The 288,358-nt window shown below is 31.6% G+C and overlaps 26 protein-coding genes, 2 long non-coding RNA genes and 2 pseudogenes across 34 annotated transcripts; 14 read left to right on the forward strand and 16 right to left on the reverse strand.

Annotated features, from left to right (window-relative positions):
• The first annotated feature begins 13,494 nt into the window (after window positions 1–13,494).
• Window positions 13,495–14,004, forward strand: LOC114392995. Its single transcript, XR_003662450.1, has 3 exons — window positions 13,495–13,541; window positions 13,735–13,804; window positions 13,993–14,004. It is a non-coding gene; the product is annotated as an uncharacterized LOC114392995 (long non-coding RNA).
• Window positions 14,005–17,653: 3,649 nt separating this feature from the next.
• LOC114392210 (transcription factor BEE 1-like) lies at window positions 17,654–19,899 on the forward strand. Its single transcript, XM_028353264.1, has 6 exons — window positions 17,654–18,068; window positions 18,410–18,532; window positions 18,703–18,768; window positions 18,865–18,933; window positions 19,106–19,183; window positions 19,428–19,899. Exons 1-6 carry the CDS (start codon window positions 17,691–17,693, stop codon window positions 19,518–19,520), a joined length of 807 nt encoding a protein of 268 aa, XP_028209065.1. The 5' UTR covers window positions 17,654–17,690; the 3' UTR covers window positions 19,521–19,899.
• Window positions 19,900–25,740: 5,841 nt separating this feature from the next.
• LOC114393368 (transmembrane 9 superfamily member 8-like) lies at window positions 25,741–29,987 on the forward strand. Its single transcript, XM_028354676.1, has 7 exons — window positions 25,741–25,943; window positions 27,146–27,310; window positions 27,392–27,501; window positions 27,591–27,696; window positions 27,779–27,891; window positions 27,993–28,146; window positions 28,462–29,987. Exons 1-7 carry the CDS (start codon window positions 25,836–25,838, stop codon window positions 29,617–29,619), a joined length of 1,914 nt encoding a protein of 637 aa, XP_028210477.1. The 5' UTR covers window positions 25,741–25,835; the 3' UTR covers window positions 29,620–29,987.
• Window positions 29,988–31,627: 1,640 nt separating this feature from the next.
• LOC114391419 lies at window positions 31,628–32,203 on the reverse strand. The gene has a single exon (XR_003662162.1). It is a non-coding gene; the product is annotated as an uncharacterized LOC114391419 (long non-coding RNA).
• Window positions 32,204–34,647: 2,444 nt separating this feature from the next.
• On the forward strand, window positions 34,648–35,831 carry LOC114392568 (early nodulin-like protein 1). Its single transcript, XM_028353752.1, has 2 exons — window positions 34,648–34,917; window positions 35,312–35,831. The coding sequence occupies exons 1-2, from the start codon at window positions 34,740–34,742 to the stop codon at window positions 35,683–35,685; spliced, it is 552 nt and encodes a 183-aa protein (XP_028209553.1). The 5' UTR covers window positions 34,648–34,739; the 3' UTR covers window positions 35,686–35,831.
• A 4,610-nt stretch (window positions 35,832–40,441) lies between these two features.
• LOC114391732 lies at window positions 40,442–43,463 on the reverse strand (annotated as a pseudogene).
• Window positions 43,464–45,152: 1,689 nt separating this feature from the next.
• On the reverse strand, window positions 45,153–49,173 carry LOC114393720 (aspartate--tRNA ligase 2, cytoplasmic-like). Its single transcript, XM_028355136.1, has 10 exons — window positions 48,461–49,173; window positions 48,016–48,126; window positions 47,791–47,904; window positions 47,289–47,579; window positions 47,080–47,190; window positions 46,848–46,901; window positions 46,166–46,245; window positions 45,967–46,082; window positions 45,692–45,806; window positions 45,153–45,560 (listed from the first exon to the last, which is right to left on the reverse strand). Exons 1-10 carry the CDS (start codon window positions 48,974–48,976, stop codon window positions 45,434–45,436), a joined length of 1,635 nt encoding a protein of 544 aa, XP_028210937.1. The 5' UTR covers window positions 48,977–49,173; the 3' UTR covers window positions 45,153–45,433.
• Window positions 49,174–51,168: 1,995 nt separating this feature from the next.
• LOC114394034 lies at window positions 51,169–55,125 on the reverse strand. The gene is made up of 4 exons (XM_028355582.1): window positions 54,955–55,125; window positions 52,167–52,237; window positions 51,949–52,081; window positions 51,169–51,649 (listed from the first exon to the last, which is right to left on the reverse strand). The coding sequence occupies exons 1-4, from the start codon at window positions 55,057–55,059 to the stop codon at window positions 51,497–51,499; spliced, it is 462 nt and encodes a 153-aa protein (XP_028211383.1). The 5' UTR covers window positions 55,060–55,125; the 3' UTR covers window positions 51,169–51,496.
• A 1,839-nt stretch (window positions 55,126–56,964) lies between these two features.
• Window positions 56,965–62,983, reverse strand: LOC114394033 (probable protein phosphatase 2C 60). Of its 3 annotated transcripts, none has more exons than XM_028355579.1 (11): window positions 62,569–62,741; window positions 61,731–61,850; window positions 61,462–61,525; window positions 60,890–60,998; window positions 60,412–60,569; window positions 59,826–59,917; window positions 59,603–59,726; window positions 59,118–59,194; window positions 58,871–58,923; window positions 58,629–58,683; window positions 56,965–57,519 (listed from the first exon to the last, which is right to left on the reverse strand). In XM_028355579.1, the coding sequence occupies exons 1-11, from the start codon at window positions 62,614–62,616 to the stop codon at window positions 57,379–57,381; spliced, it is 1,041 nt and encodes a 346-aa protein (XP_028211380.1). In that variant the 5' UTR covers window positions 62,617–62,741; the 3' UTR covers window positions 56,965–57,378. The 3 variants fall into 3 exon arrangements, with proteins under 3 accessions (XP_028211380.1, XP_028211379.1, XP_028211381.1); XM_028355578.1 differs by having other exon boundaries at window positions 59,826–59,951; window positions 60,416–60,569; window positions 62,569–62,734; XM_028355580.1 differs by lacking the exon at window positions 62,569–62,741 and adding an exon at window positions 62,813–62,983 and having other exon boundaries at window positions 57,379–57,519; window positions 59,826–59,951; window positions 60,416–60,569.
• A 4,496-nt stretch (window positions 62,984–67,479) lies between these two features.
• LOC114393328 (phospholipid hydroperoxide glutathione peroxidase, chloroplastic-like) lies at window positions 67,480–71,624 on the forward strand. 2 transcript variants are annotated; one of them, XM_028354624.1, is made up of 7 exons: window positions 67,480–67,854; window positions 68,092–68,168; window positions 68,362–68,423; window positions 69,713–69,831; window positions 69,906–70,073; window positions 70,173–70,186; window positions 71,316–71,624. In XM_028354624.1, the coding sequence occupies exons 1-6, from the start codon at window positions 67,606–67,608 to the stop codon at window positions 70,182–70,184; spliced, it is 687 nt and encodes a 228-aa protein (XP_028210425.1). In that variant the 5' UTR covers window positions 67,480–67,605; the 3' UTR covers window positions 70,185–70,186; window positions 71,316–71,624. The 2 variants fall into 2 exon arrangements, with proteins under 2 accessions (XP_028210425.1, XP_028210424.1); XM_028354623.1 differs by lacking the exon at window positions 70,173–70,186 and having other exon boundaries at window positions 67,484–67,854.
• A 1,392-nt stretch (window positions 71,625–73,016) lies between these two features.
• Window positions 73,017–79,836, forward strand: LOC114393327 (probable folate-biopterin transporter 6). Of its 2 annotated transcripts, none has more exons than XM_028354620.1 (5): window positions 73,017–73,342; window positions 73,503–73,931; window positions 74,976–75,074; window positions 78,680–78,859; window positions 79,089–79,836. In XM_028354620.1, the coding sequence occupies exons 1-5, from the start codon at window positions 73,109–73,111 to the stop codon at window positions 79,683–79,685; spliced, it is 1,539 nt and encodes a 512-aa protein (XP_028210421.1). In that variant the 5' UTR covers window positions 73,017–73,108; the 3' UTR covers window positions 79,686–79,836. The 2 variants fall into 2 exon arrangements, with proteins under 2 accessions (XP_028210421.1, XP_028210423.1); XM_028354622.1 differs by having other exon boundaries at window positions 73,018–73,342; window positions 78,689–78,859.
• Window positions 79,837–87,281: 7,445 nt separating this feature from the next.
• LOC114391998 (enhancer of rudimentary homolog) lies at window positions 87,282–90,348 on the forward strand. Its single transcript, XM_028353034.1, has 4 exons — window positions 87,282–87,439; window positions 87,611–87,704; window positions 89,173–89,293; window positions 89,924–90,348. The coding sequence occupies exons 1-4, from the start codon at window positions 87,437–87,439 to the stop codon at window positions 90,012–90,014; spliced, it is 309 nt and encodes a 102-aa protein (XP_028208835.1). The 5' UTR covers window positions 87,282–87,436; the 3' UTR covers window positions 90,015–90,348.
• Window positions 90,349–93,465: 3,117 nt separating this feature from the next.
• LOC114392723 (L-type lectin-domain containing receptor kinase IX.1-like) lies at window positions 93,466–95,598 on the forward strand. The gene has a single exon (XM_028353950.1). It carries the CDS (start codon window positions 93,522–93,524, stop codon window positions 95,373–95,375), a length of 1,854 nt encoding a protein of 617 aa, XP_028209751.1. The 5' UTR covers window positions 93,466–93,521; the 3' UTR covers window positions 95,376–95,598.
• Window positions 95,599–108,273: 12,675 nt separating this feature from the next.
• On the reverse strand, window positions 108,274–111,674 carry LOC114391974 (L-type lectin-domain containing receptor kinase IX.1-like). Its single transcript, XM_028352996.1, has 2 exons — window positions 110,113–111,674; window positions 108,274–109,122 (listed from the first exon to the last, which is right to left on the reverse strand). The coding sequence occupies exons 1-2, from the start codon at window positions 111,534–111,536 to the stop codon at window positions 108,468–108,470; spliced, it is 2,079 nt and encodes a 692-aa protein (XP_028208797.1). The 5' UTR covers window positions 111,537–111,674; the 3' UTR covers window positions 108,274–108,467.
• Window positions 111,675–114,360: 2,686 nt separating this feature from the next.
• On the forward strand, window positions 114,361–116,574 carry LOC114391975 (L-type lectin-domain containing receptor kinase IX.1-like). Its single transcript, XM_028352998.1, has 2 exons — window positions 114,361–115,280; window positions 115,413–116,574. The coding sequence occupies exons 1-2, from the start codon at window positions 114,480–114,482 to the stop codon at window positions 116,340–116,342; spliced, it is 1,731 nt and encodes a 576-aa protein (XP_028208799.1). The 5' UTR covers window positions 114,361–114,479; the 3' UTR covers window positions 116,343–116,574.
• Window positions 116,575–119,799: 3,225 nt separating this feature from the next.
• LOC114391733 lies at window positions 119,800–125,324 on the reverse strand. Its single transcript, XM_028352693.1, has 4 exons — window positions 125,153–125,324; window positions 124,087–124,151; window positions 120,914–121,102; window positions 119,800–120,105 (listed from the first exon to the last, which is right to left on the reverse strand). Exons 1-4 carry the CDS (start codon window positions 125,322–125,324, stop codon window positions 119,800–119,802), a joined length of 732 nt encoding a protein of 243 aa, XP_028208494.1.
• Window positions 125,325–143,947: 18,623 nt separating this feature from the next.
• LOC114391734 (protein MAIN-LIKE 1-like) lies at window positions 143,948–145,100 on the reverse strand. The gene is made up of 3 exons (XM_028352694.1): window positions 144,831–145,100; window positions 144,069–144,728; window positions 143,948–143,986 (listed from the first exon to the last, which is right to left on the reverse strand). The coding sequence occupies exons 1-3, from the start codon at window positions 145,098–145,100 to the stop codon at window positions 143,948–143,950; spliced, it is 969 nt and encodes a 322-aa protein (XP_028208495.1).
• Window positions 145,101–148,209: 3,109 nt separating this feature from the next.
• LOC114392891 lies at window positions 148,210–150,778 on the forward strand (annotated as a pseudogene).
• A 2,888-nt stretch (window positions 150,779–153,666) lies between these two features.
• On the forward strand, window positions 153,667–156,004 carry LOC114393089 (L-type lectin-domain containing receptor kinase IX.1-like). The gene is made up of 2 exons (XM_028354349.1): window positions 153,667–154,297; window positions 154,437–156,004. The coding sequence occupies exons 1-2, from the start codon at window positions 153,714–153,716 to the stop codon at window positions 155,779–155,781; spliced, it is 1,929 nt and encodes a 642-aa protein (XP_028210150.1). The 5' UTR covers window positions 153,667–153,713; the 3' UTR covers window positions 155,782–156,004.
• Window positions 156,005–160,631: 4,627 nt separating this feature from the next.
• LOC114393756 (protein PLASTID MOVEMENT IMPAIRED 1-RELATED 2-like) lies at window positions 160,632–164,773 on the forward strand. Of its 2 annotated transcripts, none has more exons than XM_028355184.1 (3): window positions 160,632–160,760; window positions 161,038–163,307; window positions 163,405–164,773. In XM_028355184.1, the coding sequence occupies exons 2-3, from the start codon at window positions 161,104–161,106 to the stop codon at window positions 164,474–164,476; spliced, it is 3,276 nt and encodes a 1,091-aa protein (XP_028210985.1). In that variant the 5' UTR covers window positions 160,632–160,760; window positions 161,038–161,103; the 3' UTR covers window positions 164,477–164,773. The 2 variants fall into 2 exon arrangements, with proteins under 2 accessions (XP_028210985.1, XP_028210986.1); XM_028355185.1 differs by having other exon boundaries at window positions 160,639–160,760; window positions 161,045–163,307.
• A 2,298-nt stretch (window positions 164,774–167,071) lies between these two features.
• LOC114392975 (probable WRKY transcription factor 50) lies at window positions 167,072–168,702 on the reverse strand. Of its 2 annotated transcripts, none has more exons than XM_028354237.1 (3): window positions 168,433–168,702; window positions 167,681–167,819; window positions 167,072–167,414 (listed from the first exon to the last, which is right to left on the reverse strand). In XM_028354237.1, exons 1-3 carry the CDS (start codon window positions 168,659–168,661, stop codon window positions 167,291–167,293), a joined length of 492 nt encoding a protein of 163 aa, XP_028210038.1. In that variant the 5' UTR covers window positions 168,662–168,702; the 3' UTR covers window positions 167,072–167,290. The 2 variants fall into 2 exon arrangements, with proteins under 2 accessions (XP_028210038.1, XP_028210037.1); XM_028354236.1 differs by having other exon boundaries at window positions 167,681–167,822; window positions 168,433–168,699.
• Window positions 168,703–173,585: 4,883 nt separating this feature from the next.
• On the reverse strand, window positions 173,586–174,372 carry LOC114393175 (17.9 kDa class II heat shock protein). The gene has a single exon (XM_028354441.1). The coding sequence runs from the start codon at window positions 174,286–174,288 to the stop codon at window positions 173,809–173,811; it is 480 nt and encodes a 159-aa protein (XP_028210242.1). The 5' UTR covers window positions 174,289–174,372; the 3' UTR covers window positions 173,586–173,808.
• A 3,247-nt stretch (window positions 174,373–177,619) lies between these two features.
• LOC114391917 (17.9 kDa class II heat shock protein-like) lies at window positions 177,620–178,388 on the reverse strand. The gene has a single exon (XM_028352931.1). The coding sequence runs from the start codon at window positions 178,304–178,306 to the stop codon at window positions 177,896–177,898; it is 411 nt and encodes a 136-aa protein (XP_028208732.1). The 5' UTR covers window positions 178,307–178,388; the 3' UTR covers window positions 177,620–177,895.
• Window positions 178,389–180,637: 2,249 nt separating this feature from the next.
• Window positions 180,638–182,622, reverse strand: LOC114392854 (solute carrier family 25 member 44-like). Its single transcript, XM_028354089.1, has 2 exons — window positions 181,911–182,622; window positions 180,638–181,180 (listed from the first exon to the last, which is right to left on the reverse strand). The coding sequence occupies exons 1-2, from the start codon at window positions 182,419–182,421 to the stop codon at window positions 180,669–180,671; spliced, it is 1,023 nt and encodes a 340-aa protein (XP_028209890.1). The 5' UTR covers window positions 182,422–182,622; the 3' UTR covers window positions 180,638–180,668.
• Window positions 182,623–186,787: 4,165 nt separating this feature from the next.
• Window positions 186,788–191,828, reverse strand: LOC114393971 (PHD finger protein ALFIN-LIKE 4-like). Its single transcript, XM_028355500.1, has 5 exons — window positions 191,514–191,828; window positions 191,314–191,346; window positions 189,152–189,380; window positions 187,841–187,973; window positions 186,788–187,344 (listed from the first exon to the last, which is right to left on the reverse strand). Exons 1-5 carry the CDS (start codon window positions 191,602–191,604, stop codon window positions 187,075–187,077), a joined length of 756 nt encoding a protein of 251 aa, XP_028211301.1. The 5' UTR covers window positions 191,605–191,828; the 3' UTR covers window positions 186,788–187,074.
• A 23,290-nt stretch (window positions 191,829–215,118) lies between these two features.
• On the forward strand, window positions 215,119–216,604 carry LOC114392663 (protein BIG GRAIN 1-like B). The gene has a single exon (XM_028353872.1). The coding sequence runs from the start codon at window positions 215,220–215,222 to the stop codon at window positions 216,477–216,479; it is 1,260 nt and encodes a 419-aa protein (XP_028209673.1). The 5' UTR covers window positions 215,119–215,219; the 3' UTR covers window positions 216,480–216,604.
• An 8,499-nt stretch (window positions 216,605–225,103) lies between these two features.
• Window positions 225,104–231,146, forward strand: LOC114391736 (serine/threonine-protein kinase STY17-like). The gene is made up of 5 exons (XM_028352695.1): window positions 225,104–225,352; window positions 227,730–228,035; window positions 229,093–229,603; window positions 230,661–230,803; window positions 230,967–231,146. Exons 1-5 carry the CDS (start codon window positions 225,122–225,124, stop codon window positions 231,144–231,146), a joined length of 1,371 nt encoding a protein of 456 aa, XP_028208496.1. The 5' UTR covers window positions 225,104–225,121.
• A 2,109-nt stretch (window positions 231,147–233,255) lies between these two features.
• On the reverse strand, window positions 233,256–236,631 carry LOC114392989 (3-ketoacyl-CoA synthase 1-like). Its single transcript, XM_028354246.1, has 3 exons — window positions 235,940–236,631; window positions 234,896–234,970; window positions 233,256–233,675 (listed from the first exon to the last, which is right to left on the reverse strand). Exons 1-2 carry the CDS (start codon window positions 236,487–236,489, stop codon window positions 234,918–234,920), a joined length of 603 nt encoding a protein of 200 aa, XP_028210047.1. The 5' UTR covers window positions 236,490–236,631; the 3' UTR covers window positions 233,256–233,675; window positions 234,896–234,917.
• A 1,110-nt stretch (window positions 236,632–237,741) lies between these two features.
• On the reverse strand, window positions 237,742–243,359 carry LOC114392509 (thermospermine synthase ACAULIS5-like). The gene is made up of 10 exons (XM_028353675.1): window positions 243,127–243,359; window positions 242,883–242,949; window positions 242,458–242,552; window positions 241,215–241,317; window positions 240,276–240,364; window positions 239,865–240,021; window positions 239,490–239,565; window positions 239,306–239,364; window positions 238,671–238,807; window positions 237,742–238,492 (listed from the first exon to the last, which is right to left on the reverse strand). The coding sequence occupies exons 1-10, from the start codon at window positions 243,285–243,287 to the stop codon at window positions 238,414–238,416; spliced, it is 1,023 nt and encodes a 340-aa protein (XP_028209476.1). The 5' UTR covers window positions 243,288–243,359; the 3' UTR covers window positions 237,742–238,413.
• A 33,224-nt stretch (window positions 243,360–276,583) lies between these two features.
• On the reverse strand, window positions 276,584–286,513 carry LOC114391737 (peroxisome biogenesis factor 10-like). The gene is made up of 12 exons (XM_028352696.1): window positions 286,424–286,513; window positions 285,560–285,908; window positions 285,409–285,440; window positions 285,218–285,307; window positions 284,550–284,644; window positions 284,225–284,426; window positions 278,699–278,768; window positions 278,535–278,613; window positions 278,114–278,247; window positions 277,955–278,046; window positions 276,956–277,047; window positions 276,584–276,872 (listed from the first exon to the last, which is right to left on the reverse strand). Exons 1-12 carry the CDS (start codon window positions 286,511–286,513, stop codon window positions 276,770–276,772), a joined length of 1,428 nt encoding a protein of 475 aa, XP_028208497.1. The 3' UTR covers window positions 276,584–276,769.
• Window positions 286,514–288,358: the final 1,845 nt, after the last annotated feature.

Below are 288,358 nucleotides of genomic sequence, written 5' to 3' on the forward strand. Positions count from 1 at the left end.
TCAAAATTTGATAAAAAATTAAGTAAAGTTTAATCAATAATTATTTTTATTAAAAATTAAATTCAAATAATATCGAAACAATTTAACTTTAACTTCAACATATTAATAACTTATACACAATCACTTAATTATTATTTTGTATAAATACTCCTTACAACCAACTTTTCTCTGACTTGTTTATTTCTCTTTATTCGAATAAATTATACTAACATCTTCTAAAATATTTTTAGATTGCACTTGATACTCCTTCATTTTCTATATATAATCTCTTAATTATTTTAAAATATTACAATAATACTCCTTATGTGTTATATTAGCTATCTTAATGTTTGTAAATATTATATGGTGTTCTCCTATAAAGAAGATGATTATAAACGTTAAAAAAATATATAATTATGTGTGTAATATCAAGAAATGATAGAAAATATCAATCTAATTTATTCTTATTTTTATTTTCATTTCTCTACCATAATCATTATTTAATTTTTTATCCTCATCTTTTTTCTTGTTTTTTTATTATTTCGCAGCAGAGATAACACCACACAAACTAGGATTCTTTTGAATTTTGGTCATAATAGTTATTCTATTTTTTTTATAAGTTTCAAATTGAATTTTGTTCAATAAAATACAAAATAACAAAAATTTATCTCTTATCATTTTATATATATGTACATTGAAATTCATGTTTAGGGTGTGGTTGCTATATTGACCGATCACATTCTCTTAATATGACTTGTTTACTAACAAAGCTATATTTTTGTCCTTTTCTCGCACACTCATGTTCAGGACCAGTTCAATGATCAGCAAAGTTTAAAATAAATTTTAAAAGAATTTTTTCACTTTAAATGTTTTGGATTTTTTTACTAACATATTTGACCTTTTTATCAACATATGAGATTATTATTACTTTGTAAATACCAATAGCAAATATCTTTTTATTGATGTATCTAAATCGTAAGCTTTAGATATTTTATCATTGTTCCCACCTTGTTTCTGTTTACTTAATGGCTCTATGTATTCTCAACTACATAACACTTTAATAGGTGGAGAAATAAGATTTCATGGTACAGCTTATGTGGCCTCAAGTATTGACAAGCCAGAAGAACAAACTAGAAGAAAGGATCGCCCTCTAAAATGACAGTTTGTGTGCACAATATAAATCACATGATCATGACACTATTTGGAAAATTCGAATTTGAATCTTCTCATGTAATATTTTTTATCATGTGAAATCTTAGAATTAATTAAAAGTAAAAAAAATAATAGTAAAAGAAGAAAGACACCAGATTTCAATGGTGAAGAATTTTACATGAGAGAAGTCAAGTAAAAATCTCACATAAGAAGATCTATATATTCCTCAAAAATTCTAGTTGACCAAGGATATTAATTAATGCTTGTAATGGGGCGCAAAACAAAGTGGCAACCTTTCCAATTAATGCTTTTTTTCTATTTTTCATTATTATTTACTTATAATGGATAGTTTTTTTTTTCTTTTTAAATAATTATAAAAATATCTTTTATTTTACATTTATTTAATTTTTGTGAAGAAAATAATAAAAACCAAAATGTAATCTAGCGTTTTTTAAGGAAAGTAATTTAGCGTTATGATTTATTAAATTCAATAAAATATTAATCAACAAAATTATAACAACACACTTCTATTTTCATACACTTATATATATAAATCAATAAAAAAAATGTAATTCTTGAAAATAGAGTGTTAAAAATGCGTTAATATTGTTACCGACAGTACACTAATTAAGAACAATAACCGACCATAGCACGACAACTTATCAATGTAACCTACGACAAAGTCGAATACGACATTCCTCAAGCCACATATACTGTCTAATTTGGAATCATGAGCTAGAATTTGTAAAGTAAGATAACTAGATAAGAATATTGTAGCACAAACAAAACAAATAAAAATTTTTAAAAAATTGTAAGAAAGGAAGACGTAAAAATTAAAATAACGCATGCGAATGGCACAGACGGAAAATCATAGGATGTTATGTTATAGTACAGTAGTTTTTATTGCTGCAATTCTCGTACGCTTACAAATACCGCGGTAGTGACCAGTGTGTAGTGACGTAGGTAACAATCAATTTCATATTTACTTAATTTCTGTCTAATATTTGATTCTGTATCTTAAACTTTTTTTTTATGATCACTATTAGTTATTAATTTATTAATTTTTAATAATAAGAAAGGTTGGAGTCCATCACTTTTGTATCTTAAACTTAAAAACACTACTACAAAAGTAACTTTTTAAGACGCGAGATTTACATCGGTTCTTAAAGAACCGCTTTAATATAGGACGCGGTGGCATTTTTGTAATTAGGGGGATAATTTTTGTTTTTAAGGTCACGCATTCTAAGGCGGTTACAAATAACCGCCTTAGAATGTTATCTTAATGCAAGACAACGATGGTCCTTTGAAGTAACCCGTCTTTGTTCCTGCGTGACCCATACACTAACCCCTCTCTCTGCTGAACTTCACTCTCTCTTTCCACAACATTGTGCCCTTCGTTCTCTCCCTTCTCTCTGCTGAACCTTGCTCTCTCCCCTCTCTCTGCTGTGCCCTAACTCTAACCACTCTCTCTGTTGTGCCCTTCGCTCTCTCTTTCCACAACATAGCTGAACCTCAGCTCTCTCCCTTCAAACCTCGCTCTCCCTCAAACCCATCTCTCCCTATCTTAAACCCCTGAAAGTTCCTCGAAACCTCGCTCTCTCGAAACCCACCTCAAACCCCTGAAAGTTCGTCGAAACCTCGCTCTCTCGGCAACGCCCATTGTGTGCAGTGGAGCTCATGCTGTGAGTACGTGAGAGAGCCCGTGCCTGTGACCTGTGTGGCATCTCCCAGAAGTGTAGCTGCTGTGACCCGCCATGGTCTTCGCAGCTTAGGTCATCGTACCGGTAAGTTTACGAATCTCCTTAGGGTCTTTAATTTCTGCTACATATTTCCCCCATTTCCTGCGTTTATATCCAATCTATACATGCTTGATGGTTTCCTGTTCTAGACCTAGAGAGCTGACACACGAAAATAGCCTAAATACTTCGAGGCCTTGGCCAAATTTTCAAACCAAATAAATGAGAATCTGTTCTAGAATGTTAAGTGAAATATTGAAAAGAATTTTTACTTTCATTGAACCTTAAAAATAAAAATGATGAGTAATGTGGACATGTGATATCCAAGCTTGTGTATTCAAAACACATGTGTGTGTGAGTGTGTGATTTGGATTCATTCTGGCAAAATCTTAAAATTTTAAAATACAACACAAACATATCAAATGTTTTATTGCATTTGGCATCTCACTTGTACAACCCATCGTTCTGTTTGATGCTTCAAGCATTTTAAACAGTCCTGTACTATAGATCGAGATGGTTTAAATTCATTATCAATCATTATATGCCTAATTTGCTGCTGTTAGATTAGAAACCACCAATATATATACAATTGGTATCAAGAGCAAAAGAGAAGTGCAGGTGTGTACAGCTTTGTGTTGTGCCCCTAACTGATAAAATTCCACAAAATTGTAGCCTGTAGGTTCAATTTTCAGCATAAAGTTGTTTGTCATGTAATTGGTTACTCCTTTGTTTGGAATTTTATAATTAAACTAGGTAACTGTTCATAAGATAATGGCATGTCTGGGAGGACATCATATACAAAACTCAAATATGAAAAATCAAATAGTAGGATTATTTTAAGATGCTGCAACCACTTAAACTTGGTGGTTCTGAGTGCATTGCATCGAATTAGTGAAAAACAAGCATAAAAGGAAATTATATATGTAGAGTACTTGCAGTTGCAGTTGACTTCAGTTATGGGTGTTCTGCTTGATTTTTCATTCCACTTCTTTTACATATTTATACTACTATAGCTAACAGAAATTCAAATTGTTGTATAGTTAATTATCACTACCAACAAACTAGTGGAATGCTATAACAAACTCTGGAAGATTCTACAAGCACTTGGAGCCTTCGCGCAAAGCAAGTAAGTGGGCTTCTTACTCTTCTTGGCCTGTTAGTAGCTTCTGCAATGTGGCCTATGTGGTGTTCTGTTGCTGAATTGCTATCACTATCCCACTTATATAGTAAAATATACATAAACAAATACCAAAAATGCGAGACTCACTAGTGCTTGAATATAAATAGCAATATAATAATCCATCCAATCATTGGTCCAGTGTCAATGAGTCAATTTAATATAAAAGCTATACACATACACACACATATTATGTTTGCAGCAAAAATTAAACCTACCCTTTTCATTTCCTTAAATGTGTTAATGACTTGGCCATCACCACCCCAAGAGTTCATGGCAGATAAGGCTAAGGCTTCAATATGAGGCACCAAGTTGCGAAGTGCTTCTAAAGACAGTGACCTCTGAACAAGCTTCCTCAAATTAATCATTCTGTTAGTCTATCCTGTCTGGACGCACGCTGGTTAGGCACACAAATATAGAGTAGCAAATTTGGACTTGGTTGATGTAAGTGAATGAAACAATTAATTTGTTTCCTCTGTCATTCATTTGATAGGAACTGATGTCTAGAGACTAGAATACCCTGCCTATGTGACTTATGCATTGTTGGGAAATACCCAAGTCCCACATCAGATGAAATCTAACATGCATGTCCCAGTAGTTTTTGCTTTTGTATAAAATGTTAAGTGAAATATTGAAAAGAATTTTTACTTTCATTGAACCTTAAAAATAAAAATTATGAGTAATGTGGACATGTGGTATCCAAGCTTTTGTATTCAAAAGACATGTGTGTGTGAGTGTGTGATTTGGATTTAATGTCTATCATAGTTTTCACCACATTTTAGAAGTTATCAATCAATATCAGATAGAACCAAAGCATTTAAAAACCCAAAGACAATACCAGACATAGAAATATGTTGATGGTTGTGCGAAAATACAAGGTTAAATTGTAGAAAATTCCACCTTATTCTGATGGCTAAGATTGTGGATTGTTAAAAAATATAATTCTGAGTAATTACTGTACTCTTGAAATATTAAGTCATACCAAAACTATAAAAATGAAAGAATAAAGCATATCTGCCAAAAGAAAATACAGATTTTGCATGGGCCACACAATTTTATTATGTGATTTTTTACAAGAATTACATATGGAACTGCTGTTTGAGCATACAACCTATTCTATCTATGTTTATGGTTTTGCACTTCATTCAATACAATAATGAACCAAAATACACAGAATGCCAAATGGATTTTTCTTCATAACTAGCAGAAATCTTAAAATTGTTACACACAGCATGGCCACTTGCTGCATGGTTTACACTAATGCTCCCTTTGCTTCCTTATATAGTTGATCAATATGATCCTGCAAAATAATGTTGGCAAAGAGTAATGTTTATTTAAGTCATGCACACTCAAACATCTGATTGGAATTTATAGATCAGCATTTGGTGCTAAACATGGAAGCCAAAAATGATGCACATTTGGTACAAATTGTGAATCAAACTAGTAATTCAAAAGGTCAATAGTTATGAAATTTTGATCAAACCACAAGAAGCAAACCTTGTAGTACTTGAGAAATTGTGGTCTCTTCAATTTGAATGTTGGAGTTATTAAATCTCTTTCTATGTCGAAGGGATTTGGTTCTAGATGAATGGCTTTTAGCAGCTCAAATCCTCTAAGCTGAATATTTCTTTCATGTCAAATGTTTGGTAATACAGGCAAAATATATCATAAAACTAGAAACTGGAAGCATATGATAATGAATTATATATACATACTTGGTGTTTCTGACCAGTGCTATTGAGCTCATCCAAAATGTGTTTTTTTATTATTTTAATATTGAATTATGAGAGTTTAAAATATCTGTGAAGTGTAATTTGAGGCTAAATTTTATGAGAAAAGGTTATTGACTAGTCAATGATGGTCAGCCATCTGGTTTTTCTTTTTAAAGCAATGATACATCCTGTTGCATGTGATTTTTAAATTATGTCAGAAAGAAATAGAATGCATCACCAGCTGAGGCCTGTGGTATATATCGAGCACTCACTATTATTTTGCCAACAATGTTTTCATACTCTTCTGCTTGCAATATTAAGCAATATTGACATTGCTTTTACATAAATAGCTTAATCATGAACTTCAGTACTTATTCAATAAATGTATTACAGGGAATTTTGGTTTGCAACAAACTTTTAATCTCTTCTCTAGTTAAGATGAAAATGAATAGGCTATAGAGAGAGAAAAAAAACATTTGAATTATAATAATAAGTAACAATAGCCATTACAACAATAATAATACACAATAACTTATCTTCATGATGATCATAAAATAACAATATTTAATCAAGAATCAATGTCCTTACACTACACCATCAACAGTCAAGGAAGTTTCAGCAATATTTGTTGCAACAATGATTCGTCTACAATTTGGAGGTGGAGGACTAAATACGCGCACCAGAAAGATTATATAATAAATGCATGAGTTTCAATGACAACAATAATAACAATAGCCTTACCCCACTAGGTGAACTCGGTTACACGCATAAGTATCAAATGCATCAAAAAAATTATAATGCCTCAAACTTTATTTTCTGGGATAAAATATCTTAAACACCAACCATTGTATATTTAAGGTTTTCCCCCATATGGAAAGGAACAATTATGAGTGTTAATTGCAAGCTAAGGAATATGATTTGACATGTAATATGAAACAAACAAGGTAAGCAACAAGTTAAAAGAGGAATGAACTAAGATAAATACACTCAAGGAAGTTTCACAATTCACACCTAAGCCAGCAACAATCTTCAAATGCAAATTAGTCAAGTTTGCTATACACAGAACTAAAAAGAAAACTAAGAATTAGGTATAAGAATGAAATTAAAATGCCCTTCCAAATATTCTCACAATTGCTGTTTCTTTTATCTGAAGTATCAGCATGCATCATCACATCAGTTTATAGAATTTTGATTGTATTTGGAACCTAGAGTGAGTAACTACTTGCCTGCAATTCAGGGGCAAAGAACCATGTAGGGGGAGGATTATAGCATCCATGCAGGAACCTTCCTCGAGAGCACGAACCTTATCTTCTAACTTAGATACCAACTTCTCTATGTCATCCTACATGAAGATCATTGAAAGATGTTCAATCATTGCATTGCATCATATCAGAAACCGAGGGATTTAGGATACAGGTTAGTTCTGGAAAACAAATACTTATACGCACAGAAACAGGAAATCTCTCTCGGGAAACTTCAAAACAAAAAAGGGGCTATTTCCCCTAAATAAGTTATAATCAAAACACATACTAAGATTTACATAGTGGAGTAGAAAAGTATACAGTAAATAGCACATAACAAAAATGTTCACCTGTCTAGTCATGAATATTAAAATATCCCCTTCCGGTTCACGAATATGTATATCTGCAAAACCAATACCTAGTCAATCACTAGAAATAAAAAAAAATACAGCTAAAGGAAATAATACATCTGAAACGGTGTTAATGACTTGGCCATCACCACCCCTGAATGGCTTTTAGCAGCTCAAATCCTCTAAGCTGAATATTTCTTTCATGTCAAATGTTTGGTAATACAGGCAAAATATATCATAAAATTAGAAACTGGAAGCATATGATAATGAATTATATATACATACTTGGTGTTTCTGAATAGTGTTGTTGAGCTCATCCAAAATGTGTTTTCTTGCTTTAAGATTATCACATAAAGATTTAAAATCATGAGTCAAATTGTGCTCTTTTGCCCAATAATTTTAGTACCATAAAATATCCAATTGATCGATCCGTAATGCAGACTATTGAGATCATCAGTCAATTTTATATTTTGTGTGTTTAGCGAAATTTTAGTACCATAAAGTATTTTAGTACAATAATTTTTCAACTAAGGTAATGTAGAGTATCCAATTGATCGATCCGTAAAATGTTGCAATCTGAAAGTTAGCTTAGTACCAAAAATATGTCATGGTACATGTAATTTGACTTTTTCAGACTGTCACAAACAAGTATATCCAATCCAACCCATCTTGAAAGCATGATATCACATGCAAAATCATAGTATAGTTTCTGTTGCATATATTTTTAATTCTCCTTGCTTAATTACGTAAGTTAGGGTGGCGCCTAATACAAAACAGGTGAGATTCTGATTCTGATTCTGCAAATCAATATGACTCACCCAAAACATCTCTATTTAAATCGTACTTATGTAGTAATAACAAAGTGAAATATTATTATTCATTATAAAGAGAATAATACTATGATTTATCAGCAAAGGAATCCTCTGAAAACATCATAATGGCTGACACAACTAAACACCGACTGTAGTAGTTCCTTGGCTGTTTTTGTTTATAAAGATTACATAATTGTGGGTCAAGTCTTTGGGACCGTTCTACCTTGTTTGTGTCATTACTCCACTTGCAATTTTTTTTTGTCATTTTGCTAAGAAACAAGTGAGGTTTCCTAAGATATGGGATTATTTTTATAATAAGCTGGTGGTCCATTCCATTATGAGCCGCCAAAGCCCCAAAGACTCATAATGGAATTGTCTCAGTCACCCATGTTAGCACTACAACTGCCAAATGCTTGTGTAATGTAATCAAGTACAATAATTTCTTGCTTTAAGATTATCACATGAAGAACCAGACCTATAAGTAATCAACATAAAAATAAATACTGTACATGCTTGTATAGTGGGTCCTGGGGACTTTTATTTTTATTTTTTTTCTAATCTGTGGGGGACTTATATATATACTTGATGGGGTACAGCTCATCATGTTGATAAAATTAAAAATATCATGATTTTTTCTGTTTTGCCTCCCTTATTTTTATAAGAAAAAATATATTCTAGGTTCCTATGATTTTACGTTGATAAAAATATATTCTAGGTTCTTATTAATGAAAAACTATGATCAAGTGTTGAAAATGTGACAAATTGAATGTGATTTGTATGGAGTAAACTCTAATTTTTTTCGTTAAAATTGTAAGCGTTTTTTAACTTAAAAAAATAGTATTTTATTCCCTACTTTGCAAAATATGATTTAGTTTAGTCTATTTTAGTGTAAAATGACCATAAAAATATACTTTAGTCCTTACCATCTTTGACACTGCAGGCCTAGCTAGCCTCTTCTCTTTCCAATCAACCCCACGACGTGGAACAACTTCCCGCCTCGAACTTCCAAGTTGGTGAACAAATTAGTTTGCATCAAGGAGTGGCCGTTTGTCAACAAGGACATTGGAGTCAAGAAACCAGGTTACTTAAAAAATTACTTTCTTTTACTCAAATTAAGGTTGCCTTAGTGTTCAACAGGCGTTGTGCGTTCGAAATAACTTAATCTTGTTTTGTTGTTGTTGTTTGGTAATGGTGGTTGCAGGGAACATATTCGAACAACAGCTAATACATACTTCACTGGGCTTCAAACGGGTCAGTGTGTATTTGTTGATTTTATCTGCTTGATGAATGCTCATATATAGTTGTTACTTAGGGTGATGTTGTTTAAGTAAATTCAGTTGAATGGATTGAAGATTATTTATGTTCATGTTAAAAATTTTATATTTTGTGTGTTTAGGGAAATTTTTGTTTGCCTGCATTTATGTGTTTACAATGTATATGTAATTTTATTTTTAGGTGTAGTAGATATAATACTGTAGGTTTTGGGAACAACAAAGAATCCAAGTAAAAGACTTAAGTTAGGGATTATTAGACAAACATAGGTAGTATAAATACAAGCATTGTACAAAAATCCACAAACCTGATCCCACAAATTTGTAATTACTAGAATGATGAGTTCCCCAATTAAATAACAACAACAAAACCAAAAATATAAATTAAAAAACTACGGAAGAAAATTTGGACCAAATATTGAGAGTTCTAACTTCCAAATCTCCAATCGGACACCAAATACGTAACTTATCTCGCATTATTATATGAGTTTAATGTTTATCTATTAATTTTATATTATCATTCTAATTATATATTATTATTTAAAACATTTTTAAATATTTATTTTAAAAATTAAAAAGTTATTATATATAATAAATCGCTACCAACGTATCATTCATTATATATGGGGACGTGGCACTTTCATATATTCAATTTTTACAAACAAAAATAAACATATAATTAAAATTGTTACAAAATTTAATAGTCAAGATCTCCCATTGAAGACCTTGAGCTTAAACACTCTCTCTAATAGTAGTATTTTACATAAAAATAATAATAAATAATGATATTCATACTACAATTCTTACCACACTTACCGACCAATCATTTTGGAGGTAGAAAAGCTTGAGAGATTATGGGATTTGAATAAAGGAAGCACGAATCAAAGAATAAGAACTTACCTTAAACTTGATTACCAATAGTTGCCACGAGGAAGTTGAAGAAAAATAAGGAACAAGAAGAAAGTACAAAAAACAAGGAATGGGGAATTTGCAACAGAGGGAGGAGAGGATGAGAGGGGGTGGCTGGGTTTCCTTAAAAAAAAAAACTTAGTATTTTTTCTCTCTAATTTTTTAACATTTTGTTTTAATATAATTACAAAACCATGCCACTCTTTCTCTCTTTCTGTACAGTCAGAGAGAGAAAGTAAAAAAATCTCTAACCTTAATTTTTTTGTACATTAAAAATTTAATAATAAAATATAAGCTCAAAAATATCAGAACCATTAGATGTTGAATGCAGGACCCTACACAGTCATATAGCCACTGGTAAAATAAAAAAAACCAGTCATATAGCCACCTGCAGGGAATCCTGTTTTGGTTAGATACAGAATAATGTTTTTTTTTTACATAAATATAATTTCTAGTTACAAATGTCAAATGTTTTAGCAAGTATAAAAATGCAAAATAATAGTGTCAGTTGAAGCCGAGTAACCTCATTTTCAAGGGTGTTTCTTACTTTCTTTGCCCTTACAAATGATACAGAAGTCTGTGTTGTGTTTATTGTTTGTATTTGATGGATTCTTTTGCCAGATGCACAGGTAGGTGAGTCACTATGAAGCACATATCATGATAACCATTAGTAGATTAATTAGCTAGTTAATAAAAAGGTTTTTGCCAACATATATTTGAATCAAGGAGTCATAATACTGATAGTATAATACCTGAAATCCCCTTTCTCTCACACACATGAAACATCACCATTGCTTCTTTGTTAGAAAACGGTAAACTTTGGGAAAACTTTTTGACCTATGTTGTAAATTACATAAATTCTAGCCCTTCATGCCTGCATTTCTAAATTAATTTTGCATAGATTCATGATGCAAGTAGTAACAGACTTTAAGCTGATCTTTAAATGTCATATTGTGGCCACGCAATTTTCATCTTTATCAATCCCTGTAAATATGCACATTTTAAAAGTTAATGTTAGGGGAATTGGCTAATTGGAGTTTGTTAATTTCTACTTTTGCTTACTGTATTTGTATATCATAGACACTTGAGTCCTGAAGTTTGAATAAATTGTTTATTATGTTACAGCATTTGAAGCAAGAGGCAGCAAACATGATGAAGAAGATTGGCCTTCTTGAAGCTGCAAAACGGTTAAATTTTTTTAATTTCTATTCATGTTGACTAATTAATTTTGTGCATTCAATGTTTAATTCTACTCACTCACAATGGAAGAACATGGTTGCATTTGTAATTTCAGTCCCTCAGGAAGTTCTTGGGGGAAGGGTTGGGGGCTTGCTCCATTGAGGAACTGCAATGGATACAACAACAGTTGGAGAGGAGTTTAAGTAATGTTAGAGCCAGAAAGGTTAGAATGACTAATTAACATGCATGTATCATTTTAGGATTTGACTCTTCAAAGTGAAGGGAGTGTACTTCAGAGGATAAAATACAATAATAATGTTAATTCGAAGTTCAAAATATTATAATTAATTTTAGATTTTATTACATGTATATTTTATTGTATCACAAATCTCACATTTTTTAATTAATGGTTATTATTGTATTTTTTTTCTTCTGAAGTGTACCTTCTCTTTAGAGGAGCCAAATCCATCATTTTATTATTAAAATTTTGAAGTTAATATATATTTGTATCTCAACTTTCATTTCTTCAGATCCAGGTTTTCAAAGAACAAATCGAGCAACTAAAAGAAAAGGTAAGCTGTTTATATTTCATCAAAATGGTTATAACATAATTGTGAGTCAGTGAGGAGGGTAGAGATCACTATATTTGTCATTGCAGACTCTGGGATTTCTTTTCTCAATGATTGAAAGCAACAAGCCAACAATACTAATATTACGGGGTTTGAGTAAAACTGAGTTTTGTATCTCTTAAGAGATCTCAATTTTGAATTATGTATAAATAAAAAAACGTAACTGGACAAACACATCCTAGTAAAAGTGATTAATTAAGTTTTTTTTTTTACAAAAATTAATCTTCAACAAACTTAATAAATATTTCGCATCTATACGACTATATAATAACATAAGTAAATAATAAAAAAAGATTGAAAGCAACTATACAGTTAACATGTCCATGTGATAAAATATCCTGCAGACACATACTCTGTGGGTACTAGCAAAATGATAAAAAAGCAGTCCCCAGCAATAGTGCATTCCATTTTATCTGTTTCATTAACTTAGACACTTCACGAATCTCCCTACATGAAAATGCAATGCTTTTTAGTTACTGGAAATGAGTGGAGTCATATTCAAGTTGGAGAAGTTTGATGTGCTTAGAATGTTAAACATGATTCAAATTTGACATTGGTCTTAGGTTTCTTCAAAAACAACTTTTTCCAAGTGCTTAAGGCACTAACAGATTTAAGACCTTTAGTCTCTATATATAGTTACATCTGAAAAAAAGTTTCTTTAGTTACAAAACCTTTTACTTAAAGACATTTCCTTTTACTTCTTAAACCTGATTAAAATTTGACTCTTGACAACGGAATGAGAAATTATGGACAGTAAAGTTCAAATATCTAAAAATAAGAGGGACAAAATATAAAAATTCTAAATATATACTTCTGTATAATTCTGAGTTTATGATGCCATGAAAAAAATGCTTCAAGGTTCAATTCCTTTTCTATCAGTTCTGAAAGTTGAAAAGTTCCCTATAAGGATTACATATAAAAGATTCTGACTATTGTGTTTGTAATTTAATTCAGGAAAAAGTCCTACTTGATGAAAATGCCAAGCTCACTGAAAATGGCAGGCTCTCTGAGAAGGTGAAGTTACTGCTATTTGGAATTAATTCTGTGTGGCCTATAGTTCATTTGGATAATATTTTAAAGCAGATAGAAGCAGTGGCAAATTATGAAGGGGACAGTTACATGGGCAAACCAGTGAGGATAAATTGTCAAAAGGCGATTCTGATGATGAAATGCTCAGCTCTGTTCTCAAGTAATGTTCCTTTACCTTCCCGTTTATAGGATCACCACTTTACTGATCAACGATAGGATCAATAATTATGTTCACAAATTTACTTTGATGTTGATGCTGAAGGACCTTTGTCTACTAGCCCTAATCAGTTAGACGGTGACAAAATAACAGTAGCTACGAATCATAAATCTGTGAATTTGGAGGGAAGCCTGTTGGTTCAGCACCTGTAAGTTTATACTGAACTTTTATGCTTATTAATTATTACTGGTATTTTTTCTTCTATTAAATTTATGTTTCCTCTAGGAAATGAAATGTTGTCATTATTGTTCATCTTAATTTGACAATTTTTTTATATACATTTTGATGCATCGAATGTGTTTAAGTCTTCTCTAAGTTTGTGTTCAATTTCATATTTATAGGCAAAAAAAAAAAAAGAGTCCAGGCTTTCAATAAAGATCAGGAAGCTCTAACCAAAGTTCTATATGAGCAGTGAGTACCACTTGGTTGCCTTGCATTTGATCTCTTTCTGCTCTTTGCTTCATGACTGCTGAATGGATAGTTAAATAAGAAAATTCAATGTTTTCTGAATTTTCTATATTATTTTGCTTAGGATGACAAATAGCATTTCAATTTAGATTTTGATTTTGCTGTTAATAGCTGGGTTGTTATTTCTGCAGATTCAAGGACCACAGAAGATGTAGTTACATGATAGCCAATGCACTGGATAAGGATGGTAAATTCACTACTGCCCAAGTCTCTCGAAAACTTAAGCAGCTTGATTTGTATCTTCCTCTGCCCAAGGATGGTAAATTCACTACTGCCCAAGGGGTGCTTCTCCTTAACTAACACAGCAATCGGCATTGATGTCCCTGCAAGGACTATGCAGGTATAGTTATTCAGATGTAAATATGAGCATACCAACTAAGATTTTACTACATTTTGATCCTTTTCTCTACTTTATATCTTATAAATTCAAGGTGTCTATAAATTCAACATTGGTGTCCCTACATTTTGATCCTTTTCTCTACTTGTTTGGTCAGAAAGATGCTAAAGAAAATGAAAAAGCAACCACTATTGTTTGTGGAACTCCTTTTCTGGAAGACTCGGAGGGAATGCCATTACATCAATGCTGAATATTTGTTGAGCGAGCTTGGTCATTTGAAGAAAGAAAGTGCCAATTGGAATAACACTCAGGGAGATGAAGAAATTGGTTCATCCCCAACAAAGGTGTGGACACAGGATATCAAAAGTAAGATAAAACCCTCAAACTTTGCTTCTAAGCTTTTATGTATGATTTTGTACTTTCTATTTCTTTTGGGAAATTTTTTTGAAGCACTGAGATGACCATTTTTAGATTGTGGGACCAATTTTCAATTTATGCTTCTTGATTGATTGGTTCGTAATTATTCTTGATCATTGCAAAGAATTATCTGCAATGAATCTACTCTTATTTTTGTTTCTTTCTTCTGCAATGAATCCATGCGCCCCTATAGACTACTTGTGGGATGGTCTGAATTGTACTTATCCCGGAAATGACTCCCCAAGAATCACAACTTTGTAAGTCGTGTTTAACAATTTAATATCATAACTTTATAAAATTGAAATGATAACATATATAAAAAGCTTAAATATATTTTTGTCCTTCATAAATATTTATTGTAATGAATTTTTGTTTTACACTAAATTTTTAATAAAACAATACTTTTGTTTATTTATTCTTAATATTTTGTTTTAATTTTTGATAAATTAACACATTATTTGTTCTCTAATAAATTAGTAAATTTTATTTTAGCTCAAACTAATAATAAATGAAAAAAATTATCAAGAATTAAATACAAAATTATATAATTTATTAAGGATTAAAAATAAGTGTTAAAGATCAAAAATAAAAATTATTATTTTACTAAAAATTTAATGTAAAACATAAATTTATTAAAAAATATATATAAAAATCAAATATTTATTAAAAATAAAAACATATTTAACCTATAATAATGACTAGGCGTGTAAAACAGGAATTTATCTTCAAGTGGATGTGTGTAAAACATGCAGGAATTTATCTTCGAGTGGATTGTCAAGAAAGATAGACCCTTCAATTTAAAATCTCACCATGCTGGAGAATTTGTGAGTTTATTTTATTTTATTTTTCCTGATTCAATAATGATGAGACCTGCAGAAAAAACCTCTTATTTTAATTAATTTATTTTTTTGCTTTGTATTATGTGTCAACAATCAATATGTCATTTGGTACATGTGTCAAGATTTAAATATATCTAAAGGGGCAACTTAATTATTTGCTTTCCAGGGATTTTATCAAATAATAGCTGAAAGGATGAAGTTCCCGATTTTCTGTCTCAATTACAACACTTGAAGATCCTGTAAGTTACTTGGACTGTTACTTGATGTGGGACCAATTTTCAATTTATGTTTCTTGATTGATTGGTTCATAATTATTCTTGATCATTGCAAAGAATTATCTGCAATGAATCTACTCTTATTTTTGTTTTTTTCTTCTGTACAGACAAGCTTTATGTTATTAAAGGCTTTGCACCTACCTCTGGCACTAACAGTGACAAAGATGATCATAAGTACGTATACAACTTGACATCAAATTTTACTTGAGATTTTATAGTTTCTGATACTTGGTTTACTTGGACATAACAATGGGGAGCAATTGATGGAATATGAATCTCAAATTGCTCTAAGGAGAAGGAAGAAACTTGTTCTTGATGGTGATTTGGAAAGACAAATCAAAGATCTCCATGAGAAGTAGGTTTGAGCAGATCAAACTTTTGTCTGAACTTTGGAGCATGATTTAAATTAGAGCCTTGTCAAAAAGAAATTCAGTCTTTTTTATTTTATTTTTTTTACATCATTGGTACAAACATTCTTAAAAGGAGTGAGCAAGATAGATCAATTCATAGCTTTTCAATATTTTGTTGAATTTCATTATTTGTACTGTATTTCAATTCATAGCTTTTCTTGTACTAATTTAACCTGAGTTTATAAATTTCCAAAAATTAAAAAAAAAAATCAGCATATTCTACATTAGTTCAATTATAAACGATGTAGAAAATATCCTCATTCTACATCGGTTATGCGATAAACGATGTAAAAACTCTTCAAATTCTACATCGGTTGACTGTAGACCGATGTAGAAACATCCTCATACTACATCGGTTTTGGTGATAAACGATGTAGAAAATCTCCTCATACTACATCGGTTTTACGATAAGCAATGTAAAAAGCTTTCATTTTCTACATCGGTTGATTGATAACCGATGTAGCCATGTACCATATCTAGATTCTACATCGGTTGAACTATAACCGATGTAGAAATCTTTCACTTTCTACATCGGTTGACTGATAACCGATGTAGATATCTACCCATTCGACATCAGTTTTAGCCTTAGAATCGCTGTAGAAAGCTACCCATTCTACATCGGTTGTCTAAACCGATGTTGAAAAGCCGGCCTTCAAAGACGGTTATAAAACCGATGTTGTGATAACGACCCCGGATTACCACCACGCGTCATAATCAATGTAGAAAGGCCGTTAGAATCGATGTAGAAAACCTATTTTTTAGTAGTGAAACATTAATGATCAAATGAGTCTTCACTGACCCAATGTTGGAGAAACTATTGCATGTCTCTGAATTAATGTATCTATGATTTGATGTAACATTATTTTAATTTAATTAATGATATTTATGTTAAATATTAACAAAATTGTTTTTTTTTATAATAATCTTACTTCTATTTAACTCGAGAAAGATTACATATATGTCTTTGTATATCTGTGTTGCCAAATTGAGAAACTTGGGAATCAATATTCAGCCACGTAGGTGAGTTAGGGGGTTCGAAGAAATGGTTAAAATTACTTTCCATTATTTATAAAGTCTGAACATAAAAGATAAACAAGAAAAAAAAAGAATGCAAGTTATGGTGCTCAATCACATACAATAAGGAAGGAGAAAGGCCATATATTTTGGAAGATTCTGCACCATGGCCATGTTTCAGCACTAAACAAGTGCACTTTTTTCAATTCCCACTACAGCCAAAAATTGAATGATACCACAACACAAATTAAAAAGTCTATAAGCTCCAAAACTAGGTGTGCTTTTCTCACAAAAGTTGGTCCCTTATTCATATTGGACATTTTTCCCTGTGCAAGGGGCCAACTATCAGGGGAACAAAAAAACTACACAAGCATTGAGGTGCCACGTGGACACTTCAGAATGGCCCCTATCACCAATGTAGCAACAATTTCACATTATAAATAAATAATAGAACAAGTGTAAACCTCAATATCCAAATTCCAGTTAAAATACCTCATAAACCCTATACTCGTGATCAATCTGTCATTTTAAAAACAAATGGCTGAATTCACAGAAAATTTGCAAAACATTTCCTCATCATCTCCATTCTTAGACATTGATCCAAGCATGGAACTCCTAAACCAATTCATAGGGATGAACCAATTATATGTGCTAGACAACTCAAACTTGATGCCTTATTTCTCCTGTGATACCTTCTTGGGCCCCCAAGAACCTGAGTTTCCAGGAAACTTGGAAGAAGATTTTCCTTTTCTCTTCCATCATGTCAACCACAATGCACCTCCTGTTTCCCTCCCCATTTTCCAAGCAGAAAATGAGATCCATGAAGGTAATAAGAGGAAATCAATGGATCTTCTTGAGACCAGTTTTGCTAATTCAACTTCTGCAGTTTCTGAGACTGGAAGCAAGATCAAACATGTAAATTTCTTCTGCTATTGTTCACTTTTCTTCACCATGCAGCATGCTTTGTGTTGGATATTTATGTTTAAAATTGTATGCAAGAGACCACGGAGCATGTAGATCAATAGGGTGTGAGATTATTTTAACTTAACCAGAAATCTTGAATTTGAATCTTTAGTATGCAATTACGTTAAATAGTGGATTAAAAACTCGAATGGAGAGTTTTAATGCTTATAATGATCCTATCTTATTCGAATAGGATTGTCTCTGGTAGAGAATACCTATATAGTCAATACAAAAAAAATTGTATGCAAGACCAAGACTGAATTTAGTATGTTATTTTATGTGAATAATTTCAGAGTTCTGGAAGAGGAAAGAGACTGAAAAACAATGTTACAGAAGAAGAGGAGAAAGCAAAGGAAGTGGTTAATGCCAGGGCTAGAAGAGGTCAAGCTACTGATAGTCACAATTTAGCAGAAAGGGTGTGTATTTAACTATATATAATTCTTAACTCCACTTTCTTCAAGCCAAGGCAAAAATAATAAAACAATCAAATATATAAATATACTCAATCACTTTAGCTATTGTCTATCTCTTTGATTATGATGAACGTGGACTAACACATATTTATGTATCGTTTATTGTTGTTCAGGTTAGAAGAGGGAAAATCAATGAGAAATTAAGGTACTTACAAAATATTGTTCCAGGATGTTACAAGGTAAAGACATTAATTTTCATTTAAAAAGCTTCAGTTTGTGTCTAATTCTAACTTCATGAACCAAACTCTTGTTTTAATTTTCACTAATGGGTGCAGACAATGAGTATGGCAGTAATGTTAGATGAAATCATAAACTATGTGCAATCCTTGCAGCATCAAGTAGAGGTAAGAGAGTAAAAGTCAAAAAGAAGAGAAGATGATGACCGATTTCTAATATATGTATCCAAACAAAACTCGTGTTACTTAAAATCAATTCTATAAATTCACTTGATCTTAAATCAATTATACAAACACACATCATACTAATACGAATTCACGTTTGACTTTTCTTGCCCAGTTCCTTTCTTTGGAGCTTACAGCAGCAAGTACCTTTTATGACTTCAATTCCGAGATAGATGCTTTTGAAACAATGCAGGTACCTACTTTAAAAAAAATTTCATGGTCTCATTTAAAGGGAAAAAAAGTTATATGTAGGTTTTAAATTTTAATGGTTGCTCATTTTGTGTGGAAATTAATTGATGAGCATGGAAACCTCCCAATTATGTAAAGTTTTAAACTATTGTGAGAAGTGGTGAATATATGAAATATTGTAGTTAGTTGCCATTTGATGATCAAATTCAAGGTAGCTTATATTTATTTATTTGATTTGTGCATGGCAGAGATCAAGGGCATACGAGGCAAAAGAGTTAGGCAAGTATAAAAGAGAAGGACATGGAGGAGTTTCTCTCCTTCAACCAACATGGCACCTTTGACTTCAGTTTTGGATATGTTTTAACTCAGCAGCCATATTACAAGACATGAGATCACATTTCATCTTCTCTTTTACTTTCTACAAAGATCAATTTGAAAATGAAAGTTAATAAATAAATAGAAAAAACCTACATTTCATTTTTTTTTTTGTGGAATAGTGGTTGGTTGCAGTACTTGCAGATTTGACAATATATTGCCAAACACATACACCAATAATCATAGCACAAAATAACAACAATCATACGGGAAAAATAAATAACAAGAAAAAATTTATGTCATGTATTTCTGTCTACGACTGAAGCATATATGTGCAGTAGTACTCTAGGCTAGTTATTAATTAATCAAACAATAATTGGAATTAATTGCCACTTTACATGTAAAATCTTGAACCTAATTTTTTTTGTTTGATATGTTTTGCCATAGCCAATAAGTGTTGTACCTTATTATTCAGCAGAAATTATATAATATATACTATGACTATTCATTCATGATGAACCTTGCTGGATATATTTACGTACGTACACTTCAATGGATTCTTTCCTTTTCCGCAATGAAAAGGCGCATATCCTTTTATGATTTTGGGATATATTTTTAACACATTTATATATACGGGTAGAAAGACTTTTTGTCGTGTCTCTTCTTTATTTTATTTTTCCTGGTAATATTGTCGTGTTTGTTTGTTTTTATTTTTTTTGGGTTGAAATGTTAAATTTGATACATTATAATTTGTAATATTTAGTATAGATCATATATCCTTTATCAAAGACATTCTTCAGTAGGATTCACTGCCATGAGTAAATTTTTTTCTTCAAATATTTAATATAACTATATATCAGAATTTGAATGAGATTATTGATTAAGTTAAAATAATTTTACACCAATTAATTCACATCTTCAATATTGATACATTGATGTGTATATATTTTTTTTAATTTACTAATTTATCTTTTTGCTTAATTATTGTCTATGTCCTCATTTTTTTTTGTAAGACATTAAATATGATATATTGTAACAATGTTTGTTTTATTAGACATTGACATGTATGCTATTTTTAGGTTTTTTTTCTCCATACGTGTCTATTTGTCCATACTTTTTGGTGCCTATACTATTTATGGTAACATATATATATATATAATAATAATAATAATAATAATAATTTTTAAAAATATTTATGCTTTCACTTTGGATTTTCTAATTGTTTAATTACTTTTGTGATTGTATTTTGATTACTATACATGCGATCTCATATCGTAATTATAGCTTTTGTTGTTTTGTAATGATTTCCATTATCTACTCTCCATCTTACCAAGAATGAATTTTGTATCATTTCATCATATGACTAAAGACAGTTTTTTTTTAATGTTTTGTTATGACTATGCACAAAAGTTAAAAGGACAAATTTTATTTCATTTTGGTTTTCTAAATGTTGCTTAATTACTTTTGTGGTTGTATTTTCACTATTATGATTACATGTGATCTCTTATCTTAATTATAGCTTTTGTTGTTTTGTAATGATTTCCGTTGTACCTCTACTCTCCATCTTACCAAGAATGAATTTTGTATCATTTCATCATATGACCCTATTAAAATTCTACACACATTTTTTTTTTTTATGTTTTGTTATGACTATAAGCAAAAGTTGAAAGGAAATTTTTTATTCCATATTGAAGTTGCTCTTTCCGAATTAATATTTTTATTGTCAATTATATGTTGCATTTTCACAATTGAAGAGTAAGTCAACATATTTTGATTTGTGGTGAAGAAAATTAGAAGAACACAAGTTATTAAATATTATGTACAAATGGGTATTTAAAAAATATATAAAATATACCAACGCTTTGAAATTTAATTTAATTTTCTATAATGCTCATTAATCATTACTGGTTTTTAATTTTATTTTCAAATATGTGATAAAGTTCAAGGTATATAGATGAAAATGAGAGAAAAGAAAAATTTGAATATTATTTTGGATAATACTCAAATGAGTAAATAAAATTTTTATATGAGTATATTGAGTCTTATATAACTAATGCTAGTGAATTGTTATATAGTTGGTTATAAGAGTAACTAATTTGTAATTAATTAAACTAATTAATGTTAGTAACAATAATAATTTTTACCTCTAATAGTCCCTCATAAGCGGGAAGGTGTTTATAACACTTCTAGCTTGGAGTGAACAATACAAAAGCATATCAAAATACAATGAAACTAAGTAAAACTACAAGGCCCTTACAACTTCTTCCAGCTCCAATAGAGCCAACAGTCCAAATCAATCATAAAAAACTTGACCATCAAGTAGAAGCCACAACACAAGGCCACTTGGAAGAAGCTACAACCATCAATCCATGAAGCTATCAAAGCTTAACCACCAAGCAGAAACTATACCTCAAAGTTTAACCACTTAACAAAAGCAATATGATTTAACTGTCAAGAAAAAAAGCCAAAAACAATGCTTAACCACTCAAGACAGAAGCAAAACAACAATTCAATGTTTAATCATCCATGAAAAAAGCTCAAACAATGCTTAATCACCATGGACAAAAGCTTACATCAACAAAAAGCATCAACAAATAGAAGAATACAAAATTTGTTTTCAATGAGAACTTTTCACAAACACTTTGTGAACCAATAGCAACCACAACTCTAATCTGTTATCAAACAAGAATACTCACAAACAACTTGAAATTTTAAGATTTTGTGTTTTGAAGAAATTTTAGGAAAGTGACATCAAAAAATGAAAAGAGAAATATGAGGAAACGATAAATAAGGATTGAACAAAGTAGGTGTTGGCCGGAATCGGTGACTCGTGATAGAGGACGATGGCGATGGTGAACAAAAAGGTTGATCAATAGTGGCAACAGAGAGAAAAAGACGAACAGAAACATAAAAGGTGAAAGATCAGCGAAAAATTTCTATGATGGGTGATAAGACTCTAATACCATGATAAAGTTCAAGGTATAGACATAGAAAAGAGAAGAAAAAATTAAATATTATTTTAGATAATGTTCAAATAAAAAAATCAAATCTCTACATGAATACATTGAGTCTTACATAAATAATACTAGTAGATTATTATATAGTTACTTATAAATGTTTTGTAACCCACTAAACTAATTTATGCTAATAACAATAATAATTTTTATCTCTAATATTATGAACATACAATTAATATTTTTATATAATAAATTTATCTTAAGTTTATTATTATAAATTTATATGCATAATCTTGATATATTTTCATGCATTACACAAGTTATTATACTAGTTTTATATAATTTAAAAATAAAGAAAAACAAATAAACCATGCATCATGGCCCGTGTATGATGATATTCCCTATACTTTAAAATTTTAAAGGCAAGGGTTGATTTGATGTGTACAAAAGCAATTGAACTATATTTACCGATACATGAAAATCATTTTAGCTTCATTTAACTTTTAAGCCAAACTCTAAATGTATCTAAACTAAATACTTCTATAAAAAATATATATATTCTTATAATCTTACTGATGTTATGTTAGTTTATTGTGAATGAAATTATTAAAAAAATATAATCTACTTTAAATCCATATTTATATTTTAGCTCAATAAAAAATTATTGTTCCATAAAAATAAAATAAAAAATTTGAAAGATGTAAAAAATCCCGTGCAACCCAACTACCAGCTACAGACAAACCGTAGCCAGTACGTAGTTAGCAAAGCAAGTTGCAACTCACTATGTGAGCTGGAAACTTTGTCGGTGGCAAGATAAATGCTTTATTCTTTTTGCGGTGACAAGTTTCCCCAATTTTGAGCTGGACAACAATTTCGGCACATGGGAAAAACCAATTTTTTTTTCAAGATTAACAAATATTTTTGTAAAAACGAAAATTAAGGTCAAGAAAAATATTATGACACTCTCTACCCGACATACATATAAATAAATAAAATATAAAAATATTGATAAATCAATTTATATGTAAAAATGTACCTTCCACTTTACCGTCAAAGTGAAAGATTAATTTTTCTCTGCAAAAATATTATTTTACAAATTTTAACAATGAGAATGTATAAAAATGGATTCTGAAGGTGGTGTCCAAATTTCACGATGATCCAACGATTGTAAAGTTTAGAATTGTAGTTTTATTGGAACATGATTGGGGTATCTGCGACAAAAAAAAATTAAGTGTGAGGGATATTTCTTTCACCATAGACATTATCTAAAAAATTCCAATAACAAGTGTGTGCGAAAATAAGTTCTAAACCATATGTGCAAAAAGAGAAAGTTTTGAGAAAGGAAGAATAAATACGAAGTTGAGAGAAAAACAACACAAATGTAAAGAGTTACATATTACGTCTCTCTAATCATTCATGTGGTACTCTGAGCTTTTTTTTTTTTTTTTATAAAAAAAAATTCTATTTTATTTCTTATCAAATAAATAAATAAAATATTATTTTTATTTTTCTTCAAATCATTATTTTAATAGAATTATTTCTTCTTAATTATTTAATTATATTTTTTTTATCATTTTTCTAAAACTTTATTTATTTTTAAATAAAAATTCTTTTTAATTTAATTTATGAAAAATAGGATGTTACAAATGTGATTTTCTTTAACTACATGAATCTGTATTTTGGGAATAATTTGGTTGTTTCTTTCCGTATTATGCATTAATCTTTAAATTTAAATGTTTATGATTTGTTTTAACAGGAATAGGTAACTTAAAAAATGTTTATGCTTCTTTTGCATACGAAACTTTGTTTTCATAAGACGTGACATTCTGACCTAACATCCTGATAGATTTCAAAATCTCACCATAAGTAAGTATAATGTTATATATTATATTAATTATAATTATTAATTATATGACGTTTTATTTTTGTTTAGGGAGTGAATAAACACATCCCCTATTTTTCCCTTTTGAGGAAGAGAGCCGACAATATTGTTTTAACTTAAGATTTTAATAATCTAATCGTTTTAATAAAACTACAAATATTAAAATCGTTATCAAACTTGCTTGGTCATCATGGTGTATTTTAATAAAATTACCATCTTCAGCATTTGTTTTATCTGAAAAGAGACTTCCAGATCTGACGCATAAAGTATTCTATTCCTATGCATTTTTAGAAGCATTTTTTTTCTTTTCTAAAATGGTAATTTTTTTTTACCATATTATTGAAATAAAATATTCAATTTCCACATTTCATTAAAGAATTGGTTGACCAACTTTTAATGGGTCAACCCTTTCAATTTATATTTTTCATCCACACTCAAATCTCGTAGCTTTCTTAAAAGATTCAAATTCAGCATCAAATAATTTATTAGTAATGTAATCTTTAGTTGGATGAAAAGAAAATAAAAAAGAAAAAATAGATAACTATTTCCTTTATTTTTTTTTATTTAATAATAGAAATTTTGAGTTGTAGAAAGAAAAATCAAAATATTCCATCTTTCCATTTTTTCTTCAATTCAAAATTTAAAACTTTTTCTCTTTGTATTATTTTTTATTTAAAATTATTCAACTAGATTCTTTTAAAAAATAATATTACGTCCTTAGTTGGAATGAAATGAATTTAGACTTAAATCCTTTAAATAAAATCTCATATGGAATCTTAGTCTTGTAGAGAGAAAAAAAAAATAATTAAAAAAGAAATACTCCACCCTTATGTGATAGTGACAAAAATCAAATCATATTTAAAAGATTAATAAATACTTCATATTTGTAATAGAAAAAATGGGATCCAAACATAAAGAAAGAAGAATGATAGATAGATACTTCACTCTCAATATGATGACCACAAAAAAATCAAATAATAATAAAAAGAGTTTAATGTATATATATTTATTTAATTATAAATTATCATTTGAATTATTTTAAAATTTAATAAACTTATTATATATAATATATTATGATTGAATGATTATATAAATTTTTTTAATCATCGGTACATATCCTTTATTCTCTAGTAAAAATACATTATTATTTATATCTTTTCTTCTATGATTTTTTTCCTATGAAGGAAACATAAATTTAGTAGTGTTTACCATTGCTGCAGATCTGAGTTGAAGAGGCATTGACAAGTTATTTCCAAATTGTCCCTCCAATCACCAATCTCACAAAACAACAAAATCCCGATCCTGCCCTCGCTTCAAGCGGAAGCAGTGACGTGGCAAAATCACTAAGGAGAATTTAGTAATAACCGTACCCATAGGTAATCGGAGTCGTTCTTCATTATATTATATCACTCTCTGGTCTCAACGAACATAATTCGAAAGACATCACACTCACACACAGATCTCTCTATCTATCGTTCATTGTCGTTTCAATCTCAAACGCCATGGCGTTTTGGAGATCCCTCGCGTTCTCTGCGATCCTTCTCTCGCTCTTCATCCATGGCGCTCTCTGCTTCTACCTCCCCGGCGTCGCTCCACAGGACTTCCAGAAGGTTCGCTCCATTTCCATTTCCATTTCCATTTCACGCGAATGTGTTTTCTTAGATTTTCCGTTCTTTAAATTTTCTCGTTTATTTTCTCCTTAATCGCTCGATCTGTGTGTTCGAATCTGAGATCTGAGATGAATATGACTGATTCTATATTTGTTTTGCATTGTTACGTTATGGAAGTTGTGATTTGCGGTTATTTTTTGCATTTTTTTAAGTGATAATGTAGCAAGAGTTACGGTATTGGTATCTGGAGATTATTGTTGCAGTGCATTTAATACGTAGAAGTGTTGTTGTCGTTGCTATTTGTGTTAATTTCACTTTGATTTGGTGTCGGTGGAGAGATTTAGATACTTCGGTGATGTGATTTGTGACGCATTTCGATGATTTGATCCGCTTTAGTTACTGTGATAATGTTAAACTTTCTTGTTCGAATAGTTTAACGTTGGCGGTTGGTTGAATTTAAGCTCAACTGTGATAATGTCAATTTGACCTGGATGTTTATACATAACATGTTAGACACTTAGACACTCAATGTACACTTCAAATGCTGTTATCAGCTGCGCTGACAAAAAAAATATGCTCTTAGTTGCAATGCTATACTTTTTTCTTTTATACTTTTGTTTATTAAAGTTTTACACTGATACTAATTGGAATTCCACAATAATTAGTAAAGTTTTTGCAATTTGTTATGGCTACGATGACTTTTACTCATTTTTTATTTTAAAACATGACTCTTTCTTCTGATTTAAAATTTTTGTTTTATGTTAATTTTAGATTAAATTTACACAATGTATTATAACCGTGTCATGTCTAATGATTTTTAGAATTTGTCTTATCTCCATGTTGTGGCAAATTTGTTTGTGTCCCATGTTGTATCCATGCTTCCTAGCTTGTAATTAGATTTTCTAACGTGACCTCTTTGTTTCTTAGCAGATGGATATTTAGATTTTCTTATGCCTAAACTCTACCACCTTTTGTTGCCTACTGTTGTACTTGTGCATGTGCTAAGAATATACTTTTTTCTTTCATTTTGTTGTTTCTTGTTATATTTCTTTTCTATTTGTTTCTTTACGAACAATTGGACATCCACATTTGATAATAATGCTACTTTGCATGTCTTTTGATGCCCCATTTAATAATAATGAATATCCAGAATACTTGCATAGATCTATTTCTTTACTGACTATTCTATTTATATGGTGTAGGGAGATCCACTGCAAGTAAAAGTAAACAAATTGACTTCAACGAAGACCCAGCTTCCTTATACATATTATTCTCTTCCTTATTGTCCACCAAATAAAATAGTGGATAGTGCTGAAAATCTTGGAGAAGTGCTTCGTGGTGATCGCATTGAAAATTCTCGTTATGTGGTATGTTTTATATGAAATTTTAATTCTTGTGTTGTTAATTATGTTATGCTAATCAACTTATTTGCTCTGACATATATGCAGTTTAAAATGCGTGAACCACAAATGTGCAATATTGTGTGTAAGCTTAAACTTGATGCCAAAACTGCAAAAGAGTTCAAGGAGAAGATTGATGATGAATATCGAGTGAACATGTATGGCATTCAGTCATTGCCATATATTTTCATGCCACTTTTCTGCTGCAATCTTGATATCTTATAGTGGACCTACCTTTTACTTGCAGGATCCTTGATAACCTTCCTCTGGTTGTTCCCATAAAACGGATGGATGCAGACTCTACTGTTTATCAACTCGGTTTCCATGTTGGACTCAAAGGGCTGTATAGTGGGGTATGCTCTTTATTTTATTGGACAATGTTTATTGTTGTGAATGCCACATGTTTTCTTGTGCTTACTTTGTTGAAATACACAGAGCAAGGAGGAGAAGTATTTTATTCACAACCATTTGGCTTTTACTGTCAAGTATCATAGAGATACACTTACTGAATCTGCTAGAATTGTGGGCTTTGAAGTTAAGGCATTCAGGTCAGTATTTTTGTGCTTGCTTTGTTCTGTTAAGTTGTTCCATTTAACAGATGTGGTTTGTATGCAATAGTGATTTTCCAAATACGAATGTTGCTGTGCAGTGTTAAACATGAATTTGAAGGGAAGTGGGATGAAAAGACCACCCGTTTGACAACCTGTGACCCTCATGCTAAACACACAGTTGTCAATTCCAACAGTCCTCAAGAGGTTGAAGAGAACCAGGAAATTATCTTCACATATGATGTTGATTTCCAGGTGAGGTTATCTTGATTAAATATTACATTTATACTTTCTTTCGTACTCATGGATGGCTATTGGTGGACATAAAAGCCAATTAGTTAAAAATATGGTCTGAGTATAGAGTATTTATGAATTATGACCAAGTAGAAAAAATTCCTCGAGTTAATTGGCAGTTTGTCTAGTTTAATATATTTTTATTTTTTTTGTGCCTTCTCATAACTTAATTTCTTTATTGTTTCTTCCATCCAAGTGGAGTCATCTTCCTCTTCCTCCTCTTATTCTCATCTTTGTCATCTTCTTTGACCTGCTTTTACCTTTGCCTACATTCAGGAGAGTGATGTGAAGTGGGCTTCAAGATGGGATGCCTATTTGCTGATGAGTGATGACCAAATTCACTGGTTCTCAATTGTGAACTCATTGATGATTGTTCTCTTCCTCTCAGGAATGGTAGCAATGATAATGCTGCGTACACTTTACCGTGATATTTCAAAGTACAATGAGTTAGAGACCCAAGAAGAAGCCCAAGAAGAGACTGGTTGGAAGCTTGTCCATGGTGATGTTTTTAGGCCACCAAATAACTCAGATTTGCTGTGTGTTTATGTTGGAACTGGTGTTCAGTTTTTTGGGATGATTCTAGTAACAATGCTGTTTGCTGTCCTGGGGTTCCTTTCTCCTTCAAACCGAGGCGGGCTAATGACAGCCATGCTCTTGCTTTTTGTTTTCATGGGGATTTTTGCTGGTTATGCCTCTGCCCGCATATATAAAATGTTCAAAGGAACAGAGTGGAAGAGTATTGCCCTCAGAACTGCAATCATGTTCCCCGCAATCGTTTCTGCCATTTTCTTTGTATTAAATGCTCTCATATGGGGACAAAAATCATCTGGAGCTGTGCCATTTGGAACAATGTTTGCCCTGATCTTTTTATGGTTTGGGATCTCGGTTCCACTTGTTTTCGTTGGTGCCTATGTTGGTTTTAAGAAGCCTGCAATTGAGAATCCTGTGAAGACAAACAAAATTCCAAGGCAGATCCCTGAGCAGGCATGGTACATGAATCCAGTCTTTTCAGTTCTGATAGGAGGAATCCTTCCATTTGGAGCTGTTTTCATCGAGCTTTTCTTTATCCTTACTTCAATCTGGTTGAATCAGTTTTACTACATCTTCGGTTTCCTCTTCTTGGTCTTCGTCATCCTCATCGTCACTTGTGCTGAAATCACCATTGTGCTTTGCTACTTCCAGTTGTGCAGTGAGGATTACTTGTGGTGGTGGCGATCATACCTCACATCTGGCTCTTCTGCCCTATACCTTTTTCTTTACGCAACATTCTACTTCTTCACCAAGCTTGAAATCACAAAGTTGGTATCTGGGTTACTATACTTTGGTTACATGCTCATAGCATCCTACGCCTTCTTTGTCGTAACCGGAACCATTGGATTTTATGCGTGCTTTTGGTTCACAAGGCTCATCTACTCTTCAGTCAAGATTGATTAGTTATAGCAACCACTGGTTTGGATTAATCTACTACACTTCTGAAAGGATGAAGACCGGTTTGTGTAAGGATTTTGAAATTCAGGTACTGTCATGTTCGGAATCAGATGTAACCTTATTCTATACAATTTTGAATTGTGACGACACTGTTATTCTTTTGTTTCAATATCTTTTACTTGCCTGAGTTATCGAAGTATAGGTTTTTAAGGTGTACCCTGCAGTCTAACTTGGCTGTTGTTTCCTGTGTTACTGTCGGAGAATTACAAGTTGGCTCCTTCTCAAATGATTTTTTATTATTAGCGGTGTAATAAATATGATATTTCAACAACGTAGTTCGCACTCATGACCATCTGTTGTACCTCTTTCTTTAATCTTGTTATTATTCGGACCCGTATGTTTTTCTGTCTTTTCTTTGGTTACTCTTTATGCCGATAATGAACCGAATGAATTTCAACATAGTTTGAGACTCAGTTTCCCAATTGATTTGTTGAAGTTGAATTTGATTCATGAATTGAACTTGAGTTTAAAGTTAAATAAACTATATATAACTTGACTCATTTGATTTATGAACAAATTTAATATATAATTTTATCTATTTATATCTAGATGTATCTATAGATTGATTTGTTGAATTTGATTCATGAATGGAATGAATTAAATTTGAGTTTAAAGTTGAACAAGTTTAATATATAATTTTATTTATTTATATCTAGACGTATCTATAGATTTAATTGATTAATTAAACTTGATTTATCCACTAATTTATTTATTTATATTTAGTTCTATTTATAGAAATAAATATTAAATATTTTATATTATTAAATTTCAATAATTATTTTTAGTTAATTTAATTTTTTTTGTGTGAAAAGAATAAATAAAAACATGTACAATATTTATAAATTTAACATATACATATATTTTGATATCGTTAATTTTTTATTAATTTTATATTGATTTATTTTAGCATAAAATAAATAAATAAAAATTGTAAAATAATTATAATTTTAAATTAAGGCGAGCTAAAAATAAAGATTTATTTTGAGCCTAATTACGAGCTGAACTGATATTTTTTCACATTAAATAAATAATTCAAGGTGTTAAGCAAAATTCTTTATCAGAATGGAATTGTGAGAACGGCGACATTTTATCAGGGCCCCTTATTGTGTTCCCTGTTTTAGATTGTTTGTTCTAATCGAAAATTTCCAAAGCAACTCAGGCAGTAAATGTATTGGTCAGTTGTCAATGCTTTCATCCTATTATTTTTATCAATAATTATTAATTATTAATTTGTTTTTTTTCGTAGGAATGATCAAAACTGTAAACTTTCTCTCATTTTCCTCTTCCTTAATAATTCAACCAACCTTATATCTATGTATTTGTGTTAGTTTTTAGCAGGCAAGAAGAGATGTACAATGTTTGTGCTGAAAAGAACAAAATATTAAAGAAATGTATGAGGAAAGTGAAAGAATGTGAATTTCTAACAAACTCTCTCGAGTGTCACAGAAGTTGCTTAGGTTGCGAACTAAGTATCAAATGAAGATATAATAAAAGAAAAGTAAAGGAATTTTAATTTCTAAGCAACTCTTTTGAGTATCAAAAAGTTGCTTAATGTAGCAAAAGAAGCGTTTAGGCAGCGAATAAAGTACAATGCAAGGTAATGGATTAAGCGCGTTATCTTGAATTTACATATTACTGATCAACTCTCGAAAAAAAAAAACAAGGAACAAAATTGAAATTTCCCTTACGATTTATCCATAATAAATTATTAAAAATTGTATATTATTTTATTATTTTATAACGAGATAAATTTTGGAACTTGTTTATCGAATTTGATAGGTATGGAAATGGCAGGACTGAAATGAAACTTCGTAAAGTTAATCCCGATCAAGAATTCTTTAAAGATTATCAATAACCGTGTTAGGACAAAATGAAACACTAATTCGATCTATCTTATAGTATTTGATAATTTTAAAAATAAAATAGAAAAAATTGTGCAAATTAAGATGGAAACAAAACCAAAAAATCTTCTCTTCCATGGCGAGAAATTAATAACATCGATCTTACTAACATATGTATGTAGTAGAACAAGGCATTATGGTTTCATTTAGCATCGTGAAATTGTATGACTGTCACAAACCTGCTATGAATAAAATTTAAAACCCACACAAAGAAAAAAACTATATAAAATGAAATTAAAAAAAAAGAACAAAGAGTAGTCATTGACCCTGCCCTTGAACTCAAAAGTTGTATACTACTATATGATAAAGCTAATAATATATTATCTATCTCTTAGGGTGAGTCTCTTCAGGATTCGCAACTCCAAGAGTAACCTTTGCTACATCCTTAGCACTAGCTTCAGGCTTCTTCTTCACATATAAGACAGTGTATCCCACAGCAGCTGTAATAACCAAACCAGCTATAGTCATTGTTGTGAAGTTGAAAGGAAGTGATTTTCTCTGATGAAGCACTTCAGTGGCACCATGACCTGGTGGTCTCTTTGAGGCTTCTGCTTGTGCTTTTTGTGGATCCATTTTCTGAAACTCTTCTTTTCCTTCAGAACCCTTTCCCTCTTCTTCTCTATATATGTGAAAATATCATTATTATTGTGTTTTTGAGGTATATTTTTATCAATTATTATTGTTGTTATTATTATTATGATAGAGTTTTGTTGTTACTACTTAATTACCACTGTGACTCATATGAACCATGAAATGTTGTTGAGCCACGTAACAACCCAACTTTGATGTCTTTAGGACACGTGGTGGCTACGTGTCTTTGAAGTGAACAGGTGTAGTTCAGCAAATTGAAAAATTCAAGCTGGTTGTCGCACACATCATGCTACTGCTACCATTTTTTCAATTGGGAAATTATTTATACACATCATATGCTAATAATATTTGAAATGAATTTTAAATCAGATATGTGTGATTTTTGTTGGGAAGTGATCTTTTGGCTGACATGCACCAGAGGGAGATTGTTATATTATTTGTTTTTACATCATTTTTATTTTTATACTTCTTTAAAGCATTTGAGAAGAAGTATTAAATTATTTGGAAAGCAAAGATGTTCTGTATAAGTAGAAGAAATGTATAGACATGACTACGGGGGAGCTAAAGCCAAATCCAAGTTTGAGGTGTAAAAATGACCTAACCTATAATGTGTTTGAACTTTGTATAACGTTAAGAATTAATTTTATTTTTTAAGTTTATGGCGATATCATAAAAAGTAGGACTAATTTATTATTTTGCATTCACCATAAAAAAATTTAATTATTTTTCACCATAAATCTAACCTAAACCTAGTGTGTTTGGATCCTCTTACGGTCAATTTTAATCCCTAAAAACTCATGTTGAAATTTTCTTTAAAAAATTTGAACCAATTACATAACTAGCTTACTTGATGGTGAGTTGGTGAATTAAGTGGGTTCATCCACTAAATTTAAAAATTAAAATATATTAAAAAATAAGCAAAAATAATATATATATATATATATATATATATATATATATATATATATATATATATATATATATATATATATAAAGTGTTTTGTCTCTTATTTTATCATCATATCATGTTTATTTGTGATGGGTTTAAGTAGGGGACGAAAACCATTTTTATAATAATAAAAAACGTATAAACAAATAATATTTCATTGATTTAAATGTATCTTTTAGTCTTAATAATTTTTTAATTTTAAATAACTTTTAAAACTTTTTGGTCCTTTATTAATTTTTATTTTGCTTTTTTTCCTAAAATATTATTTAAATCATTTTATTTAACTTTTTAAACCATTATCTAAACAAATTCAAGGACACAAACTATAGAAAAAATTATTAGAAATCAAATTTTCTTAAAAAAATATTAAAGATAAAAAACAAAATTAGAAAATTATTTAACTCTATTTTATTTGTGCACTGAACATATATTAAAGTTATATTTCTTGCAAGTCTCTCTCATGATCATCGGATACACATACAAACATAGTTTAAATAGGAAAAAAATCTAGAACTAATAGTTATCAATAAAAAAGCTAGGATTCGCACGGCCAAATTCAAAAATTAAAACGTTTCGAGAAACACTGAAAACAGAAACAGAATGCAACGTTTAAATCCTCCATTTTCTGATTTGTCTCTGTTCAATTTCACAAAGATGTGACAGCATATTCGTACAAAACCAATTCGTATGCCACGGAGGGCATCCGTTTCTAACATTTTCGAAGAATAAATAATATCTTTGTTTCTCAATGTATAAAATACAATAAATTCATTTCTAAAATATAAAAATTAAAATTTTAGTTCTCTGAAAGTAAAAAAAAAAACGATAAATTTATTCATCCATTAATTTTTATCCATAAATATGATGATGAAAAAAAAAAACTTACATGACAAATTCAGAAACAATTTATCAATATAATGCACATTCACAAAAATGATTATTTATTTAAATATAATTTAATATTTATTTTTTCTCTTTTATTTAATTGTTGTAAACATAATATTATAATAAATATTTAAAAAATAAGAAAATAAATATAAATTAAAACAAACATAGTAAAACGTACAATATTGATTAATACATAAGTTAAAATAAACAATAATAAGTTATTAATCAATATTATACTTTTTACTATTTTTGTTTTAGCTTATGCTTGATATTTTTTTTAAGTGTATATATTTGTAATACATTTCGTCCTTTATATAAACTCTTTCAAACATACAAAATTTAAGATATGGATGAAAGATATTTATGGCACTTTACCTCTCAAAACATAACGTATACTACATAATGCACAGATAACAAAACAAAACTTGCAATTAATTTTCAAATTTTGCAAATTAATATTTCCATTTATCACCGTACTCACGTTTAATTTTTTGACCGTTACTATTCCAACAAGGCCAAATACGCAACAACAAAAGAAAACAAAACTTAGTGGCCGCCACATCATGTTCCATACACCCCTATTCCCAATGTCACTAAACGGCTAGTTTCTCTTCTCACTACCATAAATACAACACACAAACACCACACCAGTATTCACTCACTCACTTCAGTGTCATTTTTTCTTATTCTCTTCCTCTCTCTCTACTCTGAGACACAAAGGAAAATTATAAGAAATTATGGCTGGTTATTCAAAAGCTTCAGCTCTTTGGATCCTTTTTCTTCTCTTTGGCTTCTCTGTAGCTAAGGAAATTTTGGTTGGAGGTAAGACTGATGCATGGAAGGTTTCAGCCTCTGAATCAGATTCACTCAACCAATGGGCAGAAAAGTCTCGTTTCCAAGTTGGAGACTATCTTGGTATGGTAACTTTATTTCCCAATCTTTAATTATTTTTTAAATCTAGATGAAAATTTTATTTTGATATGTTTTAAGCACAAAATTCTCAATTAAAATTTAAATGTGTATATAAGAGCCTGTTTGTTGCGGATTTTTTTTTAAAATTTGATCTTTACAGATTTTAAAAAAATGATTTTTGATGTTGAATGATTCAGTAATTATTTTTAAAAGATTTTTTTTAAAAAAAGTAATTATTTTTAAAAGATCTTTATATATATATATATATATATATATATATATATATATATATATATATCACTTTTTTAAGAAAAGGAACTGATAATATTGTGTCTAAGTTTTGTAATATGAATAATTCCTAATAAAACGACACATTCCTCAATTTTTTTGGCCCCAGTTTGGAAATATGATGGTGGAAAAGACTCAGTGTTGCAAGTGAGCAAAGAGAACTATGTGAATTGCAGCATCTCAAACCCCATAAAGGAGTACAATGATGATACCACAAAGGTTCAGCTTGAGCATCCAGGGCCATTCTACTTCATCAGTGGTGCAAAGGGTCACTGTGAGAAGGGTCAGAAGCTTGTTGTGGTGGTTTTGACTCCAAGGAGAGGAACAAGGTTCACTGGTTTTGCTGCACCTTCACCAGCTCCTTCTGCTTCTGCTGAGTTTGAAGGTCCTGCTGTTGCTCCCACTAGCACTGCCAATGCTTTGAATGGGGGAATTTTGATGGTGGCTATGGGAATGATTGCTATGTGGGTTTTTTTTATGTGAATTGGTGTTAGTGTTGTTTAACTTGGTGTATGAGACTGTCACAGTGAGGTGATTGTCTGTGGTGTTATTTTTTGTAGGAAAAAATATGATTTGATTCATTTTTATAATATATATTATCTATGTTCTGGCCTTTGCCCCGTTTACAAGTTCTTGTTGTGTCTTCTAAAATTATATGGATGGAATATTGCACAAAGCTAACACAGATTATGGATTTTTCCTGCTCAGAGATAAAAGAGCATCATTTTTTGACAAAATTATTGATTGTTTCACGATATTTTGCAATTTCTCCTTTACTGACTGGATTTTTTTTAGGTACTTCCTCCGTTTCTTGCATTAATTATCATTTTGGAAAAAAGTTGTGAATTTTAAAAACAGAAATAAAAAAAAAGAACTTGGATGGAGTCTCATTTTCATTGTCTGGCAAATACGCTGACATTTTGAAATTTTGGAAACTTAGTTAAAACTCCAGTCTCTCTTTTTATTGTGACATTTTGAAAAAAAGCTTTACCAAAAAAATGTTAAAAAACATCATATTTAAATATGCAAACTTAAGTGGACTCAAACAACATCCAAAATTTTAAGCCCCAAAATAATAAATACATATTTGAAAGCGCGTAGTTTCCCCACAAATGTCTGTTACAAAAGATAGAAGGACAAAAGATAACTGGTTAAAACACAAATGTCAAGAAGGCCTAGTTTCCCCACCACTTGCCATTGAAATAGAAGGACAGTAATGGATGGGAGTAAGTGTCGCCAAGAATTGATAAGAAAGTTATTCAGATGCATGGAGAAGCAGCAATAGAACCTCTCCAATGAACACAGTTCCATGTAACTTACATATACTGCAAAAATAAAATTCCAAAGCATATCACAGGCAGAATAAAAAGATAAACATTTATACAAGGTATTAAATAGGTAATGGCTAGACTAAGTAAGGGTTTATGTGTTGGTTGGTTGTTCTCTTCGTTACAAATTGACAATTTTCCTTGCTTAAAACTGAAAGAACCTTAAACTTTGGAGTAGGCTTCATGCCAGATCAAAGATTCAGGATTCTATTAGGAGCAGACACAGACTTTAACATTCAATCACATATCAAATTTTCAATGCAGAGCTTTTCAGCCTTTCTTTCTATTTCAAGTTCAATATCTAGCCTGACCCTATGTCCATCCAATGAACAAATATGCTTGTCTACAGGACAGTTGATCAAAGTATCAACACAATCACGAGTTCAATCATAAGCAGCCAGGTTCCTACCTATAAAGACTTCAATCTTGAGGATGCATCGTGAAAATATAACTGAGTTCATTAGTATCATGCTTATAGTGCCGGACTGATTTTTAATTTTTCCTAAAACCACAAACATCAACATTTCACATCCCAGAATCATACACTTTTTGAGTTTTGACTCAGATTCTTCAAATTGAACAGGATTAAGCACACAAGCGAAACATATTAGTATCAAATAAAATAAGAAAACACATGGAGCATCACTTAAACCAATAAGCTGCTTGTTCCGTGCATTTACTATTTTGCTGTCATATTACATCAGGAGAGCACATCCACTTATTCAGGAGTGCATCCCTAATTACAATGATTTATTGATATTCTCACACAACTAAAGACATAAAAGATTCATAGTAAGGATATATGAGAATGTAGAGTGTGAATTACTCAAATTTCACCTGGCTTATCATCAAAGAAAGAGGCTTGGATGAATTCTTAAAATTGTATTTTTTTTTCTGTAATAAATTCACATATTTTGTTTATTGTGGTTTAATGGTGTATCAATACAAGATCAAATGAAGGCTGGGATAACTCATGAATAAAAAATAAAAATAGACAAATAAATTAATTCTGTTACATTTTGCTTTTCTTCAGAAGCATAGACAAACTAACTACACTTAAAAGTGACAAACATACCCAATTTGCTTCAAGACCAGGTAGGGAATAGGGGCTCTTCATATACAAATAGGTTAAATTAGTTTTTTAGTCTTCTAATTTATTATTTAGGTTCAATTTGGTCTTCTAATTTATTTTGAATTCAATTTGATCCTTTAATATTTAAAATCGATTCAATTTGGTTCCCTAATTTTTTTGATTCAATTTGGTCCCCTAATTTTTGAAAATTAATTAATTTTATTTTTGGAAAATATGTATTTTGTAGTAGTTTAAAATCACTTAATGACGGTTTTTAACCGCCACAAAATGTGATTTCTTACAATTTAGACAGAAGGACCAAATTGAACCCGAAAAAAACTAGAGGACCAAAAAATTAATTTAACCTATACAAATACCAGGAACCATCTTCTCTTCAGTCACATTATTGATGCTAAGTTGTGAATTATAGAAGAATCTCCAAATATACAGGGAAAGAAACTCTAGTTGCAATCACTGAGGAAACTATTTTACCAATTTTTGTTAGAACTTAATGACTGGTTGCAAATGCATATCAAATATTGAACTTTTTCTACTTCCACATTCAAATCTCACACAATCTATATTTTGACTCCATAGTGCTACTTTAAAGTATAGGATTATGAAAATGATGCAATTAAACTCTCACAAACTCCTATATAAGCCATGGAATAATACCTTGGTCACAGTATAACATTTTTAATTGTCCAAATGAATCCACCATGGGGATTGTTAACAGTTTGAGAGGATAGAGGTTGTTTATATATAATTAGTAATTACTCATAAGATTATATTTGGTTACAACTCACTCTCTAATTTGGGACTTATGTGTGCTTGAGGCAGGATCACTTAATATGTAATCCATTATGTACCATGATTTTTAACCATTAGAGGAATCTTGTTAGTATAGGTCTTTCTACACTGAATCATCAATCCTTCATATTTTGACCATTGTTCTCTGTTGTCGGAGGCAATTTCTGGTGGCAACATTTTATTTTTAATTTTCTTTCTTACTCTCAACTGCATCCGATTCGATGACGACTAGACCTTTCGTCAATAGCCTTAATCTGAAAAGCGTGTGAAGAGTCATCACCATGAAGCAAAACGATGCAAAAGGTTTTCATTGGCAACACCACGCATATCACTTACATAGAGGAATTGTTCCAGGATCTTGCTCGTGACCACACTGAAGATAGAATTTGATCCTCATGTCTTGGACTGAACCATAAATTATTCAACAATAGAATTAAAAGCCAAAATAATATTTGTGCCAAATTATGCATATTAAATTACTGACCCATTTGCAACCAAAGCTAAAGTTAAACAACACCTTTAGGAGTAACAACCTAAAGCAATTTGAAACATCTTCTTCTCTAAAAATGTTATTTGCTAAAAAAGTAGATCTGCGTGGAAGTTGGATTTACCATTCCAAAACTATTCGAAGAAATATCATTTCTTTCAAGCTTGGATTGTCCAAACCTACCAAGGCGGCAAAAACGATGAAAATGCCGATGAGGTTCTAATGAAAACAAGATCGCATATCCAACCTACCTCAACGACAACACCTACGAGAAACTTGTCACTAACACACTCCACACCCTTAGTTTAGATTTGAAAATGAAATCACCGAGATCCGAGGATCAGGTTCTATTGTCAGTGTGGTCACGAGCGAGATCCTGGAACACTTCCTTTATGTAGGTGATATGTGGGGTGCTGCTAGTGAGAGCCTTTCACATTGTGTTGCTTCAGGGTGATGACTTTTCACATGCTTTTCAGATTGAGGCCACTGACGAAAGGTTTGGTTATCTTCAAATCGAAGGCAATGGAGAGTGTGAGAAAGAAAATTCAAAATGAAAGGAAAACCTATAATAATAAGATTCATCCAATGGTTAAAAATTATGGTACATAATAGACCAAATATTAGTCTTTACCTCAATTTGAGTCTTTAAGTTATAGACCATTTCTTTTGACATTTTAAAAATATCATCAATCACCTTTCATTTTATGAAAGGATAATTTGGGATTGATTATCCTTTCCTAAATGAAAAAAAAAAGAATCTTATAACAATTTTATGTTTAGACAAAAAAATATTATAAATTAAAATACTAGTCCAAATTTCTTTTTAATCAAGTTTTTATTTTTTATTTTATTTTTTTGACTAACTCTGAATCAAGTCATAATTTAATCAAAATTCAACTTTAGATTTCATAAAAATCAAAATCAAAATCAAACTAAAAAATAGTTTATATTCAATTAAAATTCAAAATTTATATTTTACTGAACAGATTCAGATCGATAGAATAGATTTTACCACCTCTGGTCACACAACACTAGAAGAGTTGGGGTAACAGTTATATAAATTGTGAGAACACAGTTACCTCTCACTTTTAAAAGTTTCATGAATTTTTCCTTATGTCATATGTTAAATTGCAAACGACTAAAAATCATCAATATTCAACAAAATTGGGGTAACACGTTTTCACCACTCACTGCACGTTTTAACACGATTATTACAAGTCTATGATTGCAGCATTTTAACGAACAAATTACGGGAAAAAAGATGAACGAGTATGGTAGACACACAAACATCAAACATATTTTCACTCAACCAAATATATTATTATTGTTATTGTAGGTTGTTTCTAATTGTAATATCATTTTTAACTATTTAATAAAATGTAAAATATAAAGATTCCCCTTCAAACAGTACATATTTTATGGACTTAAAACTATTACAAATTTCATAACTTCACAACTTTTTATGCATTGAAGTTGTACCACAATTCCACATATATACATATTATAAAAAGCAAAGAGCATTATTCATTTGTATTTTGAGTCTTATTCCACTGGCGATACATTTGAGAAGGCTTTAAACATGCAGCATGAGTTTCCAGTCTCATTCATAAATCTAAATGCATGCTTTTTCCTTGTCCATTTCTTTGAGAAATTTAACAAGTGCTTCCAAAGCAACATCAGGATCTTCATTTCTCATTAGTTGTTCTGCCACTACTGCAGGTGTGACTTCTATTTTCTCCAATAGCTCTTTGATTTGTTCAAAGAGTGGATGATATCCTTCAATGCCTAAATAATTGGAAGCAAGGGCTTGAAATGCCATGCCTTTGAGGAAGGACAAGTGGATGTGCATGTCCATACGTCCAGGGCGTAGCAATGCAGGGTCAATTCTTTCTCTGTGGTTAGTAGTGAAGATTATAATTCGCTCCTCTCCACCACTAAACCATAAACCATCCATGTAGTTAAGAAGACCCGATAAAGTAAACTTCTTTGTGTTAACCTATGCAATGATTTTGAGGAAGCATTGTAATTACTTGAATGTTTATGAAGATCAATTACAAAGTAACACATATTTTACCTCTATTATATTTTATCTGTATAATTAAGCAAAAAAAAAATGTTAGCAACATATTTTGTTACATATTTTTTATTATTGATTAAAATTTATTTAAATTCACGTTAGATTTAATTGTATATAATTTTATAATTAAAATTTAATTTTAATCCCTATTTTTTTTTACATATTTACTCCTTTATTATTTTAATTGTCCAATTTTTATTTATATGTTAATTTGACATTTAATATTTAACATTTATGCCGACAACATTATAGAAAAGTATCACATTAAGATAGAGGATGTGATTATATGACAATACAAAAGAATGACATGTTAGCAATTACCTTAAATATGAGAATGTCAAATTAATATGAACAAGAATTATACAAATAAAATAATAGGAAGATTAAATTTGTAAAAAGTAAAAACTAAAACTGTTTTATTTACTAGCATTTAAACTGTGTCTTAATAATAATAAGGAGATATAAGATTCACTTGACGGAAAAAAATAAAAAGATAGAAAGATAAATTGTGGGTTCAAATTTTTCTATCAATATAAATTAATAAATTAACAACTAATATTTATCGATAAAAAAATAATAATAAGATAACCAAAAGTACTATTAAGTGTTTATGTTAGTATTAGACTAAGTGGATAAGCAAGAAGTAAAGGAGATGAAAGTTTTACTATAGAAAACAAACCTTGACAGGCTTGTGTTCATAGTCTGACTCTTCATCTGATTCCTTTGTTGTTGATCGATCTAACACCTCTCCTGTTGCAATCTATGTCTTCAATCACAGCAATGGAACGGTTAGACGTGTCCCTCAAGGCACGCATGATGCCCGAGCTAGAACACAAAGAACTTAGCTCCAAATCATACACATCAAACTTCAAATAGTTAGCCATAGCTGCAACAAGGCTAGATTTTCCTGTCCCAGGAGGCCCATACAAGAGGTAGCCACGTTTCCAAGGCTTACCAACTTTCTTATACAACTCTTTTCTTCTCAAAAACCTATCCAAATCATCAATTATGGCATGCTTTTGCTGAAAATCCAATGCAAGTGTGTTGAATGAGGCTGGATGTGTTAACTCACTCTTCTGCCAGCAGTGCCTACTACCACCCCCCATGGAATGGATCTTGATGGTCCTTTTTGCTACCTGCATGGCTTGGTAAGTGCTTAGAACATGTGGAATGTACTTGTTCATTATTTTTTCTCTGTGCTTCTCATCAAAGGTTAGTGTAAGTGAATGCTTCTCGTTTGACTTTGGATGATGATCAGAATCCTCCTTGGAACTTTCAACCAACTTCCACCTAAGAATTAAAAATTAAAATTAGTTATAGAAGTAGAATAATCTTATCTTTTTTTTTAATATATATATATATATATATTGATTCTGGTTCTAGGGCTGGGAAGTAAAATTTAGTCTAAAAAATATTAAATAATGATTGTGTTGACTTTCCTACTTGTGGAAAAGATGGGGACATGTGAGAAAATGAAATAAGTAAAGAGGAAGTTTCAGCGAACCAAACTCAGATCTTCTATTCATCAATAATAAAAATAATCTACATCTATATTATAAATTATATAGTAATATATAATTTGAAGAGTTTAAGTTTTTCATTTAGAAATTTTTAATAGAATCAATTATACTTACACTTCTTTTAAGTTTTGTAAGATTACACAATTTTCTTATTTCTTTTATTTGTTACTTCTAACTTCTTAAATATTTTAAAAATACTACGCTAACACCTCTCTTATACGTTATAGTTACTACTCCCATAACCCTGAAAATGTGTAATGTTCTCATATTAGTCCTTGCAACAACGGAAATCCAAGTCTCTAAAAGTATAATTTATCAATTACATTAGTTTAAAATTATAAAAAAAAAGACTTAATCAAGTTATTAACATGTTTAGAAATTAAAATCAGAATTCAAAAACTTAATTAAACATCAGAAATATCATAAACTTATTTACAAATTCCTAAATTTCAAGGACTAAAGTGACATCGTTGTAACAATTCCAGGCACCAAAAGGGTGGTTTATTCATAATTTTTGGTCACTGAATTTGGTTACTATAATTTATTGATTTGGTTACTCTAAAAGTTTGATGTCTTCAAATTGATCCACCACCTCTTGCTTTCCATCCAAGGCCACTACAATGTTCTTATGCTGCATTAGTTTGCCAACTTTGAGGGATCTGTAAGAGTGTGTTATCCTATCAGGGAGATACTCTTGGGCAGCTTGGAAGAGTTGGTTCGTTTGGCGATCCCAAAACTGGTTGATATGAAGTGAGACCTCATGGTTGTGTTGCAATTGTCTCTCTGAGAAGAAACTCTTTAGCTTTGAGATAACGAAGGATCGAATTTGGCGCGGTATGAGATCATTGAGTGATGTTCTTAGGAGCATCATGAATGTGGAGATGGCAGCATACACCTCAAACCATGATGATGATGATGCTGAGGGAAAAGAGGAAGAAAGGTTTTTCTGCATGTATGATGATCTCATGGACTCAAATGCAAAATAGTTAGGAGTCAAGGATGGATGATGACATTATCTCAAACCCAATAATGTTCATTTATATTGATTTCAATCCTTCCACCTCAAGCTATTGATCTAGCTTCGCATTTTAGTGAGCAATTATAATGGTGCACTCTATTTTTGGTGGTAGGAAAGAAAAGAGATAAAAAGAAAAAATTAAATAAAAGAGAATAAATGATAAATATAATAACTAATGTAACAAAGGATGAAAGGAGAAATTGAAAAAAGAAAAAAAAGTAGAAATAAAATGAAAGAAAAAGTGGATATATCTTAAATATTTTTATATAGTTAAATTTCATAACAAAATAAATATTTTTATTGATACAGATATTTTTTAGTTGTGAAAACTAATGTGTAAAATGCTACTTTTATAAATGATAAAAAATATTTAAAATGTCTAAATAAAAAACTTCAACTATTCAAATTATAATTTATAAAATTAAAGGAGATTATTTTTATTGATTAATAGATGTGAGCTGAAACTTCCTCTGCACTTAATTCATTTTCTCACCACATGTCCCCATCTGTCACAAGTAGGAAAGTCAAAGTAATTATTATTTAGTATTTTTTAGACTAAATTTAATTTCCCAACCCTAGAACCAAAAATCAATGGAAATCGCCTGCATCCATTTTCCAAATTTCACAAAACTTCACGAATAAAAAACTTACACTAAAACATCATCATCACATTCAATAAAGTTAAGTAGTTAATCATATAAAAAAGGAAGAAAGAAATTAGTCTGAACTTACGACAATGTTGGTTAGCAATAAGGGAAACTCAAAATGGACCAAAAGCATGTCAATTCATCTATGATTAGTAGGAAAAAAGGAAACAGAGAGAAATATAGGTAGAAAAGAAGTACATAAGAAATAGACATAATTTGATTGGAGATAAATAAAATAAAAATAAAATAAATAATATTAAATTAAATTATTATAATTTAATTGATTAAAATATAATTTTCATTTTAATATATTTTTAAATATGTACTTTAGTTCTCTTATTTTTTTAATTAAGATATTTTATTTTTCACTTTAAAAAAGTTTTTAATTTTTTAATTGAAATATTTTGTCTTCATTTTTAAAAAATTAACAATTTTTATTATTGTGATCAATTTCAAACGTCATATTTTAAATATTGATTGTCCTATTATCTGCATGAATATTTTTTTTAAAAATCATTTAATTGCTAAAAATTAAATTTATTTTAGAAAAAGAATTAAAAAAATACACAATCAACAAGTCTTAAATTGATCAAGAAACTAAAATTACACATTTTTAAAAAATAAGAAACAAAATATCTTCATTGAAAAATTTGACGACCAAAATCATAAATTTTTTACAAAATAAAAGATAAAATATCTCAATTAAAAAATAAAAAAACTAAAATCACATTTAAAAAAAATAAAAATTACATTTTTAGCCTAATTTAATTATATTTTACTTGATAAACTCTGCCTATATCTTTTCATAGCTGGTCTCAAGCTCGGGTTAAGAGGAATGTTAAACCCTCCAGAGTCAACGTAAAACTCAATGTTATACTTAACATGAAATTATTTTTTACTTAATATATAGTAATTAATAATACTTAACATACATTGTTTAACAAAATGCTACTTGATTTGAATGCATACAAGTCATTCCCAGTTCCAAATGTCCAGCTGAAATATGTTCATGGGATCAAATTTATCATTGATTCACCTGGTTTCTGATTAGAGGAGAAAGATGGACTTTCTAAAGTGGGTCAATTCAATACACAGTGGCAATACAGCCAGTCAAAACATTTGTTTTTATCACGGTGGATTTAAGTATCAGCTCCAAGACTGAGAATTTAAATAATGTTTTCGGGATTCAACATAAAAAAATAAAATCTTGTCATATAATGAAAATTGAAAAGACTCAATATTTGAGCAATTAACTGTTGGGATATGATTTTCTCATGGCGCAATCCTAAGTGGGTCACGAGGAAAGAGTGATGTTTTGCGAATGTTATTCAGGCCACAGAAGAGCATCACTACACGCTCCAACCCTACTCCAAAGCCACCATGTGGTGGTGCACCATATCTGGAAATGGTCAAAATCAAGCAATTAGTTTTTATACACAATTTTAAAAAAATTAATTACCAGAGCTAAGTAGGAGGAAGAGGCACAAACACATAATATAAGCAAAGAGAGAAAGAAGAGAAAAACAATACCTGAAAGAATCAATGTACGAAGATATTGTTTTGACATCAATGCCGCAAGCTGCTGCACGTTGTTCCAAAAATTCTGGCACATGAACACGCTGAGCTCCTGAAATGATCTCCTCACCTAAGGGACAAGGAATCCACAGAAGTTCAAATCAGAACCGGAACACAACCGGAAATACATATATATTCAAAGAAACATGGCAGTTAAACCAAAAATTCCGAGCCAATCGGACCAGATTGTCATAACAAAGTATTGCTAGAGAAAATAACTTAATGCCTACCTCGAATAAAGACATCAAACGAGTTGCTGTATGCTGGATTGTCATAGCAAGGCATTGTATAAAATGGCCTTATAGCCAAAGGGTACCGATGAAGGATATAGAACTCCGTGCCATATCTAAATACAATAACAGCAAACTTAGCTTAGGTAACAGCTCACAACAAAAGACAATATTTAGTAGTAAAAAGACAAGGAATTACTTCTCCAAGACTAGCTGACCCAATTTCCTTTCCGCTTCAGTATTCAAGTCACCATAAGGTTCAATTTCTACTCCAACATCCTGCAAAACCAAAAAATCGTTACTAGTTGCAAAACATGCATACTATTACTGTTAATTCCTACCATCCTATAGTTTTAGTGGTTGGTAGGTAGGTCATATCCTTTTCAGATTCTGTAGGTCAATACGATTCAACAGGGCAATGAACATTCACATGGTATTCAATTAGACTAAATAAAACTTCAACATGTAATGAGAAAGTTAAACTTAAAGATGAGTTAGAACACAAAAATATCTTAACTATTTCACTAATATGTAAAACTTCCTTCCCCTCTTAGTTTTATTATTCTATCTATCCCATTTTGTTTTCGTAATGTCTATCATTTTACCTTTTTCTTTGGCATTTATAATATAATTCAGAATTTATGACATACATTATTTTTAATTTTCATATATTGACATGCATGATTGTTGAGAATTGTTTGTATGCTAATCTATAGATTAAAATGTTCAAGGGATACTCCCATTAGCGCTTTAAACACACATTCCCTTCTCTCAGTGTTATGAAATAGGCAACAGAATAAAGATGCAAGATTCACACATCATCATCATCCTATCTCTTTTTTTTTATCCACCACTTGCTAGTTCAGAAATTTTATCCATACCTTGAGCATCTGAATCCCTTCTTCATATGTAAGCCGTAGTGTCTTCCGCAGATACTGCACATTAACATGGTTATTGTCAGATCAGAAACAAGCGCAACATGTAACTCAAGTATTCATTTGCATCTCATATTAGTGATATTACACACTACATAACAAATCAAGTAAACAATATACACCTGATACCATAACAAATCCACTACATAAGATAATTAAGATGATACAAAATAACCACCTTTAAAGGTTCAAATGGGTACTGAGACCCCACAGCTTCCAGATCCTTCTTACAATTCTGGTTCAAACTGTCAAACATTGCAACAAACAATCTATCGACTAAATCCATAACCTGCCCAAAAACTCAAATCATCAGTAAATCATTCTTGTCTCTCAATAGTTTCAAATGCAATCACATAATATTTTCCTACAACTACAAGCTAAATATACCTCAAAGTAATGCTTCTTGATCTCCATTTCAACGTCAAGGCCCGTAAACTCACACAGATGCCTGTGAGTGTAGGAGTCTTCTGCTCTAAACACAGGACCAATCTCAAAAACACGGCCAAAATCTCCACAGATAGACATTTGCTTGTGAAGCTGAGGTGACTGGGCCAGGCATGCAGGTTGACCTTTGTAGTCCAGTCTAAAAACAGCAGCTCCACCCTCACTAGATCCGGCAATCAACTTTGGAGTGTGGATTTCACAAAAGCCTTGAGATACTAAGAATTGTCTAAATGCCTGCCCAACAAAGCAATGAAAAGTTAAACAAAGCATTTGACTCAGAATCCAACTGCAAATGCATTTCTTATGGGAGTGTCTCAGTAGTCAGTAATCAGCATGCACTTATTTCAATAAACTTAAATTTGAAGCAACCCCAACTGGTGCCAACAGTGATTCAAAAATAAATAATTAAGCTCTTCCAAATAGCATCAGAGATGATATGCTTTACATTTCCAACTTGAGACTGAATGCGGAAAATCCCTTGATTAGCCGGCGTTCGCACATCAAGCACCCTAAAGTTCAAACGTGTATCCTGATTAACGCGAACAAGTTGCTCACCAGCCTGCACCCATTAAAACTCCCATTAACAAGCACATAAAGCAAGATCAAAATAATAACAGCAAATTCCTCAAACAAATGGGATACATCAAACAGACATCTTTACTTAAAGTACCTGAAGAGCCTTCTCAATTTCAACTTCACTTCGAGCAGCATCCTCAAGATTAATTGGCAGAGTAGGTACAGCCCTACTGACACAATACAACTTCCTCACTTGGATTTCAACCTACAAGAACAAACCAAACCCACTCAACAAACAATCACAACCTCCAAATTCAACCACTAATTTTCAACCTACCAAAATAAATAAACAAACATACAAATAAATATCTTCAAGTAAATCATATAATATTATTCACACAAAACACTATTCAGTATTTTTAGTTTTTACAGCATTTCTAATTGGGAATGCATTTTTTCATAGAATTTCCAACTGGCAATATATATATATATTAGAAAGAGTCTCATCAAAATATGTCTGACTGCTACTACGTTGAGCATTGCATCGAATAGTAACCATAACCTAATCACAATTCACAAACCCTAAAAATATTACAAACCTGCTGCGTGGCGCCTTTGATGGGAGCGGTGGGGACCGAAACAACGCCTTCGACATCGACGATGGACTCGCGGCTGAGTGCAGCGGCAAACTTCACCATCTGCGCACTCACCGTATCAGGCTGCGCTTGCACCAAGCATTGAACGGTGAAACCGTTCTCTCTGATGACCAGAAACGCCATCTTCTTCCCGACGGGGCGAATCGCCTGCGCCCTCCCTCGGATCAACACCGAATTGTTCTCCAGCGCGCCGCCGAGCGCCTCCACGCGCGTCCACTCGCCAACGTCCGACGGCGTCTTGGACTGCAGCTCCACCAGCGGCACGTCGCCGTAGTTCCCGCCGAGGGGGTCCTCCTCGTCGACGGAGAGGTTGGCCGTGGCGGCGGACGCGGCGGCGATTTCCTGGCGTCGGCGGAGCTTCTCCAGCTTGGCGGCCTCCTTCTTGGCGGCCTTTTTGCTGACTTGGGCCTCCGACGATGCTGCGGCGGCGGCGGGGTCTTGGGACTCCGAAGACGACATCGATTTGGCTTGGGAGTGTGGGTTTTGCGAGAGGTTTTTTTTAGCGGATCGTTTAAAGTAGAGTGATTGAAATGTTTTTAGGCAATAAGAGAAAATTGCTAGGGTTAAATTTTTTTTTTATTTTTTAGAAAGGGATTAAGAAATGAGTATAATTTATATTACGAAATGGAAGCAGCGTTACTTATCCAATTTGAATGCTCAGACAGGGCACACGGCAATGGGTTGACAATAGAAAAACGGTAATGCACATGAGCACATCCCATGGTATTGGCCCCTAGGGTTACTTTTTAATTTTATTTTTAATTACCTTAACTTGGGTGTTTAATTAACTATAAAACTAATAATCAGTTTAAAACTTAATCATATTTAAAGTTTTTCACCCCTTTTCAAAAATGTATGAATTAAATTCTAAATTTTTTTCCCACAAATAAACTTAGCTACACTCTTTGGATTAGGATTACTTACTCTTAAAACTAATAATAAAAGTATTGTATCAAAGTTTGACGGGCTGTCAAGCTGGGCTGAGTTGAGCCAAAGAAAATGCATGCTATAAAGAAAAGAGTTAATTTGATAGGCACAAATTTAATCAAACCTATTTTGGTCTAATATTATTTGAATTTTTCTTAAAATATATAATAATTTAGAAGAAAAAAAAGAAGAAAAAGAAAAATGAGCAAATTTGGGTCAAGCCAAGGAGCCAAATCTGGCCACAAAAAGTGCAACCTATACAAAATATGGAACTTGTCGGGTCACTTTTCACGTTTGGCCAATAGTCGAGTAATACTAGTTATTGTAAATTCTTTGATATATTAGTTTGATACTTACAAACCAAAAAAAGTAATACTAATTTTGTATTACATTTACTTTACTTAATTCTTTTAACAATTATTATAATTAATATTTTTGCTCGCATATCGTAGGGGTCATTTTTAATATTTAAATTTATGAGAAAAATATAATTTTTTTAAAAAACGACTATATAATTAATTATCACATAAAATGACTTAATTACTATTTTTAGTGCAAATTATGAGCTTTGTTGCGGTTCAGATTTTTTTTATCTTAATTCATGTGTAATCATCTGTTGCTCACTCCTAATTCGAACTATTGGGTCACATGCTTAAGAGAGTCAAGTTTAATGTCAATTATTAATTTTTAATTAGTCTTTGTATTATCTTTCTTAATGTAAAATGGTCTTTGTCATTAAATTATTCTTTAATTTCTTTAAAGCATCATCATCAAAATTAGAGTCATGTAGTGATCACAACAATAATTAGAAATAATTACTTATGTACATAAAAAAGTAGTGATAAAAGTCGATCCTAACCTTTTATGAATCATTACATAAAATAAGAAATAAGATCTCCTTATATATAAATATTTAAAAGTGTAAGTATATATATTGTATAAATAATAAGCATGTATCTTCATAAAAAAAAAATATTTTACTGGAATAACATATCATGTCTAAAAATATGTGTCATGCTTTTCATTTATTTAATCTTATCTTATCATATATCATTGAATTTATATATAAAAAAAAGGTTGACTCTTTAAGATGGGCTTTATCATATATAAATATGCCATTCAGTTATATAAACACATTATTTGTTTTTTTTAAGAGTAAAAGTCCAAGAGAGGAACCAGATGCACATTTTATGCTGAAAAGCTTTACAACCCTTTGGCTTGCAGGTGCAGGTGTTACTTGGTGCTAGGGGAAAGAGGCAAGATTCTCCAAGGTTGCATTCCCACGACAACCAAATTGTGTTTTAAAGTTGTAAGGGAAAGGAGATATACAGAGAATAAGATTACATCAAAACTTTTCTGCATAAAATTCAGCAAAACTGCACATGAATTATCTTGTTTTTTTAGCCATTTCATAAACAAAATAAGTTAGCAAATGTCATCTATCAAGCAGTGGCATACCTACATTGGTACGAGGGTGTGCACTTGCACCTCCTCATTTTTTAAAATTCATTAAATTTGTAAATAAAATTTTATATTTTTATATTTTATTTTATTTATATTTATATAATTTGTACCCACTGATTTTATTTTTTATAATTTATACCCACCGACTTAAGGTCCGCCGCTACTACCAAGCATTGAGTGTCTAAAGACTAAATAAAAACTAGAAAATAGATCTATTTCAATACTTAATTGAGTTCCCAAACAATTTCAAGCCTCAGCAATAATCAAGTAATCAACTATAACTAGTATACATAATTTGAAAATATGTTAGTACCAGTCCAAAACTATGCAATTTAATCCTATAGCCTAAGAAGCACGGACATTTCTAAATAGTGGCCATGTGATATCATAATTGTGTCACATACTTATCCACTTTGGATACTTAGTATCTAATATGTACGTACTCTGTAAATACTTTTAATTGCTTCTGTGTTTCCTATTTCCTAATTAAGTGTGGAAGGTTTTCCTAGTATTAGAATCAGCTTCTACAACTTCATCCAACAGTGCACAGGATGATGTAGCAAATAACAAAATTTTCCTTAGCAACATTTATAGTACAATCACAACTACATCATCATTCCATGACACTTTCTTCTTTCCACTTTTTTTTTCCTTGTTTGACAAGTTCAGGGGCTTATCAGTAATAGGCAGTGTATTTCCCACTAGCTCCTCCCTCCCATTGCTTTCTTGATGCATGCTAATCTGCAATAAAGAATTTCACTCCAATTTTAATTTTTCTTTTAAAGCAACTGAACGTAGTCGTATTCTTGGATCTAGATCAAAATTAGTTTGGTTGCTATAGAAAAATATTAGCAATACACTCTCTAATACAATATTAACTAAAGTTATTAGAAAACACAAAATTTGGATAGTCTCACTTCTTATTTAACAAATTTTACTCATAATTTTATAGTTCCTGATAAATTTTTAACCAATATTAAAAAATGTTATTTTTCTTCATATGGAAAACAATAAGTTGGAGTTTTAAGCAAAGTCAATACCTCGCTGGAAAAGAAATTCCTCTCCTTTTCAATAGGCCCATTATGAATATCTGCATTTTGGCTAGGACCAAGTTCTGGTTCAACCTTAGCAGCCTGTATTTTTGTTAAATATTTATGTTGTTGTCTCAAAAATCTGCAATCAGAAAGCATTGGTCATAGAATTATTCAAATGAAGAGAACATAACAACATGAAAATGAGAGCTTAGAATGTTTCATACCGAACTTCATCTAGAAGTATCTCTCGCTTCTGTTTTTCTTCTTGTAATTTCCTCTTCTTAGAAACACACTCCTGTAACATTGTTATAATTTTCAGTGAACATTTAGCTATCAACCTTATAAAAAAACATCAAATTCAAAGGAGACAAACCTTTATTGTTTCTCAGCCATTTTAAAAGCAATAATTAAGTTTTTAGATTAAATGGCTCGGACAATTACCGCGAATATTTTCACATGTCTTAGTGGCTCATGAGTACACCCACACAATACTTTGATGTTCAATTCTCCTAATCAAGGCAATTTTCTAACAGTCTTTGGTATTAAAAGCAAACATGGCAAGTACCAAACCAATATACCATATTCTATCCTTTTTCTCTCATTGTGTTAAAAAATCTATGGTAAACAATAAGAGTTTGATGGTCTCACAGATTAAAATAAAAAACAATTAGGAGTGTCAACTGTTATCGCCTCTGTCAACTGTTTTCGCCTCTCGCTTGTTACTCCCCCAACACCATTCTTCTCATCGTTTCCAACCCCGTCGACATTCTCACCTACGTGCATGCAAGAAATGAAGGAAAAAGAACTCAAGTATGCGAATTTGGAGAAGAGGTCGGCGAAGGAAAGGGCTTGGGAGGAGTGGTCGTGGGAGGCAAGGCGGCACTTGATGGAGTTGGCGATGGCAACAGCGTCGGGTGCAACAGAGGGGGTGAGGCAACTGGAGAGGATACAAAGGGCGTAGCTGAGGGAGTTGTGGAATTAAGGAGAGTTAGGGTTTAGGGGAGGGGAATTTGGGGAGAGTAGGTGGTGGATGAGTGCCTTCACCAGATCTAGAAGCTTCTGCTGGTCTTCTTCTTCTTCCATCGTCTGCTACCAACTACTGTAGGAGAAATCTTTTTTTTATTTTCTGTTAATTTTCAAATCTCAATGGAGTAGAGTGAGAGAGAATGGGAAAAGGGAATGCTTTTTTGATTTGTTGTGGGTGGAGAAATGAAATGAGCCCCTTTATTTTTTTGAAAAGGCTTATTCTCAAATTTCTCTCACTCGCCACTCTCTAAGCAATAGTAGTCAGTAGCAACTATGGAATTGCATATGTCAAATTCAATGCCTCAATGCCTCAATGCCTCAATGCCATCTTCACTTGATATTTTTTTCTTTCATGTGTCTTGATTTTACTTTTGGTAGGTAGATTTTGTGCTTTCATTAATATTTTCCTATGCGCATGCATGGGAATGGCCATGCAAATTCCCATGTTTGTAAAGTATGTTTCGAATCTCCAACTGCAGCAATTCTACTTCCATGCCGGCATTTTTGTTGTAAGTCTCTTCCTAGCTTTGTCAGAATCTGTTACCCTAAAAATTTATTCAGAATCTTTATTTTTTTTTTAAATTTATTTTCTAAGACGATTTTTCATTAAAAATCTTTATTTTTTTTAAAAGACATTTTAAGAAACCCAATTTTTACAAAATCTGTCTTAGATGATTTTTACAAAAACTATCTTAAAATCTTTAATTTTTATTTTTTGAAATAAAATATTCTAAGATGATTTTTATGTGAAAATCATTTTAGAAAGTTATGCTTCAAAACGGTTAAGAAATGGTGGTCGAAAACGCTTTTTCTAGTATGTTTTTTTTTCTCAAACAATAATAAAATAATGGAATATATGATAAAAAAAAACATATTTGGTACGTAAAATTAGTTTCACTCATCAAATTAATTCTTGACGAAATAATTGAGCTTGCTTTGGGTATCAATTAATAGAGTATTTTTTTAAAAAAAAAATTAAGACCAATGAATAGTTATAAAAATCAGGAAATAAAATTAATTGTTAATATCAATTTTATAGATAATTTACCATAATTTTAGTCCCCTGCAGTTTGTGAAACGCTATCCAGTTAGTTTCTAGAATTAGAGAAATTAAGCAAAAGTCTCTCCCAAACTGGTTTTCGTTAATCATGATATTCCAAATGTCATGTAACGTTTATAAGCTAACATGGTTGATAGTATTGATTTGATATGTTACGCGTCACACAAGTGTTTACATAACTCTCTCCGTGTTATTCCAGTTAGTAGGGACTCACTGTCTGTATATGACTTTTGGGATTATTTTTTAAAAAATTATTTTAGTTTTAGAAACTAACAAAATAATAATATTTCAATATATGTAGTTTAGTTGACAACACATGATTGGTTAAAGAGGATTTGTATTTGCTTGTTATTTAATATATTTTTAGAGGATTTGTATTTGCTTGTTATTTACTATATTTTTAGAGGATTTATTTTTAGAAAGGAACGATAAACTTTAAATATGACTAAATTACGGATAGTCCAATGAAAGATTAATCTCATAATTCTGTGATCAGTCTAAACAACGAAATTTGTAAAAATATATCCGATCTTATCAAGGAGAAATTTTTTTTAACTATGATTATGAAATGTCAAAGAGATCTAATTCAAACAAGATTTTTAATATCAGGTGCAATCCAACTATAAACAATATACAAAATAAATTTTAGAAGAATTTTTTTACTTTAAACACGTTTTTAAACATGTTGTATCTTTTTACTAAATTATGTAGCTTTTTTTTTTCATCAATGTATGAGACCTAAAAGGTAAATTATTTAATCCTGGGATCCATCCTGGGTCAGTATTCGATTCTCACTCAAAAAATGGTGGTTACCAAATAAATAAACCTAAAAGACCTAGTGAATTAATTTTAAATTGATGTTTTTATTTAATCATAGAATTCCAGATATAACAAAATATTAATAAGAATAAGAAAATCATACCAACCTTTTGTAGCTTTGAACAATCTTCCAATAGCGAATAGTATTTAATACTAAGCCTCGCTTCTTCCAGGGAGCCATAAGATTGACGAGTAGGAAAACCCCTTTTCATGTTTACACCTCGATTCTTAATTTTCAATGGAATGAGCTTTCACTGAAGAAAAAAATTCAGACCCTTCTTCACCTATTTTAGATTAAAAAAAAATAGTTTTCGTTGGTAAAATGAAGATTTCAATTTTCAATTAAAAAAGTCAACTAATTGAGAAAAACAAAGGGATAAGAAAAGAAAAAAAAAATACAAGAACTGTAGAATAATCATCAACCTTGCGGAAGAAAGCCAATCCTCTTGTGTACCCCAATTTTCTAATTCTACGTGAAAATAGAGGAGTTTAAAACTTAATTTTCAGGAAAGTGAAAAACCTAAATAGACCCTTGAAATCATAAGAGATAAAAAAGAAAGCAGAGAAGAGTAATTAAGGGGAGGGAAGTAAAAAAGAGAAATTATCTTTTTGAAGAAGAAATAGGTGTGATTTGAATAGAATACAAAATATATTGCCTCTCCCTTCATCTTATCTTTTATCTTCTACCATTTTTTTCCCGTATAATTGTTGTTCTGATTTTTGTATTTCTTTCAATAAAAAATATCATAGTTTTAGTGAAGCTTGGAAAGTTTACAATTTTAGAGTGTAAAGGGAAGGCAGAGGGAGGTTATTATATATTTTATATATCTTCTAATAAATTTTACTATTTGAAGATGATTCGGTGGAAAATAAAGGCCATAAACGGTTGTGCATATTGTTGTTGTTGAAGTGAACTCCATGGTAAAAATAGGAAACCTCTTAAATTACATTGAGTTTGTTGGGCACATTCAAATCTGAACTTTGTTTTAGATGAAGTGACGACTTTGGAATAATTACTAAAGGAGAATTTTTTAATATGTATTGAATAAAAAAAGTTGCAGTAAAAAACAGAGACAATTTTGTATTCCAATATCTCCATCAATAAATAGAATATCCAATAATATATTTTTTGGGTGCTAATCTAAATCTAAATGAATATAAATCATCACTAATTTCTCCTTAATATAATTACTCTATAAACGATAAGATATAGAATCATCGTAAAAAAAGGTAATCATTTTTTTTAGGATAAAGGTAACCAAGATTTTTTGTTACAACCACCTTAATAAGATTGTATATATGATAGAATTATTCATGATAGATTCTAAATATTTTTAGATATTATTTCAAATAAAATACATGCTTAAATAATTGTCTGCATATTTAATTTAGTTTAATCTTAGAAAAATAATTAATTTTTTAATATCTTTTTAAAATGATTTCTTATTAAAAAAATATTTTTCAAAATTGAAGTTGAAAGTTTTTTTTTTTTTTTTTTGACGTTAAGTTGAAAGTTGAAACATATACACATGCACCAAACTTAATTAATTAATAAACAGATTACATCGGAAGTCCCTTTGTAGGCGATTCAAAAATATTGTTAGTCATAGGTGTTTAGAGGAAACGATTACTAATAACGAGAATTATCAACACAAAATGGTAAGTAAAGTAAATTATTTGGTGCGTAGGTTTAACAAATGATTTATATAAGTTGGTGATAGAAAAATACTAATATTATAAGAAAGAGAAAATATTTTAACATGTAGAAAAATATCAAATATTTTTTTATTTATTAAATTAGAATATACAAGTTGGAAAATGAGATTATAAATTATAATTTACATATTAAAAAATATTTATTTATTTTAAATTATAATTACAGTATAATGTATTTATTAAAAAATAATTTACATGTTAAGAAAAGTTTTTATCAATTGTATTTTATAATAAACTAGTATTTATTGTATTTTTTTATTAAAATTTAAATTTGAGCTTTTTAAGAACTGGACTTGTCTATATTTATTTATATTTGTAAGTACAATAATAAATACCAAATGCATTTTTAATATTATTGTTAAAAAAAGATTTTAAAAAAGGACTCATGCAACCCCTTCTCATGATGGTAAAACAAATCCATGAAAAATCAGTTTCAGCCTCACCTGTGAGACCAACATCACATAACAAGGTTATTTGATGAGATATACTATATATATACACAATGTTCTAATAAGTTGGGGCCAATATCCTTGCAGTTGATAGCAAGTAGCTAAACATCACAAAATGCCTGCAGATTGTTGCTAATAGCTATAAAAACTAACATTTGGAGCCTCTTATTGAACAAGCAAAACAGATTCTAGGTGTGAAAATAAACACAGAAATTTGGAAACAAATGCTAGTTGAAGTGAAAATGATCATCTAGACTCATGTGTCTACATGTGTGTAGTGTTGCTGCTCAAAATTTACTAACTTTCACTGCTCTCTAGTCTTAGTTCAGATGTAGCTTATTTCATTTGAAGATGATAGCTCTTATGTTATGCCGGTGCACTTGATTGGGCCAGTTTTTTGAACTGCACCAAAATCATGGTCATGTTATCACATCCATCACCAACAGTAATTGTTGGTGCCAAACATTGATCTAGTACTCTTTCGCAAACGGCAGAAAGTTTAGTTTCCTGTGATGAGATAAAATGGTATCATATTCAAAACATCTGCTTTATGGATCAGCTAAAACCACATTGAAATAATAACTTGGATCATTAACCTACAGAGTGTGTATTCCACTGTTTGGCATTGGCATAGGTAGCTAAAAAACTAGTTGATAGCTTAAAAGCTAGCTGAAAACTAAAACACTACTGAGAGTTGAAAAGATACCCCAGCACATACACTCAGCCTATGTCCCTGTATGATAACTGCGGATTTGACTAACTCACTTCAGAGAGTAAAGTAAATAATTTAAGTTATTGATGAAAATATCTAACAGTTCATTTTTCAACACATTATGATTTGTTATGCATGTGTTCATGATATTTTTTCATCGATGACTAAGATTACTTTTTTTGGTTTTCTACCGGTATTCTCCTTTGGAAGCAATTCCATTCAAAACATGGTCAGATATTAAATGTAGACACTTCTAACAAACATTTGAAAATCGATTCATTATGTTGTGGGAGATTAGTCCCTTCCACTAGACTCAACCTATGTCTGTTGACTAAGATTAGTATTTTATACCCCCCCTAATGTGAGTTATTCACTTTTAAAGGAATCGGATCTGACAACAGCAACTCACAAAATCAGTAACCACCCCAATTTTTTTCCTTCTCTCAGTGCTAGCTCATTATTCTTCCCTGTTCTCCCTCTATTTTACCTTGTGTAGACTTTCTAAACCTTAGGCCCATGTGACAAATGATGCATCAGCTTCCCATTAGGCCATAACACAGACTATATACAAAAAAGGTAACAGCCTATTACTGATTTTACTTATACTAGAAAAAATTCCTAAAAGCATCGAGTAAAAACTAAAAAGGTAATGACTAATGGCAAGTAGAAAATTGCATTATGTCACAGAACATAACTCTATCCCCAGTTTGAAAAAAAAAAAAAAAGAAACTAATTCTCTCCAACTAATTATAATTACAAACAACAATTATTATTCGTGACAGTACTAAGTCCTGTATTAAATATCACCTAAAAGCATAATCTATGGGCAGCAAGCAATAACAGCAAATTATTAATTTAATACTTCACCATCTTATTAGGAAGATTTTATAACTTAAAAACTCACCAAGAGCAGTTGTTGACGTACAAAATCTACCAATTGTTGGCTTGACAAGCAATCCCTGAACCAAGAACCAATAAGAAGGAAAAAAATCAACCACTCAAGAATTTTCTAGGCATGACATCCCCCCAAAATAAATAAATAAATAATAGAGAAAGTGCAAGGACCAATAGACCAATGTGTTAACAACATTTCAGTAAATTAATGAAAAGGACTGAAATGGGGTTATAAAAGCATAAGAAGCATACCATATGCCATCACAAGCCAGCACTATAAATTCATCTTCATCACAAAGTTCAACCTGTCATAAAATGTAAAAACCAAAACTATCAGTTTAAAGGTGAAAACTTACAATAGTATTAAATACCAAGACTCTTAAGCAAGCATTTCACTATTGGTTCTTCCATATTGCAACTGGGAAACTGCGGTAGATCTATTAAATTCTATTTTATGTATCACATGTCAAGTAAGCTGATTTGTAAGGAACAAACTTACAGTATTTATGTCTGGATTGGCTGTCACCATTTGCTTTTCAGCAGAAAGGAATCTATTCTGCTTAAATTCCATGTCACCTGCAGAACATTGAAACATATTGAATGGGGACCATTCAAACCATGTCCATTGTACACCATTCCCAAAAATCCAAAATAAACATATATGAAAGCTTCACAAAGAAATTAGCATCCAGAAGAAACAAATACCCATATATGGAATGCTCAATTTGCCAATCTGAAACAAATTCACATGCATAGCAACCTCAACTTGCTTTGTAAAGAAACAAAATAAAGCATACAAACTAAAATCATAGAAAGTTGGCTACTTGACTTTATTTTTGGTGCACTTAATTATCAATTTATCATGTTCACAATATGCTTGACTGATTGTGCAGAGGTCCATGCCACTCATTCAGGTTAAAATTGGAAGAAAGCCTAAATTAACATTTATAATTTATTAAAGCTCACTTGCCACTAGATAAGTACCTATAGCTCTTGCAAGGCTTAAACTCCCATTAACTCGTCCCGCATGAATAAAACCACCAGCTTTTACGATTCTTTCCTTCTCAATCTCAAGATCAGGTTTATGATCTATCGACAAATCATACGCCTGTAGATATAAGCCATAGTCAGAAAACTATGGTAATAATTATACACAAGATCTGTTACTTTGAAGATGAAAATCCAAGAATTTTCATCGTGAAGTTACCTGACCCTTCCTACATACTACACAACGTGAATCACCGGCATTTGCTACAAAAAGTTTGTTGTTTCTAATAATTGCAACACATGCAGTGCTTCCTGAAGTTGGTCCAGCAAAATTAGAATGAGGGCCCTGCTTATAATACGTAGACGTATTACAGAACGGCAACAAAAAGAAACCAAAAATGAAAAATGGAGGTGTAAAGAAAATTATAGTTTCACACACACAAAACTAACACATTTGGAGAAACACAACTCTAAATCCATGGGCACAATACTTTACAAGGTTTTACAAAATCGTCAGGATCCACAATTTTAGCCACAACATCAAGGTTTTACAAAATCGTCAGTATCCACAATTTTAGCCACAACATCAAGGTTTTTGGGCTCCCAATGACATTGTGACCGTAATTGTGGCCACATTTGTCCGTAACATCTCACAACATTAAGGATTTTGACGAAACCATAACTACAATCACAATTTTAAACCTTGTTTCTTTACTTAAAAAGCCATATGCCAGGTATCAACAAATCAAGTATTAGCCCATAAAGCTATGATGTTGAAAAGTTAAAGGATCCTTCAAATGTCATACCTACCTCCTCAAAGGCCCAAGTATCATCTTGCTCCTTACTATGTCTGCTTCGTGGAGACCAAATCAACCCTTCTATCTTACCATTAAACTTGTCTATCTTATCACCCAAAACTGCTAATTCCCTCCATCCCCTTTGACCACGCATCATGTCGTCCATTCTGCAATAATCACCAAAATGCTAGTGCATTACTCATTCTTTATTCCTTTTTCTTCTGGTGTTTTGGATGAGAAGTGACAGAAAACAATGAATGGATAAGGAACTAGTGAACACTTTTTTGTCTATAATATCAATTTTAATGCCATACTTCATTTGTGTGATTTTTAATTCTGTAATTTTAATGAAATGCAATAAATTAATCATATGTTTAAAATTTAGATAGTGCAAACAAATAAACAGCTTCGGTCACTATATTCTGAAGACATGACAGAGGAACCACTTTTAGTAACAAACATGAGGGCCCCCTCATTTTCCTCTAACCTGAAAAATGATTCCTTAAGAGAGGTTCCTATATCTCCAGCTATGTATGCTTCATTCTTGAGCACCTGCTGGTGAAGATACTTGGCACAAAACTTTGCAACCACTTTACCTGAAAATTTTAGGGTTAATTAAGCATCCATAACATATTGTTGATTACAAAATAACACATAATTTCTCTTGTAGTTAGTCTCCTCTTTCCCTGGCTGGGATCACTAAAGTCTTGAGGCAACAAGTAGAGGAGCATTGAGGTACATGAGTTGCACAATTTCTGCCAGATATGGTCTAGCAGGTAAACCAGCAACTATTTGTTTGAAAAGATAAGTGCAAAAGATAAAAGATAAAAGTGGAGCATGATATGTTATATAGAACTTCAACAAACACAATTTAGAGGCATAGAAGAAAAACCAATTATATTTTTCTTAATTTAGAGGCAAAAGTAACAAAGTTGTAAAACTGGGGAAAAAATAATGAAACAGCTAATCATTTTAACATGTATGGACGACAACTGTAAGAAAACTATAAACCTGGCATTCGGTCATTCTTCCAAACAGTCACAATTATTCAAATCTTACCTCCATGACCATCATAAACACCAAAAAAGGAAGTGGATGCATCCAGATCAAGATGTGCAGCATGCTAGCAAAATAAAAGAGAATGAAGAAACTTAGCAGCATATTAATGGTTTAACTAAGACAAATCCTGGTGTGAAAATTTCTATCCTTCCAATGAAACTGGAAAAAAAATCTAAATAAATTATTTTTCTATGCAGACAGAATTGAGTATTTATTACACACAAAATTATCAATTTAATAAACTAGCAACTTTAATAGTGATTACTCACTGCATCTTCCATTGTTGCACGCCAGCCTTGCATAGATGATAAACCATATCTAAGATGCTCATTTTCACCATCATCAGAAGACTTCTCAGTTTTGGGAGTGCTGAGATTCGTTCCCATTATCTGAATAAAACAAATAAGCATTAATTTTATTTCTTCAAGCATGAAAAAATTAAAGAAAGCTAAACAAAAATAAATAATTGAAAAGAAAATCTGGATATCATTTTGTAACAACTCTTACAAATATGACATGCAACTTTTAATGCTGCATAAACAAAGAAAAGTAATACCATGACGCTCAAACACAAATCTAATGTGTACATTAAAATTAAGAATATGTTGTTTTCAAAAGGAAAGTAGAAAGAGTAAAAAAAAATGTAAACTGCTAGACACTTCAATGGGGAAAAGGGTGAAGCATAAGTAGCATTTGCAATTCTAGTACATGTCAATAGTACTTCAGAAGAAAGATGCTAAAAAAAAGAAGAAAGATAATGATGAGGGAATATTTTCACGCATGGAACTATGAAGAAGACTCCAATCATAGAAAAGGTCATATAAACTCTTACTTTTTCTTTCCCTTTTCTCGGTGACAGGTTTAAAAAAAACTGACAATAAATACAGAATCATCTAAAACCATGCAAATACAAGGAAGAACAAAGAATTTCAACACAAAATAAAATATGAAGAGGCAGAGCAAACAGAATTCAAGTTATAGGTAATAAAGATGATGCGTAATATAAACCAAAAGAAGAATTTTGTTTTTTGGAAATTCGTTATGTCTTGAATTGTGCTAAGAATTGTATAGAAAATAAATAATAAACATCAAGATTAATCAACAGACCGACAGAAGGTAGTAGACTCCATAATCAAGAAAGACCCAGATGATCATATGAACATTAAATGAATAATAAGAGTTCACAGCTCATAATTCTGTGTATTCTAACTTGAAAGTGGGAAAAGAAAAAACTATATGAGAAGCAACAATTCATGAGGAAAACTTTTTTAACTTTTTCTTCTTCTTTTTTTTTAAACTATTGATAACTGAGAAGTATGAACAAACGAATAGTGAGAAAGATGAAGAGTACCACTAGAAGGTAAGAAGTATGAAGAAAGCGACGAGTTAAGTTTGGAGTTTGGACAGAAGAAGAGAGCACAAAAGCAGGTACAATTACTACAGCCACTATTATAAAGAAAGAAAAGACCAAGACTTTGTGGCACAGAATGAAATTTCTAATTCTGGTTTGGAGATTTGTCTGACACTGTTCATCCACCAAACGTTTCTCATCTCATAAACGCATTCAGTATGTGTTACGAGATATAAAGTTATGTTAGTGGTGAATGAAAAATAGAGGAGAAATAAGTGAATTTAAAACTTAGTTAATAAATATTAACAACTAACATTCGGATAACTGTTCAAAATGTATTTTTATATGCTAAATATATTTTTATTCTAAACACACTTTTAAAAGGAAAACTAACAAGTTGTAGGTGAAAATGAGTTTAAATTTCTTAAATAAGGTTATGAAAATATTAAGATAATCTAACCCAAAATAATTAAATAGATTGTGTGAATTATTATAAATTTAATATCATTCTCATAGATTCTTATGAATAAAAAAAGTTTCAAAATAAAAAAACGAGTAAAAAGAGAAATTTTACTGAAGGTAGTTGGTCAACCAAGTTTTTGACCAAGAGATCAACATAGTCAATGATATTTTACACTTATAATATAATAAAAAAAAATACTTTAATGGTGCAATCATAAGACAATTTTTAAGGACATTGGAACCGATTACCATGTCTGTTATGACTACACAATTTTTTTTTTGTTTAATATTACTATCACTTTTTTTTAGGTGAGTTTGACGAGTGAAAATGCAGGAATTTGATATAATATAACTATGCTGTCTCTGTTGTTTCGCTCTCATTTTCTCGTTTTTTTTTCTTAATTTTTCTGCTTAAAAGAATACATTGTCAGCTATTTACATACTTCGAGTGATCTTAAAACTAGACCCAGACGGTCAAAAGCAAGCAAACAACCATCCATTCAATCAATTTTATAATATGTGCAGAATTAACTAACAAGTCATTGGCGAGGAAAAAAAACTGCACCCCAAATTAACTAAGAAGTCAAATCATAGCTTCTCACACCCTATGAACTGACCCAAAACCTTGAAAAAGAAGCTATGAAGGAGACTTGCTGATCCAAGAATGACTTTTACTCTACATTTCCTATGAAATCAACTAATTGGAACCAACTAGAGTTTAGTCAAGGAAACTCTAGGAAATTAGAAAACAAGGCTTATGTTGGAGTGAACTCCCACAAAATTCATGCTCATGAGAGAAGAAGAAGGAGGAGCTTTGGAAGGAAGGAAGTAATGACGGATCCAAGACCCTAAGTTAGTGGTTGTAAATTATAAAAAATAAAATTAGTGGGTTTAATTATATAAATATAGATAAAATAAAATATAAAAATATAAAATTTTATTTATAAATTTAATGAATTTTAAAAAATGAGGAAGTGCAAGTGCACACCTTACCTGAGTGTATGTCTTCCACCCGAAGGAAGAAATGAGAATGAATGAAACTATGGGAAACTCAGATAATGAAATAAGTCTTACACAATTAAAGCTTTGGGAGTATTTTGTGTTTTTACTCTTTGTACCCATGTTTCTCCTAACCTCACACATCCTCCCCTTCTACCACAAAACCTCACTTACAAGATCGAAAAGACATGAGACCCACAATCTAAGCCCAACACTCATAATAATTTGTCAATCATGTTATGACACATAAAAAAAAATCTGTTTATTAATTCGTTTTATAATTATCATGAATTTAAATTTAATTTTCTCTTGTGTTATATATCAAACACATAATAGGAATTACGAAAATTATAGTGTTACATGTTTAAACAAAAACATTGTATTAAACTAATTTAATGTGTTTAATGGCATTTTATAGGGACAAGCCTATTATAATTTGGGGTATATCGTTTAGTAAATGATATTTACTTATAATGGATTACATTTGTCAAGAGCATCCCAATGTAATGAAGAGGTAAAAGATGATTGTTTATCAGACATTAAGAAACAATAAAAAAAAACATGTGGAATAAACATTTGAAATGTTCCAATCTTAATTTGCGATTAAATATGGCCTTATACATAAATCGAGTCAAACACACACAATATATATTAATTATATGCATGCATCATGGAGTACTATATAACATAATTGTGAATCACATACATGCATGATGGTTATTTTGACTATTCTTATGGTCATCGTGACACCAACTAGTATACATAATAACGTTCATGTGAATTTTGCAAAATTTATTATCAACTGTGGAATATATTTGGGAGCATTTTGAGTGCAAGAATAACCAAAAATTGAATGTTGTTTTAATTATGTAATTATCATTATTTTTTTAACATTTAATTTTAATTTGGGGAAATTTGCTATTTTTTATAATTTATTATTTCATAGTTAAGATAATTATAATGTAATAAAAAATAATGTTGATAAAATATAAGAATGTGAGGTCTTTTGTGAAAATTATTTATCAAAGTTTTTAAAGCTACAAAGAGTTAAAGAGAAGAGAGTAGCTTAAATTATAAGATGATAAGAAAAAATAATTTATAATAATGAAATCCATTTAAGATGTGTAAAAAAAAAAAAGAGAAATAGTAATTTAGCCTAACAAATAATTTTTTTATAATAGTGAAGATAAGTACATGAGAGAATAGCTGATCAATGACACAAGACAAATAAGAGAAGGGATAAAAAAATCACGACAAATAAGAGTGCTATGGTGAGTTATGAACCGCATAAAAAGTCGTCCAAATCTATACTTGAGGTTTCAAACCGTCGTTCACGCCCCCACACATAAAAACAATCTGATTTATCCTAATGTTTTCACATTTTAAATTAATCATAAGAAATGTTTCGTTTAGATTAAGAGGGAAAAAGGGTACCAAAAAAAAAATTACACGAGTAAAGAGTATCTAGAAGCCATAAAAATTTAAAATTTGAATTATTTTTTTTTCTGTACCGAAAAAAGAAGCCATAAAAATTTGAATTGTTTTAAACTTATTTTGATATTTGATTAATTCAAAATTATTATTCAATTGACTGTTTCGTAATCTAAATATTTTCAGTTGATTTCGAAAAGTATGATTGAAATAGATAGGTCTGGATTAAATAATTAGATTTGCCAATGAGTTAGTGTTCGATTTTGTTTGTGTGTTTTTTTTTATAAAATAAATTTTTAAAATTGTTTTTTGGAGAGAAAAAGTAAGGAAGAAGATGATGAATAAAATAAAATTGAAAGTAGGAAACCAGAAAAAAGATAGAACTATTCTGGTTTTTTATTTTAATTTTTTTTATATAATGTAAACTACTCAAATTGAATCTAAAACTTCATGCAAACTACTCAAATCCTTAATTTATCACTAAATTGACCTCAATGATTGCACCGATTTTTTTTTTTTTTACCTCAATAATTTTAAAACTAAAAAGTTACTATTTTTTGAAAACATTTTCTATAAATTACTCTTATCAGACATTTTTTGTTCTTCTTTTAAAAGCAGAAAACATTTTTTTATGCTGAAGAAGCAGAAAACAATTTCTAAACACCGGAACTAGCATGATCTAACTTCTAAGTATTGGTCGTTATTCTTATTTAATTTTTCCTTAAATATAATACCTATCAAACATATGTTATTTTCCTTAAAAAAAAAATCAAACATATGATATTTTATAGGTCATTGATTGTTTTCAATATAATTTAAATATTTAAATTAAATTAACATTCAACAAAAACATAACTACTTATTTTAAAGTCATATTTATTAAGGTGTCAAAACAGTTTTTTTTTCTTTTAAAAGGCAAAACACATATTATTAATTGCTGATTAAACACAAGGAGTAAAATCAAGCCAAAAGAAACAAAATACAGAGATAAGGCCTACATATAGCTGGGCATGAGCCTTACACCGATAAAAACATACAAAAGATAATAAAATTCCAAGCTGAAAAAAGCAACTTATTTGCAATGAGAAGTTTGGTGTCATAACAGTTAAAAAAATATTTTTTTCTTAATTTCTTCAATTAACATTAATTTTTAATTAAAACCATTAATAGAAAGATGTCTTCAATCTTTTCCACCAGTGAATGCTATTTTAGGTCTGCAAATGAGATGCTGAGATTTGAATATAGAAGTTTGCACAAAATTTACAAATCCTAAACCAATTATTATTGAGTTTGTATGAATGATTCTTAATTCGTATTATTATGTCATAAAAGCATACTTATAAAAATTAAATCTAAATTAGGAAATTCAACTAATTTTGTCATGTGTAAATTTTCCAGCAAAAATAACGCTTATTAATTTGTTCATCGAATTATTTTAAATGATTTAATTTAATTCTCAAATTTTTAAATTTTAATCCTCAAGTCCTAAAAAATAAATTAATTTTGTTTCCAAACTTTTAGCAACTTAATAACCAAATTCTGTTTAAAATCATATTAGGCTAAATTGATTCATTTTTATAAAAATTGAAAATTAAATTAATTTTTTTAAAAATTTAGAAACAAACTATTTATTTTTAAGAATTTAAAAATCAAATTATACTTTTTAAAATTTAAAAAACAAATTAAATCATTTAAATTAATTTAAGAATAGTTAATCCTAACAAATATTATACACACCCACTATTTTTCTTCTTCTTTTCTTTGAGAATGTTAACGTGTATCCTCCAGTTCTACACACATCTCGATTCTCCCAGACACAAATTCACTTTCAACAATTTTATTTTTTCCATATAAAAAAAGGATCAAACTTGAGAAGTCTCTTCTGTTCCCAACCACTCAAAATGTCCTCCATGGCTTCCTCCACCGCTTTCTTCACACCCCTCCATGATTTCACTCAAGCCAGAACAACCCCATCACCCCCTTTGCCTTTCATCAAATCCTCCTTTGCTTCCTCCAAGTCAACCTTTTTTCACCCTGCCCTTTCCCTACAAACCTCTTCCAACTTTCCCAGGCTTTTTGGAAAGCCTAAGTTTTTCTCTGTTCATGCAAGGGCTGCCACAGAAAAAACCATTTATGATTTTACTGTCAAGGTACCATGCCCCAATTTCAGTTTCCATTACCCTTTTGCTTGAAAACAAATGGGTCAGCCTTGAAATTCGAATTGGAGGAGTGGGGTGTCTAAATTTTTTTTTTTTTCATGACAATTTGTTCTATGGATAGTTTTTACCGAAAGGGGAGCCTTTTTAAATTTTAGATAAGAAAAGTTTATTATTTTATTATTTTTATTTGTTATGTGCTCAGGGTGTTTATTATATTATATGGTGCAGGATATTGACAGAAAGGATGTTTCTCTTAGCAAGTTTAAGGGGAAGGTTCTATTGATTGTCAATGTTGCTTCACGATGGTATGAATTATGCACTTTTCAAGGGAGATATGTAGCTCAATATGTGTCATGGAGCCCTATTTTCTTCTTTGAATTTCCCAATTTTTAATGTAAAAAATGAAAATCAAATAAGTTGTAGCTTAACATTTGAGTCAAACTTTCTCAGTTTCTTGTCAGTTATGATACCATTGAACTAATTTCCTTCCTATGACAGTGGTTTGACATCATCAAATTACTCGGAGCTGTCACGCTTGTATGAAAAATATAAGAATCAAGGTATGCTATGCATAAAGAATGGTTATTTGTGTATCTTCTTAATATTTCTAAGTATGAATTGGTCATGTTTTACTTGGTGTTTGCACATGTATCTTCTTGGTTCTGAATCTGTCTACTTGTGCAAATCATTCTGTACTTGTTGGATACTGTATAATAAATAAGAGAGAAGTGTGTCCCTCCTATTTGAATTCAGGCACAATTTATTGACAACTTTAGATTGGATACCTGTGTCAGTTGTTTAAATGAAGTTTACTAACTGGGGTCTGTTTCTCAAATGTTCCCCTATTCTCCTCAAAGACACCATTCTATTGATACGGTCACTTCAAATATCACATCTTTGTATGGGCAACTATTGATTATGATTTTACAATGTATATCGATTTCCCTGTGTGATGCACTGATGCATTATACAAAGTCTGCTGACAAACTATCTTGCTGTTTTTCCATGTTTATCGAAATGTTTATGATGTGAAATGTTTCAGAAGCTGCTAACTCATGTGTTGCAGTTTATTCCTCATTTGTTGTTATTTTGGATTTAATTATTAGGTATAAGAACCATCTAAGGCTGAAGAAGAAAGCGAACATGTTTTTATGAATTATTTATTTGACAACATGTTTATGTAGAATTTTGAGTATATTTTTTCTCCTTATTCATATGAAGATCAAAGTGAACTTCTTGCAGTTGAAGGTTAGAACCCAGAAATAAAGACATTTAAGGATTCCATCCTTTGGAATTTAAGATATTAGCTTGTATGACATTATTGTATTGATTCCCCCTCTCCATTTTCCCAAGGGCTTGTTTGTGTCATGCTACCTCTACATGTAGCTAAATTAAGGGTGTTCTGTGTGCATGTTAGGGAAGGTGGAAATTTGAAGAGTTATGTAGGGGAGTGAAATATATTGCATTTCATTCCAAGTTGGGGTGGAAGAATTTACAAAACGATAGAATGCCTATTGTGGCTGCTCCATTTTCGTTTTGATCTGTCATTCTTTTATCTCTACCAAGCACACCTTTAGTTTCTTATTAAAATGGGTACAAGACAAGGTTACATTATGGTGGAACATGGGTGAAGCTTTGGCCTTATAATTTCTGGTCTCTTTATACTTGAAGAACCTTGGCGGTTTCGTTATTGGAAAATTCAAATACTTCCAACGGACAGATTCAAAAGTGACTTAAATTCAATTCTATATTTTGTTACTTTTATAAATATGGTTCTAAGGTTTTTAGTTTTACATTAATATGTTTTCTCAGCACACACTTCTAGTGCCCTTATTCTGCTTCATTCCAGGTTTGGAGATTTTAGCTTTCCCCTGCAATCAATTTGGTATGCAGGAACCTGGATCAAATGAAGATATTAAGCAATTTGCTTGCACTCGATATAAAGCAGAATTTCCAATTTTTGATAAGGTTTGATAATTTTAGTTATTAGTTCAAAACAGTTTTAATCTGAGTAAACAAAGTATTGAAGTTCTATAAAACAGGTTGATGTCAATGGACCATTTACAACTCCAGTGTACCAGTTTCTGAAATCGAGTGCTGGAGGCTTTTTGGGTGATCTTATAAAGTGGAATTTTGAGAAATTCTTGGTTGACAAAAATGGTAAAGTTATTGAAAGATACCCACCAACAACGTCTCCTTTTCAAATTGAGGTATGTTAAGCTTCCCCCAATAGTAAATCCAGTTTTTAATTGTTACCATGACAGTGAAATATTAACTAATGAAGTATGTCAATGTCTTTCCTACTCAAGATTGAAGCCTGAAGGTGAGTATAATAGAGTATCTGTTAATATTGAGAAATTTAGCATTGAAAATTCAGTTTGAAACTTTTAATGCTGACAACTTAGCACTAGAATTTAGTGTTTGAAAACTTGATATTTTAAGTGCCTGATGAAATTAGTTTATGCTTAATGTAGTCAGTAACCTCTTGCATGCTGAGCGGTTTAAGCAGTTTTCACTTATATTTATTGTAAGTAGGTATTGAACAAAAACAGTAAATTATTTTCAGCATAGTTGAGTTTGGAAATATGCCCTACATCTGAGATAGTGTTAAGGCAACAATTTTCAGTGGGTCAGTTCTAAATTAAGTTACACTCTTCCATTAAATTGTAGCACAAAAGAATCTTATATACATTGTTGTTAGAATTGCACTATTTGATATTATATGGTAAGCCATTGATCTGTTTCATATCATGTGATGAATTTGATTAGAACTTTAGGAGAACCACACTACAATCATTGTAAATCCCACACTAGAATTTGATATGTCCAATATGGGACTCAAATTCCATAGCTTGCCATTGGATCCTAAGAGATTCACATTTGGGTTTGAATCATGTGATACATATTACATACTTGGATTGGCATAATTCTGTATCACTGAAAATGCTCGAAGACTTTATTTTCTTAAAGCATTGAGGTGTGCATCCATTGAAGGCGTTAGGAGAGGGATGTTAAGCCCAAAAATTCTAGAAGGGTGACATTGACCAAATAAAGCCAACATGAATTATTACCTTGAGTCTTAAAGCATTCATAATTTAGAATCATATGGTTTTTTCCTATTACCTCTACCTTATTATGAAAAAGAAAAATAAAAAATAAAAATCCATTTTCTACCACATTCATATACATTGGATTAGTCATGACTTTTTCAGTTTTCACAAATAATTTTAGATGTCTGTCTGTCTGTCTGTCAGCTAGCTGTCTTTGTTTAGTAATCCATAATTATAGGAAAGTTTTGAGAGTGATTAACAGTTAAAAGAAACCATCTGTTACATGTATATACAAGACAAGTTATATACTTTTATCTGTATGTTTGATAATTGATACTATAGCTAGCTATCAATTTTGTTTTTTATTATTAACTTGTTCTTGCCTGATTTATATTTTGTCAGAAGGATATCCAGAAGTTACTTGCTGCCTGAGTGTAATTCAGAACACAAACGAGAGCTGTATGTAAGAGCACGAACCGAGTGATGTGTGCACAATAAGTTAAAACTGAAGATGAGCAATAAGTATAGCTATGCAATTTACTTTGGTGTCTTTACTAAAGAAATTATCAGTTTAGGGAAGAAAATTATACTGTATTACCCCAAAATGATTGAATATAGTATATGTTTCTCTCTTTCTTTTTTTCTTTTTGTGGAAGAATTCTCTGGCCATTTATATTATTATTCTCTAAGTAATATGCTTTCATTGAGAAAGTTCTTAACTTATGTAGTTAAATAGATATATATGTCACATGTTGGAGTTGCACTTTAATGTATGCCTCACCTATCCATTGCTTGGTGATTGCTTGGTGATTGCTTACTGCACCTCCCATATTGCTTCCGGAATAGCAATTCCGGAAATAATATGACAAGTGTAGGAAAAAAACACCCTCATTGCTTTAATACGATGGCTACTTCAAAATCCAACAAGAAAATTTTAGCTATAAAAACTGCTACTAACTTGTCATAGTAAACCCTACATGGCTTAGAAATTCTAAGCCCGTAGATGAATCTCTTCATCTATACACCTCAAAACAAGATACTAACTTAGCTTCTACCATGGAAGTAGCTGTCCAAGTTTGCCTGGCACTTTTGCAATGAATAGCCCTACCCACTAAAATGAAAATATATATTCTGATGACAATAAGTATAAGTAGACTATCTGATAGTATAACCAATAGCTTCAAAAAATTTCAATTCACCTATGTTAATAAAAGTATAAGTAGACTATCTAATCTTGTTAAATGAAAGAAATAAGGCATACGCTTGAAAGGAAATATACCATGTAAAAGAAATTTACACTTAAAAAGGAAAATATTGTTAAAGTAACAAGTGTGAGTGAAGAAAGTTAAACAGTAGCAAGTGTGAGTGAAGAAATTATATACAAATGGACAAGTTGATCAGTAACAACTCAGAGTGACGAAGTTATATAAAAACAAGTTAAACACATAAAATAAGAATAATCTGTATACCAATGTAATGTGAATTTATTATAAACTAAAATAAGAACAATCTGTACACCAATGTAATGTGAATTTATTACTTTTATAATTCACAACGAGTTCTTTCCAATATTCTGGCACTAGTAGTAAGAGAATGGATAACATTTTTTTTTTCTTCCGAGACTCAACTTGTACTCTTTTTTAATGTAGTAGAGACTCGACTCAATCTTCCTCGGTCAATGGTCAATTAATTTCCGAATCATACCAATTAGTATTTTACAAGTATGAAAGCATCGCAGCCAGGGAAGGGAGGAACATGAAAGTTGAAACTATCCACACACACACGGCAAGGTGATCTTCTCTGTCTGATAAGCCAACAAGTGATGTGAGAATTTTATGGGTGAAGTATTTTATAAGTACTACATCTACATCTATAGTGAATTCATGAAATCCAACTCACTAACATAAAAATAATAAAGAATAATATTAACAATCACAATAAATTAAATACGAGGTTATTTCAACTTAACATTAGATTTTGAGTTTGAGTCCAAAATATATAATTGTGTGATAAATACTTAGAGAAATTTTTTTATGATATCTTTCCTGACTTAAACAAACATGATTGTTTTAATAAAAAAAAAAAATGTTTTAGATAAAATAATAAATCAATGATAAAAATAAAATAAAAGTAAAAGAAGATGTTGAATAAGTTTGACTTCAACCCATGGCCACATTATATCTTCTTCTTACACAATGTTGGAAGTCAAATCAAATCTCCCATCTCATCAAAACCCAGTTCCCTCCCTTCCCCATGAAACAGAGCCAATGGGTGAGAACGATAACAAAACCAAAAAAAACCTCCTCTCCCTCCTAACAGAGCCAATCCAATGGATCCAAAGTCTCTCCTCACAGCTCAACCCAACCTTCGTAATCGGCGTATTCATAATCTACGGCATAGGCCAAGGCTTCTCCGGCTCGCTCTTCAAGGTAGTAGTCACACACTTTTTCTTATATCCAAAAATGTTAGTTTTGTTATCTTGAATCCAAGATTTTTTCTTTCTTTTTTTCTCTTCACAATTAAGTTAACTTTTTTCTTTCGATAAACGTTAATTATTAGGGAATATTTGAATCATGATCTTGGTTACAGGTAGTCTCAGACTACTACTGGAAAGACGTGCAGAAAATTCAACCCTCCACCGTTCAACTCTACGTCGGCTTTTACTTCATCCCGTGGGTTCTCAAACCTCTCTGGGGAATCCTCACCGACGCCTTCCCCGTCCGCGGCTACCGCCGCCGACCGTATTTTATTATCTCCGGCGTGATTGGCGCCATCTCCGCCGCGGTTGTCGCATTCGCCGGGAACCTCGCCGCCGTTGCCGCGCTGATGTGCTTCCTAGGCGTGTCGGCGTCGCTTGCCATCGCTGATGTTACGATTGACGCGTGCATTGCGAGGAACAGCATCGAGATGAGGAAGCTCGCGCCGGACCTGCAGAGCCTCTGTGGGTTCTGCTCCGGCGCCGGCGCGCTCGTCGGATACCTCGCCAGCGGGTTCTTCGTGCACCGTCTTGGAACTCAGGTACAAGAGTAGATTTCAAGAATTTTTCAGTGATTTAGTGCTCAATTGTCAAGAATTCTACGGTTCTATGGTTTCTAAATTGAATCTAGTTATGTTGGAATAGGCTTGATCCAATTGTCACGTGTTATTATAATTATTAATTACTAAATGTTGTTGATTGTTTTAATTGTTCTAAGAAATCTAATTAAAATTCACTCACTAGTTGCTTAACTCTTGGCATAATTCTCTCAAACATAATTATTTTAAAAATCATATTTAAAATGATTTTTTTATTAATTAATTTACTAAAGTAAAAAAATTTAACTTTACAATACATGATAAATAAATTTTTACTTCAGAAGGAATATTTGAAGTATTTTTAATCGGTTCATGGTATAAAAATCTTTAATTTACTTTGTATTAAAATTATTTTTTATGATTTTTTTTTTAAATTTAGTTCTTATGTATTATAAATATTTTTACTATTAAATAATTAAAAATCATCATTTATATAATATTTAGATAAAAAATATTTATTATATATGATGACTGATAATCCAATGCCAATATATATATATATATATATATATATATATATTACTGGTTGTTGATAGATTATTTATTCATTTTCAATATGTTGTAGTTGTAGAGACAAAAATGATAATTATATTTTTTTAAACACTTCTTTTATTATTTAAAATTTATTTTGTAAAATTTATTTGCAGTTTACTGTAGGGGATAATTTCAGTGAATTTCAAGTTGAAAAGAGAGTATTATTAAAGTGCAAAACTATGATCAATAAATTTAAGGGTGTTGTTAACTAGAATGTTAAGGGTATTAGTTGGATAAAATATTTATTGTAAAAATGAAAATGTAAAATAACTTATAAATAACATAATTTTATATATCTTAATAATTATTTGTTTCTTTTAGTTTTTTGAAGTTTTAAAAATATTATTGAATCTAAGATCTTCTTTGATGATTTCCTCTAAATTCGTTTTGAGTCTTGCCTGACTTTAAATGAATTTGGATCATTGATATGTTTATTATTTGTGTATTTTGTAGGAGTCGTTGGGTCTTATGGCGCTTTCTCCGGCTTTGACAATTGTGCTGGGTTTTGTGATTTATGAGAACAGAACAAGTGCGTCGCATATTGAAAAGCAGGTTAGAAAACTGTTTGTCCCTTTTTTTCCCCTTTTCTTGACTTTATGCTAAATAGGAGTATAATTTTTCTTACGAAATTGTTATAGTTAATACATGTTTTGAGCTAAAAATATTTCAATCTCATCATTAAAAAAATAAAATTCAATCTACAATTATCGGTGTTAGTTAACTAGTGTCCATACCCGACATTGTCTGGTAATTTTTACATTTAAAAGTTTATTCATATTTTGGTTGTATATGTATACGTGTATTAGTATGAGCACCTAACCGGGTATGAACAAAAAATACGCTGTATTATTTATTTATCATATGACAATTTTTTTTTTTTATATAAACGCATCAAACAACTTCAACATGTTGAAAATATATTACAATTATATTTTGTTAAATATTTCATTGTGCATAATATTTTTGGCAGTGAATAATCTTTTTTGTCTTTATCATATATTAACACTTTCAAGTCAATCATACTTTTGACTCTTGATATATAGCAACATATAATTATTTATGGGAAAAAATAGGTCACACCAACTTGAGATAAACTCTGTCCTGCCCTTGACTCTTGTTTATTGTCATAACAAAACAAACCATCAATGGAAATTGTTTTCATTGATATTTGAATGGAGTCATATGATATGAAGAAATTAAATTCAATTGAGGAATATAAACCTTATTGTCAATGTTGTTTCTAGTTATAATAACAACTTTAATTATGTTTACGCCTAATTCTTCTACAACCAATCCTGTTCCATTACACAATCCTATAGATATATCTGCGTATTAATATTATTGTATTTCACTTTAAAATATGTATTATCTTTTAATCAGAAAATTCAGTAAGAATAGGAGTAAAAAATTACTAAGCGATGTAGATATTATAAAATCTTACTTCTGAGTCAATCAAAACCATCTCAGTTGGAAATGATTTCTTGGGCTCTCCAACAAGATACATGCTACACATTGGAATAACTCATGAATTTCCAAGCTTGTTTACCCGAGCAAACATCACTTAGGCGTTTAAACATAACACACATCTTCTAATACTTTCAAATTGATTGAGAGTATTTGGAAACTTTCATTTTTGCTTAGAATGAGAATGCTATTTATAGTAGTTTCATTGAGTTTCTCAACCATTCAGCCATATTTTACCACCACCGGAAGTAGCGAAAATTCAAAACTTCTACCAAACTCTATCTAATAGTGAAGGTTGGAATATTTGAAAATGTTTCCAAATCATCCCACATCAGTTTTTCTACTAATCTCCAGAAATCACGCACAAGAAGATTCTGATATGACAAGCTTTACATATAAGAATAAAAAGAATGAACATATGCACTGCTCACAAAGAAGACTCTAATGTGAAAGTTAGACATTGGTTTGACAATTTAGAACTCCTATTTTGTCGATGTACTAAGAGTATAATAAATTTAGTTTTATTTAATACAGATAAGTTGAACTGCTTTGCTTCGGAAGACAAGACTGTGCACATCTCCTTTAACTTTTGCAGCATATTGAAAATGTTCATATAAGGAAAATAATAAAGAACAAAAACAATAGAAGATTCTGATATGAAATTACCATTTGCGATTTTCTGTTTCTTAATTGGAAATATAAGATGACACAAGAAGGTGACTAAAGGAAATATGTCTACAACACAACCTTGAGTAGTTCTCATGCACTGGTTCCAATTTTCTACATTCCAATTATAAATAAAAGTGAATAATTAGAATTTTTATAACTCTACGTTTAGTTCCAAAATTATCAATCACAAATTAGATTTTTTTTTACATAAAAGTTTTAATGTTACAAAATAAAATAAATTCATATAGGATATAATCACTATACAATATGTATGTATTATTTAAATTCTTTTAAAACTATCTTGCAAAAGATATAATAGAACTTATATAAATTAAATGGGTTTTTTTTTCTAGCTTGGAAGTGACTACCACTAACAAGAGGATACCACCAAAGAAAAATGTCACAATCCAACTAATTTTCCGTTTTTCCAAAATTTAATGATTGGAAAAAATTGCATATTATCGAAAAAAAGCTATATATACTACATAAATGAACCACATTACATTAAATGAAACACAACTTTTCCACCACCCTAAGTTATAAGCCTAAAATTATTAACCTACTTTCCACTATAGAAGAATTCTAAATGGAATAACTTTTATCTAGTTAGTTTGTATTCATAGTCACTATTTATTCATTAGAAAACTCAAACATCATGATCTCTGCTTTGTTAATATTGATTTTGTAATTTTGAAATATTATGATGAAATAACACCACAAAGTCATAAATAAAAAGTATATATTATATAATTAGTTGTATCCGTAGGATGTTCTAATTTCAAAAGTAATCTAAATATAAAAAAGAAACAATAATAAATAAAAATAGTTAAAAGGATTAATATACAACACCAAAAATTATGAAAGATCTAATTCTACAATAAATTTGTTATTTAGTACAGGAGAACCATTAACCGAGGAAAAGTGGAAAAATCTCTGTTAATTGAATAGTGAAATATCCCATTCAATCTTTTTTCCAATAACATTGTTGTGTTATAAATTAGTCTTAATTAGTTCGTTGTTAATTGTTAGAATTGTTTGGTTGTTAGAATTCTTATAACTTCGAGATGTATAAAGGAGACTGATCGAAGGAAGAAAATTCATTAGTTCATCGTTCAGAAAAGAAAATCAAGGATCTTCAAAGGCAGAGATCTACCTTTGATTATGATAAAGACCATTTTATCATCTTAGTCGTGCGCTCTTTTCTCATTAATCAACTTCTATTTTTAGAACTACACGGTTTAGTGTTCTTTTTCTTTACTAGTTAAACTGTGATATAAGATACGTACTCCATTTCTTTAAAGTATATTTTAAAACATGCACATTACTCACGAGTCAGACGTCAATGTTCTCAACACATAGAAAAAATAAAGGTCTTGTCATTGGCGGGTGTGTTTTGCTGTCATGTTCCTTTTGTATCCTTCCAAAACATTTTATAATTAACAGTGTTAGTATTCTTTTCTAGAGTTGATGACTACGAAACTAATTTTTAATTTTCTGGATTTGAACTTATTTGTTGTTTAAAGTTGGGCACTTTCGTTGAACAATCTAATTATACTACTTTATTTGATTTTTTTAAAAAAATGTATATTATCATCTTTAGGTTAAAAAATATCTCGTATTCATTTGTATAAATTCATCAAATCAAAGACTGATTCTTAACCCGTATACTAGTGGATCCAGGTGGGCCCCTAGGTTCCTGCCCCCCTTAGATTATAGTATTATACTCTTCAAATTTAACCATTCTATGTATCCATTTCTTCATCTGTATTTTCCTTGCAACTTGTGTGTACTTTTTCTTACTTTGATCTATTATTTTTATCGCTTTATCTACTCTTTTGCATGTCCATTTTTTTTTTGAGTTTGCCAATCAATTAGCAAAAAGCATTAAGATCGTAATACTAATAAGAAATAACTAATGGCTAATTTTATATCAAAGAAATTTTAGAAATGATTGACACATACTACTGATTTTCCTATCTTGAAAGATTTCTATGTTAGCTAGATGATCTAACTAAACACCCAAGATATCGCAGGCTGTGGAGAGTGTAGGAATGAAGATTAGAAGCATGTACCAAACAATGTTGTATCCTCATGTGTGGAAGCCTTCTCTTTACATGTTCCTTGCCCTGACTCTGAATGTAACCACTCACGAAGGACATTTTTACTGGTATACAGATCCAAAAGCCGGCCCTGCATTCTCTCAGGTACCCCTCATATTTTGTTTGCAAGTAACTAAGAGTAGATAGTCCATCCACTAAAAATGTAAGAGACTTTTATGCCACCATTTTCCAATCACAAACTTTTATATAGATTAAGTTTGTTGACTTTCACATGACCATCTTACGAGTCATGCTTACTGTGAAAATAAAACAGACCGTGTATAAAAATTAAACCAATTTTCTTTGCAAATCATAACTTGGTTTCCATATGCAGGAGTTTGTAGGGGTGATCTATGCAATTGGTGCAGTGGCTTCATTAATAGGGGTTCTAATCTACCACAAGGCTCTAAAAGACTACCAATTTAGAGACCTAGTATTCTATGCACAACTCCTATATGGCATATCTGGTGTGTTGGACCTGATCTTCATCCTCCGTTGGAATTTGGTCATTGGAATCCCTGACTATTTCTTTGTTGTCCTTGAAGAAAGTGCTACAAGAATCACAAGCAAAATCAGGTGGATGCCCATGATGGTACTCAGCACCCAGTTGTGCCCTTTAGGCATTGAGGGAACCTTTTTTGCTCTGTTAATGTGCATTGATAGCATTGGTGCCCTTTTCTCCAAATGGGGTGGAGGGATGCTTCTTCGTGTCCTCCACATCACTAGAACTGACTTTACAAACCTTTGGCTGGCTGTTCTTATAAGGGACATGCTTAGGTTTGCTACACTTGCTTTGGTTTTTCTTGTCCCTAAGACAGATCAATATGAGGAACTGCTTCCTTCTGAGGTTTCAGGAAAGAACACGAGTGAAAAGGTACATGAAGAAGAGACTTTGGAGCTTGTCCCCATCCATGGCAAGACTGAAGTTTAGATAAAATTTGTCGCAATTATACACACGTCAACTTCACTATGCAATTACCTATATGCGAAATTGTTAGATGCATATTCTTAGGTAATAACGCCGTGATAAGCACTAACAGATTTACACGTTTTTTTTTTTTAAAAAAAAAAATCTAATGATATACTACAAAGTATTCTTTTTTTTTTTTTACATACAAAGTATTTCTTTTGTCATTATTATTTCAAATTGATTAAGAACTGTCCTTAATGTATATTTCTTTTTCAAATAGTATTGGTATATTACACGTATTTCTAATTGAAGTTGTTTTCTTTCTTTTTTTTTCCCCTATAAGTGTTTCTTAAAAAATTTATCCTAACAAGTTTTATTGTTGTTCTATTTCTAATTTGACCAAATGACATATTTGATTTCTTATTTTTTTTTGTTTATTTTGATCATTTATCTTTTTTAAATTTCATTTTGATAATTTATCTTTTTAAATTAGTTCAACATGATCCTTTTGTGCATTTGAAGTTAACAATATTCAAATACCAGCAAAAAGCTGCCACAAAACAAAATATAAAAAATGCTATGAATCCCAAAATTGCTCTAACTTTTTCTCTCTCTTTAGAACCATTAATATTCCCTTAAGGACCAAAACTTTCAACATTATCCCCCTCATCAACTTCCTCTCCTTCCAACATCAAATTCGTCCTCATCATTTCGCTCTCCAACCTTTGCCAATTGAAACTTTTTTGTACTGTAAACCCCAAAAAAAAATGAGAAAATAACAAATTTAGTTCATTTCAGACTTGAACAAACGTGATTTCTCTTTCATCCTTGTCGTCACCATATATAGTGTCATCCACGTCATGCACGGAAACAAGATTCCCTCCTTTGATGGGATTCCCGCCACACTCGCCTGCACACGTGGTCACCGTTGCCAACAAATTCTCCGGCCTCCAAATCCTCAACCTTGAAAAGGGAAACATATACAAGGGAAACCCTAAATTGCGAAAACATCACCAAATTCATTGATCCACAATGTTGTTCACTCGAATTTCATTATGATTTATGATTTGCATGTGCAGTTGTGAAATTTTCGATCCAAAAGAAGATTAGGATTGTAAATGATGAAACTAATTTATCAGGAGCATATTTTGAGTGGGTTTTTTTTTCTCATTTTTTGTTTGGAAACAATTTTTAGCCGCCAATGTTTGAATATCATTAATAACGTTAATTACAAAATGACAAAATGATCATTTTTTAATCTTTTTAAAAAGATAAAAAATCAAAATAAATTTTTTAAAAAAATTAAGGATCAAAATAAATAAAAAAATAAGATAAAAAAATTAAATAATTCATTTCGCCTTCTACTATTTCCTATCAAATTTTATACTGCATTTATTTGGCTAATTTCTTTTGCATTGAACGCACAAAATCTATTTCCTATCTAACTATTTTATTGGCTAATTTCGTTTTTTAATAACACTGTCAAATACAAAAAATAAAATAAAATAATTTTTTATTGTTTAAAGTAAAATAAATAAATATTGTAGCAAAACTGCCCATGGGAGTCATCAAGTTAGCCATTGGTCTTTAAGAAGGCATATTCTCAATATACCTGTATCTACATCCGTGACAATAGGTATATGATTTATTAATACTCTAATTTGTCCGCTATTAATAGATAAAATAAATTTCTTTAATTTTGAATCCCAAACAATTTGATTGGGTCGGTACACAAAGATTTTAAATCTTTTTTTTTTCTTTCAAACTCCTCTCCATTTCTAAGTATATAGCCTTCAGTAGCTTCGCGAAGAGACCATCTAATTCTCTATAAAGAAGATTTTTTCCAATCTAATTTTTATTGTTTATTGAATCATTAAAAATATCTTCATTATTATAAATAATATATTTTATTTTAACTTTAAATAGTTTAATGCAAATTGATTTCAACCATTGAAAAGTCTTCAAAAAAATATTTGTATTTAATCATTTATAGAAAAAGTTTGACCTTGACGGTTTATTTTATATTCCAATACTATTAAAAATATTAAAACTTATATTTGAAATATGTTACTGTAATGTATTATTTTAAATGTGTAACATTTTAATTATTATAACATTAATAAAAACAATTACCCATTTATTTTAAGTATATTATTGAAATATAATATTTTAAAACTTTTTATGGGTCAATTTTTGTTTTGTAAAGTGTTTAATCTATTTTGTTTTTTGGTTTTTAAGTTTTATGTCCATTAAATATTAACAATTTTTACATATTATACATGTTATCTTTGTTTTTTAAGTAATATATATTTTTTAAAATTTTATTATTGTTGATGTGATTTATTATTATTATTTTGTTTATTACATTAAAACTGCAAATCAGACTACATTATGGGTCATGATTAATGTGAATAAAATGACAAAATTTCAATGTTTGAGATACAAATATAGAACTTTTTTAGGTGATTGTTTAGTTGGCACACTTCAATTTACTTAAGATCACCAAAACTAAGGCCAACACAAGAAGAAGAATCATTATTGCAACTTTTAGATTCACTCTCAAGTATGTGAAGGAACAATTTTAGGATTCAAAAGTTTTGTTGTGTGCAATGCCATAGTCAGGTGGTTCCATAGGGTGCATGTGTGCACCATTACAAAGGGTGTGATAGCTTGTAAGGGAAGGTTTAACATTATGAATGTGAATAAGGATAAAAGGGCACCCTAATTAGTAGGGGAACATTTGTGGTTCTAAATCCAAAAGCTTCCATCTCTCTATCTTTAATTTGTTCATCTTTAGGAGGATTCACTCAATCTTGTGAGCATTTTGGTGCCCTCGTAATAAATATCAATATCCTTCTTTCACAAAAGCATAATACAAATATGTCTCTTTGCAAACATTTTTCATTTTTTCATCTTAGGTTCTCAAATATATTAGTAAGAATCTGTGTAGCTTAAGATTGAGGAAGTGGAAGGAAAAAATTAGCTAATCCCATGCGTGTTCTATAACAAAAAGTTCCATAATTATCAAACTCTTGGGGACATCAAAATGCTCAAAAGAAAGAACAAATCATCTCCAGTATAAAAAAAAGAGGTGAATGCTTTTGGGTTTAGCACCACAAATGCTCCCTTGCAAGCTAGGGCACCCTTTTATCCATATTCACATTCATACATGTCAAACCTTCCTTTCCAAGCTAGAACACCCTTTTATAATGGTGCACATGACATGCACCCCTTGGCCCCACCTTGCTATGGCATTAACCAAGGGCTTTTCTTCCCAACATCTCCATCGATTGCTCAGAGTGAATCTAAAAGAGTCGTGGTTGGTTCTTCTTCTAGTGTTGGTGTTGGTTTTGGTGATCTTCAGGGAAGTCCAAGTGATTCAAATAAATATTTACATTCAAAAGTTCTAGATTTGTCTCTAAAACTTTAAAGTTTTGTCATCTTGGACACTTTTTGATCACATAATATAGTTTGATTTGTAGTTTCATTTTATTTTGCTATTGCATCTTTTTGTTATTATTTTCTAGAAGGAATCAAATATTTTTCCCTTTGTACACTCTAGCCCTTGTGATTACTCCATTGTTATCACAATAGAGATCAATCGAGCCTGCGATGCTAAGAATAACATCAAGTTCAATAATAAACTTCTTCATCCAAACATCCTTCTTAGTTGCACCCAGGGCAACTATATATACTCAACCTTTGTAGTAGAGTTGGCAAGAAGATTGTGTACAAAGGGAACAAATATTTGATTTTTTCTTCAATATATTTATTCATCCTTGAAAATAAGAACACAGACACAACTGAAAAATAAAAATGAACCTACAAATCAAAATACATCATGTGATCAAATGTGTCTAAAATGACAAAAATTCAAAATTTCAAAGACAAATCCAAAACTTTTGGACATGAATCTTTATTTGACTCACTTAGACTTCCTTAAAGATCACCAAAACTAGTATCACCACCAATGACTCTGTTTAGATTCTAAGCAATAAATGGAGATGTTGTGAAGGAAAAGCCTTTGTTAATGTCATAACAAAGTGGTGCCATGGGGTGCATGTCATGTGCACCATTATAAAAGGGTATCCTAGCTTGGAAGGGAAGGTTTGACATGTATGAATGTGAATACAAATAAAAGGGTGTCATAGCTTGCAAGGGAATATTTGTGGGTCTAAATCCAAAAGCATTTATCTCCTACTCTTTTTTATCCTTGAGAGGATCTCCTCTTTCTTGTGAGTATTTTGATGCCTCGAAAGAGCTTGATAATTATGGAACTTTTTGTTGCAAAACACACATGTAATAAACTAATTCTCTTCTTTCACTTTTTTGATTCTGAGCTACACAAATTCTCTTACTAACATATTTGAGAACCTAGGATAAAAAGAAGATGAAAATGTTTGCAAAGAGAAATGTTTGTGTTATGTTTTTGTGAAAGGAGAAAGGGGTATTTATTAAGAGACAAGTGAACATTATGGCTACATTAGAAGGAAAATATATGTGGACAAATCGCCTCATGTTTGACATGGTAATGAAATTAAAGAATGCAACAAAAAAAAATGAAAATAAAAGAAAATTATGGATTTGATGAGCGAGGTCATTGACTATGTGCAAAAGTATTGGAAGATGATGCCTATTACTATAATATATCTAGTGTACATTGTCTAATAGGTTTGTATCATAACGATATTTGTAAAATTTATGTTGATTAAAGTATTTTTGTTTGTAAAAAAAATAAGAATTTGATACTGGATACTTTAATGTATAAAATAATATTTAATCAAATTAATATTTTTAAAGAAGTTAACTTTTGAAGTTCGTATTATTTTTTCAATTCAAACATGTATAATGATTGATTAAGAAACAAAATCATGCTAATATATATAAAAGAAACTTACTCATTTTACATTAGCTGATATTGATAACAAGAATTTGAAATAGACCCTTCAAACTAAATTAATAATAATTTTTTTAAAGGACTCAAAACTTTACATAAACTTTTTCATTGATTTGTCCCAATTTCAAAATATTCAACTTTTAAAAGAATTCATGTGTGGAACGATCACCTTCTCCTAAATTTTACCTATAAAAAAGTTAAAGGACTCACACTCTATAAAGTTTATCTTATGATTACACATTATGTGATATATTTTTTACAATATCATCTAGTCATACGTATCATATAATTGAAACACACAGACATACATTTTATGTATGCCATCAAAATAAATTGATTTATTTATTCATTTTAGAATTAGTATCTTATAATTATATTCTCATTTAGTCACATATTTGAATTACTTTAAATTTAAAAGTTGAGAATTAATATATTATTATTATTATTATTATTATTCAACATTCTCTTAATAGTTTTCTAAAATTGTTGCATTTATGACTTTGTTAACACTAGGAAAATAATGGTAAATTTTTTTTACCGATTTAATGGTAAAAATTAGTAATTTATTTAATATTTATACAATTTAGTCTCAAAAGCTTAAAGTTACTATTTTTTAGTTCCTCCGTTAAGAGAAGGATTTAAAAACAAGTAATTTAAAACTAATTTTTTTCTTTCTAAAAATACATTCAAAGACTAACATGAGGAATTTTAGAATTTTAAGAACTAAATTTTATAAAGATGCATATTTAAAGACTGAACTAAATAGCTTACTACTTTCAGTAACATTTAACTCTTACTTTTATTTTTCTTTAGATTTTAGACCACAGGTATATTTTGAGGCTTGAATATATACTTGAAATTACTAGTTAAACTATAATAATCTCATATAAGTTACTTGAATATATACTTGAAATTACTAGTTAAACTATAATAATCTCATATAAGTTAATTCATGTGATTTCTGATAATAGGATTATTCTCAGTCAAAACAATTTTACTTGAAGTTTAAACTTAAAATTCTAACAATCCTATGCTAATTAATTCACATGCTTAGTGGTAGGATGATTATCTTTGTTTATCATTAGATAAAATTTCATTAAATTCACAAATTCATACATAAGAATCGTAAAATAAAAAAAATAATAAAAAAGGATAAGTAGTTACTTTGATCCTTGTACTTTGCATTTGGTGGCAATTTGATCCCTATACTTTGGAAATGATCAATTTAGTTCACAAAAGTACAAATGTTGTGACAAATTAGTCCAAGCATCAAGTGTCCTTCGTTTCCTTTAACATTAAGTACATATGTGACATGCTGTTACTGACAAGGCAAACATTCCACGTTAGCGCATAGTGTTTTGGACTAAAATGTTGGTGAATTTTTTTACCATTGATTTTAAAATTTACTTAGTTAACACCTATTTTAAGAAGAAATTTATTCTTCTTGATTTCGTTCTAATAGGCCCTTATGAAACAACAAAATGGTCCCAACAAATATAACTAAATGGAAAAATGGTCCACGGAAGATCATGTTGCTGCAAAAGCATCACTGCCGACATCATTATCGACATAGCGACAATAAATGCCACATGGAGAACCAAACGATGTATTTCCTATTTTACCCTTCCCTCTCTTTCTCCTCCCATTGCAAACCATCACCTTGTGGCTCCCAAATTGCAGTCATTGCCAATGCCAATATCTTTGTGCCTCCCCCGTTGAAACCACCACGATAAGTGGTTGTTTGGTTAGTTCAAAACCTTTGTTGTATATGATGTTAAAGATTAAACAATTTGTAATACAAATACATTATAGATTGGTCGATTCGTAATGCACTTTTTTGCATTACAAATTGACCAATCCGTAACTATATCACGGAGGTGACATGGTGAAGTCACACATGAATTTGGTGTGGAGGGGGCTTGTGCAAGGTGGAGGGAGGTATTAACGGTTTGTTTGTGTAGATCAAGGTGATGTGACACACAATTGATGATGTCGTGGTTGGGTGGAAAGAGTGGATCTGGTGGAAGGAGGTGACAACATGACAAGGAGGGAAGAAAAAGTGAGTGGTGATGGTTGCACGTGGTGAAGGATCAAGGAGGAGGTGACTTTTGTTCTGGAAGAAGATGGATGAAAAACATATTTTTTAAAATAGAATTGGAGTGTCCAGTTCAACCAAAAACAGTTCAGGTGATCGATTCGAAGACTCTAAAAAATTTAAGTATTTCAAAATTGGTGACAATCAATCAAGAACTGATATAGAGAATCAAGGTTCAATCAATTTTTTTAAATTATTTTTTAGTTTTATTTTTTTATTTAACCTAAGATATATTTGAGATAAATAAAAATACATTCTTAAATATTTTACATAAATATTAACTATTTTCTCAACTATTATTAATTATATCTTATGAAACATATAATTTAGTCATTTATATTAATTTATAATTATTTAGATCCTAATTTTTATTAATTATCAATTACTTTATTACTTAAAATATTATATAATATTAAAAAAATATAAAATCAGTTGAACCACGTCTTAATTACCTAAAAAAGAGATATTAGAAAATTTGGGATGAACCAAATAAAAAGTAAAATGCGGTAAATAATTGACTGAAAAAGTGCGGTAAAAAGAAAAAAGTAGTACTATTATGATCCACGGTTCTGACGCGGAAAGGAAAAGAGGCCAACATGGTCATTTGGTGAAATGTCGAAATTAGCAGGAGCAAGCGAGGTTGACTGACTTGGCATATTCATATAATCATATTCTGAACTGTTTTTTCAGTTTCGCTATTCCACTCTGCTGTGTGCGTGTGGTCGGTCACTGCAAACGCAAAAACCAGAACATTCTCTTCAGCTTAACCCTTCTTTTTCGATGGTAAGGTTTCCCTTCGATTCTCGCTAACCTCCTTTTCACCGATCCCAATTCCATTTCCCCTTTGCAACCAATTAGGGCTATTCCTCTTTTTCCGCGTTCCCAATTCGTTGCTTACGTGTCTTCCTCGCGCGATTCACTAACCCTTGCTTTTGTTTTCGCAATTTTTTGCAGGCTAATCGGCACACGATTATTCTTATGCAGACCTCGCAGAACAGAGCAACTAGGACGTTCATGGATTATGAATCCATAACTCAGGCCATGGATGGTATTAACTATAGTTAATACTTGTACTATAGTCGTAGTTCTATTTTTTCATTTTTTTTTTTAATTTTGGCTCGTGCTATTGTTTTTTCTTGATTCACTGTAGATAGATAAATAGATGCTTGTGTTCTTGCTTTTCTTTTTTCTGAATTTGCATGCAAATTTGATTTCATAAATTGAAAAGGACAGAGTGTAATTTGGCACTGGTATTTTGTTTTTGAGTTGTGCTGTTAAATTAAAATTCTGTTTTTGTGGTTGGAAGTTGTATTTTTTTTTTTTTTTGTGGTTTAAATCGGCTAGGATTCTTACCAGTCACTACTACTAAGCATGTGAATCTGTTGGTGTTCACTGTCTCCTTGAGCAGGAATATGGCACTAATCTAAGTTTGATGACTTAATGTGCATGTGCTGCTTGAATAGATTGAACAACGACCAAATTCTTTTGAGGATAATTCCAGATGACTTGTTGCTAACCTTCTTAGGGGTCTATAAAGTATTATGCTTTTCCCATAAGATTGGCTTTATCTGCTTACCTTAAAGCTTTGCCTATGTAACATTTTTTTTTGTTTTATTTGTGACTTTTCTCTAATGCACCTATGTGAATCTCACCTTAGCTACTTTGGTTTGGGCGTGTTTGACAAGACCAGTCGAAACCCTGTTGTAATGCTGATGATCATAGACCAAGAACCCAAGGCAACAGATTGCTGTTCCCTGTCTTCTTAATTTTGTACTCTTACCAAACCTTTTTACCTTTGTGACAGTAATTTGAATTCATCCCATTAAAACTCTTGCTTGAATTTGCTCTAGAGCCCATCGTATGCAGGTTTTGTTCATGGCACCTGGACAGGCACCAAATTCTAACCCCTTAGCCCCCTCCTATTTCTTGAAAATCCTCATTGCAAGCTAGAAATCGAATGCTGTTTAGCAATCTATCCCAATCTGTTGAAAGCTAGAAACTCTATTCAGCATACTGAACCATATCTGGGTAGCCTTGATGATTCATTGCAGCTTACTGAACCAGCATTTGGGCAATGCAATCAGCTGAAGAGAGCAATGGATCATGTTTTCTTGCTATTTTGTTGGTTCAAGAATCAAATAAAGCCATGAACACCATTTATTTTTACTTTTCATTTAATGTGAATTTCATTTTCATAGAAAAGGTGTCACATTGTTTTTGCTTTTAAAGGAGTGTCCAGAAGTTATCAAATGTAGATAGACACACAAAAAACAGTGGTATGCATCTACGGCAAACTTAGAAATATAGCATGTTAGAAAGGTTACAAATAGATAACTGATACTTGCTGTTGATATAATTTCTTTTTCTTTTTGTGGTACAACTACAAGCTAGTATGATTTTGTTTTTTAGTTTTTTTTTTTATAGATATTTCATAGGGACTCATTCTATTTTTATTGATTCTTTTTATGGATCAATTTTTAGCATTAAATATATGTTTTAATCTTGTGCTTGTACAGGCATATGTGCACTGTATGAAAGGAAACTGAAGGAGTTGAACCCGACCATAAGAAATCTCTCGTATGACATTACTGATCTCTACAACTTCATAGATGGTCTTGCAGACATGAGTGCCCTAGTGTATGTCCCTCTTTCTCACTCTCAAAAATCATGTGCATGCATAGTTCATTAATTCAGTCAGTTTTCTTTAAATCTAATTTTCATTTGAAAGGCACTCTCACTCTTGCAGTGCCCTAGTGTCAGCTTTGTTGATATTTCTGTTAATGGTTTAACTGATGTAGAGTGTTGACATCATTTTCCTCCATGAGTCGAGAAAATTAAGATTATGGGTGGAAAATTGGTAGCAATAACGAGTCTTAACAGAGTATCTTGTTTATTGCTGCTGTTCTCTTATTGATGAAAAAAACGGCCATAAAATACATTTTGAATATTTTGTTTATAGGTCTGTATCATATGTAAGTGTTGGAGAAAATATGATTTCTAAACCTTCTCCTTCTGTTCCTCTTCCTTCCCGTCTGCCCTAGTTTTGTGCCTAGAGGGTTTATAAGAACTTAATGAATCACGGTAATTGCTGTATCGTATGTTTGCTCTACCAGTTCTGACTCTCGGGAAAAAATATATGTAAAGTTGTGTAACAGCTTATGTCAAATGTCTATGCATATAGTGGTTTTTATATATACTCGGCTTGCTCTGCATGTGGCTTGCTTTGGCATCGATTAATATGACTGTTTGTTTGGTTTCTACCTGCAGGTATGATAGTTCAATTCACGCTTACATGCCGCACGATCGACAGTGGATTAAGCAACGAACTTTCCAACATCTGAAGAAATTAGCACACTGATTAATCCCTTAACTTTTGGCAATTTAATGTAAAGAAAATCGAGAATGGCCGAGAGCCTGTCTGTTATGTGGGCTATATACTCCGTTGGCTATGTAATACGAATATTGCAAATGCTGGCAGGTAATTATAATATCAACAGCTGGTACTGCTTTAGTTTCATAAACAAATGATTGTCGTTGGCATGGTTGTGTATCTTCTATGTCTGCAAGACTTGTCTTTTTTAAAAATCTTAATCTTGTAGTTGTAATATTAAATAGTGAGTTGTACTGTTGAATTAGTTATCCACACATTATGATTCACAATGTCGTATGAATGCTAGTTTTGAGAGTTCTTATTCCGCGAGTAATTTTTCTTGTAGTGGCAATGGAAAAATATAGTTCAGTTTTAGGTTGTGAGGTGTGGCAGTAATATTATTTGAAATATCTAAATTTTGGTTCTTGCACAAGGGAAGAAAGCTTTAGATTTAGGCAACAAAGTTTGGATATTTTTTAAAATATAATGACAAAAATGATTAGTTTTAAAAGTTGGGAATACAAATTAAAATTTAGAAATTTGTAGGGACTAATGATAGTGTTAACCCTATTGATAACTGATCCGCTTACTATGGTCAATCGTGACGTGTTGATGCTACAATTGCCATATATTCCAAATTTTACACCCTTATCAAAGGGTGGGGGGGTATGCTATAATTTCCTACCATTGAGGCATACTTCTCGCAAAAAACGAGTTTTCCCGGTTCACTATACCTCAATTTGGAACTTTAAAATTGAAATGACAAGTTTATGTAACCACGTCGGCGTAAAACTTGAAAGCTCCAATCCAATTTAAGTGGCTTTTCTCCTATATATAGTTTCTTATCAGTGAGAGCAACTTGCTCCCAAAAGACGGGCTCCATAGGATAACTGTACCTCAATCTGGATCCTTAGAAGTTAAGGGTGTGTTTGCATTTTTATTTTCAAAAGATTAGAATTCTGAAAATAGGTTTGGTTTGACTTTTTGTTTTTTTTTTTTGTATTTTTAGATTTGTTTGAAATTACATTCTTTGTTATCGTATTTTTATTTTACCCAAAATGAGGTTCCTGTCTTCAACTGAAAATATTGAAAATGAAATTTTATAATTTTCATTTTCACCGAAAATATTTTTAAAAATCTAATCAAACAAATTTTTATCATCATTTTTTGTTTTCAGTGAAAATAAAAACAGAAAACAATTAAACTAAACATCCCCTCGTAAACCAGCTCATCAATCATCACACATGCAAACTTGGTATCCCATCAAGCGCACCGAATGAGCCTTTGTTGAGGTTCCTTTTTTTGTTTGGAGAAGATCTTGGAGGTGATTTTGTATAAGCTGTAAGTCTGGTTGATCAAAGTAAGATCAAGGATGACTTTGTCCGCAAAAACTTCATTGTTTTGAGCTTTCCAAATGAACCAACAGGAAATAGCAAAAAGAACTCCGTAGTCTGACATGGCATGTTGCTTAAGCTAGGTAGAGCTGTCTTCATTAGGATCATTACGCTGAAGATCCAGATTGGGAAGATTCCATATTCTAGTTGCTTTCGGGCAATTAATCTACCAGAAGGTGAAAGATAGATTCTTCAATATCACCACAACTGCAACAAGAAAAGTCACTAGCAATATGTTTGTCAGTACGAAATAAATTTGTTGGAAGACTTTGATGATCAGTCAACTAAAGGAAGTGGTTTGATGTTTTCTGGTAATTAAACTAAGAGCCCACACCCAAGATCCTTTCCCCCTTATACTAACAGTAAATCAGCAGCTTTAGATATGGATGACCAAGTGCATGAAGATCCTGGAAATTCTCTTTTACTCAGATTGAGTTATTGTGCAAATATTTTGCATTAATAAATTGAGCCCAATGTTTCATAGGGTCTTTGATAACTGTCCAAACATGCTTCCCTAACATAGCAATGTCGGCCTCCCTTGTTGGTCTCACGCCAAGACCACCATTTTTCCTTAGCTGAAGTGAAAGCTTTAATGCTTGATATTTTTCTTTTTAAATTTTTAATTGGTCTTATTAGTGTATACATATACTACTTGTGTCCCAAATACTTAGAGAAATTATTAGATAAGTCAGGAGCACGTTATTCATGTTTTCAAATACTGAGAATGAGGTGCAAGGCGTTAATTACGTTAATTAAATGATATATGTTAGTCCAGCGTACGTAATAAAGTAGAAGCTTCACAATGAGATAAGTCAGTTAATTTGATTTTGATGGTATATATGGTCATTCACATTATTATAATTGAGCCAAGTCTTCACAGCATAGACCAGTAGAATTAGAACAAAGAATCGTTGTAGACTAGCTTGCAGTTTCCACTACAATGCAGGCGTATAAAACAAGCTCCCTTGACAAAATTAAACTTGTAACTGGGCCCCAGAAAGGCTTGTTTGATAAGTTATTTTAAAGTTTACGAACCATTCAACATTGAGGGATTAATGTAAGCAATATACTTTCCATGATCTAGAACATATATATTTTTTAGTACAGATAAATTACATGTGGACTTCTTTCAGTTATTGTCAGGCCATCTTTAGGTATCACAGCTGATAAATTAATTAAAGTTGAAAAAATTAACCTGAAATACACAATATAGAACAAAATAACAAAATAATGTGAAAATGTAGAGCAAACCATTTAACCATTATAGAGCTAAACAACACAATTAATATTATTTTGTTACCTTGCTCCACAAAAGTTTGTCAGATAATATTTAACCAAACTTTTCCTAAAAGAAACATTTTGAATAAGCTAAAGGAATATATATATATATATATATATATATATATATATATATATATATATATATATATATATATATATATATATATATATAACTTTTTGATTTGTTGAATTTGCTTTTGATATATATGTTCTTGGTTGTTTAATATGCTTTTCGCGAATATTATCATTTTATTAATACGTTCTTGGTTTTATAATATGCTTTTCAGAAATCAATTACATTGCAATAACCAATGGGAATTGATCCTAGCATAAGAGATTAGTGAACCAAGGTCCAAATTCTCAAGAGAAGAAGTGTCCATCCGTGCTTGATCAAACAAAATTGCCTATAAAAAACCCTTAAGCAAAAAAAGCAAATCACATTATTATACACGATAAATTTTTAACTTTTATAGTAATTATACCATGAAAATTATACCTCTGTAAATTTTAATTTGAAGGAAGGTCTCAGTTTTTTCTTTTTGACAGGCGAAGGTATCAGTTTTAAAATTAAGAAAATCTTATGTCGACCCATTACAAGTCATGATGACCATTTTAAAACGTTTGGTTAGGGGTCTAAATCATCTTATTATGTAATTCACGCTTGCTTGTGTTATATATATATATATATATATATATATATATATATATATATATATATATATATATATATATATATAACACATGTAACATGATACAACCTTGTTATGAACAACTCCGAATTAATAGGGTTTCTCATGCCTAGACTCTGTCATAAAAAACCATGTTGCCCTTGAAAACTTGTCTTCTTCTTTTGCCCATCTTTATGATCCTTCTTCCAATAGTTCAACCACTCTCCTTCAACATAACTAACTTTAGCAACACCGAAAGCGCAAGCCCCATTGAATACGCCGGCGTAGCCAAGACTGAGAACGGAACCGTTGTGCTGAACCCACTCATCAATGGCGGAGTTGGACGAGCCATCTGTGTCCAACCACTACGCCTGAAAAAATCTTCTAACGAAGATGTCACAGACTTTTCAACTCGTTTTTCATTCTCTATCAACGCGCCTAATAAAACAAACTACGCTGATGGCTTTGCCTTCTATGTGGCACCACTTGCCTTGGCGTACCAAATTCCACCCAGTTCAGGTGGTTTACGTCTCGGGTTATACGATGACAGCAAACCCCAAAATAGCTTCGTTGCTGTTGAATTTGACCCTTATGTAAACGAGTTCGACCCACCAGTGCAGCATGTAGGGATCAACAATAACTCTATTGCATCCCTTGATTATAAGAAGTTTGATATTGAGAGAAACATAGGGAAGATGGGGCATGCGTTGATAACCTACAATGCTTCTGCCAAACTCCTTTCTGTCTCGTGGTTCTTTGATGGAACTAGTTCTGACGCTAATTCTCTTTCGCACCAGATTGACCTAGGGGAAATTATTATGTCAGACTGGGTCGCTGTAGGGTTTTCGGGATCAACCGGCACGACCAAAGAGGAAAATGTTATCCATTCATGGGAATTCAGTTCCAGTCTTGATTTAAGTTCCACCGATCCAGAGGTAAACAACGAAAATGATGATGACAACAAGATTACCAAATACAAGGTTCAGGTCAAAGTAGTAGTTGTTGTTGCAGTGGTTTGTTCTATTATTGTTGTTATCGTGGTTATTAGTGTTACTTGGTTGATCATCAAGAAGAGAAGAAGCGGTGATGGTTTTGGTTTGGATAGAGCAGCTATTCCAAGAAGGTTTGGTTATAAGGAATTAGTTGCAGCTACCAACGGGTTTGCAGATGATAGAAGGCTCGGAGAAGGAGGCTATGGACAAGTCTACAAAGGGTTTCTGAGTGATTTAGGGCGCGTGGTTGCGGTGAAAAGGATCTTTTCTGATGTTGAAGATTATGAGGAAATATTCACAAACGAGGTGAAGATTATAAGTCGTCTTATGCATAGAAACCTTGTGCAGTTCATGGGGTGGTGCCACGAGCAAGGGGAGGTATTACTGGTTTTTGAATACATGGTTAATGGAAGCCTTGACACTCATTTATTTGGTAGCAGAAGAACTTTGGCATGGGGTGTGAGATACAAGGTGGTGTTAGGTGTGGCGAGAGCACTTCGATATCTTCATGAAGACGCGGTGCAGTGTGTTCTTCATAGAGATATTAAGTCAGGTAATGTTTTGTTGGACACAGATTTCAATGCTAAGGTTAGTGACTTTGGGATGGCGAAATTGGTGGATCCAAGATTGAGGACTCAGAAGACAAAGGTGGTGGGGACATATGGGTACCTGGCTCCTGAATATGTAAAGGAAGGGAGGGCTAGCAAGGAATCTGACATGTACGGTTTTGGAGTTTTGGCTTTGGAAATAGCATCTGGAATAAGGACTTACCGGGATGGGGAGAATAATCATGTGCCTTTGACGATTTGGGTGTGGAAACATTACGAGGATGGAAATGTTTTGAATGTTGCCGATAAGGGATTGAACGGTGATTATGATGTGAATGAAATGACTTGCTTGCTCACTGTGGGATTATGGTGTACCCTACAAGAACACAAGAAAAGGCCAAATGCTGAACAGGTTATTAGTGTTCTTAAGCAAGAAAAACCATTGCCAGTGCTTTCAGCAATATGACTTGACTTGCCTCATTGTCCTTTTCAGGTTTCCAATGGGCAATCTTTTTTCTTTTGTATCATATAACAGGAATCAGATTGCCCATATCATATGTAGCATGCTTTGGATGAGTTCTAAGCATGTGTGTTTTGTATCATATGTATGTTTTCATGTAAATAGTCTATTATAATGTAACTTTTGATTCTAATGTGATATGAAGAGTGACTACAATATCAAAATAAAATTATTGTGTATTAATTAATATATATATATATATATATATATATATATATATATATATATATATATATATATATATATATATATATAATACGAAACATGAACGGATATAATATCAATCCAAAAGTAAAGTTGTTCAATAACTTGAGTAATAACATTAAATTTAATATTAATAAATATATATTAATAAATATATATTAATAATATATATTAAGAAACAAAATTAGTGGCACTTTGTTAATTTCTTCTTTTTGCATGCCACCTCAACCCGCCACGGGGAGCCCAAACCAGTTTATGATCAAGAGAGTTTGTTTTATACACCTGAATGTAGTGGAATAATATGCCATTCTTGGCTTATTCCATTGGCTCTTTGTTGTGAAGACTTGGTTCAATTATAGTACATGAATAAGGTATGGTTTTTTTTATAAGCAATAAATACATAACGTGTAAATGGTCGTATATTCTTACCATATTCGAAACTAATTAACTAATTGACTTGTCTTACTGTGAAGCTTCTTCTTATCATTGGTTGAATCTTTTTTGAGTTTTTAGTAACCGTCCATTGACAAGTGTCCAAGACTGTTTCATATTCTTTTGTTGTTTTAAATTTTATTTAACTGACAAATGTTGTTCAATAGTTTGCGGACATACATAGGATAATTATCAATTTGCATATAAACTGATCAATGTTGCTCACATCTTATATAGGTTCCTATATAACTGATGGTAACAACTTGCATATTAATTGTAAAAATGTCCCACGTCACTTTTTATATCCGTTTTTTAATAACCTATGTAAAAGCGACGAGATTAAATGTATTTCATACCATATTGGATGATGCTAGAGAGGAGGCAAATGTCTTCTTTCCATTCATGTCTTTTGTTTCAAATTTTGTTATGGGTAGTAAAACTCTTATAGCTTGTGACATCAGCACTTGATAATTACTGTTTTATGTCTTTGATCTTCGAACATTAATCTAGTAGGTTTATTTATTAAGTTTGGATTTATATTGTTAAAAACCTTATACATGGTCTTTTGGAGAGTCAAGTTTTAATTATCAGTTTTTTATGTGATGATAGTTGAATGTGATGTTCTTTATCATGTGAGAAAATTTTTTAAATTAACTATAGGAGATTCCACGAACAAAATTTATATTTTATTTTCTGATATTTATTTAATAATGTAGTTGGGATAATGGGTGTCACAACATTGGCAAAGGAATATTGGCATCAAAGGTATCGCAAGGAGCACATCAAAGTTTGTGGAGTAAAATCATGATGCTAAAAAAAACGTGAAGATGAGTGTAATGGACATTCATGACAGTAGGAATTCATGAGGCCATCTAAAGATAGATATTGGAAATTTCAATTGATGGAAGAATTGTTGGTAAAACAATTTCAAATTTCCAACTTCAAATCTTTAATATTTTGTTTAGGTAAATTTAAGAATATTATTCTTATCACTTAAATATAGGATGTTATTAGTTTGATTTTAAGATTAATTAGGATGCAAAGTCTATGAATATATGTTGTTGTATTAGAAAAGCATCTGCTCAAAGAGGAAGTTATAACCCTAAATGAGATAGGGTCATGCGTAGAGATGATTTTTTCTCAAATTTATTCCAAAAATTTGTAGTTTTATTTGAGATAATAAATATTTATTAAAATATTCTCATAAATATAAACAAGAGTTCTAGAATCACGTTAAATTTGTGTTCTTCTGTTATTTATATTTATTAAGTGTTGTTTGTGTATTCTATTCTTTGTTCCTAGCTCATTGTTGTGAGAAAAAGTTTCACCATATCCAACAAGAGTTTGATACATAATCCCGGTACATGAACATATTGAAAATCAAAACAATCATTCTCAATTATGCAAACAAATTACTCTTGATCTAAATTAAACTCTAAAAGTACTTTAGCTTCTGTGGTATGAAAATTAAAAGAAGAAACTGATTTTAATTGAGTTTATCGAGGTGAAATGTAAGATTAGTGTAAAAAGTTAATAATATGTAACAAAAATTATGCCAAACACATATTTTATATGAATGTAGAACACCAATTAAATTACTTGTTGAAGCATGAATTGATGTGCTGGAATTGTCTGCATTGCATAAGTCCTTAAAACCAAGAATCAAGTCTTCCTTTGTCTGATCACACGTTCTAAATACTAGGTTTTCAATGGGAAAAAATCTAGTGAGCAATGAATAACGTGACAACAAATGAGACTTAACCTTGTTATTTATTAACCTTAGACACCTCGCATTATGAGTCCAGTGGTTAAGCCGACACTGTTTTTTCACACTAATCAGAATTCAGTGTCCAAAGCCTATAAATATTAATCACATTATTAGTCGACCTAAGCATCATCAAATGGATCATAATATTAGTTTATTTTTGGCAAAACAAAATATTACAATTAATTGTAACCCGCAAGAATATATGAGAAAATTCTAACATTCTTTCACTTGGGCAAAATTAATTGTGTATCTTTAATTTTAAAAAGCATTTTTGAAAACGACTCTTGGACTAATAACATATTGTGGCCACAAAACAAATGATCCCAAGATACAACACTTAATTAAGACTCTATCCAACAAAATCCATGTAACACTGAATCATGGTGGTAATTACATCTCTCATTGATACAACACCTTCCATGGTTACAAATATTATTGACTTTGTCAACTAGTTATCAATGTGGAGTGTAACAAAAAATGACGTGCCAATGTGATTAAAAAGTCATACTGCCATTTTCTTTGTCAGTCCTCAATTTCTCTCAAGTGTTAGAAAGCTAGAGAAATTACATGGTTTATCAAGAAACCATCATGCCTCAGCTCCAATCTTGGTGTCGATCACTGACATAGTGATCCTAACTACACTAGGCTTTTAATATCATTATGCCTCAGCTCCAATTGTACTGTTGACCTCCGACACAATGGTCTAGATGACACCGAGCTTTAATATTATTATGCATCAACTCCAATCCTAGTGTTGACTACCGACATAGTGGTCCTAAAGACACCGAACTTTAATATTATTACATCGATGCACATAACAATAAATAAAATACTTCAATTGAAAATATCACCATAAAGGGCCCAAAGTCAAAAGATTAGTCAACATACGAGAAAACAACATATAACTCATACTCCCACTAATCAAGTATATTAAATATAGAAAAAACTCACGGTCAAGCATTTCAATTCCATGAATTTAGAATCACTAGATGTCTTATTGTTCTTTGTATATGACACTACAACACCATTATCATATAAAATCCTCAATAACTTGGAATAAGGTCCATAATGTGAGGTCCAATCACAAGACTCCTCAACTAAACAATGTGAGTAGTAGAAACTATGTTTGTATAGTAGAAGACACAACACAAGTTTGTTTCTTACTTTTGCAAGATATCATACTTCCGACCATCATAAGGAAATATCCAGAAATCGATTTCCTCTCTCTAAAAATCCATCAATGTAAGCCTTACCAGGCAACCCTAGTGTACGACATAACCTATTCTTAGGAATCTAAATCCCTAATACAAAATAATTATTACTAAGAGGTATTTCACATCAAGGATCTAGTCAACGTCTATTTCGTCTTGTGCAACATTCTAAGATCATTAAAAGTCAACAATATCATATATCACATATAACATGAAGATAAACTTGCTCCCATTGACCTTAAGGTATATACACTAATAAACTTTATTCTCTCTAAACCCTATGGGAGTTACTTGATCATTTTTTTAGTTACCACTATCTAGAACCTTATTCAAACCATAAATTGACTTCTTTAGTTCACAACCGAACTCCTAATTATCATCAATATATAAACCCTTATGTTGTTGCACGTATATATACATGAGACCTTTTGTAACTCGTTTAGCCTTAAATCTCTCAATGTTACTTATTAAGACAACTCTTTCTCAATCAAGTTTCATATCATATATAATAACTAACACATACTACACCTTTTGATTCATTCTACATTTTCACATCTCAGATCGAGGGAAAGAAAATACTTCTTAATAAATCTTTGTATCAAATTTATCTTTAATTAATCTCATATGCATCCTCACTAAGATAGACCATAAGGTCATCAACCATAACAAATTGTCTATGTCAAATAAAACTTCTTGCAAGAATATACTTAACTAAATATGTTGTGAAACCTTAACCATAACAAGAGTTACCCACATCATCAACTCAAGGATTACCCACATCCATACTAGGAAATATGAACTTAATCAGGGATAGTAGATGCAACATTACTATTAGGGCTATGTAGCAACATAGAAATACTATTGGTTAAAGCAATATTAACTTATTTGATGGGATGACAAGGCTACTACATCGAGCTTCATGATATATTCTAGTCTTAGTGCTCCTCGTCATATCCTTGAGTGTGCAATCATGTCTTTCAACATCACAATGTCGTTCAGGACTCCTAAGCATGACGTATAAAGGAACTATTCTACTATCCTAAGTGTATGTTATAAACAACCTCATATGTTGCCTTGTGATAACATATTTACCATAATACTCCTTTAAAGGAAGGTACATAAAATATATCTTTCAAAGCAAGATAAGATCAAAATTCTAAGACCAAACTAACATCTCTGACTATTTTCACAACTATGAGTTAATGGTTTCAAAGCCTCTCTCACCCCACCAAGACTTAACAGGGACATATATATTATGGCAAGATATATTGTAAGACATAAGAAATTATCAATAATGAGACCAATATAATAACACATTTACCTTTGGGCTAAATACACTAACCAAGGATATAGCCCTAGCCAAAACCTTAGATGGATTAATCCATAAGTACACATTGAGTTCAGAAAATTATCCCCTTTGGGCAGACAAATTCCGTCGTCCAATGTGTTCTCCAATAACTTCATCCTCCCAATAAAAAATAAATGTTAAGACAAAACAAGAATGCACCAAACATATAAATGACAAGATGTAGCTTAGGATACAATAAGCTATCAAAACAAGACTAATATAATAGCACATTCCTCTTTGGGAAGAATGCACACACCAAGATTACAACCTAGGTCAATATTGTAGATGGGTTAATCCATAAGCACATACTGAGTTTAGAAAATTGTTCCCTTTGGACAGACAAATCCCTTAATTGAGTACGTTATCCAATAACTCCATCTATTATTAACTTTTAATCCAAGCATATGAGAACCACCTTTGGGTAGGCAACCACATGCAAAGATCACAAGCATTCCTCAAACTAATTTTTTTTTCCATGAATCAATACAAGTGGTCCAACTTTGGCGGTAACAACTAATAACAAGCCATGAAAAATCTTACATAGGAATCAATTTTCTCTTGTCCAAAACCATGATTCAATCAACAAGTAAATGCATCATTAAAGAACTCGTTGCTGGTCATACATTAATTAATTGCATTCTCAACATGTTTTGTATCCAAATAAACTCAAATGGTTATTATAGCATTTTAATTTTAAAACTCAACTAAATAAAGATCAATAATAAATTATCAGTTGTGGAAAAATGAATTAAAACACAATATAGAAGACCTATTCTAAACATTAACACATATTTTAGAATTTCAACACAACATTGTTAGCAACATAATTTATTGAGTGGTGAAACTTTTCTATTTCACCTTATGCACTTAGTTCAAATCCCACCAATGAAAAATTTATCTTTCCTTTTCGTTGATTTGAATCCCAACAATGAAAATTTTGAAATCACAATAACAATTAAATCTATTCAATGTAATAACAATTAAGAATTAAGGTAACAATTCAATCCTTCAAAATTAATAGCACCGAGGTAATAAATTCAACTTGCAAAATTGTAATTAACAACAAGCCAATCATGTCATATAATAATTGTGTTTAACAAGTCATTATGACACAATAACAACTTAAATTGCAGCTTACACCATTCAGTGTGAGCCTATCAACTTATTTTAGTCAATATAACAATTGAAATTTAAATTAAAATAACAATAAAGATTAAAAATTCTCATACCAAACTACTAACAATTCACACAAAAGTAGCGTGTAACTTTGTATACACAATGTTAGCATATAACAACTGAATTTTAGTGTCCCAATAACAATTAACATACCTATGACACAATAGCAATCAAATGGGTACAAACATCAATAACTTGAAATGCACAACAACATCAATATGAATATATATAATATTTAAGAAAATTCTGTTATCATAAACCAAATTGATTAAGTAATTAGGCTATCTTCTATTATCGCGCACATAAATTGGAACCCCAATTTCTGACCGCAATTCAACAATTGAAATTCTCAATTTCCTAGGAGAATTTAAAAGTAGCAATTGGATTTCAATCGATTAGAAATATATTAAACATGTTCAATTAATATAACAATTAATTAAAATTGCAATTGAAATCACAACACCAATTAAACCTAAGTAGAGAAACCCATTTAATACAATATTCAGAATAGTAATCGTGACAATCGACATATAATAAGTTAGTGCAAGTGTGAGACTTTTTTTCGTATGGTATGCTTCCCTCAAGTAGAAGCCTTATCATTCATGAGTATCCAATGATAACTTTAGCGCTTAGCTATTGCCTTCTATACTTGCATCATCATTAACTCACATCAACTATATACACACCACTTGACCTACCTCCACAAGTGTCAGAAAGATTTTCATCTTCACAAGGAGTCCCTATACATGGATCCACCACCAATTATGCCATGACTTAATACTCGCTTGAGCCAGTCATCGAGTTGCATTATGACTTCCACTTTGTTAACAATTGGGCATAAAAACTAAGGACATCTTTATCAATGGGACACGAGTCAAACATACAAGTGAGCTTGGTTTCACATTCAACCCAAAACCTCTACATACTAATTTGTTGGGAATTAGGGGGTAAAAAACTAAGGACATGCATCTTCATCTAACCCAAAATCTTACAGGATTAGGTTTACGGGTCCTTGCCACTTATATGTATTAACATCCATCTCTAGTAATCTCAGTTGTGCCTGTATTTTGTGAATGTATATTATGCAGATTTTGATGATGCCAAAGTATTACCTAAAGATGGTTGTCATTATAAAAAATGGGGAGAATGTGAATGAATATCATGCAGGTTTTGATGATGCCAAAAATGTTACTTGATGAGCATGGATTGAATCAAGTCAAAAGAACAAGATCAAGTAAATCTAAGATAAGAACTTAGTTAGTTTGTTTAAAGAATCTCAATTTTATTGCTTTAGTTTGAACTCAACATCTTTAGTATCAAACACTCTTTTATCAAAGGTTAAATCAGTTCAAAAAGATATTTTTGAACTGGTAATCGATTACAAGATTACCAGAGAGTTTGTGAAGATATTTTTGACTAACGATACAAAACTATTTGAATTTTGATTTGTGTAATCGATTATCAAAATCCTGTAATTGATTACCAATGAAGAGATTTCAAAAAAACCTTTGAAAAGTGATGACTCTTCAGAAATATAACTGTGTAATCGATTAACATAATCCTATAATCGATTACCAGTGAGAAAACTTCAGAAATTTTTTTTGAAAAGACACATCTCTTCAAACCATTTTGAAAAGGTACAATGAGCCTATATATATGTGTGTATGACTTTGAAAAGTAAGTGAGAGAGATTTTCTAAGAGAACTTAATTGTCAAATGCTCTCTAAATAACTATTGACCAAACACTTGCAAATTTATTGAGAATTCTTCTAGGATCTTCAATTTGTATCATCTACTCTAAAAGGAGAGAAATCAATCCATTCATCTCTTTTAAGACTCAGTTGTAATCAAGAGACTATTTGTCTCTTGACTTGTGAGAATCTTGAACACAAGAATTTATAGAGATAATGAAAAATTTCAAATGGGTTGAAATTTATAGAGATAATGAAAAATTTCAAATGGACGTAGGCACGAGAAGTGACCGAACCAATATAAATTGAGTTTGTAATTCTCTCTTTCTTTATCTCATTTATTTTATTACAACTAATTTTATTTTACACATTTAAAGAACATTGGTTAATTTTATTGCTGCTTTTTTTGCATTTTGAGTCTATCATATGTCATTTAAAAGGGAGATTAAAATTTATTAGTGGAAAAATTTTGAAACTTAATTTACACCCCTCTTAAGTTATTGAGACCACTTGTCCAACACATTTGATTCGAGGAGTGATTAATTAAGGTTAACTATTCTGAATTGCTCGATGGAGCTTGTTGTTTAAATAGAAAAACTAAGGGAAGTTTTACTAGCTGTACTGAGTACATGACACTATTTTATTTTGAATTGGTCTCGCTGGTGTGTATTTTTTTTTCAGATATAAGAAAAAATATTTTTATTTTAAATATAAGAAAATTTTAATTAATTTTATCTTATTTAATTAATGTTATTATTTCTAAAATATTTTTTATTTAATTGATCAATGACAGTAACGTGAATATGTCGTGTGTGCAGGACATTTTTTATTTCTCCTTTTTCAACTTTTATTGGCTTCAAACGTTATTAAATCATTACATGACGTTAATTAAATGATGTCTGGCCAACGTAATTAAGAAGAAGCTTCACAATGAGATAAGTCAACTAATTGAGCCAAGTCTTCTCTGCATTGAGTCACTAGAAAAAGCCAAGAAGGGGTGCAATTATTCCACTACAATTGAAGCGAATAAAACAAGCTCTCTTGACAAAAACTGGTAAATAATTGGACCACCACTCCACCACGGCAAGGTTTGTTTGATAAGTCATTTGTATTTTAATCTTTACGAAGCATTCAACATAGAAATTATTTGTAAGCAAGATTTTTTTCCATCTAGAACATAGATATTTTTAGTACAGCTAGCTAATTACATTGACTTCTTTTAGTTTTTTTAGTGTATATTTAGTAAACACAACTGATAAATATTACCTAAAAGTTTAAAAATTTGATTTTAGTTGAATTTTTTTTTATGTTATAAATTATTAATTTTAATGGGTCCTACAAATGCATTAAGAGAGAGAATCATTAAATGATATGTGAAAACCACCAAAATTAATTTTTTTTAATAATTTTCAACCATTCACAAAAGAAGTACGTATAAAAAAATTGTTAGTCTAATGGTTAAATATTGTTGTTAGAGTTTAAGGTTTGTTGTTCTAATCCTATCTTTGACATTTTGACCATTTACATTCTTATTTTCATATTCCCCCATCTTCACATGCCCATCACTGTCATGTTAGTGATACATTGAGATCTGCCACAGTAGCCTATGTCTTCCAACTTCATTTATTAATGCCACATCTTCTACTATGTCATTCCTCAATGTTGTCAACAAAAATCATTAAATTCTTAAAGGAAGATTGAAGACGGAACTAAAATTACACAATTCTAATGCTTTAGAATACAAAAATCACTTAATTAAAACTTTGGAGACCAAAATTTCACAAATGTAATAATTGGAGGTCGAAAAATTCATTTAAGCGGGTAATACTTAGCTAAACTGTAGGTCAAAGGGTTTTTTGATAATAAGCCAAAGGAATAAATTAATAACTTGTGCTTGTCTTAATTAGCTTTTGATGTGTTATTCACGATATTATATATTTTTATGTTCTTAGGTTAAAATGTCTTTTTTTTTTGTGTGTTTGGTTTAAAAAGCTTTTGGATATCATCATTTTATTGATGTGTTATTGGTTTTATAACATGCTTTTGAGAAATTAGATTCTTTGTTTTGTATTAGTGGAGAAATATATTAATAACCTGTAATCAAGCTTAGCACAAGGTATGTCAAGATTAAAAAGAAGAGACAAGAATAGGAAAATCATGAGTTTGTGCACACCCTCTAATAATAAAACCAAACATATTACAAAGTAAATGAAAAACTAGTTGCTTATGATTTGATTTGGTTCATAAACTAATTTAATAAATTTGTGATACAAAGGAATAAAATATCGAGAAAACCTTCATTAATGGGTCATAAGTCAATTACATAGGATCAATATGTCTATCTTTATATCCAATACATGAGATTTCTTACTCATACTTGCACTTTAATTAACAAGCTACCCTTTAAGTGTGAGACTTTTTTTTCGTATGATATGCTTCCCTCGAGGGGAAGCCTTATCATTCATGAGTATTCAATGATGAATTTAGTGATTAGCTATTGTCTTTTACACTTGCATCATCATTAACTCACATCAACTATATACACACCACTTGACCTACCTCCACAAGTGTTAGAAAGATTTTCATCATCACAAGGAATTCCTATACATGCATGCACCACCGATTATGCCATGACTTAATACTCGCCTAAGCCAGTCATCAAGTTACATTATAACTTTCACTTTATTAGAAATTGTGCATAAAAACTAAGGACATCTTTATTAATGAACCACAAGTCAAACATACAAATGAACTTAACATCACATTCAACCCAAAACTTCTACATACTAATTTGTTAGGAATTCGAGAGTAAAATACGAAGGACATGCATCTTCATTATTGATGGACCACTGATTAATAATCATACAAGTAAACCTAATTAACAATATCTAACCCAAAATCTTAAGAGATTAAGTTTACGGATTCTTGTCACTTATATATTAACATTTATTTCTATCCAACGTAAGATTTTTTATACACATTTATACTATATTATTAAATTAAAATAACAATAGAGATTAAAAATTCTCATACCAAACAACTAACAATTCACGCAAAAGTGTGTAATTTTGTATATACAATGTTAGCATATAACAACTGAATTTTAGTGTCTCACAATAACAATTTACATACCGACACCACAATAGCAATCAAATGGATATGCACATCAATAACTTGAAATGCACAACAACATTAATATATATATATATATATATATATATATATATATATATATATATATATATATATATAAACCATATTGATTCAGTAGTTAGGCTATCTTCTATTATGGTGCACATAAATAAAAAACCCCAATCTCTTACCACAATTAAAAATTAAAATTTTCAATTTCCTAGGACAATTTAAAAGTAGCAGTTGGATTTCAATCGATTAGAAATATATTAAACATGTTAAATTAATATAACAATTTATTAAAAATTACAATTGAAATCACAACACCAATTAAACCTAAGTAGAGAAACCCATTTAATATAATATTCAGCATAGTAATCGTGACAATCCACATGTAATAAGTTAACAATACCCTTACCAAATATTTTTTTAAAAATTATCCACCACGCATTACTTGTTTTATACAACTTTTAGCATTTTTTTAATGTAACAATTGAATATGAATAAAACAATTGCATAAAAAATTAGCAATTACAACAAGCAATTGAAACTAATATAATAGAGATTGAGTGTGACAATCATTCAATTATATATAATCGTAGTAACAATATATCGACATATTTCTATGCAAAATATATATTTAACACAACAAGATTGTAATAATATAAATTGGATTAGTGTTTAAACTTTCCTTCTTTTTATCAATTCGAGCAATACAAGCAATCAATAGCAATTGAAATCACCACCGGAATTAAAATTTCAGTTAACAACAACTATAGTAACAAGCTAATATCAGCAGGTTGACCATTCAATATAAGCATTGAAATTGGTTGCCAATGAAAACATATTATACTGAAATCAAAATCTATTATTAAATTGAATGAGACATCAAATAGTAGCTTAAGAGTTATGCACCGTAATTCAGCCATAACAATTGAAATTAAAAAGATAACTTTCGTACACACATTGAAATTGTAACAGTGGCACATTGAAATCAATTGATTTGATTTTTCTTAATAAACTCATTGATTGTAATTAAAAAGAAAAAACAAATTGGATAGGAACACAAGGTGTGCCTGTCACCAAGTCAATAAGTCAAATACAAATGGAAAATACTGCCAGAACACCAATTCGGCAAATGACACAAAAAAAGGAGTCGTGTAATGTCAATAAAAAAAAGCACTTTTAAATTAAACTATATGAAACACCGTAACAACACTAACGATTGTAGAAACCAGGCAGCGCTAACGAAACAGGTTTAAATATATTGAACCCAAGTAACATAAATTCAACTCATCCATTGCTAAAATAATTATTCAAAATATTTCGTATAAAATAAAAAACGAAAATTATCCAAAACATAGACTTGAAAAATTATTAAATAACAAGACATAACATTATCTAACCATCATGTCCTAAATTATATAAAGTTAGTTCTGATATATACCAAATGTAAAAAAAAAAAATGCCAAACACATATTTTATATGAATTTAGAATACCAATTAAATTACTTACTTATTAAAGGCATGATCTTGTATTACACAAGTCCTTAAAACCAAGAATCAAGTATTTCTTTATCTGATCATGTAATTTAAATATCAAGTTTTTAATGAGGCAAACTCTAATGAGCAATGAATAATATGACGACAAATAAGACTTAGTCTTACTATTTATTAACCTTAGACACCTCTTGTTATGGGTTTAATCAATACTATTTTTCCACACTTATTAGAATTAGGTGTCCAAAGTTTATAAACAATCAATCACATTATTAATCGGTTTAAGCATCATCAAATGCATCATAATATTAGTCTGTTTTTTTTTTTTGACAAAACAAAAATTATGATTAATCGTAACTTATAACAATATATGTGAAAATTGTAAGATGTGAAATAAGCATTATTATTTATTCAAAAGGAAACTCTCTTCCAACCATTTTACATATCTGTTAAGTCACCAAACATTTTGTCACAAAGGTCATCAAATTAAAATCATAAAAAAAAAATGAAATTCTACATAGATTGCACAACTTCATAGTGCCCGAAATAGATAAATTTGAAGCTTGACTTAGCAACTTAGCGTCCAACACTTTGAAGGCTGTTAGTGAAGGGTACTGATTGCAAGGAATCATAAGGGGGTTGTGCATGCGTATACGTGTTTAAAGAAAGAGGAGGACCATCATGCATATCAAGTGGAAGCGTGGGCAATGGCGCTTCAAGCTGAAGAACTTTTATTACTTGTGTAGCGGTGGGCCTTTCCTTGTTGTTAGGGTTAGTACACCACAACCCTACAACAATCAAGCTTGTCATTTCATCAACATCAAACTCCTTGTTTAATCTCTCATCAACAGCATCCAGAACTTTCCCTTCCACGTACAATTTCCACATCCAGTTCACGAGAGGCACAAGAAACTCCCCGTCTTTGTAAGTCCTCCTTCCACATGCAATTTCAAGAGCCACAACCCCGAAACTATAAATGTCTGATTCCTTGCTAGCCCTACCTCCGTTGATATATTCTGGGGCAAGGTACCCATAAGTCCCCACTACCCCTGTCCTCTGAGTCCTCAACCTTGGATCCAACAACTTTGCCATCCCAAAATCACCAAGCTTTGTGCTAAAATCTGTGTCCAATAACACATTAGCCGACTTAATATCCCTATGTAGAACACTTTGCTCTGCATCCTCATGAAGATAACGAATTGCCAAAGCCACACCTAATGCTACCTTGTACCTGTGTGAAAAATTGAGAACAATAGTGGAAAAGGTTTTAATTGCATAACACACACAGGGTACTGATTGCAAGGTTATATATATTATAATGCAAGATTATACTTCCTTTAAACAAGAATAAAAAATAAAAACACAAAATATAGATGCATATATTCATAGGTATTTATTAGTGTTGTTCTCTCTTCATAATTGAAGTACCATAAGTGATATAACCAACGCAATACAAGTTTTTATTCAGATTCAGTGATGGAATCATACCCCACTATAGGACGGGTCAATTTTAATATAAATGTTAACTAATAATGTGTGCGCGCGCGTATTTTGTTTTGTGTCCATGGAATAAATTGTATTCAATATTTAGTTTCTCTTTATAGTATTTTTCAAGGTTACATACAAACTTTGAAATAACAATAGGTGATTATAAATTGAAAATATTATTAAAAAGAGAAATAAATAATTCTTGAATATATTTGTTTAAAAAGTGAAAAAATAACATAATTAATTATCTCCACAATAAAGACTATAAAAATGAAATAGTATATTTATTTAACAAAAGAAATAAATGTTGTTATTATTTTTACAATAAATACTAAAAATAGAAATTAAATATGTTCTTAAAAAGTAAAAAAGAAATAAACACACTTAATTACTATTACTTCTACAACTAAATTGTGTATATAGGAATAATTACTCTCTATCTACACTCTTCATTGTCATTTAATCAAATTGTTAAAAGTGGGAGTTACTCATTTTGACCAATTAGATTAGAAAATAAAGGATAAAGATTAAAAATAACTCCTTTAAAATTATTTTTCAACTTTTAAAAAGACCCCTCCCCCAATTCCCTAACTATATCGGTCCTTGTCTGTATTATTAAAGATTAATTAACATAGACTACTAAGACAAGTATGAAACAACTAAGTTTTGTTCATTATAAAAATACATAAAACAACATATAATTGAATTGATTATATATATTATGTAACCATACCTGACATCCCAGGGCAAAGTTTTTTTGTCCCCAAAGAGATGACTGTCGAGGCTTCCATTAGGCATGAACTCAAAAACCAACAGAAACTCTCCTTGCTCGTGGCACCACCCTACGAACTGCACAAGGTTTCTGTGTATAAGACGGCTTATGATCCTAACCTCATTGATGAAAACTCTTTCTGAATTTTCAGAGTTAGTGAAAATCCTTTTCACTGCAACCACCCTTCCTAAATGACTCAGAACCCCTTTGTAAACTTGTCCCGAACCTCCTCGTCCAAGCCTTGTATCATCGGCGAACCCATTGGTAGCTACAACTAGTTCTTTGTAATCAAATCTCCTAGGTATAGTTTCCCTATCCAAATCAAACTTAGCCGATGTGTGTCCACTTTCATCATTATCATAATAATCACCCTTACCCCTTCTCTTCTTCATGATTATCACCCAAGCTGCAAAGTTCGCGGCTGCTGCCACCAAAACAATCGCACACGCCGCCACAGCAACCACCGCAACCGAGCTCAACCCGTTCCGGTCCTTCGCTCCATTATTGTCCGAGGAATTGTTATTCGAAACAGTGGAAGAATTCAACGTTGAACTGAACTCCCACGAATGAATAATGTTTCGTTCAGTGAGATCGCCAGTTGAAGCGGAGAACCCAACATCCACCCACTCGGGTAGAATGTCCATGAGGTCATCAATCTGGTAAGAAACTGATGAATTCTTCGAATTGGGTGTTGCGGCTCCGTTAAAAGACCAAGACACAAAGAGGGTCCTGTTGGAAGCATTATAGTTTACCAAAGCGTTACATTTCTTTCCGAGGTTTTTGTCGATGTCAAACTTGGCGGTAGCGACGGATTTGAGAGAGTTATCGTCTATGCCAACGTGCTGAAAGGGAGGGTCAATTGTGCCATTAAATGTGTCAAACTCAACCGCGAGCACATGGTTACGGGGAATGAAGGGATTGGAGGTGACGTTGAAGAGTGCAAAAGTGCCACCAGCTGCGTTTGGGGGAATCTGGTAGCCATGAGGGGCTATGTAGAACGCGAAACCGTCAGCATAAGAAGCACTTTTGTTGTTTCCTCTGTCAATAGTGAAAGTGAAGCGCGTGGAGAAGTCGGTTACAACACCAGAAGATGAGTCCCAAAGGCGCAGAGGTTGTCCGTACAAGGCTCTCCCAACGCGGAAATCATAGTCCACTATGTTGAGCTCTATGGACCCGTTCTTGTTCACAGCGCCGTCACCCACGTATAACATGTTTTTTGCACTCTCGGAGTTTGCGAAGTTTGTTATGTTGAAATTTAGTGATTCTGCTGTTTTAAGAGGTGAAGGAATGGCTAACACGAGGAGAAAAACTGTGATCACCATCTCCAGTAATCTCAGTTGTGGCTGTTTTTTTCTTCCTTTGTTTGATAGAGCTAAGAAATTCATATCAAAGATGAAAGGGGTGATGAGAGAAGTGGAATAGCAAAAGTAGATTTGTTTCGAGGAGTGATTAATTAAGTTTAGTTGTTCTGAGTTATTGCTCGATGGAACTTGCTGTTTAAATAAAAAAAACTAAGTGAAGTTTTACTAACTGTACTGAGTCAATGGCACTATTTTATTTTGAATTGGTCTTGGTAGTCAATGGCACTATTTTATTTTGAATTGGTCTTGGTGGTGTGTATTTTTGTTTTCAAATATAAAAGAATATTTTATTTTAAATATAAGAAATTTTTTATTAATTTTATCTTATTTAATGTTATTATTTCTAAAATATTTTTTTATTTAATTAATCTTCTATATTCAATAATTCTTTTTTATTTTTTATATCAAATTCTAATAAAAAAATAAATTAAAAAATATTTTTCAATTCAAATTGTAATTAATTAATTTTCTTAATTAATATAATATATTTTTTCTTCTTCTTGTATTTGATATCTTTGAGATCAGAAGAAATACTATGTTACATTGTGGACTCACTTTCACTAACTGACATCTGTAATTATTTTGAATTGGTCTTGTGGTAGTGCTAAATGCAGGGCCACCATTACTAATTGACGTAATAACAGTGGCAGATACCTAAATTTCATGACAGTAACGTGAATATGTCGTGTGTGCAGGACATTTTTTCTTTCTCTTTTTTCAACTTTTATTAGCTTCAAACGTTATTAAATCATTAAATGATGTCTGGCCAACGTAATTAAGAAGAAGCTTCACAATGGGATAAGTCAACTAATTGAGCCAAGTATTCTATGCATAGGGTCAGTAGAAAAAGCCAAGAAGGGGTGCAATTATTCCACTACAATTCAAGCGAGTAAAACAAACTCCTTTGACAAAAATTGGTAATTAATTGGACCACCACTCCACCACGGCAAGGTTTATTTGATAAATCATTTGTATTTTAATGTTTGCTAAGCATTCAACATAGAAATTATTTGTAAGAAGATTTTTTTCCATCTAGAACATAGATATTTTAGTACAGCTAGCTAATTACATTGACTATCTTTTAGTCTTTGTTAGTGTATACTTAGTAAACACAACTGATAAATATTAACTAAAAGTTTAAAAATTTGATTTTAGTTGAAAGTTTTTATTATGTTATAAATTTTAAATTTTAATGAGTCCTACAAATCATTAAAAGAGAATCATTAAATGACATGTATTAATAATTTTCAATAAATTTCAATCAATAAAAAAAAAAGAAGTATATAAAAAAATTGTTAGTCTAATGGTTAATTATTGTTCTTAGAGTTTAATGTTTGGAGTTCTAATCATATCTTTAACATTTTGATGATTTACATTCTTATTTTCACACGCCCCCAATCTTTACATGTCCCCCATAACTCTGCCGTGTTAGTGATACATTGAGATCTGTCACATTAGCTCATGTCCTCACGCCAATTTCATTTATCAATACCACATCCTCTTCTATATCATTCGTCAATGTCATCTTAACAAAAATCATTAAATTTTTAAAAGAAGATTGAAGAAGAGCTAAAATTGCACAATTCTAATACTTTAGAATACAAAAGTCACATAATTAAAATTTAGAGACCAAAATTTCACAAATGTGATAATTGGAGGTCGAAAAATTCATTTAAGCTGATAATACTTAACTAAACTATAGGTCAAAGGATTTTTTGATGATTACCCAAGGAATAAATTAATAACTTGTGCTTGTTTTAATTAGCTTTTGATGTGTTATTCGTGTGATATTATATATTTTTATGTTCTTAGGTTAAAATGACTTTTTTATGTGTTTGATCTATCCTTTAAGTGTGAGACTTTTTTTGGTATGGTATGCTTCCCTCATCAAGCGGAAGTCTTATCATTCAAGAATATTCAACGATAACTTTAGTGCTTAACTATTGTCATCTATACTTCCATCATTATTAACTCACATCAATTATATACACACTATTTGGCCTATCTACACAAGTGTCATAAAGATTTTCATCATCACAAGGAATTCCTATACATGGATCCTCCATCGATTATGCCATGACTTAATACTCGCTTGAGCCCATCATCAAGTTGCATTATGACTTCCACTTTATTAGGAATTAGGTGTAAAAACTAAAGATATCTTTATTAATGGGTCACGAGTCAAATATACAAGTAAATTTGACATCACATTCAACATGAAACCTCTACATACTATTTGTTAAGAGTTGGGGGATAAAACATTAAGGACATGCATCTTCATTATTGATGGGCCACTTGTTAATAAGCACACAAGTGAACCTAGTTAACAACATCTAACCCAAAATATTAAGAAATTAGATTTACGGATTATTATCACTCATGTTTATCAACATTCATTTATATCTGGTGTGAGACCTTTTATACACACTTACACTATAATAATCTATCCCTAGTGTGAGTTTTTAATATCTAAATGATATCATTATCTCCTTAAGCGCAAGTCCATGCATCTACAACTATATACAATGATGATCCTAAAGCTTAGCAATTACCACTGATATGCTTTAATTACACTTGCATCGTCGTTAACTCCTATCAAGAGTTCATGTCCAATTCGCACTTAATTAAATGGGCTTGTATGTATGTATGTTAATCATGATAAAAAAAATTTTAACATCCTAGGCCGACTAGCATTTTATAAAAGTCATTGCCTAACTAATTAGCTTTAAATTTATATCTCTGTAAACTTTTTCGTGGAAGGTCTCAGTTTTAAAATTAAAAAAATTCTTATGACTCATGAACTCTCATTTGGTTAGGGGTCTATAAATCATCTTTTTTTTATATAATCTACCCTGTAGTGTGATATAAATTGCCGTGTTCCATATGTCTTCCCTACAAATATACTATAAGACAATTCCAAATTAACATCCTCAGGCTCAGGCCTAGCAGACTCAGCCGTAACGAACCATGTTGGCTACCTCGGAACATTTCCAGTACTACTTCAAAACTTCTCTTCTTTTCTGCTTCCTTTTTATTATCCTTCCAATTGTTCAACCACTCTCCTTTAACATACCTAACTTCAATGACACTGAAAGCGCAAACCTCATTGGAACGGCAGGCGTAGCCAAGATTGAGAACGGAACCATAGTGCTCAATCCACTCATCGAAAATGGAGTTGGACGAGCCATCTATGGCCAACCTTTGCACCTTAAAAACTCTTCTAATGGAAATGTCACAGACTTTTCTACTCGCTTTTCGTTCACTATTGGCGTGCCCACTCAAACCAACTATGGTGACGGCTTTGCCTTCTATGTGGCACCCCTTCTCTTCCAGATTCCGCAAAAATCAGAATCAGATGGTAGCACTCTCGGCCTATACGGTGACACCCAAAACAACATCGTTGCTGTCGAATTCGACACTTATGTAAACGATGATGATCCACCAGTGCAGCACGTAGGGATCAACAATAACTCTGTGGCATCCCTCAATTATAGCAGGTTTGATATTGAGAGCAACATAGGGAAAATGGGGCATGCGTTGATAACTCACAATGCTTCTGCCAAACTCCTTTCTGTCTCGTGGTTCTTTGAGGGAACTAGCTCTGGTTTTACACCTAATGCTAATTCTCTTTCGTACCATATTGACCTAGGGGAAACTTTACCAGAATGGGTCAATGTTGGGTTTTCAGGTGCAACCGGGTCGTCTAGTGAGCAAAATGTTATTCATTCCTGGGAATTTGCGTCAACTCTGAACTCCACCAGTTTAGAGGTAAACAAAGAAAACACTGACATGATAGTTAAATACAAGTTCCATGTCAAACTAGTAGTTGTTGCAGTGACTTGTTCTATATTTTTGGTGCTTTTGATCATTGGTGTTTCTTTGTTGATCTTCATCAAGAAGACAAGAAGAGAAGATAGTTCTGATTTGGATAAAGCATCTATGCCAAGAAGGTTTGGTTACAACGAATTAGTTGCAGCCACCAACGGGTTCGCAGATGATAGAAGGCTCGGAGAAGGAGGTTATGGAGAAGTTTACAAAGGGTTTCTGAGTGATTTAGGGCGCGTGGTTGCGGTGAAAAGGATTTTTTCTGATGTTGAAAATTCTGAAGAAATATTTACGAACGAGGTGAAGATTATAAGTCGTCTCATACATAAAAATCTTGTTCAATTCATGGGGTGGTGCCACGAGGAAGGGAAGTTATTAATGGTTTTTGAGTACATGACTAATGGAAGCCTTGACAATCATCTCTTTGGCAACAGAAGAACTTTGACATGGGGTGTGAGATACAAGATAGCATTAGGCGTGGTGAGAGCACTTCGTTATCTTCATGAAGACGCGGAACAATGTGTTCTTCATAGGGATATTAAGTCGGCTAATGTTTTGTTGGACACTGATTTCAATACCAAGGTTAGTGACTTTGGGATGGCGAAATTGGTGGATCCAAGATTGAGGACTCAGAAGACAAAGGTGGTGGGGACATATGGGTACCTGGCTCCTGAATATGTAAAGGAAGGAAGGGCTAGCAAGGAATCTGACATGTACGGTTTTGGGGTTTTGGCTTTGGAAATAGCATGTGGAAAGAGGACTTATGAGGATAGGGAGCATAATCATGTGCCTTTAACAAATTGGGTATGGAAACATTATGTGGAAGGGAATATTTTGAATGCTGCCGATAAGGGATTGAAAGGGGATTACGATGTGAACGAAATGACATGTTTGCTCACGGTAGGAATATGGTGTAGCCACCCAGATCACAAGAAAAGGCCAAAGGCAGAACAGGTTATTAATGCCCTGAAGCAAGAAACGCCATTGCCATTGCTTTCTATGTGACATGCCCTCGTTGTCCTCCTCAGCCTACCAATGGCCAATCTGATTCCTTTGAATCACCATCCATCACCAACAGCATGCCTATTTCAAGGCCTTGCAATATATCAGAACATATATTTAGCCAATTTTGGACGAGTTCTGTATGTGATTTATGTATCATATATGTTTTCATGTAAATAGTCTAATATTATAGTGTGGTATTAATATATTTTTAGTGTAAGTTTTGATTCCTATATGATATAAAGAGTGACTGCGTCAATATAAAATAATAAAATTATTGTGCATTAGTAAATAAAAAAATGAAATAATATACTATGAATCCAAAAGTAAATATACATGTTCAGTAATCTGAATATTTGTTTGATGTCACATATTGAGAAGACTAGAAAACTTCTCTGCGGTGCTTGTTTTATCACATAAGTACTTGGTTTCGATGGTATGATATAGGATTATTCACACATTTATAATTGAAACTAAATCTTCACAACAAGAACTCAATATACGTGGTGCTGGAGGGGGGGATTCTTGTCAGTATACAGAGAGATTTGCTAGTACTGCAAGCATTAGTAGAGCATGAGTCTTGTGACTTTTCCTTGGGTTTTGGAAGGTTTCTCAAGCGTAGAAAGTGACTCGAATAGCAATTTTGCGGTGCTTGTGGAGACACCGCCATGATGTAGTAGTCTTCAGGAATGTGAATTTGGACAGAGAAGCACTATTGGACAGCATTAGACTCAGAACATGGTCTTGGTTACAAGTAAAAATCAAAGGATTCACCTTCTTATTTTAGGAATGGACCAATAGTACTCCTCTGCTTTGCCTGAACAACATTGGTGGATGGGAGGAGTACGAGCATATCAGTTTTGGCACATGGTTAAAGGTCTATCAATAACAAGGTGCGTCGTACTGATAGCATAACAAATGATGTGGCTGCAGGGTTAATTAAGTTGCTATCTTATGCTCGGGTGAATAATGTAAATGGCAAATAATAAGTGCTTAAGATAGGAATTATGTGGAGATATAAGGTTGGTTTAGTAGTTAGGATTGGAGATACTTAAGGGTGAAGGGAGAAGTTGAGGTGGAAGAGGTTGCGGGATCGAATCCCCCACTGACGCTTCTAACAAACTAGTATTTACTGATAAAACGAAGAAGATAGGGATTATGTTAGTATCCATAGAATATGGTTCCTTTATGTTAGATACGAATATGTATTGTATCTTCTTAGCTGATGTATCATCTGTATGCAAGCCTGTTTGGAGCATTTCTTATGCTCCATCAACATTGTTTTGAATTAATAAATTTATTTGCCTACAAAAAATAGTCTATTATTAAGAATGACAAGTGATTCCACTATGTAATGTACTATTCAGATATAAATAAATAAGCTCCCTTGGACTTATATATCATCCCACTTAGTTAATTAGCTTTCTGAAATTTGGTACCTTTTTCCACTGCATATTATTCTAATGTGGAAAAATAAGCTCCCTTGATCAAAAGTGAATGAGCCAAGAATGACAATTGATCGACAAGTTATTCCCACTACGTACATACATACATTCGTTCAGATGTAGAAAATAAGCTTCCTTGACTAAAGATGATTGGCAAAATGGAACCTTAAGATAAGGAACATCATGACATGGATTATGGATCAACTGCACGCTGCTATATATACTCCATTGGACGTATCATCCTACTTAGCTAGCTTTTGGAAATTTGATACCTTTTTCCACTACGTACTATCCATTTAGAAAAATAAGCTCCCTTGATTAAAGATGAACGAGCCAAGAATGACAATTGACAAGTTATTCCACTAAGTATATACTAGTCCGATGTAGAAAATAATTCACCAAAGGTGATTGGCCAAATGGAGCCATAACAATTAACACAAAGAACATCTTGAAAAGGATTCTGGATCAACTACACACTGCTATTCCAAATAGACTTATCATCCCACTTAGTTAGCTTTCTGAAATTTGGTACCTTTTTTTAAGATTTGTGGGATATGTTATGATTGCTTAGGCTGCTGTATGATCTTTTGTCATTATGGCCTTTATATTTTCGATCCTTTTCTGGTATTACTCGGGTATGCAAATTCTAGAGAAGGAAAAGAAAGTCCTAGATTAATCTAGATGTAAATGTACTATAGAGAAGTATAGCCATATTCTTATGAAAAAACTAGAAACCGTGACATGTACTGATATTTTGTAATTGTCAATCACGGTGGATCAAGCCGATAAAGTATAAATAGTCTTACAGCAGCAGCTTAATGTAATGAGATTGATGTAAAATAAATAAATTTATCAAGAACGAATTCATGAGTTTAAAATATGGACATAACACTTGTTTGTTGAAAACATGATCAAGAAGATGAGAATTGTCTATGTATAGTGTGACCTGTAGAAATCCAAAAGTCAAGTCTTCCTTTGCCCGATCAGACTCTTCTTATTGTAGAGTTTTCAATGGAACAAATCCTATAGAGCAATTCATAATGTGACAGCAAAAGGGACCTAGCTTTGCTATTTATTAACCCTAAGCACCTCCCATTATGGGTCCGGTGGTTAGGCTCACACTGTTTTCCCATACTAATTAGAATTAGGTGGACAAAACTCGTAAACAATTAATCACATTATTAGTGGATTTAAGTATCATCAAATGGATCATAATAGTAGCCTGCTTTTGGCAAAACAAAATATTACTATTAATTGTAGCCCACAAGAATATATGGAAAAATTTTAAGATTCTTCCACTTGGGCAAAATTAATTGTGCATTTTTAATTTTAAAAATTATTTCGAAAATGACTCTCAAACTAATGACATATCGTAACCACAAAACAAATGATCTCAAGATACAACACTTAATTAAGACTTCATGCTACAAAAGCCAGTAACACTGAATTATGGCGATAATGACATCTCTCATTGATGCAACACTTTCCATGGTTACAAATATTACCGACTTCGTCGACTAGTCATCAATGTAGAGTGTAATAAAAAATGATGTGCCAATGTGATTAAGAAAGCCATACTGTCATTTTCTTCGTTAGTCCTTAATTTCTCTCAAGTGCTTGAAAGCCAGAGAAATTACATGTTCTATCAAGAAATCATCAGACCTCAGCTTCAATCCTGGTGTCGATCACTGACATAGTGATCCTAACTACGTCGAGCTTTAATATCATTATGCCTCAGCTTCAGTTCTGGTGTCGATGACCACCAGCATAATGGTCCTAACGACACTGAGCTTTAATAATCTTACATTTGATATACACATACAAAAGTTATCATAATGAAATTCATATAATCATTTATTCATCAAATCAAATGTAAAATGTCATCAATACATCATTTTTCAAAATTCAAAATAAGGATCCAACAAGATGAAAAAAAGGAAATAACATAAATCTAAAGCCCCCACCCACTAACCAAAAATATCAAAAACATTCACAATGCCCTTGTTTTCAACATGTCATTTGAAAACAACAAGCCTTAATCCCTTGGTCAAGGGATCAACCAACATTGAATTTGTGTCCACATGATCTACCACTATCGAACCATCTTTCACAAGATCTCTAACAGTCAGATACTTCAACTCCAAGTGCTTAGATCCTCTAGAAGTCTTATTACACTTTGTATAAAATGGAGCAACATAGTTATCACAAAAAATTTTCAGTGGGCTAGCAATAAAGTCCACAATGCGAAGTCCTGTCATAAGATTCCTCACAACCTCCAAGTTGTCAACTCTCCTATACACAAGCATATACTCCTTAGTCTTCTACAAGTACCTCATCACCTTCTTAGCAACTATCCAGTGATCATTCATAGGTTCGATTGGTATGTACCAAGAACGCCAACTATGAAAGCATTATTCAGTCTAGTGCATACCTGATCATGAGCATACATGAGGCAGCCCAGAGCACTATAACACCTTAAATTATTTTTTTGAAATATTACTTTGAAACATTTAAATAATATATTTTGCGAAATACGCATCATTAAATTAGATTTTCTTTCTAAGTTGATAAAATATCTCAATACATTTTCTTTTCTTTTGAGAAAAGAAGGAACACATATAATTAAATATATTGCGCTTGATTAAAACGTGTACGTATAATTAAAATGATCATGAATAAAATGTATTGTCAAAATGCATTCTTTATTAAAAAAACATTTTGAAAGTTGTTGTCATTTTTCTTTTGTCCTTACACAATGTTATAATAAAGTACATATTATAAAGAAATAAATTGCACAAAATTAAATGATGATAAATTGGAAGAAATACGTAAACATACTTATTGAGCCTCAGTGACCCTTAAGATTTAAACATAAGTGTACTAAAATCATTACAATTGTTTAATACAATAAAATATCCATTGCCCCTCCAAATATCACAAAGAATCACCAAAATGTTTAATACAATAAAATATCATGACACTGATTATAGAAATCTTTCCACTCTAAAGATACATCAAAAAGGGAAAAAATCCTATACTCAGAGCAGTCGATATCCAAGACCCACAAGCTACCTAGGGTGAAGTCATATCCTCATAAAGGTCACTCTTGTCTCTCGAGAAGTCCCGTACCTCGTCAGACGAAACCATTTTTCCCTCAAATATCTCTTCACCGCAGACATCTCGGTAGAAAGTGATCTCAGATGGCATGAGATCCTCATTGTCGCTGAAATCTCCCACATCCTCGTAGACCACGATGGTCGTAACCTGAGAGAAGTTAGATCTAGTTGGCCTCTCATTGGTGTTATGCCCGAAGAATTGCTGCAAGACTCATAGAAGGTATCTGGGGTACGCTAAAAAGGAAAGTGATACATCGCATGTGCCTCTACAATGATCAGTGGTATCTGGGGCTCATCTAACAGCAAAAAGTGGTGCTGGATGTAACCAAAGTGTGTGTGGAGGTGCACTTCTTCCTCCATCGTTTAGCTATAGCGGTAGCTATTGATCCAAGTGAACATCCTCCATGGATGCTCAATGACCTCCGCTCCTAAAACATCACAAACAACAGGCAATAGCAAAACAAAACTAAAGCATACAATCTACGTAACTACCATGTGTGGTTATCTAAACAAACAACACTGTCGCATCCTTAGCGCGTAACTATCACACTTATTTCACAATAGGGCCTAATCACTGCCACCAATCCTCCCAGTGTATCTCTATCCATCATCCACGTCCTTAATGTTGGATCAAGTGGTCTCGGAATAATTAAGAAAGGGGGGTTGAATTAATTATTACTGAACCTTTACTAATTAAAAATCTACCCTTCTTAGGCTTTTACTATGTTGTTAAGAAAATAAAGAATAGAAATAAAAACTTAACCAAAAGTAAAAGCGATAATTAAAATGCACAACGGAAATTAAAGAGTGTAGGGAAGAAGAAGACAAACACAAGAGTTTTATATTGGTTCGGCAACAACCCTGCCTACATCCAGTCCCCAAGCGACCTGCGGTCCTTCAGATTTCTTTTCAACCTTGTAAAATCCTTTACAAGCAAAGATCCACAAGGGATGTACCCTCCCTTGTTCTCTTTGAACAACCAAGTGGATGCACCCTCCACTTGAACTGATCCACAAGAGATGTACCCTTTCTTGTTCTTAGTTACAACAACCCAAGTAGATGTACCCTCTACTTGTACCACAAAGGATGTACCATCCAATGTGTTAAGACAAAGTTCTCAGGCGGTTAGTCCTTCAAAACTTTGTGAAGGGGATCAAAAGATATCTCAGGCGGTTAGTCCTTTGAAATCTTTTGTATAAGGGAAAGAGAAGAATCAAAAGAATTCTCAGACTGTGTCATTTTGAATTCTTTGACAAGGGAGAAGGGAGACACAAAAGAATTCAAGCGGTTAGTCCTCCGTTCTTTTGGAAAAGGGAGAAGAGAGACACATAAAGAATTCAGACGGTTAGTCCTTGGCGAATTCTTTTTGGCAAAGAGAGAAGAGAATGAAAAAGATGAATAACACACTCTTGTTTTCAAAGTTTGGAAAACCAGAAAACTTTTGAAAGCTTTTTTCAAAGGAAGAAGAAGAAGAAGAAGATATTCAAAAGTCAATTCGAAAAAGTTATTGAAATGAAAGTCAAAGTCTTGCTTTTATAGACTCTTCAAGTCTGGTCAAGAAAACCATTAGAAGAGTTATAACCTTTAGAAAAAAACTGAAAACCATTTGAAGAGTTACATCTTTTGATTTTTGTTCAAAACTTGTCACTGGTAATCAATTACCAAATCCTTGTAATCGATTACACAAAGCATTTTATGAAAGGATGTGACTCTTCACAATTGAATTTGAATTTCAATGTTCAAACACACTGGTAATCGATTACCAATATCTTGTAATCGATTACACTATTTTGAAATTAATTGGAACGTTGTAAATTCAGTTGAAAGCTTTTGAAAACAAACTTTGCCACTGGTAATCGATTACAGGAAACTGGTAATCGATTACCAGAGAGTAAAAACTCTGGTAACTTAGAAAATTTTGTGAAAACTTCTTTTGAAAAGCAAAATTGTGCTATGTTTGTTTTTTGAAAAAACTTTTCAATACTTCCCTTGTGAAGTCTTCTTGATTTCTTCTCTTGAAACTTGAATTTATCTTTTCTTGAATCTTGAAATCAAACTTCTCTTGATTCTTGAATTGTTGACTCAATCTTGAAATCATTCTATTGGGCTTTTTGTCATCATCTCTTGTTATCATCAAAACATCTTGAGTCAACTTGATTCATCATCATGAAGCTTTCTTCTACACTTAACGTAACCTCACCTTCTCATAGAAGAAAATAGAACCACTAGTTCCTTAATCTATATCCAACGAACGAATACAAACAAACAAGAAAAAGAGACAAGGCTCAAGCCTACGTACTACTCTTAGGGAATCAATCGTGACCCCTTATACGGTTGAACCACTTGTCACAGAATAATTAGACAACACAACATCTGTAATTATAGCTATCTAACCATACATAACAAATAATTTTATTGAGGGTCGAACACCTTTGAACCCAAACCACAATGTGTGCAGATAAAATGACAATATGCATATATATATAATAGAAAATAATTTTTCATGCCACAAATATAATTTTCAGAGTTCACACTCTGTCGGTCTTATCATTCAATATTAATAATAAACTATAGGCACAAATTTCAGTAATTTTATCAGCAAAGAATCATCATAATTTTAGAACATGCATCAGATATAAGATCTTGTAGTTATCTCAGCAATATAATAGCAAATAAATTTCTAGTTCCAAAAAAAATAATAATTCTAAGGTAATTTATATGGAGGCATAGATTCCAAAGTTAAGCTATCTACCGTCTAAAATCATCTTGTCGCTTGGTTTTACAAAGTTCCATTCCTAGCTTATTTTTGGTGCTCTCGGTGCTCTGAGAATTGGATTTTCGCAAATCTTATATGCTACCCTACATTTTCAAACCTAAAAAAACTCATTTTTGAGGTCAAAACTTTAATAAAAACAGTCCGTACTACTGTGACAAAGTTTCATTTTACAAAAGGTCCATAAACTTATTTTATTTATAACTTTTGCGAGGAAACTCCAATTTAAATGAAATTTAAGGATAACCGTATGTTTTAACACCCAAAGAACTCATTTTTGGCATAAAAAACTCAAGGAAAACATCTCAGCACACAAATCCAGAACATGGCAGCAAGCTCAAAAATTTCAAAACAAGTTCAAGGAAGTTTGTCAACAAGCATAGGGTTCAAGAGTTCAAGAGACCCCCCCTTACCTCTTGATGAAACTCACGAAATTTTGAAGGGAGAATGAAGAATGTTAAGCTTTCCAAAGGTTTCCCTGCATAAGTAAAACAAAATGACAATTTTAAGTCATTAGAGAAGCTAGAACAAGAGAACGAAGAGAAAAGTCTAGGATGAAGAATGAAACTTATTTACCTAGGCTTGATGGACCAATGGCTCAAGAACACTAGGAACGAGCTAGGAAGAAGAAGAAAAAGAAAAGTTGGACCTCCTTCCCTCAATGTTGAACTCATGAAGATGAAGGAATGAAGGGTTCAATTTTTTTTCCACAATGGACAAGGAGATAAGGCATGTGCTTCAAGGTGACAAGGCTTATTGACACTTGAATGACCCCTTGGCTGACCTTTTTGAACGTGCCACTTCATGCCACAAATGGGGAGTTTTGCTTTTTGCAAAACAACCAAAAATGGAAGGGATAGGATTTGCCAAAAATGGGTATTTTTGTTTTTTATACCAAAATTAGTAAATCTTATCTTAATCGCCTATGTTGTTGTGCTAATCTCCCTAGGAATACAAGTACCCAGGGTGAACCTCACACAAAGATAAATTGGACTACCACTTAATACATGGTGCAATTTTGCTATAGATGGAATTTTTGTTCAGTCAATTTCCAAATTTCTACCAACTAACTAAATAATTATTTACACAAAAAAATCAATATAACTAACACTAAACTTATACAAAGAATAAATTAAATCACACAGGCATATAATAAAATTACACAGTGCAAAATTTTCATTGTCTAGTCCTTAACAGTGCAATTTTATGCGTGTAGAAAAATAAATTGGAAGAAAATTTTAAGGTGTTACAAGCACTCCCAAAAGGGTATGTCGTTCATCTCTACTTGCTCAATCTCATTCTTAAGACATTGGTCCTTGTTGAATTTTTCACCTTTGACAATTGGAACATCTCCAGGTATACAATTCTACATATTGAATCCCTCTAAGGCTCTATCAATGTAAGCCTTTTAAGATAACTTGAGTGTATGGCATGATCTATCTTTGTGAATCTCAATCCTCAACACAAAAGAGTCCTTACCAAGATCCTTCATGTCAAAAGATCTTGTTGCCATATCCTTTGTCTCATGCAACATGCCAAGGTTATTAAAAGCCAATAATATATCATCCACATATAGCAGAAGGAAGATAAATTTGCTCCCACTGACCTTGAGGTATATGCATTGATCAACCTTATTCTCCTCAAGTCTCATGGAGGTCACCACTTCATCAAATTTCAGGTACCACTATCTAAAAGCTTGTTTCAAGCCCTAAATCAACCTCTTTAGTTTACATACCAATTCCTCATTAACACTAATACAAAAACCTTAAGGTTGTAGCATGTATACCATCTCACTCAAATCACCATTCAGAAAAATTTGTCTTCACATCCATTTGGTGCAACTCCAAATCGAAGTGAGCTACAAGGGCCATAATAATTCTAAAGGAATCCTTTGTTGATACAGGAGAAAAAGTCTATTTAAAGTCAACACCCTCATTTTGCATAAAATCCTTTGCCATCAGTATAGCCTTAAATCTTTCAATGTTACCATTTGAGTCCTTCTTGAAGACCCATTTACAACTGATTGCCTTACAATTCTCAAGCAACTCAACTAGCTGCCACACGCCATTAATGGACATAGATTGCATCTCTTCATTAATTGCATGCTTTCACATTTCTAATTGAGGGCAAGAAACAACTTCATGATAGCTCTTTGGATCAACAATGTCTCCAATACCATATGCATCATGTCGCAACGTGGGCCACGATGGGACAACGACATAAAATTTTTAGATAAATAAATAAATAAATGATTTTCCAAAAAAAATGGAAAACTTACTTGGGGATTCGCCACCAACGTTTATTTAAGGAAAACATCGGAAAAACAAAAAAGGATAAGGAATGGTCTACGGTTTAAGAAAAAGGATTCGAGAGTCATTTACGCGCGGGGAAGGTGTTAGCACCCCGCGTGTCTGTCATGAAAATGATAACCTTTAATCGAGTGCAGTAAAAATAAAGTGAATTTTAATTACTTATCTTCCCTTGAAAACATGCATTATATTTTGTTATATTATTATTTTTTTTATATAGAAAACAAAATCAGTTTTTTTTTTTTTAAAAAGGATTTTATTTTTGTTTTTTTTTGGGTTGACAAGGGATTTGCCGTTGCTCCTACGTATCCCTAGGTGCAATGAGAAAATCAAACTTACCTAGTTCTTTGTAGAAAAAAATTTGTATGTTGGGTTGATTTTATTTTATTATTTTTATTTTTTGAAAGATTTTGGGTTTTGTGGTAAGCTTTGTGAATTCAAGCAAGTCAGAGACCCAGCATGACATTCACAAAATTTACTCACATTCTGTTGAAACACTACCAAGCAAGTCAGAGACCCGACATGGAGTGCGTGTAACGTTGGGGGATTATTTATTTGAGAATGTTACCATTTTTAGAAAAGATTTTAGTTTTATAGTAAACTTTGTGAATTCAAGCAAGTCGGAGACCCATCATGTCATTCACAAAATTTGCTCACATGTTACTGAAACACCACCTAGCAAGTCGGAGACTTAGCATGGAGTGCACATAGTGTAAAGCATGTACTAAAGAATGTTGATGCAGATTTATAAAAATAAATAAATAATTGACATAGTGCTACAAAATTAGATAAATAGAATGAGAATAGAAAGGGATAGAATAGAAGTGAGGAGTACACTTAGTAATAAGAGGAATAACAAGATATTTATAGTATATTAATTAAACTAACTAACAAGACAAAAATAAAATCACATTAAAAAATAAACGATAGAGACAATAAAGAAATACAATAAAATAAAGAGCTATTTACTAATATGCATAATTTTTTTGTCTTTTTTTGTCAAAGTCAAAGGGTTGACTTGAACTTAGTCAACACTGACAGAGTGCTGACATGATAAGCCTAGTCACCATCCTAAGTGGCATGGGTGCACATATAAAGAAGGAGGTGTAACCATCAGTTTTATTTTGCTTTTGACTTCATAAAAAAAAGTTGGACCCAAAATGAATAAGGTGCATGTGTTAAAGAAAAGAGTGCAAATAGCGTTTCTATTTTATTTCAGATTTTGCAAAAACGGGCTAGGCCCAAAACGAAAAAAAAAATGTATGAAAATACATAGTGTGAGTAGCATTTCCATCTTATTATAGACTTTGCAAAAATGGGCTAAGCCCAAAACGAAAAAAAATGGTGCATATATTAAAAAGAAGGTGTAAACAAAATTCTTGTAGATTTTTTTTTAAATAAGAAAAGGAAAAAAAAAAGAAGCAAGAATGGCATAGCATATACTGCAGTCACGTTTTCATGACAGAAAGAGGTGAGGAATACCTAACAATGTTCAAGCCTACTCCTATAACACCAACAACACCATTACAACTCTCTCTTTGCAATGCTAATTGAGTAGTAACTAGTTGCTGCCAAGATTACAACATCCAAAATGAAAGCGAAAATGACAGTCCTACCTCTTATCCCTTTTGTTGCCTATATGAGAAATAGAATAATGTAGATTGTCTTCACCACAAGCCAAAGCCATTAACAGTGATCACGAGGTACTCTCCGTCCTTTATGATTCCATAGTAAGTCCAGAGTGCAATTAAGCAATGTGCTAATGTAAAGAAGGCTTCCGAAATCTTCCCCATCTGTGCCTCATGCTGCTCCTTTTCTAGGCTTTTATGATGTATTCTTTCTTAACCTAATAGGCTCTCTTTAAAAGCCCAATAAGTCACAATGTGTATTTTTTCTTTTTTATTATTTTTTTTCTTCTTTCTTTTTCTTTTTTTTTCTTCTTTTTTATTATTTTTTTTCTTCTTTCTTTTTCTTTTTTTTTTCTTCTTTTTTTATTTTTGGACCCGGACAGAATTAGGGTTTGACTGCTCCTCACTAAGGTAGACTTGAAAGTCATCACCGATAACAAGTCTCTTCTCTCTAATTGACCCCCTTAAAGGAACCCGTGGAATCTACTCAACTGGTTGTGCACTCTCATTCGCAGTAGGAAGATCAAGCATATCATTGGCTTGGGAGTCAACTATATCTCCAATTGCAATTATGGTCTCAACTGGAAAAATCGGGACCCCAGTCTCAATCGAAACAACAATCGAAACACTAAAAATTGGAATAGGTAATGGCAAAGAAATAGTCTCAAGCGAATTGACATCAATATCATCAGATGGAACAATAGGGTCTACCACATCAAGCTCCAAAAACTTAGCATTCATGGACTCTACAAGTTTTTTTCTCTTTACTTGGATAAAAGAACCTGTATCATTTAGCGCAATTTGGATATCCAATGAAAAAGGAATGACTTATCTTGGGGTCTATCTTTTTCTACAAGGCATTATAAATTTTTACCTCAGTTGGGTAACCCTAGACTTGAGGATGGTCCAAGCTAGGTTTTCTTCCTGTCCAAAGTTCAAAAGGAGTTTTGGGAACAAATTTACTAGGAACTCTATTCAAGATGTAAATGGTTGTTTTCAAGGCTTCTCCCCAAAGTAATTTTGGAAAGTTACATCTACTCATGATGCTTCTCATCATATCTTTAAGTGTTCTATTACATCTTTCGGCTGCACCATTTTGTTCAAGAGTCCCAGGCATGGTGTATTGTGGAACTATTCCAAAATCCTACAAGTATAAGGCGAATGGTCCCATATGTTGCCTTCTGACACCATGTCTACCATAAAGGTTTTTCTTCAACTTATATGGTCAGAATCTGAAGACAATTTATATAAACCATCCACTAGAGGTCCATAACCAATAACTTGGGAGTTTAACATCATATTTATTTTCCTATCACCAAAAGTAAAACTAAAATGAAGTTTGTTCAAACAAGAAACATAAATCATATTTCTCTTAAAAGAAGGTACATAAAAGGTATCTTTCAAAACCAATTCAAATTCAGAAGCTAAAACTAGAATGACGTCTCCCACTTTCTCTATGCAAAATTCAAGATCATTTCCTACCCTTAACTTGTTTTCCCTCAGACTTGGCTCCCTCAAATTTTTGAACCCCTGAAAAGACACAACAATATGGGTTATGGAACCACTATCAAGCCACCAAGAATCTATAGGAACATCAACTAGATTAGACTCAAGATAGACAAAAGCTAAGTTATTACCTCTTGATTTCTGCTTGTTCTCTAGCCAAGCCTTGAACTTTCCACAATCAAATTTCTTATGCCCCTTCTCCTTACACCAAATACCTTTCTTAAAGATAGCTAGCCTAGAACGTCTTACGTCCTAGTGTTGAACCTTTCCTGGTTTCCCCGAATCTTGATATCTATAAGAAGCATTAGATGCACTCTTTGTGTTTTTCTAGTGTCCCTTGCCAAAAATGGGTTTGTTATGGGTTGATATTAGGGCCATGTCACTCTTTTCTTCTTGAGTTTCTCTTCTTCAGCAACACACTTGGTAATAAGGTCATTCATAGTCCATTTCTCACCAATGTTATTGTGGCCAATTTTAATATGTGTGAAATCAGCGGGTAGGCTATTTAAGGCATGTTTAACTATGAATTTTTCATTAAGGTCAATTTGGTGACATTTAAGCTTGGTTTGGATGTGAACCATCTTCATAATGAATTCCTTTACACCCCCTACATTATCATATCTCATGTTCAATAACCGCTCCATTAGATATCCAAACTCAGCGTTATCTGACACTTGGTACCTCTTTCCTAGAGCATCAAAGAATTCCTTAATTATCGCTTTCTCTGATAGACCACTTAGAAGATGTTCAAAGATAGTGATAGCAATCAAACTCAACCTATTGCACCTCTCTCACTTAACCAAAAGTTCCTTATGTTCAAGCGTGCTCTCTGAATTGATCACAGGCTTACCTTCACTAAACCTAAATCAAGATAAAAAAATTCCCATAGACAATTTCATATCTTGCTTCCAATTGCGGTAATTTGATCCATTCAGGTCTCATTGGAAGTAGAACAGTTGTTCATAGAAAAGTTCACTGTTAAGTCAAAACAAGAATGCATTAAGGCATATTACAGGACACGATATAGCCAAAAAAAAGAAACAAGCTATCAATGTGAGGCCAATATAATAGCACATTCCCCTTTGGACAGAATACATAAACCAAGGTTACAACCCAAGTCAATACCTCAAATAGGTTAATCCATAAGCATACACAAAGTTAAAAAATGTTCCTCTTTGGGCAGAGAAATCCCTCAACTTGACACATTCCCCAATAACTCCATCCATTCTTAACTCTCAGTCCAAACACACAACAACCCCTTTTGGACAGGCAATCGCATGCAAAGACTGAAAGCATTCCTCAAAATACAAAAAAATTAAAAATCCATGAATCAATATAAGTTGTCCCACTTTCGTAGTAACGACTTATAGTAACTCATGTAAATTCTCATATAGGAATCAATTTTCTCTTGTCCAAAACCATGATCTAGTCAACAAGAAAATGCATCAAAAGAGCATCCTTATTGATCATAAAACAATTAAAGAGCATTCCCCATATGTTTTGACCTTAAACAATAATAATTATAAATTGAAGCATTCTAATATTAAATAAATATCAACTATAGAAAGCAGAAAAAATTAAATACGAAGAAATAAATTTTCAACAAAAATTGCTTCAACATGTTAACCATAATATGTTATTAGTAATATCCAAATAAGCCATAACATAATCACATCGTGAAACAAATTGTGCATAATGTTACACACTGGACGACCCATCACTAAATGACCCAGACATCTCTTAAGGTTTTGATGAAAACAAACATATAAACTTGTGTTAACCATTCTATTTCATGTAAGTCAACAAGTTTAATGACTAGAAGCAACAACAGGAGAAACTTATCCATTAGTGGATACCTAGTCTACTGGAAGAAGGAAGTACTCATTCAGTCCATCTAAACATTGATTGAAATATGCATTTTATTTGAATTATCCATTTATGTCAATTTATATGATTCTGTTCAATAGGAATAAATTTGCGAATCAATCTTAAATTTGTGGAAGAAGGATACTCCACAAACAAGTCACCACTATTCAAAGGCGTCAAATACAACTATTGGAAGGAACACATGATAGCTCATTTCGACTCCATTCATATAGACCTCTAGGACATCGTAGAACATGGAAACTACATACCATTGGAAGATCAGCTAAATGAAGTCCCCAGAACCTCTTGGACAGATGCTCAAAGACAAAGATCTTTGTTGAACCATAAAGCTCAAAACGCTCTGTTGTGTGCCTTCTATAAGGAAGAATATGCAAAGGTCCATAGCTATAGAAGTGCAAAAAAATGTGGGACCCATTAGCTTTGATGTATGAAGTATCGTCACAATTAAAATGCAACAAGCTCAGCTTGTTGACACGTTAGTATGAACTCTTCACTATGGAAGATGATGAAGATATACAAGCCATGTTTGGACGCTTCCAAACTATTTTAAATGAATTACATTGTCTTAAAAAAACTTTTGATAACTATTATAACATTGACAACATTCTAAGCAGTTTATCCAAAAAGTAGAGTCCATAGGTGACAACCTTGAGAAATGTGAAAAACCTGGAATCCATGTCCATTGAAGAGTTGATTCGAACCTTAAAGGTTCATGAGCAGGAACTTCAACAAGATGAAGGATTCAAAAAGGGAAAATCCTTGGCTCTAACATCATAGAAAGCTAAAGCATCTTCAACATCAAATGAATATTCATCTAGACCTGCATCCAGAAGCTCATCCAAAGTTGTGAACATTGATTTATCTTCTGATGGTGAATCCAATGATGATCAATTAGCTTTCAACTCAAGGAACATAAGGAACATGTGGAAGAAAAGGAATGGAACAATCTGGAAAGGATCCAAGAAACCACATAGAGAAAGAAAGGATAAGGAGAAAAGTTCCATCATATGCTTTGAGTGCAAGAAACCAGGGCATTTCAAGTTAGAATGTCTAGATCTTGATAAATCAGCTTACAAGAAAAAGTACTTCAAATCAAAGGACAAGAAAGTGTTAATGAAAACATGGGAAGAACTGGACGACACATTGTTCGATGTAGAAATAGAAGAGGAAGAAGAAACCAACCTTTGTTTGACAACAAACACTGCATCAAAAGGATCAGATTCAAAATCAGATGAAGAGGTAAATATAAACAACCTTTAAACTCTTTAATTATCATATCATGAACTTCTCCCCAACTCATCCATTTTATCCAAAGCTTATCAAAATTTGAGAAAGGAATTCAAAAATCTTTCAAAAGATTAGAAACAACTTCAAGGGAAACCTAAAGAAAACATAGATAATTCTTCAGAAATTTCCACTCAATTATCTGATGACTTTGAAAGCCTAGTTAGAGACAAAAAATCTTCACCTTGAGAATAAGAAAATTTGTAAAGAAAGATCTAGTCTATAGCAAGACCTTTAGAAGTTGACAAATAAACTAAAAGGCTTACAAAATGAGTATATCACACTCAACAAACTTCATGATTACCTAAATGAAGAAAGGTGTAATCCATTGAAAGAATGTTCACAAGTCCATAAGAATTATGAAAACTTGGACGCAAGTAAACATGGGTTGAATGTGAAGGATATAAGAAAAGCTTGAAATTCTCAAATGATAAACTTGAACAATATGATAAGGCTCTCCAAAAGCAACCTCAAGATGTAGTTATGCTTCATCAAGAGACTGAAATTCTAAAAGAGACTTTATCCAAATTTGTTGGACGCATTGAGAAACTTAACAAAATGTTAAGATACAACAAATTCCCAATTGATGAATTTGGAAATGGATATAAAGGAAAGAAATATGTTCATGATGAAGAAAACATAGTATGTTATTTTTGTGGAAAGGTTGGACACATGACATCCAAGTGTAGACATCTACCAAAGATTAGATCGTCCAATGCTTTTGAGAACTAACAAGAAAGGACCTGAGAAAATTTGGGTACCTAAAGAAAAAATAATTCATGTTGTAGATTTTTACAACCATGGACACACCAATCATGGTACCTGAACAATGGTTGCTCACGTCACATAATAGGAGAAAAATGTATGTTCCAATGTCTGAATGTTCCAATGTCTGACTCCCATGCATGGTGGAACAGTCACTTTCGGAGGAAACCATAAGGGGAAGATAGCATGAGTAGGAAAGAAAAGTATTGACCCCTATCCTCCCATTGATAATGTACTTTTTGTTAAAGGGCTTAAACATAATTTGCTTAGCATAAGTCAATTATGTGATAATGGACTTGATGTTTTCTTTAGCAAAGAAGGGTGTGTCGTCCAACACAAAAATGGGACCCAACTCTTCATTGCTAAGAAGAATGGTAACATGTCTATTATCCATCAAAGAAAATTACTAGGTATGGCACAAGAAACTTGAACATGCAAGCTTGAGGTTAATATCGAAAAACCAAAGCAAGAAAGTGTTCGGGTTTTAAATCATATAAAATAGGCACTGATACCAAATTTGAGATAAATAAATTTATATGAGTTTAAAACACCGACACAACACTTACTTGTTGAAGACATGATCTAGAAGATGAGAATTGTCTATGCGTAGTGCGACCTGCAGAAACCCAAAAGTCAAGTCTTCCTTTACCTGATCACACTCTTCTTATTCTAGAGTTTTAAATGGGGAAAACCCTATAGAGCAATTGATAACCTAACGACAAAGGGGGCCTAGCCTTGCTATTTATTTACTCTAGGAACCTCTCATTATGGGCCCAGTGGTTAGGCACACATTGTTTTCTCACACTAATTGGAATTAGATGTCCAAAGCCCATAAATAATTAATTACATTATTAGTGGACTTATGTATCATCAAATGGATCATAATATTAGTCATTTTTAGCCAAAAAATATTATAATTAGTTGTAGCTCACAAGAATATATATAAAAAATTCTAATAGTTGAGAGATTGATCAACACAAGCTCCTCCACTAGAACATCATTGTTGTCGAATTTGACACTTTTGTGAATGATTTTGATCCACCAATTTAGCACTTGGGGATCAACAACAACTTACTTGGTGGTATCCCAATTTATAGAAGGTTTGATATTTATAGCAAAATATAGGGAAGATGGGGCATGCCTTGATAACTTATTAGTTATTACAAGGCTTTTGCCAAACTCCTCACTGGTCAAATGCTCATGAAGTTAATGTGGGGTGCTAGAATGATAGGTCATGGCTTTTTGATTGGTTCATCACCTTCAAAGGTGCTATTTTATGATGGTAGTTTACCAATGATATCTTCGGGTTGGGTGGGAGTTTATAATGGTTACTTAATATTTGCATATAGATTGTTAAATATGGTGTAACTAGTTGTTACCTTCCTTGGACTCTTTGTTGTATTTGTTTACTGGGGTATCAATTATACCCGTTCAGCACACCAAAAGTAGTTTTTAGTGGCAATGATTTTACGCTTTAGCGACAATCTATTTGCCACTAAAACATTTACCAGCAATTATTGTTTGGCCGTTGTATCTGGGGTCCCTATAAGGTAAAAGGCTGCGGTTATTGTCAGAAAAAATGTGTAAAATTAACAGCAATACTAGCGGCAATTGAAATGGCCAGTAGAGGTAGCTTTCCAATTCTTAGGTCATCCCCTCCACTGAATTTTATCATTGCGTTAAAAGCTATAATTATCCACATCCAGACAATACTAAAAACTAGCAATATATAAGATCAAATACATAATGTAAACTAGTGTCATGATCTCAAACAGACAATGAAACAAGCCAAACAAGTAAATAGTAAATTACAAAAAGACTTGTGTTAGGGATCGATTTTCCAAATGGCCAAGTAAAAACACAAACTTCAAAATAGTATTAGGACTGGCGTCCAAGAAGTCTCCCAAAGGACTAGTGTTTATCCAACCTATTCTAATTAAACAACTATGGTTTTATGAAAAGTATTTTCTCAAAGGTTTGTTGAGATCAATTTAGATAACAATGAATAGTAAAATAATTAAATAAAGAATAATTGTAAAAATAAGAGTAATGTGAAATGAAGTAACATAATTGATCATAGTGTTGATGTGAGAATGAAAGGTTCAAACAGTCAGGGTTGGACTTGGTTTCCCCTTATTTCAATGTAATAAACACAATTAATCTAATTATGCATGTAGTTTATCCTCAATTCACAAATATATTCTAATCCTAATGTCTTAAGTGAAAGAGCCTAAATTATTTAAATTAATCCCCAATGTCTTGCCAAATTATTCTAAATAATCAATAATGTTGAGTAAGAATTAATAGAGTCTAATAGGTATTGACCTATGTCTCGCGAGCCAAATTAGGTATTCATTTTAGTTTCAAGAATCAAAAGAGTATTTGTCATCTAAACTAACAGTTCATATGCTCAAGCATTAACAATAGAAGAAGAGGAATAAATGCATAAACAATTGTATTAAAAGGGAGAATTACATGAAATTAGATCATTCGTTCCAACCCCGACAAATGAGGAGATTAGATGCTCATAACTTGATTAAAATCCTCCCAAGAATTCATACAATGTGTAATGAATATCAAACTAAAAGCCTAGAAATGATATACTCTCTCACAGAACAACTGCTTCAATTCGTCCACTGATGACTCTTCATTTGCACTCTAGGTTTTTATAAATTGCTATGGGCTTGGGCTTAACGTGACATCCTCTCTTAAGCATAAGTAATGTCTTGCTTAAGCAAGACCCTCTAATTTCTTTCAAGGCATATTCTAACTCTTCTTGCTTGAGCGTGAATAGTGTCTCGCTTAAGCGAGCAGATCTCCACTTATAATTTTTTACTTAATTTCTTGCAAAATCTCCACAAAAACATCAAGAAATTCTAAAAAGTAACAAAACAATGATCATAAATGATAATTCCTAATCTATCCTGTTAAAACAAGACTTAATATATAAAAAAAATGTGAGATAATCGCCTCAAATCATGTGGGAAATTAAAGCATATTTGGTGGTTATCAACTTGTAATTCCAAGACCTTTGTATTATAGTCAATGGCACTAGCTCAGATTCACCACCAAACCTTACCATCAAAATCAAAAACAACAAAACAACATTGATTCGACTAAAGAAATAATTTACAATTGCTTTAGTATCTTCTGTTTGTTTGGGTTGAAAAATTAAATGTCCAAACACAGGTGGTTCTCTGTGAGGGTTGAAGGATTTTATTCCAACTCCTTGGGTTCAAAAGGCATGGCCTTTTCTGCACCAAAATTGAACAAAAACCATCATGTTTGTTAGGCATGGATGTGGAAGGATAATAATATACTTTTATTATAATTTTTTTTCTTTTTACATATCAAACCCTTTTAATTTCAATATTTTTTTCTCTATTATCACTTTATTTCTCTTATGCCAAAAAACCTTTTTTTGTCTCTATTTCTCATATTTTTCTTCTTTTCTTTTTGTCAGCTACCTTTTTTATAACAATGTCGAATTACCATCAAAAGCTTTTGGGATCTCCAAAAACTTTCACAACATAGGGCACGACTCTAGGTCATTTCTCAAAGACAATTCATCAAGTACTCATATTCTAATTCAAATATAGGGGGAATTTTTATTTGTTCAATGTATGTGTGTATTAAAAGCATAATATAAGGTTCAAATATTAGATGAATCATAAAAATGAATTTTAAAAGCTAAAAGTAAAGATTAATATATTTATAAGAATAAAATTTTAGACACAAAATCCTTAATGAAGTTGGCCAGTAGTTGTTGGTCAAATCAACAATGAAGCTGAAGGTAGAGGAAGGGCAACAACATAGTAAAGGACAAGCTTTCTGATGGAGTTGTCGGTGATTTCGAGCTTGATATTTGCATATACAATTGATTTCACCATCGTCGGAGTTGTCGGTTTTAACATGCAACCCACTACATCTACCACTGCCTCGCAACAAATACTACTTGCTACCACCACTGTAACCTCATAAGAATTGCGTAGCACAACACCAACCGTTTGTCAGGGCTGGCCCTCAGTCTTACTTGGAAGTGCCAGGACATAAGACCCACATAAAAAAGGACCTAAAAATTTTCAAAACTTTTTTTATATTATTTAATTTATTTTTATAATTAAATTAAAATTATTATTTTATTTTATATCTCTTTTAAGATGTGATATGTGATTAAAAAGGATTAACATGTTGGTTGTTAGTTTTTTTTTATGTACTATTTTAATAAGTTCATACTGAATGAAAATTTTCAGTTCATTATAACATATGTCAACATGTAATTGATTTATGATAATAAACTTTAGATATTTCTTTTTAACAAAATGAGAAATAAACAAAAGCTCAAATTATAAATTAATGAAGAAAAATAATAAATATTAGTATATTAGTAAAGAATAAAAATGTGAAATATTTAATATGAAATAATATTTTGTTAATGATACATAATAACGACCGAAATAAAATATTTTCTTCAAGAGAGAAAATATATCTTGAAAAGATAAAACTAAATCAAATTATAAATATATAAGTAAATTATAGTTATAAAAAATGTGATAAGTTCTCATGATTTTCCCAAAATATGTAAAACATATATAGTTAGATGGAGATAGATTTTGAAAATATAAATATATCGTTTTAAATGTGAATTTATCATCCCTTCTACAAGGATGATGATATGGAAAGTCAAATTTATTACCGATTTGTCTCATTATCATGTCTATTTTATATATAGATACTTATATTATATAATTGTTTTATAAATAAATTATTTAATAAATGATAACATAGAAATAAATTAAATTAAAAATATGATATCATTTTAATATTTATTAAAACTACATTATTCATTTAATGTAATTATGCATCTATTTTTTATATAATATATATTTTTATTTTTAAATATTTAAATATAAAAGGTCCAAATTATTTTTCCCCTTAAGTTCATAAAATTTCCGAATCGGTCTTGGCGTTTGTCCTCTTGTCTATGGGCCTGTGGGTCTACAATGTCAGACAAAGTACTTGTCAAAGATGGAAAAAAGAAGGGTGTTGTTAGGGGCACCCAGCAACATTGCTGGTGCACCCAAATTTTTTTTATAATTCTCAAAATACCCCTCACCGTGTTTTTTCTATAAAAAGCTGGTTTATTTCGTTTTGGTTTACATTGTTGCTTTCTTTGTATGTGGTGAAGTTAGAGATCTCTGTTGTGGTGTGTTATTATTCGACCAAGGTACATATTTTATAGCTTTTTTGGGTATGTTTTTTTTTTGGGGTACGGGAATGTTGGAATACACTGTTTCAAAGGCACGGAAGAAGTTCTTCCACACGTCTTCACGGAAGAACCTTCTTCCGCAGTTGATATTAACAACTGCAGAAGAACATTCTTCCGTGCATTCCTGCGGAAGACTTCTTCCGCAGGAATGCACAGAAGAAGGTTCTTCCGTGAGTTAATTTGTTTTTTGGTTTTTTAAATTTTTAGATTATTTTGTATATGCCTATGTTATATTGGTTAATTCTATTTGTAATGTATGTCTAACATTAAATACGTAAGATATGATTATATTAGTTGGTTGAAGTGTTGATTTTTTCGCGTAGGTTGAAGTGTTTTTTGGTGATATGAACTATGTAGTTATAATGTTGAAATTGGGTAATTAAAAGTTGAATTTGTTTTTTGTTGAGTTATTGATGTAGATGATATTTTTGAATTAGTTTGTTAAATCGTGAATTAGTTGAAATTGATAGTTTGAAGTTATTTATTTAGTCAATTTATTTAGGTTGTTGTATTGTTCAAATAATTTACTTGTATGGTTAATAGTTGATTTTTTGGTGTAGGTTGAAGTGTTTTTTGGTCAATTGAATTATGTAGTTATAATCTTGAAATTAGGTAATTAAAAGTTGAATTTTTTTTGTTAAATTATTGATGTAGATAAAATATTTGTATTAGGTTGTTAAATCTTGAATTAGTCGTTATTCATAGTTTAAAGTAATTATTTAGTCAATTTATTTATGTTGTTGTATTGTTCAAATTATTTAGTTGAATGTTGAATTAGGTGATAGTTATAGTTTGAATTAAGATGGACGAAGATCAATGGACATATGACAATACGATGTCTGAAGAAGTTGATATGGATTTTGAAGATGAACAATATTGTGGTGTGAATGAAGGACATGTTGATTGTTCAGACGCTTTTAATACTTCTTAGGTAATCATGTTGATCAATTTCAGTCGTTTGGTTTAATGTATGATTTGTGTAAAAATTAATATGTCGAGGTTGCATTGTAGGTCTTTGCAACCCGAGATGACGTTTTGCATTGGGCTCAAACGGTTGCCCATGAAAACGGTTTTGTTGCAGTAATTATAAGGTCTAATACATATACTGGTAGTAGAGGAAGAACTTCATTTGTGTTAATTGTGTGTGAAATGAGCAGTCAGTACAAGTGTAGGAAGAAAGAATTTGTTAGAAGAGACACAGGCATTAGGAAATATGGTTGTCCCTTCAAGCTTCGTGGGAAACCAGTGCATGGAGGAGAAGGTTGGATGGTGAAGTTGATCTGTGGGATTCACAACCATGAATTTGCGAAGACCTTAGTTGGACATCCATATGCTGGGAGATTGACAAATGATGAGAAGAATATCATTGCTGATATGACAAAGTCAAATGTGAAACCAAGAAACATCTAACTAACGTTGAAGGAGCACAACGCCAATAATTGCACCACAATCAAACAAATCTACAATGCAAGAAGTGCATATCATTCTTCAATCAGAAGAGATGACACTGAAATGCAACACCTAATGAGGCTTCTTGAACGTGATCAATACATTCATGGGCATAGAATGAAGGATGAAGTTGTGGTGTGTGATTTGTTTTGGTGTCACCCAGATGCAGTTAAGTTATGTAATACGTGTCATCTTGTTTTTTTTTATAGAAAGTACCTACAAAACAAATAGGTACAAACTCCCATTGCTTGACTTTGTGGGGGTGACACCAACAGGGATGACTTTCTCTGTTGGGTTTGCATACCTGGAGGGTGAGCGTGTGAACAATATTGTATGGGCATTGGAACGGTTTCGAGGCTTGTTTTTAAGAAATGATCGCCTTCCAGTTGTTATTGTCACAGATAGAGACCTAGCCCTCATGAATGCACTGAAAATTGTGTTTTCGGAGTGTACAAACTTGTTGTGCAGGTTTCACATAGACAAGAATGTGAAGGCAAAGTGCAAATCGCTAATTGGTAAAAAAAAATGTCTGGGAATACGTAATGGATAGCTAGGGTACTTTGGTAGATTGTCCTTCAGAATAGCAGTTTCCTGAGTGCCTTCAAAAGTTTCAAGTAACGTGTTCCCCGTGGCCAATGTTCATTGACTATGTATGTGAGACATGGATTGTCCCACACAAGGAAAAATTTATCATGGCCTGGACGAATAAGGTGATGCACCTAGGCAACACAACAACAAATAGGTATTTAAATGTTTTATTATTTTAGTCAAGTTTCTTTTAATGATTGTTAAGAACATGATTGTTATTAATTTGTCTTGTCTGTTGTGTGTTTTAAATGTAGGGTTGAATCTGCTCATTGGGCTCTGAAAAGGGTATTACAGAATAGCCTTGGAGACCTCTGTAGTGTTTGGGATGCCATAAACAACATGATCATGCTACAGCATGCTCAAATTAAAACATCATTTGAAACAAGTACGCATGTCGTTGGACATGTATATAAAAAAACCTTATACAAGAGGCTTCTGGGAATGGTTTCAAGGTACGCTTTAAATGAAATTGCGTATGAGTTTGAGCGTGTACGCTGTTTTGGAAACAATCCGTCTTCTTGTGGTTGTGTTTTGAGAACCACGCTAGGTCTTCCTTGTGCATGTGAACTACAAAGGTATGATGGTTGCAGCATCCCACTTGATGTAGTCCATATGTACTGGAGGAGACTTAGTTTTTCAGACCAGGGGTTATGTGAGGCCGAAGTCAGCATCAAGGAAGAAATGGATAGAATATATAAAAGATTTGAGGAACTTGATGTCTGCGACAAAGTTACTTTCAAGAGTAAACTTCGAGAATTCGCGTATCTTGATGAAAATTCTATGTGTCCTCCTCTGTCAAAGGTTAACACCACTGGTGCACCGAAGAAACTGATGAAAAGAAGCCAAAGATCGATAAAGCGTGATCCGTCATATTGGGAGTATGTTGATGCTTATCATTTAGTTCAAACAACAACACCTTAGTTAGACGTACTGCATCATCTTCTGAACCACCAAAGCCAGCAAGGATGATCCCGATGTTGGATCAATTTGCGCCATTTATACAGGGTTTCATTGAGGACGTTGTTGATGTGAAAGCGGATGGTAACTATGGATATCAGTCAGTTGCCGCTTTGTTAGATATGGGAGAAGAATCTTGGGCAGTGATGCGCAACGAATTGATTAAAGAACTTGGCAAATGATCGCAAGACTACATAAACCTCTTTGGTGGCACGGAGAACAGTTGAGGTTGTCCCTACATGTGGATGGGTTATCCAAGGTATGTTGTTTATGCTTTTTTTTATAAATAATGTTTACATGACTGGCACATGTATGTTTTTGTGATTTAGGTTAGTGTGGACAAGTGGATGGATATAACGGAGATGAGATATGTCATTGCATCAAGATATAATGTAATCCTTGTATCGTTGTCACGACAACAAAGCTTCACATTTTTTCCTCTCAGAAGTCAACCACCACCCGATTCTTCTATGCACCACATGATATGCGTCGGTCATGTGTTTAGTAATCATTTTGTTCAGGTCCATTGAAAATTCATTTACTAAAATATTTTCAATTATGCAATAACTTGGCTTGTTCGTTTAACTTATTATTGTTATTTCACTTACAACTGGTTTATCTCAAAGATCGTTGTCCTTTACCGCCTATGGCGTTGTTATGGTCAATCAATTCATATCCTCAGGCAAAAAACAGTGGCCAACTGCATACGTAGGTAGAATGCAACAATACTTAAGCCTAATGACAATTAAAACAACGCATGTAGACCTAAACGAACACTGAAGTTGTAACATTTATGTATCTGTATTTACGATTGGATTTGTCTTGATGTATTACGTCAGTATTAAAATACTAATGAATTGTTGCGTGAACAAATCGATGAGCAGGTCCATTTAAAAGCAATGACGTGCTTGTCATGCATCAGTGTCGTAAGTCACAAAGCGTTGCATGACGTGACTCGACATTCATTGATATGACAGGACAAGTAGTGATGCGATACGACAATGACTAACGTGACATGACATGACTATGAATGATTTGACTCGACATTGATTTACGTGACACGACAATTACTAACATGACACAACAATGACTAATGTGACACGACATTGAATGACGTTACATGACATTACTTTACTTGTAAATTTAAAAATGGAAAATGGTCACGCGTCTGTTAAAAGTGAAGCCATGCACCTGCTCGCCATGTATATAAATGAGACATGGCCAGGCACCCATGAGTCGCACATCAAGTGGTATTCACATTCTGTCAAAAAAAAATTCGACAGACAATGACATTCTTAGGAGAAACTCCCTCTCAGACGATCGTCAACTCAAGGTTGGCCTTCATTTTTTCAAATGGATTCGTTATTTACAATGAGTGTGGGGTTTATTTTCAAAGTTCAACTCCAGTGCCCATGCGAGTACCAAACATGTGTGATTTTTCAACTCTTAAACGCAGAATACACAACACCCTTCAGCTGAACGACAATCAATTTGTGGATGAAATTCATTATCGGTGACCACTCGAAGATACAGGTAACAAAATTCACTTCCAATGTATGCAATTGAAAGATGACATGGATGTGAACACAATGTTAATGTCTAATGATTGATTTTCATGTGTTGGACCGATTGAGTTGTTATGCACCGTTGGTAGAACACCAGATGGAATTTTAAACTTACTTGAACGCACTAACCCCTACTCGTGATGCAGTTCTGTATTACAACGGAAGGTGGAACATGTTACGCCAAAAAAACTTTGTAGGTTATGCGTTCACAGGAATAAATCTCCAAAAATTTGATATTCCAGAAGGATGTACCATAGATGAACTGAAGGATTTGATAAAGCAAGTAGCACTTAAAGGAAATCCTCCTCATGGGATTCATGAATCCCAACTTGTAAGGTGTTTGTTTTTTTGACAACCTGCTCATTTGGAGTATTCAGACAAAGTTTTAAAATTTGAAATTATTGAGCTGAAAACTGATGACGACATGCTGAAGGTGTTGGTAGAGTCCAATTACTGGAAACAATTTGTGCCAATAGAAATTTTGGCTCTCTTTAGTAAACCGGTCATGGAAAATGAGGACGAGGTGGTTACGTCGTTGCAGGATTGAATGCTAGTTTTATTTTGCGGTGTTTCATGCGAATTATATTTGTGTCCACCATGTTCAACTAAATGTAATGTGTTAGTGTGTAAACAACTCTTTGTCGCTTTGTTTACGATTATTGTTTGTAAACAACTCTCCACAAATTCAATTTCAAATCCAAGTGAAATTTGAATAGAAATTCAAATTTTCCTCCAATTTTGTGTGACACTTAGGCTATAAATAGAGGTCATGTGTGTGCATTTTTTTAACTTTGATCATTTGAAAATTAAACTTCAGATTTCAGAGCTCTTTTAGAGCACAAAATTTCGTGTTCTTCTCTTCCTCTCCCTTCATTCATCTTCTTCTTCCTCCAAGCTCTTATCTATGGCCTCCTATGGTGGTAAGCTTCTTCTAGACTCATCTTCTCCTTGAAGTGGCGTCTCCTCTCTCTCTTCCTTCTCCATTCCGCTGCCATTCATCTTCCAAGAAGCAAAGGAATCCATTGATGAAGAAGATCCTAGGCCTACAAGCTCCAATGGAGCTTACATCACTGATGCACCGTCGGAAAGTGCTCGTATATCCAGCACTACAAACACAAAGTCAACATCAATAAAAAAACATGTATTTCGTTCTAGTTCAATTTAAATTATAAGTAACACAATATTTACCTGAAATAATGCAATGTAACTAGCCATCTGTCGTGTAGGGGTCTGCGACGCTTCATTCAGATGGTCGTACAAGTGCACCAATGTTGCCACTCCCCAAGAGAATCCCCCTGTCTGGGCCAGGTCCCTGAAAGCCTCCAAGTGCACGACATGAACATGAGTTGCACTCTTGTTAGCGAAAAGTGTGCAACCGACCAAGTGGAGGAGATACGCGCGGGCTTCTACAACCCACCGTCTGGCCCGACACCTGTTCTGGTACACCTCCCGAAGCCAGGACAACCGAACATGAGGCCTAGACGCCTGATGGGTCTCAACTCTAGCCTCCTCAGGGCTAACCTCAAGCAGCTCCGTCAACAGCACGACTGCGTCGAAAGTAACCAGCGGCTCGAAGCTATGTAACGTACTAGTGATGGGAAGGTGTAGGAGTGACGCCACGTCATCTAGAGTGATCGTCAACTCTCCTACTGGCAGGTGGAAGGTGCTGGTCTCCCTATGCCACCTCTCGACGAAGGCGGATATAAGTCCAGGATCAGTGGTGATTACCGAACACCTGATCAGTGGACTCAATCCGGTGGCCGCAATCATGCGTTCTATCTCAGGCGCTGGTCTCCCAAATTTATCTACTTTTCTATCATGGGAGACCAACTTCAGCTCGGGTCGTTCCTAAATTGAATAACACATAACAATTTATAAAAATGTTTATATAAAAAACAATCCAACTATAAATAATTATCATATAATTACTCAACGTCAAAATGTAAGTACCTCTCCATTCCAGATGCTATGTGCCACGTGCTCGACAAAACCAGTCAAAACTGATGGGTCACGTGGCCCACCAAGGAATCCCTCATCGGCAGCAGATGACCCCTCACTACCAACAGTAGCCACTCCCTCTGCGTCCGCAGCATCGACGGCGCCTGTCATCTCCGAAGTAGCATTAGACACATGAGGAACATCCTCATTCAACTGAGGCACATCCTCAGGTGTCTGAGCAACGTCCTCAATCACATGAGAAAATGAACCCGTTGCATACATACTGAAGCAGTTGGCCTACAATGTTGAGGAACTTCAGGTTGATGCGCATCCTGACTCATGTCTCTGCCTTTACCAGTTCCTAAGGCACGACCTAAACCTCTTGTTCTAACCATGATCTGAAATCATGAAGAACATTTACTTTTTTTGGTAAAATTAAGTATTAATATAATTGGTAACAAAGTTTTGTCATTACTAATTTGTTCAAATACAAGTTTTGTATGTTTCTTACTAATTTGGTCAAATTAAGTTTTGTATGTTTCTTGGACATGATCTTGTCATGTGAAATTTGAACATGAGAGGATCCATTCCCAATTCACCACTTACTACTTTTATGATTTAGAACTATTGGTTAACCTATTAAGAGTGATCTAGAGGTAACTTGTTTATCTTTGTAGCTATTATTCACCTCGTAGGAAAAGATTTCGTTGTTTTTGTGCATATGTTTATGGATCAGCTTCATTGTTCTTAGTATTATTTTAGCTACTCATTATGATGACAAGACTTTGTTATTGTTTTCATAATTTTATTTATTTGGATTGTCTTGTGTGTATAGGGACAATTTTTTCTCGTCTCATGATATGTGTGACATTGTCACTTGTTGGCAGGGGTTGAGTTGTCCCCTGAGTGATTTGGCTTACTACAAATAGTGCATGATGATTTTTATACCAATTTGTTAGGTCCTGATCTCTCATATGCACATTATCTTTCTGAACTACATTGTCATGTTGCCTTATTGTTTGTGTGTGTGTGTGTCTATTCTATTACTTACACAAATATCAAGAGTTCCTTACAATGAAATATTATCTCTATTTTGCAGTTCCTTACAATTACTTGCACAGATATCAAAAGTTTTATGAGGAAGGGGAGAGAGAGATTTTATTGACTGAAGTGTCTTCTTTGAGGGAACAGGTACTTGTGTTTCTAGAATTAATAAAGAAATAATTTCCCTTCTAGATTCCTTGTTTTTTAAGATTCTATGATTTACCTTTGTTCTGTAGTTGTTTCAATATCATGGAAGAAACTCCATGAGGGTAATTCAAATCATGATATTCAACCTCAGGTTAGTCTATAATTACCTGAAGTAGTTCATGATTTCCATTCCATTGAACATTTTATTCCCTTTTGCCTGTTAAAACAAAATGTATGCTGAAATTGTGTTTCTAAACCAGACTTACAGAGGGATATATTTGTACAAGTATGGTATGGAATTTAGTCATTGTTAGAATAGTATCTTTAATCAATTGCTTAAGCCAAAGAAGTTGTTCAAGTATATGAAGTAAAGCTGAAAACAGTAGTGGCAAAACAAGGGAACAAAATAGTTATTGAAAGTGCTAAGCAACTGAAGTATTTTCAAGATGAGGCTAGATCAATACAGAGTGATAAAAACTAAATGCACAGGTGATGCAGCAATTCTCAAGGAAATTATTGAGCATGACAGAGTCTACAACTTCCTTGTTGGTATGAATTCCGAGTTTGATCAAATCAAAATTCAAATTTTGGAAAAACAAATTACATGTGTCAATGACATGCCAGTTATTACACAAAGTGAAGATGGCAGGAATTTTCCTATATCATTGGCTAAGTCAAAAGGAGACCATGAAGCTCAAGTGTAGCATTTGTGACATAAGATAGCCTGGTTTCATGGATAGGTTTATATATAGTTGTGTTTCTGCAGATATATTTTCTTAATTTTCTCTATGAATAAGTTTTTTTGGTGTACTAATGCCTTTTGTTGACCAGAGTATCTCTAGCTAAGAGTTAAAGAAGCTATAACATTGTAACTTGGTAATATAAATTCAATTTTTCATTTCTCATATACATATACACTTTGTAATAGTAAATAAATAAAAAACTAACTAATAATATGAATAAAATGATGGTTCAGGGATAATTTTCAAAATAAAAAAATAATATACAATAAAACATGTTGCTGCGGAAGAAGGTTCTTCCGCAAGAAGGATTTCCTTCATGTGGAAGAACCTTCTTCCGTAGAAACATATGGAAGAACCTTCTTCCGCGACTATGTGCGGAAGAAGGTTCTTCCGCACGTTCACATGACCTTCGTCTTCTTCCTTGCGCAACAAGCAAAACACAAAGGTCATCTAACCTAAAGCCAGCATACACGATTAAAAGAGAAAGGAGGTTAGAACACTAACCTAGACGGCGGAAGGCGACGAAAACGCAACAAAAAACCTTGGTAGCTTCGGCAATGGAGGAAGCGCGGAGAAGAAATGGACGCCTGAGGAGAGGAAGGAAGCGCGTGGAAAAAAAATTTGAAATCAATGCTGAGTGCAATTCAGAAACATTTTTTTTTATAATTTTTAATAAAGGGTAATTTTGTCCATTCAACTAATTGCTGGGTGCACCAGCATTATTGGTGGGTGCACCTAGCAACACCCCAAAAAAGAAAGACATGTTGCAGAGAAGCAAAATCAAACCAGTTTTATAATTCTTAAATTTTAAAAAACTAAATTAAAAAAAAAAACTGTTTTAGAAAGAGAAACGACAAACAGGCTATCTATTAATTATTATCTACTTTGCTTTTTTAAAGCAGGAAATTGAAAGTAGACGACGTCAATTTCTATGTGCATGCATATGTATAAAAATATTTATTTAATAAACCCACAATTTCCTCGAACTCACTGAAAGTGGACTTTTCTATAGTTGATTTACTTAGACTAGTTTCTGATCGAAATACTTTTCAACTTACACCAGTCACGGATTTTAATTTCTATTTACACCATGCAGGAAAAACAGCCCTGTACGTAGGCCATTTAAATAAATTAATAAAAAGAAAAGTCTTCACTTTCACAGTTACGTGGAAGGTCGCATGAAGAAGACCACTTTTTTTTTCCAACGTGCAAAAGGCATCTAGCCCCGACCGATGAAGACGATATTAAAATATTGAATAATAATATATAAATATTTTATTATTTTATAAATTCTATTAATGTTTTTAATTTTTTTCTATCTTATCACAAATTCTAAGTACTTATATTATTTTTTTCTTTTTTAAGATGTTTGCATAAGTGTATGAGATAACCATTAAAATTTTCGCCCAAGTCATTTCAAAACATTTAGTTAGGAGTCAGGCTAGGGGCCAATGAATATATATAATCATCCATGTATTCCCTTCAAATATAACTTTCTCAGGCCTACACTTATTCCTAATAAATCAACCATGTTACTGTTAGCTACCACGTCGTGTATTCCCTGCTTGAAAACTTTTCTTCTTTTGCACATCCTCATCCTTCCAATAATTGTTCAACCACTTTCCTTCAACATAACCAACTTTAACGATACTGAAAGCACAAACCTGATATTTGGTGGCGAATCCAGGATTATTATTCAGAACGGAACCATTGTTCTCAACTCAGACATCGGCAATGGAGTTGGACGAGCCACCTATGGCCAACCTCTGTGCTTCAAAAACTCTTCTAACGGACATGTCACAGATTTTTCTACTCGCTTTTCGTTCACCATTGATGTGTCCAACAAAACCTTTTTCGGTGATGGCTTTGCCTTCTACGTGGCACCTCATCCCTACCAGATTCCACTCAATTCAGGTGGCGGCCGCCTCGGCTTATACGATGATAACGCACCGGCACCACACAGTAACATCGTTGCTGTCGAATTTGACACTTATGTAAACCGTTATGTTGATCCAAATATGAGGCACGTGGGGATCAACAACAACTCTGCGATGTCTCTTGCTTATGACAGGTTTGATATTGAGAGCAACATAGGGAAGATGGGGCATGCGTTGATAACTTACAATGCTTCTGCCAAACTCCTTTCTGTGTCGTGGTTCTTTGAGGGAACTAGTTCTGGTTTTACACCTAATGCTAATTCTCTTTCGTACCGTATTGACCTAGGGGAAGCTCTACCAGAGTGGGTCACTATTGGGTTTTCGGGTGCAACCGGCTCGTTAAAGGAGGAAAATGTTATTCATTCCTGGGAATTCAGTTCAACCATGAACTCTATGCATTCAGAGGTAAGCAATGAAAATGATGATAGGATCATGGTTAAATACAAGTTTCAAGTCAAAGCAGTAGTTGTTGCGGTGATGACTACTTGTGTTTTTTTTGTGCTCGTGATTATTGGAGTTTATTGGTTGATCATCAAGAAGAGAAGAAGTGAGGATGGTTATGATCTGGATAGGGAAACTATACCTAGAAGATTTTATTACAAAGAACTAGTAGCAGCCACCAATGGATTTGCTGATGATAGAAAGCTTGGACGAGGAGGCTCGGGACAGGTTTACAAAGGGATTCTGAGTTACTTAGGAAGGGATGTTGCTGTCAAAAGGATTTTCACTAACTTGGAAAATTCCGAGAGAGTTTTCATCAACGAGGTTAGGATCATAAGCCGTCTTATACATAGAAACTTGGTGCAGTTCATAGGGTGGTGCCATGAGGAAGGAGAGTTTGTGTTGGTTTTTGAGTACATGCCTAATGGAAGCCTGGACACAATCTCTTTGGGGAGAAAAAAGCTTTGGCGTGGGATGTTAGGTAATGTTAGCTATTTTGGTTTAATAAATTATTTGGTTTACATTTAAATTTCTGTACATGTACATGTACATTTTAACTAATTTTAATCCTTATATATACATTTCTTAATTCATTTTAGTTCCCACAATTTTAGATATTAAGGACGAAAACATATTATAAAAAGTGTATGTATATAAGGACTAGCTAAAGCGTCTAACTTATAGATGTAGAAATTAAAACATAAAGATTATAAGGTATAGCAATGAAATGAGTAATTAAACCTAGTTATACTTTTATCTTCTTTTATATGTTTTTTTTTCCAGCTTAACATATTTATCTACTCTTATTGAAACCTTTGCGATATTTTACGTTCTCAATTCTCTTTACAGGTATAAGGTAGCTTTAAGCGTGACTTTAGCACTTCGTTATCTTCATGAGGATGCAGAGCAATGTGTTCTTCATAGGGATATTAAGTCAGCAAACGTGTTGTTGGACACGAATTTTAACACCAAACTTGGTGATTTTGGGATGGCAAAGTTGGTGGATCCAAGGTTGAGAACTCAAAGGACAAGGGTGGTGGGGACTTATGGGTACCTTGCTCCAGAATATATCAATGGAGGCAGGGCTAGTAAGGAATCAGACATTTATAGTTTTGGTGTTTTGGCTCTTGAAATTGCATGTGGAAGGAGGACTTACAAAGATGGGGAGTTTCATGTGCCTCTTGTGAAATGGGTGTGGCAACAATATGTGGGAGGGAATGTTCTGAATGTTGTTGATGAGAGACTAAACAAGGAGTTTAATGTGAATGAAATGACAAGCTTGATTATTGTGGGGTTGTGGTGTACTAACCCAAATGACAAGGAAAGGCCCAAGGCTGCACAAGTAATCAAGGTTCTTCAGCTTGAAGCGCCATTGCCAGTGCTACCACTTGATATGCATGATCGTCCTCCTCCTTCTCTAGCTATGCACGCACAACAACCCACTAATTATTCCTCACAATCACTACCTTTCACTAACAGCATTATAAGTGTTGGACGTTAATTTGCTAAGTTAGGCTTTGAACTCATCTATTTCAAGCAGTAGGTTTAAGTAGTTATGCGTTTTATGTATAATTCATTTTGTTTTATGATTTTGATTTCTTTTGAGACAAAATGTAATGGTTGGAATATATAATTTACCTTTGAATAATGTTTGTTTCACTTTCTTAATTAAGTTTTTACACTAACCATTAATGGAAAGCAGTCATGTGAATTATCATATAATTCTTAAGCTATCAATTCCTTAAAAAAAGAAACATAAAGAGAAAAAAAAAATCTAAAATTTAAAACAACTAGACAACAAAAGAAAACGTGCAAGACTAAGCAACAAGATTGCAACTACCTAGAAAACTACAAAAAACACAACTCCACATATATGTTGCGCCACATGGAAGACCTTGACCAGCCTGCTCTATGACAAGGTTACCCGAGGTAAAAGTTGCTTTATTGAGCAACACTTGAATTATGAAATTAATAAACAATATACACCTAAAAGGGGGAGTTTAATCGGGTGTTCGTCAACATGGAAAACTTTTTTTTTCGCAAATGACTTTTTAAGTTAATAGAAAAGGAAATCTTCCAACATTAAAACATAAGAAAAGGGAAAGAAAAAGCATAAAACAAGAATTATATTAGTTTGCTCAACTTTGAACCACATCTAATCCCACCACCCAGAAGGAATCCATTTAGCCTAACCAGGTTAGGCTAAGTATTCTTCTCAGCTTGTTCGGGCCTTACAACAGTGATCTTATATATAACTCAACATCACAAAACCTAACTATTTGTTCATCATCAAGCCTTTCCAAGTTTACACAAACAATATGCTTGATGTAACAAAAAATCAACTCATTTATGAGAATATATATATATATATATATATATATATATAAGCGGCAAAACGATTATATATATAAATAAGAGGGCACTAGAAGTGCCCTTGAATGTATACATAGTAAATAACTATCCCTAAATCAACATATATAAATGGCCACTGGTTACAGAGAATTTACGAGAGTGATCAAATAAATTCTATGTAACCAAAGTCAATAGTTGATCGAGAGACCCCCAAACCTAACTCCGTGATATATATAACAATTACAACTACAATGATTAGATGTCCCTTCCACCAATTGACGGATTCAACCAAGCTATACTATTGTAGCTATGAAATGGATGTTAGCAGTATCATCCCACTTCCAACACCTAAATCCACCGACACACAAGTCCACTCAAAACACCCCATCAGAAACTATCCAAATAGAGAGTCCCACATACTCGAGTTAAGTCTAACAGTAACATCAACAACACAACACACAACTCATATTCCAGGAATATAATTAGTCATGAAGGCAGACACTTGGGTTACTAGCCCACTGAACATACAAGAATTGGAAGCTAGGATGTTTGTTGGACAACCACGTCTATGATAAGAAAAAAGGATATCATCAAACAATTTTGTAAAAGCAACCTCAGTATCATTGAAAATGGCTGCATTTCTGGCCTTCCAACGCAAAAACATAACTGCGCGCCATATGATTTTCCAAGGATTTAACTATGAAGGGCAATGTAGTCAAATTCGTAGCTCGAAAGTGGAACAAAGAGGAGATAAAAGATCATGATTAAGATCGTAACACGACTCGTAAGAGTTATACAGGTGTATAAAAAAATTATATTTACAAACATATACATACATTAAAAAAAAGTTATAAAAGTATTATCAAAATGTATGTTTATTTTTTTATTTTATTATACCGCTTGCAACGGCAATTATTTTCTTTTTTCTTTTTTGGAAAGGCTGCAATTATTTTCTGAACCTCAAGCATGTGATGTCGGCCTAATCATTGCTTTTTTAAATCTAGTCGTATCGATTAATTATTTAATTCCTAGATGTAATTTTTTTGGAGTATCGTTCGGATTTAAAATTAAATTTTTTTTATAGAAAATATATATATATATATATATATATATATATATATATATATTTATAAAGTTCCATTCCAAGTTAACTCTTATTCAAAGATGAAGCCTGTCCACAGCTTTGAGCCTGCTATTCTAAGTCGTCCTCGTTCCAAGTCAAGAAAGATGAAATCAACAGTCATATTCTTATATCACTAAGTCAAGGCCATTTCAAGTACGTTGATGAAGCTTGTCCACAGCTTTGAGCCTGCTATTCTAAGTCGTCCTCATTCCAAGTCAAGAAAGATGACATCAACAGTCATATTCTTATATCACTAAGTCAAGGCCATTTCAAGTACGTCCGGTTAGGTAATATATATATATATATATATATATATATATATATATATATATATATATAAAATTCATATCTTAATTATTTTAAAAAGTTTAATTAGATTCCTTAGTTATTAAAAGATTTAATCAAATCCTTTAACTACTTTTAAAAAAAAAAAATTCAATCAAAAATTATATATTTTATTATACAGAAGAATCTAATTACAGTGTTTTAAGTAATTAAAGAAACTAATTGAAGTTTCAAATAACTAAATGATCCAATTGAGGAACCAAAATGAACATTTTAATAATTAAGAAATTAAATTAAACTTTAAAATATAATTAAAAAACCAATTGTATAAAGAGTATCTTAAATGGGTGTTTTTGAACTAAGTTTTTAAGCTCAAAAGTTCTCTGATAGAGGTTGGATTCTAGAAAAAACATTTTCAAAAATTTATTTTTTTCAAAAAAATATTATTTTTTAATATCTTTTTTCATAGTTAACTTCAAACGTGAAATCTAAAAAAAAAAATTATTCAAGAAATTAAATTGATATTAAAATGTACTGTTAAAACATCAACGAGAAAAATTCTTAAACCCTATAAGACAATATAGAACCTAAAAAAAATCATTCAAAAATTCAAAATAAATTCTTCCACTACAAAACAAAGACTATTGTATATATAGATCCTAGTCTATTTTTACGCGTCATATAAATTATAAAATAATCGGTTCCATGACTCCCCTATATATATATATATATTGGTGAATCCCCTAAAAATATATATAAGACAATGATGAATCATCTTTTTCTCAAGCCAAGTCTCATATCACTCAGCCGTAACAAACAAACCATGTTGGCTACCTCTGCATGTTTCCACTACTTAGAAACTTTTCTTCTTTTGTGCACCCTTATGATCCTTCCCATTGTTAAACCACAACCACCACTTTCCTTCAACATAACCAATTTCAACGACAGTACTGGAATCGCCAGCCTCATTGGATGTGTAGGCGTAGCCAGGATTGGCAACGGAACTATAGTACTCACCAACTCACTCAACAACAACAACGACAACAACAGTAGTTTTGATTTTGGACGAGCCATCTATGGCCAACCTATGCGCCTCAAAAACACTTCTAACGGACATGTCGTCGTAACGGATTTTTCTACTCGCTTTTCATTCTCTTCATTCTCCATCGATGGGTCCACTGAATCCGATTTCGGTGAAGGCTTCGCCTTCTACATGGCACCCATTGCCTACCATATTCCGCTCGGTTCAGGTGGTAGTCGTCTTGGGATATACGGTGACAAAGTACACGACCCTACTAACATTGTTGCTGTCGAATTTGACACCTTTCAAAACGTTGGTTTTGATCCACCACTAAACCAGCACGTGGGGATAAATAACAACTCTGTGGTTTCCCTGGCTTACGCAAGGTTTATTTTTTTTTTTTAATTCAAAAATATTAATTATTAGTTTATTAGTTTTTGTTAATAAGAGGCATGGAATTCACCATATTACCCTCCTTCTTCTTCTTCTTCTTCACCACTTAATCAATCTTATAATTCGTGTCAGGTTGGATATTGAGGGCAACATAGGGAATATGGGGCATGTCTTGATAACTTACAATGCTTCTGCCAAACTCCTTGCTGTCTCATGGTTTTTTGAGGGAAGAAATAGTTCTAGTTCTGCGCCTGAAGCTTCTCTTTCACACCAGATTGACCTCGGGGAAATTCTACCAGAGTGGGTCACTGTTGGGTTTTCGGGTGGGAACGGGAATTCCAAAGGGAAAAATGTTATTCATTCCTGGGAATTCAGTTCAAATATGGATCTAAAATCCACTCGTAATCCAGAGGTAATAAACAAAGGAAGTGACGACATAACTAAATGTAAGTTTCAAGTCAAAGTAGTAGTTGTTGCAGTGACTTGCTCTATTATTATTTTTGTGGTCATGGTTATTAGTGCTTCTTGGTTCATTATCAACAAGAGAAGAACCGGTGATGGTTTTGGTTTGGATCATAGAGCAGCTATTCCTAGAAGGTTTAGTTATAACGAATTAGTTGCAGCCACCAACGGTTTTGCAGATGATGGAAGGCTCGGAGAAGGAGGCACTGGACAAGTTTATAAAGGGATTCTGGGCGATTTAGGGCGCGTGGTTGCAGTGAAAAGGATCTTTTCTGATGTTGAAGATTCAGAGAGAATGTTTACGAACGAGGTGAATATTATAAGTCGTCTTATACATAGAAACCTTGTGCAATTCTTGGGGTGGTGCCACGAGCAAGGTGAGCTATTACTGGTTTTTGAGTACTTGACTAATGGAAGTCTTGACACTCATATCTTTGGCAACAGAAGAACTTTGACATGGGATGTGAGATACAAGATAGCGTTAGGTGTGGCGAGAGCACTTCGATATCTTCATGAAGACGCGGAGCAGTGTGTTCTTCATAGGGATATAAAGTCAGCTAACATTTTGTTAGACACGGATTTCAATACTAAGGTTAGTGACTTTGGGATAGCAAAGTTGGTGGATCCAAGATTGAGGACTCAGAAGACAAAGGTGGTGGGGACGTATGGGTACCTTGCTCCAGAATATTTAAACGAAGGAAGGGCTAGCAAGGAATCTGACATGTATGGTTTTGGGGTAGTTGTGTTGGAGATAGCATGTGGAAGGAAGACTTACCAGGATGCGGAGCATAATCATGTGCCTTTGGTGAATTGGGTGTGGAAACATTATGTGGAAGGGAATATTTTGAATGTTGCTGATAAGGGATTGAACATGGATTTTGATGTGGATGAAATGACATGCTTGCTCACTGTGGGACTATGGTGTACCCTCCATAACCACAAGAAAAGACCACATGCAGAACAGGTTATTAGTGTTCTTAAGCAAGAAGCTACATTGCCAAAGCTTTCTACATGAAATGAGAGTGCAAATGACGGAGTTACAGTGACGTGAGAGGTCGCAAATGAGAGTGCAAAAGAGTTTGAGTGAGAGTGATGACAATGAGAGGTTTCAAAGTTATCGGGCTTCAGGGTTTTGGTGGACAATATCAATTTTCTTAAAAAGATGGATGTTAAAGAAGTAAGTTAACATCGATTTTATAAAAAAAAATAGATGCTGAGTTTTTTTATGTTTTCAGTAACATAGATTTTCCCATTATCAGTTTTTTATAAAATTCATATTAACATGAGTTGGTTAACATCAGTTCTATTTAACATCAGTTCTATTCAAAATCGATGTTATCAAAATTGGTTAACATTCATTCTTTAAAAAATAATATTAAAAAATTCGTGTTAATATCAATTTTACAAAAAATCAATGTTAAAAAATTCGTGTTATTTATGAAATTGTCATCACATTTTTATTAATATCTATTTTATGAAATTAAAACCATTTTTTATAATAGTGTATGAAACAAACCTTGTCGTGGGGGTCGAGGTCGGGGCCAATTACCCGTCGTTTTTGTCGGGGAACTTGTTTGTTACACCTGAATATATAGAAGTGGAAAAACTTCAAAAAGTTCAACGAGTCTTGGCTTATTCCACTCGTTCTATGCAGTAAAGACTTGGTTCAATTATACCAAGTAAATAACATGTGAATAAACATATATACTACCATATATCAAATCAAAACTAAATCAATTGTATTATCTCATTGTTAAGCTACTTCTTCTTATTTACGTTGGACTAACATACCATTGTATTAACGTTTTAAGCCAAAAGTTGAAAAAATCAAGAGAAAGAAACATGCCTTAAATGTCATTTTTTATGTCGTGCACGAGATCATAGTAATTGGGACTCAAGCAGTACACAATACGAAGACCAATTAAAAAAAAAAGTGTCAATCAGTCAAACTTCATGTAGCTCCTTTTATTTAAACAAGCTCGATCAACCAATTTATAGAACAACCTTAATTTCTCTGTCAAAATTAAACAAATATTTTGCTATTCCACTTTCTCTCACCCATTAGCCTTTGATATGAATTTCTTATTAACACCATTAAACAATGAGAAAAAAAAGAAAAACCACTGAGATTACCAGCGAATATGGTGATCACAACTTTTCTTGAAACAACTGAATCTATAAATTTCAACATAACAAACTTCAACGACCCTGAGAGTGCAAAAAACATGGCATAAGAGTGATGAACAACGAGGGGTCCATAGACCTAAACATAGTGAGCTATCTTTTTCAAGTAGGAAGAGCCTTGTCCGGAAAAGTTAGAGTATATAAATGAGGGACAATTTTAACCCTTAAGTTAACTTTATTCTAAAAATCTAAAATTGTTTCAGAACATATTCAAGATTAATTCAAAGGGTCACTCACTATATTATCCACGCATCAAGCCCAAAAAATGCTAGATGTGAGGGAATGTATTGAGAAAAACTCAAGTCTGATATTAGCTAAAAGTAAAGTAAGTTATAGTGAGGGGCAATCCTCACCCCTTGAATTAGGTTTTGGGGTTGAGTTAGGCCTAAATTCACATTCTAAGAATCTAAGAGTTCTAACCAACATATCCACGTCGTTCACCTTCACCATTGAAAGAGCTGCAACAGAAAACATAGGTGACGGTTTCACCTTTTACATAGGCTACCAGATTCCTCCAAATGCAACTAATGGCACTTTTGGCCTTTTCAACGTCACCTCCAATCCCTTCATTCCCCAAGTTGCAGCTTTGGACTTTGACTTGTGACACTTTGTTTATTTGCCTTTTTTTTAATGGACTTTGTGAGATTTGATAAACTTCTTCATTAAATGATGAAGATGTACCTTTTGACTTGTTGGATGCTTGTAGCTTTGGGCTTTAACTTATAATTAGTTTTTCACCTGACTCATCTAATGATATTTGTTGTGGTGAAGTAGACTCCTTTTTTTAATAAAAAATATTAATTAGTGAATGAAAGTGCATTTGCAAAGGGTATACAATATTGGGTATGTCAGTCTTATTTGCATTTTGGGTGTGAAGGAGTTCAAGTGTTGTTGAGCTTAGAATTTGTTGCATATCTCAATTGAACATTGTGAATGTTGCTACATTGGTATCATAAAGACTTTCAATTGTATCTTGAACCTAAAAAAGATTTAAAAGTTTTCAATATTTATTTAACTGTTATAAAAAATAATTCTTTATATACAAAACATTAAACTTGGTTGTTGGGTACTTGGATAGCTGTTTGCATTCTCTACAACTGTATTGATTTACCTTTTTTGTAACTTTCTTTTGGCATCTCTCACATGCAACATAATTCTAATCGAACCATTGATCTCATTGATTGTTGCATGAATTGTGAACAAATTATCCGATTATTTTATATATGTTAAAACTAAGAAAAAATAAAGTATTATTGAATATTATGAATATCTGTGGCTCTGATTCTCATCTCATGAACATTATATCTTGCAAAGATCTCTATTTTTTGAAATTCTCTCGTCAAGATCAATGTTGGTAGAACTTGGAGGAGATAGTTCTTTTATTTGATGTTGCTCCATTTTTTTTCTACAAAGTAGTTATTTAAAATAAAATTTATAACTTTTTAGCTACATCAATCAAAAAACTAGAATAAACTAATGATTTTGTTTATTGAATGTTACAAAATGTGTATAATAAAATAAAATAAAAAAGGAAGTTCATTTTACTATATATTGAACTTTGCAAAATTAGGATTGTCTAGATTGATATAAATCTTTGTACTTGAAGTTGAGTTGATCGAATACTCATCTGAAAAATAATTATTAAAATATAATTATTAGTAAATTAAAATTATTATAGTAAATAAAATATACAAAAATTATTGTAAGAAGAAAGTATGATATAGACTTAATTGAATTAAAATTCTTTATTTATTAAATAAGTTGAATTGAAAACAATACTTAAGATAGTAAAGAAACATCTCAAATAAATAAATAAAAATCAAATTAAATAAGCATGCTAATATAAAAATAAAGAGATAGAAAATTATGGATCAATTTTTTATTTAAATGTTATTTAAAGATTTTATATATATATATATATATATATATATATATATATATATATATATATATATATATATATATATAAGTAAAGGAAAAGAGATAGAGTAATAAGATATATAAGGTATAGAATATAAATTTTGTTAAGGATTTTAAATGTGTGAAAGTAATCAAACCTTTGAATTTCTTAACCATGATAAAAGTGATTGCAATTATCTTTGAGCTTTCTTCTTGAATGTTGATTGCTTTTTCAGATTTTGAGACTATGTTTGTCTACAAAGTAACTTTAACAACTTCATTTTTTAAAATAACCAATAAAAAGGAGATGTGAAAATATAATGTTCTATATTACATTATATTGTTTAAAGAAATGTGTATATTAATGAATTGTTCAAAATTATTATTTAAACAAAATTTATAATTAATAAAGTAAGGATAATTTATTTACTCTTTTAGTTGCAATTTCAATCTCCTTATTTTTTGTTGGTTTGCCACTAACAAGTACCTTTTCATTTCCAAGTGCATGAAGTATACCAATAATGTCTATAATAAAAATATGAGATATGTTGGAGTGAAATAAATTAGTTATGAATTTGCAAAAAAATTAATGTTGTACTTGTTAAGACAGCTCTATCATCCATCCTCATCCTTTGAGCTAGAGTTTCCATTGAACCAAACTCAAAATAGTATAGAGGAATGCTAATGGATATGTTATTGATTTTCTTGACAACATTAGTAAGCAAAAATAATCCTTTAAATATTCTTTTGAGAGGTTTATATGCATCACTTGTTGAGATAATTCTTAAATTATATATGGTGTATAAGTTTGCCTCATGTAAAATATCATTGAATTTTAAAATCATATTTTCCCGCTACATATAGTGGACTTTTTTATTGCAGTATATTTAAAAGTGCAAATCAGGTTAAAATTAAAAACATTAAATAAATTTAATCAATATAAAATTTGTTTAAAGTAATTTAATGTAAAAAAATTTGCATTTTGTGACATGTAATATTGGAGATAGTAAATAAAGTTATATTTGCAATAGTTAAAGTTGATGTGAAATATATTTTTTACAAACTAATATGAAAAATAAATAAATTTCAACTTTGTTTAACCAACATATTTTTTTATAGATTAGTTTGAACACTAATTTTAGATCATGAACTTTGTTGATGTGAAATATATATTTATATTTATAGAATAGAAAATATATTAGAATTTAGAAATTACTAATATGAAAAAACTAAATGATATGTAAAATATATATAAAAAAATAGTTATAGAATATAATATAAAACATTGAAGAATGGGGATTGTGAACTCGAGAAATATTTGAAGATCAATAAGATTGAATCAAAATATTTTTGTATATGATTTTGTTATATTGTGAGTAACATTAAAGAAAGAAAAAGGAAAAGAAAAGTGAGGCATAAAAGGAGAATGTTTTCCTTTTTGATATCATCAATTTTGTTAACGTGACGGCTTAAGAGTAAAGGAATTCAACTTTTATATTTTATAAATAGATTATTTGAAAATAAAATTTGATAAAAAAAATTAACAAAAACATATATAGAAGTACAGGACCTGGTGGTGATTAAAACAAGTAATGTGATAAAAGATATAGAAGAAAAATATATTGTGAAGAATATGTTCTGAAAAAATATATTCTAAAAAAAAGTATATGAATGTATATTGGAAAGAATATGTTGTGAAAAAATATATTCTAAAAAAAATTATATGAATGTTCACCGACCCCACCGTCGGAGCCGGTAAGAAAGAAAGAAGCCCAACTAAACTAACGACAAGTCAAATCGTACTTCTCCTTTCATTAAACTATATTTTCTTCACGATTTCCTCTAATTACAGACATAGCCCCGCATTCGACGAAACGCAACCTCGTTCATTGCAACTCCTCTGTTAAACTTGTGAGTCATTTCATTTCCAAACGCTTTAGAGGCCCATCTTCCAATCATGTGAATTTTGTAATTTGTTTTACAATATAACAATTGGGGTTTTGTCAAAATTGTTACTTGCTGTAGTTTGATCTGTTAACATAGGAACTGAAGTTATTATAGTAGCTAGATGATGATGATGATGATGAATACGATGATGCTTTTTGCTCCGCCTTTTTCCCTCTGATGTTGTTTGGCTTTACCTTTTTGGACTAATGAGTTTATGATTTTACTGTTTTTTATTTGTTAGAGATTAGAGATATGCAGAAGTGTTCAGAATTGCTTGATTTTACTATTGTTCAATTTTAATGCCGTCATGATGATGAAATCTAAGTTTGAGTGTGGAAACCAAGATGCTATTGTTGATGATGGAGAAATTAGTTTGAATAATGGTCAGCTGCTACTGCAAGACATTCAAGAAATAAGCAAAGCTCTTTATGCCCCTTCTAGACCTTCCTTCTCCTCAGTTCATAATCGATCCAAGTCTGCGGGAAAAACCCATTTGTCGAAACCTCAAGTTGCCCTAACCCCCGGATTTCTAAAGGAAGATCTGTTTCCTAGGGACAAGAAATTGTCTTCAGCATGGAATTGGAAGAAGCCTTTGAAGGTTTTGACCCACATTGGTGGTCAAAAGTTCAAATGTTGCTTTAACCTTCATGTCCACTCTATTGAGGGCCTTCCTTTGAGTTTTGATGGCATTAGGTTGTGTGTGCATTGGAAAAGGAAAAACAACATTCTGCAGACACGCCCAGCAAGGGTTTTCCAGGGTGTTGTGGAGTTCAATGAAACTTTGAGTCATGGATGTTCTGTTTATGCTAGTCGTGCTGTGTCTGGTCACTCTGTCAAGTACGAGTCTAAGCGTTTCTTGATATATGCCTCTATTGCAGGGGCACCTGAACATGACATAGGGATCCATCAGGTTGATCTCACAAGGCTTTTACCTCTGACTTTAGCAGAGTTAGGGGGTGATAGAAGTTCGGGGAAATGGAGCACAAGTTTTAGGTTGACAGGAAAAGCTGTAGGAGCGAGCCTAAATGTTAGTTTCAGCTATCAAGTAATGAAGCATGAGTTAATGGAATTTGGTGGTGATAATTTGAATGTTCTCAACCTTGTTAATCTGAAGCCAGGCAGGCCAAGCAGCACAAGCAGTGTTTTGGATTTTAGTCCTATCCCTTTTCATTCTGATGATATGATTTTATCCCGTGAAACATTGATGAATTCCAGCTCAAGTCTTTCCAAATCAATCAGTTTCCTATATCAAAAACTTGATGAGGGGAACATCCACAATTCAGCACAAGCAGACTCGGAGCATTTTGGACCACTTAAATCCCATGTTGTTACAGAATCAGAGTCACCTCTAGAATCAAATCAACATGAACCTGATGACAATGAATTTTCCATTATTGAACAAGTAGAAACATTGGAAGGGGATTCCTTGGAACTTGGTCAGATAGGAAATCAAACAGTTGATTTGTCAACAGTTGAAATCATTGATGTGGATGATATTATTAAGGAAGATGACATATTTATTGACAAGAACACGAGATTTGATTCAATGGATAACATATGCACTAGTTGTGTAAATGACACTATGGCAGATGACAGCAAACATAAACGCAGTAGTTCATGTGTCAGTATAACTTGCATCAAGGATGCTGATATACTTCCTGAGACATCAAAGTTTCTTGACCAAGAATGCTACCTTAATGTTAAATCAAATTATAAATCACATAGAATGGAAAAAAAATCAAGTAGCTTGGATTTTATCACTGAATCTATTGCAAATGATTTCTTAAACATGCTGGCCATGGAGAGTGGTTCATTTGGCTCAAGTTGCGATGGTGATCCCAAGTCTCCCAGAGAGAAGCTTTTAAGAGAGTTTGAAGAAGAGGCTCTAGCTTCAGGTAACTTCACCTTTGATTTCATTGCAAATGAAGAGGAATTGGGGACAGGTACAGTTGTAGATAGTTATGGGGATTGTACTGTGGACTCAGATTTGTCTTTATTTATTCAAGCTGCTGAAGAGGAGCATGCAAGGGAGAATCAGTTATTGATGCAGAGAAGGAAGGCCAAAATTCTTGAAGACCTGGAAACTGACTCATTGATGCAACTTTGGGGTTTAAATGAGAAGGATTTTGAAAATTCTCAGGGAACTTATTCTGGTGGTTTTGGAAGTCCAATTGAACTACCCAATGAAGAATCCTCCGTATTACCTTCAATTGGACAGGGGCTTGGTTCATTTGTTCAAACTATGGGTGGAGGCTTTCTGAGGTCCATGAGTCCTTCCCTGTTCAGGAATGCTAAAAATTGTGGGAACCTCATCACCCAGGCTTCTAATCCAGTTGTTTTACCTGCAAAAATGGGTAATGACATACTGGAGATACTGCAGCATGTGGCTTCTGATGGAGTTGAAGAACTGTGTCATCATATCTATAAATTAATGCCTTTGCAGGATATCACTGGGAAATTCATTGAACATATTGTGCAGAAAGCGACAACAGATGAAGGGGCTCCTGTAAGGTTAGCAACTGTGTTTGTGGCATTACTTGTGAAAGACTCTTTCATCTAAAGTATTTGATTTCTTTTTTTCTGATTTCCTTTCTTAATTCTGTTTCAGGCAGGGGTCATGGCAGCATGATTTGTTTGAAGAATTTCCATGTGGTTATTTAACAGATGAAGGCACGAGCTTGGACACTGTGTCTCCTGAAGCTGTAGGTCCCATGACTGTTAATAAGATTGAAGCCCGTTTGATCGATGGGTTAAGAATACAGTCTGGCATGTTGAATGAGGAGGCACCATCATATATCCGTCCCCAACATGCAAAGACACCTGCTGTTGGAGGCAGAAGAACCAACTGGAAGGGGTTTCCCACATCAGAGAGAATTGCTAAATTGCAACTAGAAGATTGTGGAGAAAGTGGCAATGATAATGATGGATTAATGGGGCTGTCAATAACATTTGATCAGTGGTTGAGATTGGATTCTGGCACCATTGAAGGAGATCAGAATTCAGAGCAAATTTTGAAGATCCTTGAAGTACACCATTCTAAAATCAGAGAGTTAGATGAATTGAAAAATGCCACGGACTGGTTAAAATCATATGGCAGAAAGCTCGGACATTATGGACTCTTAGGGAACCATCTAACAGTGGCTTTTATGATCCAGCTCAGAGATCCTCTACGAAATTATGAGCCTGTTGGTGTTCCAATGCTGGTTCTGACTCAGGTAGAAAGAGTTTGCATTAGTGCAACACCACAAGACTACAGCGATTTTCTTGATGAAAAGGAAAAGGGAATGGACAATGAGGCCCTGCTAAATGAGACAAGTAGCAAGAGTATGGAATATACGAATACTGACAACGAAGCCACTCAATTTCGTTTTAAAATCAAAGAGATTCATCTCTCAGGAGTCCTCAGCAAAGCCGGAAGCAAGCAACGTTGGGGTACTGCAACTCAGCAACAGTCTGGGATCCGGTGGTTACTTGCCAGCGGCATGGCCAGTGCTGCCAAACATTCATCTTCAACATCAAAGGCAATTGTATTATCATCCCCTCTGTTTACCAAGAAGTTGCTGAATGAGGATGCCCTGTGGAGCATTTCTTGTGTTAATAGTATCATGGGGCCTAATAGTAAAGAGCTGCCAGCTGAAAATGTACACATTCGGAACCCTGATATCATCTTCCCAAGTTGAACTGTCAGATCATTTCTTACATGCAATATAGTCATTTTTTTCTTTTTTCTTTTTTTAAATTTCTCCATGTAGATAGTTGTTATAGTATGTTAAGTTATACGAGTCAGCTTGCCCAAATTTTTAAATTATATGTTAAAATTTCTGGTCTTCTTGGAAGCGACCCTTTTTTCTTTCAATTACCCTTCCTGATGTATACTCAAATCTAAAGACTAAACACAGTTTGGCTATTTTGTTTGGTTTGATATGCAACTGCTAATGCTGCTTGCAATTAATAAAATGTGACTGATTACGTCTAAATTATTGTGCCTTTACTTTTCAATTGTCATGGCTAACTTGTTTGTGTATAAAAAATTTCTTAACCACAATTGCCAGTTGAGACATAGGCATGTAAGAAAAAATATATAACAAAGTAAAGTTGAATTAAACTTCTTTTATAAGATAAAATTGGTTCATTCATAAGTTAATCTATAAATGTTTTCTCATTTAGTTTCTTCAAAAACTGATTTTTATTTTTGTTTAAGTTAATTTTAACTTATAGGAGAAACTTTTATAGGTGCATATTAAGAAACTTTTTCAAGCTTAATTCATTTTAATATTTGTTCATGCTGCTAAGCAGTCTTCTCTGAACTCTGAATTGAAAAATCTACTTTTTTGACCCTTCGTGAGTGCAAACATGTTTGACTCTCCAACCTGACTATATGGTTTCACATCCCGTAACATTTACCTGATTGGATACTAATCCTTTTATTCAGTTATATTTTTTCTATATATACTTTCTAGACAGCTTTTTTATAATTCAATTTTTCTCTCTATCTCTATCATACTATTTAATTTATCATACTATTTAATTTATCTCACATTTTTCTTTAAAAACTTCGTACCCCATTACCCAGAGGTTCTTCGCTATGCGAAGGTATGGGGGAGGGATATTGTACGCAGCCTTACCCTTGCATATGCAAAGAGGCTGTTTTCGGATTCGAACCCATGACCAACAAGTCACCAAGGCACAACTTTACCGCTGCACCAGGGTTCGCCCTATCTCACATTTTTCTTTCCTCATGTTTTTTTTAGTTGTAAAAAAAGTTGTACAAATATAATTTTCCCCCTATTATATGAGCTGACCAAGAAGGCAAGAATTCAAGAAAGCATTAATTTTGTCTGTTCAGTTGTTTAAAACAAACAGAGTTTCTTAACCTGGGCCTACTCAGGATTTTTAGCACAATCTCTTCTAAACTGTATGTAGGGGGAGGGATAATTCTTAAAATTCGTACATAATTAGTAAAATAATTGGTTTTCGCCTTAAAAATGGTCGTATTAGGATATTATAAGGGGGGAAAAAGTGATATATATCTTTACTTGTGATGCTATATACTAAGTGGGAGGATAAACATAAGCCTCTAATTTCTTTAATGGCTCGATAGTTTCTTAAATTCTGATGCGTCTTTCAGTCTCCAGACTCCAGTTTTAACATGAAGACTATGTTTGGACGAAGGGTGATGAGAAGATGGAAGAGAAAACTATTAAATGTGATAAGTGGTTTCTCTTATTAGGGAGTTCAATAATTATGAAGCAATGAAATGTTGGAGAACATATTCCGCTTTCCAATGTCCAAATGTTGTGCCTCTGATCTAATTGGGGGTAATTAGAGAACTAGCTTTTCATTTCATCTTTTTTTTTTATAAAACTTCCAATCATTGTCTAAGAATCCAATAATAGATCTAAGTCTCTTGACTGGATAAAATTTTTCAAAAAATACTTATAAGAGAAAAAAAAAAGTAAGAAAAAACAAACTAAACTCTATAAATTAAAATCAACTTATGCTTCTTAATAATTGGAGAAGTTAAATGAAATGATCAAGCTTCTATAAAAAGTCAAGTATATAAGTTAATTTTAGCTCATATAAGTAGCCCAATTTATTTTATTTTCTTTTTCTATAAATTTTTGTAGAGAAATTAATTTATCCAAACAAAATCTTAGTAGTAGGCTTCAAACTTCTATAAGGCAATTGATGAAGGGAATGAATATTACAGACAGAAAATTTCCAGACCTTTTTCTTTATTTCCATTAGAAGGACAGTATCATTCTTTGGATGAAGCGTGCGTTTGATTTATTTGCTTATTTACTTGTGATGAGTAGAAAAAACTCAATTTTTGGTTTTGTCGGAAGTGTGCCGTGAATTTCTGCTGATAGAATCAAAACATTTTTGGACGGACTTGGATATATGACAAGTCTTTCTACCGCTACAAACTCGTTACACTCGTAGTGTTGGTCCTTTAACGCTCATTGTTACTGTTTAAGTTCATAACATGTCGGTTTTTTTTTCCCACTTCCTTGTTATCTAGTCGTCACAGGAACTTGTTCATTGGAGATCATGTTGTCTGTTTCTTCCATGACTTACCATCATGTATCATATGTTTGATATAGTAGCATGAAGCAAAGCAGGTATATATATATATATATCTTTATTCCTTCAGATATGAAGTTTCATGCTTATTAAAAGAGATTGATATATCTTATTCATTTTCCATTTTTTATTAGATCCTCCTTATAGTCGTATCGACCTGAATTAATCTTGATGAGATAGCATGGTAACTGTCAGAAACTTTTGTCGTAAAGATAACAAAAGCATACTTTAATTTCCTATATTTCCTTAAAGATCTATTCTACAAGAGCAGTTATTATTAGTTATTATCATTGATGATGGCTTAAAAAAAACATGGCAAAAGCACTTGCAGTATTTAATAAGAAAGTACTAATAGATGTGGCCAACAAAACATAATATATACACTGCCAAAACTTCTCTTCATATTCGACCTAGGAAGAACTTGGATGAGTGTGGTTGCCTTCGTAGGTTGTTATTACATACCTTGGGTCATCCTTGTCTCTCTCCACTCTCTTTTTCACGTTGCATCCATCCACTGAACACCTATAGTAATTCCTGTTCATAAAAAGAAAAATAAAATAGAAAACTCCTGTATATATAGCATGCATCTTTCTTAAGTATCGTGGTTTTAATTTAAGTAGTAATATATTGCATTATATATGTTCATTGATTAAGTAGTTCTAATTAAGTATGCAATTAATTATTTGTTTTGTGTTTCTTTACTCTCTTTTCTAATTAATCGTTTATTTGAACTCTTGTCGAAAAATGTTTAATTAAGGCCACCATATTTTATTATATAAATATGTATTAGGCACACATACCTTGGATTGGGACTGTTTTTCACCATTTTCTTTCCGTACTTCCTCCATCTGTAGCCATCATCAAGAACTTCAATCTCTGACATTATTTTGAATGCAACTCTCTCTCTAACTTCCCTATTCTCACGTCCACTGCTAGTATCTTCTAATATTACACACAACCAATAACTATAAGCAAAAGAGAATATACAAATAGTTGAAAATATTCATATCAGTTATTTTAGTAATCAATTGTATTATAGCATGTTTGGATTCTTGTTTGGAGTGTTCCAAATTCAGTTTTGAAAGTAAACTCAATTTTATCAAATGTTTGATCATTTTTAAAAGTATATTTGCACACTTATATTTTACTTGAAACCAAGTTTGTATAAAAGCAAGATCAAGATTTCTTTTGCAAACTTAGTTTACAGACTAAAAATTATCTCAAAATTAAGTTTGTTAACTTTAACCCAAACATGCACTTTGTCATTTGAAAATGACCATATAAACATCTCAAAAGCTACAAAATAAAACACACTTTCATCATCTCATGAGGAACAATTAATTTGATATAATTGGATGACCGTATAAAAAAAATTTACATTGTGTGTCAGTATATATGATTATTAAACTCATTCATTCATAGTTGAAAACGTTCATATCAATTACTATAGTACTCAATTGAACTAGTAATTGAAAATGGATATATAAACATCTCAAGCTACAAAACAAAACACACTTTCATCTCATGAGGAACTACTAATGTATATGCTTACTGCTAGAAGACCCTTCAAAGTGGCTGCTTCCTCCTCCAAACTCACCTGCATTACTGACTTGATGAACCTGGTTTGAGACATTCTCAGAAGCAAATGACTCAAGACCATCATGCATCCACTGATTATCATCGAATTTCAAGTACTCAGAGAGCTCAAAAGGCCACTGGTTGGTGAAATCATCACTGTCAGGTGTATCTGGTGGTGGTGGTTTTGGTATTTTGTCTGTCATTTTGGTACAAACTGAATTATTAGAAAAGAAATTATCACGGCGCAAACAATATATAAACGCACACCACAGTCATAGTTTTTGGTAAGGCGGCTTCATGGTACCTTCCTTTAATTATAGGAAGTTTCGAAGGTAATGAGCAAAGCAGCAGAAATTTAATGCCACGTACCAATGTTTGTGAGTCAAAAAGAATATTTAAAACCAACAAAGGTTGGTTCAGTCCATACAAAAAAAACATATTTATATCCCATAAAAATTTAGGTTCGATTAAAAACTCTTATTAGTTAGTAATTTATAAGTACATATGTAAATATTCATTGAGTCTTAATATCTTTTTGACTTTGGTTATCTCCCTAGATTTAATTCACCTAAGCATTTTTAAAAATAATAATAAAAAAGAATATTCAAGAATAGTGAATAGAGGACAAAGTATGAGTGGGGCACACCATCAGGGAAGACTTGGGGAAGACTTTCAAGAGATGCTATATAATGTTGATTATTGAGATTCAAAAGACTTGTTAGAGTTAGACCAATTAGCCCCTTCACAACGGAAGTGCAAGTCAAAAGTGATGGTGTTTTTTTGTGGTCTAAGATTGCAAGTTTCTTCGAAACATAAGTAAGTCACTGCTTTCATCTGAGCTACTAGAAATAAATTGACTTCATCTATCTTACGTACGTTCTTTAATTAATTTACCCTCCCGCAAGTGGAGGGTGCTCTAGCTTCTAGACTATGATCTTAGTGTGCCATTCAAACGTTAATGGATTAAGGATTAATTAAGTGCTTGCTCCGAAAAGGTGAAAAATAAAGAAAATGAATAGTGAAAATAAAAGTCTGATTTATTTCTCTCTCCGTAATTATGCATGATTAATGCAAAAATTCATAGCTAAGTTTATTTCAATGAACTTATAGAATAAAGGGTTCTTACATTCGCAACTAATTAAAAATCGGATTAAGAAATAATTCTTAAACTAGTTATTGTAAAAGTAAACAAAAATTTCTAATTTGTTTATATCGTTAATATATATGCATTTCTAATTCCATGTCAATTTTTTTCACTGTCTCTCATTCTATGCCTTGAAGTATTATAACATGGTCTCATTAATATTGATTTGGATGCCCATTTAACTACTACATTTTGTTATGGTTTCATTTTAACTATTCCAAGTATTTGCTCAACGCTATGTCTGAATATAATAATGTGTAAAATGCATTGAAATGAGACAAAATGAAACGAAGTGTAATGGAAGTAACTGATAAAGCAAAAGAGAAAGAAAAAAAATATATATTTTTCATTATATTGTTATGATGGAACTAAAAGGTATATAAAAAAAAAAGTACTTCTATCACATACCTAAAATTTGAGCTGAAGGAACAAAAAGTATTGAAAGAAATAGAATGAAATGCATTTCATCATATTCTACTCATCTTAATTGGCACAATAACAATATAATTTCACTTTATCACTTTTCATTAGTCCAAAAATGGCCTAGGTTAAGATATCAAGAGTGTAAGTATGATTTTCTTTATTACAATATTCAATAAAAGCAACTCTTAATTCAGCACATATGATATAGATTACTAACAATAGTATAATTTGATACATTATATTTCATTTAGCTTCAATGAAATTTAGAAGGAATTTATTTTACTTCTAAAAAGATATCATTTGTTGTCAAAGCATATGCTACAGGAACTTCATCTTTTAGTAAGTGCTGTCACATTCGTGTGTCCCAAGTTCGTACAATCAGTTTTCGTTGACTCCAATTGGCTTTGGTGCGACCAGAGATTTGCATTATTTGCGATCAGGAGAGAAGGTGAACTTATACCAAACTCTGGTCTGGTAATAGGAATCTTAAAATAACACACTTGCTGGGAAATTAGTAGGTATCTTCCACGGTCTTTCATTTTTGGGGAAACTAGTGATTCAAATTAATAAATACAGCTGTACATGTGTAGTTGACGTCATATTATCATTAAATTATGCATCATCAATTGCCTCAACATGCAACATGTCAATTCTCTGGATTACATTAGAGATCAAAAAAACTTCAAGGTTTATTTAAATGAGGGGAAAAAATAATATATATATATATATATATATATATATACATATATTTAATTAAAGAAAATATAACAGAGAATTATTTAACTTATAAAAAAATTTAATTTTGTTCTTCAATTTAAATATAATTTTTTCTTTCACTTTTCTCTGGACGATCAGAACCCAATTAAAGAGTAAAGAAAGTAACTGCAGGGATCAGCTTCAACCTTCAAGTACTTCTCAGTAGGCATATGTCTTAAATCAAAACCTTAACTCTCTCTCTACCCTTATTTCTGGAAGCGTCGCATTACTGTCACACTAATGTGTTAATGTTATTTTAGATTAAATTCCTCATTTATTTTTTTTTATGATTCTTATCTTTTTAATTTTTATAATTTAAAAATAAATTTTTTAGTTCCTATAATTTATATTTTAATTTTTATAATTTATATTTTAATTCTCTTTTAGTTTTTAATTTAAAAATATTTATTTAGTCCTTATAATTTATATTTTAATTCTCTTTAATCTTTCTCAAAAATTATAAAAACTAAAATAATAAAAATCATAAAATTATAAGAATCAAATGAGTAATTTAATTATTTTTCTATATAAAAACTAATGTCTCGTTATAACATTGGATTCCTTAATTCATTATAATAAAAATAATTATTATTTAATTGATAATAATAAATTTATTTTAAATTTACATATATTTTTTAAATTATTCTTATTATTAATACTTATTTTTTAATAATTTAATAATATATTTTTTCTTCTTTTAATGAGAGAAATTTTATAATCTAAAAATAATTAATATAAGAAAAATTATAAATTAAATTTTATAAAAAAAAAAATATATTATTTTAAATTTAAGTCTTATTTGAGAAAATAATATGTAATTATTGAGCATTATTTTCAAATAATTAAGTTTATACAGTTACATATGAAATGAGTAATTTAGTTTATTCAGTTATAATAAAAATTATCGTTGTAGTAAAATTAATTTTCATCATTCGTTGTTAGAATTTTTTTACGCCTCCCTTTTATCATTTGGTAACTTTAAAACTTAAATTAAATGTATTGTCGATCTTTATTTCCTTTTATTTAAGAACCTTTGTGTAAGAAATATTGATGAAACTTTTCTGTTAAGAATTTAAAAATAAAAAAATATATATTAATTTAGCATCTCAATCTTTAAATTCATTAAATTCTATTTTTGAATTATTATAATCAAACCATTTCATTAGTTTTCTTTTATTTAAATCTCTTCAATACTTTATTCTTTTCTTCTCAAAATTTATATAATTGAATTCATTAATTAAATCCTGTTCTCAAAACAAACCAATCGAAATACTATATTTGACATCAAATTAAAAACTTCCAAATATTCCCTTTTTAAAATTTTAAGTTCATCCGGTAATTTTTTTTTTCAAATTTCATTAGAATTATTATTTCTCTAACCCTTTTAAATTATTTTCTTATAAAAATCTATTAATTTTTAGTTTTTAAAATATTAATGGAAGAGTTTCAAACCCATGACATCTCCTTCTCTCATTCTCCCTTTATAAATACTAAATTTTATATCGTCCCCTCGTCCAAACCTCCTTACCTTATCTCATAGTCAGCTTAATTTGACACTTTTATTTTTTAATTACCTTTCAGATTTTACATTAGAGATAAAAATAGATAAAATTTAAATAAAATATTATAATACTTATTTTTATACTTATGTTTTTATATTTTTTTATGTTTTTTATGCATATAGGTGCTTAAATACTTATACTTAATTAGATTTATTATTTGCATTTTAATTCGAAAAAATATATATTTTATGTCTCTATTACAAAACATAACAAATAAAATATTTAACTAAACTTAAATCTATCAAAACAAATTAATTACAAAATAGTATGTCCAAAACTTTTATCAAGTTAATGGACTTAAAAAAACAATTCAAATTTAAAATTAAAAAAAAAAACTTGCGAAATAATTAGTTTATAAATTCGTAAATCAAGTACTTGTATTTCAAATATATATCTTATACAAAAATAATCATTTTAAGTAAGAATAAAAATAATTAATCTGGTCTATTAAACTAAATTAACCGGTTAGGATTAAAACACACTTAAAATCTCACTAATGTCTCACGTGACCTTTTTCTCAAAAAATCACAATTCACAGTCCCATCACTTTACTGCACCAAAAATAAAAGAAACCCATGTAGGGTTTTTTTTCTATGGAAGAGAGCAAATCAGATTCGCATATGATGTGTCTGAAATCAAACTCCCAAGATTGCTTCAAACCTTAATAGATGGCGAACAATTCAGCATACAAGTTACTTGTACAACCACATATGCCAGAAAAAACTTTAATCTATTGGGAGCAATGATCTCAAAGAATGCCTCCATGATACTAGAAGGGGCTTGAATTCAAGTCATGCATCACTCAATTAATACCCAAATTATTGTATATCCAATTCTTTTTTTTTTCTTTTTGTAAAATTGGTGCTAAAGCTAATCCGCAAGAAAGCAAGGCAGCAAACAAACACCTAATACCATTAAAAGGGATAAAACAAAGACTGCATAAATTGGAGAGACCAAGTCAAAATCCCAAGAACAAAATGATCAACTGGGGGAAGAGTAATCACCATTAGCATTTCAACGCTGCCTACATAAACACTAAAGAGACTACATGCATTTGTACTTTTACAATTATTTTGCAAACGTGAATACTGAATTTTAATTAGTTATTTTATTAATTTAGTAGTTTAAGCAAAGTAATCAATCAATAAAATTGATATTCTCAATTCCATCTAAACGCATTGGGTTAAATTCTGTTATTAGAGACTGGGATAGAAATTGGAAAGCAGAGAACGTAACAGAGAATTAACTAAGATCAAGAAATGCTGAACAACTGATATAGCAATAGCATCATCTGATTACAACATCACAAACTGAAAACACCATAGAACCATTGCAATAAGAACAGAAAAACCTTGAAACAACTAAAAGATAAGATCCATCTTATCCTTCAAACAACATTACTTCTTGCCCTGCTTCTGCCAGAAAGGGAAAACAATCATTTATTAAACTTCGTTCCACAAGTTGTTCAAGCAACCTTAACCTGAATAGTCCTAGGTTTCTTAGGCTCAGGTGGAGGCAATTTCTGCACGGTTACACTAAGCACACCATCTTGGCACACAGCAGAGATTGCATCAGTGTTGGCATTCTCAGGCAGCACAAACTTGCGCATTAACTTCCCAACCCTTCTCTCCATTCTCAAATACTTCGCCCCTTCTTTCTCTTCGTCCCTCTTTCGTTCCCCACATATCAGAAGCAGGTTGTCGTCTTCAACTTGAACCTTTATGTCCCCAGATTTCAAACCCGGCATGTCGATCTCGAACACGTAAGAATTCGGATACTCCTTCACATCCGCAGGTGTTGCAGCCATTGCTTTCGCGTCTCGAACGTATGACCATGTTGGAGCATTGTGTGTCTTGTTGTCTCCTGCACCGTCCTCTGACATGTCCATCATGTGTTGCAGCGTGTGGAACAGTGGAGACTCCAAACCCATCACTCTGAAATCCATGTCTTTGCGAAATATGAAAAAAAGAGAAGAATTTTGATACTGGGATTTTGTTTTTGCGAATGTTTCTGTGTAGTCGAAAAAGGGTGGGTGGGTGGCAATTTATACGGGATACATAGATAATTCGAGAAAGAAATGGAAGTTTCTGAAGATAACTACTTAAAGTGCGCGTTTTGGAAATGGAAGTTTCTGGAGAAAGCAATTGTCTGCTGTGAAACTTCCAGTAGGTTCGGTTATGTTACGGACAGCTTCTGAGTCTTCGGATCTTTCTAGTAATGTCCAGAATCTTGTGCTTGTCAGGTAATCAAAGTTGGGGGCTTTTTTTTTTTTAAGACAAAAAAAAAAGTTCTGGAGTTTTATTTTTTATTTTTATCATTGAGAAATAAACTTTAAAAAATTATCTGATTTGACAAACTTATGACTTAAAAAACAAATCTGACAGCGTGCTTATCTTTGAAAATATGAAATTATTTTCTTTTAAAAACTTCATTAATGTAGTTGAGCAAAATAGATTCCTTAGCGACTCAAAACTCAAAATATACATGTTTAAGTATTAACTCTATATGCAGTAGAGAGGAAAGAAAGTGAGAGAGGAAAAAAATTAAAATTAAAATTAAAGAAAACAAATGAAAAATATTCTTATATGTGTTTTTTCTGATTTTTTATTTTTATTTTCTCTTCAATCAAACACATGAAAAATATTCTTATGTGTCTTTTTTCCTTTCATTTTTACTCCTTTCAAACGAACTATAAGTTACAACTTACTTTAATTAATAAATCATAAATCAAAATAATCTTAGATTTGTTTGAAGGTAGAATAAGAAAAATAGTATAAATTTAACATGTTTATTGTTTGATTCGGTTGACGTTGTTGATTCCAAACATAAAACTTTTAAATTAATCTGACCCATATATAAAAAAAAATACAATTTTTTTTGTTTTCGATTCATTAAGGTAACAAATTGTTTTGAATTTTAATTTATTTAAAATAATTTAGTTATTTGAAATGGTTTGAATTGATTTTAAAACATCGTCTACTTAAGTCCTATATATATATATATATATAATGTTGTGTTGACTTCTATACCATCTTATAATATGCAGATCAACTGGTATATAATCAACAACATATCTGTGAATCTGTGTTCATATGTTGATAGTGTATGCATCTTTAGATGAAGTCACGTAATGAAACCAAGGAAACATGCAGGGTGGCTTGGGTGCGTGCATAGCTATGAACCAACATGTGGCTTTGCTAGGTAAGCTTATATGGGATGTTCTGAATGCTAATAACAAGCTTTGATTCTCCCTTTTATCTGCAAAATATATGAAAGAGAGAAATATATTCATGGCTCGATCTCAGAAGGGCTTTACTACTAGGATCTCCATGATGAAAAGCACTTGGGATCGGAAGATGCCCTAAGATGAATTTTGGCGATGGTCTAATTAACAAGTTTTTGGAACCGTCCTTGTGTATTAAAACAACCAATTTGTGTGCTCTTGTATCCGTGGTGAACGTTCATGATATTGGTTACAAGACACGTATGTAATCTACATGGAGTAATGACTATTGTAATTTGACATTTTGTTAATCCATCTTCCTAAAGATTTTCATTTGGAAATATTGTTTCACAAACCAATACGCAAAACGTAATGTTTATTACTAATTGTCGGATTCACAAAATAGACTTTGCTATTTCAGGTAGCTGAAACTGGTTGTGAAAATAGAAATATCACTTTGAACTCATTTGTTACATAACTGTCATCCATGTTCATGGTATTTCTATATCGCTTATGGGACTGATAGAGGTAATCTTATGATACAAATGATAGAGGTAATTTTTGTTTTTACTGTTTCATTGTGTTAACACCTGTCAAACCTGTTGAAACATATTCTGATCAAGTATGAATAGTAAGAAAGTCTAAGTTAAGTATGAATGACAAGAAAGTGTAAGTTAGGAGAAGAACATTTTAGCATTCAAGAAAAAACGAAAAAATAAAAATGAATAAAGTTAAGCAAAAAAGAAAGAGAAAAATAAGAGTGAGTGCAGTAAAGAAAAAAATAAGAGAGTGAACGCATTTGCAAAGAAAAAAAAAATTGAGTGACTTGTTAGAATTAGAAAAACTACGTATACTCATCTACAACGATGTTTACTTCACTCATGATTTGAATTCTTTTTTCCCCTGTGAAATTGTTTCTTTGTTACAAGAATTTAATGATATTTTTTCAAAAGATTTATCTCAAAAATTATTTCCTTTAAAAGGTATTGAGCATTAAATTGATCTCATTTTAAATTCATGTATTCCAAAATAGGTCAGCCTTAGAGGAAACAAAGAAAACTTAGAAGAAGTGGATGGATTGTTGCAAAAAAAATTTGTAAGTCAAGACAAACCAAAGATGAATGTAATGTACTAAAAAAAATACAATAATCACTCTTATAATTTGTTTTTATTAAATTGAACATTCACTTTTTTAAACACTACAAAATATATATTAATTGTTGATTTTCTATTTTATTGATCATTCTTTCATGTTTTAAACATGAAAAAAATTAGTTTGAGGTGATAACATAAGAAGCACATAATTTTTAAATTTTTTTTTCATAAAATATCCTTATTCGTTTTCTTAACTTTAGATTACTCTAATGACTATCAAAAAATACATGCATGTAAATTGGTTTACATTAAATTTTAACAAATTGAATCAATATTTAAAATTTAATTAAATAAACCAAAAAAATTACATATAATTAAATATTAAAATAATTACTGACAAAATTCTTTCATTCATGCTACTATTTAAACATCATTTTTTTCTGTTTTTTTATTCATAAATAAATGTCTTTTGTTTTTCTTTTTTAAAATTTACTGATAAAAGTTTCCGAGAGTTAATAGATGATATTAAAATATATGAAAAAATATTAAAAAGATAACGAATGTAATTAAAACAAACTTCAATGTAATTAACTAAATGTATTATGTAGTATCCTTATTAATCCAAGTAAAACTTGATTTAAAGACATTATGGTGCTTTAATATAGAGATATAATAATGTTGAGATTTCCAATTATCCTACATGCTGAAAGTATAGTCTTTTATATAGTTAGGATGTTGAGTTTAGATAGTTTGTTATTCGTACACTCTACAAGTTTATTTGATACTGATTTATGTCGTCTACCTTCCCTTTCCCCCTTCTATCACAGCCCGTAAATATTTCCTTGTTAGGTTCTGCTATTTCTTTCCATGGAAAAAACACAGAACCAATGACAGAGTTGTGGCAAAGATGAATTGAAAAATTGTGAATCGAACAGAAAAGGAAAAGATAATTGAGAGCTAAGATCATTGGCTGATATTATTTCATTATCATAACACTACAAAGCCACAAATCACTTCAATAAGAAATTACAAACAAACCAAAAAAAAAATCTTGAAACAACTGAAAAGTAAAAACTCTGCTTCTTACAGAGACAACCCCTTACCCTTCACACAAGAATTTGTCTAAAAGCGAAACGCTCGTTTATTTAATTTAGTTCTTAAGGTTCAAGCAACATTAACCTCAATAGTCTTAGGCTTCTTAGGTTCAGGAGGAGGCAATTTCTGCACGGTAACACTAAGCACCCCCATCTTGGCACACTGCTGAAACAGCGTCCGTGTTAGCATTCTCAGGTAGCACAAACTTGCGCATTAACTTCCCAACCCTTCTCTCGATTCTGAGATACTTTGCTCCTTCTTTTTCTTCGTTCCTCTTTCTCTCCCCACTAATCAGAAGCACGTTGTCGTCTTCAACCTGAACCTTTATGTCCCCAGATTTCAAACCGGGCATGTCTATCTCGAACATGTAAGAATTCGAATACTCCTTCACATCCGCAGGTGTTGCAGCCATTGCCTTGGCGTCTCGCACATATGACCGTGTCGGAGCATTGTATGTCTTGTTGTCCCCTGCAGAGTCGTCTGGCATGTCCATCATGTGTTGCAGCGTGTGAAACAGTGGAGACTCCAAACTCATCACCCTGAAATCCATGGCTTCTGTAATATGAAAGAAAAAAGTGCTGAAAAGGAAAGACTTTTGTTACTGTGTTTTGGGAATGTTTCTTGCTAGACTAAAGATGTGTGGTGGCTATTTATATTGAGGAAAGAAATAAAGTTTCTAGACAGAATTAATAGGATTTGGTTTCTTTGTGCCTTCTCATGATGTTCATGTGTTGTCCCATCAAAATAACACTGTTGTGTTAATATTTAATTGTGATATTTAATTTTAAAAATGTCTTATTTTATAAAGAGAGCAGAGGGACAGCATGAAAAGAGACAACAGAAAAGTCAAATCTAAATTAATAGTGGACATAAAATGAAAATTTTTGGAGAAAATTATTAGTCTTATGTGGAACTTCTAGTTCAGTTACCTTTTTAATAGTACCTTTTCATTTTAAGAACAACACTCATTAAATAAATTTTTAAATACATGATAAATATAAAAAAAATGTTCAAAGTATTGAGTCTCACCATAAATCAAAACTTAGTTTAATTTATAATTCATAATTAAGAATAATCTTAAATTTGTTTGAAAGTAGAATAAGAAAATTGATATAAGTTTAATTTGTTTAAGTTAACTTCAAACATAAATAAATAAAAACTGAATTGAATAAAAGAAATACAATTTTATGGTTCTAGGTTCATTCAAGTATTAACTTGTTTGGATTTTTATTTTATATAAAATACTTTAGTTTGAAATGGTTTGAAGTGATTTATAAACGCCATCAATAGGTCGTGAGAAGACTGAAGTTAGTTGACATTGTGATCATCTCGGATAAATTTGTGAGGAGGCTTAGAAGGGAGCTAATGATAAAATTATGCACATGGTTGGATTGTGTCACTCAACGAAATCAATAAAATAGGTTTAGGTGCACACATCGCTATGAACCCAAATGTGGCTTAAATGGGAAGAGATGGGATGTTCATATGTGCTTTAGTTGATATGTTGTTTGTTTTATCGACAAAGTATATGAAAGGAAAATGTCTCATGGGAATAAAAAAAACTACATATAATTAAATTAATTACATCTCAATTCCTACTACATTATCTTTACGGCTAGATTACTTAAATGGAGTTGGTATAATGAAAGTGTGCTAAATCTGCAGAGCTTCAAAGTGTGTATAAAAATACTCCACAAGCTCATTTCTTGCGGAAAGCATTCCTTACGAAGGAGGATTAGTTATGTCACTCCAACTCTCGAAATTATAAGGGTGTGTTTGGTTTATATTTTTATTTTTTATTTTCATCTTCTGAAAACTGTTTTCGTTGATATGTTGTTTGTTTTATCGGCAAAGTATATGAAAGGAAAATGTCCCATGGGGATAAATAAACTACATAGAATTAAATTAATTACATCTCAATTCCTACTACATTATCTTTACTGCTAGATTACTTAAATGGAGTTGGTATAATGGAAGTGTGCTAAATCTGCAAAGCTTCAAAGTGTGTATAAAAATACTCCACAAGCTCATTTCTTGCGGAAAGCATTCCTTACGAAGGAGGATTAGTTATGTCGCTCCAACTCCCGAAATTATAAGGGTGTGTTTGGTTTGTATTTTTATTTTTTGTTTTTATCTTCTGAAAACTGTTTTCATTTTCAAAAGATTAGAATTCTGAAAACATGTTTTGGTTGACTTCTTGTTTTTGTTTTTAGGAAATAAAAACACTGAAAATTTATGATATATTAACTTCTTATCTTTTTTGTATTTTTACATTTGTTTAAAATTATATTCATTGTCATAGCATTTTCATTTTACCCAAAATGAGGTTTGGGTTTTGAACTAAAAACACTGAAAACGAAATTTTATTGTTTTCATTTTCTGGTTGTTTCCTGTTTTCATTTTCATTGAAAATGTTTTCAAAATTCAACCAAACACATTTTCATCACTATTTTCTGTTTTCATTGAAAAATGAAAACAAAAAACAGTCAGACCAAACACCCTCTAAAGATTCCTATTCATATTTTTCATCGAATATAGAATAAAATCTTCAACGTTAATAATTATTTTAGTCTTTTAAAATGTGATATGGAATGTTTATAAATTAATTTATGAAAGATAAATAATTTAAATTTAATCTTCAAATAGGTAAAAAAGTACGATAAATGATTGGCTTATAATTAAATTAATAAAATCATTTTATTATCAAATTAAATTAGATAAAAATCAATTTGATAATAAATTATATTTTTTTTAAATTAATTTAATATTAAATTATAAAATTTAAGAATAACTTTATTATTAAATTATATACACAATTTATTTACATTCAAGAAGTACATTTAAATTTTTTTCAAATATCAATTTATGATCAGAACGGATCTTTAGCCTAAAAACCTTTACTGGTAAAGTTACTACACAATGAATCTATCCAGATTCTTAGCAGACACGCGTTTCAAGAACTCATAGGTAGTAATCATGGTTGCCGCAGACATGGACATAGAAGCCCACCTTGGTCCCAAGCCTCTGTAACAAGCCAAGATTCCCCCTTCCTTCACCAAGTTATGAACCGCTTGCACAAGAGTCAATGGCCTCCTTCGTCCATTAATCTCTTCTGCATCCAACACTTGCAACCTCGTCTTGATCGTGTCAAGTGGCATAGTCACAATAGTCGAAACCCCACTAGCCATAACTGCACTCAACCCTTGCACACCCACCATCACCTTCGAATCGCGTCCAAAATTTGAATTACCACAACCACCAAACACGCCCCAAATAAGCCTGTTTACCATTGAATACGAAGCCCACCAAACTGCGTTAGAGGGAGCATAAGTCACTATGGAAACCCCAAACCCTCTGTAAAACCCCCTTGGCCCTTCAACACCCAGAATTTTCCTAAATGCATCAAAACCATTCCTGTAACACACTATAAAGAAAAAAATTAAACTAATAGTGACAAAATCTAACGACAAAGTCTTTTGTCATTAATACTTAAATTGAAATTTCAGCGATTTTTTTAAAAATTGCATATAATTTATTTTGCTGCTAATTTTACCTTTTCTAGGATCTTACAGACCAACGTCCTAACAGTAATTGTTAAAAATTTAAAAAAAATTATATTTATAAAAATTATAAGAGAAGATAAAAAAAAATCTTAAATAACATAATTTCACATGTCGCAATATAATTATAAAGGTACGAATTAATATTTTTATTTTTTATACTGACACTTATAAATATCAAAATATTTTTTATTTTGAGTAAAACTGAAATTGGGTGAATTTATTTAAACTTAAAAAAAATTAAGTAACCAAGAAGATTTATTTCTTGAAAAAAATTATTTATTTTAAATAAAAATAATTTACACAAACACATTAAAAAACTATAAAAAAATTATTTTCTTATTAGATGTTTAAGTAAAATTTTAAATTTGACTTTTATGCAAAAAAATGTAATTAAAAAAATTCTATTAGGAAACACGGAAAAAAGATCAAAATGGGAATTGAGTGAAATTGATATAAGATTTTTTAAGTAAAATTTTATATTTGAATATTACAAATAAAAAAAGGGGGGATTAATAAAAAAATAAACTTTACTGAAAAAACGAGCAAAAAAACACTCAGAATTATTGAGATCGTGGATTAGATTTAAATTACTTTTGTTGCTTTCTTGAACCATGAGTCTTTGGCTCACGACATCAACTGGGGTCCACACCAATTGTGCCGCCATGGCGGAAGCTACGCCTCCGGCGGCATTAGCGATGGCAGCGGCCGACGCATCGGAAAACCCCAAGTGAGCGGTGGCGGTGCCGACGTTGCTCTTCGTGACTTCAAGCGCAGACATGTAAAGCGCACGTGCGGGGATTGTTCCCATTAAGGAAGTGCCGAAACCTCGGTAGAAACCTCGGAAACCCTCGTAGCGAATGATGGCGCGTGACATGTTGCGGCACGAGATTTTGGCGGAGGAAACTTGCTGACGTGTCTTCAAGACCACGGCGGGGTAGAGGGCGGCGGAGAGAGAGGAGAACAAGGCTGCTCCCAGGAAGAAGAACTTTGACTTGTCGAGCATGTGCCACTCAATTTCCTTCGGTGCGTGAGATTGAGGTTGGAATTCTGAAATGTTAACTGCTGAAGAATCTTCGTAGGTGGTTGTTGGAATCGAACTCATCTTGGACTTGGACACTTTTTTGATTCGTTTGTTGCAGCTTTTAATATGCAAAGGTTTACAAGTGCAAGAAATTTAAGGTTAGTGTAGCTAAAAGGACATGAGAAGGAAAGGATCGATGGGGTTGGGTGTGAGTGTTTGAGAGATGGTTAATAAAGAAAGAAGTGGGAGAAGGAAACAAAAGACACGGGTGAAGAACATGTACAGTCGCTGTATAGGCGACTAAATAAAAATTTATTAGGTTAAATTATATATTTTTTTTATTTCTCTATTTTAGTCACTAAATCAAATAAAATAAAAACCAACCAATGATTTACATAAGTGATTAGTGATTCAGACTATGTTTTTTAACCAAATAACTCAAGGTTTAACTTTTCATCTTCTTAAAAAATAAATCGTCGTAAAAGAAGAATAGATATCTTATATGCACAGACAATTGTGGACGAACATTAGTCATTATTTTCGACAAAGTAATTGTAATACTTATGTAAATGTTAGTAAGACATTCTTTAACCAACTCTTTTGGACATACTCCCTACTATTAATTGAAATTTATTAAAAATTGTAGGAGTTTTAGGGTTCACTTCTTAGTTAATATTTCTTTTTCTTGAATTTGTAAATTTCAATAAATTTTAACTAATGATTATTTTTTTGTCCGACTAATTAATCACAATAAATTTGTTAATTATTTATACTATTATTTCAAAATTACTCTTTTCTTATCTTTCTATCCACTTAATTGATTCTCATTTATGTTTAGAGAGAAAAAAATTAATTAGGGGTATGTAGAAAAAAATAGTTAATACATCTAAAAAATAAATAATAGTCTTATAAAAAAATGACAAACAAATTTCTAAAAAAGTCTTATAATTAAGAACGGAGGAAATAAGTGTGTTAAAAAATATAAGACTACTGTTTGAGAATGTGTTACTAATATTCTTTCATATATATAAGTAAAAATAACTAATTTTGTATTAATTAAAAAATTTAACTAACATTATTTAATTTTACTAATTTCAAATACTACTAAAACATAAAATTATTCTTATAATGTTCTTCATTTTGAAATTTGATATCATAAAAAAATATTAAAATAGAATTACAATTAAATTGAATGAAATTTTAAGAATAATATCATTATAAATAAAATTAGTTAAATTTATTTATATTGAATCAAAGAAGTACTCTTCTACTTATATTTCTCAATCTTTAATACTTCTCTAAATATTAATTACATTTTTATACAGAAAATATTAATTAGATTAGTATATATCCAGCAATTTCTTCCTGAAAGAGAACATTAATTGATGATTAGTTTTGTTACGGAAATATAGTTTATAAAATTTAATACTGATTATATATTACAAACACTAGGATTGTTTTGCCAACAGCAATATATATTATAAGTCACTTTCTTCTACCAACTCGAAATATAACAATCATATTAAGAAATTGATCTATATTAATAATATAATACAGTACTGTTTATAAATTCTGACGATGTGTACTGTATATTAATAAGAGGTAGAATTTAATGCACGTACATTTTTTTAAACCGGTTTAATGCACATACATATACATATACATTGTTAGTACAAAAAGTTTTTATGCTATATATCAATTTATCAAAAACTGGTTTTTTTTTTTACATTATTCACTTTTTTTGGTACATATCAAAAAATATGTTTGATCTCACTTTTAAAAATAACAATATTATATATTTGCTCAGCTGATGACTTTTCTTATATCTTTGTTGAGAAAGACTCAAATACTTACTAGCTATTTTGCTCTCTAAACAACCAACGTATAACCCATCTTTTCCACACAAATATAGTGGACACTAACTCCTCGATAGTCATCAAGTTGGTAACTGTTATGCCTATAAGTAGAATATGATCAAAGGAGAAAAGCACGTCTTCATTCATACAAGAAATACATCTAAAGGAGAGGGCATCATATATAGCATAAATTGAAGGCAAGGGTAGGGAGCTTGGGCATACCAAGACTTGGTAAGAACATTAAAGTAAATAAACTTTCATCTCTTAAAGACAAAAATAATAATTTTATCTTTCTAGTTGTATTAAATAATGATATTTTACTTAAAGACATATTAGTGTTTGATTACTAAAAATTTCTATATCTATCAAGTCACTATTAAATTTCAAATGTTAAATGGGTGAAATTCATTTCTACTATACTAATTTCCAGATTCTTCCCGTAGTCTCTTTCTACATCTGAAAGACAAATCTTCTAAAGGAAAATTAACAATCTTCACCTCATTTTTGGAGTGTATAGGTGAAAATGAGTGAGTGAGAGAGAGAGAGGGAGAGAATGATGATACAATAAATTATATAAGAAAAAATGATGAGAAACATAAAAAAAATGAGGTGATAATGAGATGGAAAAAAAGTTCATGTATGAATATAATTAATCAAATAACAATGATAGGTCGTTTATTTGGTAACGATGAGAAAAAAAATTGTATGTTTGAGAGGTATAGATATTTTGAAAGAAAGGGAAAGAGATTAAAATTTTCATTTTTAATACTTATTACCTAAATTAATATTTTTTAAATTAAAATAAAATAGATCATCTACACGGCTACACTTTAATGACTAATTTTATCTTTTTAGATCTTAGTAAGAATTAAAGACATGTATCAATAAGTTTATATAATTAATGTACTTTATTTAACCAATTGAGTTAGACCTAATCTTTCACTATCTTTATAAGTTATATAATTATCACAATTTAAAAATAAAAAATTATCTTCCTTTTCATTCTCCTCCAAAAGTACACTCTCAACGTATTCTTATAAACTAATGATGTAAATTTTTTATTATTAATGAACTAAATTGCTCAACTTTAATTTATTAGAAGGGCATTGATTTCCAATTCTTATCTCTTATGATTAAAGTTGTTGTTCTCTAGAAGTCGTGATACAATTTACTCACCTCTTCAAGATGATGGGAAGGATGGGGATGTGGCTTTTACAGTCTTCAAAGGACAGAAGACATATATAGGTTTTCAAAGGACATAGGTCTACTAACACACTGGAATGTCTTCACTCTTCAGCTCCGAAATCCAACCTAAACAAAAAGTCCAACCTTTTTCAAATTTTTTTATATGTTGATTTTCTTTCTGTCTATTTTTCGTTGTATGTTCTAAATACAATTCCACGGCCTATCTGAACCCAATGTTTCTTCTCCATCAGTCTTTGTTTAATTTGTGGCAATTTGGCATGGTTAACGTGTGATCGATGAACTCTTCTAGAATGTATTCGAAAGATGGGAATTGAAATTATAATTTTAATTAAGCCTTTTTAGAAGTTAATATAAAATGTATATTTTAATATTTGAGTTATGAAAAGATTTAGGCGTAAAACTAGAATTGTAAATATAATTTCAATTTTCTTATTTGATAAAATAGAAAGAAATAAATTAATGGCATGTCTCTTGTTTAAAATTTATTTAATATACTAATAACTTAATAGATTTATTATTATTATTATTATTATAAAATAACAATTATTTGAGTGGAATTGATTTTTGATAAAATGTTATGTTGTTAATCTAAATCCAATCTATCTAACAAAATTTGAGTTGATTCGTTTTATGTTTACTTAGCAAAAACGTTACCCTATTTAAAACATCTTTTTTTGTCGGCCAAACTCTATTTAAAACATCCATTTATTTGGCTGGGTCCGGCAAGTTTGAAGCTACTCGACCTATACTAAATGAATTTTATTTGCTTTTATCTCACCTAATCTCATTTTTTTAAACTTACCGTTTTGTTTGTTTTACTCCTGAAATTTATGGTGCTTTGGACAAATTTAACAAATTATGCATTCATAATCATTTAAAAAATATTTTGTATTTTTTTCTGCAAAATTATTAATAATACATTCATAATTAAAATTCTTTAAATTATTTTTTTTCTAGAAATCATTTGGCTTGCGACATCGTAGAGAAATAGGATTTTAACAATTTTACTTTCACAAATAATTCTTTCAGTAGAATTAACAATGACAAAAAAATATTAAAAAAAAACACAATCCATTTATATTACTAAAAAAAACATGCATATCATGTTAAATTTGCTCATTAAAAACAAAATTTATCAAAAAGCCTCTTTAAAAAAACTATGGCAAGTTATTTAAATGTAAATAAAACTAAGCCATGCTCTAGTTTTTATTTAAACAAAAATAGTCAATATTTAATGTCTGAATTTTAACGTGCTATTTAATGAAGCTAGCAAGTAATTGTTGTACTATCAAGTAGATTCTTCCCGTCTCAGGTTTCACCCATCTTTAACATTAGTTAGAAATTGAATTTTAAAAAAAATCCAAAAAAATAAAAATAGAACAGAATTACACCACGGGAGATAATATAAACTTCACTAAGCTATGGACACAACACAGTTACACAGCTACATTAAATTTAAAGAAACACATAACAAAACAACATTCAAGTCCACTTATGAAACAAATATCCTAATGGTAGATGAATCGACAGCAGCTCATATACCTAATGTAATAACATCTGAAGCAATATACCTGAAATTCACAGCAAGACTAATAAACTTGACCTACTAAACAAATTAGTAGTCATAAAATTGCCAAGATTATAGTCACCAACCATCCTAGCCATGATGTTGTCAAGGTCGAGCTCTCTTGTTGCTGCAAGATGGACATTTGTACTGCTTGATATGCTCGGCCCTTGCAGGGGTAATCTTCACGCACTTTCCATGGAACCATTTCTCACAGATGTCACAGCAAATCCAGAATTCGTCGGCAGCATAACTCTCTCCACATGCCCCACACAAAGTCTCTCCATGTTCATCTTCGTCTTCCTCTTCCACACCCACACCTTCATCGTCCTCGTCCTTGGATTGCATTGCTTTTGTGTACTTTGATTCAGAACCGCGCTGCATTTGTCAACCCAAAAGAGATTAACAAAAATATATAGTCAAATACCAATCAGAAGAAACCAGATCACATTACAAATAGTAAAAAACTTTTTTTGGCTCCCTACAAAGTAAGTACTTTTCCACTCCTAAGTTCAAATAGCATCTAAAAAACAACATACCACACTACTTAGTAAAGGACAATCACTTAAATAATTCACCCCCCCTTTCCCTGAATTAAGAACCCCTGCTAACACACCTAAAGTTTAAATCATTAAATCAAGTATAAAACAAAATGTGATTATTAGCCTATTTTTAAGGAGGGGAAATTGCTTTACCTTTCTAGCTTTTCAAGTGAACGTTCAGAAAAAAATAAACAAAATAAAAATATTTCTAAAAAATAATCCGCATCTGAACATGCACAAAATTTAGGAATTAGCTTCATTGCTAAAAGCTATATGATACTACTTAGCAGACTACTGCTAGAGAGAGCAGCTTGATTTTCAACCTTGCATACCTTAGAGTTTGACTTCGACTTGGTACTGCTATGATTCGAAACTGATGACTTTTCCTTTCCTTGTTTCTTGGCCATCCCTGTAACAACCTCAAATATTGTCGGAAGATCATTTATCATATTAAATAGTCGCTTCCTGCATGAAGATGAGAAATAGATATTACTTAAAGATGACAACTTCTCAAATTAATTACAAGTTACAACATATAGAGGTAAAGCCATCAATAGTAAGTCACAAAAGAATGCAAACTGAAGATTAGAAGAGTATCTAGGTAATGAGAAAATGTTTTTCTACTAGAAGGAAATAAATTATAGGGAAACAGAAAACAATTACATTGTTAACATTTAATATATTATTTGATATTTGAATAGACATATCCACAGTTTTATCTCTCACCAAAGCCTCAATTCTTAAGTTATATCCAGCTCTACTAGGCATTATAAACTACATGTTTGGTTTTCAACTCTAACGAAATTGGAACTGGATTGAACAGTCCCATTGTTCGTCTATTCTTCATTTTAGAATGAATATGATGACTCTTCTCAGCTTTGCTGGGCAATATTCTTTTGTCAATGCCATTAGAACTCATAAACACTATGTACTAAGAATTATATTTTATATTAACAAACATCTTTCATAACATGGGTTCCACACTAGTAATAAAGAAAGACACCAACCAAAATCCCATTAACAATGCAACACAATCCTATTATTTCAACTCAGTTAATTTTTCCTCAAATGAGCCAAAGAACACCATACTGAAAACCAGTTGCAACTGTCAAGGTAGACAACATTACATGAGGCAATTAAGGACATTCAGTACTACACAGTCAGATACTTCCTACTACTCTTATCTTTATTGCTTATGCATGCACCTCTTCTGTGTCTAACCATTTCTTTCTTTACCCTAATAATCTGTTTACTGGCATGCAAACAAAACAGCAAAAGAACTATGTTTCAAGAATAGGTCCAAACCATCCTTGAGTTTAAAACTTAGAAATAATGTGAAAACAGCGTCCCAATGATCCAAACAGCTGGCCCAAGCCTAAGCTACCTAAGGTTGGTGTTATCAACAATGGTGGATGGTGGAATATGGCCGAAGGACAAAATTCCTCCATTGCAGCCTGTGGCACAACCAACAGGCCTCCCTTCACAAATTGCCTATGGCGGTGGGTAAAAAATCCACCACACAATTCCACCATAGCATCCCCATTTAACAATATCGCCCAAGATCAAATGCATGCATCATTTAAGAGAAAAAATAATAATCAGTTAAACCCATATACATATTGAATAGAAAGGAAAATAGGTACCTGTCAGCCTTGTCAAATCCAAACCTAGCACCAAAATAAAAAGCCACAGCAAGCAACCAAGCATCACTGTGCACAGCAACCAAAGACAGCCAGTCCTTTTCTTGCATCCCATCTCTGGCAAAGTTAATGCCCAATGCTGGCTCTGGAAGCTCAGGGGGCACCTCCTCAGCTGGCAGATTGACTTCCCAATGCTCACTTGGAAATCCATAAAGGCAAAGATTTTCCTTCTCTGCATCACAAAGCTCACATAAATTGACTAAAATGTCTAAAGTCTCAACCAAAAATTTCAATAATACAAAGAACTTTAAATGCTATAACACTACCATAATCAGCAATTGGATTAGGCAATATGGTAGCATGGTGAAACAGCTTACATCGCTCACTCATGTGCCCAAAAAGAAAAGATTCATATTAGGCAGTACACTGAATACACAGAAATTGAAATTTAACAGATGTCTGAAATTTGTTTCCGAGAAAATAGGTAACCTCAAAAGACTAAATCCAGTATCATGAGTGAAAATGTCCCTATGGGCTACTCTTCATATTTCAATAAATGACCTTATTCCAGTCAAAATAAATCCCTCACTAACCCATCTATCTTCTGAAATCACGAGTTTCAATAAATTTCAAGTAACGTACACATTCTCCTTCTATTCAGATTTTCTCACGTTTATGCAGTAGGGCTAAAGAGTACTGGAGTATAAAATCAAGAAACACTAAGCTACTGATTAAGTTTTAGCTCACACTTTGCACATGAAAACTTACATATCACATACCAGATGTTGGGTAAAAATTTTGGATTTGAATTTTTTTTTTCACAAGAGAGGAGGAACATAAGATGGTCTCACATAATCCACACATCCAAAGTCTTCAACTAATTTGTATTAACCTTTTAATACTCCCCCAATTTGGACAATTTTAAACATCTAAACAATCTCATAAACTTCCTTCCCTTCCATTTCTCATCATTTTGTTTCAATTACCACCACTTCCAATTCCCAGATGTACCTATATGATCTGCATAATATGGCTTGATCGCATTCCATTAAAGACCAACCAAATGGTTATCTGCACATCCCTTGAACCCAATAATCACTTTACTGACGGTGAATCTTAAGTCCATTAACATTAAACAAATGATTAGACACAAAAGAGGTGCATATACTCATTCCACATCATGTCATATTCATACTTCTCAGGAGGGTTAAGGATTAGGACAATGATCCTGAAAGAATCTAAAATGCAAATAAAATCTAGCATTATATTGTGACCCACCAAATGTAATTCTTATGAAAGGAAGGATGGCAAGTTAATAAAAATCCGCAAAATGAACCCATTTAACAAAAACCCAATTCACCGTATTTCAAACAAAGTTTACAGGGCTATGTACAATTAAACATAATGATGCAAGCTAAAATTGAAAGCTACCAGCTGAAAATTTTTGCACTTGAGTTTGTTCCCATTTGTGGTAGCATATGACTACTTCAGTCGATGCTACATTAAAGCTATAACAACTAAAAAGAAGCAGAAATGGAAATCCACAAATGACCCCATTGAAAACAAATTAGATATGAAAATCAAAAACTTCCAAGTAATAGCCATTTACAAAATTGAGAAAGCAAGCAAATTAGGTATACAGCGTTTTTCCACACTTCCGAAAATTAAATTTTGGAAATCCCACAGCCTCAATACTCAACCAAATTCAAATTCCTCTTAAAATTGAAACAAACAAAATATAAATTACATTTACAAAAAAATTGCAACTGAGTTTCTGAGTTTCAGTCCACGGTACATTAAAACAACTAATAATAAAAAGAAACAGAAATCCACAAAATGACCTCATTGAACAAAAACATAATACATACATACACACACATACATATATACATATATATATATATATAAACTTCCAGTAGTCATTTACAAAACCGTGAAAGTAACACTTTAGAAAAATTAAGTTCGAAAATCCCACGGCCTCAACACTCAACTAAATTCAAATTCAAAACAAACAAAATACAATTTCCACTCTGCACTTCTTCAGAAATCAGTTCAATTCAATATTCAGACAGGAGAAAAAAAAAAACACACACACACAGCATAAACATAGACCAAAACAAATAATAAAAATACAATCTTTTTTTTTCTACGGAACGAAACGTTACCGGGATCGCACTGCTGGTAGAACTCTTCAACATCTGGAGGAACCACACAGAAACCAATTCAATTAGACATGCAAGAAAGAGAACAAAGAAAAGAACCAAACAAACAAACATCAGGGAGGCCAAACAAAAAAAGAGACAATTTTTTTTTGAAAGTAAAGGAAAAAAGAAAAAGAAAATTTGAAATGGAAAATGATAAGAACCAGTGGTGAGGGCTTTAATCAAAGCAGCTCTGCGACCCTTGAAATCCCTAAAGACCTCTTCGACGGTACGAGGATTGTAACCTGCGTCCATGATGTTTGTCTGTCTGAGGTTGCGGTGTTGTGTTGTGTTGTGTTGTTGAATGGAAAAAAAAAAAAAAAAGGGACTATGGAGGGAAAGAAGCAAAGGTTGTAACTATTTGACCCTTTTCTCTCTCTCTCTCTGTGGAGTGTGGAGAGTGTGCAACACAACACACACAACTACATTAACATAGCGTAGTACACACTGCACTGCACAGCCTTTTTTGTTAACCGGATTTGAATCGGGGAGAATCGGATTGTATTAACCGAATTTGATAAAAGCCCATTGAGTCCGTTACAAACTCCTCACTTAATAACCCGTTTACGTTTTTTTTTTCTTTCTTTTTCCCCCTTTTTACGTCTCTTTTTGAAAATAAAAAATAAAAATAAAAATTGATTGCGGATGCCGGATTCGGATACTAGGGCTACTAGTCCGGGTGAGTCCGAATTTAAATTGATAGGAGAATATGATATGCTTTTTTAAAAGAAAAAACCTTCTTTTTTTTTTAACTGCGAGAATAAATAATAAACATTCTAATGACCCCTACTTTTGTTTGGGCAGCTACAAATTCAATTTGGAGAGTAAATTTATTTTAATGATAAATTTGGTTATTCTCAAATATATGTTTTTACATATTTTTTATGAGATATGATACACACCTCTATAATAATTTATGTAATATCATATCATATTTTGTGTTTATTTCTCTTCTCAATCCTATTATTTATCATTAATTTTATATTTTTTTATACAAATGTTATTTTTCTAAAAATATTGTCTAAGAACTCAATTTTATAAAAGCAATATTTAGATTGTATTTACAAAGTTTAATCGAAACAAACATTAAATGGGCGGTCAGATTTTTTGAAAAACATTAATTATTAACAAAAATAATTATAGTTAACGAAAAGTAATCTATTTAGTTCTAGAAGTATCATCCTCTCTCATAAATAGTCCATGGAGTAACGGTATGGCATATATTTAAGATATCACACATCAATTAATACTTTAACATGATATATGTTTAAATATATTCATTTTATTATTAAAAAAATAGTTGTAGCATTTATTGATATTCAAATAAAAAATTAAATAATTTTTTATTCATTTAAATATAATAAATTGGGTCTTTAATGCTTTATGATATTTTTACTAATTTTAATTCATAATTTTTTTTAAAAATAATCTCTTTCATCATTTATTAAAAATATGATATACATTTAATATGACTTATTAATGACCACTTTGAGATGACATCCAACATATTTGAATGCACGTCAGCAAGGGATGGATATTGAGATGCATTAAAGAGGGTGAATCTTTTTTTACTCAATTATTTAATTATTAAATTTTAAAATAATTATTTGATAAATAAATTTTATAAAATTATTTATTATTAATTTTATGTATAAAATTAAAAAATAAGATCAATTGCTAATAAATAAATAATCAAATTAATAATTATTTTTATTTTTAGTTTATGTTTTCTTTTTTATCCTTATATATACCAAAAAAATGTCTTGAGGGAAGGGGCTAGGTCCCCTTCTATTCGTCCAAGCATGTCATGTTACTAGCAAGTAGTTGGTTCAAAAGTAACTATGTTTAATCCTCATAAGCAAAGTATTGTCTTTGAACTTTAAATCTTGTAAAACAAAGAGTTGAGATGGAAGACTCCACAAAAAATAGTTAATTAAGTTCTAGGCGAAAATTATTCACGGATGAAATTAGTGAATATTTCACACTTATAACATGGTTAAAAAAATACATGTCTCATTTTTATTAAACTATTATAGGAACATTTTTAAAATTTATAAGAACAAAAATTAAAAAAAATATTTAATGGAACAAAATCAAAATTCACCATTACTAAAATCATATTAAATCCTAAATAAAGTACATAAACTTAATACATACTTAATTTTATTTATTTTGAATAAATAACCATTTGTTTTTAATAATTTTTTATAACTTTAATTATTACCAAACAAACACTTAATTTATAATGTGTATATCTAAGTAATAAAATATTAGAAATAAAAAAAATAAAGAGTTAGTAGGCATTCATTTATAAACATAAATACATAATTGTTTTCCAAAAATATCGTTTAAGGATAGACTTAAATACATTTTTTATTCTTATAATTTAGGATTTTTTTTTTCTATCACACAAGGTTTTTCTCTCAAGAATCATCCTTGAAAGTTTTAAAAAAAAATTAATCCTTATTGTGTCATGTTGTTACAAAATCATTAATTTGCTTAGGTCAACATGTGTCATGTCAAAAAAGATATGTTTCACTTCAACATAATAGCCCAGTCACCAAGCAATGTTATGTCATTAATATTACATCATTATTACAATAGAGAGACTAAAAATGAAATAAAAGAATTTATAGGGACTAATAATGAAAAAAAAAATACAAGAATGAAAAATAAAATTAAAGAAGACACATGGGCTAAAAGAAATAAAAACATTTTAGAATACACAAATAAATTTAAGCAATAAATACAATGTATAAAACTAATCTAAAATAAAAATAACAATAAAAAACATTTTTAAAAATCCATGCATTATTTTTCTCATGTTCAACGTTATAATGTCGCTCACCAATTGCTTAAACACTCCAACACTTCAAGTTGTCTCACTCACCTCATACATCATTCATTCTCTCTAAAACAAATATTTTTCATATAAAAAATACACACTTCAAACACTTTCGATAGAAACACACACGAACCATGAATTCATCACTTGCTCTCTTTTTTTCTTACTTAACACTTTTATAACTTAGTTTTTTCACATTTCTTTTATTATCATTCATAGTAGATGTGGGTGAAAATAAGTAAGGCATTTTTTCAAGGGCCTATGTAGCACCTCATTCTTCATAAAATAAATTAAAAGGGTTTTATTTAAAAATAAATAGTTTTAGAAAAATAATGAGGTTTTTGTAATTAAATAAATAAGGAGAAATAGTTTTATTAATTAAAATAATAGTTTTAACGTAAATAAAATAAATGTGTTTTTAGAAAATAAAAAAGATGTTTTATTTACTCATTTGATAAGGAGTAAAATAGATTTCATTTTTATAAATAATAAAATAAAGAAAATAGAGCAAATAATAGGCTTGGAGTACCCTAACTATAAATGGAGATATATTAGGTCAATTTTTATATTTTACAACATATTTTTACTCTTCTTCTCAAATTCGTTATCCCTTCTTCCTATCCCAAAATTTTCTTTTTTTTTCACATACATCCAAAACTATCCTAGTAAAGTTATGATCCATGATTCGTTAATCGTTAGATTGTCCTAAACTTTGTACACCATCTTTGGAACTCATTTTTGCACATTCCCACCGTTGGGATTTGAAAAATAATGTTTGTAGAGAGAGAAATGTTCATTCTATGGAGACGGTGAAATTGAGGTTTTAATCATTTCTCCTTAACTCTTACTCTCGGAAATCCTAACCGAGCAACCAAAAAAAAAGCTTGAGGAATCTTAGGCAATTGATAGAGATGCTGCTATTGTTGTCAGACTACACACGTGAGCCCGCTCAGAGGTAAGGGATGAGTTTATCGCAATTTGAGTTAGAATGAACGTGTGTAAAGATCCTTAGAGGATCAGATTGAGATTTATTTTGGGATGTTTAGTGTATTGTAATTCTTCCTTTATGATTATAATCATGAGACTGTTATGTTTGACAGACCAATTGATTCCTTAATGCGAATTAGTTGATAAAATTGAGTGTTCTTGGTGTTTTTATGTTTTTGAACCTATGATTTTGATTTCTTTGATTTTGATATGATTATGTGAAATTTGTTTGAGAGATTTTACTCCCCATGTTGTGAGAAACATTTTCATATATTAAGATTCAATGAGAAATACTTTCAATGCATTTTTAGTTTAATTATTCACTAACTTTTTTTTAATTGAAAATAATATATTTTGATTTAATATATACATGTTTTGTGCCATGTAAATATTAATATTGTGTGATGTTTATATGATTCATGAGGCGTGATAACATGTTCCGTTGGAATTATAACATTGTGATTGAGATTGAGTGTATGTGATAAATTGAGTATGTGTTGAATTGTAAGATACACGTGTATTGAAATTTTGTACACATTGAGTTGTGAGCTATGAACTGTACAATCACACAACTGTAAAACCCTTAAAGGACGATGAGTATTGTGATGGAATCCATTGTGGAAATCTGACGAGTTGAATCACTTTGAGGCATGACAAGTTAAAATGATTTTGAAAATAATTGAGTAGTTGCGTGTATTGCATAGTTCAAACTCCAATAACACATATTATTTTAAATGCCTATTTTAATGAGATGATTAGTCATATGAACATAACATATTAATATTATTACTATGTGCTGTGTATATGATGCATGAGGCGTGATAACTTGATGTCTTGGGATTATGAAAGTGTGATGAACTATGTGCAAGTGACAAGTTGAGTTTGTGTTAAATTATGAGATCACACGTGTATTGAGATGTTATGTGCATTGAGTTGTGAGCTATGAACTATACAATCACACGATTGTAAGACCCTTTAAAGGCGACGAGTTAATGCACGATGAGTATTGTGATATGATCCACTGTAGGAACTCGACGATTTGAATCACCTTGAGTCACGACGAGTTAAAATTATTTTGAGAACATTTGAAGTGTCGTATATTTTGTATAGTTCATAGATAGAGTCTACGTGTTAAAATATTTTCTGGGTTGGACCTGAATCAGGAGGGAGAGGCCCTGACGAACTTTTCAGAGTCTAGGCCTTTGGGGAAAATACACCTGATTTGAGTGCTTATTTAAGTCTATGTCAATCCCACATGGTTGGAGTATTCTTGCAAAACAACGTGACCCTATTTGGTCTCCCTATGGTTTTACCTAGTGAGAGTGACATGACTTACCAGTGTGTGGTCTATCTTGTCTTGTACTCCTAGGTGCCCAACAAAGTTTTTCACAGACATTGTACCACATTGCATATAGGATTAAGTCTTAGTGTGTTTGTTCCATAGCGTCTGTGTAATGATCATTGTGACTGGTTATGTGATGATGGGTAATGAATTATGTGAGTGTGAGATGTTGTGTTGTACTTGAAATGTGTTGTTCTGAACATGTGATTAATGTGAAGGTGTGAAATGTGATTTTGTGATTAAATCCTTGGGACAAGTGATGTTACGAAATGAGTGGTAAAATGATGCGAATTGTGCTAAGTTGAGCATGTTATACTTATATTACATATGTGTGTATGTGTGTGCGCGCACACACGCTTTCAGTTATCTCTACTTGTTTAGGAATATGATAACTCACTCCATGTGTGTTGTTTGTGTTTGGATCTTGTAATGATCTTGAACCTTGTGTTCGTGAAAGCAAATGGTTAGGTGGTTGGCTTTAAAGAATCTTGTGATAGAAGACGCTGAGATACAACGCTCTGATAAGATGTGACATTAGGACATGAGTTTTTATATTATTTGCATAATGTTCTGAACATGTTACTATGTGTTGTTCCACTTCTTAACTTGTTTTCTTTTTGAAAAAAATATTGGACAGCCTAGTTTTGGGCCGGAGATGTTTTCATACCCTTATTTGATAAATTTTTAATTTGATGATTAATGTGAATGTGAACTTTTTAGCCATTGAGTTCTTTTATACTTAGAAAATAAAATATATTTTATGTTATTCCGCATTTCTATGTATTTTATTATATAAATATGTATATCAGGGTAGAAGGTGTCACAACCTACAACCTAGTTAACGTAAGACTTGATTTGCTTATTAAAAAGATCAAATTTAGGTTTTCTACTAGAAAGCCCTTTTAAGCATATCAAACTCGACTTGGACCAGTTTGGTCAACCCGTTCACCTAAGAACCTGGCACCAATTGGATCAGATATGTATCAGACTTGGTAGAACTTGGCTTCAAACTAGTAACTCGGCGAGTCATGTATTTTTTAGTTTTTTTTTTTTGTTTTTTACAATTGAACAATGTCACTCATATTAGAAAAATCAATTTATACCTTACACTTGTTTTGTTTATAGATTTGCTTACTTTTTTACCAAGCATAACCACATCTTAAAATTTGAAATGATAAAGTTATTGTCACATTCAATTTTTCTTTGCCTAATTTGCGTTTGCGTATTATATTATGTTTGTTAGTGTACAACATTGATAGTTTTAATAAATACTCCCTGGGGTTCTTTTTACAAGACACAAGTTTTAGCATAAAATACACTAAAACTTGTCTCTTATAAAAAAAATCACAGGTAGTAGATGATTATAATAATATATTTTAAATTCTAACTTAAGTTGTGTATACTGAATTTTGAAAAAATATATTGCGTGCTCAAAATTCTAAACAAATTCTTAATTATGCTTCTAAATATGTTAAATTTTGTTAAATGTTAAATCCTAAATGTACAAATTTACATGTTATGAAATAATTTGATTTTTTTTAAATATAGACTGAGTCATAGGAGCAACTTGTGACTCAACCAATGGATTGACCCTGACCTGGTAACCCAATATCTCAATCGAGTCAATAACCAGTTCAAGTATGAGAATATTACTTTTAAGTAAAAAGGGCTAGGTTCATTTCTTTCTCCAAAAATAACCTATTAGGCTGACTTGTTTAATCATATCTTTTTTCATTGTAAAAAAATTATAGATTAAAAATATTTTCCTTTTTTTTACACTTTAAATAGGTTGTTAAATAAGCTCGCATATCAAACCAAATTTTTATATAGGCCAAGTCAGACCTATAATAGGTAAAAATGTCAATTAGTTAGACTTTATTTTTTTTACCAATAATAGCCTCGGGTCTAACAAAACCTAGTTTAACTTGACTTGTTTTCATTCCTAACAACACAACTCACTTAGGAACATGTCACACTGACAACTATTATACATTTTGCACCAACGTCACTCTAATTCTTCATCCATTGTCACCATTAGTGTAGTGTTCCCTTTAGGGACTTTATCGTGCAAAACCAACATACACTAATGTAACACCCTACAACCATGGTTGAGGTCATACCATTGTGGATATTTCATTTGGTTGATTTATAAGCATGATGAATAGGTTAAAGGTGATGAACTTTATTTGTTTTCACCATGTATCTAAATCTAGAGTTTTTCTATTCTTTTAAAAGCTTTTGCAATCTTTGTTCTCTTGACCATCCACCACACACCCATCAGGTTGAGTCATATATATCTCTTCCTCTAAATCACCATTCAAGAAATTTGTCTTAATATCCATCTGATGAATCACTAACTTATGGATTGCAACTAAGGCTATCAAAATCCTAATGGAGGAAATCCTTGTAATAGGTGAAAAGGTATCAAAAAAATCTATGTTCGGTTTCTGAGTAAACCCTTTAACAACCAACCTTGCCTTGTACTTATATATAGACCCATTAGGGTTAAACTTCCTCTTAAAGATCCATTTGCATCCAATAGGATTTGCACCCTCAGGTACATATACTAAACTCTATGTATTATTCTTTTTAATAGAATCAATTTTAATCCTAGTGGCTTGCTCCCAAAGGTTTGCATCTGTAGAACCAATAACTACTGAAAAACTTAAGGGATCGTCCTCAATAAGGTATGTATAAAAGTCATCTCCAAAAGATTTCTCTGTTTATGTCTTTTACTTCTCCTCAAATCCTCACTTATAGGTTCACTATAGGTTTCAACTAGTTGTTCAAGACTAGAAATGGTACTGGAACTAGAACTAGACCTCAAAGGGAAAATGTCCTCAAAGAATTTGGCATTCTTAGTCTCCATGATGGTGTCGCACTCAATCATGTCACTCTTAAGAACTAGAAACCTATAGGCAGCACTATGTTTAGCATAACCAATAAACAATCAATTAGAAGTCTTAGATCCTATTTTCCTTTTCTTTGGATCGGGTAACATCACTTTGGCTAGGCACCCCCACACTCTCAGATATTTCAGGTTCGATTTATATCCTTTCCATAACTCATAAGGGCTCAAATCTATTTTCTTATATGGAATTCTATTTTGTAAAAAGCAAGCAATCAAAAGGGCTTCTCCCCAAAGGTTGTTAGGAGCAGAGGAACTAACAAGTAAAACATTCATCATTTTCTTGAGGGTTCTATTTTTCCTTTTAGCTACTCTGTTTGACTCGGGTGAATATGGTGGGGTTACTTCATGAATTATACCTTCATTTTCACAAAAGTCATTGAACAAAGTGTACTCATCACCCCTATCGGATCTTAACCTCTTGATTTTTCTATTCAATTGATTTTCAACTTCGGCTCTATAAGATGAGAACATATCAAACACTTCATCTTTGTGCCTAATTAGATAGACTTTAGTATATCTAGAGTAATCATCTATAAAGGTTACAAAATAACTTTTACCTCTTCTTGTCATAGTTTATTTTAAATCATCAAGATCATAATGAATTAAGCCTAGCAATTTAGTTTCACGTTGTACAAAAGGACATGATTTCTTAGTTAATTTTGATTCAACACATATTTAGCATTTCTTACTTTGTTTATGAAGCGTGTTAATTAAACCTATTCATTACAATTTCACAACATACATTGGATTAGCATGTCCTATTCTAGCATGCCATATATCATCAGAATCAATCAAGTAAGCAGAAGAAAATGCATTCTCATTAATCACTTCAGAAACATTGAGTGCAAAGAGACCCTGATCACAATAACCCTTCCCCACAAATACATTATTCTTAGTCATAACTATCTTATCAAACTCAAAGGATATCTTTAACCAACCTTTCCCAATAATGCTACAGAAACAAGGTTAATTCTGATAGAGGGAACATGTAGCACATAATTCAAAGCCAATGTTTTCCTATATGTGAACTTGAGAAGAAATTTTCCCTTTCCTTGAACCGGAGTAGTTCTCGAATCACCTAGATAAACTTGTTCTTCTCGATCCCCCACAATAGTGTAGGAGGTAAACATACTCTTATTAGCACAAATGTGCCTGGTAGTCCCAGAGTCTACCACCCATTTGTTTATATTGGTGACAACATTCACTTGAGAAATGACCACAACAATAATGTCATCTCCTTAGCCCTAGGCTTAGGAGGATTGTCATTTCTCACAACTTTGTACTTGCACTGAGGAGCAAAATGTCCTAGCTTCCCACAAACAAAACAGACTCTTTTTTTTCTTGAAAGAAGGATTATAAGGAACAGCACGTGAGTTATTACGTTTGTACTTTTTCATGTTATTGTGATCAGTTTTGTTGACATATTGTTGATGAATTGACAAGTGCACCAATGCGTCCTAAGTAGTAAAGTTAAAATGGAAGTTGGAGTGTCAAATCCAAAGGGACTTTGTTTGTACTTAGGTAGATGAATATTTTATTAATAAAAGAAGTTAAAGAAAATTGACTTGAAAAGGTTATGAGAAAAAAATAATTTAAATTGACAGAAAACTAAATCAAACAAGAGGAGAAATTAAACAAGAATTTAAATTAATTAATTAAAGACAGAAAAGATGAGAAAATCCAATATTATTGTAAAAGGAAATTCAAAATATGAGAATGTTGGGAACTTAGCTTACCAGAGCTACTCTTTGATGTAATCTTAATGATTTTTCTCTATTTATAATTATTTTAATTTACATCTACATCTATTAGTATACTCTAACTTTGGTCCCCCGTATGAAAGAGCATAATTTATCTATTTTCTTTCCTAAATTCCTTTGCAGAGCTAAAATAATAAATTACATTAAGAATAAAGATGTATAACCGGCTAAACAAATATAAACATATCCCTAGTGATGACTTTATTTAGATACTCTTTCTCAGTTCTATTAGAAAATAATATTTCCCAATGCTACCCCTAAAACTTACCATGCAAATGGGTGATCAAGTCACAAGCAATAATATTAAGCACATGAAAAGATAATGCAAATATAATATTCATAAATAGTTAGGAAGAGAAATTACATTAAGAGTAATTTGCTGCCATATTTCTAAGAAAGAGGGTTTAGCCTCTCATTGTCATGGAGGCTTTACAATTACAAGCGATGAATATTTAGTAACAGGGGGAAAGATAAGAAAGGGAATGAAGCGAAATAATGACTCTCAATGTTTGCTTCTCCTTCTTTTATCTTTTGCCTTTTATAAGAAATTGTATTCTCTTGGAATTTTTGTGTGTCTTTTCCTTCTTCTTTCTTCTTTTATAGGTGCAGATTAACGGGATTTTTGCACTAATTATTATGCTTTTTGGATTCTTCTCTCTTGGAATCAGTCATGTTTTCCTTAATTAGTCTGATTTCCTTAATTATTCCTGTCTTCCTGAATTATCCTATTTTTTTGTGCTTTATTTTACTCACTAAGCATTATAAATCCAACGATGTAATTGCCAAGGGTCTTTGGATGTCCTCTTCTAGAGTATCTAGAGGTACCTAGTAGAATGCTCACTCTTCAAGGCGTGCAAATTCTTAAAGATTTTACCAGAGTGGTAGATGTTGCAAAGGTCATAACATTAATTATTTAGTAATATTTAAAAGGTGTAAATATATTTTTGATTTCTTTAATTTAATGTTTTTTTTTTATTTTTGTTCCCAAATTTTTTTTAAGTCTTTATAAAATGTAATTATTTAGTCCTTAAAATACTTTAAATAACGTTTTAAACAGTAAAAAATTTAAACAGAAAAAAACATTATTTAAAACACTTTAAAGAAAATAAACATATTTTACAAGTACTAAAACAAAACAAAAATTACAAGAATAAAAATAAAAAAATACAAAATTACATAAATAAAAAATGTATTTAAGCATATTTAAAATCATTCACTTGTTTGAAAAAGTTTACTCATTGCAATTCTTATGTAACAATACATAAACATTTTAAAGAAATTATTCTTAAGTTTATTAAAATTTATTTTTTGGGTTAAACATTTCAACTTTTTAGTTTTTTTTTTATATAGTTGTGTGCTTTTAGACAAATACTCTATGCTATGAGAGGTATGTAATAATTTGCTTTTCTCCTCAACAATAACATAAATAAACCTTTTTATATAAGTTTTTAGGCTTCTAATTCTTCTCTTAAAGTGTATTTTATGAGAACCAAATTTGGCTCTTACCTTTTGGTTGTATAAACTACAAGTATATAAAAGAAAGGAAATAGTTATTATATTTAGATTTAAAAGATCATGATATAGCCTATATAACCAGAGGTGAATGAACATGATATATTGATTAAACTATCACAATGTACAAATAATTAATTATTATTTTTTATATTAAATGTCAATGCAGGCTTGTCAGTAACACAATTCATGATTGCTTTTGAAATAGTAAGAAAACAATAATGCTTATTTATATTTATATGTATATTTTATTTGTGAGAGCAATGTGTAACATCCTGTATTTTTCAATTTATCTAATATGAAAATACAATATCATTTTAATAATAAGTAGTATTATTGAATTTACGATTGTGCTTAAAATTATATTTTTATAAAATAAGAATTTGAAAGAACACTTATCTAAATTTAGAGAAGATTTTATAAACTGAAAAAACTAAAATTGGTGTATAAGATTAAAACTTATAGCAAACATTACTTTGAAATCTTCTAATTTATATTTCTCTATTTACATAAATAAATAAAGTACTATTTTATTTTACATAATAGTTTTACGATTATATATTAATTAAGCTAAAATAATAAATAGAACATATCATTAATTAGTTTTAAAAAAATATTATAGATAATTACAATTTTGTGTGTGAATTAAAAATGAAAATTTTAAGTTTAAATATTTAAAATATTAATAAATAAAGCCTTAGTAATTTTATGTCTGTATAGACTATAGTTGATAGGTAAATTAAGTAATTAATTAAGAGAATGTTAGGTTCGATTAAATAACTAAACAATTGAAATAGTATTAACTAATATGGGGTTATCATTAGATTAGTGGGTTTAATTTTTGGTTCTCTTTTGGGCTTTACAAAACTGCAGGACCCAATTGCTCTTTTAGGTGCGTAGTTCTTTTTGGGCCAATTACACTCTCCAGAGTCCAGCTTAATTCTACACCAAGTAATGGAGCAATTATTATCAATCCTGGTGTCAGCTAAGAGTGAGTTTTGAAAGAGATTAGGTGTGTGTTTGGTTTAATCTTAAATTGAATGGTACACATTCCTATGCATATTTTGTATGAAGTAGAAATTGATAACATTTGATTCAAAGATTGTTTGTGCGCCTTCCAATGTTAAACGAAACTCACGCTAGACTTTTATAAAATAATCCAACGGCCAAAAATTTATGGGAGTTGCTAGATTCTTGTATTTGACATATGTGCTGAAACAAAACATTATTTTGTGCTTATAAGATTATTGTGACATGAGAGGCTAGTATGAAATTATTAGTTAAATTTGGATTTAAATTTTCATTTGTGGGAGAGTGGTGAGACATACAATTTTTTTTAAGAGACTCCTTTCCCTGTAACCGTGGTGAGAAAATGAGAGAGATATGAGATTTGTTTTTATACAATTAAAACAATTTGGGTTTCTGCAATTTTGGGTGTTGCTTTGGCAAAACTCTCCTGGAGAATCAAATATTGATGTGGTGCATTCCAACACTAACCACGTTTTGGTCCAAACACTAGCCAGACGAATGCAAGTGTAGGAAAAAGTGCGTCTGTAGATAAAGCATATACACAATTAGTCATAAACTAATATATCCATCACTACAAGACTCCTCAATTTGAGCCAAAATTATCAACAGGTCAATGTCAAACATACATTTATTTATGGATTATTAATTTCTAGTGACAAATCTTTTCCATCACTACAAGTCAAATTTATTGTAGTGATCTCCAGTTCGCCACTATAACGACTAACTATTTTAAAACATTAGTCTTTTATTTATCATATAAAAATATATTTTAAGAAATAAAAAATACCATGAATAGTGAATAGTTATATGATTATGCTTTTGGATATTAATTATCAATCATTTAGTGTTAATTTATAAAAACTACTATTTTGTATTCTATTTTTTTTTTCTCAAAACCTGAATACCATCGTCCATCGGACTATACTGGAAATAAAATAAAATAATTATTACGAAAAAATACATAAAAGAGTTTTTGTGATCGTATATGATAAGTGTTTTTTCTAATTCTCTCAATATCTATATAATATAATTAATATGACTCACTTTATTCTTTAGAAATAATATATTAGTACATTATATCTTTAAAGATATTTTAAGAACTCTAAAATTATAACATATAAAGATTTTTACTTTTGTAGAAAAGAACACACATTGATTAAAAAATATTTTATATATATATAGTATTTTTCTGGGGATAATGGCATAACATACGAACATATACTATAAGAAAAAAAAAAAAACCCTAAGATATAAGGCGATATCTGGATAGTTCTTCATATTTAAAAAATTATTGTAACATTTTAATTTTGATGATAGGATTAGAGAAGGTAATGGAAAGGGATATATGATTTGTCCAAAAATATTAAACATGATCGAGAAAGCTACTCTATAGGGGGGTCATCTCGTTTCCTTGTAAGACCACGTGTCGAAGCCATGCCATTTATACAGTAAATGCCTAATGACTTCACGTGCCAACGTGGTCCAAGTATATTCGAGTCAAAGGTATATATACGTCGTATCTTATAACATCATGTTTCAGAGCCATGTACACAGTAAATGGTTTACCACTTCACGTGCTAAATAGTGGTCCTTTGGTCCTAGACCTAGTTCACTAGAGTGGAAGAGGTATGTGTTTATTTTTCACATGTTGTTATTGTCAATTGATTAAAAATTATTTTATACATAAAATTTAGAATAAATATTTAATTACGTAACAATTTGTAATTAAGTAATAATATAGAAAATTCCATACTGTCAAAGTATTTTAAATAAATTCTTTATTAAAAATAATTGCAAATATAAATATTATAAATAAATAATAATATAGAAAGTTTCATATTATTAATTTGTTTTAAATGATTTTTTATCATAATAATAGAAAACATAAATATTATAAATCTATATTAATAATATAATATGTTGTACTAACATTTTATGATTTTATATATATAGTATATTACATCAATAGTTTCTATCATTAAATTATTTATTAAACTAATATATACAATTTTACTAGTATGCACAATGTTTTACTTTTAGGTTTGTTGTCATTATTGATTATACACAAAAAAAATATATTAAAATTTAAATATAAATATAATTTTAAATAGATTAATTTTTGTCAAATATAAACTATGTCTAAGAAAATTAATTTAACTATATAAATTATAAAATAAAGAATACCCATAAAGAGGAATAAATACATCAAATATAAGCTCTTAATTGATCAGCTTAAGTTTCGCTGCTTTTGCTTCGATAAATATAGAACATAATAATGACACCTGAATTTTTTCTAACACATAAAATGTCAATGCTATTCAGCAAAAAGAAAAGGTCAATGCTATAACGAATTGAGGTTCAATTCCTATTAATATATTATTGGGTTAGGATTAACATAGCACTTTTTGAAACAGAATGATCAAAAGATCCGTGTGAGCACTTTTGATCACAATGAGCACACTTAATTATATCCCAAGCTTGCAAGTACATGATTAAATGGATACACAACCATGTATGTTTTAAGAAACCAATAATAATATCGTAAAAAAACAAGAAGCAAAAATAATGATTGAACAACTAACAAGATTTTTATGAAAATTATAGCATATTTTTATCAAATGAGAATTTATTTTACGGTGAGAAATGAGAAATAATTATAAATGTAGGTTATGAGATCATATTTAAATGCTTGAAAAGTGTTTTAAATATTTATTTATTTATTTTTATTTTAACCTTTTTATTCACCAGAAACATTAAAGAGACTCTAACTAATTCAAAATTCTATTGAGAGATAAATAAAATCTGATCAATAATTATTTCTATCAAGATGAAACTAAATAATTTAATTAATTAATTTATAAAGATTTATATTATAAATTAAATAAGAATGTGAAACTTTTATGTCAAACAAACTTGAGTGTGAGATCAAATTTGCTAGCTTAACTTTAAAAATAGATAGATTTACCCATAGGAGTTGAATTTAGTGAAAGAGTTAGTCTCTCACGATATGAATCAATATTTGAATTGCTATTAGGAGATGTGCACTCACATTTAGTGTGCCATGCTTCGAATAAAAACATATTAGCCTAATAATTTAATAAATATCTACTCATACAAATGAGTGGTGTAAGATAATTTTATAAATAAAATTATATGTGCATATATAAGTTCAATTTATATCAGATTGTAAAATTTGATCAAATTCAATATATATATATATATATATATATATATATATATATATATATATATATTCTTATACAATTTTTAATCTTTTGATTTAGCTTTTACTAGTGGCATTTATAAATTGGTAGACGCAGATGGAGTGTGGCCTCCAAATTTCTTGTTGGATATTTCTTGGCAATTTCTAACAGGAACCTGAATAAATGATTGAGGTTGTGTGGGTCTCGTGCTGAGAAACAACAATGTTTTCCTTTTGCCACACAATTTCTTGCTTTGCTAACTCATCAATTACTCAATGAAAAATATTTTCTATTTAATAATGAAGTCCATCAAATTTCTCCATCTTTGACTCCATATATATTGTTATATATCTTCAGCACTCATGACCCTACCAAATATTAAATACTCATGAAGATCAATTCCCATCAGACGTCGAAAGTACATAAGATCATTGTCTAATTGTTGGTGGAAGCCAGCCTCACCTATTGCCATCTTTGGACCATTTTTGTAACATCTTCACCACAATTCAAATTGGCCATCACACCCCTTGCATCTGAATTCACAGACCAAATCAAGGACCTTTCTATATCAATCCCATTCTTTCCCTTCAAAATAGGGCACACAATGGGTCATGGATGTTGTGCATATCATATTAATGTCTTGAGGCTAATGAACATAGAGGAAACCAAATATTGGATGACACGTGACCTTGACTAGTGTTATAGGGGCAAATCCTTGATTTGCATAGACCTAATGGCATGGTGGTGGGGTTTGTTGGATCTTAATATAAGTTCGATATATCATTCTCAATTTGCTTAGACATTGGTTTTTGCTTTTCATATCTACATTTACTAGATACACCCAACAAGTGTCGTCACCTTATCAAAATTAATCAGGTGAATACAATTGCTTTGTTATGATGAAGGTGGCAATAAATATGAATTGGCCTATTATCGATCACATCCACGCGCACAATAATTAACTTAACTAAATTTGTCAGTTGGGAGGGTTTCTTAGATGGGAAACCAAATATATGATCGACCCCAATATTTTCTCGTATGTTTCTAACAATTCTACATGGAATGAGTTTCGTAGCTCTCATGGTAATGCCCCATTGACCCCTAATTGAGCTTTATACATAAGTGGGATGGGTGAAGGGGAGTGTTTTCATCATCTCAAGAACTTTTTGTAACGACATGGTTAAACACATCCTCCCACCCATGTCCTATTTGGATATGGAAAGATCGAGAATGCTACTTGCAAAAATGTCTAAAAAAATGTCAATGATAAATAGTGTAATATAAAAAAATATTCAAAAGTTAATACCCAAAAAAATAATAAAACTCCATCTTATGTAAAAATGGTAAATAATTATTTTAAGCATAAAAAATAAAATATAATAAACTAGATATAGAAGTAAGCGTCTCAACAAAATGTTATAAGCTAATAAAAAAGATTTTTTTATCAAGCACTACTAATACTTTTAAACAAGCTTTTCCACCAATAAAAAAACTTAATTAGTGTTTTATTTCCTGAATTTGATATGTATATTTTTAGTCCATTAAATTTAAAAATAATTTTTTTAGTTCCTTAATTTTGATAAATTACTTTTTAATCCATCACGTAATAAATTAGTATTTTGTGATGGTTTTAACCATCATAAATTGATTTTTATTTTTTAGCGGCTAAAATTTGCATTTTAAAAATATCATAAATGTTAATTTATTACATGAGAAATATGAGAAATATTTTTTAAGATTATTTTTATTTTTAAATAAAAAATAATATTAAATAAAATTATATTCAAATATTGAGACACTAAATGTGCAATTAACAAATACAACAGCAGTAGTATATATAAAATAATTTTTATTTATCATATAAATAAGTCAAATGACTTAGTTGCTTTGGTAGGAATGGAATAGTAAAGGAGCAAGAGTTCTATTTCCACCTATAATATTTTTATCATTTTAATAGTTTATTTTATTTTACACATTTTGTCCTTTTACTTTCAATATTTTGCATATTTTATTTCTAATTACATGTCAAGACAACAATGTCATGTGAACGGTCCATATGAGTGTCATGTATATTATCACGTTAATAGTCATAAATGTCATGTTATCATTCAACATTCACAAAAAACATTCAACTAACTAAGGTAAAATTTATAAAAATTTTAAAAAATAAATAAACGTGGAAAAAAAATCGTTATAACAAAATTCACGAAATCATATTGCAAGCGAGAAAAATGTGCAATTAAGCTTATTTTAAATATATATACAATGTTATTATTATTATCAAACGAATTTCAAATAATATATTAATTGAAAAGAAATTATTTCAACTTAATCTATGATTTTTAATTTAAATCTGTGTTAAGTACTTAAAATAAAAATTTGGTTGCTCATAACAATTATATCTTATTTAAGTAGAATTTTTTTTTTCGGAAGATACTAGAATAAAAAAAATTTGCAAATATGATCTTACCCGGTGATCAGCTGTAAATGTTTTTTTTTTTTGCTTAAATATCTTAGCAAAAACAATCCTTGTGATACTGGTAGACATTAATTATTAATTATGAACGTGTTTGTCAATAAATTTTTGAACCATTAATTGTAATTTGAATAAATGATTGTACACTCATCTTTCTTTTTAACGTTGTCTACCATGTTGACAACATGCATCTATTTTCATTTATCGCACCTATTTAAAACTGGACTCCAACCGAAGAAATAGGAATCAAAGTCATCCGTGGCACATTGGGGCTTAATCCTTCTTCTATTTCTTTTTGAAAGTCACTCGTGGCACATTTAATAATTAATGAAAACGATATTGCAGTTCATCAAGTCTGTGGATTTCAGTAACTAAATCATATTTGGCAATTTGTTCACATTCAAATTCCCTCTACTATCTTAAGCTATTAAAATTAACCGTTGAAATTCATAATAATTGAAATTTAATTCAATTAAAGTGTGTTGTACTTTAGAGGAACAAGTAGAAAAAAAATCTATTCTAGTATGAGAAAAATGGTTGTATATTTGTAAAAAAATTTGTATAATCATCCAATCACAACTTATCAATAAATTTATTAATTTTTAAGATAATCATCTTATAATTATTTAAACAGTGATTTGTGATTAGATAGTGATATAAAATTATTTTGCATCATTAGTGTATAGTCATTAATCTCTTGTAGTATTTTTCATAAAATTAATAACACTAATGTTATATATATGCATGCGCCTAATAAATTATGAATTTGTTAAAATTTATATATTTTCTGGATTAGTTCTACACATAAATTAAGTAGTTAATTGGGCTCAATTATGATAAGTGTGGTGATGGTATGGTGAGGCAAAGAATGTGTTTAAGGCAACTATAAGCAATTTAGCAATGGGAATCGGTCTTGTTAGCTTTCTTGAAAGAAAAATGTTTCATAAACACTCATTATGTTATTTAACACTTAGAGAAAGAAAAAAAAAGAGAAAAATATAGATATGATAATATTTATGATATGATAGGAAGAAAAAGAGACAACAATAAATATGTCTAAAGTAATAAAGCATTTATGCATTATTACTTGAAAAAAAAATGCTTCTAACAATGACATTTAAGACTAAACATAGTGAATCTTAATTAGGTTGCATATTAGCAGCTAATTTGAGTAAGATATGCGATAATTTCTAGATGATTTTTTTAGAAAATAGTTTTTAGATGATAGTAGCTTCATTTTTATTTTTATGATATTAATCTTAATTTTATTAATTTTAAAATTAACTTTCAAGATTTTAAAAAGGAAAAAAAAAAAACAGGTTCAACATATTCTTAACCATTGCTCGGCTTGATGTGACATTCTCAATGTATGTAACAAACATCCCATGAGTATGATCAACATGCTAGGTAACTATAGCTCATGGTTTGCTCTTTACCAAAGACCAAACCTTGCATCTCATTATTAAGTGAAGAGAAATGGATAAATGACCAAAATGATGTAAAATTTACAACTTCTATGGCTATTCCATCTCCACAACTTACCTATAAAGCAAGAAAAAGAGCCCCTCATTAATTTGGTAGTCTCAATTTGGTTTTTAATAGGTTTGGACTTTAAAATCACACTCGATTTATTATGATGGTGAATTTGAGTTATACTTTATGTTATCTCAATTTGATAGTATATATATATATATATATATTTGTCAAAGCTATGGCTTCTTATAAGTGGATGTGAGGGATTTTTTTGCTTTCGTTATTTAAATGAAAATTTCTATGTAAGAGGAGGCCCCAGGCCGAGGAGGAAGAGGACGGAAACAAGGTCAAGGAAGAAGATGATATTTTTTTTAAAGTTTTTTTTAACCTAAATCTAAACGATGTAGAAATAATTTTTTTAATAAAAATTTCCTATATGTAATCTCACTCAACAACAAATACACATGACATCACATGTCGCATGTCAACGTGTTCAATTAACAAACACGTGAGTAATTAATAGATCTTGATTAACGGTAGAAAATTCAGACAAAACTTTTCAAATATTAGGAATCCAATTCAAAGAAAAATTTTATCAAAAAACAAATACAAAAATTAAGTATATATCAGAGACAAAAACATATTTAAGCCTTATATATTAACAATAATTTTTTTTATGTAATTGATAATATTTGTATATGATATTATATATTTTGAAATATATATATAGTAAAATATGCTATAAATAATTTAAGTTTCATATTTATTTTATGATTTAACTATACACAATATTAAAATTAATATATTAAATTAACAAATCTTTTTCTTATATCACATTTCTTGATTTGGATTAGATAAGTTCAAGTTTAAATAACTGAATTTGAGGTGAAGTAAAGACAAAATTTAATTTATCTCAATCCGTCTCACGTACACTCACCACCTCTAGCTATGTTTCGGAACTCCACATGTGAACCAAAGGAGAAAGGACTTTCAATTCCCATCATAAATTTTGACAATATTGGTGTGACATATACCTGCGTGTATATCCATTATATGTATCTTTTCGATTATCATACATAAACACCTTGCTATTTATTAAGAATCTGGTACATGACATGGTGGTTGCACAAAAGGAGTCTCTCGTCACATTTATTTTGTCACCAACTTGCAGATATATGCTGACTATATATATATATATATATATATATACTCTCATTCTTCATCAGCCTACGTCATCTTGGTGAGCATGTTGTAGTATTTACTAGGTTAAAATGATAATTATAATTTAAATTTATAATGATATTCTTGTATAGGTTGTTATGCTTGAATAGTTGTTGCTACAGTTCTAACAGTATCATTTATTGTTTGGCTAAAATTTCCGCTCTCGAAATTAATTTTGGGGCGAGTAAAGTTGCATTAAAGAAAAGTAATGTTTTTAAAATTTTCTACTACTAAGAAGAGTTAATATTAAGTGAGAGACTTATAAAATGTTATATTAGTTGTTTTGAAAAAAATGTGATTAAAATAATATGTAAATACAAAAATAAATAAAATTATTCGCGTTACCATGAAAATGATTTTCAATCCTCCACTACCACAGTAGTTCTTGATCTATTCACCCTTGGGATACAATAATCCAACTATTTAATCTCTATTTTCTATATAAAATAGAGACAAAATTTTCCACTCAACACCGTTTACTAACAACTATATTATGTTTTAATGTTTTATAATGCACGAGAAGAAGCTCATCTTCACATATTGTACCACTTTTATAGCTGTGAAAAAAAGCTAAATTATATCTTTCTATTTTCTCAAATTCGTAAATTTGATCTTCTTTTTTTTAATTGACATTTCATCTCCTATTTTTTAAAATTTGTAAAAATTTTAGTTCCCATTTTTTAATTAAAACATATTATCCACCACTTTTAAAAAAAAATTATGTCAACTTACATATTTATTAGTCACATAACAAATGATTTTTTAATTATTTAATTGTTAATATGCTTAATTTTAAAAAAATTACAAAATTACTAAAATTGGTCAAGGGAACTAAAAATGTAATTTTTTTAACATGAAAAATAAAATGTCTCAATTAAAATTAAATGAGAGAACTAAAATAAAAAATTTGATAAAAGTAAAAAATAAAATGTTTCAATTAAAAATTAAAAAATCACGGATTAAAAAAATAAAGAGATTAAAATTATGTTTTTGCACAAAAAATGCTAATCATAATAATTAAATCATAAAATTTATAAGTTATAATCTGTAAAAGCAAGAATTTATAAGTTGTTTTTAATTATTCGATGTTGGTTATGAATTATTTTAAAATATTGATGGTCATCACGTAAACCTTGCTAAAAATTTCTATTCAACATTGATTAACTCAACAATGTAAAAATGTAAACTTTTATATATTAAAACAATGAAGTGAGAACATATGACTTTATACAAACTATTTAATCCCATCACTATAAGCCGATCCTAGTTAGTGACCTAAATTTAAATAGGTTGTACATTAATTATTATTGTAAATAATTTGTGTTAGAACTCATAGTTCAAAGTAGGGAATTGAGAAAAAAATACAATTAAAAAATAGAATGTGTATATTAAAAATGAGAGAGGTAAGTACAAAATGATTATTCAAGCCATTATCCCACTTCAAATTGAAAGGTATTTTCAACACTTCTAGCTTGGGATGGGATGAACAATATAAGGACATATAATAAAAAAAAGAAATACAATTAAGAATACACGAAATGCATCAACTTAAAGGTATGGCAGTGTATAAAACAAATAAAAGATCAATTAATACACAAATGCTTAACTATTGAGCAAAAATTAAACACAACTTAATAAGACTTAACTACTTAATAAAAACAAATATCCTTAACCACCTAAATGATAAAAGAAACTTAAGATTAACCATCAAGAACAAGAGTTAAATTATGATGCTTATCGACTCTAGACAAAAACAAAAAAGATCACAATGCTTAGTCCTTCTTGGCTGAAACTCACAATATATAATTCTTAACCACCATTGACAAAAGTTAACAATTGAGATTGAACAACATATATAAACACACAAAAAATCCCACAATCTGTATGCTCATAAATTCTAAATAATGAAGGCTCAAAACTATCGAGACTTTTGAAGAATACTCGAAATCCTAAATCTATGATGACTTGAAATGTAATATTACCAAGATACACAATCGAGTAAATATCAATCACCATGAAAAGATTGAAGAGTGAAAACCAACATCATTTGAAAATCAAAACCATCACATGCTAAGAATTTGAAGTGGTTCTCAAACCACGACTAAATAAAACATCAATATCACCACATTGAAGGTTGAGAACACCATTACTTGAGAAGAGGAGAACGACACCATAACCTTATTATCTCTATCACAAGCTTTGACAAGAAAGTCACACTCATCCTCATTGGAAAGAAAAATGTTTCATGAATACCCATTATGTTATAAGACACCTAAAGAGAGAAAATATAAAAATTATAAGATTTACGATATTATTAGAAAAAATAGATAGAGGAAAATGAGATATTAGTAAGATATTTAAAATAAGTGAATGTTTATACATTATTGCTCCATTGAAAAATGATATTTCAAAATTAAAGAGACAAAAAATAGATTTTTTTTTAAAATTGACAAAAAAAATGAACAAAATATTTAGAAATAAAAGGAACTTTAGAAATTATCTTACTTTATATTATCATTTAATAACAAATCACATTGGATACGATTTTTAAGATAATTACAAATCTAACAAACATGTTATAGAATAATTTGTTATCAAATTATAATATAAATTTTATATTTTAGATTCATAATTATTTTTTTTTTCAAAATAATGTGTCGCCCTTCTTGTTTTTTACATAGACGTGAAACATAAATTTAGTAAGTTAAAACATTAACTCCAAAATGTACATCTTGAGCCACATGCACCTCCCCACATCAGAAACCAGATTTTCACAGTTCTTCAAACTCGATCAACGGCTACAAAATCGAATTTATGGAGCGATCAAAGGAAAAAGCAAGAGTAATAATGGAAGAAACGAGTCAAGTTGGTTGCCACATCAGCACATGCCAAACTGTCATATTTGCTTTTGCCAACGACAACGTACACTCACGCGCGTGACGCCACTCACTCACTCACAACAACCCTTTATAAAGTCCCCTCCCTCCCTCTCTCATTCTAACTCCGATTCTCAAACACTACTACCTCTTCCTCAATTTTCTTCAATCACACCAAATTTAACTACCTTAAGCTTTTCACAATTTCCATAGTTTCCTTGTTTCCAATTATTGCATGCCAATCATGTACAATTTAGAGAAGCCACAGAGAGATGATAAACAGTTTCTAACTCCCTCTTTCTCTTCCACTCTCCTCGACCAAATTTATCGTTCCATCGACGAGGGTGAAAGAAAAAACGGCGAAACAAAGTTCTACAGACACACTACTATGAGCAGTAGCAAGAGACACAACAGAAGCGATTCGAAATCCATGGACGCTGGAGACAGAAAAATTGTCGGCGGCGCGAAAAACAACAACAGAAAACATCTGCACCGCGACGAGGATGTCATGTTCTTCAGCTCCACTTCGATTTCCTCCACAGATTCCTCCAGCCTTGGATTCTCCTCCTCCGACACCGAATCCATCTCACGCGCCTCGTGTTTCGCGCCACAGGTGGGGCGCGGAGGAGGAGGAAGCGCTTCATTCCGTTCCGAGAAACAGGGAATGCGCATCTTCGACAGTTTCTGTCGAACCTCCTCCCATAGATCGTCGGAACACGCGCATTCCCAATTCTGCATCACAAGCCGTCGTCATCTGTCCGTGTCAGAAGATCATAAACAAATCAGACACGGACACAGACAGGTGACGGCTTGTGACGAAGAAGAAGAGGCCTTAATGATCAAATCCAAGTCGAGGGCCTTAAAGATTTACAACAACCTTAAAAAAGTGAAACAACCTATTTCCCCTGGCGGCAGGGTCACGAGTTTCCTCAACTCGCTCTTCGCCAACACGAAGAAAACCACCACCACTACTACTTCTACAAGTTCCCGCACGTGCGGCGAAGTGAATACTCCTTCTTCTTCTTCATGTTATTATTCTTCCACGTGTTCCTCTGCTTCTTCGTTTTCACGTTCTTGCTTGAGCAAGACCATGTCTTCCGAAAGGGACAGGTTGCGCAATGGGGTGAAGAGAACGGTGCGTTTCTACCCAGTGAGTGTGATCGTGGGTGAAGATAGCAGACCCTGTGGGCACAAACGCTTGTGCGAAGAGAAAGAAGCTTCTAGAGAGTTCTTAAGAGAGTACAATAACCGACACAACCCCAAGATTAAGAGCAATGATAAATTGGTCTTGAAGGACTTGTCTTTAAGGACTACTAACGTTGATGTTGATGATAACGATGACGACGATGATGCATCGAGTTATGCGAGCTCGGATCTCTTCGAGCTTGATCATTTGGCTGTGTTTGGAAGTGATAGGTATAGTGAGGAGCTTCCGGTGTATGAAACTACTCATGTTAGTACTAACCGCGCCATTGCCAATGGCCTCATAGTGTAATAATTCTGTTCAATATACGTACAGAACCATTTTTGAGTTTTTTCCCCCACTTTTTTTAAGTGGTTTTGTTAATTATGTATGATTATCAATATTGGGTAAATTAATAAAATGATTTTGATCAAATATTTTTTGTTGTTGTTGTCTAAGATATCCTTCGCTCGAGAGTTGGACACTAATAATATTTTAAGAATTGATTTCTCTTAACAAATATCCTTACAATTGAAAATCAATCCACAAATTATATGCTTAAACTATATGTTTAAGTGAGAAATTATTTACTAACCCTATAATATCATGGTCGGATCATATAAACATAATAATACCTATTTGATTTTAGCTTGACATGATTGTAGGTATCCGTTGGGAAAGCTTAATTAATGTTCACACAATTAATAGGCTTTGCAATTGCTAATAGACTTTTTGGGGTTAGGAGTACAGTTTTACAAAACCAAATTGATGTAAAGTGTGTAATTTTAGCTGTTTCACTTTTTAATTTTGCTAAATTTTGTGGCGTGAGAACAAAGCCGATCTAAGATGAAGCCAGAAGCACATAGATTCTCTGTTTTATGTAAAAATATAACTTTTTTTTTCCTTGTACGTATGTGGGTACATGTGTATTGTGTATGTATGTACGTAACTGCCATAGAATGTGGCAGTGTTTTGTTGAACGATCTAAGAAAACGATAGAAAGAACTGTTTTTATGAAAGCGAGTAGTAGAGAGTAGGGTGCTTGGTTTTCTGAAAAAAAGAAAAGAGGTGGGGATTCGTAAATTCTTGATCACGATCTAGCTCTTAGTAGTTTGATGGAGGATGAGGAAAAAAGAAAGGGGAAAAAAGAAGAGAGGGAAAATGAGAGATTCGAGATGGTAATCACAAGCAAGGTGTGAGAGAGGGGTGTGAATGTGATGGTAAAGGGAAAGGCAGATCTTCGCCCATGGGAATAGAGAAAGTGATCGAAGACTAAAGCTTTTGCTTTCTCTCCTCTTTCTTTATTTCTTATCCTTCTTCTCTAGAACTCCAATTTTTTAGCTTTGTAGTTTGTATTGTATTAATTAATTAACCACCGTAGCTTGCAGATTGAGCTAGACTGTTAAAGGCTTCCCTTTTTAGAGCAGAAAATTAAAAGAATAATATTAACATTTAATGCTAATCTACACTTTCAGTCAAAGATATAGTAGAAGATACAAAGAGATAAGATATATGACGTGATAAAATAGATAAATAACATGCGTAACACTTATGCATGATTAGTATAAGACATTTTACATCCATAAATGGAAATAATTAACTCATGAATTGACGCATTAATTTAAAGTTTTGTTATATTTATATGTAAATAAATAAGTGTTTAATTTTTTTTTGACAAGATTCCTTTGAGTAAGCAGTAATTATTTATTGTGAGAAAGATTAATTTCGAATTCAGTGAATTGAAAAATTGATGATCTTTAACTTAGGATAATTTTTTTCTTTATAAAAAACTACTATTGATATAATTTCTTAAAATAATTATTATGAAAGTGAATAAATGTGTACATAATTATTTGTATTTTTTATATTTTAATGATTTATATATGAGTGATGACCTAAATATGTGTTATATGATCATTGTATAGTTTATTTTATCTGAATAAAAAAAGTCCGAGATGAGTAGTTATGATGTTGGGGTCCATTGTTGAAATTAAAACTTATGCATGTACTAATGTGATCTTGGGTTGAAGTTTATACTATACGGTGTTAATGTAACGTTGAAAATAAGCTTATGATGAGTGGAAGGAACGGAAGATGAAGAGTGAAGTAGGCAAGATTGCAGTTAGTATGTGGTCTGTTTAGGGCACTAGTAGGTACTTGCTACAAATTCGGCAGAAAATTTGAAGGCACTGTGTGCAGTAAAGTAGGCAATTATTATGGTGGGTATTAAGAGGATGATTAATCACCGCCGAACAAGACAAGACTGTGTGGTCACAACTTTGTTTACGCCAGAAATTTCAGTGTTCAGTACTGCTACAATCATGCGTCCTTGAGATAAGTTGAGGACTAGATATTTTATTTGAGAATGTAAGATTCTTATAACAAAAAATAAAAAGATTATTTTTATATTTTCTTTTTTTTTATATTCTTTATAAACAAGTAAAATACACTAAAAACAAATATTATCAAATATATTTATGTTCATGTTTATGTTTAAAAACTTTTTTCAAAGATAAATAAGTACCAGCATATGCTAGATTCGTACTTGTGTAGTCTATGATTTGAGAAGTGAAGAAAATAAAAATTAAATTACATTTACTAACCTTTACAAGATGAGTGACTCATACAGTCATAGTCATGACATGTGCTTGCTGTTCTTTAAGCAAATTCATTGAATCTAATAACTTTTTATACTTCTAATCCTATTAAATGAAAATTAAGAGTATGAATTATTTGAAAGAAAGTAATTTTTATTTTATTTTCTCCTAAATTTAAATAATTTTTTAAGATTTTAATTAATAAATTAAAATATTATGGTTACATAATTGAAGCATTTAAAATCATTTTCTAACTCAACCCGTATACATTAACAGTTTTTTTTTTTTGTATTTAATTATGTACTTTCAAAAGCATTTTGGGCTAATAATTGATTTTAGAATTTGAATTTCTAACTTGCATGCAAGTTCTTAATTATATGAATAACTATTCAATGATTTTAGTTAAATTAATTTTAAAATAAGGTTAAAAGTAACAGTTTTCAAGTTCACGCAGTATGCATTTTACATATTAAACCAGCTTTTTTCCTAAGTAGTACATTCCTAAATGCACGAATAACATTGTTTTTTGTAAAAAAATTACGAGTAAGGAAGTTCTGATGTAAATATTGAATCATACAATAAATTTTAATGATGACTTATATTGTATCTAAATATAACCTACCCAGGACCCATAACTCATGAAAAAGAACTCTTAACAGAAATTAAATCCAATTTTTTTTAAGACAACACACTAGTTGAGCAAAGAAAATTTCATTGACAATACTTTTACATCACTGCTATTTAGTTTGACTATTGTGTAATTTATTTGCTTGCATACATACATATACACACACATATATATATATATATATATATATATATATATATATATATATATATATATACGGGGAATACTAGCTGACACACACTCTTTTTTGGATATTCTTGTGATTAATTAAAATTTATTGAAAATCATTAATTTTGATAAATTTTACTTCTTATTTAATATAAGTAATATAAGTAAGGAAAGAAAATATTAATTGAGAAATAAAATCCTCAAAATTAGTTATTTTTAATAAATTTTAATAAAAAAAATCCAAAAGAGAATGTAAAAAAAGTGTTGGTAGTACTCTCGTGTTGGTACTCATTCATTTGGCATTAATAGTAAAATCCATATTTTTATAACTTTAGGCGTGGTCGTCCCCACTACCCAATTTAGTTGCCTTCCCCAAGATATTAAGATATATTCATGCACAAAAATTTGGACTTAAATTTCATATCCCCTACAAAGAAAAAAAAGAACTTAATTAACTTATCCAAGTCAAAATCATCATATTAATCAAAATTGTGTATCTTAGGTAAAATGAACCATGAAGCATAGAAAATCTGTAGTTAGCAGCGTGCGACCACCAGAATGATCCTGTTGGTTGGTTTCATTGCTAGTAGACATAATGACCTATCCTCACATGAAGAATGCAATATATATTTAAAGCTCATTACGTGTGATGGGCATGCATAAGCATGAGGTTGTCATCGAAAATGGAGGAATGGTGGGAGACCCACACTTAATTGAAAATAATCGCTTTATTAGTCATAGTCGTCTAAACATGACTGTATCACAAACTAATACAATTGCTATTTGTTTATTAATTAGCAGATATGGTGCATGTAGCTTATTCATGAATATAAAGAGAATGCAGGTAACTAGGGATCTGCTTATGGAATATAAAGTGCACTTGTTTATGATTTTATCCAAAAAGCTTGCGGTATTAGCATTTATAAGCTTTAAAAATTGTGAACCACATGTGATTCAAATTTGGTCAGTGTGGTGGGATATATTGTTGCACCATCTTCGTCGGTTAGAGATTCCGTACTTCGGATGAGGTGGTGAAGCACAGTACAATGATGAGAGGAATAATTTTGTAGTGTTTTCATTTATAAAAATAGAACTATTTTTTCTCCCCTTCTTTTAGAGAGTTTGCACAATAAGGAGTATTATTAATTATGCGGCAATGACGGTCTCCGGCCTTTATCAATTTTTAAGAAAAATAATTTTAGCTTTTAACAATTGCTTAAGAAAAAGTTTTAAAAATATTTTTAAAACTTTTTTTTCAAATATATGGAACACATATATAACAATAAAAAATTATGCCCCTCATTTAATTTACACAATTTCTTAGACTTTTTTTATCTTTCAACAAACCACCTCACTACAAGTGACTCTAAATAAAATAGGTTTCTCTTTATACTTTTATCAACATTTTTATATTGGTTAATAGATTTAAAAATATAAAGTAGTATGTATAAAGAAAAAATAAATTAAATTAAAGTAAACATACAAATCAATGTATAATAAAAGGAAGCACAATACTACTTATATATCTGTTAGCAATACTCTCTTCACACTTATGAAGTTCTATCTAGATTTTATTGTGAACTTAATTTCTTCTAATAAAAATTTATACCTTAGTTTATCATGCTGTTGAAAGATTAACCCCTACTAGACTCAACCCCATTTTTATCTAGATATTATATATATATATGCATAACCCTCAGGCCTCAAGTGTCCAATACTAACATGCAGAGTTTAGATTGATTTGGCAAAAAAAACTAAACTAACATGCAGAACCAATTGCAAAATCATACTAACAACTTTAATTTGTATACAATCCATGTTGAAAATTGGTGAAAGAAAATTAAATCGAGAAGAACACAAAAGAAAGAGATAAAGCAAAGATGGCAACTACTACATACAAGGCTCTTTTAGGGTGGTACGTAGCTGGTTGTGAGTAACCATGTGGTCAAGGGGGTCTCTCCAAGACACTGCAACAAAAAAGAGGAAGAAATTAAAAAGTTGAGGTGGAAGATAAACACTGGGGTCGTTACTAATACTAACGCTACTATGGCTAGCTACTACAATTCTTTGTGGTCCACACCAGAATTCGTCCTCTCTTTAATTTCTGCTTTAATTTGTTATCTTAGGGAAAGACAAAAGTGATGAAGATTGGCGATCCCGAGGTGAGAGTTTCCACTAGACTGTGTTAAACAAACCCACTTTCCCTTTTATATATACTTCAAAGTTCAAAGTACAATTGTGAGAGACGGAGAAGAGGACCATCATTGTGATGTTTGTGTCCAGTTCAATAGGAGAATCTTTTTCGCTGTCTCTCTCGTTTTCTTTCAAAGCACACACCCCAGAATAACGTTCACACGGCAATCTTGCTAGTTGATGAAACGTTTAGGTTCTACAATTGCAACATTTTGAATTGAATGTGCATAAATATTCACGCTGTGCACTGCTTTTTGGTCACTTTAACGCATTGTATATACATATCATGTGGTGACTCTTATTCTTATAGGTGAACTAGCTAGCTGAGTAGATTATGTAGTAGGAGTTAGTTGAAAAAAAAAATAGATCCGATTTGAAAAGGAAGATGTTCAGGAGTTTGATCCATTCAGCTGATCGTAAAGTTGGATTGATAAAGAATCGACAAGAAAACATATATCCGACACTAAGTCGAAAAAAAAAAACTTGCCCGACCAGTTTTTGCATTAGGTTTTTTTTTTTTGTGTTTTTAATATATAAAAAAGTACTTGTAATGTTATATGATCCCTAAGTTCTGTTTTGTTGTGACGAGAGAATTAGAGCTAGTAAAAATAAAACAAAAAAAGATAATTAGAGATATTCACATCAGAGAACACTAAGAAGAAAGAATACGGAACTTTAATTTAAAATCACCATTAACGTCTTTTTTTAATTCTATCTAACCATGAATCTAACATGAATCATGTAACTCATTTGTATATATACATAGTGTCCTCTGACAATACCATCACCATCCATGTGTGATGATCTTATTGACCTCTTTTTACCATGTCACTGTGTAAATGGTAGGAGTGCATGATTGTGTATGTTTGACATGTCAAATCGTGATGTTTCTCTGATCTTGTGATCGTCACGTCTTTAGAGTCCTGTTCCATAATATACTTTCCATCATTTTATCTTTTTGATTGTATGTTATTGGGACATCGCTTCGACTACCCAATATTTGGGGGCTCTATCTTGGTCAATATAAGGCCTTCCAAGTATTGAGTCTCTCGACTAAGTGCCTAAAGGTAAGTAGTTCCACCTACTAAGGTTAGTACTCCCGGGATGTCCATTTTGAATGGTGTACAAGAGAAAATATGAATAGAGGAGAAATAAAATAAAAAGTTTAGTTGTTTGATTTAAGAATAATATGTAAAAAAAAATAGAATGAAAATTAAATAGTAAAATTGTTTGGTTTGAATAAAATGAGAATAGAAAACTTCTTAAATTTATAAAAATACTACTATTATACCCTCTAATTAAATGAGATGAATGTTACAAAAAAATTAAGAATTTGTGGGTCAGCATTGGACACAAAAGTAAATATACATCCTCCTCGTACTTTTGTGACCTTAGTACCTTCACATCTAAGACAAAAATTTAATGAGTGAAACCCACTGAACCCCAACTTAATTCCAGCATAAATTACCTCTCCAAAACCTGCGTACCCATTTTTGTCTGTGCCTCACTTCTAAATCGTTGCTACCAAACACAACGCTAGAGAAAGATAGAGAAAGGAGAGAGGAAAAAAAGTAGATATAATAGATGCTGTAGTTTGATGTATTAGGAAGAAACTACAAACTTCTTTTGAGATATTTGTTGAAAGATCATTCTGACTGTTAATTTTTATTTTTATTTTTATAGTTGAGTAGTAGTTTCTTGAGCGTTCGGTGATTTATTTCTCTTACTTCTTGTAACTACAATTTCATTTGGTTATTAATTTCCTATTTCTATTAATGCTTTTTTTTTTTGGGGGGGGGGGGGTAAGACATGATCATAAACACCTAGATATCTACTAAATTACCTTACCAATAATAAAAAAGAGAGATAGAGATATACTATATTCTGTTTATCTGTTAACATAATGGTTGTTTGTTACGAGCTATGAAAATCTTTGATGTCTGAAGATGAAGCTTCATGATATAAGTTAATACTTTCCTTTCATATACCAAATAAATTAAGCTGGTAGACGCAGTCAAGTGGGCCCCATCTTAAATATAAATGATATGTGTATAAATGCACTAAAATATATTTTTGTTATATATAAGGATTCCATTTTCTTAGTTGAACCCACCCTCTTTAACTTCTAATCTCATTATATGTAACTCTTACTGTTACGGACCCAAACAGCTTATGTCATCTGAAGCAACAATGAGAACCAGCAAGCTGGGCCTAATGAGAACAAGGAGCCCAAACAATAGAGGCCTCAGTGTGGCTTAAAGCCTATGTGAAGTTTTAATCTGCCAAGTACCAATAACAATATGCATTAGATATTAGTTCTTACAATTCCCTTTCTATTAGTCTCAGATCCACGTGGCCACTAGTTTGTTAGAAGTGGATATTTCCATCTATATGTAAGAAACTTATCAAAGGCAAAAAATCATTACCTGAAATTTTAGCTTCTCTTAGTTTTTCCTTCTTTCTCTTGGAGCTACTCGTACTCCAAAGGAGACTCATACTACACAGTATCACTTACCCTTGTTGTATTCTATCTAGTGTTTTGTCTTAGTAAAAGAATAACCAGACTATAAATTTCTATATGAACATGTCGTTTATCTGAGTAAAATAGAATTAGTCGAATTTCGTAGAGAAAGTCTCAAATTCGAAACTTTTAGTTGAAAAAAATGATTAAAAAGAAAAATCCTACTAAAATAGAATAGACAATTCTATGATAAATATTAATCATTAATAAATATTTTATATCAATGTCACCATGAGCTTAAAAAATAGACTATATATAGATTTTTATTCGTTTACCATTTTGCAAGAAAATAAATTAATCATATGGATATGATATGCATGATAGCTGGAAATTGACTACGAAGAGAAGATTTAATTAAGACTTATTCCATTATACCTATGCTCTGCTACGTTTTGTAGTAACCTCCGCTGCAAGTTGTCACTCATTACATTACCATTTTTTTGTTGTTGACTACATCACCTTACCATATTCTGCCCCATTAACATGGTCAAAACTAAATTTATTCTAGATTGCATCGTTTTTTAACTCTTAATTTTCCTTGTTCAATGTGTGTATAGTTTGACACATGTCCTTGCTTATTCCGAAATGTTTATGCTGGTTTTCTATTATCTAGAGTTTCAAAGACAGAAAGAAGCCAATGTTTCACGAAAACAGAAAACAATGCATGTGAAAGCAACCCAACAAGGCAAAACTAATTGGCTTACTAATAAATCGAATGTTCTTAACGAAATGTTGCCAGCTATATATGTGGCATTCACTAAACAACAAGAAGGGTGCAAAGACTATATATTAAAATGACCTTGATGACTCCATTTGGGTTAGACAAAGTTGAATTCAATTAATAAAGATGAGTTTCAAGAACAGTCCTAAAATTCAGCACATAGGAGCCTCTCCAAACGTGTCTCGCCAATCATCCACTTCTAGTTTTAGGGACAAACAACAGAAGAATGTGGAGCCACCAAGCCCTTTACCTGTTGGATGCTGCAGAGGCTTCAGCATTGCCAAGACTATTGGGTCCCCTGCCTCCACATCACAACAAAATATGCAACAGTTACAATACCAAAGACTTGAAGTAAAGGTATGTTTCATGCATTTCAAGTAGTGCACAACTGCACATACATGTATTAGTGCCAGATTGGTTTCATGTTGAGAAATTGATTCTTGAGTTTAGGATTAATTTTGGATACATTTTTACATATTTGATTTTACTTTGGACAATTCAGAATTCATTCTGAATTCAAAATTGATTATGAGATATCACAACTTTAAGTAACTTTGCATTGGATCCAAAATTTTATATTAAATTTTATTTTTAACTTGATTTTATAATAAAAATATTTAAATATAAATTACATCACTTCAAAATCAATTTTATCCATGTTCATCTAAATACACATTACACTTATAACCTAAATTTAAGTTTTGCTTCAAATGAATATATCAATGATTCTTCCTGATTCCCTTAAAAAAATATTCTTCCGGATTCAAGAGATTAATCTGAAAAGACAAAATTAATACATGTGCTAGAAGTCTAAATTTACATGCATTACTTATAGGTAATACATATAGTCTAAGGCGAACGCGTCCAATACGTGCGTTCTCTTTAAACCAACCTAAGTCTGCACATCTCTGTAATAAAATAAAAAAAATGTCTGCACATCTCTACTTGGTTGAGCATATAAATTTAAGAAAGAGAAAAAATATGGCAGAATGAAAACTGTTTTTAACCAAAATTGTAAAACAACAAAATGTAAATGGCATTTGGTTTGGTTGTTTTTTACTTTTATTTTCACTGAAAATAAAAAATAGTGATGAAAATGTGTTTGACTGGATTTCTGTTTTCATTTTCAGTGAAAATATTTTTTCAAACGAACCAAAAAATAGAAACAATAAAAACTTGTTTTCCATGTTTTTAGTTGAAATCAGGAATTTCATATTGGGTAAAATGAAAACATGATGACAAGAAATGTAATTTTAAGCAAATCTAAAAATACATTTTCTTTTGAAAACCAGTATTTTTATTTCTTGAAAATAGAAAATAAGAAGTTAAACCAAACATATTTTCAGAATTCTAATCTTTTAAAAATAAAAACAAGAAATAAAAACAGAAAATAAAAATGCAAACTAAACACACCCTAAATTTTTCATCTTTCAGTTCCATTTCATTGTCAATCACCAAAGCAGACTTTATAAGCAGAAATCAAGAAGGACGCACAAGTTGCTGCAGTATATATACTAATTTCTTTTGAGAAAACTGAAATTATTAAACTGGTCGATTAAAGAAGTCTAGCCAAACTTAAATTTCTATAATGAGAATCATAACACTTTTATGTAGTTTTAATAATGGCTTTGAAGGAATTAATAATTAAGATTGATTAGAAAATTTTCGTTTTTGTTAGGCATCTCTTTGAAACTATGTAGCATAACTGATGATATATTCTGTTTAGAAAAACTTATTTTTAAGAGAATTTATCTCTAACGCAACATTTTTATTGAATTCATTCATATCTCTCATATTCCAATATATTTAATTTTCATTTTCAATATTATATAAAATGCAACATATGCCAAGAATCAAGAACTATATTTACTTTGACTTAAACAAAAATAACTAAATTTACTTTTGTAATATTGGAGTATTAAAATCGGCCGCGGGGTACACGGAGTGGAGAATAGTAGGGCCGGAGAAGGTGTTGGATGAAGCCTGCGAAGGCTATTGGGCTGAAAGAAACTAGGCTAATTAATGCTTAATTTTTGGAGTGCTAGGTGCACCCTGTACTAATCACAAAAAGACAGAAATACTCCTTACGGATCAAGTTGATCTGTAAGTTAATTTTTAAGACTTACAGATCAAGTTGATCCGTAAGTCTTTTACGGATCAAGTTGATTCGTAAGTTAATTTTTAAGACTTACGGATCAAGTTGATCTGTAAGGGGAGAAATTAGCAGAGACAGTTTTGTCATTTTCAAAAAATACTGGGTGCACCTAACAATATTTTAATTTTTGTGGCATTGCATCATGTAATTATTTAAAGCACCCCATTATTTGATTTGATGCACCAAAGTGTATTACAGATTGAATAATTTGTAATACAACATAATGCATTTGAGATGCACCAAAGTAAATAATGGGGTGCGTTAAATAATTCCCATTGCATTTGGATCCAAAAATGGACCAGGATTTGCCTAGTGGTTTAATACAATAATAACTTAAATACTAATGACAATAATAAAAATATCATCAGATAATTCTCTTAATGAAAATACTAATTAGAATTGGAATTCTATCTCTGCAATTAGTATAATAAAAGTTTGCATTTAAAAATTATACAGTTTTCTAAGCTAAAACATAAATTCCGATTGAAGAAGAACAAAATAACACCCAAGATATTGTATTTAAGTTTTGACCATTAAAAGAAAAAAGCGTCTGAAATATGTGTTCACGCCTGTTCATAGGTGGCGGATTTGGAAAAGAAAGTGCAAAAACAATCAGAACTACGAGTAATGTACAAGAAAAGAATGGAAAGGACTCAAGATTACTTGAGGAACTGCCTTCAGATAGCACAAGAAAATGGAATATTAGATGTCATTGTGAACTGCAAAGGTGAATTTCAACAATCTCCAGTCTCTATCCACACCATAAGCTCCATTACCAGCCCTCAAATTCAAATTCCCACTCCACCACACCATGGCCACCACACCAATCTTGCGTCCATCATAGATCAAGCAAAAATCAATGGATGGTATATTGATCCAAATGAGGTTAGTAAGTAGAATTCCACTCACATGCAAATCATTCACTTACAAGTTACAATGCGTTGTCAACATTTTTTTTTCAATTAAGTATTCAATATGTTTCCATCTCCTTGCTTTGATTCTGTTTTTTTTTTTGTTTTTTCCTTTTTTCATAAATCATCATGTTTGCTTTTTATTTCTTAAGTTTTGATTTTACATAATGTTTGCCCCTTCTGAATGTTAGAACAAATATAAGCTATTAAATTAGTGCTGACAAAATATGTTAGATCACCTGAGTTGGCTCAAACTTGGTCGATAAAATGTAATACTTAGAGTTTTAAATTTTTTGTCTCAATTAAACATGTTTTTTTATATTGCCAAAATGCCCAAAAAAATTCAATTTTTACCAAGCTTGAATTTTTGCTGTTGTTTCATGCATCTCTAAGTTACTTACTGCCCCTTTTTTTTAACTTCTGGAATGTAAAATTACATTCCAAAATGATGACCAATCCCGGTAAAAAAAAAACTCCAAAAAAGGTACAGAAGGCAAAAAGGGTACAGAAAGCAAGAACTAGACAATTTTTTTTTTAGCCTACTATAATCCACAATCAGTATTGGGCTGACCTCCATTGGATTGGAAACTCTGTAACACTTTATTTTCAACACATTCTATTTTATTTGGTGAAATTTATGTGAGTACTTATTAAATATGTGAGTTACATTCTCCATTTGTTATATCCCATGCCCAAACCAGAGGAATCTACATTAATTTTAATTTTTTTTTAACTAATAAAGGTGGTTTTGAAAGAAAGTATTAAAAACTGTATTACCAATACTCTTCTCAAAACAATTAGATATTTTTTTATAAAAAAAGAGCAAAAAATGACATTTCACAAACAAATAAATAATAAACTAAATGAAGAATTATAAAAATTGTGAGAATTGAATTATAATTTCTGAAAAATTAGGCAATAAACTAGAATTTGAAATATTTAAAATGAATAAAAACATATTAAAGTGTTGAATTAATAAGAAAATAACTGCTATGTTATGTTATGTTATGTCTGAACTTCTCCATGCATAGATTCAACTGGAAGAGAAAATCGGGCAGGGCAGCACCGCAGAAATTCACAGAGGAAAATGGCGTGGATTTGAAGTGGCAGTGAAGTGCATATCCGAAGAATTTTTCCGCACTAACCAAAACGGTGTCGCATACTTCTCCCAGGAGCTCGAAACGTTGTCGCGGCAGCGCCACAGGTTCGTGCTTCAGCTCATGGGCGCGTGCATTGACCCTCCCCGACGCGCGTGGGTGGTCACAGAACATCTCAGCACCACGTTGAAGGAGTGGCTGCACGGGCCCGGGACCAGGCTCAGAGAGCGAATGGTGCCACTTCCACTCTTCAAAGACAGAGTCATTAGGGCCCTTGAAATAGCCCAAGCCATGCAGTATCTGCACGAGCAAAAGCCCAAGCTCGTTCACCGTGACTTGAAGCCTAGCAACATTTTTCTTGATGATGCCATGCATGTTAGAGTCGCGGATTTTGGTCATGCGCGGTTCTTGGGTGATGAGGAAATGGCTCTCACTGGAGAAACAGGTAAACACTGAATGTCATTTCTTTTGCTGCAAATTAAAAATAAATAAAACGTTATGAAAAATAATATTATATTTTACTGTGATATTTTCGTGTTTAAGTCTCATTTTAAAAGTTCAGTATCTTGTACTTTAACTATTTTATCCTCCATCTCATATTGTAGTTTTGAAAACCCATTTAGAATGTACTTAGAAATATAATAGGCAAAATTGTAAAATTAGTCTCCCACTTTATCTTCAATTTCAGATTTGGTTTCCAAGTTTTTTAATTCACGAATTTAGTCTCCCTATTTTGTAAAATCGTACAATGTTGGTCCCCTGGGTCACAATTGGATGTTGACGATTAGCAAGTTATGTTGACTGTCACATGTCATGTTCTGATTGGATGTCAATTCCATGAAAAATGAAATGCATTGTTGTTTTCATTGACCAATCAGAACATGACACGTGGTCGTCATCATCCAATAAGATCATGACACGTGGCCGTCAACATTCCTTTGTAACAGTCAACGTCCAATTGTGGCCTGGGAGACCAACATTGCATGATTTTACTAAATAAGGGGATCAAATTCGTGAATTAAAAAGTTGGGGGACCAAATCTGAAATTAGAGATAAAGTGGGGGACCAATTTTATAATTTTGCCAATATAATACAATGAGATGTAAGATAAAATAATAAAAATGCAAGAAACAAATATCTAAAAACTGGCTTGAACTTATTTCAAGTTTTTTCTAGCTCAATCCATTGTAATAACTTTCAATCAACATCGGACTCACTTGTATTAGGTTGTATTCCATCTTAGTATCTCTAATGCTTTTTCAAGTGTTTGTGTTTGGTCATAACCTCATTGTCATTAATACATGACAATTTGTGATAATAAAGAAATTAGCCATAAAGACCATTTTCACCTACTAGCTAGGATGTTTGAAAATCAAGTTGTACATTTTTAAATTTTAGATGAGTATTAAATGACATAAAGTTGAATTGTGTAAACTATATTCTTTCTCCTTTTCTCAAAACGTGGCATGTAATGATATTGATTATGTTTGTATTATTTTTAGGAACATACGTGTACATGGCACCAGAGGTGATCCGATGTGAACCTTATGATGAAAAGTGTGATGTGTACAGTTTTGGGGTTATGTTGAACGAACTTTTAACTGGACATTACCCATATGTTGAGACAGAATATGGTCCCACCAAGGTATATATATATAATCATCACACTGATCTTGAGTTGCCAAATTAATTTTGTTAATTTTTTATGTAAATGTTTAATTGAATTGTTTAATGCTAATCTCAATTAATCTGAAATGTCACTTGATGTTGATTATCATGAAATTAAATGTTTGATGTTATAATATTAGATTGCCATTGAAGTTGTGGAGGGTAACCTGCGACCTAAGCTTCCGTGTGATGATGTTGGCCAACCGAGAGAGCTTATTGACCTTATATGCCTTTGCTGGGACAAAAATCCATCTACTCGACCATCTTTTGCTACAATCACCCTTTGCCTCAAAAGTTATGCCAAGAAAAATCTCCTTTAAATTAAACCAGTGCTTATTATATTTAATTAATCAAGTATTAGCCACCATCATGACCATTGCCTCGTTACCTTAATTTGTAACTGAAACAATTAATTAATGATCAGAACAGGATTATTGTGTTTTTATTTTTCATTTTTGCATTCATGCAATATAATTTTTTGAATCTTGGTACGAATCCTCATAGTTATAGTATTTAATGAGACCTAATACATGTCATGACATTTGAAAATGTGACTTAGTTAACCACAAATAAAACATATAAGGTTGATTGAATGATTTAAAAAAGAAACAACAAAAACATTATGGGTTTGATTTCTCCTTCTAACAAAAAACTAACAATTAATATTTGTTAATAAAAAGCCATAAGTAATATGAGAGAATTTTAGGTGGGTTGAATTTGCAAATTTATTTCAAGCTTTTATCATATTAATTTGAAATATTTTTAACGTTGATTTTAGCCAATAAATATATATTTTTAATGTTGATTTTAGCCAAAAAAAACCACAATATATATATTTTACTCGTTGTGAGTTTTTTTTATATATATTTTTATTAAACTAGTAGCACTATACTTTCAACTTGATGACTTGAGTCACGTTAAAATCTCAATTTATTTGTGTTCGATATTTTAATTAGTAAATAAAATATAAAATTCAATTTATAACAACTGATTTTGCATGGAAGAACGTAAGGATGAAGAATGAGATTTTGCACTTGTAATGAGTTCTCTTCCTTTCTCTATGTAGCTGGTTCTAATGTTAGGCTTCCCTATTCCTATGGCCAGCTAATTTTCTAGCTAGGGATATGATGTAAAGTGTACATGCAAAACCCATATCTTGTTGCTTTGATCTCAAGTTCATTACATTGTTAGGATCATCACGTTCGAAGTATTGTCTTCTTTGACGTTGGTTTGAGCCTCGTGATTTTGTCCTACATTAATTGAATTCTTGTTGTTTCGACCTCAAGTTCTTTACATTGTTAGGATCATGTTCGAGGTAGTGTCCTCTTTGACGTTGGTTTGAGCCTCATGATTTCATCCTTAAAAGGCACCTTAGAGGCTTAAGGGATGAGGGTGTTTATGAACTATCCTTAGTATCAATTTCAAAGCGATGCGAGACTATTTTTGTGTATCAAAATATTAGTCCCTAGTCCAAGCTAAGGGGCTAGAGGGCCTATCAACCCTCATATATGGCTTAGGCCCTCCTTCTATTATCAATGCTTTGATCTCAACTCTTTTACATCGTTAAGGTCACTGCATCTAAGTCATTGTTTGTTTTGGCGTTGGTTTAAGTCTCAAAGATTTGTCCTTATAAGGCACCTCAGAGGGTTAGGGGAGGACGATGTTTATAAAATCCTTAACTTCAATTCCTAAGTGATGTGAGATTATTTTGGTGTACCAAGACACTTGTCTTTATTCAATCAATTAGATTATCTCATTGTTTTAAATTATCGCTTGAGATTGATTACTCTAAGCATGTGTAAATCAATTAATCAATGTGTGATCATACCTTAGTTGGTTGATCACTACTATAAAAAAGACATTTAACATCAGTTAAAAAAGTCATTTAACACGAGTTTCGAACTGATATTGCATCTAACGATGTTGAAAATTGATTACTCTCAACATCGATTTTAAAACCGATATGAAACACATTTCTACATCGATTGTTACTAAAACCGATGTAGAAAGTGTTTAAAAATTTGTAAACCTATTAATCATCACATTGGTTGTGATCTTAACCAATGTAGAAAGATATTTTTAAAAAAAAACATGGTTTGTTCTTTTTATTTCCTTCCCTCTCCCTACACCAATTGCATGCGTCATACCTACAATATGCATGCATAGTGTCTAATGATAAATTGTAGATTTATTTTATTTATTCACCAAAAGGCAGTTTGGCTTAAAATTGATTTTTTTTTTCAATTACAAAAAAATGTTGATCACTATCTTTAATTGTCTTCTGGCTTTTGCAACCCTTTACATGACTAGAGGTAACAAATAGTCCACAATGCACATTTATCACTTTCTGAATTTAGTAGATGTAACATTTTTTATGAATGGGCACACGCACCAATAAAACATATATGAGAGTGAATGGACATGACATGTCAGAACTCAAAGTGCATTTCTCACTTAAAACTGAATATTTTATATAAAAAAATACACAAATTTTCCCAACCACTACAATACCACGAGTTTTTTCATCTAGAATTTACTGCTTCCCCCAAAGAAAATTTCATCATACAAATTATAGACTGTAGAATATTCTTTTGAATGTAATTAGTTAATAATGTAATAAATAATCAATTTTTTTTTTGTAACAAAGAAAAAACAAACAAATTCATCCACCAATAAAAGCGGCATAGAATTTATGGAAGATAAATTCATGGATGATTTGATGATCGATGAAAGGTAAATCTAGTAAAGAATTTAAAAAATTATATCAACTTACTAAGAGTAATACGCCTTGTGTGAATTACACAGAGTATTCTATCTTCAAACAAGGGAACCAAATATTCCTCAGCAGCCTGCGGTATGGTTATATAAAAATCCAAAAGAAGGTCATGTTTTATAAGAAATATGGTTATAAATTACACAACAACGCTATTGAGAAGGACTTGGTATAAGGCAACCATAAAAAACATCAGAGATGTAAATGTAGCAACTGGTGAGACACATTAAAGGGGTACATAAGAGTTCATTTGGATGAGGGGTAATTTTGAGAGGGGCGGAGGAGCAAAGTACAGGTCAGGAGTAGTGCTCCCTGCTTGGGAGTAAAAAATTTATGGAAAAGAAGGTAAATGAGAGGGGGCCACTTGTCATTAAACTCTACTACCCCCCCCCTCCCCCCCAACTTGGGAGTTGATAAAAGGTAAAATTGTAAATGACGATTCCAAACATAGCCAAGTTGTTGAAAAAGTATTATGAAATTTACATGGATGGAATAGTAAGAGAATAGAAGCATTACTTGCTATCTAAAGAAGCATGCATTGCACTAGTGCATGTGTGTTACTCAACTCTAAGGGTAGCAAAATAAAGTTCACATTCTTAAATGGTTTAAAAACAGTCAACATTCTCAATTAATAATCACCTCAGGAGATAACTTAGTTGGAAGAGCTCTGAGACATGCAAGGGAACAAGTTTAAACCCTGCAATACACTTTGCAACCTTTTCCACTCCCCCTCCCTTTTGGAGCCACTCGTAACCTTTCCCTCTATGTACTAAAGAAAGAAAGAAAAAATTCCAAGTATGCCTGTCGAATTCATAAAGATTTATGAAATACTATTGCCAAGTCCTTGCATAATTGATATATTAATATTGTAATATGAATTAAAAGTTAAAAATAGAGCCTTCTAATAAAACATATATCACTTGGAAGTTTGATGGAACACCTCTTAAGAAATAGACAAGTTAATATTATTCTCATTTCACTAAGACTGTAGATAACTAAAGCATATTGTGTTATACTAAATGTCTAAAATCTCAATTTTGAATAGTCAATGGGTTCTTCTATATGTAGATTTGGTAATATTTGACAAAGTTTCAATTATTAAATAATCATGTAAAACATACAAATAAATTAAACAAACAAAAAAATTGGACAACAGTAACATTAAGTATGAAAATTTTAAAAGTTCAACTAGGAGAAAATTGAAACAAGCCACGTTTGCACTATAATTAGATGAATTGCAAATTTGCAACAAGCACCCTAGTGATAACTCAAATGAGCATGGAAAAAGTCGCATACCTCTTGAAGTGCTACCACAGCTTCAGGTGTCCAACGAGACACCTCCGTAGAGAATTGATTTGTAATCTGTTTGACCTATAGCCAAAAGTAAAAATATTACCAAGACAACAAGAACAAACTTCTCAACAGATTTAGTTCAGCCAAATCAAATAATAATTCCATATAGAGCATGTTCTTAAAACACTTTCATCAGTGAATAAATAAAATAGCACCCAAACTATGATGCTCATTTTTATGCCTAAGTTTACATCAAATAATGTTAGAGTGAGAGAAGCTGCAAATGAAGAATTATGAAAAGGGCAAAATTTAGATGCTACTACTTAAATGATTTTGGAGTTGTTCTCCAATTAGAATTGATGTTTCATCTCAGTAACCTACACTAACATTTAATGCAAACCTTTATTATGCATATTATTGTGGTGAAAATTCAATGTACCAAAAGGCAGCTTGAGCCAGGTTAAGTTCAGATTCCAATTCCACAATCGGGTTTTTCTATTGTTCTATCTACAATTGACATAGTTTCTGATTTAGTTTGGATGGTGATACTCCATGGTATTGAGAAGAGTTGAAATTCAAGTCATCTATTCTATCATGGCCTTCCTTTGGAAATTTAACCTGCAAAGGAGTTCCTTGGTCATACCCAAATTGAGATCATGAGTAAAATCATATATATGTTGTGGCTACAAATGGGACTATATGTCATATACATTATCTTTCACATTCAATAGGTGTGAAAGTTGTGACAGTTATAGATATAATAATTAACTTAACAATTACGACAAATACAAAAATGTAACCAAATGCTACAAACTCCATGGTAGTTTGATCCAAAACTTTGCTTACAACAAAGGTTGCAAGGATCTTCGTTATAATTACAAAAACCATACAAATTTTTACCTAGACATCTTTCAGGTACTGCCATTTACACTTGATTACCTACAACAAACAATATATCAGCTAGTCACATAAATAATTAATCTTGTGAAAATTCAATGCACACAAATTAAAACTGAACATCTAGAATTTGTGGAAAGTAATGCTTACCAAAAATAGTGTGATTGTGAGCGTTGTAGCTCTTTATGTTGCTTCTCGGCCTGTAGTGGTTCACAATCATGGCAGGGAGAGATGGTGTTGGGTTGAACAGGCTGCAATTCACCATCGAAATGTCAATGTCCTTTGGAACAACCCCCGTAATGACCAAAAGAGCGTCCAGGGCGCCGAACATGACGGCCTCTACCTCCAGACGCGCTTTGCTCATGCAGAGCTTAGGCGAGCAAGAAGTGATTCTTCTGGGAAAGTAGGTCTCGTCACCCAAACCCGCCCTTGTGGAAATCTTCCTCTGGAATTGGCGAGACTCTTCCTCGAACCCCACACTCTCTTCGCCCATCTTTAGAAACCCCTCCACCGATATTTTGCGTTCTTTCTCTGGCTTGTAACACGCGAAGTCCACCACGTACAGAGCGGCCAGGGAGAGGAGCACCGCCGAAGCCGCCACCACAGTCTCGGTGTCGAGTTGGTGGTTGTGGGAGCAGAGTTTGGAGAGCTTGAGACTACCAGTTACCGAGAACATGAGAAGGAGGGTGATGGCTAGCATCACAATGATGGCTACGAGTGAGAGCAAATCTTCGACGCTTGCTTCATGGAGACACTGAAAGGTCCCAAATCGTGAATGGTTAGGGTTGGGGTTGCATTGAGTGGTTAGAGGTGAGGACTTAGGGTTATTAGAAATATAAGATTCACAACTTCAATTTTTTGAGATCAATGGTGAGGGATCGATCAAAACATCCATTTTTTTAAAAGTTGATTTTTTAAAAATCGATGTAAATAGGTGTTGTTAAAAACATATTTTTTAAGTTTGGGATGAACTTTTAAGATAGTCAGGTTAGAAACATTACATAATCAAACGTGTTTTCTATATTTTAATCGGATTAATTTTTCTTTTATTAATCACTCTCTTTACACTTCACACTTCCCCAATTGAGATTCCTACATGAATTTAGGAATTTAAATTAGGGAAATAATATTAGTGGTTCATGGTCAATAATTGTTGATAGAATATAGAGGAAGGTTTGCAATTGAAAGTCTAATTTTGGGGATTCAGATAAAACAGACAATGGGGGGAATTTTAGGCACTTATGAAATCATAACTGCAGGATTTCTCATCACATAATTTTAGTCTATGTGTTTCATGTGCTATCTGTTGTAATTTTTTTCTCCAAGAAATCGAACAATCCATTTCCCCAAAATTCAACTTGGTTTCACATTGACTATTTTTAGAATTTAGTTGTTTTGAAACCATTTCTTTTAAGGTATGATATTTAAACTTTAAATTTATTATTATTATTATTGTCTAAGATATATTTTTCCTAAAACACAATATCTTATACACATTAATAGATTTTAATATCGTCTTAAAATATAAGTAAGTCTAACTTAACTCAAAAAATTAAGTTATAAATCGAAGTCTTTCACTTATATATACAGTATCTTGAGTATATTACAAATTCATATAGGATTTCCAATACTTATAAATGTCACTTGTAATCCTTTTTAAGTTTTTTTTTGCTTTATTTTAATGAATTTTATGAATGAATTTATCAACAATAACATTTTTCCAACTCATTTCAGAAAAGTTCCAAAATTTATGAATAACTTCATATTAAATGAGTGTTTTAAGTAGGCTCTTCGTCAATGTGCTTCCTTTGTACTTTGTTCATCTTGTACTTCTTAGTTAAATCAAAATAAGAAGCTTTTTTTTTTTCATGAGTTCACTACTTTGAATCCAGGGAGCATTATTTAAATGAAGCTTTGAGCCGATTGTTCATGAAACAATGGTAGGGCGTTCATTTAATTGTTTAATTGATGTTATTGTTCTTATTGTTTAGAATGACTAGTCCTTCCAATATCTTTGTATTCTATACAGCAAATCCCCACATACTCTAACACCATTTTACAAATGAAAACATGCATGATAATATGCATAGATTACAAGAATTGAATGTGCTCTCTCATGATTAACTTTGAAGTTAAATTTGGACTGTACGATCCAATAATTTGAGGTGAAGGTCAGAATGCAAGAGTTTTTGTTTCCGATTTCAAGTCTATTATATTGTTAAGCTCGCCACATTTGAAGTATTGTCCTTTGATCTTAAAAGATGTCTTCATATCTTGAGGGAGAAAAATATTTATAAACTATCATTGGAATTGTTTGCTAAGAAATGTAGGATTTTTAATGTATTGGAACAATAGCTCTCGGTTCAGATTGATGGAATTTTGACACTAGAAGGAGGGCTACTCTTCCAATACATAAAAAAGAAAAGTCTCGCATTATTAATGAGTCTGAGAGACTAGAGATAGTTTATAAATATTTTATTTCCTTAACCTATTAAGGCATTTATGAAAAACAAAATTGTGAAGACTCATGAGAGTCAAAGCGAATAATTTCTTAAATGTAATAAGCCTAACAATTTAATGAACTTGAGGTTGGAACGGTTTCTCTCCATCAATGGCTTGAAATCTTAGAGATGAAAAGCCATGCCATGTCCAGGAATAAATCTAGCATTTTCTTCTGTGTACACGTGAGTTTCATTTTGCAGCCTGCAACAATGATTAAGAAAAAAGGAAGTCAATATCCAATAAAGTGATGAACATGTTAATATCAGCATCTAAATTGTTCATTGAATAATGTTCTGACAAGAGAATGTTAACTTGGTTTATCAGGGCCTTAAATTTTATTTAAGATTTTTGGGTTTGAATTTGAGTTGCAAGTACTTACGATTGGTAAACAGTTTTGTTCATAGTTGTAGATGAATGGAACCAAGCACCATTTAGATAGAGAAGTTCCCCATCTATTCTTGCTTCGATTCTTCTGTCCATTTCATCAGCGCAAATCGATAGTGGTTGGTCCGAAGCCTGAATTGAAAGCATAAAACTTCTTGTGAATAATATTTAAGAGTACTTCATTTTAGTCTCTCATATTATATATAAAAGTGATTAATATATTAAAATTAAAGTTAAATTGTTTGAATATTATTCAATTTCTTTGATAGAAATAATTTTTAATTAATTTTTTTTTTACTTCTCAATCTTTCATATTAGTTAGAGTCTATTTATAAACCGGAAAGTTTAAAAAAATATATAATTATTTTAATACATTAGATATTTTAGTTATCTAACTTTATTTAAATTTTATTTTTAATTGTTGGCCTTAAAAGTTTCATTCATGTTAAAAAACATTAATTAACATTAAGAATAACAGTGAATGAAATTTTTTAAGTCACAAAGTAAATTAAAATTTTAAGGAATTCGGAAAAAAAAAATTGACACATGTAATGACAATAACTTGAACAAGAGTTTAGTGGAGTATTTAATTATAAGTACAAAAAGAAACAAGGCTTTTTTTTCGCATACCATAACCCAACCCCATGTGTCAGCAAATGATGGTACATGAGTCGTGTATGCAATCACATCTGCACCAAAAAAATAAAACTTTAGTTTCAGCTTAAAGACAATAATATCCTTGTGCTCTGTTAATTCTGTTAATGATATCTGAAATTCTTTCCCATAATAAAAGACTTGAATTAGATAGTCTTACATTTGAAAACCTGTTTGACTGTGTTATATATAGAAGTGAAGACCTCCTTGTGTGTGAAGATACCTGCTGGTCCAGCCTACGCACAAAATGAAATGTTTTTATTAAATTTATTGAGTAGGAGAGTAGAAAAAACTCTCTAATCATGACTTAAAAAAGGTGGTTTCTTCCTGCACCTATGAGTTATTTCCTACACTTTTTTGGAAATATTTTTTATCTTTTAGATTGATCATTTCAGAAACCAAAATTTAGAATCATTTCGGAATTTAATTTTATATTCTAGATTGATCAATTTGAAAGTAAAAAATAAAATAAAATAAAGTGCAGGAAACAACAGAGTCCTTGAAAGGGTGTTACTCATATTCATAATCTACCTACCTGGGTCACAAAAATGCCATTATCATTGAGCTTGGGCTTCAGGATCTTCTCGTAGAAGGATTTGGTGTAGAGTTGATAGCAAGGCCCATCTTCAAGTGGGTCTGCCAAATCTCCAACGATGATATCAAACTTCTCCTTTCTTTTCTCCAATTCAGCCCTTCAAAAATGAGACATATCATTGGACTATAGAGATAGTTTATTTAACCTTGTCGAGGAAGATAGATATTAATCTTCAAAGCTTAAAATAAAACCTTTAATAATTTAGTGATAAATAGATATATATTTCATCTTAAAATTTTGAAGGCTAACAAAATTGATTCTATCCAACACTATAGTTTTGTGGTAAAAAATAATATATAAATGAAAGGTAAAATGTCAAAATCATTACTAAGAAAAGCAAGTTACACTTACTTGGCATCATTAATGACAAGGTCGAGCTTCTTATGAGAAAACGCCTCCTTATTTGCAATCAAGTATTTTCGGCAGAAATCTACCACCTCCTGCGAAAATTAGAAGTTGAAATTCCATTGACTTTATTTGAGCGTCTTCATCAATCTTAAGAATAGGATATAGTGTAAATTCTTGTTGTAACGTTGACATCTCAACTTATCAAACATTCACTTGTTACTATAATAATTTATACACTTCCGACATTTTTTTTTTGTGAAAACCAACAAAATTCAATAATATTTTATAGTTGAGTGCCTATATATATATATATATATAAAATAAGATAAAATATGTTTAGTTACTGTATTTTCTTTGAATTTTATTTTTAATCTCTAAATTTTTATATTGTAATCCTTGAACTTTATATATAAAAAAAGTGTGTTTAGTCAATTCTCACATAATTCTCTCATATGACATTAGAAGAGACTAAAAATATGTTTTTTTATAGAATTTTAATGACTAAATTACATGAAGACTAAAAATAAGATTTTAAAAAAAAAGTATAGGTAATACAAATATATTTTATATAAGTTTAATTATCATTTAGTCTTTATAGTTTTTAAATTTATTTCTTTTAGTTTATATAATTTATAAGTGAATTTTTTATTCTTTAAAGTTTATATTTTAATTCTCAAAAAAATTTTGTCGTTAAAATTTTTTAATTAATGAAGTTAAAAAAAATCTAACAACCAAGACCTTTTGATAATTAAAATTTAAACTTCAAAAACTAAAAAATTTACAGAGTAAGTTTAAAAATTATAGATACTAAATTCATAATTAAATCTTTTATATATTAAAAAAATACACATTGATCTCTGCCCATATTAATATGGATATAATTAACGTTTGAAATTGATGAACGGCTAAGAAGCAAAATAATATGGTATGGTAGTAACCAACCTTGTCTATATCGCACATGACCACTCTGACCATTGACCTGTGCTTAAGGGCTTCCCTAGCAGCAGAACCTTCACCTCCCCCCATTATAAACACAGTCTTGGGACTGCCATAATCATTAACATATGTCTCTTCATATTAGTGAAGGGTTCATAAGCCCAATAGAGTCTACCAAGAAGCATAATCATGTATCATGTAATATATATATATATATATTCGTTACTCGGCTTGAGTACATGTACCATTAAGAAAACTATATGGGCATTAGAGAAAGTCGTACTTAAATGAAATTTTAGCAAAGACGATGGTTCATTCATTTAGGTGCTCTTTAGATAAAACTTTCTATAAATATTTATAGGAAAAAATAAAGTTTTTTAATAAATTGAAATTAATTCATATATAGGTTAAAATAATTTTTTTTTGGAGAAAATAAAATAAGAAAACTTCTACAAATTAACTTATATATAAGTTAATTTTAATTTATGTGAGAAGTTCATTTCATTTTTGTATTATTTTCTTCTTCCAAAAATATTTATTCAAACATCGCCTTAAATTGCTTCAATTTCATATTTACAACATTTTTTAACTATAAAAAATTAAATAATTTGACCAATTTTTTTATTAATCAGGAGGGTAGTAAATATAATGATCATGGGAAAAACAAAAATTATCCTTTTCTGTAGTCCACGAAAATTATCCTTTACCAAAATCTCATCATTATAAAAGCACTGGCGCACGCCCGTTTACGCATACCTACTGTATATAAAATAAAGAGAGATCAAACTATGTGTGAACTTGGGTATAATATTTAATGCAATATTTAATACTTTTAGAAAATAAATAAATTATTTATTTACAAACCATAATTAATATAGTATTATCGTTTCACCTAAAAAACAGGTTTCGCAAAGGCTGGACTCAAAACATTATGTCATATTTATCATTTGGAACTTATAGCATTTTCAACAGAATGGGTTTTTTAAACTTTTAAAAAATACTTATTATGCAATTTTAATATTGGAGTAATTGACATGATAGTGTTGTATATATAAGCAATCTTAATGGTTTTCAAGAAGTCAAACAATTGTATAACTCATTTTAAATATTTAAGAATTAAGAATTGATGAAGTTTTTAAATTCCAAGTAACATTGTAAGCTTTGCTTTAAAAAAAAAGAAGGAACATTGTAAGCCCTCCAGAAATGAATATTAATAAACTCAAACATCATTCAACCATCATGCTCTTACTTAGGATGGCATAAAAGAGGTGGATGAATCAAGCATTCATGATAAATAAATTCGTCCGTTTCAGCACTCTGCATCTTTCCATCAAGCACCAAGGCCTGTATGCAACATCAACAATTATCATCAAGTTAGTAACAAACACTTTTTTTTTATAGTAGTTAAAACTTATTAAAATTGATGAAGTTTAAACATCAAATAAGACCTGAAATTTACTTCATCTGTGTATATTAAATTTCACTCTAACTAATAACAGAATACGTGCTACAAAATGTCTTAATATATAACATTTCTCAATATTATTTAAAACTTTTCCCTCCCTCTTTTTTCTCAATACTACAAACAACTAGAATAGAAGAAAGCAATTCAGAATATCCTATTTATTTCTTTTTGTTCTGTCCTTATGAGAAGAAGAAGCAGAGATTGCAAACCTTTCCAAAACGCTTTGTATCTAAGAGAGCTATGTCCTGGTACTCGCTAATGGCTTTATGGAGCACACTGTTGAAATTGAAAAAATAAAAATAAAAGAAATGCATTAAAGTAATGAAACAAAAATAAAAATTATATCTATCAAGCAAGGCAGAGGCAGAGCAAAATGAAAATGATAATATTTTTTTGTTTGAACCAATATACATTGATTTGGAGTAGTGAATTGCAGAAGCAATGATGACCAACCTGTTGAGTTTAAAAGACCATTTTAGATCCTCATCGATGATTTCCTCGTACCAAGAAGAATCATGGTTCTGATCATTCACATGATGGTTTTGTTGGGTTTCAATTTCATGTTCAAACTTTGAGAACCCATTAATGTAGAACACCTCTGGAGCTTCACCCATGTCAGGGAAAAAAAAATATAGACAACAAAACAGTGATTTCGCAGAAATGGATGAAAAGTGCAATGTGGTTATGGAGTTGTAGGGTGTGGCAATAGTGGGCAGCACTCGCTTTTATAGCTACCCCATCATGAAGAATGATATTAATTAAAATTTGATTTCGTTTACACGTCATGAGAGAAATATTAAATAATTTTGTTTGATTTTTTTATTTTAAAATGAATTAAATATATTTTTCATTCTCATCAAATTGTCAAAGTTCAGATTTTGTTCCTCCAAAAATTTTCATCCATTTTTTTTTCACATAAAATTATAATGTTTTATTTTTATATTTACATTAATTATATTTGTATTTTTAACTTGTACAATAGTATCTTACAGCCGTTACCATTCATCATAGTACTAATAATGTTTGTACTTTTTTTTCTTAATCATTTGATTCTTTAAGAAAAAAAAATCTTAATTAATCTAGAGTTTGATAAAAGATAAATAAAATTTGATAAAAAAATTATTTTAGTTAATAATCAAACTCAAATAGTATTTAGATTATTTAATTTTAACTTCATATCAATTATGCTCCATCACTCCATTGATAATAATGCTTGTACTATTAGATATGCTTACATACACGTCTCTAATAATACAAGTAGTTTAATATTTTACCAACAACCTGTCATATTATGTGACACTAATGTAGTCTTCAAATTCAGCATCTGGACCTCACCATTCTCCTCCACGGTTTGACATATATATATATATATATATATTAGGTATTTTATTTTTTAAAATATATAAATTTATTTATGAATCTTTTATTAGGTTCAGACTACACGTGATGAATTCACACTAAATATTAAAGTTTGAATTATACTTGTTACTTGAAAAGAGGTTTTAATAACATATATCAATACGTGGTATTTTTATAATTATAATAATGATTATATGTTTCTTTGGTTTTGGTAACTTAATTTATCCGAATAATATAGCTTAAATAGTTAAAATTTTCTACAGATATATAAATTTTGAGTGGATCGTGGGAAAATTAAATTTGAAGGTAATTATTACAATTAAAGATAAAAAAAAAAGTGTAATATATGATTTGATTTGAAAATAAATCCGAAAATATCATTATTTCCATAACTTACTACAATTGCTGTAATTAATATGATATGAATTTTCTTAAATCAAGTAATACACACTTGCATACGGAAATAATAAAATGTTAAATTTCTTTTATGGGCGATTTTGGAATAAATGTGATTTTAGAGACCGTAAATAAACTAATAAAAGGTTATATATGAAGATTATCTCATGCTTGTTCAGGAAAATATGAACGTTCGCTATTTTATAAATAATATTTATAAAATAATGAACATTCATTTTATCTCATATTTCTAAGAATTTTTTGCTAGATATCAATATAATATAATATATAATTTTAAAGTATTTTATAAATAATATTTATCTATACATAACATGATCATACACCACAGTATATTATAAATTTATGATGTTGAAATTAATTTCCTTCAATAGAATTGAGACTTTTTAAAAAAAAAAAATTCAATTCATCACTCAAAGAAATTAAATATCCAATAAGTACTTGTTACATTATGATGTTTGGAAGTACTATCTTGTTGTACTTTTCGTATCCCCTCGTATTAGTATAAGTACCTCAACATCTGAATGCTTATTTTTGTTGAAAAATCATCTTGATTATAAATTAACATTTTCATAAATAAAATTATTCACATTTACAAAGAATAATAAAAATACATATAAAAATTATATCATAAAAAAAATAATAACAAATATAATAATTTAACGTGATTTGATACATTTTGTCTACGTCCACTAAATTATCTTAACAATATTTCACTAGCACACAAATGATTATAAGATTATAACTCATCCCAAATAGTATATCACTCTACACGCCCGAATACTCTATCCAATAGTTACAAGAAATGATAATACTCTGATACAAAAATAGTTTTTTCCTCAACAAAGTGACTTTGATTCACAATCTTTCTTCTCACACTCTTTCTTCATGTGTTGTATTTCTCCACTAATTATCTTCTCTATTTATAGGGAAGATTGTTACCAACTATAATAAATAAACTCTCTTGAAAGTTCAAACAAAAATAACTTTCAATGTATTCATTCAACTAAGATTCATCTAGTAAAATATAATCTTTTACTTTGTATTTAAGTCATATAAACCTTAATGATAAAAATTCAATTCCCAACCTTATCTTTTGGCTTAACTCTACAATTTTTGGGTTGATTGTGAAAAAAATTAATTGCAAATGAATGATATTTAATTAGAAAGAAAAAACAATAAATCATTATTATATTATTACTATTCTAATTTTGATTCAATATTAATAGTCATTTTGTCTTAATATTTAATAGATTTAAATGTAATTTTAATTTGTTGCTTTTTAAAGTTCATAGTTTGTCTTTTTAATTTAAAAATAAAGATATTTAATTTTTATATTTTTTAAAATCCATGATTTTAGTCAGTTTATTTTAAAATAAAATCATTTATTCTCCTAGTTTTAAAAAAATTATAATTTTAATCCTACCATTGAGCTAAGGCATTAATTAGTTCATTATTAAAAAATTAATATTAATTATGACATTAATTAAATAAATAATTTTCTGTCGTATTATTAAATTTGAACTGCATTACATTAGGTTAATCTCATCACCGATTAATATTATGAATTTGATGAAATGATGAAGGTTTCAAATTGGAGCGATTGTGACTTGTGAGTTGTTGGTTTTTTAATTTTAAAAACAAAACCTGTTGAACAAAATTGAGGTTAAAATGGTTTTTAACCCATTTTTAAAACACTTTTGGATCAGTTTGGAAATCCAAAAAAAGATATTTCTTTTACATAGTTTTAAGTTTCCTTTTTCTCTACCCTCTCTGAAAGAAGACAGAATCCTCTGTCAGTCATTATTCCAAACAAGTAACAACTTCATCTCCGTCGCCGGCCACCCCGCAATCACCGCCACCCACCCCAGCTACAGTCGCCAGCCACCCCATCATCGCCGCTAGCCTGTCCACCACTGCTGCCAACCACCTTGTTACTGTTTCCGACAACCCCTCATCGCCGCTAGCTACCCCACCACTGCCGCTATCTGACACTCCTTCATCCCACACCCACGACTTTCCTTTTTTCAACTAGTATCCCGCGGGGCCACAGTTGTTGCCACAGAACCAGCCAACAGCAATGGCTACCCAATGGCTGGTGGTGATGTGTGTTGTTTGGGGAATGCTGTTATGTTACTCTTCTGCCGTGATAATGACAAAACTATCAACAACTTTTAAAAATTGAAAACCAAGAAAATTTAATAAAACTACAAAATAGAAACATACACTAGTTTTATTTTAAGAAATTTTAAAACTTTTAGAAATAAAAAATCACCCCAAATGGAACCTAAAATAGATTTTATTAACAGATTAAATATCTTTATTTTAAAATAAAAAATTAAAAATACGTATTTTAAAAAAATTTAAAAAGATTAAATATTTCTAAATTTAAAATACTAAAAATTAAAATTACATTTAAGTCTATTTAATATTATCTTCAATATAAGAAAATTGTTTCATCTAAAAAGAACTATGAGTTCAGTATAAATATTACATATTGCGCTTTTTTTTACCAATTGAGTAAAAAAATTCGCTTTTTTTTTCAAATAATGATAATAGTTTTTAAATTATTTCTTAAGAAGGAATAACTTGTAGCAGGTATACAAAAGTCGTAATTATGATTTTAATTTTTTTTAACTGAAATCATAAATAATTTTATGATTTCAGTATAATTTTATGATTTCAGTATAATTTTTTTTTATGACTTCAAAGTTCAAATTACGAGATTAAAAAAATATTATGATTTCAAAAGTCATAAAAGCAAAAAAAAAAAAAAAAACTTACAACTTGAAGTTGTAAAAAATAAGTTACACTAAAGTCTTATTTAGTTAAAAAAATTAAAGTGTAGAAGTAGTAACAAGACTTATCTCCTTTTCGAAAATAATTTAAAAACTACCCCATTTAAAAAAAATCAAAAAATTGCATCCAGTTGATAAAAAACCTACATATTATCCATCATCCATGTTTTCCGTATGATAAATATAAACATATCCTAATTATTTTTTAAAACTTTGTAAAAATAATTAATTCAAATCTATAAAAAATAATTATAATTTGAATTACAATTTACATACAGAAATAAAAATATCTGGTATAAATCCATGTATATCGTACCTAACACGCATCACTTGAATTTATTTAAAAATATATAATTAAAAATGTTATTTTAGAAAAATATTATATTTTTTTAATATAATTAGGAATTCTCAGTTTAGATGGATTGAAATATTGTTTCACAATAATTAATTATATTATTAAATTATTTAACATATAATTAATTTAAAAATTAAAGACTAATAGATATATAATTAATTATATATCTATAATAGACAAAAATAATTAATAATTAAAATGTTATACTTTATAATTCATGTTTAAAATAAATAAATAATTCTTTTTAAAGATATATAATATTTATATAATTTATAAAAAATTATAAATAATATTTATCCATACATGACACTGATCATATATTTTAGTATAATTAATTCAAATAATATCAGTATTTTTATCTTTTTTTTTTATAGTTATTTGATACATATATTCTACTTTTGAGATGGACCTTACAAAAGACTCAATATGAAAAACCATGATACAATAAGTGGTACCTCACATCTATCAAATTGAGGTTGACCTCCGGTCACACTAAGGTATGTTGTACAATTTTGAAAACAATTTATATTTCGGATTAGATTTATTGTTTGTGTAAAACATTAATCTTGAAACGTCTCATTTTGTTTCAAAATCGTGTTATTTTTTGGAAAATATAACAAAATTTTGTTTAGGATTAATATGGGTTTGACTATATCAAATGAAATCATATACTCGAATTGGTGTGAACAACTCAAGTTAGATTGGGTATGATATAATTAATGAAGGATTTGTTAGCAATGACGATGAGTTTCAATTTTTAGTTTTTAAATGCAAGTTTTAAAACTAAATATGTTAGACAAAAATGAAGTTGAGATAGTTTTTAATTAAATTTTTGTCACCCACGACGAGTGGCAGATGCACACGAGCACCCTACTAAGCCTCTAGTGTGTGTCACCCATGGTGAGTGACATACATACAAGAGCATATTACTATTATGACTTTAGTGTGTGTCATCCACAACGAGTGATACACATGCAAGAGCATAACATTATGCCTCTAGTATAGGTCACCCATGGTAAGTGACATATATGCAAGAGCATACTACTAAGTCTCTAGTACGTGCCACTCTTGGCATGTGCACACGAGCATTTTGTTAAGTCTCCAGTGTATGACACTCACAACGAGTGACATACATGCAAGAACGTATTACCATCATGACTCCAGCATGTGTCACCCACGTCGAGTGACATATATGCATGAGCATATCACCACGTCTTCAGTGCTGTCACCCACGACGAGTGACATGTATGCAAGAACACAGTGCTCAAAACCTAGGATGAACTATTCCCTGGTCAATCCTCTAAAGGGCTCGCAAAACTCAAGGTACGCCCCTGGTGAGTCCCATTGATTCACACCATCACGTCTCCAGTACCTGCCACTTTGTAAGAGGCACGTATACAAGAGCAAGTTGGTACGTCTCTAATACATGCTACCCACGGCGAGTGCCATGTATGCAAGAGCACAACACTTACGTTGCACACAAGACTCGTCATCGTCAAACCCAAGGTCTGGCCTTGGTACATACTTATACTAAACCCGAGGCATCTCCTTGGTTCGCTCACATACAACAACTATGACGACCACCGTCAAGAGTCCAAGTTCCACCAAGCGAACTACCACCCCATTATTCGGCAAGACTTTTAATTAAATCAAAGCCACACTTACTCCTCATAACCATCAGGGGAGTACTTCTACAGGTCAAGACGACACACCACCCGATTGCATGACAAGGCCTTCAATCAGGTGCAACTCACACTTACTCCCCATAATCATCAGAGGAGGAACTCAACAGGTCAAGCGGTCTATCCCCACTGGTTAGCCAAGATCTTCAACTAGGGGCAAGTCAAGTACAACTCCTCACAACCATCAAGGGAGAAGCTCCACAAAACAGAAGGAAGACCCATCATACGGGTGACAAGACCTTTAACCAGGTTAAAATCAAACCTCAAATGACTTCACGTCACTTTACTCTTTACAAGACCACCACGGTCCTACCTCTACGTCAACAAAGTCTTTCTTCCTATGTTGGCTACATCATGACGACCTATTCATACTGCTACAAGTATAGAGTGTTGCAAAGACAAAGGCAATATACATACACACAAGACAACACAGTTCAAAATTCGTCATCAAAGGAAAGCTTGTGCATTGAATAAAATGAAAAATAATTGCCACAGTTACAAGGCTTATGTGGCATAATTCCAACAAAGAAGAAAAAAGATAAAGACAAAGGCAACATAGACACAGGCATCATCGCCTTGCTCCACAGCACCCTGCCTTTCATCAGCAGCCTCCTCCTCCGAATCAATCTCCTTTTCATCAAGCAGGAGACCCTCCTTCACATCTTGAAGGGATTGATGAGATCTAAGTCAAGGTCCTTCGCAAAGAAATCAGCCTACTTGACAGCCTTCTGAAAGCCTTTTTCATGTTGCTCCACGACCTTCTTATACAAAATCAACTCTTCCTCTAACTCCTTACTAGCCTCACTTTCCTTGGCAGCCCGCAGCTCGGACTCCTTCAATCTAGACTCTGACTCCCTCAGCCAAGCCTCTAACTTAGCAATCCTCTTGGCAAGCCTGTCCTTCTCAGCCACCATGCTCTCCACCCTACCACACATGTCCATCTTCTCAGTCTGTAAGTTCTTGCAACATCTAAACAGGTCATCACCATCTAACCGGGTGCGCAACAACTTAGTCAGTGCACCACCAACCTTGGAAGATAGTTGGTGATTTTCCCTTACGACCTCAGCAAAAGCGACAATGGCATTGGCCACCTTAGGGAGCTCCACTCGCCATAGAGTCTGAGCAATAGCCCTCCACTTGGAGACCTCTGCCTCCAAGGATGAAATCTTTTGCACTGCCTCTTGGTGCTGCAGTATATTCTCCTCCAAAATTGTCAAACTCCTTTGGAGAAACATCTTGACAGAGTCAGTAGCATTCTGCACCCCAACTGACCTGATGAGATTTTTCTCGAAGGTTGACACAAAGCCAATCAGGGTCTTCTGCTCTGACTTGTAAGTGGCACCCCATAGTAACTCAACATCACTAAAGGTGTATAAATGATCGAGGGACACACAAGGGCGCGAGGACGAAGAAGGCAACGCCATAGCCTCCAAAATAGCAACAGGGAGGGCCACCAAAGAAGGGGACAGTACCGTGGGAGCACCAGTGGTCGCCACACTAACACTTAGTAAAAGGGATGCAACGGTGGACGATGACACCACAACAGACTCAACCAGAGTGGCTAACACAACATCTTCAGCATCAGCAAGAGTAACCTCCTGAATAATAGTAGTAGGAGAAGGTGAATGCGCAGGCGTAGCAGGAGTTGCAGCAGCAACAACAACAACAACAAGAGCCTTAACTTCCAATGGAGCTGGAGGCATATCTTGTCCAGTCGTGAGGTGACCTGTAGTGAGCCCTATGAACCTCAAGGCATGGAGGCTCATAGGGGTTCTCGACTTCTTGCATCCAAACGACCCAACGATATCATCCCTCTTTCTCTTTGCAAAAATAGAGGAATGAACATTGGGGGTGACCTCAACAGCAATAGCAATAGGGTCAATCTCACTAGCAAGTTGACCCCTTTCTCCAACAGACAGAGTAGCAGCAAACAGTGGCATAGTCCCACCTTCAGGTCTGACCTGCTTCACGAGTGGTCTCCAAGCGAAGTCACCCATAATACCTGCAAAACAACCAAGACAATAACACAAACACATGTTAGACATTGGCCGACACCAACCTCAAACAACAAACAAGGATAAGGTTCGACACTTATCATCCAAGGTAGCGAGAGGATCGCTCGCTAAAAAAAGAGACAAGATGTCCTACACATTCAGCAAAGTCGACAGTTACTCCAAAATTGCTTTGCCGACCCACTTTCTAAGGCTCAACAGATCCTCGTCATTTGACTTGAACCTGGTGGGATCAGACTGCCGGTAGAACGAGAAACAGGGCTCCTCACCCCAATTAAACATCAATGGCTTTCCATTAGTCATAACATCAGTAGCCAAGACCTTAAAGAATAAGAAGACCGACATACTAGGCCGAACATTGAAGAAAGGACACAAAATTTCAAAAGCCTACACCATCGCTCAATTTTTCGAGTAAAGCTGGGAAAAAGCCACATTCAAGTGCTCCAGTAGAGCACACTGAAAAGCGATTAAGGATAAAATGACACCCAGGACCTCAAACAAACATCTATACATGAAAAAGAAGGGTGAAGACTATGCGCTTCCCTCGAGAATGGGAAGTCATCACTCCCGCAAGTTTGAACGACCAACTTACAAGAGTCCTCAGGGTTCGCCAGCTTCACTTGACGTTGAAGCGCAGTGACACTCGCTATCAAGGATAGACAAGACTTATATTTCAGCACATTGTCCTTATCCCACTCATATCCAGCAACGGCCGGGGTGGACGACGACGACCCAACACTCATACTAAGTCATACACGGGGAGACAACCTCACATCTCTACCACCACTAGCTCTCTTCACACCCCCGAAAGCAGAAGGGGGGAGGATTATAGTAACCAGGACTGGTTCCCCGACAACAGCAGAAGATCGTGCCTTTTCGCGAGGGCGAGAAATGCCTCCACCAGTTTGACGCGAGGTCCTTACCTTCTATGAACATGAGGACTCGCTATCAGAGGCACCTCGACGAGTATCCTTAGACGAGGAACCGCCTATCAAGATGACCTCTCAATCCATGATGGGTTGCTCAGTCGAGTCCCTAGAATCACTGCCACCTAGCCAAATGGCGAAATTAGACAGAAAAAAAGCATTTGTGGTGGACAGAACTACCTTTGGAAGTTGGTGGAAGAGAAAAAGGAAATTGAAAGCCAGAAAGAAAGAGAGCAACCAAGGAAGCAAGAAGACAATGAAAAATGACCTGAAATTAAATGTCCACTCCATTTATAGAGGAGATGGAATTTTCAGTAATTGGAGGGAGCTACAGAGATGCCCTAAAATTTCATCCCATAATGTTTCCCCTCTCACACATGACCGTTACTCCAGTACGTGCCCATTCTGCGTGTGACACGTATGCAAGAGTACTGCGTGTGTGCCGCACGTGCTTGTTACAACAGATAGCAGTTATGTGTTATCTTCAATGCACTCTCGAACAGTAAAAAAAAGGGCAGAATTGTCAAATCCAACGACTTACCTTACATGACACGCTGAAGACACGTCCATCACAGACTACTTGACAAAAGCAACCCGGACATCACATGTCTAGGCTTGGGGGCTTGACAAACTCGTCACCCTCTGCCTTTTAAGATTACTACCCCAGACATCAAACAGACTCCCTCAACGCATGATAATCTACTTTGACATTGGACAACCTCTTTTGCCTGCAAGCTGGCTCAGAGCTTGGGGGGCTTATGTACTGTCCAAGGCCAATAAAATCTACGTGGCACCCTACTTGGAACTTAGAGACACGTGTTGACCCTCTACGTCAGCCCTGCTATAAGAGCGCAAACACCTGACCCTTAGCAGTCAGACTCCCCAACAAACAAATTATCTCTAACCTAACTGATATTCAAATGTGTTTGAATATTTTATCTATTGGCAGGTATTAAATTATCTTTAATGCCACATTATCTACAAGGTATGATTATCTTCTACCTTTATCTATAATTCAAATGTTTATATCTAACATTATCTATAAGTCCTCGGCTACTACTATAGATACAGGTCCTATCGAACCACTCTACATGACTTACTCACACACTCAGCACACGACAACAAGCTTGTGCCTTTCTCTCTTTCTCTCTTTTGCTCATACAAGCTCCATTACAACATATAGTTGTTTTACTTTCCTCACACATATTTTTACTTGAGCGTCAGAGTCCTTAGTTTTGCAGGTCCTCATCCTGTCAAAGGCACTTCTCTAAGCCGATGTGTGAAGTTTGAGACCCCACTCAGCCATGTTCACCCTGACGTGCCACAGTTCTAGATTTTGGTAAGAAAATTTTCAAAATATGTTTTCATCTATTTTTAGATGGCACTTTTTATAAGTGATCTATGATGCACCACATTTTATAATCCTCAAATTCATTTCAAGCTTATGTTATTACCATAAAGCCTCAACACATGATTATTTCCTAATCCTGTTATTTACCTTTATGTTGTTTACAATTTTGTCACCGATGAACCCTTCGTCATCGTTGAATACACCCCATCGTCCTCCTCAACATCACTGCTGACACATCATCTGCCTTCTGTTGTCGAAATAACATGTCCCAAACTCCTTCACCATCACCACATAATCTGAGCAAATGTTCAACTCTGCTACCTCAAAATCCGACATTGCAACCACACCTTCTTCATACACACTCACTTTGAAAATGATGTTGTCTTTCTATGGAAAAATCATCATACGAAAAATGGAACCACCGAGTTTAAAAGACCTATTCACAAAAAATCTTAATGTTAGTCGTGTGCAATTCTTCATCTTCATATCTAAGAGTTTATTTTCTTATTTGATTGAAATTTCTTACTTTCATTCAAAAAAATCATAGATTTTCATTTTCAAATCCATTCCCAAGTGCATGCATTGATTTGGCTCAATGACTGTTTTGTTTGATTTTGTGTTATAGATTTGTGGTGTGTTATGTTCTGTTTCCTTCTAATTGTTTATTGGTGGAAAGAAAAAAATTGTTGACTTTTCTAGGTTGTTTCCGAATTTGTGGCTTGTTTAGCCGATGTGTGGATGCAATTTGTTTTGGGAAAATTTTAATTAGGTTGAGTTTCAGTGGTGTGTTGAATGTGGCTGCATTTTTTGTGTAATGTGTGTTGCGGTGGAGCGAGAAGAGATGATGGATCATGGACGGAGGTTGGAAGCCAATGAGAGTGTAGAATGGATGCCATGGCCGGGGGGAATAATTTGGTGTGGAGGGTGCACTATAATGATGTGGAGCGAAGATTAATCCAAATGTTACAAATTGTGGTGCATAATGGACCACTTATGATAGTGATCCACGGTAGAAGCCGTCCTATTTTTAAGGTCAAGAAATTAGAATTCTCAATTTGGATTTTAATTTTAAAAAACACTTTTCCTACATTTGATAATGATTCTTTCTCACTATCACCAATATTGGTGTTACCACAACCACCACCTCCATTTCTATTGGCACCATCGTCATTATCATTATCGTTGCTACCAACATTACTATCACCAACATCGTCACCACCACAACCAATACTAACATTGTGGTCCTTATCACCTATATTGTTATCACTACTATCATCATTGTCACTATTACTATCACCATTGAAATCAAAGTTGCCACCACTGATATTATTGTAACTAGAGTTGTCAATATAGGTGAACCAACATAGCTTGTCAGGACAAGCATGAAAAATAGACTGATTTGGCTCAACTCGTATTTTACATGGGTTGCACTTTTTGTGTCTCGGCATAGCACATTAACCTATTGGGTCGACCCAAATTGGCCATTTTACTTTTTCTTTATATATATATATATATATATATATATATATATATATATATGTATATATAAAATCATTATCAAGCCAAAACATACTCGATTGCCTCATTTCTATTTTTGTCACATTTTTTGTTTAGCTTGAATAAAATTGAGTTCGAGTTAAAAAAATTATCATATTAAACTTGAGTTAAGTTTTGAGTCATATAAGCTCTTGTTGATTAAAGATGAATCAAGTTCAACTTGAATCATTTCCAACTTTAATAACTATTCACCACACACGATAGGATTTAGGAGAAAGGTATATGTTCCTAGACTTGTAATCCTTTAGGGAGGAATAATTTACTATGTAGGAAACCAACAAGGCAATATTTGTGATATAGGTAAATTTGAGGCTTTTACATACTTAGCATAGAAAATGTCTTACATGTTAACGGAATGAAATTCATTATGCTTAGCATACATCAATTTTGTGATAATAGATTAACAAGGCCCCCCCTAGTTTTTTCGCCTACAAAATTAAGAAGCATAAATTAATGATCAATTATATATACCGTGGTTGTATTCCTGTTCAATCAAACATAAATTTAATGAGAGACAAAGATTCGTGCTTAACATACATTTCAAAGTGTAATCAACTTAAACCAAATCCACACTTGAGGTTGTATTCCAAAGAGTTCTTTACCTCACCACCCACCATTTTCACTCGAGGGATAAATATCACAATTCCTTCCTTCATAGAGTAGAATAGAGATATGAAAAACAAAGAGAAAAAAGAAAGTGACGTTCCGTGGGATTGGTGGTACCAATGGCGTACTGTATTGCTGCATGGTTTGTGGTGGGGTTCACTGTTGGGGACTGTGTGAGTGAGGGATTTTGCATTTTCGAGAAGAGAGTGGGACAAAACTTTTTTTTATATTTGTTTTGGTGACTGCGAGAAGTAGGAATTAGAAATAAACATAGCACGCGCGGAAAGTTAGGGGATATTGGCCCGACATGTACACGAGGGCACAAAAAGTGACACGCGGAGTACAGTTGTTAGACGTTGATTGAGTCCAAAGGAAAATGTGCTGGGGACCTATATCCATTCATCATATTTTTACATTTCTGAAACTACCCATTCACTTATCCCTTGGTTCTGTTGTTCACTGTTGAGGTTGAGGGTGGTCAAGCCAACCTTTGATAATACCACCCCACCATGCCATCCTATGTATGTGAGGGTAGTGGGGTGTACTATACTATATACGTGAGTTCATATTCTAATTTTCATATCCTATAAGATGACCCCAGTGAGTGGATGATAAAGTTAATCATTCTAATTTAATTGGTGGTTTTGAGTTTAAATGTTAGATATATAATTATCTTAAATACTTTTTTTACATAAAATAATATAAGATATATAATTGTCTTAAATATTTTTTTACATAAAATAATCTTGTATGAAATAATTAAGACAACTGAAAATGATTATTTTAAAAGTATAGTACTCATATTTTCTCATATATTAATTTTCATCCTCTATTTATCATTAGTTAAAATACAAGCAAAATTATGAATCATTATTTAATAAGAAATACGACCAACTTCATTTAATATTTATTTTATTTGTAAGAATGATGTCAGAAGTTTATAATAACTCACCCTCTTATTTAATCAATTGAGATAGATTTGTTTTACAAACTTCATCTTCCATCTTCATTCAATTTGTCTCATAATCATATGAATTTTAGTTACTCAATTTGTTTCACAGAATATGTTACCTCACCTTAAGAGTTTTAATTTGTTTCAAAATATTTATCACTTCAAAAAATTAAAATATATTAAATATTTTCAAATGGTATTTTTGTTTGTTGATATTTTTCTCTAATTCTTTTAACAAGTCTGTTTGAATTTTTTTAAAAAAAAATCATCATAATCGTTTCCGTAATTAATATTTTTTAAAATGTGTATATCACTTTAAAAGATAAATTATACGAAAAAGTAATAATTGAAATAAAAACATATCCAAAAAATGTGTTTTAACATTCTTATTTTAATCCAAAAGCAAGCCACTGCCAATTACCATGGGTGAAAAAGAGATGTACTTGGAATGCACCACCAACAAACGCGTCACTTTTAGGGGTGATAAAATCTAAACGTGGGCATAAAAATACTGTATAATTAAATTAAAAAAAATGATATAAATACAACGTGTTGTTGAATATGATCAGTAGCAATAGACCATTAAAAATTTTGCACGACATGGAATATGTCATGTGTGGGGCCATGGAGCCAATTGTTGTAGTGACAGATTGAGATTGAGGAAGGGCTTTATGCGTTGAGTTGAGCGTGGGTAAACTCCACTAAGGATTTTGTGGAGAATCCACTCTTAAATTTGCATGTCCTAGTTAGTGAGTACTTACTCACTTGTGTAGTGTCCTTATTCCTTATGATGAGAAGCATGTCTCTTTTGTGTGCCAAAAGATTCGTTTTGTTTACCTCCTTGTGTTTAAAAGGAGATACATATGAGATGAGATGAAAAACGATTATGTCTAATTATATTTCTTAAATATATATCAGAAATTTAATCTTCTTCAAATATATCACTAATTCATTAAAAATTTATTTTTTAAAACAAATATTATAATATCTCAAAAGATATTTAATCTGTAATTTTCGACTAATAGATGTCCTATTTCAAACAAAAAAAGGAGATACACGAGAGAAGAAAATATTGATGACAAGTGAGACACTTCTTTTTCTTAGTGGTTCTGAAATTTCAATTAACTACCTCACGATTTCATGCTTGAAGAATCCCTCATGTACACATTTCTGGAAATAGTGATCGGAGGGGAGGTGTTACTGGAATCAACCGAGAAGATTATAGTAACGATGACAGCAACAAGATATTAGTTGCTACGTTGGTGGTGAAGACTTTATCGAGATATATATATAGCAAAGATGATAATCCATAAAAGAGAAAAGTGGTAGTGGGGAGTGCCAGTAGTAACAGACAGAGCGACAATAGTGAAATGAAGATAAAAGTGGTTTAATATATTTTTTTTAATAATGAAAGTGGTTTAATATATATTGAGATGGTGTAATTTAAAACTCTTGTTCAGTTTAAACACTATAATAAAATTATTTTCTAAAGTCAGCGATTAACTTGTAGATAAGCCTTAAACTTGTGTTAAAGGAGTTACACATGCATTATTGACCACTAAGTCATGCTTAGTTGCTTACATTTAGGTTATAATTTATTACTATTATTATTGTATTTAATAATTGTGTATATACAATTTTTTCATTATTATTATTATTATTATTCACTTTGATACTTTTTTATTATTTATGATAAAATATCTACACGTGTTCTCAAATTTTATGAGAAATTTTTTCAGATATACGTTTATGAAAAATAAATGTATAATTATTTTTAAATTAAAAATTGTTGAAAATGTTGTGTTTTACCTTTTGAAATTGGGTTCTTTAACCGTTATATATGAAAATAAATATCAATTATTATATTACAGGAATAATTTTATTTATTATTTTCAATAAAATAGCGTACAACAATTACTAGTTTAGGATCAACATCATATGGAATCAAATAAAAGGTATTTAGAATAATTAAATTTAAAAATTGTATTAATTAAGTAGTGCAAGAACAAAAGTTTTTAGCACATGATAAATTTGATCTATAAAAACAATATTTCTCTAGTATTTATAATAAACTATTATGCAATAGTTATAAAATCATTTTTATATTCTCTGAGAACAATTTTCATTAGTAGTTTATGGCAAATAAATATGCTAGAGCGCAACTATTAGTAAAAAGTAACCCCATTTGATAATGGACATGTAGAGCAATAAACTGAAGACCTAACAAGTAAATGTAGTGTCAAATTTATTTGTGCGATTGGCTTGTGTGATTTATTGAAGGAGTTATTTTTTACCCCATTGTATTTCCTAACAAGTGATATTTTACTCCAATCATATTTCCTAACAAAATAGACGTAAGTTTTTACCTATTGTTATAGAAAAAAAATAAATGGTTACCTATTAGCTTTTTACTATGATTTTTTAATCATTATATACTAAAATTACTCTCTTTAATCCAACATCTTTAATAAATATTGTGTATTGTACTTTAAAAAATTATTGACTATTATATGTTTTAGGAACCATTTTAAGAACTGTTAACAAAAAATTTCCAATATAAAGAACTATTTTATATTTATGTTTTTTTTAAATTATAATTATCTATCAATAAGAAAATTGTCAATAGCTAAATAAATTATTATCTATTTCCTTGTGGTTCTAAGTCAAATTAAGAAACGACAAGTGTACTTAATAATAATAAACATTGCAAAAGCGCTTAGGACGTGAAGTTTAACGAGGGTTCCTTTAATTTCCTTGTTAATGTGGGGAGACAAAGAGTGCAACTGTGCCAGGACCTTTCAAGACAAATCCACAAAACACAAAAGGTGCTGTGGTTTATTTGAACTTAATTTGCAAAACAGCCCCTGGATCATTTTCAGGAACTTTATGTGCAAATTTCTTTTCAGATGCAACATACTTTTACACAATGTCTCCCTAGAGTCAATGGGTTTAATCATTTATACACAACAGCTTGCGAAATTACGATTTCCATGCCCTTTATAATAGCTTTCCATTAGTCAAACCTTTTCTGATTTCACTTTCTTTTGAAATATCATTACTAACATTGTCTACATACATTAGAGATTAATTGGTGGCGTTATTTTATTTTTCCTGGATGAAACTTCGATCACAAATATCCTCCAACATATCAGTTCAAAGATTTATTTTGTTTTCTGCTCATGGTGTGTAATTATTATTGATCTAAAACAATTTTATACACAGAAAATTAAACAACAATTATCCCATGATTCCTTGTGGTGACACTATTCATATTATGTGTCATCTTATATAGTTTTTTAAAAAAATTTAATTTCTCTTATTCTACAAATTCTATCACGATATTGAATTCAAGTTCTAGCAGATAAGATCATATAGTACATAAGTTTTTTCTTATACGGATTTTTTTAGATATTAAGAGAGATATTATGTCTATGTTATGCATACACCTAAATTTGCTTTGCCAAGCCTAGTCATCCCCAACCAACGGCCAAAGACTACTTTCATAGTATTAGAAATCACTAAAGGAGACATGATCTCTTTTAATATAATTTTTATACAAATAACCAAGAGGCAACAAAACAATTAAAATATTTTCCAAAAAAATCTCGTGTGGTGCCTACTGCCTACTTGTAATGTAATAACAAAACAATTAAAATAATAGGCAACAGGCTTTCAGCAAAAGATCACTTGTATATGTAAAGAAGGCAATTTTATGAAAGGATAATGCTCAGATATACTATACCCTCAGTATTTAATAATGGATATATTAGCTATCTTATTGCAATCAAACTTTTTTCGGTTCTATCATGGCATTCTTTTAATGCATCTCACTTGCTTGTCACCACTTTTCCTTTCCCGTTTAATTTTTTTATTACATCCATTTAAATATTTTTCAGTGAAAATAAGTATTCATGCACAATATTAGAAAGGGGATATTAGAACTAAAAATGTGAATTTAAAACATTAATGTAATTGTCATTAATTAGACTTTTAGCTTGTACGCAGTACTAAAATTTTGCCATATCATCCATCTCCTCGCCTTGACAATAAAGGCAGAATCGAAATTAATTTATTTCTTTTGTTAAAAACAAACCCAAAAAAAAAAACCCTCAAAGTACGATTGATTGAACATTTCTACTTACGTAAGACCAAATAAATTATATTTTGAATATAAACTATAGAATATACATCAGTATCTACAAATTGATAGTTTGACATTTTTTTTTTTTGAAAGGAGATAGTTTGACATCTATCAACAACAACTTAATTTGATTATTTGAGTATAATCTTGATCGTACTTGAAAATTGAATGTCATTGATTTTCGTATCTTGGATGATGTCAATAACATTATACATATCACATCCAGGTTTATCTTGTAGCCAAAACCTGAAATTCATATTCATTATTTTTTCCCCTTCTTTCCAACTCTCTTTGTCAAGGAATATCAATCTTATGACCGAATCATCCCAAATTGATTGAATATTTTCAACTGTTAATTTGTTCAAGTAAAGACAGATTAGATTAAAACATTTCCTTTAAAAAAGAAAAGAAAAGGGAGACAAATTCCGGCGTGATAATAAATATATCATAATTTAGATCTGCTGTTAAGAAAGATAATCAGGTTTATTGATTAGTGATTTAGTTTTCTTCAAATAAGATTACTGTGTAATATATACTTTTTAAATATACAAAATATGAATCAAGTTAATATGTAGTTACAATTCAACATTATATCAATAAAATTCAAACTCGTGATTATCGAGAGAAATAAAAAAAATAATGAATATCAATTAGATTATGTTTAAATGGTCACAATAAAAAGATAAATTAATGTACAAGAAATTTTTAAATGGTCATGTGATCATTAATTTTTTATTTTAATTTTTTATTTATAATTGTATATTCTAGATTTATAATTTTCATATCCTTTGAATGAGAGTTATTTTCATTAAGATCTTATTTAATAAAATTAACTGAAAAATTTGTTAAAATCTGAAAAGTTAATTGATAGTTAAAAGGTGTGAAGTTTTTATGTTAATTTTATATGTAAAATAACATATCTAAAAAAAGGTAATAAAAAATTAAATAAAAAATATTAGAAAAAAAAACTAGCATTTTAGTACTTCAAGAATACCAAGATTAATAGTTATTCAATGATGAAAGTCACTTAGTTATGTATATTTATCTTTTAATCATAAGTGTTCAAATATAATTTAATATTATATATATTTTTTATTTTATCTTTTAATCAATAATTCTTATGTGATGCAAATAAATCAAGGAAGATTAACTTAATTGGTTGAACATAAATACGTGAGTTATTATAAATTCTCATATATTAATCTTCGATCTTGAAAGATAAAAAAAAATCATTCAAATATGAATCATAAATTTATCCTCTTTGTCTATTAATTCAAGGGATTTACAAGGAATATGCTTGATGATTAGTGTAGTGGTAAATAAATTTAAAGAAGACAATATGCTTTGAACAATTCATTTCCTTTTGGACACCATTGATGACTTTGTATCAAATATTGAGCATTGAGCTATCAGCGGCAAGCGTGCTTGGTGCCTACTGGTTACTGCCTGGTGTGCTGTCTGGCCACTATGTTTCTTACCTGTCTCCACTGCCCAATATTGCTTTTATTTGATGCCTCTTTCTCTTTACTTCATTCTTCAAAAAAATAAAAATAAAAAACCAAAATCACAAAATGTGTAACGGTTCAATTTTTTCTATATCCAAAATCTTTTAAAGTTATCGACGTGAGAACAATTAATTTTCAATTCAGTACATTAGATATGCATGTAATCTTTGACCCAAAAACAAAACAAAAAATCACAAAATGCGCATGACACCACCAACATACGGGGACAAACTCATTGTCTAAATTCTTGCTTTCACTGTGATGGCTTCTGTTGCATGCCCTTAGTGCTCCTCGGTGCTCCCAAAGTAATTTTACATGTTTCATGTTTCATGTTTCCTTTTATTTTACTTTTTTAAAAAATTGTTATCTTATTGAGTTGTTGATTTTGAGTGACACGCCGTCAATTTGTCTCCACACACACGTGCTGCTATCTTGATCTTTTGAATGAACTTAGTTTTTCAATAATGCATGCTTAGTACAAAATTAAGCTTCATAGACGAAATTTTGACGAATGACGCTGCTTTATATAATAAGTTTTTTTTAAAAAAAACTCATTTGGATGCTGGATAAATTAGGTAAAGTCATGAATTTGAATTTTAGCAAAGCATGTGTTTTATTTCTTTCGTACAATTTTTGTGACATTTGAGACTATCACTTTTTTGTTATGTACATGCATTGTGAAATAGAAAATGGCAAAAGTCAGTGGTCATACAGCTATTTGACATTTGACATTGCATACATAATAAATACCTTATATTATTCATTATATAGCTTTTGTCCTCACAAAACATCAGTTACACTAATTTTTTTTTTGTCAGTGGCATTAATTAGTTTTATATAAATTCACAAGTATTTCTCACGTTTTTCAATTTTTTAGATTTAAAAATTATTTAAATTATAAATAAAACACGTATAATTATTAATAATTCATAGTCTTGATATTGGAAGAAAAAATTAACATCATAAAAAATTATGTTATTACTTTAAAATTCTAAAATTCATTGGAATTCTAAAAATGACATGTTATTTGTTGAGAGACAATAAATTAAAAAGAAAGTCATTTTTAAAAACTACTCTAATTCAATATAGTTATATCGATAAAAACAAATCTTATCATTTTTAGAACCGATTTAAGTAAGTGAGATCTAAAATAAATTTAAGATTTTTTTATTTTAAATGAAAGAATTATATGTTGAGTTTTTTTTTATTCATGTGTGATTTTTTTGCTCTATACAAAATAATAACATATAATATTTTGTTAATGAAATTAAAGTTTGAATTTTAATATTATCCTTTTTAATATTATCCTTATCATTAGATCAACCCTAATCATTTTATTAGTAAATATAAAATCACATTCCATCTTCATTTTACACGTAGTTCCTTCCATGTACATGCACATGCGATGCTTTCTGATGCATTAGGGGACGATGCTAGAGGAATGACAGGTTCCTTCGTATGTATAGTTCTTGTTTGCCGATAAAAGAATGTATAATTCTCATTTTCTGTCTTTCTTTTTTGCTTTCTTATCGTCATGTAAAGAAAAAAAAATCATCTTGAAAAGAAAATAATATGTATGACAATACTCACATCTTTTAAGGAGGGTGTAATCCACTAAAAAAATGTTTATTGCTTATTATACAACCAGCGTAGATAAATTAAAATTAATGATTAATCAATGTGACTTTTGATGTAATGTCAAACTTGATAAGATTTAATTTAATCCAAAAAAATAGTGTTGGTCAAGTATGGCATGTTGAATAAATGTTAAATCACATTAGGGTTTTAGCTATGCCAATTACCCAAATTAGAGGGTGCAATCTGAAGGAGTGAATCGGGACTGAGATGTTTGTAAGTTGTTGGTCCGGACACTACATGATCTAAAAAGAAAATATTGATAAGATTTAGATTTAGATTTTGCTATACCTAGCTTTCCTCAGATACCAAGCGTCACAAATTTCCTTAATGCAAGATATACTCACTGTGAGTGACCTCACCATCACCCCTCTTACTTTTGTTCTCTTTTCTTTATTGTGGTTGTGGGAAATTTATCCATGAAAAATAGAAATTGGCTTTCCATGACGACTTGGATGAAGTGCTTGATGTCAACTTTGATAAGGTCTATTCCATTACAGAGGTCTCCTCGGACACCAAATAATCACTATGTTTGGTCTCTAATTGGTCACTGTTTCTAATAAATATATAAAAGTGACCAAAAACAAAGAATTTGGCCTTCCATGACATGGACCATCGCATTTTTTCATTCCATTGATTTTATAGTGCCGCCCAGCCGAATAATGCAATTTGCAATTTGCAATTAATTAATAATTAAACTCTTCAAATTAAATAGTTATGATGACCGTTAACGCGTGCTGCTTTGAACTAGAAAGAGAAGAATGCTAGCATAGCATCTACAAAATAAATGAAGAACACACTAGATGTATTCAAGAGCATAATTGGGACCGAAAATGATTAGGGAATGAACCATGCACCTTTCAATTGCCGTCCTTACAGACATTGCATCTTAAACAAGTGCCCACTAATTTCTTCATATAAATAATTTGAAAAAAAAAAATTGTGGCAATATTCAAACACATATTTTAATCTGTTTATGCAAATTTGTTTTAGGTTATAAATTGCTTGCCGTGCCGTCCTTACTTAAAAACCCTTAATTTTAATGTCTCAATCAGATAATCTGGTTATTCATGTGATGCAAAATGGTTCCCATCCTACAGCTATGCAACAAAAACAAAGATCTGTGTCGAGGAAAGATTGTAAGCCATTATTGTACTATATCGGTCGATTTTGTTATTCTTATATTGTACAGCTTTAGAGTGTACCAATTATCAAGCATTAAACTCTATCCTAGCATCAATTCGATCAAATACACTTAGACTTAGATTTCGCTTCACATGCAGGAGAAATTATTATATATAATATGAGATTATGTGTTTATAATTTCGTTTAAATTCATATGGCTATTTTTTTTATGACTGGTCATATAGTTAAATTTTATAGACTCTTTTTAAAGTATTATTTGTTTTAACTATATATGTATTGCATGGAAATTAACTAAGACTACATATGAAAACATTTATAATAATTTTTCAGACACATAAGTTATGAAGAGCAAACCGTACTATTTATTGTGTCTAACTGTCTTCTCTCTCTCTTCCTCATTAACAATCTGAGGATTTGTGAGAGAACAAAATTTAGAAATAGTTTATTAAAGTGATTTTCTCAACGTTTTAAAACTTAGAGTGGTAATTGATCATCTGATAAAACCCTAGTTCACAGTTGATTAATTCAACAGTAATTAAACTGGGACCGAATGGCTAGTGATTAAATTTTTATTGTTAATATTATAATATTTTAAGTAATAGAAAACATAAAAGTAAAAGAAATTAAGATATAAAATTATAAATTAAAATAAATAACTAGTTTATAAGATAAAAAAACTAATGACATTGGATAAAATAATTTATACATATGTAATTATGTATAATTCTTAAATACAAATTTTTATTTATATTAATTTTTTTTACTAAATTAAAAATATATAATTTAAAAAAAAATCAGTTCAAACTAGTTTTTTTTCGTCAATTTTTTATTAGTTTGATGGGTTATTTGCTGGTTCTCATTAGTTTTAAGATGACTTAGTTATTTTGAAATAACTAAACTTATCACTATAGCGATTCTTAATTGGATCGGTCAAATATGCTAAGTTAAAAATATGGCATAACTTTTAAAACGATAGTACTTTGTATTATTTTCTATCAGAAGTGAACCTTCACCTAAATAATTTATGTAATCAAATTATATATCTAGATAAAATTTTAAATTTAATTTTAATTAGACAAGAATACCAAAACACTAAAACACTTTTAAAGAACTGTCCAAGTTAATTTCGTTAGGTACAACGCCAATTCAACGAAATGATTAATTGGACAGTTACAGCTAAACTGTAAGAGCAAATTCTGTTCTTCAATGGATATTTTCTAACCGTAAAGCGCAGATTATGACTGCAAGTCAACGACATTTGTTTAAGCTAATGTTTTTATGTTCAATTTCAGCTACAACAAGTTCCTACTTAATTGATAAGCAATATATTAATTAAACAAATTTCTAAATTTTTATACTATACATCCTTTTAATACTTCTCATGATTACTAAGTCAAGAAAATAGAAAATATGTTATACATTTTTAAAATATCAAAAATTAATACATATTGTATTTAATATTCATATATAAAATAATTTTAGAAAAATTATAAAGAGGATTATTTAATGTTACTTGAATATTCTCTTTGGACAAATCTCCTTTTAAAAAATTATTAAAAGCACACGCAGTAGGAAAGCAAAAAACAACATTTGTCGTATTCTTAAATAACGTTATTTATATCATTAATTCTTACGCTATCATTTTAGGTACATAACAAAATCAAAAAACACATTTCAACACAATATATTTTGATTATGTTCAAACAAAAAAAATGATTTAGGTTTTTTTTTTTTTACAAGAATGATGTAGAAATATTAACATGCAAATAAAAGTGCCTATGATTTATTTAATTCTAGACAGCACTTCCAATATCAGTATATATGAAAGAATAAATAAACCAAATGATGATATGAGTTTAGAAGTAAAGAATCTGAAAACCATCATTATCGAAAGGATAAAGCGCAATAACAGTATTTAGGAGCGATGAACACGCATGTCAAAAGCAGAACTTGTGTTATTGTTATTATTAAAAAAAAAATGCGACGCCATATTCATAGGAACAAAGAGAAGCTTGAATTGAAGAATGTTAATTAGGGACTGATTGATTTGGACTTCTTTCATGTGGGCGTCGGCATGCTAATTAATTTCAAATTCATGAATACTCATCTGAATTTAAGTTGAAATTGAACCAAAAAACTAGTTTTGGTTTAGTTTAGATTTAAATTTACTTCTTTTGTTTATTTGTAAAAGTGGAGATAAGTTGAACTTATTTGAAAATGCAAAGAATATTTTAATATTAAAAAATTATTATGAGAATAAATTTTTCTTATATTTAGTATAGGAGAATAAACTATTTTTTGAAAATAAAATAAAAATAAATTTTTATGTACTATTAATATATTATTTTCCATTGTATACTAACAAAAAGCCATTTTAAGTAATTTTTACAGTAACTATAAAATTAATAAACTTATCATACATGATCATTCTTATTGGATAATAGTATTTTTTTTTGCAATATTAGTATATTCTAAATAAATTCAATTATATATTCTAAGAAATGTTAATTTTTGGTTACGGTTATTTGGAACTAAAATTTAAAAAATGGATATAAAAACATTGTTAGAAATTACTTTCCCATGAAATATGCAAACTAAAATACTAGTTAATATATACTTATTAAATTTTCTCATAGCAAGTGATAGTAAATATATTATTCTTAACAAAATTTAATAATAAACAAACTCATCTTTTAATTTTATTTCTAGAAAATCTCCTTCTCAAAATATATTATTAATTTTTTTACTAAATGCCACCTTAGGAATGTAATTATCTATCCCATAATCTTAAAATTATTTATACACCATTATTTTCTATATTTTTAAAAACAATAATTAAATAATTTAAATTAGTATAATTAAATAATAAACTAAAAGCACACATACGATTACCAACATAATTTAATTACCAAGTTTTCTAATTTTTAAAACTCTAATTATCAATCATTTTTCATATATTATTTAAACAAAAAAATATAGTCAATACATAATTAAAATAAAGGAGGGAGTGAAATAGGTTCCTCACTAATTTCTTCAACCTCTTGAAAGATTAGTTAACTTTAAATATTTTAAGAGCACATTTCTTTCAATTCCGATTTTAAACTCATTCCGTCATTAGTGGGAGTAGAGTAAATAAAACTTAACTAGTTAATTATCATGACTATCTAGACTCCTTGTGGCATTGTTCTTTTTTTCAGTGACCGCTGATGGCGGAGTGTGAAAATAATGAGTAAAAGTCAGAAAACATTTTGACATACAAACAATAAAAGGAAGGAAGGAAAGCATACCTGTCTTAACCATATGAACTGGAAGTCACTCACAAGTCATAACCAACTTTGGTGCAGATACACAACCATGATTAGTTACTTATATGTAAATTACAGAAAAAAGAGAGAAATTTGAAATATAATAAATGATGTTATGAAAAGAGATAAATATATAAAATGATATTGTTGTATGTGTATTATAATATCACATATGTAAATGTAATTTTTTTAAAATTATCAACCAATAAGGCCCAACATAATTGATAAACAGTTAGGTTTTTTATACACGTTATCAAAGGTTCGATTTCTAGTTATATGTATGAAGATTTTGTTGGAAAAACCATAGTCCACCTAAATGATTTCTATGCCTGAAATAGTTTCTAACTATTGATTTTGTGATAAATATCTTCGATGTAAATGAAAATAGAGAGGAGATACTATTAACCTATGAAGCACGGATACCCTAGTTTTTTGTCGTATTTGGTGTTCAACACGCGTCCGAGTCAGTGTCTAACACCGACATGACACCCGTACTACGTTTTATATTTTGAATATTATAGGTATCCACATATTCATATCCGTATCGTGTCCGGTATTCATGTCGGTATCGGTGTTTCATAGCTATTAACATTACCAATAGTGTCATTGACACTACGAATTGAGATGAGACTATCTTTTACCCACTCACCAAATCCTTACACCTCCTGACCCTAGCCTAACTGTGAACCAAACAGCGACGCACTCTTCATAGTCGAGATTGAACCAAATTGTGCCACATCACCATTCCCTTCAAGATCCGATAGCATAGTCTCTCGCGCAACCCCACCAGGGGTGATACAAATTTGAAGATCTTGGCCAGAACGACGTCGTCAAATCTTAGCATAACCTCATTCCAAAAATAGACTTTCCATAATGCAATTGAAAGTCCAGGAAGCACTAGGAACGAATTGGGTTTTCCATAATGCAATCAGAAGTGCAGAAAGAAATAGTGGAAATGCAAGAAGCAACAACCCAATATAAGGTTCGGATGTGGATTCTGGATCGAAGGCATAGGGCCCAGTTGCTGTTTTCGTCCTAATTGGACCTTAAATTTTTTTGGGGCCAGTCCGGAACATATACGAAAGTTTCACTTTTGGATTACTTTTATTTGAAATTAAATTTATAGCTGGTAAGAAAAAATATGGATTTGACAAAATAAACCTATAATTATAAATCTACATGAGAAATCATTTTTATTTTTACTTTTCAAATGGTTCTATATTTCAAGTTTAGTTTTGCCACGAATGCAAGGGCAAGAATAAGTCAGATAGCATGTTAAAATTGATTGCCTATTGTGACTATATATGCATTAAAAGGGGCTTTCTCATGTGAATGAAAAAACTAAACTATTTACGATTTTAAAAAGTCACATGACTTAAATTTTGATTATTTATGGATGATTAATTGTATGATCCAAATTTACTCTTCTCTCATTCATTTTCATATAAAAAATACTCTCACTAAAATATATTCCTACAAAATATATTCCTTTCCACATATTTTATTTTGAAATGGGTCAAATATAGTTTTTTTTTCAGAGGGGGTTCCACCCACGGTTAGAACTACTCAGACTTAAATTAGAGTTTATGATTAAAAAAAAGAGTAAATAGTCACTTTTATCCTTCAATATGTAATTCGCTAACAAATATATCACTGAAAAATGCAAATATAAAATTTAGTCTCTGAAAATGTAAAAAGGTGCTATAAATATATCTCGCCATTAAACTTTCATCCGTCATCGTTAATAAAACAAACTACGTGGTACAAAGAGATAAATTTGTCACTGAAATGATGGCCAGCATGAATTGTCAGCATAGGGACATATTTGTCATAATATTTTATTGACTTTTTGTCTTCCTACTCCACTGACGAATGCGTTCCTGAAATATGAAAATGCAAAATTTAGTCCCAAAAATTTAAAAAAATGTGACAAATATATCCGAACATTAATAATAAATTGCATGAGAGAAAATAGGGAAAAGGAATTAAAAAAAAGTAAAATATACCTTAAGATTTGAACTTTTATACTTTGATTATCTATTTATTTATCTATCTATCAAATTGTTAATTAGTTTTTTAATTAATCAACATAACCACTTATTTTCCAAAATAAAATAAATTTCTTTAGTTTTATGATATAAAAAAATTGAGTTACTATTTAAAAAAAATAAAAACCTTTTATTTCTTGAAATTTTTTGTTTCTTCAATTAATTATTAATTTCCATTACATACTCTACCACGCCAATATATCAAATGAAATGCAAATGAAATACAAGGTCGTTGCAACCTTGAATTAGACAGAGATGCAACTCTACGTACTAAAAGGCATGTATTGATTTTTTTCCCCTCTTAAATTAACCTCTTTTAGCATTATTGTATAATAAATGTTGTCTTGAGTGAAAACAGGTAAGGTTTATTCGAGAGATTCTTTTATATTTAAGGTATATATATACATTTTATTGATTAAAAAAAATACTTATAATTTCACTTTAGCTTTATTGGAGTTAATTTAAGGTACGTTAAAATTCTTAGTACGTATTTGAGGTAAGTTAATTTATTTTTATCTTGTTTGCTATATACTTTTATGTTATATACATATATGTTAAATTAATTTTAGTTGAGATATTAATGTTATTTAGGTTAGATTTTTGTAAGTTGTAAGTTATTAGCTGTGTTATATATATATGTTAGGTTAGTTTTAGTTAATTTATAAATATTATTTTAAGAATATTAGTTAGGTTAATATACATATGTTAAGTTAGTATTAATTGTGCTTTAGGTTAGTTTTTGATAATATTATTTTGTTTAGATTTTATAAATTAGTATGGTATTATTTGTTTTATATATGTGTAGATTTTGGTTAGTATATATATAGTACGTTTGTTTAGTTTAAGTGATAATTTTAAATTTTAAGTACTGTCCTAAAATAATAAAATTATTTGTATTATACGTTGTAGTTAATTTGTTAATATGAATTTGTTTAAATTTTTTTAATTGATATGTTATTATTATTTGGTTTAGATTTTTTAGATTTGTATGATATTATTTATGTTATATATATAGTATGTTAGGTTTAGTTAGAATGTTGATATTATTTAGTTTATTTTTTTTAATTTTTCTTGGAATATATGATACTTTGTTAATAATATATATATATATATATTGTTTAAATTTTTGTTTTCATTGTATTTTTTGGATTTTTTTAAATTTATTTGTGTAATATATGTAATTTAATTTAAATTTTAATTATCAGAAAATAAATTGGTAATTTATTTAAATTTATGTATGTATTTAAATTTTTAATTTTATTATTTGTATAGCATTTTAGTTAGTAATTTAGTTAGTATTTTATGTTTTTTATGTAATTTAATTTATAATTTTATTAGAATGTTAATATTATTTAATTTATTTATTTATTTTTAATTATATATATATTGTTTAAATTTTTGTTTCCATAATATTTTTTGAATTTATTTTAATTTATTTGTGTAATATATGTAATTTATTTAAATTTATGTATGTATTTAAATTTTTAATTTTGTTATTTGTATAATATTTTAGTTAGTATTTTATGTAATTTAATTTGTAATTTTGTTAGAATGTTAATATTATTCAGTTTAAAGATTTTTAATTTTGTATAGTATTTTGTTGTTCAAATTTATGTATTTTGTTATTTAGTGACATTTTAATTAATTTGTTTAAGTCAAATATAATGGCAATTGCAACTTCCCTTTATCTGAAAAACCGGAAAAACATGCCTCCTGAAAAAACAAACCTGCAATCCTACAAAAGCAAAACCGCCAATTTGACTGACGATTTACTTACCCGTGCCCAGACTCAGACTCACCAGCAGAAGTGGTGAGTTCAAGCTGCTATTAAATCGCCATCGTCATTGACAATAACGATTTGCTAAGAGCCCCATACAGTTTACGTAAAAAACAACCCCTCACGTAAAATTTTTCAAAACAACCCCATTTAAAAAAATACTTTTTAAAAGGACCCCATCGGGGAAATTTGCCAAACTAGAATGTATCATCTTTTAACTAAATTTTTCCTGTTGTCCTATATTTTAATGTGAATCAAACATAAAAACAACTCATTTGTAACGTCTTGGATCATTCTAACCTTTTAGCAATAGCTATAATGGTCGAGTGTTAGACAATCCAACCACGATTTCATTATTTGATGTGAACGAGTTGTCATATAAAAAAAACTTAAATATATTTTCTGTCCCTATAATTTAGGATTTCTATTTTTTTTCATCCCACCTAAAAAAAATCATTTTAATCCCTAATGTATTTATTTGTTTCGAAAACAGTTTAGATAATAACACTTTGAACAATAAAAAAATATCAACTATAATATTTTTAAGACAAAAAACAAAACACAGATTTTATACCGAAACAAAAAAAAAATGTAAGCTCAAAAATGTAAAAAACACTAAATTACTAGAATGAAAAATGTATTTATACCTATAAAAAAAATATATTTGAACCCATATCAAAATAATGGTGGCCTACTTTCATCAATACACTTGGCAAGCGTAAGCATATTAGTTAACTAGCTATGATAAGCTACTTAAAATACACTCATGGCCAGAATAAAATGGACTGCGTAAACTTAAAAACAATTTCTCTCAAATACCGCCAATTATTTCAAAGAAACCTATACAATTGCTGGTAGTGACAAGTTTAGGACCAAAGGTAGCCACAAATACGTTATGCTGAAATGTGTATGTGAACAATGTATAAACACAAACACCATCTCAATTTGACATCCCATTCAATGAAATTAGTCTCTATCAATAACCAATTAACCATTACCATAAAAAGCAAGCCGAAAGGAGCACGCAGAGAGGAAGCAAGCCCTTCGGCACTATATCTTCATCTAGCAACTTGAAAACGTCATCCTAGAAATATACATAAGCTAACTTTGTTATGAAGAATTGATAAACTAAAATTCTTAAACTTCATCTACTTGACCTGCACATCCTCTGAAGAATATTCAAATTTAAGACACATTGACAGAAATTGACAGAAAACATATTAAAATATTCTCAAAATGCTTTACATAACATATTCAACCCTTTTCCTTAAAACATTTTGCAATAGCCAAAGAGATGTATTTCCTAGAAATATTGGTGCATACCTACTTAAGTAATGTTGAAATATGATGCACATAACAAAGAGGAGTGTTAGTAACACTCTTTCTTACACATTCCTTCTAACATATTCTCTGGTATTGATTCAAATTTATTATAAAAAAAAACTGCAAAATCATTAGTGAGACTTAATTTGACTAATTTCTAATAAATTTCACTCAATAAGAGAAAGTATGTTCAAAATAGTGTATTGGTTAGTGCCATTACCAACATTTCTCAACAACAAAACTTACATCTCACTATTTCTTGCAAATCTTAACAAGTATGGTTTGCTAGAGAAACCTTTATCAAAAATAGAAGCCCGAACTACATATAAAATTCTCCTAAATCTTTAGTGGTAAAAAGAGGAAATGTGTGAAGAAACTACACACATGCTTGATAAGAAAATAATACAATGAGATGTGGGAATATATTCCAAACTCCAAGCACATTAGCAACAACACAAGAAGCCTGACTAACTCCATCAAATCTTTATTCTGAGCATTATTTTAACTATTGAACCCCGCAAGGCTAATGAATACAGCCAAGGAGGATAGCAATGCTAATATGTCAAAAACCATGTGTATTGGTTAGTGCCATTACCAACATTTCTCAACAACAAAACTTACATCTCACTATTTCTTGCAAATCTTAACAAGTATGGTTTGCTAGAGAAACCTTTATCAAAAATAGAAGCATGAGCTACATATAAAATTCTCCTAAATCTTTAGTGGTAAAAAGAGGAAATGTGTAAAGAAACTACACACATGCTTGATAAGAAAATAATACAATGAGATGTGGGAATATATTCCAAACTCCAAGCACATTAGCAACAACACAAGAAGCCTGACTAACTCCATCAAATCTTTATTCTGAGCATTATTTTAACTATTGAACCCCGCGAGGCTAATGAATACAGCCAAGGAGGATAGCAATGCTAATATGTCAAAAACCATGTGTATTGGTTAGTGCCATTACCAACATTTCTCAACAACAAAACTTACATCTCACTATTTCTTGCAAATCTTAACAAGTATGGTTTGCTAGAGAAACCTTTATCAAAAATAGAAGCATGAGCTACATATAAAATTCTCCTAAATCTTTAGTGGTAAAAAGAGGAAATGTGTAAAGAAACTACACACATGCTTGATAAGAAAATAATACAATGAGATGTGGGAATATATTCCAAACTCCAAGCACATTAGCAACAACACAAGAAGCCTGACTAACTCCATCAAATCTTTATTCTGAGCATTATTTTAACTATTGAACCCCGCGAGGCTAATGAATACAGCCAAGGAGGATAGCAATGCTAATATGTCAAAAACCATGTGCTAGCATCAATCTTCTCTCCACCAAACAATTTTTCATACCACTTAAATTTAGAGAAATAATCGCTTAAAATGAACAATTATTGTTTTCAAAATAAACTGAACAAAACACAGCACATAAAAATGGTTTATGAAAAAAGGAAAAGGTATTTGCACGTTGTACAAGTCTAGATACATTAACGCAAAATCAAAGAAGATACAAGCGTGAAATGTACCATTGGCACTAAACGCAAAAGGAATGTGCCGTTTATTTCATTCCTTGAGCAACATAACACGGCGTCAATGGATGTGAAAGTAATATCGTCACCCTCAGACACAAGAAAGACATCTATGAATAACCTAACTCGCTGTAAAGATGACTTAGATCTTGGATATAGCAACAAAATTGGGAAAAAACAATTTGACAGATTAAAACAGAAATAAATAAATAAGACGAATAAAAGATTTTAGCGGTGAGATTCAGAAATGAACCCTAATTCTTTGCTTTCGCAGAGCAAACCAACAAAACAGAATCGATTTACAGATCGCAATTCGCCGACTGAAGAAAATTACTGAGAAGTGAGAAGAAGAATCCATCATTGGATTTCGATTGTGGAGAAATGAGAAATCGAGAATCTTCGCCTTGCGGTGGAATGGTTTTCTTATCTCACTATATATAGTGGAGTCAGGAGTGTGATCATAAACCCTAGAAGGGTGTCGAAATTACCGTTATCAACTTTTCAAATATTATAATTTATTTATTTATATTTCTAATATTAATATTTTTTTATTATGGTTTTAATATTTATCTCTCCTTTTTTATTTACCATAAAAAAATAGCACAAAGTAAAGGAAATGTAATTGACATTCTTATTTATATTAAGATTATTTATAACTTTATAATCGGTGTTGCAAATTAGTGTCTTCAGCATATACTAGTTAAGAAAGTAATTAAAGAGATTACTAACATTAGCCATTTAGCCCTATGATATATCCTTCACTCTCATTTCTTTATATTTATGTTTTAAATATTTCAAAAAAAATTGAAAGAAAATATTTCAAAATTAAGATATAAAACATAATTAAAAGGATAATAATTAATGTTGTTTTAATATTCTAAAGGAATAGATAAGTATAAATAAATTTTTTTAAATAGACAAACAAATAATCATTCTCAGAAATTTCTTTTACCAAAAATTATTAGCGTGCATAAATTCAATATTTTTTTCTATGAAGATCATCTACGAACTTAAAATATCAACACAAATGCATTACATACTCTTTGGATTTATTATTGATAAATCATCATAATCGCATATATCAAACTAACGAGGGAATCTAGTTCAATTAACTGAGGGGTGTGCGAGTATTATCAACGTAAAAAAATGCATATATCAACTAACACAACACAGTTATTTCAGTGATTTCAAATTTAAATCCCAAATCCATAGTTTGTGTTAGATATAAGAGGAACTTCGGATTCTGCATCATGAGCCGAATTGGGCCTCTTATAATTTGTCTCTATTGATAGCATGTAGAAGGAAAACCAACACAACCCGTAATGTTATGTTTCTAAAACAATTTGAGCAGCAGGCTTAGTGGCATAAACCTCATTAGCACCACCCACTGTGGAGAGAAATAATTAATGCAGGATTACCATCCAGTGATAGTTGTGCTATAATGGTTATCTTTTTCCAACAACAAAACAAAATCCAATTCATTATAAGATTATACAAGAAAAGAGATGAAACTTGGACCTAATAGTGCAATCAAATTGATTATTGAAATCCTAATACAAAACTGAATTGCTCAAATGTTCATACAGTCCTTGTAAGATCCAAGATGAAGAAAATGTTGCCTTTGATGCTATCTTCTATATATGTACATAAAGAGGAGCAGATTCTAGAAGTCCGAATGATATACACAAACTAGACTCGAGTGTGTTATGGGCGTGCGACAAAGAGGGCACTCTGGCTTTTCGTTGCACCATTCCGTGATACAGTTCCTGCATGGATCACATCAAACACAAGATGAGACACAGCAAGAAGCGGGTACATGGAAAGCAGTAAGAATGCACAAAGACAATACCAGCAGAATACATGACCACAGGAAGTAGCAGTTGGGTGCTGACGATTACTCAGGCAAAGTGTGCACTTGCTAACCCCACTAGTTGTATGATACTGCAAACAGAAAAAGGATTCATCAAAAACACTTGATGCTCTTGAGATGACATGATAGAACTACTTAATTCTCTGCTTTTTACTTCATTCTCCCATGGTAAATCAACTCTTTTCTCATTAAACAATAGGCTTCCTGCGAAGCTCTTTAGATCTTGGCGTTTGTCAATGAACGTAATTAGGTATGTCTTTTATCAACAACATTCAACCAAAGGTAAATCCCCCAAAGTGTGAACAATTTGGATCGTAACCAAAGCACTGATACGGTCTTCATTAGGACCCATACAAGTTGAGGGAAACCCACCCACATGCATTGTCATCACAAAAACCAGATTATACAAATTCTAATTCATCAAGTTGAGTTGAAACATATTGTATCTACATAATCAAACTATACACTTTACTTTGTTATTTCCACCTTCTTAGGCTTTTGCTAATTAGTAAAGGGCACTGATTAAGGAACACTTAGTACTTTCCATTAAATGCTTCTAGTTACTTAAAAAATTTTAAGTATTAAAATGAATTTTATGTTCTCAAATCTGAACAAAAGAAATGTCTAGTTTATTTAATATTTTCACAACAACAACAACAACAACAACAAAGCCTTATCCCACTAGATGGGTCAGCCACATGGATCACATGTTGTCATTCAGCAATTAAAACTTATCACTACTCATTAAAAAAATAACTAAATAGAATTCTTTCATATCCTTCTAAAATAAAATGATACTCAACTTTCAAAGCATGTTTATTCTATCTCCATGCAGAACCAAAATTTTCCAAAGTATCATATATTACACACATGGTCACCTATAATTTAACCTCACTCAGAACAACAAGCATACACTAAAATATTGTTAATTAAAAAGGATGGGGGGAGGCACAGGATAATCTGATGAGAGAATTGAACCTCAGAAGATGAAGATTCAGAGACCCAACTTCCTTTGTCAATATCTGGAGTTGCCAAAGTACCCTCTTCATTTAAAACAGGCAAACCATGCCCTGCAATACATGATTGGGGAATCAGGCTATGAAAAAAAAACTAACTGAATAAATAATCATCAATAACCTGCTGATCTATCATGGTTTGTGAAGGATGCTTGATGAACTGAACCAGCAATTGAAGTAAAATTTCTTCGACGCAGCCCTTCAGCAGCTAGTATACAAAGTTGAATCAACAGAAATACTCCTAGTATTTGGTATCTGCAAAGAAGCAAAATTACAGAGAACAGGTTCTGTAAATAAAAAATCTCAAGAGAAGAAATCTGGTTACTAAAATGACTAATATGAAAATAAGAAATGATAGAGAAATTTAGTAAACAACAACACAAACCCAAGGTCTAGTACATGAAGACAAGGACAAAATTAAACTTAACAGTCAGAATAGATAACCGTTTATGCTCATACTATGTCATATGAAGCAAATTCAAGATGAAAATTTCCCAAATTGCTCACACATTTTGAAATCTTAAAATTTCAAAAGTAATTACCTGGGTCTTTGATTTGATGCTTTTCCAATAAATACATAACGAATGCTTGCAGCACGTTTGGGTATATGATAATAGAGGCCTGCCAGATTAAACAATGGCATGACTTAGAAATCTTGTTTTTACACATTTCACAACTAACATGAGTCCATCAAGCAAAGAATCACCTTCAAAGTAGAATAACATGAGATTAGCACGGAGAACCAACTGCAACAACTCACGGACAAAAGGGAGCATCTGGTGGCAGGGCATAAAGACTAGATTCAGAGGAAAAAACACTCACACACAGAATTGCATTTAACTAGGCAAATTAAATGCAGTCAAATTGTTACAAAACCGATACAAATGGAATGAACCTGATACGAATTGTATCAATGGTGCCAGCAGAAAAGGTAAGTTGGTAAGAAGAATAAGTGAATAAGGTAAATATCTGAGAGCAGAGCTCCCCCAAGTGTGAGAACGTCTCAACACTCCAATTCTATTTCTGATCTAAAAAGATCCCCTCCTCAACAATACAGCATTCCCTTATAACAGAATGCACACACCCTCAATCATCACTAACAAACTTTCACTACCACTAACAGACTCTGTAATTCCCTGACTACCCCCATCCTTCTAGAATGCATTACTTATTAGTTTTAGGCCTACAGTGATAAACTTTGAAGGGCTTATCCCATCCAGAGACATGATTCCTAACAATATCTCCCTCTATCAAATTAGCCTTGTCCTCAAGGCTAAATGAAGGAAACCTGGTATGAATGGAGGTTTCTGATTCCCATGTAGCTTCCTCCACCGGCTGAGATTTCCAAAGAATCAGCCATTCTGCACAGCTTCCATCCATTTTGCCTTCATGCATGGCCAGCACTGCTTCGGGGAAGGGGGAATCTGATTCTTCCATAGTCAGACCAGGGGGTAATGCAGAAACAAACAACACATGAAAAACCGGATGAACTTTTGCGGATTCCGGAAGCTTAAGCTTGTAGGCCACCTCTTCGACTCATGATAGAATTTGAAACGGCCCAAAATAGCGGGATGAGAGTTTGGGATTAATACGTCGGGCCACCGTGAGCTGTCTATGAGGGCGCAACTTAATGAACACCCAATCCCCCTCCGCGAAAGACACAGCACGACGATGTTTGTCTACTGCCTTCTTCATGGATTGTTGGGCACGGTGCAGATGAGCTTTCAATTGGCGAATAGCCTCGTCTCTATCGAACAATACCAAGGCTACGAAATCCACAGATGTCTCACCTGGCAAAAAACGACGCACAGATGGAGGAGCTCGTCCATAAACGACCTTGAAGGGAGTCTTTCCAGTAGCCAAATAGAAAGAAGTATTGTACCATTATTCAACCCATGAAAGCCAAAGATGCCATTTAGTTGGTTGTTCAGAAGCAAAACAACACAAGTAGGTCTCCAAACATCTATTAACCACCTCTGTTTGGCCGTCAGTTTATGGGTGATAAGTCATGCTCTTCCTCAATGTTGTACCCTGGAGTCTAAACATTTCACTCCAGAATTTGCTCAAAAACATAGGATCACAATCACTAATAATGGATTTGGGAACTCCATGCAATTTAGCCACATCCAGGATAAATACTTCCACCACTGTATGATCAATGCAGGAGTGTTTTAGTGACAAGAAGTGAGGGTATTAGGATTATCGATCCATAATCACGAGAATCACGTCGTACCCCTAAGAACGAGGTAAGCCAGAAATAAAATCTAAAGATATATCATCCCACACCACCTCTTGAATTAGGATGGGTTGCAATAACCTAGTTGGAGACAAGGCCTGGTATTTGTTTCTCTGGCATACATCATAGTGGTGGATGTAATCCATAATGGTATTTTCATCCCTTTCCAATAAAAATTCACAGCCTGACGCTTATATGTCTTAGTGAAACCTGAGTGGCCCCTTATCGCTGTGGAGTGGAATTCTGCTACGAGTGCCGGAATGATAGCAGAAGTCTTGGATAAAATTAAGCGCCCCTTGAAAAGGACGAGACCTTCACGTTGAACATATTGCGACATCGATGTTGGATCACTCTGAATCTGGGAAGACAATTGGCTCAACTCTGCATCTTGTTGAAACTTGTTGCGAATGGTGGGAAAATCCACCCATAATGGGCTTATAGAAATGGCCCCCAACTCCCCTGAACTCATTTGATGCGAAAGAGCATCATCGGCCTTATTCTCCGGTCTAGGCTTATACACCACTTCAAATTGGAACCCCATCAATTTCACCAACCAACATTGCTGATCAGTGGTTGCGAGCCTCTGCTGGAGCAAGTGACGCAAGCTGCTATGATCGTTATAGACCTTAGACCCAATACATAATGCCGCTAGTGTTGACCGAAAACGCTAAAGCCATTATCTACTTTTCATAAACTGATTTAGCTTGCGTCTTAGGGGCAAAGGCTTCACTAAAATATGCAATGGGTTGGCAGTTTTGCATCAGGACAACACCAATTCCTCATCCTGAGGCGTTGCATTCAATAACAAACTCCTGCATGAAATCTGATAACGCTAGAACTGGGAAGGAAGTCACACAATGCTTGAGCAAGGCAAAAGCACTCGCCTGCTCCTCACCGCAAAAGAATCCCTCTTTCTTTCTTAAAGTCGTAAATGGCTGGGCCATTTTACCATAGTCACGGATGAAACTTCTACAGTACCCTGCAAGACCCAAGAATCTACAAATTTCTTTGGTGGCAGTTGGATCAAGCCATTCCAACACTGCTCCGACCTTCAAAGGATCCATTTGGACACCCGTTGTTGAGATGACATAACCCAGGTAGTTGATGGAAGTGAGGTCATATGAGCACTTTTTTCGATTCGCCACAAAGGAGTGGTAGGCCAACACTGACAGAACTTCATTAAGGTGTGATAAGTGTGTAGGCCAATCTGGATTGTATACTAGAATATCATTGAAAAAGACGAGCACAAACCAGCGAAGAAGTGGTCGGAAAACAGCATTTATGGTTGATTGGAAGGTAGCTGGGGCGTTCATAAGACCAAATTGCATCATGAGGTACTCATAGTGGCATTCATGACTGCGGAATGTTGTTTTGGGGATGTTAGATTCCTTCATGCGAATCTAATGAAAGCCGGATTTTAAATCAAGCTTTGAAAAGATGCGAGAGTCGTGGAGCTCATTGATGGTCGGAATAGGGTACTTGTCTAAAACCGTGACTTTGTTGAGGGCTCTAAAGTCCACACACATCCTCCATGAATCATCTTTCTTCTTTACCAAGATGATGGGGCTCGAAAATGGACTAATAGAATGGCGAATAATACCTTCTGTTAGAAGCTCCTCTACCTGACGCTCTATCTTGTCCTTGTGGTGGTAAGCATATATGTATGGTTGCATGCTAACTGGATTGGTGTCAGGGAGCAAGGTAATGGAATGGTCATAATCGTGCCGTAGAGGTAGGTCCTGTCAAGGAAAGAAAACCGATTCATGAGAAGACAGCGCATGTTGCAAATCTAGAGGAAGTTCAGGGTCGGAGGGTCATGTTGGGATAGAGTCCTCCAAAGTCAGCCTCTGGAGCATTCCTTGGAGGGCAGGAGTTCAAGGGTGCTCATGGAGATGGTAATCCTGCAACAAGACTGTTTGGCTGTGATCTTCGGAACTAATTGTTTTCTTTCGCCAATCAATGGTAGTGCGACCCACATTTTCCAGCCAAGCTATCCCCGAAATTACATCAACTCCTCCCAAATCTAACACATAAGCATCCACCAACATAGTATATTGGCCCACTTTGACACAGACAGCGTGACAAATGCCCTAAGAAGAGCATTTGGAACAATTACCCAAACCCACACTGAACAAATAAGTCGGTGTAACCTCTAGATTGAGCGAGCTCACCAACTCACGCGCAATAAAGTTATGTGTAGCTCCACTATCCACGAGTAGAAGAATTGGGTGGCCAATCAACTCACCCTCCAACTTGATGGTTCGCGACTTGGCCAAATTCCTAGGATCAAGAGCTCTATAATCCAAAATTTGATAGAGCATTATCTCACCTTCGAAGGAAGGTGCGTCGACGGCCAGAGACGAAGGGGTCAGGTGGTGGGTCGTCACATTCCCAGATGAGAAGACACAAATGACAGTCTAGGCAATGGTGGGTCGGACCCTAATTGCCTCCACATTTGAAACAAAGCCCACGATTACACCTATTCATCAGTTCCAGGTAGGAAAGGTTTCGGGTACTTGCTCGCGAGTTGGATCCGGGTGATCTGGGACCAGATCGAGCCCCCTTGTCTCTAGGCCCATTAGAAGAGCCCATAGACCGTGTAGGACTCATAGGTTCCAAATGCTGGGAACATTGGCCTCCACCAACATGGAGTTTCCTAAGAAGGAGGAATGGGACAAAGGAGGAGGGCGCCAACTGGGTCTACCTCGCTGGGGAGGAGAGCGATCCGATTTTCGTTCGATTAAACGAGCAATGGAGATCAGGCAGTGACGATTGGGAGGTTCGAATAGGAGCACCTCTACGCGAATGTCGTCACGTAGTCCACCCAAAAAGAACCCCATATATTGGTCCTCAGAGAGCAGAGAAACTTGAGCCATGAGGACCTCGAAGGCCTCCACATATTCGTTGATGGTGGTAGATTGATGAAGAAGCTTAAGTTGAGCAAAAGGGCTAACCGACTGGTTGTCGCTATAGTGGTCTAGGAGAGCACGCTTGAAGGATTCCTAGTGGAGGTATGGATTGGAGTTTGAGAGGACCTTGAACCAGTGCCATGACATGCCCTCCATACAAATCTGAGCGGGGAAAATGCGCATTTCCGACGGAGTATTCTGAACGGAAAAGTAGATCTCCACCTTGGCTAACCCCCAACGGGGTCGTTGCCCAAAAATCGGGGAAGATCAACGCGCTTTGAGTATAAGTTGTCGTTGTCAGGGGTACGACGAAGCGGACTGCTGGAGACAGAAAAACGAGACACGTGTATTTAGTCGCAAAGGATGGATACAAACTTTGAGAGCTCACTGACAAAGGAGACAAGTGAATTGAGCTTGGTGGATTGGGTGGAAATGGAAGACTCATGGGATTGAAGAGCGAGTTTGATGGCAGCAAGGTTGGCCTCCACGATATCGAGACGTTGAGATGTCATTCGCGTACACATACGAATAAGGGTAACTCTCAATGAAAGCATCAATGATACGAATTGTATCAATGGTGCTTGCAGAAAAGGTAAGTTGGGAAGAAGAATAAGTGAATAAGGGAAATATCAGAGAGTAGAGATCCCCCAAGTTTGAGAACGTCTCAACACTCCAATTCTATTTCTGATCCAAAAAGATCCCCTCGTCAACAATACATCATTCCCTTATAACAAAATGCACACACCCTCAATCATTACTAACAAACTTCCACTACCACTAACAGACTCTGTAATTCCCTGCTACCCCCATCCTTCTAGGATACATTACTTATTAGTTTTGGGCCTACGGTGATAAACTTTGAAGGGCTTATCCCATCTAAAGACATGATTCCTAACAGAAACAAGTTGTGTCCCATGGGAGTGGCCAATTGTAACCTAACTTGTAAATTCCCTGATAATTTAAAAGAACCAACAGTATATGGTTGTAATAAAAAATACCAAGTGTTCCCAAAGGAAAATATATTGACTTCCAGATCTGTAGGCCATCTCTGAATGAGCAAAGTATCAGCAAGGATTAATTAATATACCGTAGGCCATCTCTGAACCAAATGCAACCAAAATGCACTCAGTTTACCCTTCAACCTTGACAGAGTAGTAACAGATTGTCCCGACGAGGATGAAAGACTGGCGTCAGAAATCTGAGAACTATGGCTACTGTGGGCATTTTCACCAAAACCCTCAGCAAACTCTGAGTCAGTAAGGACAATGCCTTGCGAAGCAATTCTAGAACTGTGGAATTAACAAACAATCAAGTCATCATAAAATTTGACAAACACACAGCTCAATCACATTGATAATTGGAAGGAACAACCAAGAAAAAGTAAAATTTAAATGAAACAAGTGACAATCAACCTAATTCGTTCTGTGATATATGGAATAGCAGTCTGATATACAATGAAAAGAGCACGCCTCGCAGGAGTAGGAGGAAGTCCATAAGGTCCAGCAACCTAACAAACCAATCAACAACATCCAGATGATGCCAGAACAATAGGGAAATTCATCAAATCAGGTACGAATATCCAGCAACACAAAACCCAAACCTCCAATTCAAAAATATAACAATATCAAGGTTTTAAAAAACAGTCCACAATCACAATTGAGGCCACAATGTGAAGACCACAATTGTGACCACATCAGTCATATTTGTTCACAATTCTTCAAGAATACAACACCATTAAGGTTTTTAAAAACCATGCGCAACCACAATTGCAACCCATCAATCATATTTGTCCTCAATTTTTCGCAATATCAAACATCAAAGTGTCACCGGAAATTCAAAAGGCATAAGATAACCAATCCTCAACAGAAGAATCAAAACATCAGTCATACTAGGTCGCTATTTTTCAAGAATATAACACTAGTAACAATGTCAACATTTTTGGGAAATTCGCAATCACAATTGCAGCCACATCAATCACAATTGTCCGCAATTTTTCACAATATCAAACATCGTAGAGCAAATTCAAAATGCATAACATAACCAATCCTCAACCGAATTTTAAGAGTTTCGAGTACGAAACCTGAGTAATGTCGCAGTATTCCTCTCCCAGGGTTTGCTGTCCCGAGCCAGTAGTGAGAACATAGTAAAGCATCTGCCCTAAAAGTTTCGTCTACGACGCAATCAACACGGAAAACGAAGTTACTCACTTTATGTTCAAACTTCAAAGTGTTAAAACGCAAAATCTCGCTCTAAACGACAGAGAGAGGTTACCTCGTTTTGGTAAGCCACTGCAACTCTGGTACCTGCGCCAAGAGAGTCAAGACAACAACAGAATACAGTTAATTGAAAATTTGATAGTTAATTCGTAATCGGAAGTGTTATATTATTATTAACCGAAGAAAGAAAAGAGAGAGAGAGGAACCAAAGAGGTGGCGAAATGCGTCGCGACAGGCTTCGTAAACGAAAGAGGCGTATTGATCGTCCTTCTCGGCGGCGCGCATAATTTCCGGCTGAGCTGCGAGAGGGAACCGCCGTGGCTCGGTGGAGGAGGTGCTCGGACCGGCAACCGCGCCGTCGCCGGAATCTGAGCCATGTCTTCCGAGGTGACCCCACCCCATGGCCTTTTTTTTTTGTAACTGTTTTAACGTTCTTATCTTCCACTGCTTTGTTTTGTTAAAACGTTTTCGAAGTTTTCTTAATTCGTTGAAAAAAAATAAAAGACAGAAAAATAAAATGGGAAAAAAAAACGAGTGAAAATACTTATCACTATGCTACAACAACTTATTAATAAAAGTCTTATATATTTAATTTATATAATCATTTTATTTGAAAGGCTACAATACAAGTACAACAAATGCTTGTTATAATCTCCTCTTGCTGACGGACAAGGAAATAACAACTTGTATAAATTTCGTCACTAATATTTAAGGGCTTCAAAATATTATTACAAAAATAATAAATTAAAATTCCAATATTATTACAAAATAATATCATTAAGATCCAATCGAAGTACAAGTGTATCAAGATAGTTTAAAGGAAATACACAAAAGCTCCCTATAAATATCACGTAAACATCCACCCCAAAAAACCTTTACAACCAATAAGCTACTTTCCAAAAAAATAAACTGTATATGTAAACTCCACACCCTGATAGTAGCAAAGTATCCTACAGTAGGACTTTTGACACAATGTATCTCTTGGACGTTGGTATCCAACATTCACCCACACGTTTTACATAAAATTCACACTCTCAATCCTGCCAACGGCATTCCGAGGCTCAAGAAACGCAGATTTCCTCCTCTATTTCCTCTTTCTCGTTATTCTCATCAGAAGAATAATAAATATGGTACACAAATCTTTTCTCTTCTCGTTCCATTATCAATTCAAAATTCATTGACATGGATTTCTTTTTCAATGAGAGTTTTGAATGCATTCAGACATTTCATAACTCAGACATCATTCCTTTTATATTTTTGAAAGTGCTTGTTTATTCTGAATTAGTTAAAACTTTCTATTCTAATCTCGAAATTCAAGAAAGCACTTTGATTTCTGAGGTTTATGGGATAAAAATGGTCATTGACCAATCCCTATTCTATGACTTGACCCAATTATCTAGTAAGGATGTATCATTTGAAGGTGCACTGAATGATGATTGGAAATTTGATTTCTCTGTGCATGATGTCCGCCGGTTGATTTGCACCAACCAAGCGGATATGACCGGAAGGCTACTTGCCGAATCATTGGCTTTTGAAAGCCGCATCCTTCACTATCTCATTGTGCGTATTTTACTTCCAAGATCTTTAAACCTTGCTCAGGTTTCTAAAGAAGATCTTATTGTTATGTGGGCTTTTCATACTGGCCGACAAATTGATTGGGCACACTTAGTCTGATATCGCATGCATAAGGCATTGCGATTAAATGCTCCATTGCCATATCCATACCTAGTCATTCTTTTCCTTCAACACTTTAACATCCCTCTTGATTCTGAACCTTATGTTCCAATCAAGAGATCCTTTTTGATTGGTGCTGTTGTGATTGCATCTTTTGGTTACCGCAAAGAGCATGATAGCTCTTGGGTAAAAAAAGGGTGCTCAACCCATTGATGATGAAGGAAACTTACCTGTTGGAGAGGATTCCTCTCTTCTTCAAAAGATTTTGGACAGGTTCGATGGTCTTCAAACCTATGTTGGTGAAAGGTTTGATGCTTTGGAACTACAAGTGGACAAGCGATTTGACGAGATGGACTCAAGGATCACCAAGGATGAAGGAGATGTCACTTGCATCCGCATATGCTTTGATCTACCACCACCACCACCATCATCTTAGATTTTATTATCTTTAGTATTATTAGTACTTTGATTTCTAGTCGTGTGTTTGGCTATATTATTATGACATTTGAACATTTAGTATTTCTTTTAATATTTGCTTAGTATGACTGAACATTTATGAATTATGTTATATGACTATGTGGTTTACATTTTAATTTGGTTTATTCATGTCTTGCTTCATGATTAGTTTAGAATCTTTTATGATTGATTTACAATGGATGCTATGTGTATGTTCTTTCTTAAAATCATGTATGTTTTACGCACTTTGGCTTTTTGTTGATGCCAAAGGGGGAGAGAAAATAGGGATTAAATCAAGAACTCATATATTTAAGTAATTTAATTTCAAGTGAAGCTTAAACTCAAAAACAAAGGGGGAAAATATGGAGAATTAAGTGAGTGATCGACTAGGAAAAAGAATGTGTATGTGTTTCTTGATTTCAGGGTTGTCATCATCAAAAAGGGGAAGATTGTAGAAACAAGCTTCATGATGATGAATCAAGTTGATTCAAGTAGTCTTGATGATGACAAAAAGCCCAAGAGAATGATTTCAAGATTGAGTCAACAAGTTCAAAATCAAGATTAATTTCAAGATTCAAGAAATGACATCAAGAAGAATCAAGATTCAAGAGAAGATGAATTCAAGATTCAAGAGAAGAAATCAAGAAGACTTCACAAGGGAAGTATTGAAAAGATTTTTCAAAAAACAAACATAGCACAGTTTTGTTTTTCAAAAGAGTTTTTCTCAAAATTTTCTAAGTTACCAGAGTTTTTACTCTCTGGTAATTGATTACCAATTACCTGTAATCGATTACCAATGACAAAGTTTGATTTCAAAAGTTTTTAACTGAACTTGTAACGTTCCAATTGATTGTTAAATGGTGTAATCGATTACA

The sequence above is a fragment of the Glycine soja genome, chromosome 17, assembly GCF_004193775.1.
Source record: "Glycine soja cultivar W05 chromosome 17, ASM419377v2, whole genome shotgun sequence".
NCBI classification, from domain to species: domain Eukaryota; kingdom Viridiplantae; phylum Streptophyta; class Magnoliopsida; order Fabales; family Fabaceae; genus Glycine; species Glycine soja.

What these genes read in the sequence shown, in the direction of transcription:
- LOC114392210 (XM_028353264.1), top strand. Translation starts at nt 17,691, where the DNA reads ATGGCTGAATTCACAGAAAATTTGCAAAACATTTCCTCATCATCTCCA. An exon ending in GTCACAATTTAGCAGAAAGG is followed by an intron (nt 18,533 to 18,702) that starts GTGTGTATTTAA and finishes ATTGTTGTTCAG; the next exon opens with GTTAGAAGAGGGAAAATCAA. An exon ending in TTGTTCCAGGATGTTACAAG is followed by an intron (nt 18,769 to 18,864) that starts GTAAAGACATTA and finishes TAATGGGTGCAG; the next exon opens with ACAATGAGTATGGCAGTAAT.
- LOC114393368 (XM_028354676.1), top strand. Translation starts at nt 25,836, where the DNA reads ATGGCGTTTTGGAGATCCCTCGCGTTCTCTGCGATCCTTCTCTCGCTC. An exon ending in GATGAATATCGAGTGAACAT is followed by an intron (nt 27,502 to 27,590) that starts GTATGGCATTCA and finishes TTTTACTTGCAG; the next exon opens with GATCCTTGATAACCTTCCTC. An exon ending in TTTGAAGTTAAGGCATTCAG is followed by an intron (nt 27,892 to 27,992) that starts GTCAGTATTTTT and finishes GTTGCTGTGCAG; the next exon opens with TGTTAAACATGAATTTGAAG.
- LOC114392568 (XM_028353752.1), top strand. Translation starts at nt 34,740, where the DNA reads ATGGCTGGTTATTCAAAAGCTTCAGCTCTTTGGATCCTTTTTCTTCTC. An exon ending in CCAAGTTGGAGACTATCTTG is followed by an intron (nt 34,918 to 35,311) that starts GTATGGTAACTT and finishes TTTTGGCCCCAG; the next exon opens with TTTGGAAATATGATGGTGGA.
- LOC114393720 (XM_028355136.1), bottom strand. Translation starts at nt 48,976, where the DNA reads ATGTCGTCTTCGGAGTCCCAAGACCCCGCCGCCGCCGCAGCATCGTCG. An exon ending in ACCCATTTGAACCTTTAAAG is followed by an intron (nt 46,902 to 47,079) that starts GTGGTTATTTTG and finishes GTTAATGTGCAG; the next exon opens with TATCTGCGGAAGACACTACG. An exon ending in TCGTACATTGATTCTTTCAG is followed by an intron (nt 45,561 to 45,691) that starts GTATTGTTTTTC and finishes GACCATTTCCAG; the next exon opens with ATATGGTGCACCACCACATG.
- LOC114394034 (XM_028355582.1), bottom strand. Translation starts at nt 55,059, where the DNA reads ATGAAAAGGGGTTTTCCTACTCGTCAATCTTATGGCTCCCTGGAAGAA. An exon ending in ATTGTTCAAAGCTACAAAAG is followed by an intron (nt 52,238 to 54,954) that starts GTTGGTATGATT and finishes ACAATGTTACAG; the next exon opens with GAGTGTGTTTCTAAGAAGAG. An exon ending in ATACTTCTAGATGAAGTTCG is followed by an intron (nt 52,082 to 52,166) that starts GTATGAAACATT and finishes TTCTGATTGCAG; the next exon opens with ATTTTTGAGACAACAACATA.
- LOC114394033 (XM_028355578.1), bottom strand. Translation starts at nt 62,616, where the DNA reads ATGATCATCTGGGTCTTTCTTGATTATGGAGTCTACTACCTTCTGTCG. An exon ending in TGTTTATGATGGTCATGGAG is followed by an intron (nt 60,999 to 61,461) that starts GTAAGATTTGAA and finishes TAAAATTTTCAG; the next exon opens with GTAAAGTGGTTGCAAAGTTT. An exon ending in CTGGCTTGTGATGGCATATG is followed by an intron (nt 58,684 to 58,870) that starts GTATGCTTCTTA and finishes TTCTTGGTTCAG; the next exon opens with GGATTGCTTGTCAAGCCAAC.
- LOC114393328 (XM_028354623.1), top strand. Translation starts at nt 67,606, where the DNA reads ATGTCCTCCATGGCTTCCTCCACCGCTTTCTTCACACCCCTCCATGAT. An exon ending in TTTATGATTTTACTGTCAAG is followed by an intron (nt 67,855 to 68,091) that starts GTACCATGCCCC and finishes TATATGGTGCAG; the next exon opens with GATATTGACAGAAAGGATGT. An exon ending in CGTCTCCTTTTCAAATTGAG is followed by an intron (nt 70,074 to 71,315) that starts GTATGTTAAGCT and finishes ATATTTTGTCAG; the next exon opens with AAGGATATCCAGAAGTTACT.
- LOC114393327 (XM_028354620.1), top strand. Translation starts at nt 73,109, where the DNA reads ATGTTGGAAGTCAAATCAAATCTCCCATCTCATCAAAACCCAGTTCCC. An exon ending in TGCACCGTCTTGGAACTCAG is followed by an intron (nt 73,932 to 74,975) that starts GTACAAGAGTAG and finishes TGTATTTTGTAG; the next exon opens with GAGTCGTTGGGTCTTATGGC. An exon ending in CGTCGCATATTGAAAAGCAG is followed by an intron (nt 75,075 to 78,679) that starts GTTAGAAAACTG and finishes TAAACACCCAAG; the next exon opens with ATATCGCAGGCTGTGGAGAG.
- LOC114391998 (XM_028353034.1), top strand. An exon ending in CATAACTCAGGCCATGGATG is followed by an intron (nt 87,705 to 89,172) that starts GTATTAACTATA and finishes GTGCTTGTACAG; the next exon opens with GCATATGTGCACTGTATGAA. An exon ending in GCAGACATGAGTGCCCTAGT is followed by an intron (nt 89,294 to 89,923) that starts GTATGTCCCTCT and finishes TTCTACCTGCAG; the next exon opens with GTATGATAGTTCAATTCACG.
- LOC114392723 (XM_028353950.1), top strand. Translation starts at nt 93,522, where the DNA reads ATGTTGCCCTTGAAAACTTGTCTTCTTCTTTTGCCCATCTTTATGATC.
- LOC114391974 (XM_028352996.1), bottom strand. Translation starts at nt 111,536, where the DNA reads ATGAATTTCTTAGCTCTATCAAACAAAGGAAGAAAAAAACAGCCACAA. An exon ending in ACTTTGCCCTGGGATGTCAG is followed by an intron (nt 109,123 to 110,112) that starts GTATGGTTACAT and finishes TTTTTCACACAG; the next exon opens with GTACAAGGTAGCATTAGGTG.
- LOC114391975 (XM_028352998.1), top strand. Translation starts at nt 114,480, where the DNA reads ATGTTGGCTACCTCGGAACATTTCCAGTACTACTTCAAAACTTCTCTT. An exon ending in TGAACTCCACCAGTTTAGAG is followed by an intron (nt 115,281 to 115,412) that starts GTAAACAAAGAA and finishes TTCATCAAGAAG; the next exon opens with ACAAGAAGAGAAGATAGTTC.
- LOC114391733 (XM_028352693.1), bottom strand. Translation starts at nt 125,324, where the DNA reads ATGAGACTTGAGGAGAATAAGGTTGATCAATGCATATACCTCAAGGTC. An exon ending in TTTTGACATGAAGGATCTTG is followed by an intron (nt 124,152 to 125,152) that starts GTAAGGACTCTT and finishes TTACTTATGCAG; the next exon opens with GGAAACCTTTGGAAAGCTTA. An exon ending in AAATGGTTTCGTCTGACGAG is followed by an intron (nt 120,106 to 120,913) that starts GTACGGGACTTC and finishes AGGTACTTGTAG; the next exon opens with AAGACTAAGGAGTATATGCT.
- LOC114391734 (XM_028352694.1), bottom strand. Translation starts at nt 145,100, where the DNA reads ATGTATGCAACGGGTTCATTTTCTCATGTGATTGAGGACGTTGCTCAG. An exon ending in ATAGCATCTGGAATGGAGAG is followed by an intron (nt 144,729 to 144,830) that starts GTACTTACATTT and finishes TATTCAATTTAG; the next exon opens with GAACGACCCGAGCTGAAGTT. An exon ending in GTTACATTGCATTATTTCAG is followed by an intron (nt 143,987 to 144,068) that starts GTAAATATTGTG and finishes TTGTGTTTGTAG; the next exon opens with TGCTGGATATACGAGCACTT.
- LOC114393089 (XM_028354349.1), top strand. Translation starts at nt 153,714, where the DNA reads ATGTTGGCTACCTCTGCATGTTTCCACTACTTAGAAACTTTTCTTCTT. An exon ending in GTTTCCCTGGCTTACGCAAG is followed by an intron (nt 154,298 to 154,436) that starts GTTTATTTTTTT and finishes AATTCGTGTCAG; the next exon opens with GTTGGATATTGAGGGCAACA.
- LOC114393756 (XM_028355184.1), top strand. Translation starts at nt 161,104, where the DNA reads ATGATGATGAAATCTAAGTTTGAGTGTGGAAACCAAGATGCTATTGTT. An exon ending in GATGAAGGGGCTCCTGTAAG is followed by an intron (nt 163,308 to 163,404) that starts GTTAGCAACTGT and finishes ATTCTGTTTCAG; the next exon opens with GCAGGGGTCATGGCAGCATG.
- LOC114392975 (XM_028354236.1), bottom strand. Translation starts at nt 168,661, where the DNA reads ATGACAGACAAAATACCAAAACCACCACCACCAGATACACCTGACAGT. An exon ending in CTTTGAAGGGTCTTCTAGCA is followed by an intron (nt 167,823 to 168,432) that starts GTAAGCATATAC and finishes GTGTAATATTAG; the next exon opens with AAGATACTAGCAGTGGACGT. An exon ending in AAAAACAGTCCCAATCCAAG is followed by an intron (nt 167,415 to 167,680) that starts GTATGTGTGCCT and finishes TTTTATGAACAG; the next exon opens with GAATTACTATAGGTGTTCAG.
- LOC114393175 (XM_028354441.1), bottom strand. Translation starts at nt 174,288, where the DNA reads ATGGATTTCAGAGTGATGGGTTTGGAGTCTCCACTGTTCCACACGCTG.
- LOC114391917 (XM_028352931.1), bottom strand. Translation starts at nt 178,306, where the DNA reads ATGGATTTCAGGGTGATGAGTTTGGAGTCTCCACTGTTTCACACGCTG.
- LOC114392854 (XM_028354089.1), bottom strand. Translation starts at nt 182,421, where the DNA reads ATGAGTTCGATTCCAACAACCACCTACGAAGATTCTTCAGCAGTTAAC. An exon ending in GGTTCAAGAAAGCAACAAAA is followed by an intron (nt 181,181 to 181,910) that starts GTAATTTAAATC and finishes TTTTCTTTATAG; the next exon opens with TGTGTTACAGGAATGGTTTT.
- LOC114393971 (XM_028355500.1), bottom strand. Translation starts at nt 191,604, where the DNA reads ATGGACGCAGGTTACAATCCTCGTACCGTCGAAGAGGTCTTTAGGGAT. An exon ending in GATTAAAGCCCTCACCACTG is followed by an intron (nt 191,347 to 191,513) that starts GTTCTTATCATT and finishes TGGTTCCTCCAG; the next exon opens with ATGTTGAAGAGTTCTACCAG. An exon ending in CTACCAGCAGTGCGATCCCG is followed by an intron (nt 189,381 to 191,313) that starts GTAACGTTTCGT and finishes TTTGTGATGCAG; the next exon opens with AGAAGGAAAATCTTTGCCTT.
- LOC114392663 (XM_028353872.1), top strand. Translation starts at nt 215,220, where the DNA reads ATGCCAATCATGTACAATTTAGAGAAGCCACAGAGAGATGATAAACAG.
- LOC114391736 (XM_028352695.1), top strand. Translation starts at nt 225,122, where the DNA reads ATGAGTTTCAAGAACAGTCCTAAAATTCAGCACATAGGAGCCTCTCCA. An exon ending in GGTATATTGATCCAAATGAG is followed by an intron (nt 228,036 to 229,092) that starts GTTAGTAAGTAG and finishes CTCCATGCATAG; the next exon opens with ATTCAACTGGAAGAGAAAAT. An exon ending in GGCTCTCACTGGAGAAACAG is followed by an intron (nt 229,604 to 230,660) that starts GTAAACACTGAA and finishes TATTATTTTTAG; the next exon opens with GAACATACGTGTACATGGCA.
- LOC114392989 (XM_028354246.1), bottom strand. Translation starts at nt 236,489, where the DNA reads ATGCTAGCCATCACCCTCCTTCTCATGTTCTCGGTAACTGGTAGTCTC. An exon ending in TCACAATCACACTATTTTTG is followed by an intron (nt 234,971 to 235,939) that starts GTAAGCATTACT and finishes TTTTGGCTATAG; the next exon opens with GTCAAACAGATTACAAATCA.
- LOC114392509 (XM_028353675.1), bottom strand. Translation starts at nt 243,287, where the DNA reads ATGGGTGAAGCTCCAGAGGTGTTCTACATTAATGGGTTCTCAAAGTTT. An exon ending in ATACAAAGCGTTTTGGAAAG is followed by an intron (nt 242,553 to 242,882) that starts GTTTGCAATCTC and finishes TGTTGCATACAG; the next exon opens with GCCTTGGTGCTTGATGGAAA. An exon ending in ACACATGGGGTTGGGTTATG is followed by an intron (nt 238,808 to 239,305) that starts GTATGCGAAAAA and finishes CTTTCAATTCAG; the next exon opens with GCTTCGGACCAACCACTATC.
- LOC114391737 (XM_028352696.1), bottom strand. Translation starts at nt 286,513, where the DNA reads ATGGAACGAGAAGAGAAAAGATTTGTGTACCATATTTATTATTCTTCT. An exon ending in AAATAGAGGAGGAAATCTGC is followed by an intron (nt 285,909 to 286,423) that starts GTTTCTTGAGCC and finishes AAGTTGTTGTAG; the next exon opens with CATAGTGATAAGTATTTTCA. An exon ending in CTGAATCTTCATCTTCTGAG is followed by an intron (nt 277,048 to 277,954) that starts GTTCAATTCTCT and finishes TTCTGTTTGCAG; the next exon opens with TATCATACAACTAGTGGGGT.